The sequence below is a fragment of the Ovis canadensis genome, chromosome 6 (assembly GCF_042477335.2).
Source record: "Ovis canadensis isolate MfBH-ARS-UI-01 breed Bighorn chromosome 6, ARS-UI_OviCan_v2, whole genome shotgun sequence".
Classification (NCBI taxonomy): Eukaryota; Metazoa; Chordata; class Mammalia; order Artiodactyla; family Bovidae; genus Ovis; species Ovis canadensis.
This window is the reverse complement of record NC_091250.1, coordinates 106431305-106719662: the sequence shown is the minus strand read 5'-3', so window position 1 is coordinate 106719662 and position 288358 is coordinate 106431305. Positions and strand designations below refer to the sequence as shown.

The following is a 288358-nucleotide window of genomic DNA, read 5'->3' as shown; positions in this document are numbered from 1 at the left end:
CATCGGATCTTGCTTCTATCACCAGTCGCATCCACAGCTGGGTATTGTTTTTGCTTTGGCTCCATCCCTTCATTCTTTCTGTAGTTATTTCTCCACTGATCTCCAGTAGCATTTTGGGCACCTAATGACCTGGGGAGTTCCTCTTTTGGTATCCTATCATTTTGCCTTTTCATACTGTTCATGTGGTTCTCAAGGCAAGAATACTGAAGTGGCTTGCCATTCCCTTCTCCAGTGGACCGCAACTCTGTCAGGCCTCTCCACCATGACCCGCCCGTCTTGGGTTATCCCTCAGGCATGGCTTGGTTTCATTGAGTTAGACAAGGCTGTGGTCCTAGTGTGATAAAATTGACTAGTTTTCTGAGTATGGTTTCAGTGTGTCTGCCCTCTGATGCCCTCTTGCAACACTTACCATCTTACTTGGGTTTCTCTTACCTTGGGTGTGGGGTATCTCTTCACGGCTGCTCCAGCAAAGCACAGCAGCTGCTCCTTACCTTGGACGAGGATAGCTCCTCTAGGCCCTCCTGTGCTGTGCAGCCACCACTCCTCGGGTTGCTCCTCCCGGCCGCCGGCCCTAGTCTGGCTCGGGGTGGCTTCTCAAGGTCACTGCCCCTGGCCTCGGGCGCGAGGTGGCTTCTCCTGGCCGCCCCTGATGTCAGACGCGGGGTGTCTCCTCCTGGCCGCCACTGGCCTCGGACTCGGGGTAGCTCCTCCCGGCCACCGCCCCTGACCTCGGACGTGGGGTAGCTCCTCTCCACCATTCCTGCGCCGTCGCAGCCTGGCACTCTAGGCCACTGCCCCTGACCTCGGACGCAGGGTAGCTCCTCTCGGCCACACTTAGTGAGCCGGCTTGCAGCCGCCCATGCTTAGTATTACTCAGTAATAAAAAGGAATGAAATAATATCATTTGCAGCAATGTGGATGGACCTAGAGGTTGTCAAACAGAGTGAAGTAAGTCAGGCAAAGAAAGACAAATACCATATGATATAACTTATATGTGAAATCTAAAACACAATAATATAAATGAACTTATTTTAAAAACAGAAATAGAGTCACAGATGTAGAAAACAAACTTATGGTTACCAGGGGAGGAAGGGGGGAGAGAAATAAATTGAGATATTGGGACTGACATATACATACAACTGTATATAAAATAGGTAACTAATAAGGACCTACTGTACACCACAGGGAACTTATGCAATATTCTGTAGTAATCTACATGGGAAAAGAATCCCCCAAAGTGGATATATGTATATGTATAACTGATTCATTTTGCTGCACATCTGGAACTCACACAGCTTTGTAAATCAACTATACTCCAATTAAAATTACTAAAAAAGGAGAAAACTATTCACACCTTAGTTATTTGATTTAAAATTGGAAATAGCCTCTTCTCTCTTGAATGACAACTGCAGAAATGGTTTCTTGTGTGATTTAATCATTCCTTTGTGTTTGATATTCTCCACCCTATTTAATATAACTGTCTTTAACACAACGTTCCTAGAGTTCAAAATTATCCCTATTCTGGGATAATCCCTAGAAATACCTTAAGGGTACTAAAGTGTCTCCTTCTAAAAAGTGAATCACAGGATTTTCTTTCAGACTTCAGTCTTATGGACAAAAACTTGAACTTCCTAATTCAGCCCAAGTACAAAGCAATTAAAGGATTAAAATGGATTAGAGTTTTGAAAATCACAGGAACCCAAACTAACTCTTGCTCTTAGCTAAAAATGTTTGAAATAGCTTCTTTCGTTCTAATAGCAGTTCATAGGAATGTTTTCTCTCAGGTTAATTAGGTGTTTTACTGTCTTTTTTTCCTAGGGAAAGAGAGTGTGGTGACAGTATTTTATGAAGGGGTTTTTTTTGTTTGTTTTGTTTTAATCACAAAACACTTGTCAGACTTCCCAGTCTGTTCCCTGTGACCCTTGTACTGAGGTTGTTAAGGGAGGAAGTGATTACACTGAAGAGAGGAGACTAGGTTTGCTGCCCTGGGACCTCTGTCTAACTTGTGTCTAGTCATTGCAGTCCCAAAGAAGGGCAGTGCCAAAGAATGTTCGCACTACCATACAATTGTACTCATTTCACCTGCTAGGAAGGTTATGCTCAAAATCCTTCAAGGTAGGCTTCAGCAGTAATGTGAACTGAGAACTTCTAGATGTCCAAGCTGGGTTTTGAAATAGTAGAGGAACCAGAGATCAAGTTGCCAACATTTGTAGGATCATAGAGAAAGCAAGGAAATTGTGGAAATACATCTACTTCTGCTTCATTGACTATGCTAAAGCCTTTGACTGTGGATCACAACAAACTGTATAAAATTCTTAAAAAGATGGAATACCAGACCACCTTACCTGCCTCCTGAGAAATCTGTATGCATGTCAAGAAGCAACAGTTAGAACTGGACATGGAACAACTGACTGGTCCAAAACCTGGAAAGAAGTACGTCAAGGCTGTATATTGTCACCCTGCTTATTTAACTTATGTGCAGAGTAACTTATATGTGAAATGCTAGGCTGGATGAATCCTAAGCTGGAATCAAGATACCCGGGAGAAATAATCAACAACCACATATGGGCAGAAAGTGAAGATGAACTAAAAAGCCTCTTGGTGAGGGTGAAAGAGGAGAGTGAAAAAACTGGCTTAAAATACAACATTCAAAAAAACTAAGATTATGGCTTCCTGTCACATCACTTCATGACAAATAGAAGGAGGGGAAAGTGGAAGCAATGACAGATTTTATTTTCTTGGTCTCCAAAATGACTGCTGATGGTGACTGCAGCCCCTTGAAATCAAAAGATGTTTACTCTTTGGAAGAAAAGCTATGACAAACCTAGGTAGCATATTAAAAAGCAGAGACATCACTTTGCCAACAAAGGTGCATATAGTCAAAGCTATGGTTTTCCCAGTAGTCATGTATGGATGTGAGAGTTGAACTATAAAGAAGGTTGAGTGCCAGAGAATTGATGCTTTTAAATTGTGTTGCTGGAGAAGACCTTAAAAGTCCCTTGGACTGCAAGGAGAACAAGCCAGTCAGTCCTAAAGGAAATCAATCCTGAATATTCATTGGAAGGACTGATGCTGAAACTGAAGCTGAAGCTCTTATCCTTTGGCCACCTGATGTGAAGAACTGACTCATTGGAGAAGACTCTAAAGCTGGGAAACATTGAAGGGAAAGGAGAAGCGGGTGGCAGAGGATATGTTTAGATGACATCACTGACTCAATGGACATGAGTTTGAGCAAACTCCAAGAGATAGTGAAGGACAGAGGAGCCTGGTATGTTGCAGTCCATGGGGTTGCAAAGAATTGGATGTGACTTAGCAACTGAACAACAACAACTGCTGCCAGGGCACTGGAGTAGAGAATTAACATCCCTGAAACTGTGTGATTATGAGACAATAAAAGGTTTATGAAATTGGACTTCTGGTTTCCAATCCAGCATCAGGTGTGCAAGGAACTTGGAAGTTGTCACTCCCACTTCCACAACAACAACAATGAAAAAAGTGTGTGACACACTAAAAAATCAACAACTCATATCCTCCAGAGAATTGTGGTCACAGGGCAAACTGCTGCCTCCCAAACTGGAGAGAGGTGGATACACAGGATCGTAATTTACCCAGAGCGGAAATCCATGAGCAGAAACGTCTGCGGGAACAAGTGCAGGGGTAGAAAAACTGCAGGTGGCATTAGTGAATTGCTGCAGGCTTGGTGTGGACAAGTTTGAGAGTAAAAACCCCACAGGGTTTAGGCTTAGTGAGTTTTATGTCTAGGAGTTCTACTACTTTCTCACAGCGAATAATTGGAATAGCCATTCTGAAACATGCCTAGAGTATTCTGTTCTTCACAATGCCTGCATCAGGGAAAACTATTTCATAAGAGCCCAACAGACTAAAGTTTTGTCAGAGTCTAACACTTCTGGTGTTGGAGAAGACTCCTGAGAGTCCCTTGGACTGCAAAGAGATCCAACCAATCCATTCTGAAGGAGATCAGTCCTGGGTTTTCTTTGGAAGGACTGATGCTAAAGCTGAAACTCCAGTACTTTGGCCACCTCACATGAGTTGACTCATTGGAAAAGACTCTGATGCTGGGAGGGATTGGGGGCAGGAGGAGAAAGGGACGACAGAGGATGAGATGGCTGGATGGCATCACCGACTTGATAGATGTGAGTTTGAGTGAACTCTGGGAGTTGGTGATGGACAGGGAGGCCTGGCATGCTGCGATTCATGGGGTCACAAAGAGTCGGACACAACTGAGCGACTGAACTGAACTGAACTGAACCCTTCTGGAAGAAAGGAAATAGCCAATCCTGCCCTTTGTAACCTTGTTGTATCACCTAGGGAGTAGAAAAACAAACTGAGAAGCCCTTGTGAAAGTCTTAACTCTGGGACACAGGCTTACTAACAGGCTAAGACCTCTTTGTAGGATTACCGAATGCTTTTTCTCCCTACGTACTTTACCACCGTGTCAGTAGGACTCCTATAAAGTAACAAGGGGTTTCATCTCAAAGAACTGTATGTCTCAGATCTTATTTAAGAGGAAGTCTTTAGGGAAACTCAAAGACAACAGGGGCTACAAAAACACGGATAAAAAAATTTCAGCCTCTGATACCTACTTTAGCTTCAGCAAACACTAAACACACCTAATTCCTAGCCAGATAAAGCACACAAAAGACCTATTTACTACATTTCCTTTTATGCAGTAAAGTTTTAATTACAAGGCATACTAACAGACTGGAAAAAACACCCCAAAACAACAATGCACACAGTATGACCTGATGGAGCAAGCATCAGAATCAGCCTCAGATATGGCAGAGATTTTGAAATGATCAGACCTAGAATTTAAGACACCTACACTTCCCAGGAGGCCCTGCTGGTAAAGAATCCATCTGCCAATGCAGGAGACCCAGCTGTCATGGGTTTGATGCTGGGGTCAGTAAGATCCCCTGGAGTAGGAAATGGCAATCGACTCCAGTGTCTTGCTGGGAAAATTCTATGGGCAGAGGAGCCTGATGGGCTACAGTCCATGGAGCCACAGAGTCATTCAGACATGACTGAGTGACTGAGCATAGGTTTAATATGCTAAGGGGTCTAATGGAGAAAATGGACAATATGCAAGAATAGATGGGTACTAATAATGCCCAGGTCTTTTAGTTATACTTGGAGGAAGGGGTATGGAAAAGTATATCGGTTCCAGCTTCCTGAAAGTAGAACTCTTAACTATAACTTAAAAAACCCCCAAAAACTTCATCTTGTTTTTCTTTATCATTTGTTTCCTCTGAGTTCCTATTTGTGTATTTCTTTCTTTCTTTTTTTTTAAATGCTAAAGACTTTCCTCAGAGGTATGGTGATCCTTGGCTGTCTACTCTTATTTAAGATTGAGTCCTATAAAACTGAAGCAACCTAAATGTCCCTCAATGGACAATGGATAAAGAAGATGTGGTACCTATACTGAGTGGAATATTACTCAGTCATTAGAAGGAATGAAACTGGGTCATTTGTAGAGATGTAGATGAACCTAGTCTGTCATACAGAGGGAAGTAAGAAAGAGAAAAACAAATATTGCATATTAACAGACATATGTGGAATCTAGAAGAATGGTACAGATGAACATATTAGCAGGCAGGAACAGAGATGCAGACAGAAACAATGGGTTTGTGGACACAGGGGGAAAATGAGAGGGAGGGATGAATTGGGAGAGTATCAGTGACATGTATACCCTACCATATGTTACATAGATAGCCGGTGGGAAGCTGCATATATACCCTACCATGTGTTACATAGATGGCTGGTGGGAAGCTGCTGCAGATCCTGGGGAGCTCAGCTTGGTGCTCTGTGATGACCTAGATTGGTGGGTTGGGGGTGGTGGTTGGGAGGAAGGCCCAAGAGGGAAGGGATATATGCATACATATAGCATATGTATGATTATAGCATATGATTCACTTTGTTGTACAGCAGAAGCTAACACAACACTGAAAAGCAATTATACTTCAGTAAAAAAAAAAAAAAGAAGAAGAAGAAGAAAGAAAACTGATAAGACGTTACATCAGAGAGGTGTGGGACCTGCCCCTCATTGTAAGGTTATTGGACAGGGATCCAGCCATTTCTTAAGAGAATGTATAAACTTATTAAATGCCAATTTCTAAAGGTTTTTTCTCTTAAGATTGTCTGTTATTTCCAGCAGTCATCCTCAAATATCCTGTCTGGGGTTGAGTCTGACATTCTAGTAGCTGAAGGAGGCAGAGAGTTAACTGTCCTACTGTACAGAATTCAGACTTTTATTTCATCTCTTTGTTTGGAGTGTAGCTCCTCACTCTGTTCTCCTCTCCAGGGTTGTGCTATAGTTCCCTCGGCTCATGGAGTGTAAAGGTGATGCTGGTAGAGGCTTCTTCTGGTCTTTGATCATCAGAGCACATACATCACAGCAGAGTCATCCCCTGTTCCTGTCTCCACAGTGTTGCGAGACAATTCTCTACCGATCACGGTTTCACGTATTCTACTGTCTTAGGGGCAGAGGCATAGATAGTTTATTCTGGATAATCTTTTCCTATACCAAGTAGCCTTGGATGATAGTGTCTGTCTCTGGAATAGGGAGAAGATTTGTTTGATTCTCAGTATAATAAAGATAATACCACTCTCCAGAATGAAGACCGGGCAGGTTTCCTTGTAGCCTCCTTAACATACTGAGGTTTACTAAAATGGAGCAGCTCAGCTGTGTGCTATGGGCAACACCCATTTGCGCTGTTCCATTAGTCCCTGTGGGACTGAGAAACAAGGTAAATCAATGTGAACATGGAGATAATGTTGCCTGCTGTGCTCAGAGTGATAACATCTTTAGCCTTTGTCCCTTGTGACTCGTGTTTTCTGCTGGCACGTGTGGAACTGTGGCCGTTTAACTCATAAGCTCACAAGTAGAGTAAAATCTCAGAGGCTCAATTCTATGGTGTTTTCTATTGCTACCATACCATGTATGGGGCTCAGGAATCTTTACGAGCCTGTCTCTCTTCTATCTTCCTTGATACCTCCTTTAGTTGTTGCAGTTCTGGCCTTTCTGACTCCTTTTGGACAACTAGACGACTGGGTTGAATCCTGATGCTCTGGGACCCACAATCTCTCTTTCCTTCTCCCAGCTTGGGAATATCTTTTTTCAATATAAGGGAAATCCTTGTCCTTTCATGTTTATTCAAGCTGCTCCTTCCACTCTCATACATTCACATATCCTAAAGATTTAGGTTTTGCAAAACAAAAGCCAAAAACATCTTCTGATAATTTTCTTCATCCAACCCTACCACTCAGCTCACTGGAGACAAAGAACAGCCTCTCTGATGTCTGGGTGTGGGACAAGAAAGGGAAATTCAGGGGAAAAAAAAGGTTCCTGTGCATTACTATCTCAAAATGCCGTTCAGTCACATTTATTTTGTGTTTAACAAGTGTCTCCAGTTCTCATGCATGCTCTTTTTCATATTACTAGAATCCAAGTAATTGGATATTACACCCACCCTCCTGCTGACTTTTCCATGGGAGTTTAGTAATTCTCTAACAACTTGCAGAGAGAACAGAGCCCTCTGTGCATGAACACATGCTCAGTTGCTCAGTTGTGTCTGACGGTTTATGACCCCATCGACTGTAGCCCACCAGGCTCCTCTATCCATGGGATTCTACAGGCGAGAGTACTGGAGTGGGGTGCCATGCCCTCCTCCAGGGGATCTTCCTGACCCAGGGATGGAACCTCATCTCTCACGTCTCCTGCACCAGCAGGCGGGTCCTTTACCATCAGCACCACCTAGGAAGCTGAGGATAAGAGTCCTCTGAGGATAAGACAAATCTTGAAAAAGGAAGCAATGAAAGGCTCTATGTTTTTCTGGGAAAACAAAGAATGAGATGAGGAATGGATGGGGTAGAGATATTTGGTTTCATCTGAAAGACTGAGGAGGGGTAAGCTGGGGATGCCATCCACTGGGTTTGAGCAGTATGGGACCAGGAGGGTTAAAGAGAAAAGTCGTTCATCTACCCCTTGAGGAGATGGCCTTTGACCCCAATTCAGGAAAAAAATGGCAATAGGGAAATCATGCTTAATATTCGGCTGGAGCTAGAAAAATAAATGTGTAAATGAGAGTTGGGAGGAGGATGCTAAAGGGCTTATAATTATGTCATTTTGTGTCCTGGACTGACCCAGTGACTTCTTTGAAGGAATTGTCCTGAGTTACCCTCTTTGACATTAGGTTTCAAAAAATAAGTTAATGTTTTCCCGTTCATATTTCAAATTGAGCCATTTAGTAAATTCACTAAATTTATACATTTAGTGAAGAATGTCTTTGGATCTATGTTTTGAGGAAAGTTATCATCTCAGTCTTTTGACAGTTAAAATGAACGCTTAATTCATCCAGAGCCATTTAATCTGCTCTTCGATTTCCAGCTTGTCCTATGGCTGTTGGAAGATCATCTTCCCTTAGGGACTTCTGCACGTGGGGCAATCAGATTTCACCATCTTGAGATACATGACCTCAGACCTCTAACTCATGGACAGAAAACTGGGCCCCTTAATTGAATGCATCACCAACAGAGAAATGAAGGGACTAATACTCATACATGATTAAGCAGGTAAAATGAAATTCTTCCTGAGTCTAATCTAAAAGGCCTTTTTTTGACTAATATAGTTGATTACTTTTCACCTTTTTGATAGATTGTGGGAATATTTTTCAGGTTTGGTTGATGTCTATTTTGGTCTTTTATCAGTATGGGGCTTAGAAAGGAAAGAAGATGTAATTAAAATAGTAATCTGATTTCAGCTCCATCATTAAAATAAGGTTTCCTTGTGGTCTCCCAACTTCTGTGTTTCCTTGCCCTAACTCCTTACTCACTTGGTGCTGAGTCTCCTGCATGTACCCAGGTCTATGGTTCTCGCTCTGTTGTAGCATAATTTTCATGCAAGTTTATGTCAACAAAATATTTCCTTTCACTCTGTTTAAAAAATCCCATTCCCCACTAGCAATACAGAAAAGAAGAAAGGAAATAAGTGATTGGGGAGAGAAAAATCCTGTTTTGCCCCTTTAGAATATCTGGATTTTGTTTATTTTTGTCCTAAGTGAGATACAAAGAACCTAAGGGAGAACCACATGCTGGTAGGTGGGAGAGGTGATGGCAGAGGCAGAAAAAAGCAGAAAGGAATCTTGTTTTGGGGGAGCTGGATTCATTTGCTGAGCTTCATAACAAAACACCAGAGAGTGGGTGGTTTAAAGAACAAAAATGTATTTCTTTACAGTTCTGGAGGCTGGAAGTCCAAGATCAAAGAGTTGACTGGTTTCATTCTGAGGCCTCTCTTGCCTTGTAGATACCCATCTTCTCTCTCTGTCTTCACATAGTCTTTTCTCTGGGTGTCCACAGGTCTGTGTCCTAATCCCTCCTCTTATAAGGACACCAGTCTTATTAGATTGGAACCCACCCATATGACCCCATTTCCCCTTAACTATCTCTTTTAAAATCCTCTTTCCAAATACAGTCACACTTTGCAGTGCTAGGAGTTAGGACTTCAATATATAATTTTGGGGAAACACAATATTCAGCCTGTGGCCTTCTCTGGTGGCTCAGACAGTGAAAAATCTGCCTGTAATGCAGAAGACCTGGGTTTGGTCCCTGGGTCAGGAAGATCCCCTGGAGAAGGGAATGGCAACCCACTCCAGTATTCTTGCCTGGAAAATTCCATTGACAGGGGAGTCTTGCAGGGGTTGCAAAGGGTTGGCTATGACTGAGTGGCTAAGAACACACACACACAGACACAACACACAGACAGCCTGTGACAAGGACCTGGAGGTGGGGGAGGATGAGGAGCTGGGAAGGTCATGTGGCTTCTTTTGTGTGTTGGTTGGAGGAGAGAAATTCACCTATCTGGGGCCTGAGGACATGATACAATTTCAAGTATATGGTCTCAGCCCTTCTTCTAGTACAGTTTAAGAGCTTGAGGGTTACAGATATTCTACTTATACCTTAAAAATTTACCAAAAATGATGGGAAGAAGTAAGGATGATTTGGGGTGAATTATTTTCTTACAGTGCTTTGCACATCTTTTTTTCTCCCATGCTTTAAAATGGAGGTGTTATAGGAAAGCAAAATGACTTTCACATTTTGGAGATGAGAGGAATTGTCATTTCAGTTGCTTTAAAATCAGTGATTCTTTCCACCATTAGGGAGTTTTACATTATTCCCTTGGGAATACCTGGAACTAGTGTTTTAAAAACTCTCCCCTGGTGATTCTCATGTGTAACTGTACTGAAAGGCCAACAAGTCATAGTCTCTTTGGTGTACTACTGTCTTCTCAGGAGAGAGCAATGTGGAGACTTCTAGAATCTGGAATGGGTGCAAATCCTTCCAGGAGAATTCCTATGGGGAGGGAGATCCACGTGTGCCCAGAGATAGTCTGTGTTTTCTTTCCTTTGCAATGCACAGAATACTCACCTTGTACTCAAGAAACACACATTTGGTCTTCAAACAGATCAAGCACAGATTTGACTGGGCAAAAAATCATGGTAAGGATCATTGAGATTTGCAAACATAAAGCATGTTTTCTGTTTCTCCAATTAAACATGTAAAATGGCCTTTCCCACTTTGTACAAGTTTGTAGACATGTTTCTAATGTCATTTTGCTCATCTTTTTGAGGTAGACATTCTCTCCTGGTTCGTGTTTCCAGGCTGACCCCACCCTGGAGCAGAGAGAGATGGGTATGAGTGCCCCAGTCTTGTAGGGAGGGCCACAAGAGGAAGCTCTGGCTTCTCAACTATCATCCATGGTTTCTTGCCTTACAGCAGCATGTAGACCTTTAGTTTTAAGATCCAGAGGGACTGTAGAACCTTTCTTGAGGAGTGAACCAGGACCACATTCCAAAGACTGAGCCAAAGGACAGGTTGCCATTAGATATCAATTTTGAAAGAGTGTAACATTTTCTATAAACAGGCATAACAAGATACTCACTGGTATATTGGTGGGGGTGGGATGGAACAAAAGACGATGTCTTCCTCCATCTTTTTTCTAGAACAGGAAATTTCATAAATGCAGAGTCAAATAAAGTTCTTTTTGGATCCCCCCTTCTTTTTTTGACTTTAAAAAATAATCTCACTTATGCACTCATTTTCTTTCCTCCCTAGTGATTTTAAAGACCAAAATGTCCTCTGTAACTTATCTAGTCTGAAAAGGCAGTTGTTTATAATTCCAGAAATTAATTTACACTTTGAAATTAAAAGGCCTGATGTGCTGATCTTGACACATCCCTGAGCATCTCCACCTGAGGCTCTGCAAGCCTGCCCAAGCATGGCCTGGAGCAGGAAAAGGGCCGGGGAGGGCTCTGTCCGTGGGTCTGTGAGGTCTTTTCAGCCTGGACGGCCAGAGCATTGGCGAATTGGGATCTTCGAGAGAGTGTGAGTGTAAAATGGTGATGACATGAATGTAATTTTGAAATTTTAAAATATTCTATTAGGGACTTCTCTGGCAGTCCAGTAGCTAAGACTTCTGCAGGGGATGTGGGTTTGATTTCTGGTGGTGGGGTCTAAGATCCCACATGCCTCAAGGTCAAAAGACCAGAGCATGAAACAGAAGCAATATTGTGACAAATTCAATAAAGGCTTAAAACAAACAAACAAACAATGTTCTGTAAGAATCCAACTTTCATTCAGAATATTTGAAATGGTCCCTTCATCTCTGAATATGAATTTGGGATGTTTCGTAGGCAATCTTGTTGCCTATTTTGGGTTTGATGTTCTCTTTTGTCTCTGCTCTCTCTTCCTGAAATGTTCTTGGGTTCTTAAGCTACCCACTTCCATTCTAGTGGGGCCTGAATAGTAGTATTTCCCCCTCATAGGGACTGGCCCAGAGAGTTTTCCTCCTGGTTTATGATAAAGAAAAATGTGATAAAATTATACTGACGTTGCTATCCCCTAATCTACAAAAGTAATCAGTCTCTTGCTTATATAGCCATTTGATAAAGCTATCATAGCCCATGAGACATTTTAATTTGGCCTAAAACTAAACTGTTAAAAATTTAGCCTTTTTTTTTTTTTACCCCATCTGATAATCGTATTCAAATTCTAGGCCTTTTAATCCCTTCCTTTACTCTATCCTATTACTATGGGTATCATGAAGAAAAATTTGCATATAATGCTGGTTAATTAAAAAAAAGAAGTGTTTTAATAATCTGAGTTGGCTAGTGCCAAATTATCTTCACTAAGCATCCTGTTTCTACCCTTGCTATAAACTTCAGTCCCCACTAAGGTATGTACAGAGACATCTACCTGTATAACTATCACCAGCATTTGAGTCTGTCTGAGATGCTCCGTAACAGCTGAATAACAGCTGTTATCAGCTCACAGATAACAGCTCATCAGCTGTCAAATGAGCAAGGGACCCTTTGATAGAGCGATGAATGTTGTGGGCAAGGAGTGAATGAGAGGAATCTTGATTCTGAATGATTGAAAATGGAGTTTGTTAGTGGTGGTGGTTGGAGAGGTGGAGGTAATGATAAGAGGAATTTGAAAGATTTATTTTCTCCATCCTCACCATTATTAGGGATTTGGGTGAAAATGATATCTACTATGGGATAGAAAGCACCTCTATTTCTTCATCAGAGAATCACCTCTGTTCTTGGACAGAAAAGTGGATCATTCATAGACCATGTTTATGTTATGAATCTGGTTTTGAAAGACATGCACTGTATTGTAAACCTTCCCTTGCTGTTTTAGGAGGAGAATCAGGGAAGAAAAGACTGAAGGAAATCTCCACTTTCTCTAGCTGGTGGGGCCTCCAGGGAGGGTGGAGGCTGGGCAGTGACATTTTGATCTCAAAAATTACAGCTTGCTTTTTTGTTTGTTTTTCAAATGAGGACACGAAATGAGTAAAAACAAATCACCAAAAGTGACTTTGGTTTTCACTGGGAGGAAATTTATTATTTCAAATGTTTTATAATGAAAAATCCAGCTTCACTCTTTTGTATTGTCTGTCCTAAATCTCTCCTTTCTAGACTTACCAAGTAAAGGGTACAGCTTTTAGCCTTTCATTACCAGCCATGGAAGAGAATCCTCCCTAAGGGACATCATTCCTATGGAAAGAAAAATGAATGACAGACAAGAGCTTCTGTACCCAGAGTAAATCCCATCTGTAACATATCCAAGCCTGACCCCTGACCCTTGAAAAGAAAAATGGGCTTTTAATAGAGCCCACACATAGAATAATGAGAGGGCTAATGTAAGCTCAAGATCAATGAAAGAAAATCAAAATTTAGGAAACCTAAGTTCTTTTTTTTTTTTCTAATTTTTTTTTCTAAGTTCTTCCCATTGCTGAAAACTTAAGAAAGAAACTTTTCCTCATCTTGAAGAGTAGAAAGAAGTTGACACCTTGTCTTCATGAATCACAAACAGAAGCCCTCATATAAAATGGTAATTTACAATCAGAACTTATCTACCATATTTCCTTTAGCTTTACCCTAAAATGGGAACAGTAGGATTCCCCCATCCATGTAGGGATTCTAACTTGGGTGAGGTTTAATATTAGACTAGTGGTATATGCACAGAAAAACTTCAAGATCAAGAATAAAGTGTGCTGGTGACCTCAGTGGAAAGGAGATCCAAAGAAGAAGGGATCCACATATACATATAGCAGTAAAGAGTCCATCTGCCATGCAGGAGACACAGGTTCAATCCTTGGGTTGGGGAGAACCCCTGGAGAAGGAAATGACAACCCACTCCAGTATTCTTGTGTGGGAAATCCCATGGACAGAGAAACCTGTCCTCTGTCCACCTGACTTACATGTCATATGGTCACAAAGAGCTGGACATGACTTAGTGACTAAATAACAATAGCTGATTCACTTTGCTGAATGGTAGAAACTAACACAACTTTGTAAACTAAATAAACTCTAATAAAATTAATTAAAAAAAGAATAAAATGTGTTCTAGTCCTTTATTCTGGATTTTCATATTGAGACATTTCTTTTCCTTAAAGCAACAGTTATTATGGTGTATAAAATTAAAGAACTAAAACATATTCCACAACAATAATCATGACATTTGAAAAAATAGGACACAAAGAAAAAAAATCTCTCCAAGGAAATCTTCCTGAGAGCTCATCTTGAATATAAAACTGTTACAACCCAAGGTACCGACCGAGGGTAGAGGGCAGTGTGGAGGCAGAAGAAGCAGTGGGAGGGAACAATTCTGTTCTTGACATTGGAGTTGGTCAGGGCAGACCCTGGGGTTTTTCTCGTCTTTGAATAGAGGACATGGAATGTCATTTCCATGGTCCAGGAAGAATTGTGACCTAGGGAATAAGAGGGAATATATTCCGTTTCTCACTTCCCTTCTATGTTGGCAAAATTGCAAGAATTTCAGCAACACACTGGGTTTCTGAAGGTGAAAGTCATGTGGAACACTGATTGAACTGAACTCAGATCTGGAAAACTAGGAAGTACTATAACTCTCTTGGGTATATAGACTTATTTTTGAAGTTATTACATAACTATGTAAATTATGTGTAATATAAAAGATATCTTTTAACCTAAAAGTGCAACATATACATTTATTTCTTTTTATTATCTTTCTAAAATGAAAAGATTTTCTGTGACAAAGATAAGATTGTTGTAAATATATAACTATATATACATATAACTAAAAATAGTTATATGTATATATATATCTATTTTTATATATACGGAGAGAGGAGAAATGTTCTGCCGATGAGATATTTAGTAAGGTTCAAGTTAACTCTCTGTGTACCGTTCCTTCCAACTTTCCCTTCACTTCTCTACTTCCAGATCCATGAGATATCTCATGATTACATAGAAATCCTTTCCCTACAGTTCTTACCTCACCATTCTCAGAATGATTCCCTAAAGTCTCCCGTGATAGACCAAAGTCTGGCCTCTAACCTGTGAACAGAAAACTGAACTCCTTAATGTGATTTCTGCTTACAATATTCATTGGGCAACTCTAAATCCTTAAATATTGCATTATCTGTGTAGGAGACCCACTTATATCCCTTCTTATGTTTAGTGCATTTTAAATAGTCTCTTTTCTTCATTTTGTCTTTTATTATATAGCTAATTTTACTATGTTTTCTTTTGCAATTACTCTCTGTCCTAAATGATATGACTTTAATGGTCTTGAGGATTAAGTCTTACAACTTCTAGAGTCTGATGGGTTTCTCTCTACTTTCCCAGTTTCCTGGGGTATGCATGATGCGTTTCACATATGGAGAAGAGAGAAAGTCAATGTCTGTGTTAGTTACTTTTTTTTTTTTCAGCCTCAAACTCCAGAATCTATAAAAAGAGCCCAGAAGCAAATTCTGTGCAAAGAGTCACTTCTAAGAATACCAGGATAAAAATTGGATGAAAGAAAGTTATATGAAGAAAAGGATAAGTGAGAGGAGGAAGTGTTGAAGAAAATTTCAAGTCAGAGGGAGCTAGAAATTCTAGTTTGGACAGGTGGTGGGGAGATGGAAGTCCCTCCAATGTATCTTGCCCTTAGGGTGGGGAAAAATGATACAACCCAGGAAGGAATGGTCCCTAGGAAGCCCAGTGACTGAGAAAAACCAATGGGACAGGTTGGGTGGAGACCCACCTGTTACCATGTTTATGAGACCGTTGGATGATTACTTATAGACTTTCCAAAGGCATCTGTCAGCTGAAATAGCTGTAGTTAGGAATGCTTGAAAAGGCTTCAGGGAACACTCGAGTAGCCATGAGAGCATGTAGGACCCAGATCTTGGCTTCTAAATATTATTCTCCACTGAAAGAACACAGGGCTCTTTTGAGAAGTGGCTAACTCAGAGTCTGGAACAGAAAAAGTGCAATGAGAACATGGAACATTTCTTGTGCCAAAATGCAGGGAAGTGCTCAGAGGAGGAGGGGGGGGGCACGTGCAAAGGACAAAGGAGGAAGCTTGAAGGGGCTGCCACTGGCCAAATCTGGGACAATTCAAGCATCATAATGACTATAGTAATGGAGTATAGCCCAAAGAACAAAATAAAAATCCTTGAGTCTATGCTAACATAAGTCAATGAATAAACAAATAAGAGGGGGAGAAGAAATTTTTCTTCCTTATAGTAGAATTCCAATTAACAAAGTCAAAAAGATGATGGAGTTAGAAAAACCACCTCTTGGCAGCCACTACAATGATAATTGTTTCAGGCAAAAATCAACAATGACTCCTAAAACCAGAGGGTGAAAATATGATGAAGTATCTCCCCATGATACACTTACTAATTTCAAAGAAAGTAGGAGAAGGCAATGGCACCCCACTCCAGTTCTCTTGCCTGGACAATCGCATGGACGGAGGAGCCTGGTGGGTTGCAGTCCATGGGGGCGCGAAGAGTCAGACACGACTGAGAGACTTCCCTTTCACTTTTCACTTTCATGCACTGGAGAAGGAAATGGCAACCCACTCCAGCTTTCTTGCCAGGAGAATCCCAGGGACGGAGGAGCCTGGTGGGCTGCCATCTGTGGGGTCGCACAAAGTGGAACATGACTGAAGCGACTTAGCAGCAGCAGCAGCAGTGTGTTCACAGTGGAGAAAACTGACATACACCATTTTTTGAAGGATGTTTTATTTATTTGTTTTATTTTTGGCTGTGCTGGGTCTTCATTGCTGTGCAGGCTTTTCTCTAGTTGTGGCCAGCGGGGGCTACTCTCCAGTTGCCAATCACAGGCTTCTCACTGTGGTGGCTTCTCTTGATGCGGAGCATGGGCTCTCGGGTAAGAGGGCTTCAGTAGTTGCAGCTTGTGGTCTTGGTAGTTGCAGTTTCTGGGTTCTAGAGCTCAGGCTCAGTAGTTGAGACACACAGGCTCAGTTGCCCTGAGGCATGTGTGATCTTCCTAACCCAAGGATCAAACCCGGATCTCCAGGATTGGCAGGTGGATTCCTACCCACTGTGCTACCAGGGAAGCCTCTGCATAAATCACCTTAGAAATGGGACACATGGACACTGTGTGCCACCTGAGGCCACAACAACGTGTCTATAATGTTCTTGACAAAAGTACTTACTCTGAACCTAATCATCAGGAAATATCAGATAAACTCAATTAAGGAACAGTCTACAAAATAAGTAGCTTAAAATCTTCAAGCTATCAAAGTTATGAACTACAAAAAAGAATGAATGGTTCTAGATTAAAGAAGATCGAAGAGGTATGACAACCAACTGTAACTGGTGATCCTGGATTTACTTCTGGACTATTTAAAGTGCATTAATGGGACAATTAGCAAACTCTGTTCAAGATCTGTCTACATTCATGTAACAACACTAGTATTATTAATAATGATAATGGTATTGCATCCATGTTAATTTCTTGATTTTGATGATTGCACTGTGATTATGTATGAAAATGGGCTTCCTTGGTAGCTCAGATGGTAAAGAATGCCTGCAATTCAGGAGGCCCAGGTTCAACCCCCGGGTTGGGAAGATCCTCCGGAGAAGGGAATGGCCACCCATTTCAGTTTTCTTGCCTGCAGAGTTCCATGGACAGAGAAGCCTGGCAGGTTATACAGTCCCTGGTGTTGCCAAAAGTCAGAGATGACTGAGGGACTAACACTTTATGCATGAAAATCTCTTTATTTTTGGGAAATACAACTGAAGTATTTAAAGGTAAGGTGACATTCTGTCTAAATCTTACAAGTGTTTCAGAAGATAAATACTATCAATGGATATAAGAGAACGATAAAGCAAATGTGATAAAATAATAATATTTGAGGAATCTTGGTGTTGTGCAGTGGGAAGTCTTTGTCTTATTTTAAGAACTTCTCTCCCTGGAAGTATGCAATTATTTCAAAACTGTGACTCTATAAAGGCCTTAGGGCTTCCCTGGTAGCTCAGCTGATCAAGAATCTGCCTGCAATGCAGGAGACCCTGGTTGATTCCTGGGTTGGAAAGATCCCCTAGAGAAGGGATAGGCTACCCACTCCAATATTCTTGAGCTTCCCTGGTGGCTCAGATGGTAAAGAAACTGCCTGCAATTCAGGAGACCTGGGTTCGATCCCTGGGTTGGGAAGATCCCCTGGAGGAGGGCAAGGCAACCCACTCCAGTGTTCTTGCCTGGAGAATCCCATGGACAGAGGAGCCAGGTGGGCTACCGTCCATGGGGTCACAAAGAGTCAGACACGACTGAGTGACTAAACACAGCATAGAACAACACATAAAGGCCTTAGCGAGGCAGTTTTAAAAGTGTCAGTTCTACAGTCATAGGTAACGTAGCTTTTTAAATAATTTATTTTTAATTAGAGGATAATTATAATATTGTGATGGTTTCTGTCATACATAGACATAAGTTGGCCACAGGTATACATATGTCCTTCCCCTCTTGAATCCTCTTCCTACCTCCCTCTGTCCCCATCCCTCCAGGTTGTCACTGAGCATTGGCTTTGGGTTCCTTGTGTTACACATTCAACTCTCACTGGCCATCTATTTTATGTATGGTAATACATATGTTTCAATGCTAGTCTCTTAAGTCATCCCACCCTCTTCTTTCCCTACTGTTCTCTATGTCTGGGTCTCCTTTGCTTCCCTGAAAGTAAGATCTTCATTACTATCTTTCTAGATTCCATACATATGCATTAATATATGATATTTGTCTTTCTCTTTCTGACTTACTTCATTCTGTATAATAGCTTTATATAATGTTGGGCTAGAGATTCCAGGGATAAAAGGAGACAAGTTTAAAATGTAAAGACAGGGTTTCTGGACTCTGGGGAAGATTACATTTCTTTTATAATAAAAAACCAAATGATAAAAAAAATAGGGCAAAATATATTCTGCAAGTCTGAAGACAACAAAAATGTCAGGTTTAACAATAAGAATTGTGGATGAAAATGATCTAAAAATGTAAATACAGTTTGAAAGCGTATATTTGTTATAAATGTGCTCTAATAATAATGTTCAGAGGCACCCATCTCCTTACTGTCATTAGTATGATGTCTGGGGTTTGTCAAGTCAGAGAGAGATGAGAAATTTGCAGAATTCAATCAGATGCTACTTAAATATCTGTAAGATTTCTGTGGGAGCCCACAGAAAAATATGAAATGTGTTCAGAATGAAACCAGGCAGTAAATGGATTAGTGAAATCTAATCAGGCACGGAAACAATCTTGGTGGGGATTTGCAGACTCAAATCAGATTGAAGAAATAGAAAATGTGTAACTTGAATTCAGGGGACCATGGAGCTGACCCTATTTGGAGGGCATGGGCTCAGAATTCCTCTTGGCAGAGAGGCTCAATGAAAAAGGTCCCTTTGTCCTTCAATGGCCTGTGGAAATTCAGTTCTGGCCAAAGCCTTTGTCCAAAAAGCAGCCTCAGTACACTCAGACTGTCATGCAATTCACTTAAGATGGCATACTCTAACTCCATTTCTTTGTGTGTATACAAAATTCATTTCACCCAAGGGAAACATAATCTTAGAGATAATGTGTGCATGTGTGGGCGTCCCCATGGCTCAGTAGGTAAAAAACCCGCCTGCAATGCTTGGATGCAGGAGACTCAGGTTTGATCTAAAATCATAATAGTAATTTTTTCCTGCTAATTAAGCTAGACTAGGTGCAGATTTGGATTTAAAGAAAATTGAATACATTATACACATCAGCCTTGTGATTCTTATTTAAAACATGTAATTCAGTAGCTGATTTAAACTTATGATTTTAAGTTAAAGAAATTGAATATTTTACTAAGTTTGTAAATATTATTGACTAACAGAGGTTAGAATTCCCTGTATTTTAAATTTGACATATTGAATTTTGCTAAATTTTTAAGGGCTTTGAAGATTTTCCTTATCAATTCAGTTCAGTTCAGTCCAGTCGCTCAGTCATGTCCGACTCTGCGACCCCATGAATTGCAGCACGCCAGGCCTCCCTGTCCATCACCAACTCCCGGAGTTCACTCAAACTCATATCCATTGAGTCGGTGATGCCATCCAGCCATCTCATCCTCTGTCATCCCCTTTTCCTCCTGCCTCCAATCCCTCCCAGCATCAGAGTCTTTTTCATTGAGTCAAATCTTCGCATGAGGTGGCCAAAGTACTGGAGTTTCAGCTTTAGCATCATTCCTTCCAAAGAACACCCAGAACTGATCTCCTTTAGAACGGACTGGTTGGATCTCCTTGAAGTCCAAGGGACTCTCAAGAGTCTTCTCCAACACCACAGTGCAAAAGCATCAATTCTTCGGCACTCAGCCTTCTTCACAGTCCAACTCTCACATCCATACATGACTACTGGAAAAACCATAGCCTTGACTAGACACAGCTTTGTTGGCAAAGTAATGTCTCTGCTATTTAATATGCTATCTAGGTTGGTCATAACCCTCTATGAAGATGTACAAGGCCTTTTAGAACTAACACGCAAAAAAGATGTCCTTTTCATTACAGTGGCGTGGAATGCAAAAGTAGGAAGTCAAGAAACCCCCAGAGTAACAGACAAATTTGGCCTTGGAATATGGAATGAAGCAGGGCAAAGGCTAAGAGAGTTTTGCCAAGAAAATGCACTGGTCATAGCAAACACCCTCTTCCAACAACACAAGAGAAGACTACACATGGATGTCACCAAATGGTCAACACCAAAATCAGATTGATTATATTCTTTGCAGCCAAAGATGGAGAAGCTCTATACAGTCAGCAAAAACAAGATCAGGAGCTGACTGTGGCTCAGATCATGAACTCCTTATTGCCAAATTCAGACTTAAATTGAAGAAAGTAGGGGAAACCACTAGACCATTCAGGTATGACCTAAATCAAATCCCTTATGATTATACAGTTGAAGTGAGAAATAGATTTAAGGGTCTAGATCTGATAGATAGAGTGCCTGATGAACTGTGGACGGAAGTTCATGACATTGTACAGGAGACAGGGATCAAGACCATCCTCATGGAAAAGAAATGCAAAAAAGCAAAATGGCTGTCTGGGGAGGCCTTACAAATAGCTGTGAAAAGGAGAAGCGAAAAGGAAAGGAGAAAAGGAAAGATATAAGCATCTGAATACAGAGTTCCAAAGAATAGCAAGGAGAGATAAGAAAGCCTTCCTTAGCAATCAATGCAAAGAAATAGAGGAAAACAACAGAATGGGAAAGACTAGAGATCTCTTCAAGAAAATTAGAGATACCAAGGGAACATTTCATGCAAAGATGGGCTTGATAAAGGACAGAAATGGTATGGACCTAACAGAAGCAGAAGATATTAAGAAGAGGTGGCAAGAATACACGGAAGAACTGTGCAAAAAAGATCTTCACAACCCAGATAATCATGATGGTTTTCTTTATGGTAGCATTCAAAAGGTGCTTTGGAAATATGCGATTATATAAAATATGTAAATGTAGTAAAATGTTTGTGTATTAGTTGCTCAGTTGTGTCTGACTCTTTGCAACCCTATGGACTGAGCCCGCCAGGCTTCTCTGTCCCTGGGATTCTCCAGGCGAGAATACTGGAGTGGGTAGTCATTTCCTTTTCCAGGGGATCTTCCTGATCTAGGGATTGAACGCTGATCTCCCACATTGCAGGCAGATTCTTTACCCTCTGAGCCACCAGGGAAGCCCAATAAAATGTTTAAGGGATCTTAAATTTAAAACAGAACCTAAACACACTGAGCTGATCAAAGATTAATCAAATATTTGATTTGACTTCTTGGGAGTGACTGTTGAAATTATTTCATTCTTTAAATTTATTTTTTCTAGTTTTATTGAGATATAATTGACATATTATACTAGTTTAAGATGCACACCACAATGATTTGATGCCTGTATGTTGCAGAATGACTACCACAAACTGTTTAGCCAGTAGCCATCATCTCACATAGTCACATTTTTTTTCTTGTAGTGAGAACTTTAAGATCAATTCTAATGGCGATGTTCAAATACACAGTGACAAATTGTTGGCTGTAGTCAGCATGCTGTTTATTTTATCCCCAGAATTAATTTCTTGTATAGCTGGGAGTTTGTACCTTTTAATCACCTTCACCCATTCACCTATCTTCCACCCCTGCCTCTGACAATCACCAATCTGGTCTATGTTTCTATGAATTTAGTTTTTTTAGATTCTGCATGTAAGTGAGATCATAGAGTGTTTGTTTTTCTTTGAATTAGTTCATTGAGCAAAATATCTTCAAGGTCCATCCATTTATAAATAGAATAAAACATAAAAACTGAAATTAAAAGCTCAGGGAAAATTATATTTCTGACTTGGTTACTTTAATAAACTGAATAATAATTAGAAAAAAACCCCAAACATCCTGAGTTGTTGAAGTAGCAACTCAGAAAAACCACATTGACACCTACAATAAATCTCATGCAGACAAATTTAAGGAAATTTATCTTTGAAATGGAAAGTGAATTTATAAATAAAACATTAACAACGGTGAACTAAAATGCCCATTAAGATATTTAAAGATGTATAATGTATACCAAATGTTCAAATGAAACTTGTTATTGGTGAAATAAGCTACACAACACATGGAAAATATACATAACTACCTCTTTGCTTCTCCAAACCTAGATTTTATCCATAAGTAGTCATGTCATTGAAAATAGAAAAGGAATAAATAAACTAGAAACCAGATGTAATATGCTTCATTATCATTCATAAATGTGGAATTCTGGCATAGATAAACTATATGGAAATCAAGAAAATGGATGCCAGGTAGGTCCAAAGTCCTATAACAAATTAATATAGAACATCTGGGGAAAAGTTTTATTTTTTTCAGTGAGGTCAATACTTTTATACGAAGTAACAAAACATAGGCTCAAGGTGAAACTTTTTACATACTATTGAGGGTGCACTTTATTTATTTAGCCACAAGGCTTATGGAATTTCAGTTCCCTGACCTGACTGAACCCAAGCCACAGCAGTGAAAGCCCAAAATTCTAACCACTAGGCCATCAGGGAACTCTCAAGTGTACACTTTAAAAAGGAAAACAAAAAAGGATTTAAATCAAAGGATTGTAGTAACAAAAATTGCAGAAGTCTTAATCTAAAATCAGGACAGAAATAAATTCCTTTAAAAAGAATACAAAATAGATGAGTGTACTAATTAGGAGGCTGTTGGCGTTCAGTTGCTCAGGCGTGTCCAACTCTGCAACACCATGGACTGCAGCACGCCAGGCTTCCCTGTCCTCCACTGTCTCACAGAGTTTGCTCATACTCATGTCCATTGAGTCAGTAATGCCATCCGACCATCTCATCCTCTGCCTCCCATTCTCCTCCTGCCCTCAATCTTTCCCAGCAGCAGGTCTTTTCTAATGAGTTGGCTCTTTGCATCAGGTGGCAGAAGTATTGGAGCTTCAGCTTCAACATCAGTTTTCCCAATCAATATAGTTAGGAGGTAGATTCAGTTCAGTTCAGTTGCTCAGTCGTGTCCGACTCTTTGCAACCCCATGAATCGCAGCATGCCAGGCCTCCCTGTCCATCACCAGCTCCCGGAGTTCACTCAGACTCACGTCCATCGAGTCAGTGATGCCATCCAGCCATCTCATCCTCTGTCATCCCCTTCTCCTCCTGCCCCCAATTCCTCCCAGCGTCAGAGTCTTTTCCAATGAGTCAACTCTTCGCGTGAGGTGGCCGAATTACTGGAGTTTCAGCTTTAGCATCATTCCTTCCAAAGAAATCCCAGGGCTGATCTCCTTCAGAATGGATTGGTTGATTAAGTTAATGTAAAAGAGACCCCAAGTTACAGCGGATTGAACCATTTATGCTATTTTTTGATTGGTATACAATCCCAAGGGAGGGGAGCCAGGGCTGCTACAGGAGCGCTGCTCTGTGAGATTCTCCAGAGAACCAAGCTCCCTCTGCCGCTTCTCTGTCTGAACATTGCTCTCAGCCACATGGTCTGAGTTATCGTGCCACCAAATCTACAGTCTAAGCTTCAGGTCAGAGGAGGACAGAAAGAGATGGTTCTCTTCTTAAGGATACAATCTAGAAGTGGTGTGGTGCGCATCACTTATATCCACACCCCATAGCCAGAACTCGGTGACATGGCGCTACCAAACTGGATGAGAGGCTGGGAAATGTTGTCTTTATTCTAGTGACTGAGTGAGCCCAGCTGGAATTCTATTGCACTGGGAGAGGGGAAGAATGGATTGTTGTTGTTTAGTCACCAAGTCAGGTCTGACTCTTTGTTACCCCTTAGACTGTAGCCCGCCAGGCTCCTCTATCCATGGGATTCTCCAGGCAAGAATACTGGAGTGGGTTGCCATTTCCTTCTCCAGGGGGTCTTCCCACCCTAGGGATCAAACCCACGTCTCCTGCATTGGCAGGTGGATTCTTTACCACTGAGCTACCAGGGAATAATGGATATTGGGGAACAATTGGCTGTATCTGTGACAGTGAACAACATACACCTAAAGAGAGAAAGTCCTTTGTCCCTTTACATCACCACCACTGGGCTTTGAGGTTCATGTTGCCGCATTTCCCTGATAGTGCCTGAGAGTGGGGATGGGGATGTAAAAGGGATTTCTCAAGATATTTTGATCATGCACAGGTTCTTAGAGACAGATCTGGCTTGTGTTTAGACTAACCAGTGTTACCAATATTGAGGGTTATTTATAGAAATTTAAAACTGTTTCTGTCTAGGGGAAAGTCTGATTTTTTGAGAGGCAAACTGCCTGTATATAAGATAGAGTTCAACACTATGCTGTCAGATTGGAGGGTGGTTTGGAGGAAGGGAGGAGAGGAAGAAGTAGTGGATGGTGAATTTTATTTGATTAGGACTTTCTGAAGGAGAGTGATAGGGAATAAGAATGTTTCAGTATTAAAAGAATCTTTCCTCTGAGAGTGAGGGAGGAGGATTGTTTGGAATAGTAGAAACAGCAAACATTTAATGTGTTTTAGGAACTGTTTAGAAGCTTCAATTGAATGCACTTGATTCTTACAATGACTGTGAATTAAGTACCATTATTATTAGCATTTTGCAAAGAGGATACATGGGGCATCAAGTTATTAATCAAGGACATACACATGGTTGAAACTAGAATTTGAACCTAAGCATTCTGGTTTCAGTATCTGCACATGTACCTGCTGTATTGCATTACTCAGCAACATTTTTTATTTTTGTCTTTTAATTTTATGTTGGGGTATAGCTGATAAACAATGTTGTGACAGTTTCAGGTGAAGAGTGAAGGGAACCAGCTATACATATACACGGATTCATTCTCCCCCAAACTCCCCTCCCATCTGGGCTGCCACAAAAACACTGAGCAGAATTCTCTGTGCTATATAGTAGGACCTTGTTCGTTATCTATTTTAAATATAGCAGTATATATATGTCCATCCCATGCTCTCTAACTATCCCTTTCCCCCCAGCCTTCCCCACAGGCAACCACGAGTTCTATCTCTGTGAGTCTGTTTCTATTTTGTAAACAAGTTCATGCGTATCATTTCTTTTTAGATTCTGCACATAAGGTTTGTCATACGATATTTCTCCTTCTCTGTCTGACTTATTTCACTCAGTATGACGATCTCTAAAACCATCCACGTTTCAGCAACCTTTTTTAAAGAAAGGAAATCATCTTATGTTTATCCCAGTCCAGACTGTGCATAACTCAATGTTGGGAAACATGGCTGTCGTGCTGAAAGCCTAGGCTAGGATAAAAACTGGATTGTGAGTTAACAGGAGGTGGGGCCTGAGAGTGAAGGAGTTCAGTGAAAAACAACCTTCAAGAAGATAAATCGTCTTTCCTGAAGCAAGGAGCGTCAAACCAGGGTTCACAGTCCTGGCCAATATCCCTGGATATTCTGGTCATTTTCTATTTCGTTAACTCGGGCAGTGCACTTAGCCTAGTGCTAGAAAACTTTCCTTTGGTAAACTTCCCTGTGCCTCAGTCTTTGCATCTATGAACTGGAAATACTTCTTATCCCCACAGGCATATTGTAATAGAAATAAATGCTGGAAAGTCTTTGGAGATTTTGATCATAGCATTTAAAGCAGTCACTCCAAGTAGTCACATTAGTTCTATAAAGAATGGATTGCCTAACAAGCACACAAGTGTCTGATAAATGCCAGAGGTCCTGGCAAAAGCATAAAGCAGTGAAGAAGAGATGAGTGGAGAACTATAGAAAGATATAGTTTTAACTACAGGAACAGCTGGTTGTTTAGTGATGGAGGAATAAGGCTTAGAATGCGAGTGCTGGCTTCAGACTTTTCAAGTACATAATCAAGGTGGTTGATAATTTATTGGCCTTCTTCATAAGAGAACTAACATGAAGCTTCAACAACCCCTACCCAGGAGGACTCTGAATGTGATAGCGCCAATCCAAATTCTCTGGATTTCTTGATTCTGTTAGCACAGAAACATTTGGGAGGTGCTGGGTTTTGGGGTTGAGGCTGTTGTCCATTTTTAAGGGCAGCTTTCCTCTGTGCACAGATATTTAACTAATATGTGTAAAAGGTAACATCATCAAGCGGTGAGCAGGGATGTTTGGGATCATTCAGCTTTGATTTGATTTCTCTGGTCCCTCCCATCAGCCAAGTGACCTTGAATAAATGACTCATCCTCTCTACACTTCCCTGACTATAAAATGAAAATAAGAGGCCCTACCTCTTTAGATTGTTGGGAGGGTTATGAGTGGGCATGCTCAGTTGTGTCTGACTCTTTCCAACCCCATGGACTGTAGCCCACCAGGCTCCTCTGTCCATAAGATTCTCCAGGCAAGAATACTGGAGTGGGCTGCCATTTCCTCCTTCAGGAGATTTTCCCAACCCAGGGATCGAACCTATGTCTCCTATGTTGGCAGGCAGATGCTTTACCACTGAGCCACCTGGGAAGTCCCTGAGAGGGTTACAGGAACATGTAAAGTGCTTAACACTGTGATGGAGTGCTAAAATCATGTTAGATATTATTTTTAATACTATCACTTGCTGGAGAAAACTCTTGAGAGTCCTTTGGACAGCAAGGAGATCAAAACGGTCAATTCTAAAGAAAATCGACTCTGAATATTCATTGGAAGGACTGATATTGAAGCTCTAACACTTTGGCTACCTGATGTGAAGATTGAGGGCAAGAGGAGAAGCGGGTGACAGACGATGAGATGGTTGGATGGCATCACTGACTCAATGGACATGAGCTGAGCAAACTCCAGGAGATAGTGAAGGAAACTTGGTTGCTGCAGTCTATGGGGTCACACAGAGTCTGATACGACTAAGCATGTGTCGTGAATGCTAACAATAACTCTTAGGAGAACAACACTCTTAGGAGACCACTCAGCAAGGGGCTACACAGAGCTTATGGGACTACCAGCTACCCATGTGTCTTCCATGAGCATCTGCAAAAGAGATGATTGATTACCCAAACTGTGGCAAAGTCCCTGTGTCTACAGCAAGACCTAGGGATAGGAATGTGAGTTAGCCAAAGCAATCTATAACAATTTTGAAGTTCCTGGCACATGTTGGAGCTACAGAGTATCTTGATGCTTATGGGAAAATCTTGCAACTGTTCTGCTATAATTATATGTAAATCGGAGACTTGGCACTGGCACATTTCCGTTTAGCAAATGTGTCTAAATAAATTGATCTGCCTCGTCTAAGACAGCATGGATATCTCCAACCATTAGTATTTTTCTGCCACTGGGTTGAATTTTGTCTAGCCTGGTGTAATTCCAGGCAGCAGGCCATTGTCCCAAATGCATTTCTGATTGATTTTCTGCCTAACAACTGACAACTTAACTTTTCAGCAGGAGGTCTGAGCTCAGGCCTCCTTTTTAATGCTTCAGAATGTAATATGATCCTGATGGATGGTTCTGAAGAACAACTGGCTTTTATGATGGAAAAGAAAGTGTAAGACTTGGTTCCCAAACACACACTGACTTCTTCCATATGGACTACATTACTGTAAATTAGAGAAGAGTGGGGGTGGGGAAGAGGATGGTTGCTTTTATGGGAAAGGTCAGGATTTAATTCTATCATTATCTTCTTGCTTATAATTTAAAGTCCTCTGCTCCCACTTGAAGTCAATGATTTATGAAAGTGCTTGGTGAAGGTGGTTGTGTAATATACTTGACTCCTTATAACTTTGCAAAAGGCATTTAGAATCCTATTTTTAAAACCTGATTTTAAGCAGTTATCAACAGTCATAAATTGTTTAGTAGTTAGTTTTGGTGCTGTATGATACAGCTTGTATTTTGTCTGAAATAAATGTGATTCTAGAGACTTGATTCTAATTAAACAGGCTGGTTCTTGAGGGTTTCTCCAACCAGCAGTTGCATTTGATATTTGCATCCAAGTCATTCCTGCAGGATGGAAGCTTCTTGGACAAGCCTCCAAGTCAATCAAAAGGATTACCAGGATATTAATCCCTAATATTAAATCCCCAGCTGTTGGTAAACATATATGAGCTATGCTTCTAAATTATCACAGTTGAGTGACTCTTGAGTTTAAAGTTCCTTTTAAGTGGCAGATGGAATTCCATTTGGTTTAACTACTTTTAAGTCCGCAGGAGTCTGGGTTCTATTTAGGTGGTCAACCTAGAAAAATCTAATGGTAAATTCATATTAATCAGTACCAATGGATATAGAATGGGTTCAGTCCCTGGATTAGGAAGATATCCTGGAGAAGGAAGTGGCAACCCACTCCGCTATTCTTGCCTGTGAAACCCCGTGGACAGAGGAGCCTGGTGGGCTATAGTCTATGGGGTTGCAAAGGAGTCAGACATGACTTGGCGACTAAACAACAACAAAGCAGAAACATACCAAAACCTGATGTTCCGTTTTCCAAGCCTTTGTTTATGCTGCTTCTCAGTCCAGACAGTTTTCCTCCATTCTCGTCTCATATCTCAATCCTTCCAAATTCACTTCATAATCCACTGTGGAGTCCTGGTTACTTTGTCCCTATGACCTCTTCTGTTTTTCACCAGCTAATACATTTGTGGTCTGCACCATTCAACTCAGTTTATAATTATATTATGTCTCATGTGTCTCTCTTATTAATATTTGTACATTGGCTCTTCCTCTCTCAGATGCAGTTCCTTAATGGCAGGGATGTTATTTCATACTGTCCTTCTCTCCTTAAAGGTGTCCAGCTCAGTGTCAGCCAAACATCCACAAACCAAGCATTGATGTACAATTTAAAACATAACTATTGGGACTTCCTGGCACTCCAGTGGTTAGGTCTCCATGCTTCCATTGCAAAAGGCATGGCTTCCATCAGGGATCAGGGAACTGAGATCCTGCATGCCACTCAGTACAGCCAAAAAAGAACAAAGAGAAACCCCCGAACTATAATTATTGGAAACTTTTGCAAAATGTCAAAAACTTGAGAGTTTTACATTTTAAGCACGTATCAGTTGATACCTTAATTGGAAATTAACACTTCTGCTGGGAGAAAGGATGGCACAAATAGGGCTATGCAGAAGGACAAGATGGGTTTCACCTACCTTATACTGTTGTCTTTATTTCCCCGGATCTTTTAGAGCAGACACAGTAGATCAGTCAGAGAAAGCATCTCCGTAGATATTTCACCAGAGAGAATTCAACACCAGAAACTGTTTAAACAACTGTTGGAAACTGGAAAAGCCAAAAGTGGACACTAGGGTATCACAGATATATTAATGGCAGGAAGTACTTCCACCCACGGTCCTGGGTGAACCAAGTGAAAAGATTATGGTGATGAGAACCTAGAAGCTAGGAGGAGAGTTCCAATAGAATTGCTAGCGGGGGCAAGGTGAGATGGTTCTGAGGATGACAAAAAAAGATACTGGAACCTGGGACCCACTGCCTTGCCAGGGCATAAAGCCTTTGCTGAGGGTACTGACTAAATAGCAAGCAAACACGGAGGAACAGGATCGGCTCCTCTTCCCTAGCCTTCCAGCCTCTGTTTAGTGCCCCCTCTTGATAAGAACCTATAGAAAGAGCTGGTAAAGGAAGAAAGGTTTCAGAACGCCAGCCACAGCAGAGGAGCAGAGGAGACCGAGATGAATTTGGAGATGAGAGTTAAGAGCTTTATAACTGACACAAACAATAATAGTACGTATTTCTTTCCTATCTCATGGGAGGTTGAAGAAATGATAAAGAGCCTAGAAACACACCTGAAGCACAGGTAGGAGACTGACAGGCTCTCCAGGTGTTTGCCAGAGCTGAGAGATATGAGGAGGGGGCAGCAGTTCAGGGCCCTTTGCTGAGGGTGCAGCCTGCTCACACCCATCTCCAGAGGCAGCCCTGAGCGCCTTCCCATCTGCCTTCTTTCTGTCCCTCTAGTGACAGTGTCCTTCCATGGCTAATGTTTGGGGGTCTCACTGGCTTTAAGGGCTTCCCTGGTGGCTCAGATGGTAAAGAATCTGCCTGCAATGCAGGATACCCAGGTTTGATCCCCAGGTCAGGAAGATGCCCTGGAGAAGGGAATGGCTTACCCACTCCAGTATTCTTGCTTAGGAAATCCCATGGACAGAGGAACCTGGTGGGCTATAGTCCACTGGGTCACGAAAAAGTCAGACATGATTGACTGACTAAGCACATTGGCTTTAAAGAGTACATGAGCTGTCACCTCACTAATCTCCATGTTTGTGGAGCCTCCCCCACCTTCCCTAGAGAGAATATGATGGAAAAGAAAATAGTGTAAGAATATGTCTTACACTAATCTGGAGGAGCTCTGGTTGATTAAATCAAATGCTAGCATTCCCTGAAATTCAGCTCTGAAAGAGCCCTATTAATAGGTACTCAGAATTGACTCCAACAGGAAACACACTCCGAGAAGTGTGATTATTCCTTCGTTATGATTTACCTACTTCATATAGATGGTGGCACCTTTATTAGAGGGAGGAGCTTATTTTATATTAAAATAAGCTCACAGTAAAGAGAACATCTACTGTATTGTAAATGGGACTTCCCTGGTGGGCTCAGATGGTAAAGAATCTGTCCCCAAGCCAGGACACCAAGGTTCGATCCCTGGGTTGGAAGATCTCCTGGAGAAGAGAGTGGCTACCCACTTGAGTATGGAGAATCCCATGGACAGAGGAGCCTGATGGGCTTTAGTCGATGGGTCACAAAGAGTCAAACATGACTGAGTAACTAATACTTCAATAAACACTTTAACTTCAAATTGTGACTACTCAAATAAGATCAAACATGCCTCCAGGAGTTTCTGGATGGGAATTCTTCAAATAAACCGAAGTTTGGAGCTTCCATACTGTCACAGGGCCTAGCACATGTGGTTTAGTTACTAAGTTGTGTCCTACTCTTGGGATGCTGCGGGCTGTAGCCTGCCGGGCTCCTTTGTCCATGCTGCTGCTAAGTCGAGTCAGTCGTGTTCGACTCTGTGCGACCCCATAGATGGCAGCCCACCAGGCTCCGCCGTCCCTGAGATTCTCCAGGCAAGAGTACTGGAGTGGGTTGCCATTGCCTTTTCCATAGTGGGCTCTAAAATTAATCCACGTTCACAGGTGCATCTCATCTTCCTGAGCACACCGCTGAACTATGGGCCCTCTTCCAGGCAATAAGCTGTAAACTAAGCCACTTTCTCAAGGAATCTTCATGGAGATTTCTTCATAGCAGAAGTGGTCTTGATTGTGAAAAACCACTCTGAATTTCTCTGTTTTCCAGGGTTGGAATTTTGGTATAATGGTCTTAACTTTGATTAAATGGTTGCTGTGTATAAAAGACATTACTTTGCCAACAAAGGTCTGTCTAGTCAAAGCTATAGTCTTTCCAATAGTCACGTATGGTTGTGAGAGCTGGACTATAAAGAAAGCTGAGTGCCAAAAAATCGATGGTTATAAACTGTGGTGTTTGATAAGACTCTTGAGAATCTGTTGGACTGCAGGGAGATCAAACCAGTCCATCCTAAAGGAAATCAGTCCTGAATATTCATTGGAAGGACTGATGCTGAAGCTGAAACTCCAATACTTTGGCCACCTGATGCAAAGAACTGACTCATTGGAAAAGACCCTGATACTGGGAAAGACTGAAGGCAGGAGGAGAAGGGGACAAGAGAGGATGAGACAGTTGGATGGCATCACTGACTCAATGGACCTGAGTTTGAGCAAGCTCCAGGAGTTGGTGATGGACAGGGAGGCCTGGCGTACTGCAGTCCATGGGGTCCTAAAGAGTCGGACACGACTGAGTGACTGAACTGAACTGAACTGAACTGTGTATAAGGAGCTGTTTTAAATTCCTTCCTGGATCAGGTCATTCAGTTCTCACAACTCTAAGAGAAAATGCTTTTATTAGCTTCCATTTGGCAGCTAAGAAAACTTAAGCAGAGAAGGATTAAACCAGGGGTCCCCAACCTCCAGGATCCAATGCCTAATGATCTGGGTGGCGCTGATGTAATAATAATAGAAATAAAGTGCACAATAAATTTAATACACTTGGATCACACAGAAAGCATCCTTCTGACCCACTCCATGGAAAAATTGTCTTCCAATAAGCCAGTCCCTGGTGCATGAAAGATTGGAGATCTCTGGATTAAGCAACATTTCCTAGGTCAAGCAGCTGGTGGCAGTGGAGTCAGGATTCAAACCCATGTAGGATGGCCTGAGAGCCCAGAGTCTTCTACACTATACCCTGTACCACACTGCCTTCTGGGGCAACCAGGTTCCTATTGTTGGCAAAGAGGGAGCTATACCAATGGAGCTAGATGGGCAAAATTTACCTCTTAGACATGGAGGAATGTCCAGTGTGTCCACATTTCAGAACACACTGGTACTCTCCAAGGTTATTAGCGTCTCTAAGGGAGAGGGGAAGAGAAATGAAACAATCAAGCACTTACTATGCAAGCAAGTCTGTGTTCAGCATTTTCACATATCCTACAAGTCAGATATTATCAGACCCATTTTTCAAATAACGGACTTGGGGGCTCAGAGACAGTAGGTAACTTGGCCAAATCACTGAGCCAGTAAGTGACAGAGCCCATGTGTAAGTCCATAGGTCTTGAACACTCATGTTCTAGCTGCTCTTAACACTTTGAGTTTCATTCAAGAATTGCTTAAACCTTCCACAGCACCCATACATCATATGATAAAGATCTTATAGAATAAGCAAGAGAAGGATCCTTTTTCTTCTTTCAGTTTTTAATTTAGCTTCTTATTCATATGAGCCCCACCACCTGTATCTGTCTCTGGCCTGAGCCCCCATCTCACTGTCTGGATATGCTTCTTCTAATTGGAACCCATAGAGGTCATTCTTTCGCTGTACCTATTAACTTCTGTTTAATTTACAACATTGCCCTATTAGAATTGTGAAGATTATTAACTTGGATTTTCAAATCAGATTTCCTGCAACTCTGCTCAAGGCAACCTTATTTTCCCAGTAGAACAATCATGTATTTTCAGTGAGTGGTCATAAATATCAAAGAGTTAGTTCCCAGCTAATTTAAAAGAATAGAGGATGAAACATCCTTCAAATTTCATTCTGATCTAATTTTGGTTGAATAAGCTGTTTGCAAAGGTCACATTTGAAAGCAATGTTATAAAGAGCACTAGGGAGGATATTTACAGGTTTGGTTCTGTGTGTTTGTATGTGTGTGTATGTGTATGTGTTTGTATGTGTGTGTTTGAATGCATTTCTACATTTATAAACAAAATGATAAATTAAGAAATGAGAGCATTAAAATAACTGGAGAGAATAAAATGCCAAATTCATATTTCATAGTACTAGATGGTGATCATTGATTATCCCACCAATCACCTGAGGCCCTGGAAGCGTCTGAGGATTTCTGAATTACCAAAGAAAGAATAAAATCTCTCCACTTGGTTTTCTGTTCAGTTATGTTTTCTTATGTTTACAAGTTCTGCAAGTTAGAGATGATAGAAATTTTATAGATACAATTCAATTCAGTTCAGTCACTCAGTTGTGTCCAACTCTTTGCGATCCCATGAATCGCAGCACGCCAGGCCTCCCTGTCCATCACCAACTCCCGGAGTTCCCTCAGACTCACGTCCATCGAGTCAGTGATGCCATCCAGCCATCTCATCCTCTTTCGATCCCTTCTCCTCCTGATAACTTTCCTTCCAAGGAGTAAGCGTCTTTTAATTTCATGGCTGCAGTCACCATCTGCAGTGATTTTGGAGCCCCCCAAAATAAAGTCATCCACTGTTTTCCCATCTATTTGCCATGAAGTGATGGGACTGGATGCCATGATCTTAGTTTTCTGAATGTTGAGCTTTAAGCCAACTTTTTCACTCTCCTCTTTCACTTTCATCAAGAGGTTTTTTAGTTCTGCTTCACTTTCTGCCATAAGGGTGGTGTCATCTGCATATCTGAGGTTATTGATATTTCTCCTGGCAATCTTGATTCCAGCTTGTGCTTCTTCCAGACCAGCGTTTCTCATGATGTACTCTGCATATGACAATATACAGCCTTGACGTACTCCTTTTCCTATTTGGAACCAGTCTGTTGTTTCATGTCCAGTTCTAACTGTTGCTTCCTGACCTGCATACAGGTTTCTCAAGAGGCAGGCCAGGTGGTCTGGTATTCCCATCTCTTTCCGAATTTTCCACAGTTTATTGTGATCCACACAGTCAAAGACTTTGGCATAGTCAATAAAGCAGAATTAGATGTTTTTTTTAGAACTCTCTTGCCTTTTCCATGATCCAACGCATGTTGGCAATTTGATCTCTAGTTCCTCTGCCTTTTCTAAAACCAGCTTGAACATCTGGAAGTTCATGGTTCACATATTGCTGAAGCCTGGCTTGGAGAATTTTGAGCATTACTTTACTAGCATGTGAGATGAGTGCAATTGTGCAATAGTTTGAGCATTCTTTGGCATTGCCTTTCTTTGGAATTGGAATGAAAACTGACCTTTTCCAGTCCTGTGGCCACTGCTGAGTTTTCCAAATTTGCTAACATGTTGAGTGCAGTACTTTCACAGCATCATCTTTCAGGATTTGAAATAGCTCACCTGGAATTCCATCACCTCCACTAGCTTTGTTCATAGTGATGCTTCCTAAGGCCCACTTGACTTCACATTCCAGGATGTCTGGCTCTAGGTGAGTGTTCACACCATCGTGATTATCTGGGTCATGAAGATCTTTTTTGTACATACACTTCTTCCGTGTATTCTTGCCACCTCTTCTTAAGATCTTCTGCTTCTGTTAGGTCCATACAATTTCTGTCCTTCATTGAGCCCATCTTTGCATGAAATGTTCCCTTGATATCTCTAATTCTCTTGAAGAGATCTCTAGTCTTTCCCATTCTGTTGTTTTCCTCTATTTCTTTGCACTGATCGCTGAGAAAGGCTTTCTTATCTCTCCTTGCTATTCTTTGGAATCCTGCATTCAAATGGGTATATTTTTCCTTTTCTTTTCACTTCTCTTCTTTTCACAGCTATTTATAAGGCCTTCTCAGACAGCCACTTTGCTTTTTTGCATTTTGTTTTTCTTGGGGATGGTCTTGATCCCTTCTCCTGTACAATGTCATGAACCTCCATCCATAGTTCATCAGGCACTCTGTGATGCAGAACAGATTCAGAATATTATTGATAAAGATATTTTAAAATCCAGGTGACCCCCAACATATAATTTTTTTGAATTAAATGAAGTTTATTAAACCATGATTGAGATAGTGTAATCTATCTCATATTTTAATATTCTAACTTATGTGTCTTTACCATATTGCCATGGAGTAGCTGTTTAAGGCCAATTTAAGTGTTTCTCCTATTTATCTTTTTCCCATTCCACTGCTGCCTACCTGGTGCAAGCACTTCTCTGTGCATATATGTTCATATGTGTGTGTTTTAATTGAAAATAAGCTTCTTCTTTTCCTTCCAACAAATGTTTAAAAATGTTTATTAAGCAGCTACAGTTCTGCAGGGAGCTTTGTTTATGTGGATGAATAAGACATTTTTTTCTGAAAAAACAGTTATATTCTTAGAGTGAAATGTTACTTGACAATAAAAAATAATAAAGTACTGAAAAAAAGAAAGAAAGAAGAAAGAAAACAAGCTTCCTGCTGGCATATGTAGTTTCTTAGCTGGCATTAGAAAAAGGTGCCCCCCTCTGGATAAATTAGAAAAAGTGGTTTTTCCTTCACTTCCTCTCTCAGGTGGGTCCCTTTCTGTAACACCTGTGCAACTCTGTGCATTTGACTATAAATTGTGACATATTTATAAGCCCTTGAAATTTATGCCTGACTTAGTAGATGACCTCATAATTGGTCTTCTTGCCTTCAGCCTTTTGCCTTTCCAATTTGTTTCATAACTGCTTCATTATCTTTCATCTTCAAAGAGCTTCTGCCATCTCATCTCCTCATGCATTACCTTCAGTGTCTCTTTATGCCTCATCTGATGCTCAGAACCCTCCAGAGTCTGGCTCCGTGACTTCCTTTTGTGACCTTAACTCTCATTCTTCCTTGGTGTGGATGCTACTCTCTTGTTAGACTGGTTTAAGTAGCATTTACTGAGCGTATTTTGTCATATTATATTATGAGTGAGTGAGTGAGTGAAGTCGCTCAGTCATGTCCGATTCTTTGTGACCCCGTGGACTGTAGCCTACCAGGCTCCTCTGTCCATGGGATTCTCCAGGCAAGAATACTGGAGTGGGTTGCCATTTCCTTCTCCAGGGGAATCTTCCCAACCCAGGGATCGAACCCAGGTCTCCTGCATTGCAGGCAGATGCTTTAACCTCTGAGCTACCAGGGAAGCCCATATTATATATTTGCCCCTAAAAACCATTTATCTCATCTGGAAGCTTCTCCCCATTTCTGATGTCTAGTTAATTTCAAGAACAAAAGATGGGGCGTCCTTCAAACTTAGGCAGTGCCCTGCATCCTGGCACCAAGTTTTCATCAATTTACTAAATTAATTTTCCTTGCAGCTAAGTATATATGTGATTCTGACAGTGTGAAAAATTCTGCTGAAACCAGCACATCCCTAAGTCAGTATCAAGGAAAGAGGACAAATTTAGCAAAAAGTTCAAGAAATTTACTTCCTGAGAACATGGTCAGGATGGTAAACAAGTCTCCTTTGGGAGGGATACCGTGCTGAGAGGTGAATGAGAAATAAGGAGATAATTGTAGAAGAACTTTGTAATTTAGAAAAATTGGCTTTAAATAAAAAATGGTGTTAACTTTTTAGGACCTTCAGGTATGTTGGTGGAAAATGCCAGTTTTAGAAATGGAACAGTGAAGACAAGAGAGATTCACTACTTCTAACCTGGTGCAGACCTTTGTATCCTTAATGAACCAGATGATTCATGTCAATGTATGGCAAACACCACTACAATACTGTAAAGTAATTAGCCTCTAATTAAAATTAATTAAATAATTAAAAAAAGAAAGCCTACCTTGATTTCTTTTGCCCGTGACAATGTATCCTTCCCCCAAGCACCAATATCACAGATTGTCTTGCATCATTCTGTAGATGACACCAGCATGCTGCCCACACATCTCCACCTAACCCAGAAGTCACCTCTCCTATGCATCCATGGCTTCCTGCATCTCCCTGCCTGATGGTGTCCTCCTACCTTGGTGCATCTCTGGTCCCTGTGCAGTGTAGGTCAGAGTGTTGGGAAATTAACATCTCAGGAGCTACCCTCAAAAAGCAGGAGATAGAGTTGACAAATACTGCATTTGCTCACCCTGAAGTGGGTTACTTGTATCCCATATAGTCTCTCAGAAGGTCTGCGGTAGCACTGAACCTGTAATCCACAGTGCTCACCTGCTCAGACTGCACATCCTACTTGATTCCCCACCCCATCTTGCTGTTCCACTTTCTCCCACCTCTTCCTGGAATCATCTTCCAAATAAGTTCTTTACACCCAGATTATTGTTCCAGATACCTTCATTAGTATTATGTCTCATTTCCTTCCTCCTCTTCTTCTTACATGTTTTGTGTCCTTGAGGATGATTTCAGTCCAAAACCACAACATACACCCCTCATACAGCACTGATGGTCATAGTAGCTAATGACACTGCATTTGCTGATCAAATCAACACTGGAACGAAGAAAGCCCTGGTGGGTTTTTCTGAGAATTGATTCTAATGGAATTTTGAATGTGCAGATATTTTATTTCTGAAGTACAGAATTTCCTCTTACACTACTTTCCAAGAAAGGTTTTAAACATCAAGTGACTTGATAGATTTTTTTTTCTTACCTGACTGCATCCTTTGCAGCCTGTTGTTATCTGTATCAGTTGGATGCAAGGGCTGTTATTAACTCTCTTGCTGTTTGTATATTTCAGCCTGTCTCGGCCTCAGGCAGAAGCTGACAGAATTAATGGGGCCAAGGCATGGCGAGGGCTCCAGGTGGCTGACAGCCTAGAGATCCCTCAGGCAGGGAGCCAACTTGCTCTCTCTTCTAGAACAGCAGTATGCACAACACTACCGTGATTTCCTGGCAGCATCTAGAAAATCTGATTAGAGGCACATCCAAGGCAGGTATTTTTCCATCTTATTTCAAGTCTATCTCTTTTGTCATGGCAGAGACTTGTCCAGGAGAGGGGCAGGGAGGACAGTAGCTTAATTGCCATTTTAGAATGCAGGTGGGCACAATATCAAGGCAAAGACTGGCTTCTAGCTATTCTCGGTTTGTTCTCTTATGACTATTAGACCTTCAGGGCAATTTAAAAATTTGCATTTATATATGTTGTGTTCTTGTCACGAACTCTGGTAAAAGGGTGAAATACACAGGATTCTGTTACTATTCCTTGGGTGAAGCCATGCCAGTTAGCCCTACTCAGTCTCCCCGAGGCAATCTAATGGTGAGTTTCATATCTTACATTAGTTCAGTCTCGGGTACACTACAGCGTCATGGCCATCTACCATTTTTAGTGTGCTGGCGGTTCAGAGATATCAGATACGACACTGGACCCAACACAGTGCTTCTGAGTGTGCATTTCCCTTTTTCTCTCCCCTCCACTCCCTTCCTTCTTCTTTTCTTCCCCTCTGCCTCCTATTTATTTTTAAGCTTCTTTAAGGGGTCAGCTTCCTTACAAGAGGATTGGTATCTTACTCCTAGGAATAAAATTTAAAATGTTTCTCGTTGATTTTGATTAGATTATTTCAACTACCCAGCACAATAATACTCACACATAGTTGGCTCTCAACAAATATCTGTCGAATAATTTGATCACATGAAGAATGGACCTTGGCAACCAAGTATAAGATGAGTATCTACAGGTACACAACTGTGCCTTCTATGATCACTTATCCTTTGAAGGCCATTGCTACCAGTGCATTTTGTGGGCTTCCCTGGTGCCTCAGCTGGTAAAGAATCCACCAGCTGGGAAACCTGGGTTCAGTCCCTGGGTTGGTAAGATCCCCTGGAGAATGGAAAGGCTACCCACTCCAGTACTGTGGCCTGGAGAATTCCATGGACTGTATGTAGAGTCCATGGGGTCACTACGAGTCAGACACGACTGAGTGACTTTCACTTTCACCATTGCATTTACCAACAGAAATTGCAATGGTTAGTTACATCTGAATTTAGAAATCTGTGACATTCCATCTGAGCTTATGATCAGATAAGAAGGACCTAGAGCAACAGCTTGTTTTTATGCCCTAAGGAAAAACTGTGCCTTAAATAGAAGGCAAGAAAGCTGTACTCTAGTTCTGGTTCTGACACTAAATATCTATGATGATTTTGCTACAGGGACCTTATTTTCAAAACGAGGAGATTAGCAGCAATGACCTGTGTTGTCTTCCATCAAAGAATCAGTGACTTTATGATCTTCTGAAAGATTGAGCAGAGACAGGCTTTAAGAACTGCTCTTCTTGGGGCTGGTGCATGGGAATGACCCAGAAAGACGTTATGGGGAGGGAGGTGGGAGGGGGGTTCATGTTTGGGAATGCATGTAAGAATTAAAGATTTTAAAATTTAAAAAATAAAAAACTAAAAAAAAAAAAAAAAGAACTGCTCTTGTTTAAAATATCCAATCTTCTGAAAACAAAAAGTAAGTTACTAACATTTGGTAACCAGCATAGTTCTCAGTTGTTCTTTCACTTGACAGGAGGTTCTTTCAAGTCACCTGCTTTGAAAGAAAGCGGTCTCTCCCCTTAGATTGTTTGCTAATTGTAGAATGGCTGGGCGGGAGAGAAGATCGGAAACTTTGTTTCCTGAAACATTTCTTAAGGGAAAAGAGGAGATTAATTTATTCTCCTGTTTTGTTGTCAGGAACACATTTAATTAATCCCTGCATCACACAGTATGATTACTCATTCTTTTTTTCAGCTCTGTAGTTCTGCTTCAGATACTCAACTGGAGTTTCCAGATGGTGCCTTCTGTAAGGTACGGTGCTTCTTTCCATAAGCAATCTTTACTCTTCTTCCATCCCACGTACAATATGTTTCCTACATACTTGGCTTTCCAATTTTCTCTTTTACGTTTTAAAAATAATAGTTGATGGTTTTGATTTGTTCTTTAACTGATGCTTGACACGTGTGTGAGTGGTGTTTTGTTCCTCTATCCCAAGTGACATCACAGTCTCGGCGGAAATCTGCTTTAGAGGTTGATAGGGAATTCTTCCATCAGTCAGTGCTAGGTCAGTGACAGTGATAAATCCATCATACTTGCCCTTCATTTTGGTTTAGTTAAGACTGCACAGCATCTTTTGGCCCCTCCCCTCGTGTACAACCTGGGTTTGAAGGAGCAGAGACAACTGTGGCTTATGCTGTAAGCCAGGAATGGGCACATTTCATTTCACTGATTTATATTGCTTTACAGCCACAAAGCCAGCATATGCCTTTTTTTTTTTAAGGTTTAAGGGAAGGGATTTGCTGGATATGGTGGGTGATGTTTATTATAGACCATCAAAAAGCATCTGCCATTGAAATGAAGGTAGGAAAATGGAGATAAGCATCACTGGCCTCACACTATGAGTCAGTTTCCTAGCAGGATTTATGCTGGCAGTCTTTGATTTTAAAGCCCATTCAAGTTTTCACTGTTGAGACCTAGAAGAATGGAATGGGAGAGGAGAGGGAGGCTCAAGAGGAAGGGGATATATATATATATGTATATGTATATATATGTATATATATACATCCTGAGGATGAGATGGTTGGATGGCATCACTGACTCAACAGACATGAGTCTGAGCAAACTCTGGGAGATAATGAAGAACAGGGAAGCCTAGTGTATTGCAGTCGTCCAAAGAGTTGAACATGACTTAACAACTGAACAACAAACGACTGATTTGTGCTGTTGTATTTATGGCATGATAAAGTAATTATTCTACAGTTAAAATAAACAGATAAAAATAAAAATGGATAAAACCCACTGATTGTTCCATAGACCCACAGTCCACCACCCTTACAATCACAGCCACCCCTACCAATGCTAGAACTTCCAGTTTTCAATCTGACAACCATTATTTTGGTGACAACATACTTACCATTCTCTCTTCACCCTACAATCCTGATGTCATTTTACTTCAGTTTTTAAAAAATCATCATGACCAATATTTTTTTGATGAAACTGTCTAAAATAATAATACGAATAATATTGATTGTGTTCATCTTGCTTTATATATGCTAACTCATTTAATCCTCACAACTTTATGAGTTGGATAATATTATTAACTGCATTTGATAGATACAGAAATTGAGTCTGTAGAGTTAAATAACATACCCAGAGCCATACAGCTAGTAAGTGGTGGAAATTTGGCATCCGAGTATAAGGTAAATACATAACTGTGCCTTGGGTTTTAACTCAGGCTTAGAATCAGAATTTTTGTCCACTATGCTAAACAAAGATTTGTTCACTGGGAATACTTGGATTTGAAGTTTGAAGGGGTTTGTCACACACAACACACAGAAGCACTACTTTGGACAATACCTGGTAGACTTGCAAAGTGTGTTTCCCTTTGAATTTGTCAAGCTAGGGTAAACTATGTATCACGAACAAATGAACCCAGAACTATCAGTAGTGGCTAAGCATTACTGAGGTTTGTTTCTTGCTCCCAGAAAGCCCAACAGAGTGCCTGGTGCTCCAGGGCACTGCCCTCCCCTACAGTAGCCTGGAAATCCCAGTTGTCCATAAGGCTGCTGATGCAAGGGAAGAGAGCAGGGAAAACTCATATACTTTAAAAAATTTTATATTTACCTGCCTTCTGAACAGGTATGTGTTTATTTGGCTGTGTTGAATAGGTCTTAGTTGTGACACGTGGATTGCACAGGCTCAGTATCTCTGGCTGGTGTGCGGGCTCTCTAGTTGTGGTTCCTGTCCACAGCTTCAGTATTTGTGGCACAAAGGTTTAGTTGTTCCACGGCATGTGGGATCTTAGTTCTCCAACCAGGGATCATATCCTTGTCCTCTGAATTGCAAGGTGGATTCTTAACCACTGGGAAGTCCCCAAACTCATCTATTTTAAGGTCCTCAAGTGGAGAGCGACACACTCCTCATCTGGCCACATCCATTAGTCAGAAGCAGGAATAGGGTTCCAACCCAGCTACAGAGAGATTGGCACATGTAGAAGGGAAAAACACGTGCAATGTTTGAGAGTACTCTCATCTCTGTTGTATTGCTGGACAAAGAATCCATTCAAATAAGCAGCTCAGTCATAATTGAATGCTAGGAGACCCTGAACAATTCTAGTTTAGGAATCCAAGTTTCTCACTCATTAGCGACAATTCTTTTTTTATCTTAAAAATGTATGTGTGGACTCGATAAACTCTCATGGAATATTGTAGTACCCCAAGGCTTGGGCTGCTGCATCCCTAATTCGTGATTTATGCCGTTACCCATAAGGGGGAGGAAACAAGGTGTTCAATCTTTCTATCTTGCTTCATCATGTCAACTGCTACTCTTTGACATTTCTATATATTGGAGACTAGAGGCAATCCCATTTCTCAGAGCTCCACCTGAGAAAAGAAGAATTATAGCTAGATCTCACTATTGTCATTTTCATTTGGGTATAAGGGGGAAACATGCATCTAGCCTACAGGGAAAAAGAAACCAGGTTATGTCCACAGAGCTTGTTGAAGGGCAAACCTCTCTTTGTCCAACATTCCTTATCTAGTGGTGTGGTCTTCACTGTTTAGCCTTTGGGAATATATCAAGGAAAGAAACTTCACCAACAGAAAGCTGGAAAACTAGAACTAGAGATATTTGATTTCTATTTAATGTTACTTCCAGTAGAAAATAAAAAGCACTATGTTGTAAATCTCTCTAATATTCTGTTTATTATTCACTGCCTTAAACTAGAGCCTGGCAAAGAAGAAGGTGTTGACTCTAATCTTTGGGTAAATAAAAGGCACCGGAAGTTCTCAGGGTGCTTCCCAGTCTTTGTAGACACTGCCACGGAGGGCCGAGCTGCTGCGCTTTATGCTCAGGCCATCTCAAGGTCAGGCTGCGTTGGTTCCTGGTGTGACCCTCTAAGAAATCACCATGTTATTCTGTCCCACATCTCAGTCTTGGGTGCTCTGCTAAATGAAGAAGGCATGGACCTCCAGGCTTTGCCCCAGAGCTAGAACTACATCTCTTGGCTCAAACTTAGCAACCTTAAATACTGGCATCTCTCCAAAAAGAGATATAGTGTAACCTAGAGTAAATGTGTCTTGCTTATCTCTCTTCTGAAGGAGATCAGCCCTGGGATTTCTTTGGAAGGAATGATGCTAAAGCTGAAATTCTAGTGCTTTGGCCACCACATGTGAAGAGTTGATTCATTGGAAAAGACTTTGATGTTGGGAGGGATTGGGAGCAGGAAGAGAAGGGGATGACAGAGGATGAGATGGCTGGATGGCATCACTGACTCAATGGACATAAGTCTGAGTGAACTCCGGGAGTTGGTGATGGACAGGGAGGCCCGGCGTGCTGCGATTCATGGGGTCGCAAAGAGTCAGACACGACTGAGTGACTGAACTGAACTATCTCTCAAATAGATAAGTAACTGATTGTACTGCCTGTAGGTTTTCTGCTGGAGTTTCCACCTTCTAAAGTTTCTTTCCTGGAGATGGACATTTGGAGAATGCATAGTTATTTCCTCATCATCCTTGCTCCTTGTGATTATCCTTGTTTGACTGTGACTAAGTCACAGAACTATTTTCTGTACTGTGAAAACATCTCATGGTACAAACTATTTTCAGGAAGATAAGTTACTCGTGAATGGTTTTGTAAACTAGCTTGCTGTCTTCATCTGCAGATGCTTCTCTTTAGCCTTTTCCAGTTACCCTGTGATAGCTATAATTTCTCTTTCACTATCAATCCCTCTTTCCCAGATGTGCGAGTCTCCAGTCCTCTGTCTTGTTTACTCCTGGCCCATCAAGTCAAGTTTATTTTCAGGAGAAGTGCTCTAACTATGGCAAACTCTTCTCTATGAAGTGCCTTAAAGACACTCACATGCATTTACAATGCAGAAACATTATGTTGTTAAATAATAGGCTTATTTCATCTGTTTTTATTGTGAGTGAGTCAGTCTTTGGTTCTGTTTGTACATATGCTAGAACCACTTGAAACCTTTAAACAGTGTAAATGGAATCAGAGCAAATAGAAACAAACTCTGTCTTTGTCAAGGCGGACGTTCCTGTAAATATGAAACTAGGCAAATATTACGCAGAGATGAATGACCAAAGCTAGAAAGGAAGGTCTTGAAACTAAAACAAACAAAGAGAAGCATCTTTCTTTAATGTCCAGTGAAGCTGAAAGAGAAAAAAGTTTCTTTTTCTCCAGCTTCATTGAAGTAAAATTTACAAACAAAATAAAGTGTACAATGTGAAGATTTGATAATTGAGCTCACAGCAACAAAGAGCATAAAAGTGGCTACTGGAGTCTAGAGAGTGGGGGAGATAGGGAGAGTTTAGCAAAAGGGCGCAGACTTTCAGTCACAAGATGAATAAGAGCTAGTGTATAACGTTAGACTACTATTGATAACACTATTGAATAATAGAAATAATCATGATTCAGTTTCAGAATAAGAATGTGGGAAGACTAGTGATGAAAATAGGAGATATCTAAGGAGGTGAACTGAGAAAGATACAAGCATAGTCAAGATTGAGAAACAAAAGGAAATCTAATTTTAAAAGTTTAGCTGTGTCCAGCTAGTTTAAGTGCCAGAGTGGTTGCACAGTAGTAATGTTTTTGCAAATAAGTTAAATTTTTTGTTCTGTCTATTTTCCATCACTCTGTTTGCCTAATGTAAAGTCCAAGGATCAAATGAAAAAACAAAGGCTCTCATTATAAACCTCAGAGTGGACTTAGGAAGAAGTATCGAGCTTGTCTCTTACACATGACTAGGCTTAACCAAGGGTAGATGGGGCCAGACCATGTGTGCCATCAGCCAGTGAACCAGCCACACTATAGCGTGACTGAGGCCATAGACATTCCTGGGATTCAGCCAGTAACAGAGCCAAGTGTTTAAACAGTGCAGCCCGTTTGTGAGAAAATTCCAGTTGGAGGATTCTTTAGTCACTGCTTTGCCATCATGCATGGGCTATATTATAAGTACTGTCAAATGTTTGTAGTTATTTAATTAATGCTTTTGTTGCCTTTCCGGTAGGCATTTTCACTGGATATGGTTTTGCATTCCTGTTGGCTATGGGGTAGTTCTAAGCTTCAAAAATTACTCTGGAAGAGAAGAACATTCTCCCTTTCCCCTTGTCATTTCATTTCTCTAAAGCTGGGATCTCTTAGTTTACTAACGAGGGATTCTTTTTCTGCAATGGGAAGACTGCTTAACAGACCCGGTCATATTTTCCCATAAATGGCAACATGAGCTGTCCTGAGATTTATTTTTAGATACTGAATTAGTCTTAGAATGTGAGTTCTGCACTGTGGGAAAGAATGACATGACCCTGCTAAGATGTGAACTCTGCTTTTTGTCGCCATGGTTACCATTTGATCATTCGAACTTGCATACTTGAAGTCCAAAGGAATAAATCTAAATAACATCCTCTACAGAAGACAGGAATCAAAAATACAAAACATGTTGTTCTTTGTACGAGTAAATATGAACGTGCATGGACTGCAGGACAAAAATACCTGCAGAACAAAAAAGAGCAGAAATATGTGTTGCCAGAAAATGCAAAATTTTGATGAGCCTTAACAACTTATTGTTTAGGAAATGTAGATTTCCGAACCGCTTAGTAAAAGTAAGAATATGCTGATAAATGCAACAGCCCAAATGTTTTATGGAGTGGGCCATATGAATATTTTTACCTGCATCTTGTTGCACTTTTAAAAATCATATACAGTGTCTAGCCCAATATCTTGTTATCTGAATGACTGCACTGGCATCATGCTTCCTTTGCTTTGCTTATTAAAAAATCAACCTGAAAATGGAATAAAAATAGGCTTTATTAAAAGTTATAAACATAATCTTAAGATATGCTGATTCTAAAACATCTGAAGCATGTCCACCATTCCACGATCATTCATTCAGTCCCTACCTTTTGTAATCACAACTCAATGACATCAATGGCAAGGTTTTTATTCTCTCAAAGCTACTTTTCATGGAAACTAACTGAAAAAAAGAAATATACATACATATATATATATGTATATATACACACACATATATAACTGAATCTGTATATCTGTATATCTGAAACTAACACAATACTATAAGTCAACTATACTTCAATTACAAAACAGAAATAAATGCAAAAAAGCATCCAACAGTGTATAGTACATAGTGAATATTCAATAAATAATAGTTATAATTATGAAAATCCCTACTTTTCAGTGACTAAATTTCATGAAAAGAAAATAATCATTAATATAAAGCCTCCCTTTCCCCAGTAGCTACTTACAAGGAAGCAGGCAAATTTATACCCATAGAATTTTAATGTTGAAGAGAAAATCACCTAACATTCTTATTTTACAAAGCAAACCTTACTCCTTTAGTGGCAATCATAACAAAGTTGCATATTTGAATATATTTTACAGTTTGGATTCTTCTTTGAACCTAGTACTCACTAGGCAAAAAGATATGTTTAGATTATGAATTCTACTTTCCTGAGAGATGAACTTTTGGATTCCTCTGTGTTTCAGGGATTATGAAAGTTCTAGTCAGCAAACATTTTGAGTAAACTGACTCTATTCTGCATCCCTTGTTTTCTGTGGCATTACCAGGAATTCATGCATGTCATGCTGTGCTCATGATGGAGTTTAAATGAGTAAGGACCTTGGTTTCTCTTGAAGGGAGTTCAGTCCTAGAACACATGTGGAAGGCTGATCCAGGATTTCATTTCACTGGGCTTGATGACTCATTCAGGAAGCAATGGTGCTGGACAGTTCCCTTCCAAACAAGCTGTGAGTGACCAGGACCATGTCCAGGATTTGGTGGATCAGGATAATTAAAAAGATGATGTTATTATGGTCTTGGGAAGTAACTTTCTCCTTTGATTTATTATCCATTTCCACATGAAGTGATGCTTTTTCACTTTTATCTGAAACGGATCTATTTTTGTAATCTTGTTGAATAATAAAACATTTGAATGTTGAAGCTAGGACTTTGGAAATAGCACCAGCTGTTTCTGGAGTGGCCAGGAAATGAGATTTCTTAATTCAAGCTCAAGTTGTCCTAATGTCCAGAAAATGAGATTTTTAATTCAAGTTCAGGCTGTACACTTAGTCCTCATATACCACTAGTCTTCTCCAGGGCAGTGATTCCACCATTCCTTTGTGTTTGGCATAGTTGTTCCAGGACCACTGTGTGTGTGTGTGTGTGTGTGTGTGTGTGTGTGTGTGAATGCACATGTGCACACACGTGCATCTAGAAATTTGAATTTTAACAAGCATATCAACTGTTTCCAATGCAGGTGATAACTGAGAAACCGTGACATTTAAAGAATGAGCTTCTATTTTGCATTTGTCTATTCTGTCAAGGAGGGTGTTCTAACTACTATTGCTGTGCAATGTGTGTGCTAAGTCACTTCAATTGTGTCTGACTCTTTGAGACCCTATGGACGGTAGCCCGCCAGGCTCCTCTGTCCATGGGATTCTCCAGGCAAGAATACTAGAGTGGGTTGCCGTGCCCTCCTCCAGAGGTCCTCCAGACCCAGGGATTGAACACTTGTCTCTTACCTCTCTTGCATTCACAGGCAGGTTCTTGACCACTAGTGCAACATAGGAAGAAAACCACTCTAAAATATAGTTGCATGAAACAGCCATTTTATTATGCTCCTGGATTCTGCAGTTCAGAAATTCAAACAAGGCCCAACAGGGACAACTTTTCTCTGTCTCATGATGTCTGAGGCCTCACTAGTGAGATTTGAAGGCTGAAGGTGACTCTACTGCTTTGGGATAAAATCCCTTGAGTCTTCTTTATTTACATTTCAGGTAGCTGGTGAAGGCTGTTGGCTATAATACCTTCACATGGCCACTCCAGGTTTCTCTTCATGGGACAGTTTGGGCTTCCTCACAGCATGGCAGGTGAATTCCAAGAGTGAATATCTCAAGAGAGAATAAGGTGGGCATGTGTGTTATTTTTACAGCCTAGCTTGGAAATCACATAATGTCACTTCTAGCGTACTCCACCAGGTTGAAGAAGTTGTAAAGATCCTTCCAGATTCATGGCCTGTCAAGGGGACATTATAAGAGACTACGTGGGATGGGAGTATTGTGGCTATCTTTGGAAGGTAAAATCAGCCACTGAGAACATTCATGAAACTTTTATTACTTCATTTTCAAATCACTGGTCTTCCCTGGTGGCTCAGACAGTAAAGAATCTGCCTGCAATACAGGAGACCCAGGTTTGATCCCTGGGTTGGGAAGATCCCCTGGAGAAGGGAATGGCTACCCATTCCAGTATTCTTGCCTGGAGAACTCCATGGAGAGAGGATCCTGGTGGTCTATAGTCCACGGGGTTGCAAAGAGTCAGACATGACTGAGCGACTAACACGTTTCATTGAAAAGTTAGTAAAGGCAAATAGAAGCCTAGTATAGTTGAAAAACTTATAACGGAACATTTTTCTTGCTGTGAATGAGTTAAAAATCTCTTCGCCCAGACAAATGACATCCCATGGTACTGAGAAAACTCACAAATCATATCACTGAGACATTTCACCAATCTTGAAGAAATATGAAAGATAAGAAGCATTGGCACACCAGGAAGCTGGTATATATCATTCTGTCCACAGGAGGAAAGGTGGACGCAATATATGGGAGGCCAAATAAGATTCTATAATCTAGTAAATTAAGAGTTAGATTTTAAAAATCCAGGCCAGGGATGACGTATAAATACGTTACAAAGGTGCTACCACTTTCTTACCTGGTATATCCATGGAAAGTGAAAGTGAAGTGAAGTCGCTCAGTCGTGTCTGACTCTTTGTGACCCCATGGACTGTAACCTACCAGGCTCCTCTGTCTGTGGGATTCTCCAGGCAAGAGTACTGGAGTGGGTTGCCATTTCCTTCTCCAGGAGATCTTCCCAACCCAGGGATCGAACCCAGGTCTCCCTCATTGCAGGCAGATGCTTTACCATCTGAGCCACCAGGGAAGACTCATCCATGGAAGATGTTGCTAAATAATCTGATCATGGCCTTGCTGACTGCTATGTTTGCAATGAGCCTAGAAACATTGTCAAAATTATGCTCTAGGCAACCACTGCCAATTAATTGTTATTGATACATGAATTAAAGTCTGATTTTTATTTAGAAGCAAAAAGTGGAGTTCCTAGTCCTGATATCATTTCAATAAAAGTAAGTCATGTCATACTAATTTCATTTATTTTTTCTTTGTTAAAGTTGTCAGAGTAAATTACTGTGATAGACATGGTGTCCTTTGGCTTGTAGCAAGGATTCTGACACATTCTTGCTCATCATGTTCTTACAGAAAAAAATGGAAAAACACTAGTTGAATGTAATGACAATGAGAGAAACCAGTTATTGGTAGGACAAACCCTCACTAAAGGTGATGACTTAAACTTGGAACATTCTGCTGTATTCAACATTTTGTAAGATCAAAGACTTGAACAAAATTTAAGGGTATCCAGATGGTGACTGCAGCCATGAAATTAAAAGATGCTCACTCCTTGGAAGAAAAGTTATGACCAACCTAGATAGCATATTCAAAAGCAGAGACATTACTTTGCCAACAAAGGTCTGTCTAATCAAGGCTATGGTTTTTCCAGTGGTCATGTATGGATGTGAGAGTTGGACTGTGAAGAAAGCTGAGTGCCGAAGAATTGATGCTTTTGAACTGTGGTGTTGGAGAAGACTCTTGAGAGCCTCTTGGACTGCAAGGAGATCCAACCAGTCCATTCTAAAGGAGATTAGCCCTGGGATTTCTTTGGAGGGAATGACGCTAAAGCTGAAACTCCAGTACTTTGGCCACCTCATGAGAAGAGTTGACTCACTGGAAAAGACTCTGATGCTGGGAGGGATTGGGGGCAGGAGGAGAAGGGGATGACCTAGGATGAGATGGCTGGATGGCATCACTGACTCGATGGACATGAGTCTGAGTGAACTCCGGGAGTTGGTGATGGACAGGGAGGCCTGGTGTGCTGTGATTCATGAGGTCGCGGAGTCGGACATGACTGAGTGACTGAACTGAACTGAACAACATTTAGAGAGGATATGAGGTTGAAGGAGAGCAAGTAGTTTGGATGACAGAATAAGAATTCGAAAATATCTTGATATAGTATAGCCAAGAAGATGAAATTCAGCAGGATATTTAGTCTTGCAACTGTTTTTCCCCACAAAAGTATAGAACATATAGACTTGACTTTCAGCAGCATGTATAAGGAATATTTCAACTCAACCATGTGAAGTGATCGCCAAAACTCTCTTCTGTAATTTTAGACTTTGTTGAAGTTCTTTCTAGAACAAAGATGATAACAGTTCTGCTCTAGACCACAGCCGAAGAGTTCATTGAGTAGTGAACACCAATTTAAAGTGGTAAGAAAAATCAGTATTATTCAGGATTTGTGTCCCACAGAGAAGAGAAAGCTCAAGATTCAGTTCAGTTCAGTTGCTCAGTCATGTCCGACTCTGCGACCCCATGAACCACAGCACGCCAGGCCTCCCTGTCTATCACCAACTCCCGGAGTTCACCCAAACCCATGCCCATCGAGTCTGTGATGCCATCCAACCATCTCATTCTCTGTCATCCCCTTCTCCTCCTGCCTTCAATCTTTCCCAACATCAGGGTCTTTTCAAATGAGTCAGCTGTTTGCATCAGGTGGCTAAGGTACTGGAGTTTCAGCTTTAACATCAGTCCTTCCAAATAACACCCAGGACCGATTTCCCTTAGGATGGACTGGTTGAATCTCCTTGCAGTCCAAGGGACTCTCAAGAGTCTTCTCCAACATCACAGTTCATAACCATCAATTCTTCAGCACTCAGCTTTCTTCACAGTCCAACTTTCACATCCATACATGACCATTGGAAAACCCATAGCCTTGACTAGATGGACCTTTGATGACAAAGTAATGTCTCTGCTCTTGAATATGCTATCTAGGTTGGTCATAACTTTCCTTCCAAGGAGTAAGCGTCTTTTAATTTCATGGTTGCAATCACCATCTGCAGTGATTTTGGAGCCCAAAAAACTAAAGTTAGCCACTGTTTCCACTGTTTCCCCATCTATTTGCCATGAAGTGATGGGACTGGATGCCATGATCTTAGTTTTCAGAATGTTGAGCTTTAAGCCAACTTTTTCACTCTCCTCTTTCACTTTCATCAAGAGGGTTTTTAGTTCTTCACTTTCTGCCATAAGGGTGGTACAATTGCACTCATCTCACATGCTAGTAAAGTAATGCTCAAAATTCTCCAAGCCGGGCTTCAGCAATACGTGAACTCTGAACTTCCAGATGTTCAAGCTGGTTTTAGAAAAGGCAGAGGAACCAGAGATCAAATTGCCAATATTCCACTGGAGCATTGAAAAAGCAAGAGAGTTCCAGAAAGACATCTATTTCTGCTTTATTGACTATGCAAAAGCCTTTGACTGTGTGGATCACAATAAACTGTGGAAAATTCTGAAAGAGATGGGAATACCAGACCACCTGGCCTGCCTCTTGAGAATCCTGTATGCAGGTCAGGAAGCAACAGTTAGAACTGGACATGGAACAACAGACTTGTTCCAAATAGGAAAAGGAGTACGTCAAGGCTGTATATTGTCACCCTGTTTATTTAACTTATATACAGAGCACATCATGAGAAATGCTGGGCTGGATGAAGCACAAGCTGGAATCAAAATCAAGCTCAAGATATTTCATCTAAATTTAAGTCACAACAGTAAAGCGTCTGCCTGCTATGTGGGAGACCCGGGTTATATCCCTGGGTTGGGAAGATCCCCAGGAGAAATAAATGGCAACCCACTCCAGTGCTCTTGCCTGGAAAATCCCATGGGCAGAGGGACCTGGTAGGTTACAGTCCATGGAGTGGCAAAGAGTCAGACACGACTGAGTGACTTCACTTTTGCTATAGGCAAATAGTTGCGTTAAAACTTTACTTTTAAAACTTTCATTAACCCTTACACTAATCCTGTGAGGTAGGTATTATTTTGGCCATTGTACAGATGAGAAAATGCAATCACAATATTTAAATAAGGTACATAGTTGTAAGGGCTTTCCAGGTGGCAGTAGTCATAAAAATCTCACCTGCCAATGCAGGAAATGTAAGAGACTTGGGTTAGATACCTGGGTGGGAAAGATACCCTGGAGGAGGGCATGGTAACCCACTCCAGTATTCTCCCCTGGAGAATCCCATGGACAGAGGAGCCTGGCGGGCTATACTCTAGGTGCAAAGAATTGGGCAAGACCAATGTGACATGGCATGTACACAGCTATAAAGTGAAAGAGCCAGGATTTGGACAAAGTCTGTGTCCCCTAGAACCTTCAGAATGTCTGAGACTGTGGTTCACAAAATTCTATCACACCTATGATTTGTATGAGGATCTTATGAAAAATGCAAATTTTCAGGCCCAGATAGTATGAGTCAGAAAGCCTTGGATAATCTTTTTGAAAATACTTCAGCATAGACTCTGAGATATGAACATGTATGTCTTATTTAGTTTTAATCTAGACCCTTGTTGTGGTTAATTGTCTTAATCAGAACTATATACTCCAAAGTGATTAGCTGGCATTTATATATGGCAATTATATTAATCTCCAGTGAATACTAGAAATTCTATTATTTGACAAATGAATATCAGAACTGGGTATTTCTTGATGGAATTTTTAGTTTTCATTATATGTGGATTTTCTGGCAGTATTGTAGAGACACTCACTGCCTTGCATAATGGGAAATAAAAATATAGCTGGTCCAGCAGTCTGCATCCTCAGAAATGGCACCCAGAGGTTGATTCCTTGATGGCCTTGAGAGAGTTGATTCCCAGGCAGGTTGAAAAGAAGTCCATGGTCCTTGAGGAGGGAAAAGGGGTCTGGGGCTTTGGAAGAGGAGATAGGGGTCTGGAATTCTTAAGGAGGAAAAAAGGACAAATGTCTTTTTTTTTTTTTCTTTCTTTCTCTGCATTCCTTAGTCTTAGTCACACAAAACTTTCTTTAAGCAGAACTGATGATAACACAACAAAACAACTCAGTTTAAACTCTGTACTAAGGATTATGAAACAACAATGTATCCTGCTTGAGGACAGTCTCTCCTTCTTGAAAACCTTACTAATCCTGTTATCTTAAAATGTAAATTGTGGGAGTGGGTCTGGTAAGATCTTTACAACTTTGAGACATTCTTTTGATTTAATAACCAATTGAAAAAGTATATAGCTCCCTTGCTAAGACTAGCAAGGGGGGCCACTCTCTGTCCCCATCCTGATGCCTATGTCAGAAGCTTTCTCTGTCCCTTTTTCCCTTTAATAAAACTCTGCTACATAAAAGCTCTTGAGCGATCAAGCCTGGTCCCTGGTCCTGAAGCTATATCTTCTTCGGAGATCATGAATCCGACATCATTCACCATAAGCTATCATCATGGGGGCTCGTCCAGGGTCTTCAGGACAGGGTAAGAGCACTCAGAGCTCTAGTCTCTCTGCTTTCTCAGTACACATGTTTTCTTCTTTACTAACTGTACAGTGTTCTTGTGTGAAGCCTCCGCAAGAGGGGAGCCTTGTTGGACGTTTATACCTACCTGCCAATGCCAGAGACACCCAACATTCCTGTGAGGGAAGCGGCCAGAAATGGGCAAAGCGCGTGGACTAACTTTCCTTTCTCGGTCATCTTTTCCTGATCTTTTTGACCATTTCATAATTGTGTAGGGAATTAGAGCTTCTAACTTAATCTCTCAGATTATAGACTTTCAAGGGACTTGTGATCCATGCCATTACCGTGTACTTTTACTTAGACCCCAGGCTTGGTAGTCATGGGGAACCCAGACTTACTAGGAACACGTTTGGAGCAGGGTGGAACTCTAGCTTCAGCAGTGTCTCTCTTTTGGCTGCTTTTAGGCCAGAGTCCTAAAAGTGGGGTCAGAGTACCAAAAGCAAGTCCTTGCCAAGCTGTACTTCTGAACTGTATGGATGGAAGCGCTGCTAGGGAGCACGAGGTTTCTAAGAACATAGGTCGAGAATCCCAGATTGGAAGTACAGTGGGCTTCTTCCTTCGATAGTGCTAACTGTTAGGGAGTCAGAGGAGGCTCCCTGGTGGCTTTTGTCTCAACTCCTTAAATATTCCTTTTGTGGAATCTGTGGGAATGAACTGGAAGGATTGGCCTTAGTAGCTTGAAGCACTCTTTCCTTGCTGGCCAACCCTCCACCACCTCTTTGGCTATACTGGTGTGGTGACACTCAGAAGGGACATCTTGGTTGTTGTGGATCCCTTTATGACTCACTGCTTCTACTGTGGTCAGGACTGTGCTTAGAAATGTGCACAGACACATGTGAGATGGATGCTTCCCCTAGTATTCCTAGCTTGGGAGGCATTCTGGAAGGCTACTCTGTTGCACCCTGGGCAGCATCAGAGGAGGAGCGAAAATCAAAGTCTTAACGGTGAGTAACTGGAAATCAATTTGGGATGCCATCAGGTCTACCCCTGGTGCATCTCCACCCTGCCGTGGTGGTAGGGAGGGACAAATAAGGTGCCTGCATTGGTAAGAAAAAGACTAAGTCTGACCAGAGAAGGAAGTTTTGGGGGAAAAGTCTGTCTACAACCCCATTTAGAGCAGGGAGGGACGTCTCCTGTGGAAAGAAGCCACGGCTGTGGATGCCGCTTTTTTCTCTCTTACAGATGGGAGCTAGCAGTTCCAGAACCACTCCTTTACAATATATTTTAAAGAAAACTGGGGCAAGTTTTATGCCCAGAATTTAAAACAGACACGCCTGATCTTCTTCTGTGATACTGAATGGCCACAGTATTCTTTGGAAGATGGGGAATGCTGGCCAGTTGAAGGGTCTCAATTATAATGCTCTTTTATAATTAGACCTGTTCTATAGAAAACAAGAGAAATGGGTAAAAGTGCCATATGTGTTGCACTCTATCTCTCTGCAAGACATGCCAGACTTAGGTCCTAAGGGTACAGATTTGGGTGAGAAACCTTCAGCTCCTTCCTGTCCTCTTACTTTGCCCCTGTATCTGGGGCTCTCAACTGAACAGGCTGAGAATCAGGACACCCTTCCAGGAGGGGTTGCTTTAGTTTAGGTAGAATTTCAAGCAATCCCAATTATGGTCGAGACTGTTTAGATCCAAAAAGTACATAGAAGCCTTTATAGGACTAGCTTTACTTTATGAGCTTATTTGGAGAGATATAATGTATGTCTTGGGATAGACGCTGACCTCTAACTCAGAAACTGAAGTTTTAGAGAAGCTCCTACTTTTGGAGATGAATAGCTTGAACATGAGACAAGGGGAAAGAGGGAACATGAAATGCCCTCCTCCCTACTGGGAGCCAAGCAGTTCCCATAACAGAGGCAGATTGGGACTATAACATGGCTAAAAGAAGGTGTTATCAGAATCACTTTGTCAGATGTATTCTTAAAAGGCTCAAGTGAGTGCACACTAAGACTTTAAACTCTGCTTAGTTGACTGACATAGTACAAGGAGAGAAGGAAACTCCTGGTAAATTTCTAGATAGACTATGGGAGGCTCTCCTCAACTTTACTGACATTGATTCCAAAAGTTCAGAGAGAGAAATGACCTTAAAAGATAGATTTCTCATTCAGTCACTTCCAGATATCTGCCATAAGATACAAAAACAGGCATTTGGACCAAATCAATCTTTAAAAAACTGCTACAGCTGGCTCAGATGGTATATTATGGTAGAGAATATGGGGAGGAAAACAAGAGCCAGGCAAAAGACTGAAGCCCCAGCATGGCTGTTAGAGCCACTCCGAAACAGCCTGAGGAAAAATGCCCAGAGGGACCCAGGTGAAAAGGGAAGGACTTGTTATCACCGTGGAAAGGAGGGGTGTCTCAAGCTGGATCTAAGCTGCCCCTGGCTCCATGTCCAGTCTGCAGAGGACCACAGTAGAGAAGAGACTGCCCTCTGAGGTGTAGGCCCCAGGGGTTGGACTCTCAAGGCAACTGGGACTGAGGGTGCCTGGGGGTCCCCACAGAAGCTCCCATCCTAATTACACTTGAGGAACCCCAGGTATTAATAACTGTGGAAGCCAATTAGTCAATTTTCTTTTAGACACTGGGGTAAATTTCTCTGTGCTCACTGAAGCCCCTGGTCCACTTTTTTCCAATCCACTACTGTAATGCAACTGTCGGAGAAGGCAATGGCACCCCACTCCAGTACTCTTGCCTGGAAAATCCCATGGGCGGAGGAGCCTGGTGGGCTGCAGTCCATAAGGTCGCTAAGAGTTGGACACGACTGAGCGACTTCACTTTCACTTGTCACTTTCATGCACTGGAGAAGGAAATGGCAACCCACTCCAGTGTTCTTGCCTGGAGAATCCCAGGGACAGAGGAGCCTGGTAGGAGGCCGTCTATGGGGTCGCACAGAGTTGGACACGACTAAAGTGACTTAGCAGCAGCAGCAGGATGAACCAAACACTATTATTTGTCATCCTTTAAGCTGCAACTGGGACTCTGTGCTGTTTTCTCATGAGTTTCTTGTCATGCTGGAGTCTCCACCCCTTCTGGGGAGGGATAAACTGAGCAAGGTCCAGGCCTCTGTTTTCATGAATATGGAGCCTACTCTTTCTCTCCCATTAATTGAACAAAATCCTAAATCCTAAAGTGTGGGCTCATGGAAAAACTGTGGGTCGAGCACAAAGTGCTGTTCTTGTTGTTATCAAGCTCAAAGATCCTCACCTATTTCCACATCAAAAGCAGTATCCACTAAAGCCTAAGGTTAAGAAAGAGTTAAAACCCATCGTTGAAAATTAAAGGAACAGGGGCGATTAATTGCCTGTAATAGTCCATGCAACACTCCTATTTTGGGTGTAAAAAAGTCAAATGATAAATGGAGATTTGTTTTAGATATATGAATAAGTGCCTAATTCTTATACTGTATTGTCTGAAAATCCTGAACAAGCCAAATATTTTTCAGTCATTGATTTGAAGGATGCTTTCTAGCATTAAACCTATACTAAATCATCCTCTACCTATGACTTTAAGAAAATTAAGAGGATTCTTGGGCATTACAGGTTGTTGCCACATTCGGATTCTGGGTTATGGGGAACTTACCTGGCCTTTATATAAACTTATAACTGAGACTCAGCAGGCCCAACCGGCAAGCTGGTTTGGCATCCAGAGACTCAAAAGGCTTTAAAACTCTTCAAACAACTTTGAGCTTGCCCACAGGATCAGAGTTTAGTTTGTTTATTACTGGGGAAAAAATAAAAAAAGACTATGGCTACATTGTTTAAGAGTAATTGCTATTGTTATTTTGCTGTTGCCTAAGCTAATAATACTACTAATGGGCAAAATCTTACTGTGCTGACTTCTCATGGTGTAAGTGGGATCTCAAACTCTAAACAGTGCTCCACCTTTAAAGCTGCTGTAACTCAAGGGGTGTTGAAACCTCTAGGAATAGAATATCACTTACACTGTTCCTGGGGACCCCAATCTTCAGGGAAGGTAGAAAAAGCTAATGACATTATTAAGAGATATCTGCATAAATTAACTCAAGAGACTCAGGACAATCGGTTTAAAGTTCTATCCATAGCTTTAATGAGGGCTTGGACTGCCCCTGAAAAGGAAGGAGAGTTCAGTTCAGTCACTCAGTCATGTCCGACTCTTTGCGACCCCATGAACCACAGCACGCCAGGCCTCCCTGTCCATCACCAACTCCCGGAGTTCACCCAAACCCATGTGCATTGAGTCGGTGATGCCATCTAGCCATCTCATCCTCTGTCGACCCCTTCTCCTTCTGCCCCCAATCCCTCCCAGCATCAGGGTCTTTTCCAATGAGTCAACTCTTTGCATGAGATGGCCAAAGTATTGGAGTTTCAGCTTCAGCATCAATCCTTCCAATGGACACCCAGGACTGATCTCCTTCAGAATGGATTGGTTGGCTCTCCTTGCAGTCCAAGGGACTCTCAAGAGTCTTCTCCAACACCACACTTCAAAAGCATCAATTCTTCGGCGCTCAGCTTTCTTCACAGTCCAAGTCTCACATCCATACATGACCACAGGAAAAACCATAGCCTTGACTAGACGGACCTTAGTTGGCAAAGAAGTGTTTCTGCTTTTGAATATGCTATCTAGGTTGGTCATAACTTTTCTTCCAAGGAGTAACCGTCTTTTAATTTCATGGCTGCAGTTACTATCTGCAGTGATTTTGGAGCCCCCAGAAATAAAGTCTGACACTGTTTCCACTGTTTCCCCATCTATTTGCCATGAAGTAATGGGACCAGATGCCATGATCTTCGTTTTCTGAATGTTGAGCTTTAAGCCAACTTTTTCACTCTCCTCTTTCACTTTCATCAAGAGGCTTTTTAGTTCCTCTTCACTTTCTGCCATAAGGGTGGTGTCATCTGCATATATGAGGTTATTGATATTTTTCCCGGCAATCTTGACTCCAGCTTGTGCTTCATCCAGCCCAGAGTTTCTCATGATGTACTCTGCATATAAGTTTAATAAGTAGGGTGACAATATACAGCCTTGATGTATTCCTTTTCCAATTTGGAACCAGTTTGTTGTTCCATGTCCAGTTCTAACTGTTGCTTCCTGACCTCCTTGTAGGTTTCTCATGAAGCAGGTCAAGTGTTCTGGTATTCCCAACTCTTTTAGAATTTTCCACAGTTTCCTGTGATCCACACAGTCAAAGGCTTTGGCATAGTCAATAAAGCAGAAATAGATGTTTTTCTGGATCTCTCTTGCTTTTTCCATGATCCAGCAGATATTGGCAATTTGATCTCTGGTTCCTCTGCCTTTTCGAAAACCAGCTTGAACATCAGGGAGTTCATGGTTCATGTATTGCTGAAGCCTGGCTTGGAGAATTTTGAGCATTACTTTACTAGCATGTGAGATGAGTGAAATTGTGCGGTAGTTTGAGCATTCTTTGGCATTGCCTTTCTTTGGAATTGGAATGAAAACTGACCTTTTCCAGTCCTGTGGCCACTGCTGAGTTTTCCAAATTTGCTGGCATATTGAGTGCAGCACTTTCACAGCATCATCTTTCCAGATTTGAAATAGCTCAACTGGAATCCCATCACCTCCACTAGCTTTGTTCATAGTGATTCTTTCTAAGGCCGACTTGACTTCACATTCCAGGATGTCTGGCTCTAGGTGAGTGATCACACCATCCTGATTATCTGGATTGTGAAGATCTTTTTCTTTACAGTTCTTCTGTGTATTTGTGCCACCTCTTCTTAAGATCTTCTGCTTCTCTTAGGTCCATACAATCTTTATCCTTTATCGAGCCCATCTTTGCATGAAATGTTCCCTTGGTGTCTCTAATTTTCTTAAAGAGATCTCTAGTCTTTCCCATTCTGTTGTCTTCCTTTATTTCGTTGCATTGATCCCTGAAGAAGGCTTTCTTATCTCTTCTTGCTATTCTTTGGAACTCTGCATTTAGATGCCTATAACTTTCCTTTTCTCCTTTGCTTTTCGCCTCTCTTCTCTTCACAGCTATTTGTAAGCCCTCCCCAGACAGCCATTTTTCTTTTTTGCATTTCTTTTCCATGGGGTTGGTCTTGATCCCTGTCTCCTGTACAATGTCACGAACCTCCGTCCACCATTCATCAGGCACCCTGTCTATTGATCTAGTCCCTTAAATCTATTTCTCACTTCCACTGTATAATCATAAAGGATTTGATTTAGGTCATACCTGAATGGTCTAGTGGTTTCCCCTACTTTCTTCAATTTAAGTCTGAATTTGGCAATAAGGAGTTCGTGATCTGAGCCATAATCAGTTCCCAGTCTTGTTTTTGCTGACTGTATAGAGCTTCTCCATCTTTGGCTGCAAAGAATATAATCAATCTGATTTCGGTGTTGACCATCTGGTGATGTCCATGTGTAGAGTCTTCTCTTGTGTTGTTGGAAGAGGGTGTTTGCTATGACAAACAATACACATAGGTGTATTCTATACATGCTATGTATGCATTTTCTTGGCAAAACTCTATTAGCCTTTGTCCTGCTTCTTTCCGTATTCCAAGGCCAAATTTGCCTGTTACTCCAGGGGTTTCTTGACTTCCTACTTTAGCATTCCAGTCCCCTATAATGAAAAGGACATCTTTTTTGGGTGTTAGCTGTAAAAGGTCTTGTAGGTCTTCATAAAACTGTTCAATGTCAGCTTCCGCAGCATTACTGGTGGGGCATAGGTTGGATCACCGTGATATTGAATGGTTTGCCTTGGAAATGACCTGAGATCATTCTGTCGTTTTTGAGATTGCATCCAAGTACTGCATTTTGGACTCTTTTGTTGACCATGATGGCTACTCCATTTCTTCTAAGGGATTCCTGCCCACAGTAGTAGATATAATGGTCATCTGAGTTCAATTCACCCATTCCAGTCCATTTTAGTTCGCTGATTCCTAGAATGTCGACGTTCACTCTTGCCATCTCCTGTTTGACCACTTCCAATTTGCCTTGATTCATGGACCTAACATTCCAGGTTCCTTTGCAATATTGCTCTTTACAGCATCGGACCTTGCTTCTATCACCAGTCACATCCACAGCTGGGTATTGTTTTTGCTTTGGCTCCATCCCTTCATTCTTTCTGGAGTTATTTCTCCATTGATCTCCTGTGGCATATTGGGCACCTACTGACCTGGGGAGTTCCTCTTTCAGTGTCCTATCATTTTGCCTTTTCATACTGTTCATGGGGTTCTCACAGGCCAGAATACTGGAGTCAGTAGCCTTTCCCTTCTCCAGGGGATCTTCCCAACCCAGGGATTGAACTCAGGTCTCCCACATTGCAGGTAGATTCTTTACCAGCTGAGCCACCAGGAAAGCCTGAAAAAGGAAGGACAGTCTCCCTCTGAATGTATCTATGGAAGACCCTTCTTACACACAGACATTGTTTAAGACCCTGAAGCCTTAGAATTAACTATGTGACTCAGCTTCAGCCTTTCGACAGACATTATGGAAACTCTGGGAGGTGACTCCTGACCTAGACTCTGAGTCAAATAAGCCACTGTTTGAGCCAGGCACCAAAGTCCTGATAAAGACATTGAGATCTGGAGGGCAATCTCTCAGCCTGTTTCAAGAACTAATTTGGAGACTTCTTGTTCTCCTGACTCTGACTAGGTAGTTGGGTGAATCCTGCTTTCTTTATCTCCAATGAACTGTCCACAGAAATTTCTATTGAGTTCTCAGAGGAATTGAAACATGGAACTCCATTGGCTTTTGCCAAACTGGTGGTGTGATTGTTGCTTGTTTGCTGGGGAATGCTGCTGTGTGTGTGCCAGGATTCAGTTTGAGACTTGCTTTCAGGAGGAATCCATAACTTTCACCCAGAACTAACTGTTGGGTGTTTACCAAAGACCCTGTGAAAACTGTGCATAACCACAATTGTCTTAATCAGAAATTGGTCATATTAGAAGCAAGTTAGGTGATTCTGATTTGAGAAGTGCTGAATTATATTTCTTTCCCTTTTTAAATGGAGGACCAATGGCCATATGGTAGTGGGATGTGAGTGTTTCAAACGTTGGATAAGGGTCAGAGTTCTTTCTTTTTTAAAAATGTCCTTTATAATCTTGAGATTTAATCAACTGAAAAAGAGATTTAATAAAAAGTATTTGCTTTGGTTGGTAAAAAAAAAAAAAAAAGTTTTGTCATCCTCGTCTCCTTAAAGCCCCATAACCAGATAAAGTTTTCTAAGTGCTTCAGACAGAACCACTGCAAAGAGGCCCCCCCTCTATGATCCAATGAACTTTACAGAGTCCCTGTAATTTCACAAGTAGACACAATTAAGTGAGTCATAGGCTTTTTTTTCTTTTGAAAAATGGCTTTTCTATCTTTAAATGATGTCAGGAAGCTAGATATATCTGGTGGAAAATAATGTTTCATTAAAATGCTGTGCTTATGATGCTATTATTATTGTTTGTGCTTGAAATTATGTTAAGTATGACATTTTAAGACTAGCCTAGGGGAAAAAAAAAACATGGCCTATCATTTTTTTTTTTTGCAAATTTCTCATGATGAAAAAGCATTGGAATGCTTTTTGGAATAAGTCTTATAGGAACAGATAACATCAATTCTTGAAATATTTAAGCCTATTCCTGCATACCCAGACAATAAATGCAATGAAAATAATATGCCTTACAAGTAACGGGAACTGTATTAATGTTTGTGGGCAAATTTTTTCATATAGAGGAAGTGAAGGAAATATTAAAGGTGGCAAAAGTTGAGCCAGCACATAGCAATGATATTACAAAACTAGTGTGTGAAGCCTCTGAATATTAAAGAATACAGAGGCTTCTGAATCTTGAGAGATTAATAACTAGGAGGAGAGAAGTAGAAGACAAAGTGATTTCAGTGTAGAAGACAAAATCATTAGGGAAGACACCCCTTCAACCTTCAATGGGAAAATGCCAGTAGCTGAAATCCAAGGAGGCCATTTTCTGCCTGAGAATTTGTATTGAAGAGAAAAAGGGAATCATTAAGCCAGCAGTGTTGGGGGTGGTTTCAAAATTTAAACTGATGCCCTTTATTTTCACAAGCTCAAATAGGTTCCATCAAATTCATCAAGCCCATTTGCATCTCAGCATTGTTCAGTAGCAAATGAGATCATGTTTATCAGAGATTGTGCAAAATTTTATTATGGCTACTCAGCCATCAAAAGAGGATAAATTATATTGCACATAGTTTTAATAGGTGTAATGATAGAATATTTGAGTTATTTGAATAACAAAATACAGCATGGAATCTAGTTTCATGATAATCGATGAATCTGAACACTCCCTGGACTTCTCAAATCTTACCTACAGATGTTAGTGACTACACACTGTTTTGTTCCTTTCTTCCTTCTGGTTTTCTTTAACAACACTTACTGCTCTTTGAAGAAATGTACGTAGAAAAAGATATAGTTTTTTTTTTTTTTCAGGGAAGAATAAAGGCTGCTGATTTGATGTAATAGATTACCCAGATTGTTGATGTTTTGACACTGATTATATGTTTGATGCCAAATAAACTACTCAATTTAGTTTATTGGATGATTAAAAGCAGGCTGGTTATTTGGTGATATGAAAGCAAACAAAAATTTTACTAAAATTTTCATTTCTTAATCAGTTGCTTGGGTTTTTCCCCTTCTAAAACTGTAAGTTGTATTAAAGAACTTCCTGTTTCATCTGTTGCGGTTTCCCCAGAAAGCAGAACATTGTGAACAAGAGTAGTTTAACAATGAAAAGAGGCTGGCAAATGAGGGGGTGATGTAGGTGTACTATATCAAGATGGCAGAAATGCTGGCTCACTTTCTTTATTTACAGCTAACAAGATATACTGTTCAATCACACTGTCCTGTAGAATATTTCTTTAACCCATCATGACTTTAATGCTGAGATACTATTATCTTTAAAGTTTTCATCTTCCAAATTGTTTCTCTGTTCATCTCATAGCATGTCATATTTAATAGATGCTAGGTTTGTGGGTTCTTTTTTTTTTACGGAGACTATATTTGTAAACCCCTTGACTCTGCTGTGGTAGCCTGATTCTTCAGATGGCCCCCGCTGTTTCAAAGGCTGTTATACACCAGGAGCCAGTCTGAAATCACTTGGCTGTTGAAATCACAGGGACCTCAGAGATGGTCTTGTCCAACCCCATTGCACAGGTGGTGAAACAGAATGAAAGAGGTTGGATGACTTGGCTTGTGCTTGTTATTGGCAAACCTTGAGCTAGAGCCTGGTTCTGTCAGTTTCAATCCAATGATTTCTTTTTTTCCCTCTCTTAAATTAAGCTTTTATTTTGATATTGTTGTATATTTGCATGCAGTTGTAAGAAACAGTAGCAATCCCTCATATCCTTCACCCAGTTCCCCCCAGTGGTAAAATCTTGCAAAGCTACAGTATTGGTACAATAATAATGCTATAATAGTACTACAATAGTACTGTCTACAACTGTAGACCTTGATGAAGTCAAGAAACAGAATTGTTCTGTCCCCACAAGGATCCCCCCATGTTGCTATTTTACAGCTATACCTACTTTCTTTCCACCCCTCTCCCAACTCACTCTCTAACTGTTGGCATCCATTCTTCTCCATTTCTCTAATTTTGTTATTTTAATAATTTTATATGATTGGAACCACAAGGTATATAACATTTTGAGACTCACCTTTTTCCACTCAGCATAATGCTCTGGGTATTTATCTGAATTGCTATGTGTATCAGTTTGTTTTATTGCTGAGGAGTAGGGATGTACCACACCAAGGCTTTTTCTCCTGGATGATTTCTCTTCCAGTCTTGGGAAATCTCAGCCATTTGCACTTTGGAGGTTAAGAAACACGTTGTACAGAAATAGTTCAATTTTGATAATCTTCCTTTTGGGTTGGGGAGACTAAGGAAAAGTAATTGTGAAGACAGCAGAGATCCATAAGTTAGTATAAAGAATGTTTTGGTGGTGGCCCAGCTTCCTTGTTTTGTGGTGAGTTGTGGGGGGGGGGGGGGGGGAAGACTTTGGGGAGGGCCTCCAAACTTCAGAAAATGCTTCCTACAAGTATGATGAGAAGAGACCATGTCCATGTGAGACGGGTCCTCAGGGGGCAACATCTCAGCTATTAAACAGGGCAAAACAATTGCAGATCTCATTCGCATGTCAAAGGGGATTTTCGGGCGCCAGTCATCATTACTGCAAGTGGAGTGTGGCCAGAAGACATGATTTAGCACCTGTCCACTTTCCAATGTGCTGTGCATTTTAATGACCTGAAATTTGAGATTTGGCTCCTGTCTTAAACTCTAAAGATAGGTTCACTAGAAAGACAAGATGCTCATAGGTGAAGAATGTGTTTTATTTCTCTTTAGATTTTTTTGATGTGGTCGATTTTTAAAGTCTTTAATGAATCTGTTACAATACTGCTTTGGCTTTTTGTATTTTGTTTTTTTGGCCACAAGGCATATGGGAATCTTAGCTCCTCATCCCGGGATCAAACCCACATACCCCCTGCGCTGGAAAGCAAAGTCTCAACCACTGAACCACTAGGTAAGTCCCATGTTTTAATTCTTGAATTAAATTTTAGTTCAACTCACAGTAAGCTGCGTGACATTTGTTTCATGGACATTTGGAGGCATACTCAGTGGTCAGAAAAACTTCTAGAATTTCAAAACTGTCCATCAGGAGATGGGAAATCACAAAGCCATACCACAACCCTTCTCTCCTCAGTGTTTTTATGTGTTCAAACCATCTGTAGGTGACTTGAAGAGAGTCATGGAGGAGGAAGAGTGGTTTACAGAATACTAAGATTAAAGTATGGGGTTGGGGAAACACAGTTTTTTGAAGGACTACTAGACAAAAAAACAAAGACTTTGGGAACATAAAACAAGTAAGGTGGGGCTATGATACAGCTTGCAAAAATCTGATAGACACCTACGAATCATTCATACTGATGTATGGCAGGAACCAAAACAACACTGTAAAGCAGTTATCCTCCAATTAAAAATAAATAAAATTTTAAAGTTTGATAGATAATTTTTAAGAAAATGTTTATTAGTGTAAAGTGAAGTATGCATGTGTTGTGGACTCTAGAAAGACTGGGGCTAAAGGGTGGGGTGGAGGGAGGATGGGAGAGGGCCACGTGTAGGTCATGAGAGACTCCCATGGCCAAGCAGAATAGATCTGAGGCACTAGAAGGGACTAGAAAGAACTAGAAGGAAAATACTGATTCATTTGGACTTTTATTTTCACATCAGCAGTTTTAATTTGAGGTTGCCTGTCTGAGACTCGGTAATTTAATGTCTTTTTAATGCCAGTAGATTTTCCTGCCAGTGCCGTGGAATTCGTTGTGAAGCTGAAGGGGTAATCAGGCTGATATTAAAAAATGAGCAGTTTGGAGAATCATCTCTGTAACTTCTGAGGTCAGAAACAGTTTATCATGCTTCAGAAAGCCATGTTGCTCGTATCCCCACTTGTTCTGATTTCAGCTGGCTGTCACTGGTATGGGCTGGCTTTGAATTTTACTCGTAAACACTTAAATATGATTTTTATATAACTTGTTCCTCTCTCTAGGATCTCTCACTCCCAGAAGGCTGTGCTCATTGAAGTTAATGCCAGTCTTCCTGGAGTACACAGTCACAACCTAAGAAGTCATCAAAACATCTGGGCTGCTGGTTGGTTGAGGTAGCTGGGTACGATGTTTCATGTGACATTATTACAAATTCCCTGGCACTTTCCACACTGAATGCTAAGTATGAAGAGTTCATTCAAGTGCCCTCTGGGAATCTGGCTGAAATCATTCTATTCTCAACGTCCCACAAGTCCAAGTGGGCCACTTCTGGGTCCGTTAGCTGGCTACTGTGGAATTGCTGCTGATTATTTACACAGCGGGGCTTCCCTGATGGCTCAGAAGGTAAAGAATCCTCCTGCAATGCAGGAGACACAGAAGGTATAGTTCAGTCCCTAGGTCAGGAAGACTCCTTGAGGTAGGAAATGGCAACCCACTCCAGCATTCTTGTCTGAGCAATCCCGTGGACAGAGGAGTCTGGTGGGTTACAGTCCATGGGATCACAGAGTCTGATAAGACTAAGCACTATTATCTCTCTATTTACACAGTTCCTGTCTCCAGGCTTCAGATTTAATGGTGAAGCTTGTGGGTTTTGTAAAGCATCCTAGAGAAATTGGTGTTCTCCAGAGGTGATTCCTAGGGTCAGAGAGGGTAGGTAAATTCTCCGGATAATGGAGATGATGCAGAATAGAATGGAAGGAAATGAATGGCTTCTTTGGGGCTGTGTTTAGCACCAGCTCCTGGCATTTTAGATCTAGAAAGGAATTGGTGTTAGTTTCCCAAAGAGGGAATTTGTATTTGCCCAGTAGGTAGGATGGGAACTCATGGCTAAAGGAATTTTGAATTGATAGATGCTATATGTACCTGAAAAACCAGTCCCTCTCCCACGTCTTCTGGCACTGGTTTTTCACTTTTCCTTGCTCTCAGTGTCTTTTCAAAGGGAAAAGGGGCATAAAAGAAGCAGTATAGAAATTAAGAGCATAAAATGTAATAAAGCAGACTCTTTGGGTTTGAAACCAAGCTTTACTATTTACATTGTGCACATGACCTAACCACTCAATGCCCTAGTTTTCCCACATCTATAAAGTAGGAATAATAATACCCAATTCATGAATTTTTATAAAGATTAAATAAGTTTATACATATATGCCATTGATCTATTATTGTATAATAACTCCAGATTTATTGTGTTAAAGCAAGAACAGTTGTTTTACTTTGTTGCTCATGGTTCTAACATTTGATTGGGTTCAGCTTCATCTTTCCTGCTGAGGGTCTGTTTTGCAGTTGCAATCAGATGGTGTCTAGGGCTGGAGTCACTTTGACCTCAGCTAGGGCTGTTGGTTGGAACACTTCCATCTGAATTCCCCATGTGGCTTGGGCTCCCTTACAGCATGGAGGCTGGGTTCCAAGAGCTTATGTTCCAATAGACATACATGGAAGGTATATCATCCTCAATGAACTAGCCTCAGAACTCACATGGTGTCTCTTCTCCCATATACCTTTGAATGAAGTAGCCATAAAGTTCCATTCTGGTTCAATGGGAAAGGTCACAGATCTTACCATTGAATGGGATGAGTGTCAATATCACTCTGTAAGGAGAGTATACGAGTTGGGGTAGATTGTGGTATCCACCTCTTGAACAACCAATATGCCATAGAATGTAGACCACATAGAACAGTATCTGGCTCAGATGAATGCTCAGTAAGTATTAGTTACATATGTATTGGATTTCAAGCCTGCTGATCCTCAAATTGAATACCTACCATATCTTATCTCAATCTCATATCTGAGGAAGGTCTAGGGGACAGTTACTTTTGTTGCTGTTGTTGTTTCTGTCACTAAGTCATGTCTGACTCTTTTGTGACCCCATGGACTGTAGCTCACCAGGCTCCTCTGTCCTTGGGATTTCCCAGGCAAGAATACTGGAATGGGTTGCCATTTCCTTCTCCAGGGGATATTCTCAACTCAGGGATCAAATCTGTGTCTCCTTCATTGGCAGGTGGATTTTTTTTTTTTTTTAACCACCACAAAGAAAGCTGAGCACCGAAGAATTGATGCTTTTAAACTGTGGTGTTGGAGAAGACTCTTGAGAGTCCCTTGGACTGCAAGAAGATTCAACCAGTCCATTCAGAAGGAGATCAGCCCTGGGATTTCTTTGGAAGGAATGATGCAAAAGCTGAAACTCCAGTACTTTGGCCACCTCATGCGAAGAGTTGACTCATTGGAAAAGACTCTGATGCTGGGAGGGATTGGGGGCAGGAGGAGAAGGGGACGACAGAGGATGAGATGGCTGGATGGCATAACCGACTCGATGGACATGAGTCTGAGTGAACTCCGGGAGTTGGTGATGGACAGGGAGGCCTGCCGTGCTGCGATTCATGGGGTCGCAAAGAGTCAGACACGACTGAGTGACTGAACTTAACCGAACTGAGCCATCAGGGAAGTCACAGTTACTCTTAACCCCATGGTTTTAATAATGCTGAGACATACCCGTGTCTGTGGTTCTGTGAGAGGGAACTCTTGGGCCTGAGGCTACTGCATCCTTTGGCAGTGAACCTAGAGGTGAAGGAGAAGGAATAAGTTCAAGTCACCCCAGAAAATGTGCCTGGGTCATTTGGTCATAGCATGATGATGGTGATGCTATGGATGGTGATGTCCATTTCACTACAGCACAGGTCACCCATCACTCTCCAAGAGACCCATCATAATTAATCTCCAGAAGGAGCTGACCACAGTGCCTCACTCATGTCCACTGAGGCTTATAAGCTTAGGATACAGTTGAGTAAAATTTTCTTTGGCATTGTGCAGTATCCCTCTGAGTTTGAATGGCCCCCGAAGCCAATCCCTTGTGGATGTCCTAGGAATCGTTTGTTTGTCTTTGGGATGACCCTCATCTGAACCTTAATCTCAGAGGTGAATTGATTAGATCACTTAGTCGTGGGAGCCCCAGTCCAAAGCCAGAGCTTTAGTGCTTCTGTTGCAAGCAAATGAAACTGAGGAAACAGCTTCTTACGGGCCATCTGCTTCTTTAAGGAACAAGTAGCGCCAACAATAAGCCTTGCCTCCCCAGAAAATGTTGGCAGATGGAAGCAGCTTTCCCCACATGTGTGTAGAGCCTCCACAACTTCTTTTCCTTTTCCTAATATAATACTTGCCAACTTAAAACAAAAAATTAAACAGTAGCCTTGTTCCTCTTTGCAGAGTAAGGAATCTATATGGTTGAACCAGAAAAGCAAGACAAGTAGAGACTTTCATCCTTATGTCCTTGTGTGCCTACTTAGTCATGTCCGACTCTTTGAGACCCCATGGACTGTAGCCCACAAGTCTCCTCTGTCCATGGCATGTTCCAGTCAAGAATACTGGAGTGGGTTGCCATTTCCTTCTCTAGGGGATCTTGCTGACCCAGGATTTGAAAATGTGTCTCCTGCATCTCCTGCATTGGCAGGTGGATTCTTAACCAACTGCACCATCTGAGGAGCAAAAACTTTAGAGGTGCCCTAAAAATATTCAAATGTGAAAATCAGCATTGTCTCTGTAAATAGCATTCAGCTGTGTGTAAATTTACCTAAGGTTTTTGTCACTTATGTATAACTCTTCTAAAGACCCTCATGGAGATTTTGGGACTAGAGTAAGTACCTGGTAAATTTGCTAGTAACTCAGTAGTTCATTGTTAAGTCCTTATGGATGGATTGTATTGGCTCAATATTAATATGGGGGAGAGAGTAAAAGTAAACAGCCCAGACCTCCAAAGGAGAGTCTTCCATTGGCTTGTTCCATCTACTGGTCACCTCAAAAGTCATCCTGTGAAGAATTGCCTTTCTGTGGACCAGCTGAAGGAGAAATGAAAGTGTCAGAGAAGGGCATGGGCTGCTGAATGATTCTTATTAACTCATGGTCATAGAGCAGAGGCCAATCAAGGATGAAGGGGATGTAAGGAATAGGAATTAAAAAATAATAAGGGAGCTTATTGTATGTGATGGCATTGCCATCTAAAGACTGATAATATCTGATTATTGTTCTATGCTAAAATTTCAGACTGAAATTCTTATTCCACACCAAGATGAAAATTTATATGTACTATTTTTACAGAATCTGCGTCTTGGCTTGATTTCACCCAAAAGCAACATTGAGAGAAGGACTTGGGTGCAAGTAGTTTATCTGAGAGGCAGTAAGCACATGTGAGGAAGTCAGGGAAAATCAATAAAAGTGTGTTAATGAGCTGTGGGCATTTAAGTCTCAGCCCTCCTGGGAACCCTTTAGGGAACCACGTATAGCACATCTCAGAACAGCCCCACATAGAGACAGGAGTCTGGGACATTTAATCTTTGATTCCAGTACCTGTTGGTTAAGGTTTGTCCCTGAGAATATTCAATTTACACCTTTCTTTCTTCCTTCCTCTTTTGTTTTCTTTCTTTCTTTCCATTGATGCATCCATCTATATACTTTAGACTTGTATATTAATTGACTAGACTCTAGTGATAATATAAAAACCATGCCCAGTTAAACTTTGATTGAATACATCTACATTGATGAACGAATAAACATCAATGGAACTAACTATTCAAAAAAGCACAGGTGACCTTTTCACACTTTATCGTATGAAACAGTATTATCTCATCTGTCTGAAAGAAGGGGAGAAGATGTTTTACCCCTCTACTAATACCATCTGGTCTCCAGACAAAATCTCCAGAGTTCATTCAAAAGGATAAGCAGCCATTTATTCCCCTGCTCCATGGATTTTACTTTTGAAAGAGCCAATGTATTATACTTTCCAAAACACACTTCTGGATCCATTCAAAACCTGAAACTTCTAGGAAAGAACAAAGCATGATGCATTAAGGGACTGAGAGTATTGAGTCTTGAGAGATTTGGTCCCCTTGAATAAGACTAGGGAATTAGTCAGAGAGACCAGTCATTTTCAGTGTAATCAAGTAATTTGAAGTATCAAAGACTCTGGCAATAGGATTAGAGGATCATTTTAAAAGCTGAGTGCTGAAGACTTGATGCTTTTGAACTGTGGTGTTGGAGAAGACTCTTGAGAATCCCTTGGACTGCAAGGAGATCCAACCAATCCATTCAGAAGGAGATCAGCCCTGGGATTTCTTTGGAAGGAATGATGCTAACGCTGAAGCTCCAGTACTTTGGCCACCTCATGCAAAGAGCTGACTCATTGGAAAAGACTCTGATGCTGGGAGGGATTGGGGGCAGGAGGAGAAGGGGATGACAGAGGATGAGATGGTGGGATGGCATCACGGACTCTATGAACGTGAGTCTGAGTGAACTCCAGGAGATGGTGATGGAGAGGGAGGCCTGGCATGCTGTGATTCATGGGGTCGCAAAGAGTTGGACACAACCGAGCGACTGAACTGAACTGAACTGAACTGAATAAAGCTGCATATGATGAAGACCTGTGCAACACAAGAGATGAGAAAGAGGGATTTTCTTATCAAAAATTTGGCTTTCCAAATGTTGATCTAAAAACCAGCACTCAGGAAGATAGGTATTCTGGCAAACACAGAGGACTCTTTCCTCACTGGATAATGACTATGACAAGAGAAAAAACAAAAACAACAATATAGAATCTATGGAAAGGTGAGGAAAAGGAAATCTCCTGAATTTTCAAAGAAGGTATATAATTTCAAGAATGGAGATGGGAGGTCCAAGAAGGAGGGGACATACATATATCTATGGCTGATTCATGTTGGTATATGACAGAAACCAACACAATTTTATCAAGCAATTATCCTTTAATTAAAAATAAGTAAATTAAAACAAAAGAATGGAAACAGCATATACCTAAGGATATGTAAGGATATTTATGTGTAAGAAACCAGAAGAAGTTTTAAAAATATTGGAGATTCTCAATATCATTCAAGAAGACTCAGACTATAGGGAGTAGAAATAAAAAAATCACAAAGAGAGGAAAGATCAAGATAGGAAGAAAATGCATGTATAGAAAAACAATATAAACTCCTTTTTACAAAGGGAAAATATGAAATCAGAAATACATATCTTCTTTTTAAGAGAGAGTTTACTTTCAGTTCAGTTCAGTCGCTCAGTCGTGTCCGACTCTTTGCGACCCCATGAATCGCAGCACGCCAGGCCTCCCTGTCCATCACCAACTCCTGGAGTTCACTCAGATTCACCTTCATAGAGTCCGTGATGCCATCCAGCCATCTCATCCTGGGTCATCCCCTTCTCCTCCTGCCCCCAATCCCTCCCAGCATCAGAGTCTTTTCCAATGAGTCAACTCTTCCCATGAGGTGGCCAAAGTACGGGAGTTTCAGCTTTTGCATCAATCCTTCCAAAGAAATCCCAGGGCTGATCTCCTTCAGAATGGATTGGTTAGATCTCCTTGCAGTCCAAGGGACTCTCAAGAGTCTTCTCCAACACCACAGTTCAAAAGCATCAATTCTTCGACGCTCAGCCTTCTTCACAGTCCAACTCTCACATCCATACATGACCACTGGAAAAACCATAGCCTTGACTAGACGGACCTTAGTCAGCAAAGTAATGTCTCTGCTTCTGAATATACTGTCTAGGTTGCTCATAATTTTTCTTCCAAGAAGTAAGTGTCTTTTAATTTCATAGCTGCAGTCACCATCTGCAGTGATTTTGGAGCCCCCAAAAAATAAAGTCTGACACTGTTTCCACTGTTTCCCCATCTATTTCCCATGAAGTGATGGGACTGGATGCCATGATCTTCGTTTTCTGAATGTTGAGCTTTAAGTCAACTTTTTTTGCTCTCCTCTTCCACTTTCATCAAGAGGCTTTTTAGTTCCTCTTCACTTTCTGCCATAAGGGTGGAGTCATCTGCATATCTGAGGTTATTGATATTTCTCCCGGCAATCTTGATTCCAGCTTGTGTTTTTTCCAGTCCAGTGTTTCTCATGATGTACTCTGCATAGAAGTTAAATAAGCAAGGTGACAATATACAGCCTTGACGTACACCTTTTCCTATTTGGAACCAGTCTGTTGTTCCATGTCCAGTTCTAACTGTTGCTTCCTGACCTGCATACAGATTTCTCAAGAAGCAGGTTAGGTGGTCTGGTATTCCCATCTCTTTCCGAATTTTCCACAGTTTATTGTGATCCACACAGTCAAAGGCTTTGGCATAGTCAATAAAGCAGAAATAGATGTTTTTCTGGAACTGTCTTGCTTTTTCCATGATCCAGCGAATGTTGGCACTTTGATCTCTGGTTCCTCTAACTTTTCTAAAACCAGCTTGAACATCAGGGAGTTCATGGTCCACGTATTGCTGAAGCCTGGCTTGGAGAATTTTGAGTATTACTTTACTAGCATGTGAGATGAGTGCAAATGTGCGGTAGTTTGAGCATTCTTTGGCATTGCCTTTCTTTGGGATTGGAATGAAAACTGACCTTTTCCAGTCCTGTGGCCACTGCTGAGTTTGCCAAATTTGCTGGCATATTGAGTGCAGCACTTTCACAGCATCATCTTTCAGGATTTGAAACAGCTCAACTGGAATTCCGTCACCTCCACTAGCTTTGTTCGTAGTGATGCTTTCTAAGGCCCATTTGACTTCACATTCTAGGATGTCTGGCTCTAGATTAGAGATCACATCATCGTGATTGGGTTGTGAAGATCTTTTTTGTACAGTTCTTCTGTGTATTCTTGCCACCTGTTCTTAATATCTTCTGCTTCTGTTAGGTTCAGACCATTTCTGTCCTTTATCGAGCCCATCTTTGCATGACGAGTTTACTTTAAGGAATACTAAAAGGCAAAACATTTGAACCTAAAAACACTATGCTAATTTAGGTACTGTGCTGCAAGCTGTCTGCCCTGTTTAATAAGGACACAGAGTTTATGAATTAGTAAACTATAAAAAAGCTTGTTAGTTGACTAATTAGCTAGAGGAAATGTTCTCTTTTACTTGAATTTGATTAGTATGTTTTCTTTATCATAAATGACAAAGTCCTCTATTGTATTTTCCTGTCATTCAAAGAAAATAGAAATGAATGCTCTTGTCAAATTATTTTGTTAGAGTTTGTATTTATCAGTATGAAATTTAAACATTATTGTTTTTATGAATATTATAGTTGGTGATACAAATTTTAGAAAATTGAAAAAAGATGTGGAAATTGGCTAGTATGAGAGATAGTAACAGTTACTTCATGATGACTGTGTAATTCATTTCATATGTAAGAAAATTACATTGAACTTACTGAATTTTTCTCCTTTCTCTTGTCCTGCTTCTTTCTATTTTTCCCCTCTATATAGATATACAGTGTAATTTGTGGAATTTGGGACAGTAGAGCACTCTTGTCTCTTCTCTAAAATGGTTTAAAAATAAAAGTGTTTCCATAACTGCCTAACCAAAAGAGATGGGAATACCAGACCACCTAACCTGCTTCTTGAGAAATCTGTATGCAGGTCAGGAAGCAACAGTTAGAACTGGACATGGAACAACAGACTGGTTCCAAATAGGAAAAGGTGTACGTCAAGGCTGTATATTGTCACCTTGCTTATTTAACTTCTATGCAGAGTACATCATGAGAAACACTGGACTGGAAGAAACACAAGCTGGAATCAAGATTGCCGGGAGAAATATCAATAACCTCAGATATGCAGATGACTCCACCCTTATGGCAGAAAGTGAAGAGGAGGAGCTAAAAAGCCTCTTGATGAAAGTGAAAGAGGAGAGCAAAAAAGTTGGCTTAAAGCTCAACATTCAGAAAACAAAGATCATGGCATCTGGTCCCATCACTTCATGGGAAATAGATGGGGAAACAGTGGAAACAGTGTCAGACTTTATTTTTTTGGGCTCCAAAATCACTGCAGATGGTGACTGCAGCTATGAAATTAAAAGACGCTTACTTCTTGGAAGAAAAGTTATGACCAACCTAGACAGTATATTCAAAAGCAGAGACATTACTTTGCTGACTAAGGTCCGTCTAGTCAAGGCTATGGTTTTTCCTGTGGTCATGTATGGATGTGAGAGTTGGACTGTGAAGAAGGCTGAACGTCGAAGAATTGATGCTTTTGAAGTGTGGTGTTGGAGAAGACTCTTGAGAGTCCCTTGGACTGCAAGGAGATCCAACCAGTCCATCCTAAAGGAGATCAACCCTGGGATTTCTTTGGAAGGACTGATGCTAAAGCAGAAGCTCCAGTATTTTGGCCACCTCATGGGAAGAGTTGACTCATTGGAAAAGACTCTGATGCTGGGAGGGATTGGGGGCAGGAGGAGAAGGGGATGACCTAGGATGAGATGGCTGGATGGCATCACAGACTCGATGGATGTGGGTCTGAGTGAACTCCAGGAGATGGTGATGGACAGGGAGGCCTGGCGTGCTGTGATTCATGGGGTCGCAAAGAGTCGGACACGACTGAGCGACTGAACTGAACTGAACTGACATATATACATTGGTTTAGTTGCTAAGTTGTGTCCGACTCTTTGAGACTCTGTCCAAGGGGTTTCCCAGGCAAGAAAACTGAAGTAGGTTGCCATTTCCGCCTCCAGGAGTCTTCCCGATCCAGGGATTGAGCCCTCTCTCTTGTGTTTCTTGCTTGGCGGGCAGATTCTTTAACCACTGAACCACCGGGAAAGCCTTACCTTGTGTAAGATTGCTAGTGTGTGACTGCTGTGTAGCACAGGGATGCTCTGTGATGATCTAGCAGGGTGGGATGGGGTGAGGAGTGTGGAACGGAGGCTTGAGGGAGAGGATGTGTATACATACAGCTGATTCACTTTGTTGTACAACAGACTTGAACTTAACATTGTAAAGCAATTGTACTCCAAAAATAAGATAATAATAAAAAAAGAAACCCAAAAACAAAGATAGAAATTTTGGCTGGTTCCATGTCTTGGGTGTTGTAACAGTGCTGCTGTGAACATTGGGGTGTGGTGTGTGTGTGTGTGTGTGTGTATATATATATATATATATATATATATATATATATATATATATATAAAATTCTATCATATATATATGGATGGAATATACATATATACATATGGATGGAATGTTACTCAACCATAAAAAAATGAAATAATGCCATTTGCAGCAACATGGATGAATCTAGAGATTATCATACTAAGTGAAGCAAGTCTGACAAAGACAAGTATATTATTATATTTGGAATCTAAAAAAAATGGTACAAATAAACTTAGTTGCAAAACGAAGATACAAATAAACAGTTGCAAAATGAGAGAGTCTCACAGACATAGAAAACAAACTCAGATTACTGAAGGGGAAGGATGCTGTACATCTAACATGATGGCTGTTTTTGTTGCACAGCTGCTGATTCATGTCCTACTCTGTGACCCTGTCTCAGAGTCTCTGTCCTTCCCTCTTTCCCAGAGTTTGCTCAGATTCATGTCCATTGAGTTGGGATGCTATCTAACCTTCTCTGCCTCTGCCACCCCCTTCTTCTTCTGCCTTCAATATTTTCCAGTGAGTCAGCTCCTTTGCATCAGGTGACCAAAGTATTGGAGCTTTAGCTTCAGCCTCAGTCTCTCCAGTGAATATTCAGGGTTGATATCCTTTAGGATTGACTGGCTTGATTTTGCTGTCCAAGGGACTCTCAAGAGTCTTCTCCAGCACCACAGCACGTACACCTAACATGATACTGCAAATCAACTATAATTTGAAAGAAAAATAAAACAGCCATTAAAAAATAAAACAAAGGTAGTAAATACTCAAAACATGACTCCATAAGTATTTTACTACATGTTACTATTATCCAAGCTCTAGAGATTATGTTTATTGTAACGCTATAGAGGAAATACTATGTAATAATATGCTGTCACTCATTTCTTCCTTACTCTGGGCTCAGTGATGTCACAGTGGTAATTCGAAATCAGTTATGGTCATTAATACCAGCAAAATCAATAAATGCTACAAATAACTAGTGTTCTGTGCTAGATGAAAGAGTTCTTAATGTTGTTTATTTATTTCACTTAAGTTGGAAACAATGTCCATTTTCACTTAAGTTTGAAAGACTGTCCCTTCATCTAGTTATGTTACAGTGAAAAAGAAATAGAAAAGAGGTTCTTCTTTCAAGAACTTGCCTTCTTTTGTTTATTGTCTAGACTGCAGAAAGTAGATGGAGAAGGCATTAATAATGGAGATTAAACTTAAAAATGTGCTGTGTCTCTAGTCATTATATTGTAAAACAGCACAAAAGAAATTGAAGAAACATTCTTCCAGTATTCAAAAATTATATAATGAATGAGAAAAGAATTAGTTCAAGTTTGACATAAGTTTTTATGGTTTCACTTTCTTCTTACTTATTAACATAAAAGAAACTATCAACCAAAATTCATGTTGATGGCAGTTTAGTCACTAAGTTGTGTCTGACTCTTTGTGACACCATGGACTATAAGCCAGGCTTCTCTGTCCATGGGATTTCCCAGGCAAGAATACTGGGGCTGTGTTGCATCCATGTTGGAACTACACTATTTCTTGATTGCAGTCATAGGAGATCTATATAACAAGTGTTCAGTAAATGTTAAAAAAGTCATTCAGTAAGAACCAATTAGTTATATGGCCTTATAAACTTTATTAACATTTATTACTTATAATCCCCAAGAAAAATAAATGCAAAAAGGCAAAATGGTTGTCTGAGGAGGCCTTACAAATAGCTGTGAAAATAAGAGAAGCAAAAGGCAAAAGAGAAAAGGAAGGATATACCCATTTGATTGCAGAGTTCCAAAGAATAGAAGGGAGAGATAAGAAAGTCTTCCTTAGTGATCAATACAAAGAAATAGAAAACAAAAACAAAAACAAAAAAACATTAGAATGGGAAAGACTAGAGATCTCCTCAAGAAAATTGGATATACCAAGGGAACATTTCATGCAAAGATGGGCACAATAAAGGACAGAAATGGTATGGACCTAACAGAAGCAGAAGATATTAAGAAGAGATGGCAAGGATACACAGAACTGTACAAAACAGATCTTCATGACCCAGATAGTCATGATGGTGTGATCACTCATCAAGAGCCAGACATCCTGGAATGTGAAGTCCAGTGGGCCTTAGGAAGCATCACTATGAACAAAGCTAGTGGAGGTGATAGAATTCCAGTTGAGCTATTTCAAACCCTGAAAGATGATGCTGTGGAAGTGCTATACTCAATATGCCAGCCAATTTGGAAAACTCAGCAGTGGCCACAGGACTGGAAAAGGTCAGTTTTCATTCCAATCCCAAAGAAAGGCAATGCCAAAGAATGCTCTAACTACTGCACAATTGTACTCATCTCACATGCTAGTAAAGTAATGCTCAATATTCTCCAAGCCAGGCTTCAACAATATGTGAACTGTGAACTTTCAGATGTTCAAGCTGGTTTTTGAAAAGGCAGAGGAACCAGAGATCAAATTGCCAACATCCACTGGACCTTCAAAAAAGCGAGAGAGTGCCAGAAAAACATCTACTTCTGCTTTATTGCCTATGCCAAAACCTTTGACTGTGTGGATCATAATAAACTGTGGAAAATTCTGAAAGAGATGGGAATACCAGATCACCTGACCTGCCTCCTGAGAAATCTGTATGCAGGTCAAGAGGCAACAGTTGTTCCAAGCATAGAACAACAGTCTGGTTCCAAATTGGGAAAGGAGTATGTCAAGGCGGTATATTATCACCCTGCTTATTTAACTTATAGGCAGAGTACATCATGAGAAACGCTGGACTGGATGAAGCACAAGCTGGAATCAAGATTGCCGGGAGAAATATCAATAACCTCAGATATGCAGATGACACCACCCTTATGGCAGAAAGTGAAGAAGAACTAAAAAACCTCTTGATGAAAGTCAAAGAGGAAAGTGAAAAAGTTGGCTTAAAGCTCAACATTCAGAAAACTAAGATCAAGGCATCTGGTCCCATCACTTCATGGCAAATAGATGGGGAAACGATGGCTACAGTGGCAGACTTTATTTTTGGGGGGCTCCAAAACCACTGCAGATGGTGACTGCAGCCATGAAATTAAAAGACGCTTGCTCCTTGGAAGAAAATTTATCATCAACTTAGACAGTATATTAAAAGCAAAGGCATTACTTTGCCAATAAAGGTCCATCTAGTCAAAGCTTTGGTTTTTCCAGTAGTCATGTATGGATGTGAGAGTTGGACTGTGAAGAAAGCTGAGCACTGAAGAATTGATGCTTTTGAAGTGTGGTGTTGGAGAAGACTCTTGAGAGTCCCTTGGACTGCAAGGAGATCCAACCAGTCCATTCTAAAGGAGACCAGTCCTGGGTGTTCTTTGGAAGGAATGATGCTAAAGCTGAAGCTCCAGTACTTTGGCCACCTCATGAGAAGAGTTGACTCATTGGAAAAGACTCTGATGCTGGGAGGGATTGGGGGCAGGAGGAGAAGGGGACGACCGAGGATGAGATGGCTGGATGGCATCAGTGTCTCACTGAACATGAGTTGAGCAAGGTCCGGGAGTTGGTGATGGACAGGGAGGCCTGGCATGCTGCAGTCCATGGGGTCACAAATAGTTGGACACGACTGAGTGACTGAACCGAACTGAATTGAATCATTTATAATGAGTATGCTACTCATCCTATCATTAAATTTTACAACATGTAGTCAGGTTTATACACATTGTTCTTTGAGGAGCTTGTTTTTAAATATTTATAGGACATGGATTGTGAATCTGAGTGAATTCAGGGAGTTGGTGATGGACAGGGAGGCTTGGTATGCTGTGATTCACGGGGTCGCAAAGAGTCGGACACGACTGAGCCACTGTACTGAACTGAACTGAGGACATGGATTTGATCCCTGATCTTGGAAGATCCCACATATCGCAGAGCTTCTAAGCCTGTGCACCACAACTATTGAGCCTGTGCTCTAGAGCCTGGGAGCCACAACTACTTTGCCCACATGCTGCAACTGCTGAAGCTGGTGTGCCCTAGGGTCCCTGCTGGACAGCAAGAGGACCCCCTGCAATGAGAAGTCCATGCACTGCAACTAGAAAGTAGTCCCCACTCTCCACAACTAGAGAAAATAGCCCACGCGGCAACAAAGACCCAGCACAGCCAAAAATAAAGAAAGAAATAAAATGATTTTAAAATTGATCCTTTTTTTTTTTCTGAGAAGTAAGCACTAAAAAGATGAAACATTGAAGATGAAGGAGTTAGAAAAAGCTAGAAGGGATCTCCTGATGATAGTCTGTATGCTATGATCTAAAGTGAAAGTGAAGTCGTTCAGTCGTGTCCGACTCTTGTGACCCCATGGACTGTAGCCCACCAGGCTCCTCCATCCATGGGATTCTCCAGGCAAGAATACTGGAGTGGGCTGCCATTTCCTTCTCCAGGAGATCTTCCCAACCCAGGGATCGAACCCAGGTCTCTCACATTGCAGGTAGACGCTTTAACCTCTGAGCCACCAGGGAAGCCAGTGGCTAAATTGTCTCATGTGTACTTGGTTCATTACCCCTCCACTAAACCCACTATCGTCTGGTCCATATTTTACTATCAGAGCCATTCCCTCATATAAATGACTTTGTTGGCATGTGATGTTTCTACATCTCTTGTAGGGTCCCTTCGTTTCTCCTGAAAATTTCTATCGCTTCATCATTCAGTCTGAATTGCCTTGTATTCCTCTTAATGGGCTTCTCTCCAAAGGGTATTAGCTAGATACATCTTTGAATGTATGTGACATGCTTTCTTTATGTCCTTTTCTTATTTGCTTTTTCTGGGTTTATTTCAATCCAAGATTATTGGAGGCTCTTCAGATTTAACTTCCAACACTTCCCAGTTTGGGCTTGATTTTTTAAACCATCTTGACAGTCTCTAAGTGTACAGATCAGTGGTGTTAAGTTCATTCATGTTGCACAACTGATCTCCAGAAATCTTTCATCTTGTGAAACTGAAACTCTATACACATTAAATAACAACTTCCTCTTTCCTTTTTAGGTTTAATTTTACATTAAGGAATAGCAACATGTAACAAAACAAATCTCAAGGAAGGAAACAGCTCCCAATTCCTAGACTTTGTTTTATGTAAAGATGGAGATGTTCAGTTCAGTTCAGTCGTTCAGTCATGTCCGACTCTGCGACCCCATGAATCGCAGCACGCCAGGCCTCTCTGTCCATCACCACCTCCCGGAGTTCACCCAAACTCATGTCCATCGAGTCAGTGATGCCATCCAGCCATCTCATCCTCTGTCGTCCCCTTCTCCTCCTGCCCCCAATCCCTCCCAGCATCAGAGTCTTTTCCAATGAGTCAACTCTTCGCATGAGGTGGAGATGTTAGGATGGTTATTTTTAAATTATGGAGAAAAGGCAAAAGATTTATTTGATCTGAAGAGAAACCAGGATATTTTCTTTTTTTGAGGACATTTTATTGAAGTGTAGTTGATTTACAATGTTGTATTAATTTGTACTGTACAGCAAACTGACTCAGTTATATATATACATATTATATATATATATATTCTTTCTCATAGGATGTTGGAATATAGTTCTCTGTGCTATGCAGTAGGACTGTGTTGTTTATCTATTTCTATATAATGGTTTGCGTCTGCTAATCCTAAACTCCCAATCCTTCCTTTTTCTACCCCCCACTCCCTTGCCAACTACAAATATGTTCTCTATATCTGTAAATCTGTTATATTTTTTGTGGATATGTTCATTTGTGTCCTATTTTAGATTCCACATGTAAGTTATATCATGTGGTAAATTACAGAGTAAAACCTCATCTGTTAGAAATTCTAATCTCTTTGGATGCAACAATCATCACATATTGAATTCAAAATCTATATCTGTGTGTGTGTGTTCAGTCACTCCGTTTTGTCAGATTCTTTGAGACCCATGGACAGTAACCTGTCAGGCTTCTCTGTCTATATAAATATTTTTTCAGGCAAGAATACTGAAATGGTGTGCCATTTCCTTCTCCAGGGGTTCTTTCTGACTCAGGGATAGAACCCGCACCTCCTGCATTGGCAGGTGGATTCTTTACCACTGAGCCACCTTGGGAAGCCTATATCTATATCTATGTCTATGTTTATATCTAAATCTATATCCTCTCTATCTCTACTGATTGAATGATACACGGCCTCTGACTCATGAATATTTTAAATAAAAGACCACGATAGCCATGAACGATATGCAGCACACGGGACCCAGACCATTTTTGCAGGAATTCTAAATGTATTTGCAGTCACAACACCCACTCCTCCTGGTGTTCTAACTTTATGTGATTTCTATCTATGAGACAGCCCTACATCCTTGCATTCCCAGAGGAAGCCTGCCATCTGTTCATCAAACTTAGAGTAGTTGGAGGGAGCAGCTGCAGTTTCTATCTGGATTTGAATGTGTGTGTGTTAGTCATTAAGAAAAAAATTTATGCTCATTTATGTTTTGAGCCATAGCTGCACCATCAGTTGACTCCAACAAAACTGTCATGCCAGTCTCAAGCGAGCAAGCTCTGAATTCTGTAAGTTGACAATACTTTCCTGGTAGACGTTGGGCAATTCATATCAAATTCTTTCTAGTTGTCTCCACCTAAGAATGGAGAGCTTTTTTTTTTTTTCCACCTTTTTCTCTTGTGGAGAATAAAGAGGTAGCTCTTTGAATTGCAGCACATCAGGCTTCCCTGTCCTTCACTATCTCCTGGAGTTTGCTCAAACTCGCATCTGTTGAGTCAGTGATGCCATCCAATCTATTCTTTTTTGTGTGTGCTCTTTATTTATTTATTTATTTTTACTTTACAATACTGTATTGGTTTTGCCATACATTGACATGAATCCGCCATGGGTGTACATGAGTTCCCAATCCTGAAACCCCCTCCCTCTACCCTCCCCATATCATCTCTCTGGGTCATCCCAGTGCACCAGCCCCAAGCATCCTGTATCCTGTACTGAACCTAGACTGGCGATTCATTTCTTACATGATAGTATACATGTTTCAATGCCATTCTCCCAAAATCATCTCACCTTCTTCTCCCTCTCCCACAGAGTCCAAAAGTCAACCTATTCTTAAAATAAACATTAATGGATTGTGTTCCACCTAAAATTAGTGTCTCACTTATCATATTTTGGGAAACACTGATCTAAGCCAGCTCCATCAATTTGTACATGTGGAAACTGAGCTTCAGAAACTATAAGTGACTTAATAAATCCTTTAGCTAATTAGAATCCAGAGTTTCTGACTTTGGTTTTGTCAGGTGTGAAAAAGTAAATGGGAAAAGCACTCTGGGTGGCAAATCTATTTGGAATTAGGAGAATTTGGGGAGATTAGATAGCTGAGAAACATAGTTTGGGGAAATTGTGGAGGAACTTGGATGCTAGGTGTAGGAGTAGAAACTTCTCTTTGGTTTAAGACATCTTAACCCTGGGATCCAAGGAATGTCTAAGATCGTATGTGAAGTTTAGTGGGTTTATGCACATGCGTATTTGAATGGTACAGGAAGAGTCCTCCATAAAAAGTTAACAACTACTTCTCTCTGCATCGGAAGCTACTTTGGTTGTCAAATAGGGGAGTATGCGTGTTTTAGAAAGATCACTCTGGTACAAATTGAGAAATAGAATGGGGTGAGGGTAGCCTGAAAGAGAGACAACAGGAGACAACTGAAGCCATTCCAGCCAAGGACGTTGTGAGTCATCCCTTTAGGTGGACTCAGGAGCACAGATGTACCAGTCCTCTCAGTGAAGCAGAGAGGACTTACCTTTGTGTTCTGCCTCTATTTTCTGAGGATCACCCAAGGAAGCAAACTGAGTGAGAGAGTCACGTAGTGTAAATATCATCCAAACAACACTTGATGTTTTGTGTGTGTGATTAGGGGTGAAGGGTAGGGCAAAGAAGGAAGAGGGAAAGATGGGAAAAGGAGGAGCTTCTGCATTATGGGAAAGCTGCTTATTTCGCAAGTAATAGGGGCACATGGGGAGGGAAGTTTTCTGTTGCTTTTGCTTTAGGGTCAATAATTTTAAAGCAGCTGTTAACACCTACTCTTTGAGAGTGCTGTAGTGCCCTGAAGGTGAAACATTTAACAAAGTAGTCCCATGAGTCCCCTGCCATGCTGGGTGTTTCTGCAGCTTCTTGTACTTGGAAGGCACAGCTGAAAAAAATTATTTGTGTTGAAACATTGAGCAGTGCAGAATGAGGATTTTTTTCATTCATTTACCAAATATTTTATGGAGCATCTATTATGCTCATGGCTCTGATGGGCACTAGAGCTGCAGAGAAAGAGAAGTCACAGTCCGTATCTTTAAGAAGCTTTCAATATATTAGGAGTAGCAAAACAAACGAATGCATTTATCTACATACACACATGGGCACATTACATAGCAAGTTAAATTAAGAAATAAAGAGTCATACATCTGATGACTTATTATGATCGTCTTGTGATAGCTTTTCTCAGGAGGAGCACCGGTGCTTTTATCCTCCCCAGAGATCATTATCCTAATTTTTCATTGCAGTTTTATTGAAAAACTGAAAAAAACTAAAGCAAAAACAGACTGTATAAGGGATGATAGAGAAGAGTGCACATAGAAGGAGACAGTCACTTGGGGACTTACTGATTAATGACAGAGCCTTCAGTTTGAATAAATAGCTTTGCATCTTCCTCAGATTGTTACTGATGGAAAGCCACGAAATTATTATTTAATACGTTGGAGGTGACATCTATGTTCAAGAGACTGCTTCATAAATAACAGGCTCCCATAAATAATGAAGACCTAGTCTGCTTTAGAAAATTGCAACTGAAAGTCTTAAGTGGCTCAGAGTGAGAGAAGATAAAAGACAGGACTTTCAGTAAAGCCATTCGTGGCTGGGCTGACTGGACTTAGGAAATGATGATGAAGGAGGCCACGGTAACCAAAAGCTAAGATTGAAGGTGGGGAAATGTAGGCAAAAATTCAGGCTGGGAAAAATCTCAAATAGATTTTCTCCTCTTCAAATACAAGAGATCAAATATCGCAATGAGCTTTTTCGACTTCTTAGCAATACCTTTAATATCTTTGTCAAAGATGTTTGCAGCTGACCTTCTGTGTTACCATCCTCATGACTACAGAAGGAAGTCTTCATAATGACATTGATATGAATAATGTCAAGCTCAGGATGTTGATAGTATCTGCATCTGTCAGCTATTGCTGCAAAACAAATACTCCAAAACTAAGTGGTCAGCAATGATCATCACTTAATATTATAGCTTTTATATCTACAGACTAGCTCTGGGTTTGGCAGGAGGTTAGATTTGGCTGGAGTGGCTCTACTTCATGTGATTCTCCTCCCCTTGGGAAATATCTAGATATGTACTTTTCATGGTGATGGCAGAGGTCCCACAACACAAGCAGAAAGTGCTCAAGGTCTCTGAGGACTTAGGAACATAATTACCTCCCCCTCATTCTATTGGCCACAGTAAGTCATATGGCCTTTGGACTTCAAGGAGATCAAACCAGTCAGTCCTAAAGGAAATCAACCCTGAATATTCATTGGAAGGACTGAAGCTTAAGCTCCAATACTTTGGCCACCTGATGCAGGGAGGTAACTCATTGGAAAAGACTCTCTCTGACGCTGGGAAAGACTGAAGGCAAAAGGAGGAGGGGTGGCAGAGGATGAGATGGTTAAATAGCATCACCAAGTCAATGGGCATGAATCTGAGCAAACTCTGGGAGATAGTGAAGGACAGGGGAGCCTGGCACGCTGCAGTCTATGAGTCACAAAGAGTCAGATATGGCTTAGTGACTGAACGACAACAACAACAAATCGTATGGCTAAACTCAAAGTGAAGGAGTGAAAAGATACACTTTATCTACATAACGGGAGGAAGTATGAAGTTATACGCAAAGGGTGTGTATATAGGGAAGTGAATATAGGGTGGTGAAGAATCAGAGGATATTTTTATGTCAAGATGGAAATACTTGGACACAAATCTCAGCTCTATTGTCTATCATTAAATGCCTCAGAGAGGTTGCTTAATCTTTCTCAGTTTTTGTTTACTCATCTTTAAAACTAAATAATAAAATGTTCAGATTTTGTTTATAAAACTTCTGGAACTTAAAGTAAATGATCTTTTCTTCTTTTTCCTATTTTGTGTGTAATGGCCATATGTCTGCTATCATCAGATTCTTGTAATGATGCTCATATCCATTCTTTTATGCTGCTCAGGACTGCCTCTATCAGCTTTCAAAGATATGTTACTGACAAAAAAAAAACCAAAAAAAAAAAAAAAAACCAAGGAAAAAAGGAGAAGGTGGAATGGTTCTCCAGGAATGTAATATCTAATGATCCTAACCTGGGGAGGTGAGGATATTCTCTTTTGGGCTTCAGGTGACTGTCAACATCATATAACAGGTCATGCTCCTACCTGGAAACCTGAAGGATTTACTTTCTTGAATAATTAGTATGGTTCCAATATGTGTTCCAATGATTAATATCAGAACACTATTTGATATCAGCAATGACAATAATGTAAGCCCTACTTCCTTGCCCACTTCAATGTGAGGTCTTCTATGGAATGTATAACTTCTGGATGATTTTGTGAAGGTCTCCTAGGAAGACAGTAAAATTCAATGATTAGAAACTCTCATTAAGTTAAGTAGCTAACTGTGTCCTATCTTTTATCTTGTTCTCTTGTAGCTCAGTTGGTAAAGAATCTCCTGCAATGCAGGAGACCCAGGTTTGATTCCTGGGTCTAGAAGATCCCCTGGAGAAGGAAGTGGCAACACACTCCAGTATTCTTGCTTGGAAAATCCCACAGACAGAGGAGCCTGGGGGGCTTTAGTCCATGGAGTTGCAAGAGTCAGGCATGACATAGCAACAAAACCACCACCACCACCAATCCTCAAAACAGCTCTGGAAGGTACATACTTATTTTACAAATGCAGACTTTTAGGCTTAGAGAGGCTGGGTAACTAGCTCAAGGTCATATAATTAGTTATTTGTAGTAGCTAGTCTCACAGTTCAGTTCAGTTCAGTCGCTCATGCCCCGCTCTTTGCGGCTCCATGGACTGCAGCCCACCAGGCTTCCTTGCCCATTACCAACTCCCGGAGCTTACTCAAACTCATGTCCATTGAGTCGGTGATGCCATCCAACCATCTCATCCTCTGTCGTCCCCTTTTCCTCCTGCCTTCAATCTTTCCCAGAATCAGAGTATTTTCCAATGAGTCAGCTCTTCGCACGAGGTGGCCAAAGTATTGGAGTTTCAGCTTCAGTAACAGTCCTTCCAATGAATATTCAGGACTGATTGCTTTAGGATTGACTTTTTGGATCTCTCTGAAGTCCAAGGGACTCTTAAGAGTCTTCTCCAACACCACAGTTCAAAAGCATCAATTCTTTGGCGCTTAACCTTCTTCAAAGTCCAACTCTCATATCCATACATGATTAGTGGAAAACCCATAGCTTTGACTAGATGGATCTTTGTTGGTAAAGTAATGTCTCTGCTTTTTAATATGCTGGCTAAGTTGGTCATAGCTTTTCTTCCAAGTAGCAAGCATCTTTTAATTTCATGGCTGCAGTCACCATCTGCAGTGGTTTTGGAGCCCCTCAGTCTGTCACCGTTTCCATTGTTTCCCCATCTATTTGCCATGAAGTGATAGGACCAGATGCCTTGATCTTAGTTTTCTGAATGTTGAGTTTTAAGCCAATTTTTTTACTCTCCTCTTTGACTTTCATCAAGAGGCTCTTCAGTTCTTCTCTTTCTGCCATAAGAGTGGTGTCATCTGCATATCTGAGGTTATTGATATTTCTCCTAGCAATCTTGATTCTAGCTTGTGCTTCATCCAGCCCAGCATTTCGCATGATGTACTCTGCATATGTTAAACAAGCAGGGTGACAATATACAACCTTGATGTACTTCTTTCCGAATTTTGAATCAATCTGTTTTGCCATGTCCAGTTCTAACTGTTGTTTCTTGACCTGCATATGGATTTCTCAGGAGGTAGGTCAGGTGGTCTGGTATTCCCATCTATTTAACAATTTTCCACAGTTTGTTGTGATCCACACAGTCAAAGGCTTTGGTATAGTCAATAAAGCAGAAGTAGATGTTTCAGATGTGAGCTAGCCTCACATACAGATCCAATTCTAAAGTCTGTTATTAAGTGCTTAAGAACAAAAATTTGGAGTTGAATTCTCTGGTAGCTCTGGCGGTAAAGAATCTGCCTACAATGCAGGAGACTCAAGTTTGATCCAGGGTGGGGAAGATCTCCTAGAGGGGGAAATGGCAACCCACTCCAGTATTCTTGCCTGTGGAATCCCATGGACAGAGGAGCCTGGTGGGCCACAATTGATGGGGTCGCAGAGTTGGACATGACTGAGTGACTAACGCTTTCACTTTTCAAATCACAGATATTATCTTTAATGTCAAAAAGGAAAAATACAACCTATCACCAAACGCTAAATACAATGAATGTCACAAACATTCAAGCCACAGTAATTTTGCTTGTCTGTAAAACAATTTTAAGGCCCATTTGGAAATGATTTGAATGATCCAGTTCACTTTTTAAATCAGAGGGAATCCTGAACTTATACTTTCCTCTTTTCTTTGTGAATTTCCCTGAGGCAGTAGAAGCCCTCTAAATTATTTGGTATCTTAGGCTATATGCCAAATTGAGATAATTCTTTTTCAAAATGGCCATTTAGCAAGGAAAGATTTGAAAGCATGGCTAAAGATTTTTAAGATGATAATCTGGTAGAAGAGGCATCTCTCTAAAGTATTTCTCTGTTTCTCTCTCTTTCTCTTTTTCTTTGTCTTTTAATCTTTGCTTTCCAACATCTCTCTTTTAGTTTGTTTCTTGCACCAACTCCTCATTCAAGGAAATTACAAAGTTAAAATTGGGAGTCTGAGTACGGAAGTGATTTGAAGTAATGAGCTTTGTCTTGGGCCAACTGGTAGACCTCCTGGTGTCTTATCTTTGCTTTCTTGAGCAAATGTCCAACATAACTTGTGTGGTTTGAACCCAGCGGGGGAAGGAGCAAGAAAAAAAAGTTAGTGAAATGTGAAGATTTATAGGAGAGCAGAGGGTGGAGAAGTGTTTGTATCCAGATGTGGGGTGCTGCTGCTACTGCTAAGTCGTGTCAGTTGTGTCCAACTCTGTGCGACCCCATAGACGGCAGCCCACCAGGCTCCTCTGTCCCTGGGATTCTCCAGGCAAGAACACGGGAGTGGGCTGCCATTTCCTTCTCCAATGCATGAAAGTGGAAAGGGAAGGTGAAGTTGCTCAGTCGTGCCCGACTCTTAGCGACCCCATGGACTGTAGCTTACAAGGCTCCTCCATCCATGGGATTTCCCAGGCAAGAGCACTGGAGTGGAGTGCCATTGCCTTCTCCAATGTGGGGTGAGTGTATGCCAAATGTGGGGTGAATGAGCTCCGACTGATGAGAACCAGATTTAGTTCTTAAAAGAAAATACTGAACAAATTGTTTTCTTCTTGAATTTTATGGCATTACTGTCCTGGTTCTACTCTTTGTCTCCCTTTCAGTCCTGTACCTTCTTTTCAGTTCACTTTACACTTATTTTGTTTAGAAATCTTATCTCCTAACAAAGTTTTGCATATAATTTATGATCCAACAAGGTAACATCTTTTTCTGTTTCTACCTTGGATCTTTCTTCTAAACATCAGCTCCCCATATACAACTGCCAAACTGATCACCCCACCCAGGTACCTCACAGGCATGTTAAATGCTGCATGTTTGGAACTTGCTTATCCTCTTTCATCTGCCCATTTTGGCCTGTGATGTCTTAATAAATGCTAACTCCATCTACCTGGTTGCTCATGTCAGAAATCCAGGAGTCATTCTTCCCCTTATTTTCTCTTTTAAAACAGCAATTTGAAGTTTATTCCAGCTATAATACAGGTTTCTCTGGCATGCTTCAGAGCCCATTATCAAGACATTCTGTTGTACTTTTCTGTCTGATTTATGCATCTGTGCAATTTCTGGCACCAGGGCATCATCTGAGTTTGGACCAGACAGTGGTGATAAAATGAGTGGCATAACTTTAAAAATAGTTAAAGCAAGAGACCACTGTGTTTCTAAGACAAATGCTCTCATTATTACTTCAGATTTGGGTGATAAATTAGGATCATTACCACTTAAAATTTTAAATATTATTTAAAGTTTAATATTATGTTAATATTCAGATGACAGATTCTTGCTGTAAGTGCAACTGTCAGAAAGAACATGCATTGATAAGGGCTGTCATTAGGGCCCATAATTGTGGCTTGCAAATCAGTCATAGGTCAAATGGCTATTCCTTATTAATGGTTTTAGTGCCATGGTCTGTGTTTTTCTCTAGTTTCCCACTCCCTTCATATGGATGTTTCAACTCCAGAGTGGTGGATAGATGTGCTTATGCCTCAAGCCAGCTTTGCTGAACTCAAGTGCTAAATGGATGGTAGGTTGGTGGGGGAATGGGTTGAGAGTCGGCTCAGGGCTGAGGGCAAAGAAGGGAACGTGGAGACCTTCCTATAGTGGGAGTCATCTCCGACACTTCCCGCCCCACCCCCACCCACTCTTCACATCCAGCCCATCACTTGACCTGGCAAAATCAAGGCCGAATCCACCAGTCTTCCCTAGCCCACCAGCCACCATGATTTCCCTGGACCACTGTAGTACTTCAGCAGCTATCTGGTGGGGGAAGGGGAGTTCTTCCCTCTTTCATTCTTGTCCACCTTGATCCGTTCCTTAAATGGTAGCCAAAGTGGGCATTTAAAAAACATAAATCAAACTGTTTGCTTCCTTCTTCAAATCATTTCATGGTTCCCCACTGAACTTATGATAGAATCCAAAATTCTTACTGTGTCCTCCAAGGCCCTTTATCATCTCACTGATTCCCAGAATCCCTTACCAAGAGCCCCCCCTTTTCCTCTTTACACTCAAGCTATGTTTTCTTCGATACACCCAAGGCTTCTCACCTCCAGTGAGGGGCGTGCTGCTCTTTGTCAGGATGCACTTCTCCTGTTCTCTGCAGAACTAATTAACTCCCACTCCTTGGGGCTAAGCTTAAATGTCACTTCCTCAGAGGGACAGTTCCTAAATTTATTGATCTAAATTATCACCCTCTGTTGTAGTCTCACACAATACTTTTCTTGATAATGCTTAGCAAAACTTATAACTTCATACTTACTTATGCAGTAATTGTCGCCCCTACCAGCCAGTGACTCTAGAGGGCAGAAGCAGTATCCACTTGGCTATCATTAGCACATGTGTAGCATGCGGTACTTTGGCAATACACGTTAGTTGAACTAAAGGTAGTATAATTTTTATTATAAATTGAAATATACATTTTTTTGTACTGAAAAATCTAACTTTTAGGGGAAATCTTTAAAGAATTTATCCTGTAAGTTTTCATATAAAAGACATTTTTAGGTAGTGCAACCAAAAATATATGCAGTTAGATTTATAAGAAATGTGGAAATATTCATTAAATTGAGGTTAAAATTGAATGTTGGCTCTTTAAAAAAATATTTATTAAAAAAAATATTTATTTATTTTTTAAGGCTTGCATCAGGCCTTAATTGTGTCATTCAGAATCTTTTGTTGTGGCTCCAGAGCACATGGGCTCAGTAATTGTAGTTTGAGGGCTTGGCTGCTCCTGCAGCAGGGAGGATCTTATTAATAGTTTCCCAACCAAGGATGGAACCTGTGTCTCCTGCATTGCAAAGCAGATTCATAATGACTGGACCACCAGGAAAGTCTCTTTTGGCTGTGTTTTGATCACAGAAAGAAATACTTGTGTAATTAGTACCTTGAAGAACAGGGCTCTTGGGATATATTCAAAAAGTGTAATTTTTGTCTGTTTCAAATATATTCAGTGGAGCAAGTGTTTCCCTGCCCTGGTTTACTTTTACATACTAACAATAAACCATAATTGTACAATCACAATTTGTTTCAATTCAGAAATTAAGATATCCAGTTCCAAGTTATGATCCAATCCTGAACTTGATTTAAAGATAAAATGTTTTCACTTCCCTGGCTGGTAATTTTCTTCAGAGGGGAAGGGAGGGAAGGGGAGGTTTCACCCTTGTCTCTTCTTTCCCAGCTCTCCTTTCTCCAACCCTCTCTCTTCTCTTTTTGAGAATTCTTGGATGCATGTCCTGTGAGGTTGGCAATGAAAACATATATATGGAGAGGGGGAGAGAGAGAGAGAGAGGCGGAGAGAAGGGGAGGGAGAGAAGAGGAAAACAGAGAGAGAGAGAGAAAGTTATTTTAAGGAATTGGCTTGTGCTATCATGGGAGCTGGCAAGTGCTTGCTAGTTGTTATCTCCTGTCATTTTGATGATAGTCATTCTAACAGTGTGAGGTAATATCTCATTGTGGTTTTTATTTACATTTCTCTGATAATTATTGATGCTGGGTCCCTTATTGTGTACATGTATGTCTTCTTTGGGAAAGTGTCTACTCAGTGCCATTATCCATTTGTTAATCAGATTGTTTTGGTATTTCTATTGAGTTGTAAGAATTATTTATGTATTTTGGATTTTAACCTCTTATCAGATGTATGATTTGCAATATTTTCTCCTATTCCATAGGTTGCTTTTTATTTGGTTGATTTTTTTTCTTTTCCTATGCAGAAATGTTATAGCTTGATGTGGTTCAGTTCAGTTCAATCACTCAGTCGTGTCCGACTCTTTGCGACCCTATGAATCGCAGCACGCCAGGCCTCCCTGTCCATTACCATCTCCCGGAGTTCACTCAGACTCACGTCCATCGAGTCGGTGATGCCATCCAGCCATCTCATCTTCGGTCATCCCCTTCTCCTTCTGCCCCCAATCCCTCCCAGCATCAGAGTCTTTTCCAATGAGTCAACTCTTCGCATGAGGTGGCCAAAGTACTGGAGTTTCAGCTTTAGCATCAGTCCTTCCAAAGAAATCCCAGGGTTGATCTTCACAATGGACTAGTTGGATCTCCTTGAAGTCCAAGGGACTCTCAAGAGTCTTCTCCAACACCACACTTCAAAAGCACCAATTCTTCGGCGCTCAGCCTTCTTCACAGTCCAACTCTCACATTCATACATGACCACAGGAAAAACCATAGCCTTGAAAGATGGACCTTAGTCGGCAAAGTAATGTCTCTGCTTTTGAATATACTGTCTAGGTTGGTCATAACTTTTCTTCCAAGAAGTAAGCGTCTTTTAATTTCATGGCTGCAGTCACCATCTGCAGTGATTTTGGAGCCCCAAAAAATAAAGTCTGACACTGTTTCCACTGTTTCCCCATCTGTTTCCCATGAAGTGATGGGACCGGATGCCATGATCTTCGTTTTCTGAATGTTGAGCTTTAAGCCAACTTTTTTTGCTCTCCTCTTTCATTTTCATCAAGAGACTTTTTAGCTCCTCTTCACTTTCTGCCATAAAGGTGGTGTCATCTGAATATCTGAGGTTATTGTTATTTCTCCTGGCAATCTTGATTCCAGCTTGTGTTTCTTCCAGTCCAGCGTTTCTCATGATGTATTCTGCATAGAAGTTAAATAAGCAGGGTGACAATATACAGCCTTGATGTACTCCTTTTCCTATTTGGAACCAGTCTGTTGTTCCATGTCCAGTTCTAACTGTTGCTCCCTGACCTGCATACAGATTTCTCTAGAGGCAGGTTAGGTGGTCTGGTATTCCCATCTCTCTCAGAATTTTACACAGTTTATTGTGTTCCACACAGTCAAAGGCTTTGGCATAGTCAATAAAGCAGAATTGTTTATTTTTGCTTTTGCTTTTTGGTGTCCAAAAAATCATTGAGAAGACCAGTGTCAAGGAGCTGACCTCCTATGTTTTCTTCAAGGAGTTTTATGCTTTTGGATCTTAAATTTAAGTCCATTTTGAGTTGATTTTTTTGTGTGTGGTGTAAGATAGTAGCACAGTTTCATTCTTTTCATGTGACTATCTAGTTTCTTCAATATCATTTATTGAAAAGACTATCGTTTTCTCACTATATAGAATGGATTCTTTGTCATGAATTAATTGACTATATATTCATGGGTTTATTTCTGGGCTCTTTATTCTGTTCCACTGATCTATGTGTCTGGTTTTATTCCAGTACCATACTGTATTAGTTACTATAACTTTGTTATATTTTGAAATTAGGAAATGTGATATCTCTAGCTTTGTTCTTCTTTTAAAAGATTGTTTTGGCTATTGTGGGTCTTTTGTGGTTCCATATAAATTTTAGGATTGTTTGTTCTAGTTCCATGAAAAAGACAGTTGGAATTTTGATAGAGATTGCATTAAATCTGTAGATTGCTTTGGGTACTATGGACATTTTAACAATGTATGTTCTTTCAACCCATCAGCACAGACTTTATTTATTTATGTGTTTTTCAATTTCTTTCATTAGTGACTTGTAGTTTTCAGTGTACAGATCTTTTACCTCCTTGGTTAATTTATTGCTAAGTAGTTTATTCTTTTTGATGCAATTATAAATGGAATCGTTTTCTTAATTTCTCTTTCTGATAATTTGCTATAATTTACACATGTCAAAATCCAGTCAAAGATTGAAGTTATATGAATGGGGGTTATAGACTCTAAGGTAACTTGAATATTAATAATAATATGAGCAAATTTATGAGGTGTAGGTTATGTGGCCTTCTTCTTTAAATTTTGGCACTGTCAAAACTTTGATTATAAGTGGGGCCCTTCCTATCAGTATAAGAAGACAAAGATTTAGTCTTATCCAAGGCTGATGTTCTCTGATTGCTAAGAAACTTCAGCAAACTAAGGAACAATAAATGCCCTTTCCCTCCAGTTGTTTGGAAGGAGACATTTGCTTCCTTACTGGAAATGCTGGATTATTCTCTTATTCTCTGTTTACTCCTAACATTCATTCTTCTCTTAGCAACTTTCCTTTGTGTGCTAGGAGGTTGACGTGTATCAGCTGGACCAACCAGGCTCCTTTCCTTCCTGAAGTACAGACAGTGCCAGAGGAGACACAGGCAAAGTGGTTTTTTTTTTTTTTCCTGTATCTTCCCCCCTGCCAGGCTTCAGGTTGGTAGTGGCTGGGTTCCCCTTCCCAGACCACAGGTCATATCAGGTGATTGTCCAATAACTACAGGTCTTACTGCATTTTGTTAACCACTTCATTTCTTAAGACCTAGGTCTGATATTCAGCCTGTCTTGCTAACTCTGTGGCTCTTTACCATTCTTGTAGGTTACCACCATGCTTTTGTCAATAGTGCCTTATCTAAACTCTTCTTCATTATCCTGTTTGACTGTGCCATCTGTATCCTGCCAGCACCGTAATGGATTACATAATTGGTATCAGGAGGGGCGCCTGTAATGAGCTTTTAAAATGAGTTTCTTGGATTGAGAGTCTGACTTATTCGATGAATATAGGAATAAATGTTTTTCTTGCTGGGGGGAATGGGACATTGGTGACGTAGCAGCATATAATGGAGCACAAATCGAGGGCAAGGTCCTGGGAGGAAAAGGTATCCAATTCTTCCAACACAATTTATTGAATATCTTTCTTTACTGATTAAAAACATCTTCTTTACCATAAACTAAATTCTTTTGTATACTAAGGTAGGTTCCTGGGCTGTTTATTTTGTTCCACTTATTTAAGTAAGTCTCACACAATCCCCTTATTTTGTTGACCCTCTATGTAAGCCAAGGACAGAGCACTGATTCATAATCATAACAGTCTCCACTTCGAGGGTGGTACAGACACTGTTCTACGTGCTTGAGGTACGTTAACTCATTTCATCGTCACAAAACCCCTATAAATAGAAGCTGTTATTATCTATGTTCCAGGCCAGATCCTGCAGACTGAAAGCAGAGGAGCTGAGATCTGAGCCTAGGAGGTCTGGATTCTGAGTTTGCACTCCTAACCACTATGTGATACTACCTCTAACCATGAATGAGAGCATCTCTTTGGGGGACTACAAAGATAAAGTCCAGGTGCACTGCTCCTGATGACTGAAATTAATCAGATAGAACTTAGCAACCTAGAAAAACTGAGATTTATGATTCTCCTAAGACTGTCTCTTTCAATTATCTGTTTCTCAAGTAACCTTCTAGTTACTGTCGGACTTCATCTGCATCAGACCAGCAAATCAAGTCTCAAACATTTTCTACCTGCCCATCTTCCCTGCTGCTCATATCACTGAGTTAGCCAAATAAGTTCAGTTTTTTTTCTGCTACAGTTTTCTCACAAATTGTGACTGGCATCTGTATATTTATGAAGGTTCTATTATGTTACTAGATTTTCATTGTATGATTATAGTAGGTCACAGATTGCATTGATAAATGCCATGATGAGAGACATAATAAACATCATCCATTTGATGGGGTAAAGTTCTCTTTCATTTTCCTGGTCCATAATACAAGGATTAGAACACTGACTCACAGTGTTGGGGTGAATATTAGATCATGCTTGTGAATGGAATGAGTAGTGCCTGGCATATGGTAGGTATTCAAGCCGTGTTGGTAGAGTCTGAATCATTATAGGCTATGGTTATTATAGAGCTCAGACTAAAAAGAGGGAGGAGACATGGAGCTATATATATTTATTGAGCATTTTCCATAGTTCAGGCACTGTGCTTGGTGATTTATATGCATATAGTTTGATATAGTCGGATTTGTTGTTCAGTCACTCAGTAGTGTCTGACTCTTGCAACCCCATGAACTGCAGCACACCAGTCTTTTCTGTTCTTCACCATCTCCCAGAACTTGCTTAAACTCATGTCCATTGAATCAGTTATGTCGTCCAACCGTCTTGTCCTCTGTTGTCCCTGTCCTCTTGCCTTCAATCTTTCCCAGCATCAGGGTCTTTTATAATGGAGCTTCAGTTTCAGTATTAGTCCTTCTAATGAATATTCAGGATTGATTTCCTTTAGGATTTACTGGTTTGATCTCGTTGCAGTCCAAGGGACTCTCAAGAGTCCAAGGTGACTTTATAAGGTGATTTTCCCATGCAGTACAAAATCACGGTCCAAATATGTGCTGCTTTGACATCTGGTGAAATGAAGGCAAGGGGGGCACCTTGAATATCCTAACAACAAGTTCCCCTCCCACTCTACTCCTCAGGTAAGCTTCCTAAGCCAAGTAACCCTTCTTATTAGCTACAGGACCCACTACACTTCCCATTTATCCCCAAGTAGCAGGCTGCATTTCCTGGCCAGCTCACACAGTTATTCAAACCAGCCAATCTTTCAATGGGAAACAACGGGTGTGTTACCCTCTGGACACTACAAAGGTTAATTCCAGCAGTACTTGTTTGTTCAGTCTGTCACTGAATATAGTCCCCATATGGCCTGTGAGGCATGTGATGTTCTCCCTCCATCTGAGCTCTGAGTATCTGTGATTAATAAACTGCTATGATTCATTTGTCCTGTGTTGGGAGTTAGCCATCCCCATAGCCTGAAGACTGGAATTCCTCTTCCACAAACACAGGGAATACGAGGTAGTCCAAAACCCTAGAAGAAACTGAACTGAATGAGTCCCACTGATTACCCCAGATCATTGCTTCTCAGTCTTTAATATGAAAACAATGACCTGGAGATCTTAAAATGTCTGTTCTGATTTAGTAGGTCTGGAGAAGGTCTTGAGTGGAGCCTGAGATTTTGCCTTTGTAAAAAGCTCCAAGGTGATGCCGCCGCTCCTCAGGTCATCCAGTGAATAACGAAGCCCCAAGGAAAATAGAATCCAGACCAGGGAGACCTGGAATGTTCGCTGCATCGCTCATCAATGACCTTCCGAGTATCTGGGAATCTGGCACGTCAAGGGACAACTGATAGTGCCTTCTATTAATTGGGACATTCAGTCCAAGGGATTGGAAACTGACTAGGATCTGTGTAAGATGAAACAATTCACTGGAACCAGAAGAAAGATACTACTTAGAAGTCACATAGCAAGGAGACCTGCATGTAGCTGGGAGGAAAGGGACTCACCAGTCTCTGCCTTGCTCTAGCCACTCTGTGATCCAATACTATTGCTATTTTAAAGAAGGAAATATTGGTCTCCATAAAGCTTATCACTGGGCTTCTAGGATTAAAGAACTTCACTTATTTCTATTAGCTTTTTGTAAGGTTCATTGGGAAAATGTTGCATTCAGGGAGAGGGGAAAAGAAATCAAAGGATTTGTTGCAAAGAGCCCTAATAACAAGTAAGCCAGATACTTCTCACTGTGAAAGACAGGAGGAGAAGGAGAGAAGGAAGGAGAAGGGCTGGATGAAATCAAATCATGTTTTCTCTTGGAAGTTGACCTCAGTGAAAATCCAAAAGCAGAGACTCCCAAGGAGTCCTTCTGCTCCCAGGAGACAGTGCAGATTAGATTGGCCTTATGCTTAGCATACAGGCCTTGATGCTAATTTCTCTTGGCCTTCTCATGTGATTCTTGTCAGCCTGGCCCTCATTTGTTAAGCGTGGTTTAATTATGTGCATAATGGCTCATTATTTTTTATAAAGGAAATAATTATGCAAATGAATGAGGTTTGTTGTTCACTGTGGAGTTGTGGGCTAATTGGACACTGGTACGAAAAACACCACTGCCAAACACAGTGCCAGAAAGAATCCCTCTAATCTCTACCTCTGAGATCTCTTTCAGCACATCAGTACCTACAAGCTAAACTTAATGTCTAAGAACAAAGATAAAATGCCAGAAAAACTCACCTAGTGTAGACAGATAGGTTAGCAGGTCCCCAGGAAAAGAGAACCAGGCACGGTTTTCCCGACACAAGAGAAGTCGTTTTGGCCTAGGCCATTTTTGGACCTAAGCCTGATATTTCAAATATCTGGGAATTTGGCACATCAAGGAATGACTGACAGCGCCTTCTAGGAATTGGGACATTCAACCTGAGGGATTGGAAACTGAGTATTCTGTGTGTAAGAGGGAATAGTCCGCTGAAACCAGAAGAAAGAAACTGCTTAGAGATCACACGGCAAGGAGATGCACATGTAGCTGGGAGAAAAAGGACTTACCAGTCTCTGCCATGCTCTAGCCACTTTGTGATCCAATACTCAGTTCAGTTCAATTCAGTTGCTCAGTCATGTCTGACTCTTTGAGACCCCATGAATCGCAGCAGGCCTCCCTGTCCATCACCAGCTCCCGGAGTTCACTCAAACCCACGTCCAATACTACTGCTATTTTAAAGAAGGAAATATTGCTAAAAAAGCTAAGAGGAATAAGCAAATTCTTTAATCCTAATGCCTGTCCTTGAACAGGTCTCAGTAATTAATGGTCTCAGGGAACAAAGGAGTTACAGGAACAGAGAAAAGGCAGTCAAACAGCAATGCCGTGATAAAGCAGAGGCCTAGTTCTTCTTCAAAAGATGATGACGTTGATCCTCCTGACTTCAGTCAACTAAATTTTGGACTCTGTGAACCTTTGTCTCAATTCTGTGCTGAATTCTCCTCTGCTCAATATGCATGTTCCCTTAGCTTAAACTTCCCCAATTAGTGTTTCAAGAAACACTACTTTGGGAAAGCTCTCTGGTATCTTAATTGCTGCAAGTAGTAAATTCTTTCGTTTCCCGATCTTTGGCTTCGTTGTCTATTGGCTTGACACCCATCAAGAGGCAAACCCAGTTTTGGGGTAACACTAGGATAGAGCTTTGATCAGAACAGCTACTCTTCCTTGCTAAAGCTGAAGCCTGACCACACTGCCCAGGATCACGCTTCTTCAAGCAGCATCTCCTTTTGGCTTAGTCTTCGATTTCTGTCAAACAGGAAAGATTTGTGTGTTTGGACCTAGTGTTCTTTGATCTCTGCTTTGGAAAGTCTCATTCACTCACTCACTCATTCATTCAATCATTTGCCTCTTTTAATTCCATCTATTGATAGTTAACTGACTCGTGGAATTTGGCTCCTTCGTGTCTCAACCAGTGTCACCTCCTGTTGACATAGCTCATATGTCACAGGTGGCCTTCTTTCAGCCTTAAATATTCCAACCTTCTTTGATTTTTGGCCTTTTACCTACTATTGATTAATTCCCCCCACCTCCCATGTAACCCCTAATTCTGATTTATTAGATTTAATCAGGAATAGATATATGCTTCCATGTTACCCTGTATTTCTCCCTTAGGGCATTTATAACATTTGAAATTAATTAGTGTTGTAAAACAACCTAGGCTCATTTGGCCATTTATAATTATTATATCTTCTCCAGAACTCACAAAAAGCAGGGATATTACATTGAAGGCAGATCTAATGGTTTCTGCACAACAAATATGATCAGGCAGGCACAAAACTCATCACACAGCCTGTTCTGTAAGCTCAACAAAATCCTAACACTCGGTCTTTTCATGAACCCAGACCAGCTCTTAATTAAAGGGTTCATTTGAGGCAAATGTGAAAATATTCTAGCAGCAGGGTTCAGCTAAATTTGAGTCAGTATCAAACACTGCCTAAATGGTAGAATACGCAACCAGAAGAGATACCAAGCCCTAAGGCGTCATTTCAAATGATAGAAAGCTACCAGATTTGCTAGATTCCTACAGTTTTTAATGTGATGGTGGTAGAGTTTCTACAACATTCTTAGTCATTTCCTAAAACTGGAAGATCATTTATTTGACAAAAGAAAAATTATCTCCAATATTGATTATACCAAGTAACACATTTTCTGCTGTTGATCAAGTATTAATGTAACTGATACTTTATGATAGCTATCCCTGGAGGGTGGATTTTGATTAGAGTTTTTCAAGTACCATGCCTGGAGTGTGTGTTTCTGATTAGAGTTGTTTGGATATTAACCAGCCACTCCCAGGATATAAATTAAAATGTTACAGTATTGGAGGGAATGCAAACTAGTACAGCCACTATGGAGAACAGTGTGGACATTCATTAAAAAACTGGAACTCAAACTGCCTTATGACCCAGCAATCCCACTGCTGGGCATACACACTGAGGAAACCAGAATTGAAAGAGACACATGTACCCCAATGTACATCAGAGCACTGTTTATAATAGCCAGGACATGGAAGCAACCTAGATGTCCATCAGCAGATGAATGGATAAGAAAGCTGTGGTACATATGCACAATGGAGTATTACTCAGCCATTAAAAAGAATACATTTGAATCAGTTCTAATGAGGCAGATGAAACTGGAGCCTATTATTCAGAGTGAAGTAACCCAGAAAGAAAAACACCAATACAGTATACTTCAGCAATATGTGAACTGTGAACTTCCAGATGTTCAAGCTGGTTTTAGAAAAGGCACACGAACCAGAGATCAAATTGCCAACATCCTCTGGATCATGGAAAAAGCAAGAGAGATCCAGAAAAACATCGATTTCTGCTTTATTGACTATGCCAAAGCCTTTGACTGTGTGGATCACAATAAACTGTGGAAAATTCTGAAAGAGATGGGAATACCAGACCACCTAACCTGCCTCTTGAGAAATCTGTATGCAAGCCAGGAAGCAACAGTTAGAACTGGACATGGAACAACAGATTGGTTCCAAATAGGAAAAGGATTCTGTCAAGGCTGTATATTGTCACCCTGCTTATTTAACTTATATGCAGAGTACATCATGAAAAATGCTGGACTGGAAGAAACAAAAGCTGGAATCAAGATTGCCAGGAGAAATATCAATCACCTCAGATATGCAGATGACACCACCCTTATGGCAGAAAGTGAAGAGGAGCTAAAAAGCCTCTTGATGAAAGTGAAAGAGGAGAGTGAAAAAGTTGGCTTCAAGCTCAACATTCAGAAAACTAAGATCATGGCATCTGGTCCCATCACTCCATGGGAAATAGATGGGGAAACAGTGGAAACAGTGTCAGACTTTATTTTGGGGGGCTCCAAAATCACTGCAGATGGTGATTGCAGCCATGAAATTAAAAGACGCTTACTCCCTGGAAGAAAAGTTATGACGAACCTAGACAGTATATTGAAAAGCAGAGACATTACTTTGCCGACTAAGGTCCATCTAGTCAAGGCTATGGTTTTTCCTGTGGTCATGTATGGATGTGAGAGTTGGACTGTGAAGAAGGCTGAGCACTGAAGAATTGATGCTTTTGAAGTGTGGTGTTGGAGAAGACTCTTGAGAGTCCCTTGGACTGCAAGGAGATCCAACCAGTCCATTGTGAAGGAGATCAGCCCTGGGATTTCTTTGGAAGGACTGATGCTAAAGCTGAAACTCCAGTACTTTGGCCACCTCATGGGAAGAGTTGACTCATTGGAAGAGACTTTGATGCTGGGAGGGATTGGGGGCAGAAGGAGAAGGGGACGACCGAGGATGAGATGGCTGGATGGCATCACAGACTCAATGGACGTGAGTCTGAGTGAACTCCGGGAGTTGGTGATGGACAGGGAGGCCTGGTGTGTTGCAATTCATGGGGTCGCAAAGAGTCGGACATGACTGAGCGACTGAACTGAACTGAACTGAACTGAACTGAACTGAATGCATATATATGGAATTTAGAAAGATGGTAATGATAACCCTGTATGCGAGACAGCAAAAGAGACACAGGTGTATAGAATGAACTTTTGGACTCTGTGGGAGAGGGCGAGGGTGGGATGATTTGGGAGAATGGCATTGAAACATGTATAATATCATATATGAAATGAATCGCCAGTCCAGGTTTGATGCATGATACTGGATGCTTGGGGCTGGTGCACTGAGATGACCCAGAGGGATGGTATGGGGAGGGAGGAGGGAGGGGGGTTTCAGGATGGCGAACACGTGTATACCTGTGGCAGATTCATGTTGATGTATGGCAAAACCAATACAATATTGTAAAGTAATTAACCTTCAATTAAAATAAATAAATTTATATTTAAAAAGAAAAAAAATAAAATGTCCATCTATATATCACACAGTATAAGCAATTGAAAGTAAATTGCAGACAATAGAGCAGTTGTTAAATTTGCAGGTTCACATCTGGTTTGCTTATTGGAATATAAACTCCACAGAGCAGCTCAGCTCAGTTCAGTTCAGTTCCTCAGTCGTGTTCAACTGTTTGTGAATCCATGGACTGTAGCTTGCCAGGCTTCTCTGTCCATCACCAACTCATAGAATTTGCTCAAACATGTTCATTGATTCAGTGATGCCATCCAACAATCTCATCCTCTGTTGTCCCCTTCTTCTGCTTTCCATCTTGCCCAGCATCAGAGTCTTTTCTAATGAATCAGTTTTTTGCATCAGGTGGCCAAAGTACTGGAGCTTCAGCTTCAGCATCAGTTCTTCCAATAAATATTCAGGGTTGATTTCCTTTAGGATTGATTGGTTTGCTCTTTTTGCAATCCAAGGGACTCTCAAGAGTCTTCTCCAACATCACAGTTCAAAAGCCATCAATTCTTTGGCACTCAGCTTTCTTTATGGTCCAACTCTCACATCTATAGATAGCTACTGGGGTGACTTATTCATACATATACCCAGAGTCTTTGCAGTTTCAGACCCATAGCAGGTGACCAAGAAATGGCGGTTGGACTAAATGGGGTCATCTGCCAACCTCTCCCCCTTCCTTCCCAATTATGCTTCCTTACTTCCCATTTGCTTCTATCATTTTCTTTCTTCCCTTCCTTCCTTCCTTCCTCTCCCTCCCACCTTCCGTCCCCCTTTTTAAAAATCTCTCCTTTTCTTTCTTCTTCTTCTCTCCTCTCTCTTTCTTTTTTCCTCATTTGTGTTTCTGTTCTATCATTTCCCTCTCCTTTTCTCATTTTGTATGGGAAAGTTATGTGACAGAATTCTGATTAAATATTCTGCCATTGAAGAACTAGAGTGTTTGAAGACTTGCTTCTGCTTGATTTAGTTGCTTTGAGGCTTTGTATCTTCTTTGTTTCCTGATCGTAAAAGGAGAATAGTAGTGATGCCTTGGTCAGGGGGCTGTTGTGAGAACTGGAGTATTGCCAGCATGCTTAATTCTCCATGCCCCCCCTCCAACCTGCCTCTAATTTAGCCCTAGTCCCTATTTCATTTATTATTAGCTTACCTTAATTTCCTCAGCCATGATGTCATTCATTTCTTTCTCCAAATGGTCTTGAAAATATGAAATTGTAGAATCTTCTTTGCTGGTTATGTTTGTGTGTGTGTGTGAGATGTGTGGGCGGGGGCTGGCAGTCAAGGAGAATTGCTTTGCTACACTCTTCTTTCCTTCCAAGCTGAGTTCTCTTAGACAAGTCAGTTAACCCCTTTCAGGTTTTGTTTTCCTACCTGTGAGAGAGAGTTCTCACATAGGTGTCGTGAGGATGGAATGAGAATAATATTTGAAGACAACTGGTCCAGATAGATGCTCAACAAAGGTGAATGGAATTGGAAACAATCTTTTCCTAACCAATTGTAACATCAGGGTTCAGCCAGGAAGCTGAGCTTTCTGAGCTATGGATAAGGAATAATTACAAAAGGTGGACCTTATAAAATTGTAGGAAGCTGGGAAAGTACAGGTATGAAGGCTGAGTTGGAAGATTGCAGAAGACATCAACCAGTCAACCTGAAAGCCAGGCATAGCCAGCTGCCAAAGTGAGACTGAAAGGGGAGCTGATGGGAAGGATGTGGGGAACTATTTGCCTGTCTGGATCCAAAACCACATGTCTGCTGAGGCACCTGGGATCTCTGTTAAACAGTAGGATGAGCAGTCATGTCCAAGAGCTTAACTTTGACAAGAGGAGAGTGACGATTACATGGAGCTCACTGGCACCTCCATCTGTCTGTCACTCATGTCTAAACTTGAGGACCTTAGAACTAATGGCTGATACTCCATTTCCCTCTTCCAAATCTCATGCAAATTCCAATTCTCATGCCAACTCTAACTCTGTATAATCCCCAGAATTCTGGGAAAGGTAGTTTCAGCTTTATCATGTTGACTTGGAAAAACCACCACACCAATCTTTTTCATTTTACAGCTAACTACTTTTGGCTTTGATTTTAAATTTTTTTTCAGTGAATGCTAAAAATGCTCCTTAAGCATGATCTTAAGTTTATTGAGCTACATAAAATAATTTTCTAACTGGGTCAGGCTCTCTGCTTTGCACTTGAAATGCAATGTCACATAAGAGAAGGGTTTTTAGTGCAACGTATGTTAGCTTCCTTACAAATGGGAAAGGGAGGTTTTTATTGAGTATAATTTGGGTTTAGATTTCAAACATACACAAGCAATGAACATATCTAGGTTCTGAATAGTTTATTCATTTGCTTGTTATTTATCTCCACTGCTAGATTTTTTTTTGGCCTTAATGCATACCTTATGAAATCTTAGTTCCCTGACCAGGGATAGAACCCAGGGCTCCTACAGTGAAAGCATGGAGTCCTAACCACTGGACCACCAGAAAATTCCCTACTAGATTTTAAGTTTCATTGTCTATCTTGCCATCTCTTCTCTGAGCCTCTTGCGGCTGTGACATGAGAAACCTGGGCCCTTTCAAACCTGTTCTTTTATATTGCCAGTGGGCCCAGAACACTTATATGTAAAAACTAAAATAGTAAGTGCCATCTCCAATTTTCAGAGGAGAAATAATTGTTAAGGATCTTAAGCGCTTAAGGTTAGGTCCTTAAATTTTTCTTAATGTAAATTTCCTCCCTTACTTGAGGTTACTAGCACACCTGTGAGGTTGCTTACTTCAGGAGTTCCATGTAGGTTAAAGCATTAATCATCCTCCTTGTTAAGCCATGGAGAATGGAAAGATGAATAAGATGCTGTCTCAGGGGAGTTAAAATCTAGTGTGTTTGGGTGGAGGGGGAGCAGAAATGATAAGGTAACTTTAGGAGAGAGGTGCTCTGTGGGAAAACATGGCCAGTACTTAAAGAGGAGAGGGCAGAGATCAGGAGCAGCAAACCAGTTGTCACCCCTCTAAGATTTCACCAAGCACGAAGCACGTTACAGAAAGCAGGCAGAGTGTTTATTCCCAGCAGAGGAAACTCAAGGAGAGCTGCACACTTAATTAATCTTTTAACAGCCCTGGTTGAGTGAACTGAGAAGTTTCATTCTTAATTTCACAAATTAAAGTCTGACAAGAATGGATATACTAGGGGAGAGAGAGCAAGCAAAATAGAATGAGTTTGTGACCGCAAAGGTAAATAGTTAAGGGGATGAAGTTTATTTCTAGCATCACTGTTTATTCTCTGGGGCCCCCTAATCCCCTTGACCTGGGGTCTCGGTGACCTTTTGCTATCTCTAGTCACTCCCCTGGCTTTGATGACATTTGTGACTCATCAGGACTCTTTCCTCCATTAATCCTTACCTGTTTTTGTCATATTCTTTTGAACTCCTGTTTATTAAAATACCTCTTTACCAGGTACTCACTATCAGCATTCAAATACCTGACATACGTAGAGTTCCTCAAGGTTTGCTAAGTATTTTTAAGTACCTCACATACTTAATCAACTTATTTAAATGGATGAATATATTAATAAATTAGTCTCTCTAGGTAACATATTAGTTTCTCTAGGTAATGAGGCTACTAGAAAGAGTACCAGACTCCCTTATGTCCCCTAGCTTTTTATAGCTAGCTTTTTTTTTTTATACCTAGCTTTGCATAGCTTTTTATGCTTTGTAAAGTGTTTATCTATCCTTGAAAAGACTCTGGAGTACTAGGAAGTGGGTATTGGGGATATTGGAAGGGAAGGTATCTTAAGACAGAAGGTCATTTGGGGCCAGAGCCACCACTTTGCACAACTCCAGAGGATGCCATTGACACTGTTGACCTTGGAAATGACACCGTTGTCACTGTGCAGGACACTACCTGTGAGTAGCCAGACACAGTAGCTCTGGTTGTGGCCTTTGATTCCCCTGGTGTGCATGCCCAAGAAAATGGCCTACACCTACTAACCGGGAATGACTGGGAAGGGGCTGGATGAAGGGACTCTTAACCCTATACTTCCCAGGATGGAATAACTAAAGCCCCCACAGTAACCCTTCTTCCCCAAGCCCAGGGGCAGTCATAAAATGACACTCGGCAGAGACATTTTTCTCTCAGTGCTTATAGTAAATATTCTTGAAGTTACAATTAGAGCAGACGTCAGAGATATAAATCCATATAAAGCACAGTAGGATTTTTTTCTTTTCCTTTTAATGTACCATTCTTTCTAGGCAGCTGTCATCTACAGCTCAGTTACTATGCTCATGTTGCCAAGGACCTGCACACAGGCTGCTGTGATTTTCAGTTTTCCTGATGAATTCAGAAGGTTTCCTAGTTTTAGAACTAGCTTGAGTGCTATGCTCTGGCTGTCAGAGACCCTTCTTATCAATCTTTTACCCCAAAGTAGTATTTTCAGGGCTTTGTGGTGCTTCTGCTATCAAGTCACTCATGGTGACATTCCTGCTTCAGAAGGCTGGGAGGTCTGAATGGGCTCCCCAGACCCCTGGCTGTCCCAGCAGTTTATTAAGAAGTCCGCAGAAAGTGTGATAACTTTCAGGAAAAAACATTTTGTCCACCTCTATTTCATGTGTTTGCAATGTAAGATTAATTACAGGCTTCAGAGAAATCCTGTTATGTTCCTGCTGCTGCTGCTGCTAAGTTGCTTCAGTCGTGTCCGACTCTGTGCGACCCATTAGATGGCAGCCTACCAGGCTCTTCCGTCCATGGGAGTTTCCAGGCAAGAGTACTGGAGTGGGTTGCCATTGCCTTCTCCAGTTATATTCCTAGCAAACCAAAATATTCTGAAAGCCTTGGTTGTGTCAGAAGGCCATGTGAGTCAGCTGTCTCTGCTTACATTTCATTCATCTTCATTACTGTGCTTGTGTGTGAATTTCAAAAAGTTTGCAATTACTTCTCCACCTGCAGAGAGATTTTGTCCCGGACTACATAGGGGCCAAAAATATATGACAGAGGCAAGAGTTCTTTAGAATCCTCTCTCTTTGCCCAGGTCAGGGATGCAGAGGCATGAGACCTTTTCATATTCTTGGCTGGGAGCACAGAAACCCACAGAGAGAACATGATACAGCCAGGAGGGGCTGTATCGTATTATAGCATTCATTTGTTATAAGCCAAATGAATCCAGCAGATACTCCTCACAAATACTTGAGAGGAAGGTCCATAGAGCAGCTTGATATGAGGCTGTTTTTGAAAGTTTGAAAGGAGAAGGGCTTGGGGGGCTATAGAAGCCTGATCTGTAGTCTCAGCTGCCATAGCCTTGATTAGAACAGAGATTCCTTCTTTTTGTAACTGTTTACAACTGTTTTCTTGAAACATTGCTCTAACATTCACAAGCCCTCTACCTACCTCACACCTAAACTGGGCCCAGGTGGCTCAGTTGTAAAGAACCCGCCTGCCAAGCAGGAGACACATGTCTGATCCTTGGGTTGGGAAATCCCCTGGAGAAGGAACTGGCAACCCACTCTAGGATTCTTGCCTAGGAAATTCCAGAGGAGTCTGGTGGACTACAGACCATGGGATCACAGAAGTGCCAGACATGACTTGGTGACTAAACAATAACAAACTGGATGAGAGTCCATTATGATGTACTGGGCATAGAAAATTTGGCAAATGGAATGCTTTTCCCCAACTGTTCTTTACAATTGCATTTTATTTGGCGTTTTTGTTCAGGTTTGTTATTTTTGATTTCGGCTGCTGCATGATATCTTGATTTTATCAAAATTATTCAAAGGCTTAAGAGGATTTATCAAAGTATAATGGTAACAATCCTGGAGGAGGGAATGGCTACCCACTCCAGTATTCTTGCCTGGAAAATGAACAAAGGAGCCTGGCGGGCTACAGTCCATGGGGTTGCACAAAGGCAGACACGACTTACCAACTGAACAACAACAATGATGACAATAGTCACATCGATACTGTAACTCAGGATGTATGAACAGACTTCTTAATAGAGAATGTGCATATGATGAACATACATTGTGAATTTTCATCAACCAGGTCAAGAAAATCCATGGAAAAGATGATTTTTCACACATAGAGAAAGGTATTGTTAGAAAGCATAACACTAATTATCTGAAATTTGAGTGTTACTGGACTGATAACTTAGTTTACCCTAGTATTTAGTGTATTATACATTGAAAAACATCAAACAGAGGCATGAAGACATGGTAGCTTTTGCATCTTTTAAAAACAAGTATAAAAATATATTCCCTAGGAATCATTTCAATTGCATTTAAGAAATTAACCCCTAAGTAACAGTGACTTGAATGGAGAGAGATTGATTTCTCTTTCTTGAAGAAGTCTGGGAGCAGGCAGTCTAGGGTTGATAGAGTAAATACAGGGGTCACCAGAGCCCCAGGCTCTTTCCCCTTTATGCTACCATCTTAATACCTAGCTTCTGTTCTTAGAGTTACCTCATGGTCAAAGGTGGCTGCTGGAGCTCCAGACATTACAATCCTACTCCAGTCAGTAAAAAGAAGTAGAGATAGGTACACCCATTCCTTTTCAAGATTTCCCAAAGTCCTACAAAAACACCTCTATTTATATTTCACTGACTGGAACTTAGGCACACGACCATCCTAACTGTAAGGAAAGTAGTCAGATATTCCTCCATCTGAGCAACTTAGCATCCATCTGAAATGTAAGGTTCTGATACAAAGGAGGAAGGGGAGAATGGGCATAATACAGCAATTTTTTCCACAAATGACTTCTAAAGCAAACATGCATTTTCCAAGGATAAGCTGCAATGATGCTTTCTAGTAGAATACCAATAAATTTTATTGCTAAAGGCAAAGAAAAGACCAAAAAGAAAGAAGAATCTTTAAAGTAGTACTACTCATTACAAAAATGAGCATTTATTGTACAAATCACAAGAATTTGTAAAACTAGTCACAAAGTTAATAAATATCATGTTTGAGGATTATTGGTAAAACTCCCTTATGACATGGTTCTGTTGTGTATTGCTCAGTATCAGTGAAATGTAATGTGAAGGGGTAATTACTACCACAAGTATATAATAATAGTAAATATTTTAGTTGCAGTTCTATAAAATCATTGATTTCAGAGTTTTAAAAAGCCCCTGACAAGTGTAATATTAAGGGACAAGTGAGGAAAAACTGTTTGACAATTTTTTGTTCTTTTCATTCCTAAAAACCCATGATGTAGAAGGATTTGGTTTCATTAGTTAATAATAACTTTGTAAGTCATGATGTAGATAGGAAAAAATACATTGAGATAAGTGCTGAAGGAGGACCAGCCATGTTTACAGTGAGTAAAAAAGATTTCACTGAAACGTGAAATTGCTTACTGTTTTATTCACATGGAATAGGTGGCCGTGAAGGAGGCCACAGGTTTTGATTATGGAGTGAAATTTATAAATACAAATAGCGGCTACTTAGTGCATTAAGCGGAGAAGGCAATGGCACCCCACTCCAGTACTCTTGCCTGGAAAATCTGACGGGTGGATGAGCCTGGTGGGCTGCAGTCCATGGGGTCACTAAGAGTCAGACACGACTGAGCGTCTTCCCTTTCACTTTTCACTTTCATGCATTGGAGCAGGAAATGGCAACCCACTCCAGTGTTCTTGCCTGGAGAATCCCAAGGACGGGGGAGCCTGGTGGCTGCCGTTACACAGAGTCGGACATGGCTGAAGCAACTTAGCAGCAGCAGCAGTAGCAGTGTATTAAGTTAAATGTATTCAACTTATGCAAGAAAAATTGAGTATCTAGTAAAATCTGCTGATAGTGTGCAGAATACAGAGCCTGTGCCCATGGTGGCAGTGGTATAGCTGTTCAACTTGTTCACAGTGGTGAAGTGGGACATCGTGTAGCTGACACCATGCCTTGGCCTTGTGAGACCTCAAGCAGAGAACTGAGTTGTATCTGCCTAGTCTTCTGACCTATAGAACTGGGTGTTGCTTTAAGCTGTTAAGTTTGTGGTGATTTTTTGCAACAATGGAAAGCAAATGCAAATGAATATGATTTGTTCCAGAGAATAAGAAATAAACCCTAACAAGAGTCAGGGGTCCACAGCACCGATGTAATTAGAGCACTCTGGAACATTCTTTCCAGTTATGGGCAGTTGATTGCATCTTGAACTTCCCACCACCAGGAAAGAACACAGTGACTGATATGTGCCTCTGATTTCAGGGGGCAGCACCCTAGGAATATTAAATCAACCCATTTACAGGGTAACATGGAAGATCGCCAGTTCTGTGTGGGTCTCAGAGTAGAAAAGGGATCTGTGGTAGGTCCAGCTGATGGACACTTCCACACTGGGTTTGGAACCTATTTCAAATATGAGTTTGCCTTTTCTGCTTGCGTAGCCTCAGCCAGCATTGCTAACCAAGGGGTTAGACAGTGCTCGATCCATAAACATTGGATCCCACATAAAGTTACATTGGATCAAGAGACCTACATCATGTAACAAAGCAGGTGAGCAGTGTGCTCGTGACCATGGAGTCTATAGTCCTGTCATATACCCAAGCCCCACAGGCTGCTGGATTGACAGAACGTGGGTGCCATGCCCTTTTGGAGAGAACACTGTGTGCAGATGAAATGCTATCCTCAAAGATGGAGCGGACACCTCAAATCATCACATGATATGGTGCTGGGTTTGCAACATGTGGAAGGCATGGATCCTGGAAGCAAAAGGTGAAAGTAATAGTGACCCCACTTATCATCAGCCCTCGTGCCCCCTTTAGGGGATCTGTGTTTTCCTTCTCTGCAACTTTGAATGCTAACATTTCATAGTGTTGGTTTTGAAAACCCACCCACCCTTGGTGGGTTGAATGAGCCCACCAAGGAACACAGCAAAATCCTATTTAGGTTATTAGTAGGATTAAGCTCATGCTTGATTATGTCAAAGATCTTGTCCCAAGAGTCCAGCAGGTATAGCGAGTAGTCACCATACTGGCAGGAGTAATTGACCCAACCACCAGGCAGAGGAAGGGCAGCTCTTAACACATGATGAGCAGGAAGAATATATCTGACACTCAGGTGATCCCAGTGTAGATAATAAATGTAGCCGAAAACACAGCCTGGGAACATCATGGTGATCAGAGGCCCACGGCCACTCTTATTCAAAGATAAGTGTCTGGGTCAGCTCCACATCTAGCCACCTAGATCAGCAGAGGTGTTCACTAATGGCAAAGAGACTCTAGAATAGATGCTGGTCGTCAGTCAGGATAAGTGTCTGTTACTTTCTGTTCAATGGCAGGGATGGTAGTTTTCCTCACTAACCTTCCTTTTGTAAGATTCTTCCAGGAAAAGTAATCAAACAGAATACTGGAGGAGCTTCTCCCAATATTAGTTATATAAAGCAAGTGGGTCCCAAAGAAGTGATGAGCTGCCAACAGAGGGTGCCACACCGTGGCAGATCCCCCTCCAACTTGTTGCATCATTCCCCCAGCTGGTGAGAGTGTTGGTGGCAGATAACTCTCGACTGAATTCCCTTTCTGGAACTTTCTTGAGGATCGAGAGAGCTGCCTTCCAGAGAGGAGCCTGCAATTAACACCTCAGTTTGAGGCAAATTTGAAGGATGACTTCAGCGCCAGTTTCCTGTGGGATTGACTAAGAGCTTTGTGTAGATGGCATTACATTTCCAATTCACCCTTTCCCCATTCCCAAATCATTCCCCAATAAACCTCCTGCGATCTCTATGTTGAGGTATGATTCTTGGATTTCTGACCTGTGACAGAAGGTTTGTGCCAAATTATATCCCAGTAGAAATACATGAAATGACAGTTTCATCACAGAATTTCTGATATTGAATAGCTTGCTTTTTTATAGTTAGGGATTTTCCCCCCTTGTTGCTATCTATATTTATGGTGCAAAATGGTGCCCTAGTTTTACTTGGAATTTTAAAAATTACTAACAAGGTTGAAAAGACCATACAAGTTCATTTATGGAATATCTGTAGGCATGACTGTGGCTGGATCTGGCCTTCATAGATCATCCGAGTTGACAGCTATTTCTTTGTCATTTTTCATACTTCACATGGTCCACAGTAGAAGATTTGAAGTATGCTGGTCTTATTTACCATCATATAAGACACTACTCTGTCCTCCAGTTTCCCAAATTCCTAGAAGGGCCAATTCATGAAATTGGTTGGGAATATGCTCAATATAAATACAATTTTTGTTAGAGGATTGTAAACATACCTCATAGCTTCTCTGTTTGTTTAAGCTTTTCAAGCTTGTGACTTCAGCTTTTCCAAGGCCAGGTTATTTTCTCTGGATGCAGGGCCACATATTTTAGGACTAAATGTGCAGACATATCACTCAGCAGCCATGGTTCTGTACTAGAACCCCCTTCAGATGGATAAAATCTTCAACTTTTATCTAACTTCATTAGGAAAGACTAAACAATTTAGGCTATTTAGAAGCCTTTACAAAAGTCAGAAATACTTTTATAACTCTCAAAACTGCTACTGACATTTTAAAAACTTGATTATGCAAAGAACTGCGTCTCTGGGACGTGGAATTACCCACTGCCAAAAATAACTCAGTTGAGACCTGGGATCTTTTCCCTAGCTCCCAGAGAAGCCCTGCTAGTAGGATTAGTTAACAGACCTGAATCCCCATTTTGAGCAAAGACATCACATGTGATTAATGAAATATTTGGAAACAGACGCCACCTGACTTAGGATGGCTTAACTTGAGAAGTTCAAATCTTTATAGGCTTATCATAAATAGCACTTGAACTGTAATGAAAAAACCTTGTATTTATGAATTCCTAATAGCTGAAGCTGATGTGCTTTTCTCATAGACTTAAGGCAATGCAAATAATTAGTGACAAGACAATGTGGTGTGTTGATTTGAAAGGTGAAAAAAACTTGATTATATGAATTCATGATTGGTGAAACAGCAGTCACACTCTGAATTAAGCTATAAATCCTTAGCTTATCAGTAAGGCATTGATTGTCACTTTTAAAAAAGACTTATTTATTTATGGCTGGGTCTTCATTGTGCACGGGCTTCTCATTACAGTGGCTTCTCTTATTTCAGAGCACAGGCTCTCGGTACGCCAGCTCAGTAATTGTGACCCATGGCTTAGTTGAGGCTTCCCTGGTGGCTCAGATGGTAAAGAATGCATCTGCGATGTGAAGACCGGGGTTCAGTCTCTGGGTTGGGAAGATGTCCTGGAGAAGGGAACGGCCACCCACTCCAGTATTCTGGCCTGGAGAATGCCATGGACAGAGGAGCCTGGCAGGCTACAGTCCATGGAGTCACAAAGAGTTGGACACTACTGAGCGACTTTCATTTCACTTCACATGGCTTAGTTGTCTTGCAGCATGCCAGATCTTCCCACACCAGGGATCAAACCCATGTCCTCTGCATTGGCAGGCGGATTCTTAGCCATTGGACTTCCAGAGAAATCCTGATTGTCACTTTTTAAAACTCCAATGAACAGAGCTAATGACCATCAAGAAAAAGTGCTAAGTGGAGTAAAGGATGGGTTAGTCATTTAGAAAGATATGGCTGGCAAATTTCAGATTTCAGGGGGAGCGGAATGATATAAAGACAGGGAAGGCTTCTCTGGAGAAGATGAAGGCTACTGCTAAAATAAGTGCTTCATGCTTTCGAAAAGGGAGCAGGTGTTCACTGTAAGAGAAATCACACTTGAAACTCCTCCCTTAGAACTGACCATTCACACTCATTCACTCAGCAATGGAAACAATTTCCCCATGTGAACCAAATACTGACCATTTCCAATGTCCCCAGAGCAATGAAAACTGCTAGTTCTGATTACTAAGAAATCTACCAGGAAAAGATAGTGTCTTCAGTCCAGTTTTCAGGAACCAAACAACCTACGCCCACTCCCACTTCTGAAATATTTTAAAATACAGATTTATATTATGCTCTTGTTTTCACATATTAAACATATGCTTGTTAAAGTGTGTATCCAAAGCGAGAGTTTTCCCCCCATGATTATTTGATATTTTAATTATATGGAATGGATGTTATGGAATGAAACTCCAATTCAAGAGTTGACTCTGGGACTTAGCTGTCACCCAGAAACTTGATTGTAAGCAATGTGTGAATAATATCTTCATTTCTTTCTCTTTTCTCATGTTTTATTTTTTAAAACTTTTAATTTTGTAGTGGGGTAAAAGTGAAAGTGATAGTTGTTCACTAATGTCTGACTCTTTGCAACCCCATGGACTGTAGCTCACCAGGCTCTGTCCATGAAATTCTCCAGCCAAGAATACTGAAGTGGTTCACCATTCCCTTCTCCAGGGGATCTTCCCATCCCAGGGATCAAACCTAAGGGTCTCCTGCATTGCACATGGATTCTTTAGGTGAAGAGTAAAGGGACTCAGCCATATAAAATATCTGCATCTCTATTTGTCATCCTTCTGAGGCACAGAGAAAGGAAAAGAGATGAGGATTAACAATCATCGAGCAGCGCTTAATATGCAGACAGACTATGGATAAAGGATCTCATTTAGTCTTTATAAGCACCTTGCCAGGTAAGTATTATCGTCTACATTTTTTGGGTGAGGAATCTGAGGCTGAGGGAGACTAAGTAGTATGTCCAAGGTCATCAGTTAGTAATTGGCAGGACTGAGACCTAACTGTGGGTTTATTTTTTGTGCTGGTTTTTTACCAATAATCTGTTGTTATTGTTTAGTCGCTAAGTTGTGTCCGGCTCTTTTTTGACCCTATGGACTGTAGCCCACCAGGCTCCTCTGTCCATGGGATTTTCCAGGCAAGAATACTGGAGTGGGTTGCCATTTCCTACTCCAGGGACCTTCTCAACCCAGGGATCAAACCTGTGTCTCCTTCATTGTCAGGTGAGTTCTTTATCACTGAGCGACCAATGAAGCCCAACCAGATACGTATCTAAGGGTAAGTCAGTTTATTCGTATGGCAAAGTGGGGCTAATAATACCTGTCTTTTAGAGTGATTGTAAGGACGGATTCTGCTGATGCCACCAAATCACTTAAAATAGTGTCTGGTAAGTTCTCAGTGAATATTAGTTTTCATTATGGTTGATCAGATAGGTTCTTCCAGATTGTAGGTGCCTGAACTTGAGTAAACCTTAGTTTTCTCATCTTTAAAATATGGAAAAATAATTCATCTTGCATGGCTATTTTATTTAACAAGCAGAGACTTTGTCTGGGTTCTGCAGGTATTACTTGATTTAACTTTCATAGCAGCCTGATGAGGCAGGTACCCTTCTGCTACCCATTTTATGGATGAAGAAATTGAGGAACTCAGACTGTAAATTTTTTTCAGGGTAATACTGCTGGTAATTAGCTGAACTGAGATTCAAACCCAGACACTCCAGCTCAGAGTTTGTAATGACTTGAGTTCCTAATGATTACTCCGTGCTACAGATGCAATGAAATAATATTTGTAAAGCATCTGTCCAGTTTCTGACACATTGCAGCAGCTTAGTAGATATCAGCTCCTTTCCCATCTTCTGAATAAAATACCTTTTAAAATTCTGGTGGAATGCAGAATGATGTGAATTCATCAGCTGGCCTGCTTGCTTTCCTAAAATATCCAAGTTTGTGTGACAGCCACATCCCTGTGCTCTTTGAGGGCGCCCGGAAGAGGTGAATATACCCCTCTCTGATTAGGCCCACCTTGGATCATCTTTCCTGTTGACGTGTTGGAGTTCTAGAAGTGGCATCAACTCTCTTGCACTCGTGCGTGTGCCCTGATATCCCAGAGAGCAGCTGTCACTAATGACAGTTCTGAGCAGAACAGCTGGAGGGCACAGCTGATGCTTCTAATGACCGAGAACTAGTAAATGGAGATAAGACAGGCAAGGAGACGGTGCCTGACAGCAGTGCACACCACCCGACGCTGCTGTTGGGAGTTCTCTGGTGAGGAAGCTATGAGAATTTCAGGTGGGACGATTCTGTGCTGGGGAGGACTGCCCTTAGAAAATCAGCCTGGATTGTTTCACATGTGGTCGGATTTTTATTAATAGCATCCTTGACTGTGGGATACGAAATGCCGGTAATTCCATTGTCATAGCAATGACTAAAAATCAAAGTAACCTATGCTGCCACACATTGCTGCCCTGGGGTCAAGAGGTGGTGTATCACCTCTGTGGGGAACTGCTTCTGATAAAACCCATGGGGTTTACCAGGGATGATGAGAAGGCTTCATTTCCCAGGGCCTTGCAGCTCCAGCCTTGCTGGAGCTCTTAGCATCAGCCCTGCCTGGGAGCTTATTTCAAATACAGAATATAGGCCCTGCCCCTAAACTCCAAATCTGCATTTTAACAAGATCCCCTGTGATCTGAATGCACATTAAAGTTAGAGCAAGCCTTATCATACCGAAGAGACAATGGACTTTGAAATAAGTTCCGGGTGGAAATCAAGACTGTCTCTTACTAGCTCTGTTACCATAGGAGGGTCACTTAATCTTTCTGAGCCCCAGTTTCCTGGTCTCTGCTGCTAGCTGATAAGTTGCTTGTCGTGTCCGACTCTGTGCGACCCCATAGATGGCAGCCCACTAGGCTCCACCGTCCCTAGGATTCTCCAGGCAAGAACACTGGACTGGGTTGCCATTTCCTTCTCCAGTGCAAGGAAGTGAAAGTGAAGTGGCTCAGTCGTGTCCGACTCTTTGCGACCCCATGGACTGCAGCCTACCAGGCTCCTCAATCCATGGGATTTTCCAGGCAAGAGTACTGAAGTGGGCTGCCATTGCCTTCCTGGTCTCTATAAACAGATCTTAATACCTCCCTCATGGTGCAGGCACATTCCCCTTCTCCCGTCTCCTTTCCTTCCGAGCACACAGTCAGGAGAAGCAGTTTGGTTCTTTGGCGATCATCAGAAAAGTGTGGCAAGATGAAGAAATGAGGATTTTTTCCCCTTCCCCCCCACCCACTTGTCTCATCTTTCATTTCTCTTCTCTCTCCTGCATTCTTCCACAGTTATAGACATAGTTCTAACCAGGTTCCAGCTGGGGCATTGCTGGGAGGTGACAAACCCCCTGGAACAGAGGGCCTGTCTGGCTGTGATCTGGATTGGGAGAGGCCAGGACTTCTGGTACAAATGGTCAGGGGTCAGGTAAGAGGACAAAGTAATTTTCAAAATAAAATTTGGGAATGACAGCAAAGAATGGATCTGTAGAGAAAGAGCCCCCGGGGGCAAGTTCAGGTTCAGGGAATTGGTTAGGCAGACATGGGTGTGGGAGTGAGGGTGGAGGGAAAGGGGAATGGGGAACAGGAAAATATCTGGGAATAAAGAAGTTGAAAATAAACTTGTCAGGACACTTTCAGTCCTTTTGCTTCATTCTCTTCTGTGCTCCCACTGTCCCCTGCACATTATACTACCAAGGTACCCACTGCTTTGAATGGAATCACAGGATTGACTCTTTGATTAGACTAAAAGCATTCTGGGGATGAATACTATCCTAGGGATCGTGCTTTATTTCACTGGTTTCTATATCCAGAATGTATAAGCAAATACTCTGTTCAATGGTAAATGAATGAATGAAATTTTTGCTTCCAACACTACAACTCCGTCACAGTCTAATCCTTAGGGCAATCATGGTGCCTTTAACAAGGCACTCGGGAGGCTCTCTGTTGGTCTCCAATCCTGTATGACTCCGTCAGGTAGCAGCCTGGATTCCCCAAGGCGCCTTTCTTTTTACAGCTGATGTCTGAAGTGTGGAGAAGGACCAATGGGGAAAGGATGGTGAGTGGGCAGAATCTCTAGTTTTCTGGTTTTTGTTTCCTTGTGGTTTTGACTATGGTTAGATTGACAGTCTGTTACTTTCCAGGGAACCAGCTACCAAGCTCAGAGAGACTTAGAATGATGGTGCCAAGCTCAGAGAGACTTAGAAAGAATGATGATGCCTTTCTTTACTGAAGAGCCATCTGTCAGCTCCCTGACTCAAAAGGCCAGTCCCTGAGACACCAGCTCAGGGATGTACCTGAACTGTGATGGGGACATTGAAACTGGCCTGTGAGAGATGGACAGAAAATGGACAGCCTCTCCATTCTTGGGGAGAAGAAGGCCAACAGCCAGGTGATGCTGAGAACCCTTGGAAGGTGACAAAAGTCTCAAGGCTGTGGCCCATGAGGAAGGCTGCTTGGTGAGCTCGGCTACTTCCCTGAAATGGATGTCAGGAGCAGAGAGCTCAATCATTCCAACAGCCCCTGGGCCTCAGAACCTGAGACTAATTGCCACTGGGGGCTACTCAACCTATATTTCATTCCATAGCATATCACTCCAGAGCTTGTTTTTGTGGCTCAGCAAACTTGGACTGTAAAGAAAGCTGAGCACTGAAGAATTGATGCTGTTGAACTGTGGTGTTGGAGAAGACTCTTGAGAGTCCCTTGGACTGCAAGGAGACCCAATCAGTCCATCCTAAAGGAGATCAGTCCTGAGTGTTCATTGGAAGGACTGATGTTGAAGCGGAAACTCCAATACTTTGGCCACCTGATGCGAAGAGATATCTCATCTGAAAAGACCCTGATGCTGGGAAAGATTGAGGGCAGAAGGAGAAGGGGATAACAGAGGATGAGATGGTTGGGTGGTATCACTGACTCAATGGACATGGGTTTGAGTGGACTCCAGGAATTGGTGATGGGCAGGGAGGCCTGGCGTGCTGCGATTCATGGGGTCGCAAAGAGTTGGACACGACTGAGCGACTGAACTGAACTGAACTGAACTGAAACCCATCTACTGGGCTTCCCAGGTGACACAGTGGTAAAGAATTTGCCTGTCAATGCAGGAGATGCAGGTTCAATCCCTGGGTCCAGAAGATCCCCTGGAGAAGGAAATGGCGACCCACTCCAGAATTTTTGACTGGAGAATTCCATGGACAGAGGAGTCTGGTGGGCTACAGTCTATGGGGTATCAAAGAATTGTCCATGATTGACTGAGCACCCAAACCCATCTACAGCCTGGAGTTTCTTTCGCAGAGGGAGGGCGACTGGTGGGAGAGGGAGGGCGGTATGGCTGTTGGAACTTCCATGCTGAAAGTGAATCAATGAAAGGAAACCCTGTGTTTCCTCTCCCCTGCTCATCCCAGCAGGGCTTTTATCATGCTCCAGCTTTCTGAAACCTTCATCCTTTTCAGAAGACTCCAGACAGAGGTGGGGAGCTGGGAGTCACTGGTGGGTAGGTGGATGGGGGTAGGGATGACCACGGCTCTGCCTGCAGCAAGCAAAGTACTGAAAGGGATTTTTCTCTATTTTCTCCCCCCACTTTTTTTTTTCTTTCCTATTTATTGGGATGGATGAGGTGGGTTGGAGGGCTGGGCAGAAGAGAGAGGGAAAGGCAATGAAAGTAGGGAGAGGAGAGTATCTGGCACATTATATGCAGTGTGAACTGTCTCCCCTCCCCCCATTCATTTAAAAGTTAGGTCAAATTTGGGACGTCCCTGGTGGTCCAGTTCTTCCAAAGCAGGAGCCATGGGTTTGATCCCCAGTTGGGGAACTAAGATATCACATAATGTGCAGGTCAAAAAATTAGGTCAAACTAAAAATATATGTATTTTGTGGTTTCATAAAACCTCACTTATTATCTTTATAAAGAAAATAGAAGTAACTATATATATATATATATATATATATATACACACACACACATATATATATAAATTTAATGACTATGAGCAAGACAAAGCAGTAGCATTATAAAAACAGTGTCCAGTCCAGGAGCTCCTTTATTTTTTCCAGTCCCAAGTTGTACTCACGTTTTGACAGAACATTTGCATCATCCTGCCACGGAAAGAACCACAACCAGAGGAGGTGTTGATTGAGGACAAAAAGAGCCTATGGTGGTAAGTGGGAGAAGAAAGCTACAGATAGCAATGTGCCACGTGACTAGATGTGGAGAGGAAGTGTTTCATAACTATGCATATTCTCCTCCTAGACTTGATAGGTGTATATACATTATTCAGTCCCTTTTCTCTCCTTTCTCACCCCCCTCTATCTAATATAAAGCAGTTAACCCTGTAATTTGGCATTTAACTCACAGAAGAGCAATCATTGTACCTGAACTAGGAGGAAATATTTTGGGAGGTTAAGTGACATATGGGAGGTGGTGTCTTTCTTTTTCAGGGGCTAGTGAGTGTATCCTTAGTTGTGTAAGGGACAGTTGCATCACGTTAGGAATAACATGATGTTATGTCTTTTGGGGAAATTCTAACCTGGGGTAAAGGGATGGGCCCTGCTGTCTATATTCAGCTCAGAATCATTACCATGCTGTCCTCTGAAATACAGAGAAGGCAGGAACCATGTGTTTTGCAATCTCCTTTCCTGCGGGCGTCTGGCTAGAGCTTGTCCACAAGTAGTTCTCAGGTACGATATGGACAAGGCAAGCCATTCTCCAGAAACTGTTGCTGTCAAGATGTGTAGGCAACTTCGCTTCTCCACGAGCTCCCAAGAACCATCTGCCTCATAGCCGCAGCCTGAGATGTCACAGCCTCTCAGAGACCCAAGAACGTCAGCAGTTACCCGGCACGGCTTGCCTAACCTTTTTTCTTCCTGCTCTTGCAAAGCTTGTGTAAGATTCTCATTTCTTTCCTTTCTGTGGCTAACATTTCATTGTATATATGTTCTACATCTTCCTTATCTGTTCCTCTGTTGATGGATATTTAGGTTGCTTCTATGTTCTGGCTATTGTAAACAGTGCTGCAATGAACTTTGGGGTGCACGTATCTTTTTAAATTATGGTTTTCTCTGGCTATATGCCCAGGAGTGGGATTGCTGGGTCATATCAGAGGTCTGTTTTGAGTTTTTGTAAAGCAACTATACTTCAATAAAAATTTTAAAAAGACTCCATTTCTATCTGAAATCCTTAACTTCAGATTAAGATTTAAATAAACATCCCAGAAATTCAAGGAAAAGTGTTTTTTTTTTCTCTCTCTCTCTCTGATGAACCCATGACAATGCTGAATGTCCTGGCACAAGGGCTGAGTGTGGTCATGTGACTCTCATACCACCTGGCAACTCCTGGCCTCGGACTGACTGGAACTTTTCAACACTCTGCCCAGCAGTGTTTGTTGCAGCGACATCTGTCTGAGTGCCAAGGGAGATGTGGTCAGTGGGAGAACAAGATGGTGGTCTGGACTGTCTCACCGTAGCGGCTGTGTGGTCTGGTGACAGAGAAGGGTCACCCTGGAGTCCTTGCTGTTGATTACAATGGTTGGGCGACTTTGGTAGGTGACCTTGGTTGAATCTACATAGAGGCCAGAATCTACATAGAGGCAGCTCAGAATCTGGTCAGCCGGATGCCCTAACAGTGGGTCCCTCTGGCTATTCTAGAAACCTTCCTAGAGGCAGGAATCTTGCCCAGCTTTGACCTCACAGCGTCGGACACGACTGAAGCGACTTAGCAGCAGCAGCAGCAGTCCCATTGGGTTCACTGAGATGGCTGGCCCAGCATCTGTGGCAGGAATCTCTGGCACCGAGTCAGGGTTCTGTGGAAGTGGCCAAGCGCATGGGATCTGGAGGTCCACTGGTGACAGTAGAATCCTGCCACACCACTTACCAACTGCATGACCTAGGGCAATCTGTTAATAGCCCCATTATACAGATGAAGAAACTAAGGTCTGTAGTATAAGTATCTGTATAATGGGGCTATTAGCAGTATCTACCCCATGGGATGTTAATCCATGTAAAATGCTTAGAACAGTATTTTTCTCATACTAAGTGCTATGTGAAAATAAGCATTGTTACAACGACACTGAGGAAAGACAGGTTAGCGTGGTGATGGAGGCTTCAGACAAGTGGGGTCAGTGATGCCGAGGGCAGCACCCCCAAGCCCAGGCTGCTGTGGACTTATGCTAGACTCCTGGGAGAGCGACGAGGCTGCAAGAGGACAATAAGAGTGAGGTTTTCACTAAAACCCTGGGCAATGGCAGTGCCCTAGCAGATCGGGCATGAGGTGAGGCAGTCTTCTCCTTGGCAGAGAACATAACCTGGCGGGCCAGCAGGAGTTGGCAGAAAGGTGACAGCGCCTGGCAGGGGGACATGTGCTTGGGAGCTGACTGGGCTTGCTCTGGGCTGCATGCCAGGCACTCTTGAGATCGCCTGAAATAGCTGATGGGGGACTTTGCAAGGGATGTGACAGTCTTAAGACCTGGATTATATTTACATCAGATACCAGTCCCTTGGGTGGAAAGAGGCCTGGTGACAGATAGACCTGGTTTGAATCCCACCTCTGCTACTTACTAAACTGTAAATACATGGAGAGCAGAGGCCATCTTTTTCATTATGGAGCAGACAGAAGGATTCAGTCCATGCATGAATGAATTTGATATCCTGGAACCTCAGCTTCCCTATCTGTAAGACAAGAGTGTGAAAACCACTAGAGGTGATGCAAGGAATACATTAGACAGTTGTCCACAGGCCCCTGAAGTTCCTCATGAATATGCATTACTTCTTTTTTTAATAGTAAATATTCAGTGTCTTGCTTAAATAGAAACACCATATATTTGTTGACTAGAGCTGATGAATACTGTTTTGGTCCAGAAAACAAGGTACATTCTACACACACCAGAGACTACATCCTTTAAGAGATCCTATAGGTGTTTTTCCCAGTTTGATCAGAGCTGTCTTTTTTTGATTATTTATTTATTTGGCTGTGTCTGCTCTTAGTTGTGGCATGTGGGATGTTTAGTTGCAGCATATGAAGTCTAGTTCCCTGACCAGAGATTTAACCTGGGCCTTCTGCTTTGGGAGTGCAGAGTCCTAGCGACTGGACCACCAGGAAAGTCCCTTGATCAGTGTTTTTAATTGTCACTTACGACTCACTCCTTTCTGACAAAAATCAAAATATAGCTACTAGCTATTGGGGCACACTGTTGAATTTTAGGAGAGTAAAAGATTGGAGATAGGTTACTCAACCATTGAAACAGATTATGACTTGACTTGGAAAAGCTATGCTACAGGGGAAAAAATTGATCTGACCCAGTAATTCAAAAGATGTAAACACTACAAATTATTATTAGGCTTTTCCTTTCTATGCACACTTAATGTGCTTTCTGACCAAACCTGTGCGGGCAAGCTTGGAATAATGGAGTTATTACTTGTTGTTAGGGCCATGGCAGGTCCTCTGAATGATCAGTGGGGAAGGGCTTGTTTCATGTCTTGTCCTCTTGGTCCATCTTGACTCCTCCCCATCAGTCCTCCACGTTGTGGCACTGGAAGGCAGGTATCTAAACGTATTAATTCTGACCTTAAGTTTAAATCCATCATCAAATCAACCTGCTCTAGTTTGCAACAGTATCCCTTTCTTTCCTATGTTGTGAGATGCCTGGGCTTTGCTATTGCCATTTTATTCAGAATTAGAATAGTCTTCGGTTGGCTTCTGGGGGTGGAAATAATATTCTGGATGATTAAAACTGCCTACTATTTCACTGTCAGATAGGATGCGTATGCTGAGTGTTTCTGAAGGAGAACAAAGCAGGTATCAAATGTATTGCTACCACCTTAATATAACTTATTATATGTAACTATCAAATCAAAGTGTTTCTTTTTACAACTATTTTATAAGGCATGGTATATAGTTAAGAGTAAAATCACTGCTTGGAAAGTTTCTTCATTTCTGACATCCTTCAATTCTGTTTCAAGATCAGAGAGAACTTCCCACTCTGCAGAAAGTATTATTTATTGATATGGGATAAATTTTTTCTAAGATGGAGCCATGGCTGCTTAATGTAAGCAGTACCAAGCACAGCAACCAAATGGCTTGAATAACAAAAAAAAATCAAAATGTGAATCACCACTGTCAGATGCAGGCTTTTAAGAACTTTAATTGATATAATTATCATTAGTATGCAATATGTCTTACAACAAATGTAGATACAATGACATCAAATAGCAAAGAAGTTGCACGTCTTTCCATCTTTAAATGGTGTGAGCTTACCCCAAGAAAGCAATCTGGCATTGGTCTCTTGGTTAGCACTATTACCAATATCAATTAGCACTTTCAAATCAAAGTTGAAATGGTACATTCATTTGCCAAAAGAGGTAAAAGGCAAAGAAGGTGAATCAACGTGCAAATTAGCATCTGGCCCAGCTGCAAAATTCATTTCCCAGATGCGAAGGATTGAACCATGCACCTCTGCAAGCAAGACAAAGGGCAAACAGATGATGGTAAACCCAAATCAACTCCACAAAGAACTCAGACTTTGGGATGGTAAAGGCCAGGTCCACGGCTGTTAGCACTCAGATATCCACACGTGTTACCCTAACTCAACAGTCTGTGAGACCTGCATCCTGGGCCATTCTTTCATTCCGGGATGGAAACCATCCTTTGTGGTCCCAGGAAGTCAGGCAGTGGCATTGGGGCACAGCTCAGAGCTCCAACAGCTGTCTGTATGCAGCTACTATACAGGTGTCATTTTATACATTTAAGTAAAACAACGCACCAAACAAGAAACCAAGATCACTTATACATCTATGTAATACTTAAAATGTCTATAAATATTTTTCTCCAGAAACTAAAAACACTGTAGACATGACTTCATTAATCCTCACAACAGATTTGTGAGGTAGCATGGGGTGAGATCCATAGGACACCATCACGCCTGCCTAAGAAATGAAGACACAGACGTCCAGGGAGGGCCGGAGCCTTCATCGGGGCCACAAGAAAACAAGGTTGAAGCCCATTCTGTCAGCATTTGTAACCTATATTCTAGAAGGGGCTTCTTCTAGTGTGAGTGACATTCTCTCTAACACTTTCTGACTAGTCCAGTGCCTGGATGGTATGTGGTTGTTGTAGACCCACTGGAGTCATTTCCCTTGTGTAGACCTTGAACAGACTTGCTCCCTGAGATAAAGGACGTCACTTATTGGTATATGTTTTGTATGTGTGTGTGTATTGAATGCAGTTGTTAACATTTTTGGCCAACTCAAAAACAGAAAAATGCACTTGGCAAAATAAGGGTCATAGGTGTTTTCTACTAGCATAACAAGGAGTTCTCGAGCATTTAGGGGAAGCTGTCACCTTGCAGAATGCATGTGCTGCAGGTCCAGAGCCCTCTCTTTATCACAAAGATCCAGAAGTTCATAAGAGCAACCAACCTATCAAAGGCTCTTGTACAACAGCAGTCTTGGTGAGGAAAGCTGCTTGCTGACCCAGTGATTTGTAATTGGTCAGGATTCCCTGGGAAGAGGCTGGTCCCTCTCACCCAGGGTTTTTGACCGAGGCAACATCCAAAAGACCACCTCTCCAAAGGGGCTTCATAGACATTTTGTCAACATATCTGTGTCCGAGTGAAAAGAAAACATATGGAATGTCCTTTGTTTTTGTTGAAGTGTCCTTTGCCAAACCGAAAGCCTATGGTGGGAAGGCTGTGGGTGGGAAAGAGGGACAGTTATTCAGGCCAACCATTGCTAAAAGGGGGCACATTTGGTCATTCCTGGCCACTTTCCTGAGAAAGTCCACTTTTTAAAAATTTTCATAATCAGAGATATGAGAATTCCTGGAAGCCTACTTCTCATTCCCTCCTTCTGTTATAAAATACTTCTGGGGGTTGCTCACTCTCCTTTGGTACCTAGGGAGTTTAGGATTAATTTCTTTCAGAGCTGGGGGTTGGCAGGCTGTGGAAAGTAGCACAGCTCTAATGTTTCTGACACCAGAGAGGTTTAGAACTGCCCGGCAGTGGTCGTTTTCATGCCAGTACTTCGTTGGGTCATAGCAAGTGACAGGATGAGTCCAAGGTCAAGATTCTGGAAACTAAACAGAGTTGTGGCAGCAGGTCCATGTTTAGAAATAAAAAATGCAGTTTTACGTTCTGTATGATAGCGTTGGACAAGAGAACACATTTTGAAACAGAACTTAATGTATATTTTGTACTCCATGAAATCAAACATAAGATGCCAGTTGCTATTACCAGGTGTTTCAGGAGGACAGGGTTAGAGCCATGAAATAAAGCTATCTAGAAAACACAGAGAAATAAAAAGGCAATCATGCTCAAAAGCGACTCATCAAACTAAATACTTTAAATACAATGCCAACGAACTAAATACTTTTTCAGATAAAAATTTAACGAATCATTTCATTTAGGTAAAAGTAAAAACTATCACTAACCTGGAACGTCTTGTTTTGTCACAATGAGCATTGCAATAAATTAGGGTTTCTCACACTTGGCACTATTGACATTTGCGGCGGATAACTCTCAGTTGGGGTGGGCTATCTTCTGCATTGTGGGATGGTGACCACATCCATGGCCTCTTACCCACTGGTAGCACCCCTTAGGGGATGACACTCAAAAATTATACCAGGTATTTTCAAATGTTCCCAATGGGGCAGTGGGGTGAAATTACCTGCTGTTGAGAACACGGCTGGAAATGGATGACCGCAAAGACAATCAGTTCTTTCTCAAACTTTGTGATATAGGATTTTAAAACTGTGTACCCAGGGGTGTTCATTTATTAAACGGCAGAATTAGCAAGGTAAGCATTTGAGAAAAATAAATGGATTAATCATGGTGTCTATTTCCGATGGAAAAGGCTCACTGAGTAATTGCAGAAAAACAAGAGACTTTAAAAAACTGAAACAAAACAAAAAGTTTACAGCCATTATCCAACAGACAGTAAGGCAGTGAACCAGTTGCTTTGTGGGTAGAAAGCAAGGATTCTACAGGTTCCTCCATGCAGCGGATGCCTCTGACAGTCACTGGGGGCTGATCCTACCTTCCTTAGTGAGGTATTGAATGCGTCTTGCCCCCACTTCCCTCCTCCCCTCCTCCACGCACCTTCCCCCTCCTCAACTCTACACTCACTCCACACGCCTCTCCCTTTAAACTCTGCACAGCCTTCTCCTGCGGAACCACAACTCCACTGAAAGCTTGTGGGCTGGGGTCCCATCTGCGGCTGGCTAGATACCCGGGCATCCTTAGCAGACACAGATGGCCTGGAGGGGTGGCCGGGGGGCTGGCACGCTGAGATCCGACAGCAGTTTGCTGCTCTGGAGTAGTACTCGGCTGGCTGGTCCCCTCCAGGGCACCTTCTTGCTTTCTCTCTCCCTAATTAGGCAGCTAAGAAGCTGGCCTCCAGCTTGCAGAGCCAAGCAGGTATCCGATCAGACACAACCAGATAAACAAAGATTAAAAAGGAATCTGAGAAACCCCTGCTTCCTTACCTGTAGGGCGAACTCCTCCTAGCACTCATGGCCTTTCCCCTCATCAAGATTTAATGTAATTTCATAAAGAAAAGTTTAAGAAATACCACACACAGAAAGTTCCCCTAAAAGTAACCCCTGACGACACAACTTGATCCATCTCTCTTCCTGGTTCTTCTTTCGGTGGGACCCCCGCTAGGTACAGACGTCACCACCGTGGCGTCCAGCCTGGATGGCTCAGGGTTGGCCCATGTCCGCTGCATATCAGACTCCACTCACTTTTAAATAATTTTGTTTTTTTGGTTTTTGGTACCAGAAAGGAGAAGTTGTAGCCAGAGGAGAGGGAGGAAGAAAACAAAACAACCAGACCAACAAAACAGGATTGTCGCTCAAGGCGCCTCAGGTACGTGTTATTAATTCTACTGGATAAGCACTGATAAATAAAGACAGTTACTCCTCATCCTGGCCACGTTCTTTCGTTAGGAGTCATCATACAGAGGGTTGTTGTAGTTTCCCCAGGACCCGTAGTCGTGGTCGTCCAAGAGCCTTCCGTAGGAGGAATGCCTGGTGGGAAGGAGAAGAGGCTGTGGTTATTTGGAGAAGTTGCCCATGTTGCGGACAGCCCCGTGCCCTGGGGCCTGAAGGGGAAGGGAAGATGTGATTCTTCACAGGACAAACTCTTGGCAGCAGATCCATCCAGCAGGGAGGCCCCAGTCTGCAAACTCCCTGTAAGTTATGACTGATCCACTGGGAACCCTACTGGCACCTTCTGTTGAGATCTGCTGGGCTCTCGTCTCTCTCATTGACCTCTGGTGCTGGAGAAGGAAGAGGCTCCGTTTCCAAGGCTACTTAATAACTAGTAAGAGGAAAGCAAAGGTTGCATTCCTGGCATTTGGGCTTAGGTTCTGGACTTCATTTTCCCTGAAATGATAACGACAGAACCAGACCCACTGATACTCTCACCACCCCCCTGAACTTCATATAATGTTTTATCATCATCTATAGTTTTTCTATGTTCCATGGTCACGTGAGCCTCAAAATAAAGCCATGGTCCAGTATTGCTTATCCTTACTTCTTCGATGAGGAAAATAGGGCTCAGAGATGTTAACGGACACACCCAAAGGCACCCAACTGAGCTATGAGTTGAGCCCCTACCTCTGGGATCTGAGCCCAGTGCTCTGAGCTCAGTTTCTTAGAGTTTGATTAGCACCTGAGTTCAATGGCAATATGCACTGATCAGGCTTTGCTGGGTCATCCCAGGAACCTGTTCCACAATTATTATTTCTAAAAGACCCTGAAATCAGATTGTTATCATTCTTCCATTTGAAACCATTGAGCAGCCCCTCATTCCACACAGAGTAAAAGCCAAAGTCACCATGATAGTTTGCAAAGCCCTACAGGGTCTGGCTCTTGTTATTACCTCTCCGAGCACGTCAGGTACTTGCCAGTGCCTCTTGCTCTTTCTGCTCATGCCTGACACATCCTGCTTCAGGGCCTTTGCACTTACTGTTCCCTCATCTTGGAACATTTTTCCTCCAGATTTCCACACAGTTCTATTCATTTCCTTCAAGTCTGCACCAATGTTACCTTCTCAAGGCAGCCTTCCTTAGAAAATCTATTTAAACTTGCAACTCCCATCCCACAGGACTCCCTGCTTAATTTTACTCATAGTACTCATCACCTTCTAACATACCCTATAATTTACTTATTTATACTGTTATTGCCTCTCTCCTGTAATTAAACTTCATGTATGGATTATTTGCCTGATTTATTTGTTCTTAACTCTCATTCCAGCACCTAGAAGAGAGTAAATCCTCAACAAATAGTAAGTCCTTGATAAATGTTTATGGAAGAAACAGTGATTGGAAAAAAAAAATTCTGAAAATTGAATCTGTTCACAAGATGGGAGCTTCCTGGAAAGGATTATGGCATTTTAAGACTAAAACTAATGAGAGGACTCAGAGAATATTACAAAATGAGACTCTGGTGCCTCTGAGATTCAGGCTAGCTTGTGAATTTTTACACCTTGCCACTGGAAATCAGGAATGCTATATATATAGTACAGACAAACATACCCCCCTAATTTCTTTCTCACCTAAATATGAAAATTAAACAAAATGAAAATACAACACGAGAGGCACAAAAAGCATCTGTTATATACTTCTTTCTGTTGCTAAAATAATTGCTGTCACTCTTCTAAACTTACTTATATCTGTCAGGTATTTGAGAAGAGATGATCTTGAAAAGAACCAGATTGTTGATGTGCTGGCTTCAGCCTCTTAGCTTTCAAGATTCTGATTTCTGTCCTGAAGGCTGGCTCAGTGGACCCAGTCTATATACCTGAAAACTTCCACAGTGTACTTCGTTTTCCCTAAAGGTGCATGCTCACCCAGTCTATATACCTGAAAACGTCCACAGTGTACTTCGTTTTTCCCTAAAGGTGCATGCTCATCTCTGGGGGTGTGAGAAGGTAAGAGATCACAAATAACACACCACTGATCTATTGATTGGCAGGAACAGGGGAGGTTAGTGTTGAACACTCTATCCACACTTAACACCTTCAATTCCAATCAAAGCCTTTAACTGGATGGTTGAGAAATGGAAGCTATGGAATGAATAAGTAGAAACCTAGGGATTACAAGACTGGTGCATCCTGATTCTTTGTGCTTTCAAGGACAGTAGCCTGCCCACCTGACTCCTCTGTCAATGAGATGTCTCCGGCAAGAACACTGGAGTGGGTTGCCATTTCCTCCTCCAGGGGATCTTCCTGACCCAGGGATTCAGCCTGCATCTCCTACACTGGCAGGTGGATTCTTTACCACTGAGTCACCAGGGAAGCCCTTATAAGATTGGCGCTGGGCCTAAATTTCAGCATGATTTACTGTGGCAAGCCTGGCCAACAAGTACCCAATAAACACATTCTCTTATTGATAGAATTCTCCTGCCTCACCTTTGCATGGTAATGTAACTTCTCACAGCATTTTTGTATTGATCATATAATTTTATTCTCATAAAATATCAGTTGGACCTATAGATGTACATCCTAGACTATATTTTTAACCCCATATTTCTTCATCTATAAAATGGAGAAACAAAAATGCATTAGAATTTTTGGGTGGATTAAATGAGGTAATGCATATAAAAGACCTGGCACATAGTAAAGGCACAATAAATGTTGGCCAACGTTGCTTTTCAATTTTTATTATAATGAAACATATAGGAATTCATGGTAGGTGTGCAAAGAATAAGAAAGTTTACTGAGTGAAAATTGAACCTCCTTCACTTTCACCAGGAACTCCTGAAAATATGCCCCAGGCATGGTTATAAAATCAGCTTCTTATATTATAATTAAATGAAATTATTACCATGCTGGCGTTGGGTTAGAGGATTAAAAAAATCTTCTGGGCATCAGGTCTTACTGCTTGTGGTTATTTCAGGCAAGACTATTTGATCAGAGCTATACCTGAATCTCTTGTGTTGTAAGAGATGTCTACTACTACTACTACACACACACACACACACTCACACACACACACTCACACACACACACACACACATACTAGTAAAATAACGGGAAAAGACGGAGCTTTCATTTTTCTTTGTCTTCTCGTTTGAATGAACCGTGACTTGAACAAATTACTGATAAATGAGGAAAGCAACGTGGGAGATAGAGATAAAATGGATTTGGGAATGTACTGAACCTGTAGCAGTGTAGCTGCTCAGTCGTATCTGACTCTTGAGACCCCGTGGACTGTAGCCTGTCAGGTTCCTCTGTCCATAGGACTCTCCAGGCAAGAATGCTGGAGTGGGTATCTATGTCCTTCTCTAGGGGATCTTCCTGACCCATGGATCAAACCCAGGTCTCCTGCATTGCAGACAGATACTCTACCATCTGAGCCACCAGAGAAGCCGCACCAAACCCAAAGGGCGTGTTTTATTATGAGCCTAAACAAGAGGAATTGAGTGAGCTGGAATTCAAGCCAGGTTTGGGTAAATTCTGTACTGCTGCAGCAAGAGGAAGGCAAACACATCGTTGTGTGTGTGTGTTTGTGTGTGTGTACATGTCTGTGAGATAAGTAGAGAATCATTAATGATCACTTTGAACTAGCTCTCCAGGTCAGAGCTTCTTAAATCATGACATGTTTTAGATGGAAATGGGGGACTTTTCCAGATTGGCATTTGTGGAGTCTGAAGTGGTGAAAAAGCTCCCACTCTCAAGATTAGGAAGATGGGGCTTAGCTCCAGGGATCTGAAAGGCTGTTTTTATGATGTCATGGGAGGGCTGCTACTAAAACTAAGGTCAGTTGGCTCTGTACTGCAAGGCGGCTGATCTAATTTCAATCTGAAGAGCCCTCTGTATGAATGACATCATCGTCAGGTCAAGGCAGTTTTGTTTACTCCATTGCTTCATAAAGACCGGCAGGCAGCCAGCACAGCTAAGGCTTCCCTTTGCTGTGCATTGGCTGCCTTAGATGGTAGACCTCCCGGGGGGCAGATTATGACCTACTTTGCTTCTAATTTTCTGAATGTCTGATATGTTGCTCTTAACACAATGATACTTTTATAAATACTTAATGATCACTGCTTAGATCCAGTGTAGCATATAAACAGGACACAGAGAAAATACAGTTTCCTTGGTCAATACCAGCAGGGATTAGTATGTGCCCAGTCACTTAGTCGCATCCAACTCTGCAACTGTAGCCTGCCAGGCTCTTCTGTCCATGGAATTTTCCTGGCAAGAATACTAGAGTGGGTTGCCATTTTCTCCTCCAGGGGATCTTCCTGACCCAGAGATTGAACCCTCATTTCCCGTGTCTCCTGCACTGAGGGTGATTCTTTACTACTGGGATTAGTATGGCCTGTGGCAATTCGCACATATACGGAATCTAGAAAAATGGTACTGATGAACCTATTTTAGCAGGGCAGGAATAGAGACTTTAGCAGGTGCAGACATAGAGACTTGTGGACACAGAGGTGGGGGGGAGGGCATGGGGAGGAGAAGGGTATCGAACTGAGACAGTAGAATTGACATATATCATATCCCATTTTGTCCCCTTGGGTTCTGTTTTTAGCTAACGAAACCATCTGAGACAGTAGAACAACAGTGACAAGAAGGATAGTGTCATTGATTTACAGGGGCTGTGAGCTCATGCTGAATGCTTTAAGGCCATGTCATTGCATAGGAGAAATTCTAATTTTCTTTCCTCTTTACACACTATTGTGTGTAAAGCAGAAAGCTAGTGGGAAGCTCCTGTATAGCATAGGGAGCTCAGCTCGGTGCTCTGTGATGACTTAGAGGGATGGGATGGGGGGCAGGGTGAGAGGGAGGCTCAGGAGGAAGGGGGTGTATGTATGCATATAGCTGATACCCTTTGTTGTGCAGCAGAAATCAATACAACATTGTAAAGCAATTATACTCCAAAAAAAAAAAAAAGGAACACAGAGGGCCAAAGCTACAGTTTTGACCTTAAAGATTAGAAGAGGAAAGAAAATTAGAATTTCTCTTATGCAATGACATGGCTTTAAAGCATTCAGCATGAGCTCACAGCCCCTGTAAATCAATGACACTATGCTTCTTCTCACTGTTGTTCTACTGTCTCAGATGGTTTCATTAGCTAAAAACAGAACCCAAGGGGACAAAATGGGATATGATTTATGTGAAGCTCTTGCCTCATTGCTTTCTTCTCAAGTGGGTTTGCTCTAACAAAGCAGCAGTCCCCACTCCCTCTCCCCTCGCCCCAACTGGTCAGTGATGCCTTCTTGGTGACAACTGGTAAATGTAGTGGTGATGCTTGTGGTTTGAAGCCTTTCCCGCAACTGTGAAAACATACCTATTTTAAGATAGCTATAACATCAATACTTAATGGAACTCAACAGTCTTTGAAAATGAATGAAGTGTTTACCTTTATTCTTTGTTGAGACAAACATATTTTAGAAAACACCTTCTCCTTTATAAGGGTTAGCTCCAGGTCTCCAAGTCTACAACTTTGCTTATTACTATTCCTCCTAAGGTCCTCTTGTCCCTAGTTAAGCGTATCTTGTCATTCAATCATTGGGGCTTATTACATGCTAAAAAGGAGAGTTATAAATATGAATAAGATATGGCTTAGTGCTGGGAAAACAAAACTGAACTTGCAGCTCATTAGTCATTAGCCATTAAGCCTTAGACTCGCATCATCCATTAGCAAAGCCAGTTTTGTGTAGCTGTCACTGTCTCCGTTGTTTATGTCTGTGGCTTTTTTTTTCTTTTTTCTCCTGATTCTCATTTCCCTGCCTGACTTCTTTCACTTATTCATTGAAAAGTTACCATTGATCAGGCCTTATTCTGGGGCCTTATTCCGGGCTATTCTAGTGAACTAAGAGACAGAAATTCCTGTCCTAAGGGAGCTTACATTCCAGTGGGAGCATCCCTGAGAAGAAATGAAGTAACTCTCATCATTAACAAAAGAGTCCAAAATGCAGTACTTGAGTGCAATCTCAAAAATTATAGAATGATCTTGGTTCCTTTCCAAGGAAAACCATCCAACATCACAATAATCCAAGTCTTTGTCCCAACCACAGATGCTGAAGAAGCTGAAGTTGACAGGTTCTATGAAGACCTACAAAACCTTCTAGAACTAACACCAAAAATGATGTCCTTTTCATCATAAGGGATTGGAATGCAAAAGTAGGAAGTCAAGAGATAGCTGGAAAAACAGGAAAGTTTGGCCTTGCAGTACAAAATGAAGCAGGGCAAAGGCTAACAGAGATTCATCAAGATAACATGCTGGGCATAGAAAACACTCTCTTCCAAAAACATAAGTGATAACTCTACACACAGACATCGCCAAATGGTCAATACAGAAATCAGATTAATTATATTTGTAGCCGAAGTTAGAGAAATTCCATACAGTCAGCAAAAATAGGACTGGGAGCTGAGTGCCACACTGTTTTGCTACACAAAACTGGCTCAGATCATGAACTCCTTGTTGTGAAAGTCAGACTTAAATTGAAGAAAGGAGGAAAAACCACTAGGCCATTCAAGTATGACTTAAATCAAATCCTTATGATTATACAATGGAGGTGATGAACAGATTTAAGGGATTACATCTGATAGACTGAGAGCCTGAAGAACCACGGACAGATGGTCATAACATTGTACAGGAGGCAGTGACCAGAACCATCCCAAAGAAAAAGGAATGCAAGAAAGCAAAGTCGTTGTCTGAGGAGGCTTGCAAATAGCTGAGGAAAGAAGAGAAGTAAAGAGCAAGAAAGAAAGGGAAGAATATACAAAACTGAATTTCAGAGTTCAGTTCCAGAATATAGCAAGGAGAGATAAGAAAGTCTTCTGAAATGAACAATACAAAGAAATAGAGGAAAACAACAGAATGGGAAAGACTAGAGATCTTTTCGAGAAAATTGGAGAGATCAAGGGAATGTTTCATGCAAAGAGCCTTTATTGGATAGAAATAGTATGGACCTAACAGAAGCAGAAGAAATTAAGAACAGGTGGCAAGTATACACAGAATAACTGCACAAAAAAGATCTTAATGACCCGCAAAATCATGATAATGTGATCACTCACCTAAAGCCAGACATTCTGGACCTTAGGAAGTGGGCCTTAGGAAGCACTACTAGGAACAAAGCTAGTGGAGGTGATGGAATTCCAACTGAGCTATTTAAAATCCTAAAAGATGATGCAGTTAAACTGCTGCACTCAATATGTCAGCACATTTGGAAAACTCAGTAGTTGCCACAGGACTGGAAAAGGTCAGTTTTCATTCTAATCCCATAGAAGGGCAATGCCAAAGAATGTTCAAACTACTGTGCAGTTGTGCTCATTCCACATGCTAGCAAGGTTTTGCTAAAAATCCTTCTAGGTAGGCTTCAGTAGTATGTGAACTGAGAACTTCCAGATATACAAGCTGGGTTTAGAAAAGGCAGAGTAACCAGAGATCAAATTGCCAACATTCACCAGGTCATTGAGAAAGCAAGGGAATTCCAGAAAAACATCCACTTCTTTATTGACTATGCTAAAGCTTTTGACTGTGTGGATTGCAGCAAACTGTAGAAAATTCTTAAAGAGATGGAAATACCAGATCACCTTACTGTCTCCTGGAAACCTGTATGTGGGTCAAGAAGCAACAGTTAGAACTGGACATAGAACAACTGACTGATTCAAAATTGGGGAAGGAGTATGACAAGGCTGTAGATTGTCACCCTTTTTATTTAACTTCTATGCAGAGTACATCATGAGAAATGCTGGACTGGATGAAGCACGAGCTAGAATAAAGACTGCTGGGATAAATATCAACAACCTCAGATAAGCAGATGATACCACTCTAATGGTAGAAAGTAAAGAGGAACTAAACAGCCTCTTGATGAAAGTGAAAGAGGAGAGTGAAAAAGTTGGCTTGAAACTCAACATTATAAAAACTACAATCATGGCATCCTGTCCCATCACTTCATGGCAAATAGATGGAGAAAAAATGGAAACAGTGGCAGATTTTACTTTATTGGGCTCCAAAATCACTGTGGAGGAGTCTGCAGCCATGAAATTAAATGATATTTGCTCCTTGGAAGGAAAGCTATGACAAACCTAGACAGCATTTTAAAACACAGAGACATTACTTTGCCAACAAAGGTCCATATACTCAGTTCAATCACTCCGTCATGTCCGACTCATTGTGACCCCATGGACTGCAGCACACCAGGTGTCTCTGTCCATTACCAACTCCTGGAGTTTACTCAAACTCATGTCCACTGAGTCGGTGATGCCATCCAACCATCTCATCCTGTTATCCCCTTCTCCTCCTGCCTTCAATCTTTCTCAGCATCAGGGCCTTTTCAAATGAGTCAGCTCTTCACATTAGGTGGCCAAAGTATTGGAGTTTCAGCTTCAGTATCATTCTTTCCAATGAACATTCAGGACTGATTTCCTTTAGGATGGACTGGTTGGATCTCCTTGCAGGCCAAGGGACTCTCAAGAGTCTTCTCCAATAACACAGTTCAAAAGCATCAATTCTTTGGCACTCAGCTTTCTTTATAGTCCAACTCTCACATCCATACATGACTACTGGAAAGACCATAGCCTTGACTAGATGGACCTTTGTTGGCAAAGTAATGTCTCTGCTTTTAAATATGCTATCTAGGTTTGCCATAGCTTTTCTTCCAAGGAACAAGCATCTTTTAATTTCATGGCTTCAGTCACCATCTGCAGTGAGTTTGGAGTCCCCCCAAAATAGTCTGTCACTGTTTGCATTGTTTCCCCATCTATCTGCCATGAAGTGATGGGACCGGATGTCATGATCTTAATTTTCTGAATGTTGAGTTTCAAGCCAACTTTTTCACTCTCTTCTTTCATTTTCATCAAGAGGTTCTTTAGTTCTTCACTTTCTCCCATAAGGGTGGTGTCATCTGCATATCTGAGGTTGTTGATATTTCTCCCAGCAATCTTGATTCCAGCTCGTGCTTCATCCAGTCCAGCATTTCTCATGATGTACTCTGCATAGAAGTTAAATAAGCAGGGTGGCAATATACAGCCTTAATGTACTCCTTTCCTGATTTGGAACCAGTCTGTTGTTCCATGTCCAGTTCTAACTGTTGCTTCCTGACCTGCATACAAATTTCTCAGGAGGGATGTCAGGTGGTCCGGTATTCTCATCTCTTTCAATATTTTCAGTATTTGTTGTGATCCACACAGTCAAACACTTTGACATAGTCAATAAAGCAAAAGTAGATGTTTTTCTGGAATTCTCTTGCTTTTTTGATGATCCAACGGATGTTGGCAATTTGATCTCTGGTTTCTCTACTTTTCTTAACCCAGCTTGAACAACTGGAAGTTCATGGTTCACGTACTGTTGAAGACTAGCTTGGAGAATTTTGAGCATTACTTTGCTAGTGTGTGAGATGAGTGCAATTATGCAATAGTTTGAGCATTCTTTGGCATTGCCTTTCTTTGGGATTAGAATGAAAACTGACCTTTTCCAGTCCTGTGGCCACTGCTGAGTTTTCCAAATTTGCTGGTATATTGAGTGCTGCACTTTCACAGCATCATCATTTGAAATAGCTCAACTGGAATTCTATCACCTCCACTAGCTTTTTGTTCATAGTGATGTTTCCTAGGGCCCGTTTGACTTTGCCTTCCAGGATGTCTGGCTCTAGGTGAGTGATCACACCATCATGATTATCTGAGCCATGAAGATCTTTTTTGTATAGTTCTTCTGTGTATTCTTGCCACGTCTTCTGAATATCTTCTGCTTCTGTTAGGTCAATACCATTTCTGTCCTTTATTGTGCCCATCTTAGCATGAAATGCTCCCTTGGTGTCTCTAATTTTCTTAAAGAGATCTCTAGTCTTCCCCATTCTATTGTTTTCCTCTATTTCTTTGCATTGATCACTGAGGAAGGCTTTCTTATCTCTCCTTGCTATTCTTTGGAACTCTGCATTCAAATGTGTATATCTTTCCTTTTCTCCTTTGTCTTTCACTTCTCTTCTTTTCACAACTATTTGTAAGGCCTCCTCAGACAACCATATATACACTACCATGTGCAAAATGATAGCTAGTGGGAAGCTACTGTAAAGAACAGGGATCTCTGCTCCATGGTCTGTGATGACCCAGAGGGGTGGGGGTGGGTGTCCAAGAGAGAGGGCAGATATGTATACATATAGCTGGTTCACTTAGTTGTATAGCAGAAACTAACACAACATTGTAAAGCAATTATGCTCGAATTAAAAACAAAAGTGAACCAAACGCCTCTAGTCATGGATCAGCATGTTCAAAAAAACAAAGGCATGAAACAATAGAAGATTATACCCGGGAAACTTTAGAGCCCAGTGTTTTTAGAGTGTTGGGAGGTGAAAGTAGAATATGGTTACTTAAAGTCTCATCCTTGGACCAGCAGCTTTGGCATCGTCCGTGAACTGTTGAGAGCTGCCAGTGTACGGGCCCCACCCTGACACACAGAGTCAGAACCTAAGGGGCTGAGACCCAGGAAACTGTGTTTTCAATAAGCTTGCCCATTGGCTCTCATGCAAGTTGAAATTTGAGAATCAAGTCAACTAGACCTACAGAACGCCAAAAGCTGGTCTGAAAAGACCAGTGTGTGGCAAACAAACCCCAGAAGATCTTAGACATCATGACTGGCTCCTTGTGGGCCTGCTTTTTAAACCTAATAACAGCCAGGAGGAATCCAGTTGTAGAAAATGTCATCACCAGAAGACTTAAAGTAAAACAGGTTACTTCTAACCAGATGTCTTAGAAGCCAGGTCCTGTTGCGTCTACAAATCAAGATCACAGTTATTTTTGTGACGGGAACAGCCCATGTTGTCTGTCTGGGTTACCAGCACACCTAATTACAGCAGCATCCGCAATACTATAACAGATACAGTCTCCTGCCTGGGAGATTATCCCGTGGCTAAACAGTTTTCAGCCAATTTAAACAAAAACAAAACCGACTTACCTCATTCTTCAGTCATCACTAATTAAAGACACCCTTCTGCTAGAGGCAGGCAGGGCTTTTGCTTTCTTTTAAGGTTGCAAACAAGCCCTGGAATAAAGACTTTGCAGAGATAGTTTCTACTAATGAATGCAGCACGAGGGTGTCACTTCACAGGCGTTTAGACAAAGCACAACTGAAATTGCCAGGATGGAACATGGACGTCTGCACATCAACATGTAATTAGAAAACTGAGCTGCTGTGTCATCTTCCTCCTCCTCTCCTCTCTGCTCTGCTTCGAATCCCTGATGCCTAGAGAATGGGGCTGTTGGTGGCTACCATTTCACTTAGCGACTAAGCAGGAAGCATGTGATAATTACAACGAGGACAGTATCGACCCTACCATGGCCCTCACTTCAACCCTGGGACATGAATGTTTATCTGTATCATAATTTAATCCTCATAACAAGCCTGAGTTAGGTATTCATGTTCTAGTCCCATTTCATAAGGGAAGAAAATGAACACAGAGCGGTTAGTAAATTTGCCTTAGAGTCCGTGTTCTTAACCACCATGTAATACAGTCTTTCCAGGTTGCCTACATTCATTCCTTCATTTCCTCTGCAAGACAACCTTGAAAGATACGTGTTATCAGCTCTATTTTTTCAGGTGAAGAAATGAAGGGTCAGGGAGATTATAATTTGCCCAAGGCCACCTAAATAATAAGTAGAAGGGTCAGGATTGAACCTGATTGCAAAGCTCATGTTCCTCCCTCCATTCCATACTCCTGCCAGCTACAATGCATGGGCGGATACTAGTAAAGACTGTTGGAAGGTTCTGGGCTGTTCATTTTTATTAGCTGCATCTAAACCTGGGTTAGGTTACAGAGAGATGAGGTCCTCCAGACAGGAGATAAGGTGAGAAAACTAGGGGTCATGGATCCCTAAAGAGCGGAGTGTGAAAATGGATGGCTGATCAGTTTACCCAACATCTTCAGAAGGAGTTAGAATTTGGCAAAGAGGTGAAACTCTCAAGCCACTGTTTCGCAGAGCTCTCCAGGAGGAGGAGGCCCTTTTTCTGGTGATGAGGCTGCCCTTTCAAACAGACTCTTCTTCCGCATTGGCCTGGACATTGGCTGGGCCAGGCTATAGCCTAGGCCAGATGCTAATGGCTCCCTCAAGGGCTGTGATTTCAGTCATTTGCTGCTCTGGCCAAGTGAGCTGAAAAACCACAGACAACATACCTCTTGTCATTTTACTGTTCTCAGAAATCTGGGACAATAGGGATGGAAGAAATTTCCAGCCAAGGCCAAACTTAACCTTAGGTACGCATACACATAAACACACACACGCATGTATGCACATTTGACAACTGAGCCAAATGTGTTTTTGATGAATGATTAGTGTGTGCTAAGTCGCTTCAGTTGTGTCCAACCCTTTGTGACCCTATGGACAGTGGCCCACAAGGCTCCTCTATCTGTGGGATTCTCCAGACAAGAATACTGGAGTGGGTTGCCATTTCCTCCTCCAGGGGTTCTTCCTGGCCTAGTGATCGAACCTGTGTCTCCCACATTGACAGGCAGGTTCTTTACCACTAGTGCCACCTAAGCCTCTTAATGATTAGTGGGGCTTTCCAAGAATCTGGCAGAGTAACACTTGAAGGGGTTTTAGCACAACCTTAAGATTTATGAGTGCTATTAACCTCCTTATGTTATCATTTTTCCAAAATAATTAACATAGCAGCACAAAGGGGTTTTCCTTAGGGGGTTTCCAAACAGGGGTCTGATCACTTTATCCATCCTTAAGTTTGCAGTGCCAAAAATAATGAACAATATTATACTCATACCACTGGGGGCCTTTCTACATTAAGAGGAGGATCTACATTATGGGGAAGAGAAACAACGACTAGTTCATTTCAGTCATTCACTGAATTTATTATGTGGAGAAAGCCTGGAGAAAAAAGTATATCTTAAATTTTTAAAATAAAATGTTATACAATTTTAATCAGCACTCATTAGAACCAATTTTAATGGCCTGCTAACTAACTTTTCCAAGCCCACTAAGTTCTGAGATGGCAGAACTGTGTCTTATCACTGATATGACCCCAGGGTTTAAAAGAGTGTCTGGCACATGGCTAATGCTCAGTAACTATCTATGGAGCAGCCATCTTACTGGGGTTCCTTCCAGCTGACCACTTTGATGATGATGACAATGATGGCGGTGGTGGTATGAGAACTATGCACTTGGGAGGCAGTGTCCAACTTCCTCCAAATGATGCCATCAAAGAGTTAAAGCTACTGTCCTCATCTTCAAGGGGCTTCCCTGGTGGCTCAGTTGGTAAAGAATCCACCTGCAGTGCAGGAGACCCAGGTTTGATCCCTGGGTTGGAAGATCCCCTGGGGAAGGGAACAGCTACCCACTCCGGTATTCTTGCCTAGAGAATCCCACAAACAGAGGAGCCTGGCAGGCTACAGTCCACGGGGTTGCAAGAATCAGATATGACTTAGTGACTAAACCAGCACATCCTCTTAAAGGGGAGGGATGTCAAAGTTAGTGAATCTCTGTTACATGCCAAGGTGACGGTATTAATAGAACCTGCTAGAAAATGTGAGGGCTGGGACAGAAACTGACAGCCCCCTGATCCCCAGTGGATCTCAGTTCTTAGTCACTGTCTTAGTCTGCCTGTCTGTGGTCACTGGGAGGCTTCAGGTGGTGAACTTGAATTCTTGCCTGGGGTCAAGAGCAACAGTCCTGAGGTTATTTCAACATTATTCTTGTGTGGAGAGAGGGAAGTGTTTCTATTTTGTACCACAGTCCGTGTGGGCGTTCCTTTTGGTGACATGGCCCTTTGGAACTCACCATTGGTGATTCCAAAATGACTCCAAAATTTCTCTGTAAGTTCCTTTTTTTGAATCCCACCCGGAATCTCCCAAACGCAAAGAGAAGCTCTGTTACAAAGTAGGAATGAGGTACCCAGAAAGGTTCATAAAAGCCAACGTAACTCGTAATTAAAATGCAGTGTTTCTACAGTGATAAACTAGTAATTCGGAGAAGGCAATGGCACCCCACTCCAGTACTCTTGCCTGGAAAATCCCATGGACGGAGGAGCCTGGTAGGCTGCAGTCCATGGGGTCGCTAAGATTCGGGCACGACTGAGCGACTTCACTTTCACTTTTCACTTTCATGGATTGGAGAAGGACATGGCAACCCACTCCAGTATTCTTGCCAGGAGAATCCTAGAGACAGAGGAGCCTCGTGGGCTGCCGTCTAAGGGGTCTCATAGAGTCGGACACGACTGAAGCGACGCAGCAGCAGCAGCAGCAGCAGCAGCAGCAGCAGCAGCAGCAGCAAACTTAGTAATTAAGCCAGATGGAAAAGGGTAACATTGAGTAAGATATCATTCATAAAACTGTTTGATGCTCAAGGAAATACAGCCTTAATGGAGAGAAAGATAATTTTTTTAAAAATCTGAAGACCCCGAAACCCTTCATAAGACCTTTAGACACAGATAATGCTGACATTTTAATTCCAGTTTCTCTTTGAAACATTTCTTTCCTGTTCTTTGTACCTGAGATAAGGTGATATTACAAGGCACTCTGATACTTGACACCATCATTAGATTGATTTGGTTCATGTGTAGAACAAAAGATAGAGGGAGATAACAGGGGAGTGTTGGGGAGGGCTTCCCTGTGGGCCCTGGGCTGGGCTGGGGTGACTGGAAGAGATGAGAGGCAGCAGAGGGGAGGTGTGGTTAGAGATGAGACACTAAATATATGAGCTCCGTGTGGAGAACCAGACATGCCCCTTGAGAAAGAAGCACAGCAGTGATGAAAAAAAAAAACCCAAAACCAGAGCACGCCTGTGTGCACTACCCTGCCTGTGCGCTTGTGTGTTCTTACATTGGGTTGTTCATTTATTCAGTGTATGAAGCATCTTCTTTGGGCCAGCAAAATGCTCACAGATAAAGTCAGGATCCTCATGCAGCTTACAGTTTTGTGGTGAAAAGAGACAATAGACACGTGAACAAATATATATAAAAAAAATGAAATCACAGAGAGTGATTATCGCCCGGATGAAATTAATTGAGACACTAGGAGAAGAAATAATAAGGGCACCAAACCAAGAGGAGGAACCTCTCCTAGAGGATGTCGCTTGAAAGCCGAATATGTGGAAGAACTAGAAGAAAAGCATTTCAGGGAGAGGGTCCAACAAGACAAACGCTTCTGATGAACCTATTTGCCGGGCAGGAATAGACGGAGATGAGAAGAGTGGACATGCGGGCACAGGCAGGGAAGGAGAGGATGGGACGAACTGAGAAAGTAGCACTGACGTGTATATACACTAGCGTGTGTAAAAAGAGATAACCGCTGGGAAGCTGCTATGTAACACAAGGAGCTCAGCCCAGTGCTCTGTGATGACCTAGAGGGGTGGGATGGCAGTGGGGTGGGAGAGGCTCCAGAGGGAGGGACTATATGTATACATAGGCTGAGCACCTAAGAATTGACGCTTTCGGAGTGGAGCTGGAGGAGACTCTCGAGAGTCCCTTGGACTGAAAGGAGATCAAACCAGTCAATCCTAAAGGAAATTAACCCTGAATATTCACTGGAAGGACTGATGCTGAAGCCTAAGCTCCAATACTTTGGCCACCTGATGCGAAGCGCCGACTCACTGGAAAAGACCCTGATGCTGGGAAAGATTGAAGGCTGGAGGAGAAGGGGATGACAGAGGATGAGATGGTTGGATGGCATCACTGACTCAACGGACATGAGTTTGAGTAAGCTCCAGGAGTTGGTGATGAACAGGGCTGCCTGGCGTGCTGCAGGCCATGGGGTTGCAAAGAGTTGGATATGACTTAGAGACTGAAGAATAATAGCTAATTCATGTTGCCACAGAGCAGAAGCTGACACAAAAGTGTAAAGCGATTATACTCCAATAAAACAGCCAGTCAATCTCTCTCTCTCTCTCTCTCTCTCTCTCTCTCTCACACACACACACACACACACACTCACACACAGACACACAAGAACCAAGGACCTGGAGAGACAAGGAACCTAGCATGTCCTAAATATTGGATAGAAGGCCAGTGTGACTGCAGCTCACCAGTTAGCAGGGAGAGAAATGTGTGATGAGCAAGAAGGCATGGGCAGGGTGGGTCCAGGACAAGCTGAAGAGCCAACTGAATTCTAAGGGTGGGGGGAGGCCGCTGGGGGTGTCTGAGGGAGGGAGTGGCAGGTCGGAGGAGATTCTGACCTGATTCTGACCTGATTCTAACCAGGCCCCGGCTGTTGGGAGGATAATGTGTTGGGGGTCAGGGACCAGCTGTGCTTATCACAGTGGCATGCATCCTCCTGTCCCGGTTATAGGCACTGCACAGTCTGGGGAACCAGAGCGCTGCTTGCCTTTTGGCATTTAACAGCTGGCAGGACACTCAGTGTGAAGAATGTGGTCTTCGAGAGTTTGGGATTTTACAGACAACCAAAGGGGCTTCCAAGGTGGTGCTAGTGGTAAAGAACTTGCCTGCCAATGTAGGAGGCATAAGAGATGTGGGTTTAATCCCTGGGTCGGGAAGATCCCCTCGAAGAGAAAATGGCAATTCTCTCCAGTATTCTTGCCTGTAGAAGATGAGAGGATGAGATTGTTGGATGGCATCACTGACTCAATGGACATGAGTTTGAGTAAACTCCGGGAGTTGGTGATGGACAGGGCTGCCTGGCAGGCTACAGTCCATGGGGTCGCAAAGAGTCGGACACGACTGAAGTGCCTTAACACTTCTACAGACAACAAAAGTGGGAGATCCACGGAGTACTACAACTTTCTCTTCGGTTTTTGTCGTTGTTTAGTTGCTAAGTCTGTCCTACTCTTTGTGACCCTATGGACTGTAGCCCACCAGGCTCCTCAGTCCATGGGATTTCCTAGGCAAGAATACTGGAGTGTGTTTCCATTTCCTTCTCCAGGGGATCTTCTCGGACTGGGGATCAAAGCCATGTCTCCTGCTTTGGCAGGCAGATTCTTTACCACTGAGTGACTCTTTTCATAAGAGACAGGCTATTTTAAAACCCAAAATATAAGAATAAAATCTCAGGGGGAAAAAAAACTAATTTTGTAGGAAACACTATATCATCCTTGTATTTTCAACATTTTGACTTAGAAGCAGTGAGAACCTCCTTTCAGGCTGGGTACACACCTTCACAGCAGTGTTCAGAGCATCAATTTTTAGGAACCATCAAGCTCCCCCCCACCTTCTCCCCCATTTCACAGGTAAGACAAGGTGGGTTCAGGAGGCATGTGACTTTCTCAGGATGATGATGTGATTTAAGGGCAGAGGACCAAGGCCCCAGTCTCCTGACTCTGGGTTCATTCTCCTTCCATGACATCATCATGCTGTATATTCTTGCTGGTTTCTTCTGCTTTGCCAGCTTTCAGATACCGTCCCACCTATTCCTGTCCAGGGTGCAAGCCGCTGGCCATTTTCACTTCCCTGCCTAGATTTCTGAGAGCTAAGACACTTACCAAGAAACAAGTACTCAGCAAAACAGCGCTCAGCCTGGAGCCTGACAAAATGGAATTCCATTCTTTATGAAGAAGAAGAAGAAGGTGTGTCTTACCTGATCTTCAGATACGCGGCAACTCCAAACACCAGTAACACCACAGAAATGACCGTCACCGTGATGGCGGCGATGCTGCCTGGGAAAGAGCAAAGCACAGCAAGAAGGTGAAGGAAGGGTGTGCATTTCAGATCGTTCTGCAACAGACCCCAGGGGATTCATTCTGTTATCAAAACACTTCTCAGGTTAGGCTAAGTTGTGTAAATGGCCACTATTTATTAAGACCTTCTGGGTGACCTGGAGTTCAGAAAACAGGCCACAGTAATATTTGATTATCTTTTTAAGAATACCACCAATCTGTTGCCACTGCTGCTGCTATTTGTGGGCAAAGTGGATTTAAAACCTCCTGAAGTCCCATTTTCTCCTTTAGTACATTTTAGCTTGTCTTTCTAGCACTCGTAAGATATTGGAAGAGCTAGGATGCCTAATCAAAGATCATGACAAGATGATGTAATTGATGTTTTAATAAACCAGAGCCGCACAGCTACGTCAGTGTCCAGTTCAAAAGGGTCATCTTGGTAGGAAATGTGCTAATTTTAATGATGCCATCAAATCAAAGCATTAAAAAAAAAACAAACTCCACAGCTTTCATTCTTGGTAAACCTGATTTTGTAGAGGTTAAAGTCAAGTTTGATATATAAAATAAGGTCAAGTCTGTTAGGTAACAAATATTTTTTGTTTGTAGAAATAACCAGGTACAATTATAAAGTAACATGAATGTTTTATTTTGTAGTTTAGAATCTGGCTCCAAAGGCAACTATTAGGGCAATTAAAACAAAACAAAACAAAACAAAACCCTTTGAGCATGTAACCTTATGAGAATAACCACATTGCTTCCACAGATGACTACTTTGGAGCACAGCATGCTTTTTGTGTAAGCTGGTGACTAATAATGCATATATTTCAGATTTATTTCACCCCAGAAATGCAAGAATCAATTGGGCTCTTGTCTCTTAGTTAAAGTGACTTTTTGTTAAAAGTGACTAAAATTGTTATTAGGGGCCCCATTTACTATTTCAGGCCACTGAGAAATTATTTTCTACTTGAACAAATGAATGGGACTCTTACACACATTGGGAAGAGCTTCAGACCTAGAAGATGTAGATTCAAGTGTGGTTCTGTCATTATTAGCTGTCTGAATGTGGGCTATTAACCCTGTTCACTCATACACTGCTCACCTGCTATATACAACTTCATACACAGAAAGAAGAGCTGTTCTACTCGTCTGCATAATTTTAAGAAAATTAAATGAGATGCCCTATGTACCAAGCTGGTGCTAGTGGTAAAGAGCCCACCTGCCAATGCAAGAGATTCAAGAGACGTGGGTTCGATCCTTGGGTCAGGAAGATCCCCTGGAGGAGGGCATGGCAACCCATTCCAGTATTCTTGCCTGGGGAATTCCATGGACAGAGAAGCCTGGTGGGCTACAGTCCATGGGGTAGCAAAGAGCTGGACACAATTGCATGTATCTATATGCACCAAGCTAAAGCCCTATCCAGACATGACTTCCTGGACCAGTGCCCATTTTTTATGGATCCATCAAGGTGATGGATCTGCCCCACATTTTTGGAGATATACTATTTGTAGATTATTTTGCCGCTTCTCCTTCTATTTTTCCCTCTATGAATGGCTTTTGTGTATTGTGCTTCTCATTAGTCATTCCACCAAAGGAATTAGAACAGAGCTAAGAAGCAAATCAGTCTACCCGTGAACTCTTTAGTAACTCCCCCAAGGTTTGGATGAAAGAAGGCTGCAGCAGACATCCATGCCCCCACTGGTTATAACTTCTAAAAGGCCAAGGAGGAATTGTTAACATCGAGACCAAGACCAGACCTTGACTTGTCTACACAGACTGACATTGTGCACCATTTCAGAGCTCCCACACCCTGAACACTCACACACCCATCTCTTTGCTACTAGAGTCATTTAGAGCCAGACTGGCATAATTATCAATATATTTCTCACTCCCCATTTACTACTATCAAAATATGATTATGGCACCAAACATTCAAATATGCAGACTGGATCAAGCAGAGAAAATTCAAGATCAGATCCCTTTATGGAAAACCTCTACTCCTATTTTGAAAGGTGGCACTTAGGTTCCCGGTCTTCAAACTGTGCTGAAATTAGAACAATTCAAAAGCTCACTGAAGCCTCTTAACAGCTGTTTTAAGAGCTTGAGAAATGAGGATTATTACTGCACAATAAAATAATGGGGGTATTTCAGAATTTAAAAAGATACACTGATTGCAATTAGGAGCAGTTTTGAAAACTGACCTTTGAATTTGATCTCCTCCTTTCAAAAAATGGGAGAAGAGAAAGAATATAGTTGATTTCTCTGTCAGACCCTTCTTTCTTGCCCCAGGATACGTTTAATATAGGAAACCATAGGTTTGACCTTTCCCAAAGTTTCTTTCCTAACTCTAGGCTGTTGGATCTTCTCCAGCTCTGTGATTTACTAGATTTTTTTTTTTATATATACCACCTCTTATTGAAGATAAAACAGGCAGTTCCCACTGTACAGCAAAATGAATCAGCCATACATAAATGTATATGCCCTCCCTTTTGGACTTCCCGTTCTGGTCACCACAGTACATTAAGCAGAGCTCCTTGTGTTATACAGTGTGTTCTCATTAGCTGTCTATTTTATACATAGTATCAATAGTGCATATACATCAGTCCCAGTCTCCCAATTCATGCCACCCCTTGCCCCTTTCTTCCTTGGTATCCATATATTTGTTCTCTACATTGTAAAGCAACCACACTCCAATAAAAAGTAATTTAAAACAACTTAATGGAGATGTCACAAAGCTTTGGTTTATGTGAATTATATTTATTGTATTTGTCATAATAGAAATTCAAACTGAATTTTTCATTTAAAATACTAAACCTTAAAAAAAAAAAACCCAGCAGTTCCCCAACTCATGTCGCTATTGTTTTTTTTTTTAATACAGCGAGTGGTACAATGACTCACTTCTCTGACTGGTGGCTATCTGGCCCTTTAGACAAGTCTTCAAATAAGGCTCTTCAGGGCCACCCTTCTTGGTCATAAAGGACAGCTCATGTGACCAAAGCTGGAATCAACAGGTGATGTCCTCTTATGAGCCCTTGAGGGCAGCTGAACAAAAGGGCATTTCTGAGGGTTCTTCCTGCCCCAAAGGAGAAGGAAACATGTGAGGTAAAATAGACTACACTTAAATATTTGGGCCACTTTATTGACTATTCTGCCACCCAGCTCGTCTCAGAGGGTGTCACTGTGGGGGCAAGGGTCTTCTGGAACTGGAAGGCTTTCATCAGGCCCCTGTCCTGGGACGTCTCATGTCCTGAGCTTGCTCTCACCTCCACGGCAGCTGCCGCCACCAGAAGCTGCTGAGAAGCCCCTCCTGGGAAGTTCCACACCTCAGGACATTGCGGTCTGAGCATCTGAGGGGGTTGCTGAGCCAAAATGAGCCCAACCATATATAGTAACTGAAAAGGCTGGATTTCCTCCTTGCGAAAACAAATGCCATTTCCCCCTGAGTTCTGGTTAAAGTAAGCTGGAATTTCCCTTCACTTGCTGCTGTTTCTTCTTTTGAGGTGGAGGGGCAGGGCGAGAGAAAAACGAGGAGGGTGTGATGGAGCAGAAGCAGCTCTGGAGGCATCTCTGAAGGCTGAGGCTTTTCAGAGGGGTTTCGTATTTCCCCCACTTTGGTAACAACACAGGATAAAAAACCAGAACAGGCTAAAGAATAATCTATTCTATACTTGCAGTGGTTACTTCGGTCTGGGCCGAGAACCTTACAGCTCACATCTCATTTAATTCTCTTTATGAGGTGAGGAGAAGGAGCCCCATTTGATAGATGAGCAGTCAAGGCTCTGAGAGATTTAAGAACTTGAGTCAGATTTTACAAGCTGGCAAATCATTAAGCTAACGTTTGAACCCAGGACGATTTCCTGGGGTTTGCCTGTTTAATCATTAATATACTGGTTACATGTCCACCCTTTTTTTTCAGCTTGGCCAACTCCTACGCTTTCCTTATGACAGCTAAACGTCAGCGCTTCTGGGAAGCTTTCCTGACACCCCCAAGCAAGTTGAAGTGCTGTTGTATGTCCTCAGTTCTTTGTATCTGCTTCTCCTAAACACTCTGTGTTGTGTTTACGACTTAACCCAGACAGATTCTGCACATTCATCCTGCATCTCCTCTGCCCCCTCCCTGAATTCTCAGCACCAGGCAGTTTCTAGCCCACTGTGGGTGTTTAATTAATTTTTTTAAAATGTTGAATAATTAAGCGTAATATTGACAAAGAAAAAAAGATAACTGGCAGTTTTTGAGCCCAGTCACTGTGCTGAGAAAGTTCCTGAGCAGCAGTCTCCCCGCCCATCCATCTTGGAACCTTGTGCTCCAGGTCTCTCCTGAGAGCTTACTCCTATGACTCTACAGCTGTGGTCCAACCACCCCAGCATGTATTTGTGAGTCCCCATGATGACTGAGCAGGAGGAGTTATTTTAGAAATATCTGCCTGAATAGAATCTGATTATATCCTTGAAATAGCCAAAGCAAAATCCCACACTCCTGGTCAGACTTTGAGCAGACTACCGAAGGACAGGGCTTTCCTGAAGGGCATCACTTGCCTTATTTGACTCTGTCCTGTGCCTCTGAAGTCCTGGAATAAACTATGGCATCATTTTAAGGGCTCTCTCTCCCAACACCTGCCTCTTTTTTATTATAATCCAGCTAGGGAGAAGGCAATGGCACCCCACTCCAGTACTCTTGCCTGGAGAATCCCATGGACGGAGGAGCCTGGTGGGCTGCAGCCATGGGGTCGAGAAGAGTCAGACACGACCGGGTGACTTCACTTTGACTTTTCACTTTCATGCATTGGAGAAGGAAATGGCAACCCACTCCAGTGTTCTTGCCTGGAGAATCCCAGGGACGGGGGAGCCTGGTGGGCTGCCATCTATGGGGTCACACAGAGTCCGACACGACTGAAGTGACTTAGCAGCAGCAGCAGTCCTTCACAGACACAGGGAGTCCTGCACACTCAGAAGGAGCTCTGTCCAGCCTAGTTCCTTGTCACTTGCCCTAAAGGTGGTCTCCTGTCTTCCTGGGCTTGGGAATATTCCCAAACCTCAGATGTCCTCATCTGAGGGGGCTCTTCTCATTGAAGGGGTTTCTTTATTTCCCCCATTTTAAACATGAAAGAAACAGTTCATCTGACCTCTTGGCAGGGTACCTGCAAATCATATCCAGAAATGAGAATATTAGGATGTGATGGCATGAACTCAAATGACCTCTGAAAGAAAGAGCTTTCCTAGGTTCCTCCAAAAAGTTGCAATTGCTCTGAGAGTGCCAGGGGGGCAAAGGAGATGACAGTGGGATGCTTCTAGTGTGACAAAAGAAGGTGTGTCTTGCTGCTATTGGTGGATGACTCCAGAACTACGTTCTCCTTGGAAATTCATCAGTTAACTTGTTTAGAATGCATGTACGTGTAAGTGCTTTGCTCAGGATCTTGCGTATGAGTGTGTGTGTCTGATCTATTCTGAGAAGTCTTTAACAAACCTCTTGACTGTTTTTCAGTGTTCTTGATCTTTTCTTTCCTTTTCCTGGTCTAGAGAATAGGTAAGAAATGAACAAGAGGAGCGGGTGGCCACTTCAGAGTGTGGTGGCTCCTTCAGTTAAAGCCACCAAGAGGAAAGGAACATTCTGTCTCAGATGAATTCTTCTTGAAATGAACATGTCTGCCCACTAGCTGGAGGATGAAAGCTGGCCGCTGGTTAAGGAAAGGAACTGGAGGGCTGACCTCTGGGTGTGCCCAAATCTCCCTTTATTTATTGCACTAGGGAAGGGCTCTCCCCTCTTTACAGTAAAGTCTCACGTCACAACTCCTTCCTCCAAACAACAAGGGTAAGAGTAATAAACAACAAGAATACAAATTACGACAACCAACACTTACTCTGTGCCAGGATTGCTCTATAAGCATCACATATTTCGATTCAAGCAATCCTCACGAGAACTCTGTGAGGTGGATCCTCTTGTTATCTCCATTTTACAGATGAGGAAACTGAGGCACAGAGAAGTTAAGGGCCCAGAGCCCAGGGTTGGTAATTAGAGGGACTGGGATACAGGGTCTGGTTCCCGAGTCCACACTATTACCTGCTGGGTTCTCCTGCCATCTGGACCCTAGTATCAGATCCCAAAGTGAAATAGAAAGTGTTAGTTACTCAGTCAAGTCTGAATGTTTGTGACCCCATGGACCGTAGCCCCCCAGCCTCCTCTGCCTATGAGATTTCCCAAGAAAGAATACTGGAGTGGATTGCCATTTCCTCGTCCAGAGGATATTCCCAACCCAGCGATCCAACTCAAGTCTCTTGCATTGCAGGAGAAGCACATTAGATCCAAGTCCACTTGCAAATAAAATCTGCTGCTCTGGCCCATTCTCTGTCTACCTTCTGTTGGCTCTCTAGGAATCAGGGCCCAACTCTGGGCCATGTGGGAGTTTGGGTCCTCATATGGGTCCTGGTGGAGATGAACTGAAGCTCAATGATTCTGGTTAATGGGGAGAAGGACCAGTCAGGAGCAGACACCAGTTAGAACAGCAGCCCAAGAAGGGCCAGGTCATTAGTTTCTAGTGTGTGCTGTGGTCCAGAACTCTACTGGGAGTGTCACCTAAAGCTTACACTGCAGAATAGGCAACACCACAGGGTAGGTGGGGGCTGCGATTTGCTTTGGTAGTGTGCCTCTGGGTGTGTGCATGCGTGCGTGTGCGTGTAGGTTGTGATATAGGGGAGAAAATGTGGAAAAGAAAATCTCTATTTTTGGACACTGTCATCTAGGTGGATCCTAATTTTACATTATTGAAGGTTGCTTTGACTTCTGGCCTTGAATTCTGCTAGGATTTTACCCCTGTGTTTCTCCCCACTCTATCCCATACTAGAGGAAATGAAGCTTATCTCCCTCTGACCTCAAATCAATCCCACAAGCTACAAACCAATCTCCTGACGGAGCTCCCCGGGCTTCTCTTGGGCTATGATGGTGCCAATGGAAAGATGCAACAGGCAGGGATCTGAGGTTTCACCACCCAGTGGTGGAGACAAGAGTCCGGGGACCTCATCGGGGAGTGCAGCATGGGATGGACAAACAGGTGGGTACTTAAAGTGGGAAGTGGGTGGCAGCAAACTCTGTATTTCTGCCTCTGACTTGGGGGAGGATGTGTGTCTCTAACAGCAGGCGTAGGGCAGAGGTGGGAGTGAAACTGTTCTCTAAAGAGAGGGCGGGACTGGGACAGACAGTATTGAAGGTTTGAGGCAAGAACCAGCTGGATGGAGACAGACACCTAATATTTCAGGTCTGAAGGATTAGCACTGAGTTTGGAGACAGAGGGCTTCCCTGGTGGCTCAGATGGTAAAGAATCTGCCTGCAATGAGGGAGAGCTGGGTTGGGAAGATCCCCTGGAGAAGGAATGGCAACTCACTCCAGGATTCTTGCCTGGAGAATTCCATGGACACAGGTACCTGGTGGGCTACAGTCCATGAGGTTGCAAAGAGTTGGACACAACTGAGTGACTACACTTTTAGTTTGAAGATAGAAGCACCTCAACTGGTGTCCTCACCTGAAAACTGGGATAATCCCTGTCCTTTCCACTTCATGGGGCTGTTGGTAGGGTCACATGGGAGGATGTGCTTTGCACAGGAGCTTGAATGAAGGGGACTGTTGTGAGCCTGGTCCCTTCACATTATGGGTTAGGAGACTGATATATTGAGGGAATGGAGGAGAGAGGTATCTTACCCAAGGTCACACAACTTAAAGAGGTGATAAAACTAAGGCTGCAGTCAGCATAAGCGGATGTGATGGACATGAAAAGGGACCATGGAGTGGCTAGGTACTCAGGGCCAGACGGCGGAGATTTCTGAAAGCCAGATGTGCTGTTTAGACTTGACAGCGGAGAGGGTGGGAAGCATGGGAGTGCTCTGGCCAGAGGCAGGATTCTCAAGAATCTTTCCAACTTTGTCTTGCAAATCACCCCCAGTGATGTCTGCTCATCTTGAACCCTCCTTTTCTAGACGTATGATCTTTCCCTTTGTATGGCACAAGTCCACGAACTTATTTTAGTCTGTAACTAATGGTGACCGGTGTAGCTGTGGGTAGGTATGCTTATATATCTGAGATAAAGACGTGTGAAATACACTGTTAGACTCATAGCTTTCCGTGAACATGTTCTGCAAACTCTCTGCACTGAAAGTCCCTTAAAAGCTAAGGATACCAAGTGTACTTCTTTATTTGTTTAGACCCAAATTAAGTAACTCATAAAAGAACTGATTCTTCTAAAGTGTAGTTATTTGTTAAACTGAACTTTGTAAGTAGTTATGATACAAAATTAAAACTCCCTTATAAGGCATAGAGCTTGCATGCAAATATGCCACAGAATTGTTTTTAATTAGCACAATCTAAGTTTGTCTCAGTGCTCTCCGCTGCACCGTTCCTCTTGCAGCTTTAAATCAGTAAATAACTGCTCAGTCAATTCGTCACACAGTGGCAGAAGTGAACTTTATCAGAATCGGTCAAATATTACCACAATTGGAATCATTTACTTCACGTTTACACGCTCTCCTAAAAGCTAGTTCGTTTGCAGAAATGGTCAGTGGACAGACTTGGGATTCAAACTTTGGGGCAGGATCCCTAATCCCTGTATTTTTCTACTTCCTGTAATCAGAAGCCCTGGTTTAGGGACTGGCTTTATTTTTGTCTAAAATATACACTACCGTGTGTAAAATAAATAGCTAGTGGGAAGCTGCTATATAGCACGGGGAGCTCAGCTTGGGGCTCCGTGGTGACCCAGAGGGGTGGAATGCAGGGGTGAGAGGGAGGCCCAAGAGGGAGGGTGGATATGTATACATAAGGCGGATTCATGTAGTTTACAGCAGAAACTAACACAACCTTGGAAAACAACTATATCCCAGTTTTAAAAAGTATCTTACCTCCTTGGATAGCATATAGTTACAAAAATGTATACAAGAAACACGGCTCTCTGTTGAGATAATATAAGATTTGCATTTGCCCAAGCAAGTGTGTGTTCCTTTTTCCTTCATTTCTCTCTCCTGCAGGCATGTCAGCTGTGCTTGAAGGATGCAGGGAGTGCAGGTTTGTAATTAATACCAGCCGGGGCACACAAGTCAGCACAGGTCCTGGTTACCATAGTTTTAAAGTTTCCTCATTTCACTTGCAATTACAATTTTTCTCAACACAAATGATGCGTCTCTGTTATAACTACCTGATTAGGTCGCCTGACCCCAGCTCGCCTTTGACACCTGTCATACGAACTAGGCTGGGTTTCTAAGAAGAGCAAACAGTGGTCCTAGTCCTCTTTCCCCACAGCATCAGGGAAAGCTGATCACCACACAGCAGCTTGCCTGAGTATTATGTCAGGGAGCATTCCTCTCACTTGGTGCTTCCCAGACCAAAAGGAGCCCACAAGGAGGGAGCCTTCTTCCCGAAACAGGGGCGACCCCTCCATCTGAATGTTATTAACAGTCTCTCCTTAAAGGCTGAATTCAGTCTTGACTTCACAACGGTTCTCAGGGGACATCTCTAGCATTGTGCCCAAAGCAGTAAACAAAAGCATTAAGAAAACCAATTGCAGTCACAGAAGTCATGGCAGGTACCGCTTCCTCTCCTGCTACCCTGTGCCGGGCACTGAGCTGGACAGAGACGTGTAGACATTTCCACTTAGGAGTTTAGCAAAAGCAGTTAATAAAAACCTATTCATCTGGTGCAGAAATGGAATTCTACCCTTGAGGCTGGATTTCCCAAACTTAATTCTGCGACCAGAAGACCTGGGTTGGAAGACTGGCTTTATACACCCGCTAGCTGAAGAGTCAGGAGCAAGTTGGTTCATGGCTCCCTGCCTCCAGAGCGTGTCTGTGGCCTTGTCTCTCCCTGTAAAGTGGCAATTCATTCAATCATTCACACAGCTGATGTTTACTGTGCGCCCAGCTTTGATGAATCACTCGCTTTGCTCTCAGAGCACTTTTACAAATTAGTGTATTTAAAATGCTTTGTCCATCATGAAGTACAGTACAAAGGTCTCAATCTCTGGGCGTCTCTTACCCATTAACAACCCTGAAGCCAGGAACCCTGACGTCTATCCTTAAACGTGTCAGTCCCTGCTTCTCGTTCTCTCCTGCAGGACAGATTCTCAGTGCCTGCCTAAGTTCCTGAGTCGTGTCCGACTCTTTGCGACCCTATAGACTATAGCCTGCCAGGCTCCTCTGTCCATGGGGATTCTCCAGGCAAGAATACTGGAGTGGGTTGTCATGCCCTCCTCCAGGAGATCTTCCTGACCCAGGGATTGAACCCGCATCTCTTACATTGGTGTGCAGATTCTTTACCACTAGCACCGCCTGGGAAGCCCTTTATAAGCCCATCATTACTCTTTTAAAATTACTTGATATACTAAAGATAATTCAGCTTGAGCTGAATTATAGCTTCTACTGGGCTGAGAGAACCATACCTTGACATGATTGGGGATCTTGGCTCTGAGTCATCTTTGAGGGACTGGGATGGGAGAGATTTCTGGAGATTAATTTTTTAAAAAAAGATCAGAGAGTCCCCTTTATTGTTTGTCATGGATGAGGAGAAGTTTCCTTTCCTTCTTGTGAAAATTCTGATCTGTAGTGTAAGCAAGTGAGCTGTGTCATGTTGGGTCATCAAGTTTCTTGACGGAAGGAACAAGATATTTCTACTGAGGAGTCATGTTAGAAAGAGGTAAATAGATCCTGATATCTCTCTGCTATCTGCTATCTTTTATGAAATCAGCCTTGAGAGTATCAAAGAGAAACTGGGAACCCTGAAAACTTGGGAGTTTTCCATCTGGGGACCACTAGCTGCAAGGCAGTGGCAGGCTGAGAAGTTAGCTGTGGCCTCTGACTTCCAATTTAGGGGGCCAAGTTGAGACTCTCCACTCTGAAGTCACCCTTTTACAGATGCCCCACATAGAGGGGCAAATCATGTGCTGCAGGTGCCATTTATCTCCATGAAGACTGAAAAATGTTGCTTTGGTTGTTCTATCTCTTTAGCATTCCAGTGATGAACATGAGACATGACCACAGATAAAACAATGGTGGTAGTGGTGTAGTTGCTAAGTCGTGTCTGACTCTTGCGACCCATGGACTAAAGGCTCCCCTGTCCATAAGATTCTCCATGGAAGAATACTGGAGTGGGTTGCCATTTCCTTCTCCAGATAAAACAATACTGAAGAGAAAAATAAGCCAGAAAATTTGTATACGCCCTTTTTGAGAGTCATCTAGTCTGCAGGTGAAGGCTCAGATCCCTTTGAGACTCCCTAGCCTTGGCAAATAAGATTTTCCACACTGACATTTTCTTGGTTCCAAGGATGCATCAAGAAGGAAGGGAGGAGCTTCTCAGGGCCCAAGACAGAGCTCTAACTCTGTTTGCCAAATAGTAAGCCAGTCTATCATGGAAAAATGACTCTTGGCTGGGAAGCAGAGAGTCAGTTTCAGGTCACCTGTCTCAACACCTTGACCAAGGGCAGTGACATCAGTATAGTTACTGCAGCCCAAGAACTTAAGGATCTCTCTGGAACCATTAGTTAATTTAGCTTTGCCTCCATGTAATTAATCACTAAGGCCAGGTAGGAACCTGCTTTTGGAGACTGTATTTTACCAAGTTTTAATTTCTCCCAAACTCAGACTGCCAAGAAAGTAATTTCCAAACTTGGATGCCAGTTAAGAAAGAAGGCACGCTCTAGTCTTAATCTTCTACCATCAGGTACAAGTGGAGCCTGGGCAAAATCCTTCAAGCTCAGCTTCTGTGTCCTTTCTTCTCCATGATTTACTTTCTCCCAGCTAGAAATCTCTAGTTGTTTGCACTCTTTACCTCTTTACTTTGGATTTTCCAAGTTTCATGAAAGAACTGCTAATTTCCAGTGTGAACATAGTTACTTTTCTCTTTCACACTTTGTGGATTATCCTTTTCTGAACTGTGTTATAAACAGGTGCTTAAATGGATCTTGACTACCTAATATCTATAGTAATAATCCTCTTGGGGAATCTCAAGGTGTTTTTACAAACATTTATTTTTTCAAGTTAAAAAAAGTCAAAGTCTAAAAGAGTCAAACTCTTGTTGGTATCCACACTGAAAATTAGACCCCCAACTGTAATAATAATAATAGCTAACATTGATTTAGTGTTCACTATGTAAGAGACTTTTTGTATACTTGTCTCATTTAATCCTAAAAAGAATCCTATAAAGTGAGTGCTATTATTACCTTCCATTTATAGATGAGGAAAACGTGATACTCAGTGATGAATACACTTCAGGTCTTCCATCTAGCCAATGGCATTGGTGAGATCTGAACAAGGCAGTCTGATGCCAAAGTTTGTACTATGAGTAACATTTTTATGCTTCTAGAGCTTGGCTTGGAAATGACCCCATAATTTCACTAAACAGAAGTATGGCAAAATGTTTTTGATGGCCCACTTCCATGGACTTACTGAGATTTATGACTTTAACCTAAGTTCACCTTAAGTTTTGGAGCCTGCATTCTATCCCTGAAGGCTGTGGGTCTGATGACAAAAGCAAGATACTGTAAAATAAAATGTTGTCTCTTGCTGGCCAGGGTTTTTCTTTCCCAGGACCTGAGAAGCAAGGCATGCTGAGGACAACGTCAACTTAGCATCCATCATGTGTCCTCCGAATGCAATATTCCTGACTCAACACACCGAGGTGGGAATTGTGGAATGTTTTCTGATGAAGATGGCGGGTTAGCGCTGATCTAGTCTCATGTTCCTGTTCGCATTCTGCAACCAAAAAATACGCTCCTTTGATTCAGAAGATTACAGTAAGAGTTCAGTCTGGATATGGAATCAGGTATATTCCAACAGGTTTTCCCAAGGAGCCAACAAGCCATAGATTCATTTCTGATATCAGCTGTGCTTATAAGTTAAATCCCAGGTCCTCAGTGAAGCATTTCCAAAATCACTTAGTCATTTAGTCATATGTGACTGATGAACATATTTGAAGCAGAAAGAAAGAAAGTATTCCAATGGAGACTAACTTCCAAATGTAATGAAAGGTGATACTGAGACAATTAAAATATATGATGGGGTTACATTGCTACTAGATAACGACATTGGTGGTAACTAGCTGATTTTATTACCTTGCCATAGATTTTTCAAAGGATGTTTTATAAATATTTTAAAGCCAGATTAAGATTTAGGTAGTAAAAGTAAACAAAGGATGCTGGGGGGTGAGGGAAGGGATAGTTAGGGACTTTGGGAAGGTCATGTACACAGTGCTATATTTAAAATGGATAACCAACAAAGACCTACTGTATAGACCATGGAACTCTGCTCAGTGTTATGTGGTAGCCTGGATGGGAGAGGGGGTTGGGAGGAGAATGGATACATGTATATGTATAACTGAGTCCCTTTGCTGTTCACCTAAAACTCCCACAACATTGTTAATTGATTGTACCCCATACAAAATGTTTTGGGGGTTAAAAAATAAAAATTAAAAAGTAAACCAAAGGAGAAATAAAAGTAGTAGAATTCAGAATATTTTTAAATCTAAAATATTATCTGAGTTGGAGCTCCTTATGGGAGTGTATGAGCATTAGTAAGCTTAGGGGTTTACCTTAAGTGTGAAGAATCGGGTACAAAAGAAAAAAATGTGAGTGAGGGCTTATACTAATTCATACTGTTGTTAGCCTTGCAGTCCATGGGGACCAAAGACAGGAGCCAGCATCATGGGAAAGAGACGCATGGTAGGAATGGGGTGGGTAGAACCCCATATGGAGGCAGACAGCCCTTCAGACGTCTAAAATGATGGTTATAGCTTTCCTTCCAAGGAGCAAGTGTCTTTTAATTTCATGGCTGCAGTCACCTTCCACAGTGATTTTGGAGACCAAAAAAATATATGACAAACCTTGACAATGTAGTAAAAGGCAAGAGATATCACTTTGCCAACAAAAGTTCATATAGTCAAAGCTGTGGTTTTTCCAGTAGTTATATACAGATGTGAGAGTTGGAGCAAAAAGAAGGCTGAGCACTGAAGAACTGATGCTTTTGAGTTGTGTGTAGAGAAGACTCTTGAGAGTCCCTTGGACTGCAGGAAGATCAAACCAGTCAATCCTAAATGAAATCGACTCTGAATATTCATTGGAAGGATTGATGTTGAAGCTGAAGCTTCAATACTTTGGCCACCTGATGCGAAGAACCAACTCATTGGAAAAGACCCTGATGCTGGGAAAGATTGAAGGAAAAAGGAGAAGGGGACAACATAAGATGAAATGGTTAGATACCATCACTGACTCAATGGACATGAATTTGAGCAAACTCCAGGATATAGTGGAGGACAGAGGAGCTTGGTGGGGTACAGTTCATGGGGCCAGAGTCGAACGTGACTTAGTGACTGAACAACAACAATGATGATGGTGTATTAGAGGGCTGTGCACAGGTCTTCAGGATCCCAAAATTTATATGTATCCCCCAAATTTATATGTGACAGTGCTAACCTGCAATGTGATGGTATTAAGAGGCGAGGCCTTTGGGAGGTTCTTATATCATGAGGGTGGAGCCCTTGTGAAAAGGATTAGTGTCCTTATGAAACAGACCTCAGAGAGTGCCCTCACCCCTTTTGTGGTGGGATAACATAGCAGTAAGTCACCAGCTCTGAACTAGGAATGCTGGTGCTTTGATCTTGAACTTCCTAGCCTCTATAATGTGAGAAATAAATATTTGTGGTTAAATCACCCAGTTTATGGCATTTTTGTCATAGTAGACAAAACAGATTAAGATAATGTAAAAATGTTTAATTTCTCTTCATTTTCAATTCAAAGTTTAGAATTTATGAGGTGAAGTGAATACACATCTTTATTGTCTAAAGCTTGGTATTTAGTCATTAAAAGCCATTAATTTAGTCATTCATCAAACATTTATTGTGCATCTGCACTGAGCCAGGCACTATTAGGTGCTGGGGATATATCTGTGAGCCCAAACAGACAACACCCATCCCATCATGTACCTGAAAAAGCAGTGTAAGCTGTGAACAAAGAGCCACACAAATAAATATATAAGCACACTGCAAAGAACTGAATTGTGAGTTTGTAACAACTGAATTTGTAACAGTCCAGAGCTGGACTGGGGGCCCCAGCAGAGACTTCCTGAACAGGTGATGTTTGAGCCTCGAATTCACTGGGTGAAGTGATGACATGTTGTGGGAAGGTTCCAGGTAGAAGCATCCAGGCTAAGAAAGGCCCTGTGACAAGAGGGAGAGTCACAGGTACATGGAACCAGGAGAGAGGTGGCATGGGAGACGGAGAGATGGAGGGGTAGGCATTGCGATGAGGCAGGCTTGGGGGGCAGAGCCCTATGCCTGCTGGGGCTCTGTGGGCTTGTAGATTTAATCCTAGTGAGCTTATACATGTTTTGATCAGATTTGTGTTTAATTATCATTCTGGCTTCTGTGTGGAGAACCAGAAAGATGGTAGATTGGTTCAGGAGAGGACATGAACGGACCAGTCAGGGGCTATCACAGGGGGATTATGGGAGCTTTGACATGAAAATGAGAGTGAGAGAAGTGGATGAATTTGGGACCTATTAAGAGTTCAAACCAACAGGATTTGGTGATGGAGGATTGAAGTAAAAGATGTTGGTGCCATTCACCAGGCCTGGGCATTTACCATGATTTAATATGTGTAAAACTGAGCCTAAGTTAGCTACAATACTTTTTTAGGATTATTGCTCCCTGATGCATTCTGAACAATCTGAAAGAATCTGATCAATAAATGTTTAATGTTATTTTACGTTTGTTTGTTAAATCATCATTCCTCCCTTATATATTTTGAATATATCATCTAAATATACTGGTCATTAATTTACTATAAGATATATTTTTTACCCCTAGAATCTTTCTATGTATACTTTAAAAATGATTCTTCCCCCTTTTCTAGGAGTTAAAATCATTTTTCAAATCTGTTTTCATCCTAAGAGTTAGCCTCGAATAAGGAGGTGTTTTGACAGCTGAAAGTCCTACATAGGTATAGATGCAGAGAGGATTAGATGTCTGTGCCTGCCTGGTGCCCTTTCTTTCAGGGTTTTATTAGCACAGTTCGCAATGAATAGACACAGAGTCAGACCAGCAATTTAAAGTTCAAAGGCCTTCACCGATTTTCACACTTAGGAGTCCTTCTCTTTGTAATGGAAAGCTTAGGACGGACTAAGACCAGTGGACACCTGGATTATACAGACAAAAGAGAATATCCAGTCTGCAGCAAGCACAGTGAGTATAATTTGAAATTTTGCATTTGCAGGAATTAGGGACAATTTGAGTGTAATTTTGTGTGCGATATCCGTTTGCCTCTCAAGCTGTTGCATGACACCACTCAATCTAGTTCAGGACATCACAAACTTATCACAGGCCCAGTCTTCACCCTTGAAGAACTCTGATTTAATAACACAAGATGACCCATATGTAACACACCACATTTCTCTTTTCCTTCAAAAGCCAAATAAAAACAAAGACAAAACTGAAAACTCGTTCTGTCTGCACAGCTGCTTTGGGATGGCTGCAGCTGCCGTGGGCTTCTCCTCCCATCTGGCGGCCCTGCCCCTCAGGCCCAGTTGGCAGCACCGGGCATTTGACATCTCATGTGGCTCATTTTCACAGCAGGTCTGGAGGCCATGGATCCTTACAACCTTTTCATTTCTATGAATTCAAGTAGGATGGGTATGGTGGAAGGAAGACTCAGGGTCCCTCAGAAGAATTAATTTGAATCCTGGCCAAGTCACTCAAGTCAAAATTTCAGTCATTTAACCTCTCTGGGCCAATTTAATCACATATAGAACAGATACCAGGCTTCCCTGGTGGTCCAGTGGTTAAGAATCCTCTTTGCAATGCAAGTGACACCAGTTTGATTCCTGGTCTGGGAAGATCCCACATGTGGTGGAGCAACAAGGCCTGTGTGCCACAGCTACTGAATCGGTGCTCTAGAGCCTGTGCTTTCCAACAAGAGAAGCCACTGCAATGAGAAACCCTCGCAACGCAACTAGAGAGTAGCCCCCACCTGCGTGCAACAACAAAGACCAACCACAGCCAACAAATAAACAAATAAATCTTGAAAAAAAAAGAACAGATACCATCCAGCTCACTTCACTGGAATGTTCTGAGGATAAGATGAAGATTCTGAATGTTCTGAAGATAATCTGTGTGAATCACTAGCCCATTTTTGGAATATGTAAATTCTCAGTAAACTTCATATGAATGTGAATCTCATTTCCTCTTCTTGGATGATCCTAATAAACAATTTTTATGGTACGGTAAGCCAAAAAGAAAAAAGAAGAAGAAGAAAAAAAAAACCCCACACACATACACACACACAACCCCTGAAAGACTGTCTCTCTTGTATTCACTTTATAGTGAAGAGCCCTTAAAGTCAGAGTAGTGAGTAATATGGTCTGTCAGTGTTAATGGCAAACCAGAAACCAGGTATAAACTGGTCTACAAGTTTCCAGTCCTGAACTCCCTGCAATCTACATATATGTACACCTACCAGTTGGATACTCTTTTTTTTTTTAATTTGTTTATTTTAATTGGAGGCTAATTATTTTACAATATTGTATTGGTTTCGCCATACATTGACATGAATCCGCCATGGGTGCACATGTGTTCCCCATCCTGAACCCCCCTCCCACCTCCCTCCCCATACCATCCCTCTGAGTCATCCAAGTGCACCAGCCCCAAGCATCCTGTATCGTGCATTGAACCTGGACTGGTGATCCATTTCACATATGATATTATACATGTTTCAATGCCATTCTCCCAAATCATCCCACCCTCTCCCTCTCCCACAGAGTCCAAAAGACTTCTATACATCTGTGCCTCTTTTACTGTCCCACATACAGGGTTGTCATTACCATCTTTCTAAATTCCATATATATGCATTAGTATACTGTATTGGTGTTTTTCTTTCTGGCTTACTTCACTCTGATTAATAGGCTCCAGTTTCATCCACCTCATTAGAACTGATTCAAATGTATTCTTTTTAATGACTGGGTAATACTCCATTGTGTATATGTACCACAGCTTTCTTATCCATTTGTCTGCTGATGGACATCTAGGTTGCTTCCATGTCCTGGCTTTTATAAACAGTGCTTCAGTGAACACTGGGGTACATGTGTCTCCTTTGATTCTGGTTTCCTTGGTGTGTATGCTCAGCAGTGGGCTTGTTGGGTCATATGGCAGTTCTATTTCCAGTTTTTTAAGGAATCTCCACACTGTTCTCCACGATGGCTGTACTAGTTTGCATTCCCACCAACAGTGTGAGAGGACTCTTAAAGTATAATGCTCAACATTTTCTTCCCCTGATCCAAAGCCTTTGGTGACCATCAGTGGCTCATTAAGTAAAGTCAGTTGTCTCATCCTGCTGCAGTGGTCCTAAAATCTTCCTTCCTCTTCTTCTGCAGTGTCTTCCTCCACACATCCTAGGATCAACCAGACTTAGGCTACTTGCCATGCCGTGTACATACAACACTGTAAACTCCACAAGACAGGTGACTGTTTTATTCACCACCAAATTCCCACTGCCTAGCCAGAGGCCTGATTCCCAGTGAAAGTTCAATAAGACTTTGTTGAAGATAATATCATTCTTCATTATGATAAAGACAGTAACAATGATAATAGTAATCACAACAGCAGAATAATAACAATAATCATGCTGTTGATAGTGGTAAATAATAGTAAAATAACAAGCACAGGCATCAACTGAGCCATTGCTCAACAGCCACTATGCTGTATATTTCCTGTCTCAACTAAAGTTTTAAATAACCTCATCACTTGGAGACTATGTTTATTCCATTTATTGATGAGAAACCAAGGCTCAGAGAGATTAAATTGCTTCTCTGGTACGGGCTGATTGACTCATTCATTTATTCAGCAAATGTTATTGTGGGTCTATCACCCGTCAGGCTCTGTTTCAGGGATTGAGGAGTGAAACTGGTTTGGGGAGTGTAACTTACAATGGTTGGGGATGTTCCTCTTTGTGAACAACATCCTTGTTTTCAGAAAACAGACCCCTACCCGCCAAATAAATGAGATAACGTCAGAAAGTGGTAAGTGATCAAAAGGCAAGTAGGGTAAAGGGATCCATGTTGATGCGATTACTACTCCAGATAGGGTATGAAGTATCAAGAGGTATCTGCCTCTTGAGCAGATGACAGCTAAACAAAGTCCTTCCTGATGAAAAGGAGGGAGCCTTTAAAGACTTGACAGGAGAATGTAAGTGCAAAGGCCCGGGGGCAATAGTGTCTGCAATTTGTTCAAGAAGCGGTAAGACTGCCAGTGTACTTGCTGATGAAAGTAGAAGCAGGTGAGGGCAGAGAGACAGGGCAGGCTCAGGGCATTTTGAGCACTACAGGCATGATACAGACCTCGGGTTTTACTCTGATTTAAAAGTGCAAGCATCCCCAGCAACATGGAATGTAAACTGGTACAGCCACTATGGAGAACAGTATGAAGGTTCCTTAAAAAGCTAAATATAGAGCTACCATATGACCCTGCAGTCCCACTCTTGATCACATATCTGCAGAAAACATGGTCTGAAAGGATACATGCAGCTCCATGTTCATTGCAGCACTGTTTACGATAGCCAAGGCATGACACAACCTAAATGTCCGTTGATGGAGGAATGGATAAAGAAGATATGTTACATCTGTACTATGGAATTTTGTGCATGTGTGTGTGTGTGTTAGTTGCTCAGTCATATCCGACTCTTTGTGACCCCATGGACTGTAGACTGCCAGGCTCCTCTGTCCATGGAATTCTTCAGGCAAGAATACTGGAGTGGGTTGCCATTCCCTTCTCCAGGGGATCTTCCCGACCCAGGGATCGAACCCAGGTCTCCTGCACTCCAGGTAGATTCTTTACCATCTAAGCCACCACAGAAGCCCAAAGAATGAAATAATGCCATTTGAATATGGATGGACCTAGAAATGGTTAAACTGAGTGAAGTAAGTCAGAGAAGGAAAAATATTGTATGACTTCCCTTATATGCAGAATCTAAAAATATATGACAAAGATAAATTTACTTACAAAACAGAAACAGATTCACAGACTTAGAGGATGGATTTATGGTTACCAACTGGGAAGGGTAGGGGGAAGGGATAGTTAGGGAGTTCGGGATGGGCAGGTACACATTGCTATAAACAGTTCCCTATTGTATAGCATAGGGAACTCTGCTTGATGTCACGTGACAGCCTGGATGGGAGGGAGTTTGGGGGAGAATGGATACATGTATCTGTGTGGCTGAGTCACTCTGCTGTGCACCTGAAACGACCACAACACTGTTAATCAACCATGCCGCCGCTAAGTCGCTTCAGTAGTGTCTGACTCTGTGCGACCCCACAGAAGCTAGCCTACCAGGCTCCTCCGTCCATGGGAGTTTCCAAGCAAGAGTACTGGAGTGGGTTGCATACGCCAATATAAAATTAAAAGGTGAAAAGTAAAGCACAAGCAAACAGAGCGTTAAAGCCAAGGAGGACAGGATCTGTCCTGGGTCTTGAAAGGCATCTCTCTGGTGAAGATGTGGTGAGCAGAGATCAGTTACAGGGTGCTCAAGCCCCACATGTGAGAGAGGACAGCGGTGTGAGGGGAAATTCTGAGAGACCGGATGCAGCGTCTATGAGGAAAGAGTCTAGGATTAGCCCGTGGTTTCTGAGAGAGGAGCAGACGGAGGGGTGAGAAAATCAGCAGCTCACCTGATCCATATGACATCTGAACCACCCAAGAGCCACCCAAGTGGAGACCATGAGTTCATCGACAGCTGGGTGTTGACAGGTCTTTAGTTCAACGAAACAACACAGGGATAGAGTTTCACATCTCTGGGTTATCAGCATGTGGATGGCATTTCAGTCAGGAGGCAGGATGAGGTCACAGTGTGGGGAGTGTGGGGAGAAAAGGAGTGTGGAGAGGCTGGGGGGATAGGAAGACAGGGTTGGCCTGGGGGTGATCCAGTGTAGAAAGGTGAGGGGGCAAAGTAAGGCCATAGGCACTGGAAAGGAGCAGCCGGCCAGGCAGGTGACGAACCAAGAGAGAGGCGTCTCAGAGGTCAAGTGGAAACAGTGCTTCAGAAAGGCCAGTGGCCATCCATGTCCAGTGCTAGGTTGGGTTATACCAGGACTGAGAATTAACCCCCAGAGGTGGCAGTGTGGAGGGGACTGGAGACCTCGACGAGAGCAAGTTCTGTGCTTGCATCTGCGGAACCCAGGTGTGTGCGGCACACAAGCACCTCAGTCTACCCTGCCCTGTCTTCTCCTTGGGTCCCAATTCCCTTCCTCTCCCACAACTCATGAACAGTATGCAACAGTAAGAAAAAGCAAAAAGATATGACACTGAGACCACCAGGTCAGTAGGTGTCCAATAAGGAGAAGAATGGAGAAACAGCTCCAGAAGGAAAGAAGAGGCTAAACCAAAGAGGAAATGATGCCCAGCTGTGGATGTGTCTGGTGGTGAAAGTAAAGTCTAATGCTGTAAAGAACAATATTGCATAGGAACCTGGAATGTCAGGTCCATGAATCACGGTAAACTGGAAGTGGTCAAAAAGGAGATGGCAAGAGTGAACATCGACATTTTAGGAATCAGTGAACTAAAATGAATGAGGATGGGAGAATTTAAGTCAGATGACCATTTGTTTCTATTACTGTGGGCAAGGATCCCGTAGAAGAAATGAAGTAGCCATCAGAGACAACAAATGAGTCGGAAATGCAGTCACTTAGCCTCATAGCGCTTCCTGCACTGGAGTAAATAAAATAAGGATAATTAACCACGCTTCAAATGAAAGGTGCTCTAAATAAATGGCATTATATTAAAAAAAAAAAAGAAACAAAGGAATGGTGTTAAGCGTTACTTGTGCTCTTTCTTTTAACTTAAACTATAAAACCAGTCAATCCTAAAGGAAATCAACCCTGAATATTCATTGGAAGGACTGATGCTGAAGCTGAAGCTCCAATATTTTGGCCACCTGATGCGAAGAGCTGATTCAATGGAAAAGACCCCGGTGCTGGGAAAGAATGAGAGCAGGAAGAGAAAGGGGCATCAGAAGATGAGATGGTTGGATGGCATTATTGACTCAGTGGACATGAGTCTGAGTAAACTCTGGGAAATAGTGAAGGACAGGGAAGCCGGCTGTGCAGCAGTCCATGGAGTTACAAAGAGTCAGACACGACTTGGTGATCGAAGAGCTATAAAATCTCAGAGGACAAGTCTTCTACTTATTAGTACTTCTTTGCATCAAGCATAGGGTCCTGGTGGATGCAAAATGAATATTCTTTGATTTAACAGGTCATAAGGGATAAACCCCGCTGGGTTTAGGAAATGTATACTGGCCGTGCTCAGGGATTTTCCTCTTACCTGTCACACCTTCTCCTCCAGGCATTCAATCATTCCTTCATTCATTCACTCTGCAGTCCCTACTGGGGGCCCTATTCCCTAAAACTATAACTTTCTGGTGCATGACCCAGCTCTGTCACTGATTTTTGTCTCTTAGCTTTGTTGGCTGTGAGTTGAGGAAATCAAGATACATGGTCTAAAATACAAGCCAGAACAGTGGAACAGGTCTGTCTTAGATAATCTTCCCTATAAAAACAAGGGACTTGAATAAAGTAGTAGGTTGTGTCAGATTAGGGAGATTCTTGCATGCCAAGCTCAGAGTAGGTACTCAGAATATTGGTCCAGCACATCCATGGTACCCTGAAGAGGGCAGAACAGGAGAGAGTGGAGGGTGGAGAACGGGAGACTAGTTAGAAAGCTGAAGACGCAATGCCGTGCTGGAGGTGATGAGGTCTGGATTAAGAAAGAGAAGAGACAGGACCACAGGTGGCAAGCCTGCCCTTGGATGGCACCTTTGTTAGGGACTGAGTCAACACCCACTCTGATCCAGATGCCAAGTCCAGGCTCGAAACGTTCATGGCAGCTGAGAGCACGGAAAGCATGACAGAAAGTGGGGATGCGGCAGAAAGCAAAGACAGAAATGTGCGTGCATGCTCAGTCACTTCAGTTCGCTCTTTGTGACTCCATGGACTGTAGCTTGCCAGGCTCCTCCATCCATGGGATTCTCCAGGCAAGAGTACTGGAGTGGGTTGCCATTTCCTTCTCCAGGGGATCTTCCCGACCCAGGGATTGAACCCACATCTCTTATGTCTCCTGCACTGGCAGATGAATTCTTGAAAGGACACATCTAAGTGCAATGTGCCAAGTGCTAGCTGCGGTACACATAGGATGATAATGGGGACAGAGGAAGCAATGTTTGAACTGTGAGTTCCTCCTTTCACCTTTCCAGATCCACTCTCCACCTTTCTCCACTTTGCTCTCTGACCTGCCCTCCAGGAGGCTGAACTATATGGACCACAGTGGGCTTCTCGTCCTTGGCATCTGGCTGTACATCAAAGGGCAAGGGGAGAGAGAGGGCAGAGCATTGGTCCCCTTCACTTCCAGAAGTTAACCTTGAGTTAGCTTTGTCCCTCGTCTGAGTCACTGCCCCTCCCAAGGTGGTCTGTTCTACAGGATTCACCTTCTGGGTTCTGGTTTACCCTTCTCTCCTCCAAGGCCTGACTTATGACAGCTCTGCAATTACGATCCCCTGTGATTTTCTTATGCCCCAGCTGTAACTCTGTAATTTATTCCTTTATCACAGTTTGATTATATTAATATCTCTTGCTCTTGTTGGGACTCTCACTGATATATGCTGGACCTTTGAAATAAGAATTTGCAATTCTTTTGGACTTTTTCCCTTAGTAAACTATGAGCTCTTCTATGAGAAGTTATGTCTTGTCAAGCTTAGTTCTGTTTCTCCCCACCTGCACTGTTTACCAGGATTTCCATTCACAGTGGTTGCTCATTGTTTGTTAGAAGATGTTAATTTCTCCTCGGTCACAACCATTTATTTGACCCTAGCTGGTCCTGTTTGGCTCAGTCACAAATATTCCCCTCTGAGTTTATGTCCCTGGCAAGATGACCAAGGCAAGGAGCTAAAGCTTCATTTTCTCTTTCACCTTCTGGCTGTTCTTAATTCACTGTTTCTTAATCAAGAAGCTAAATGTTCCCACTAAAGCCTTTTCCTGCCCGATACCCCAAAGGGTACAGTTTTCACTTCAATGTCAGATGCATGTGACCTCAGAAAAGACCCTAAATCTCTGTCATAATTTCCAAGATTGCAAAATCAAGATAAAACTAATACCAACTTTATGAGTGGCTGGAAGAATAAAAACAAATGTGATGTTTCATAGAATTTACTGTCTTTCTCATGAAATATATCAGTGACTTGAAATAACAAGCATTCTCTCCACCCCCGCTCTACTTTCTTTGACTGTTTTCATGAGGTAAATACGGCATTAAAACATAGAGCACAATCATAATAACAGCTGACATTTCCTGAGCACTTACTCCCTGCCAGGAACTATTCTAAGCACTTATATATGTCATTTCATTTAATCTCCACAAGAACCATGTACGATAGTGTCTTCTTTATCTCAATTTTACAGATGAGGAAAAACAAGGCACAAAGAGATGAAGTGACTTGCTCAAGGTCAGGAGCTGGAATTGAAAGCTAGGAAGCTCCATCCAAAGGCAGTAAGCTGTTAACCCTTAGCTTACCCAGTCTCACTCATTTACGTTCCCTGTGACATTTGTGAAGACAAATCCTATAGACTGGCCAGCGTTAATGAACTATCATGGGGAAATTATTAAGGGACTGAGAGTAAAGTTTGCGCTTGTGGAAATTCTTGCGATTATACTTCAGCTCAGGCGTTGCACTCCAAAATTCAAATTCAATCCATTGTGTCTGGTTAACTGAACAGCATTCTTAGTATCTCAGTGTTGTCAAGGACACGTGTTCTAGCCAGAGACTCACCTGAACTTAGCGCATGCTCCACCTCTTGCATGATCACCCCAGGGGAGGTGGTGGTGGTCTCCATGTCTATCAGTACACAGGTCACTTTGGGGGGCACAGTTGCTTGAGGCGTGGCCTCCGTGGGCACTGACTCAGCCGAGGCATGTGAAGTGGGTGTGAGAGTAGAGCTGTGCTCCCCCGTGTGGGACTCCGGTATGGTTGGGGCTCCTGTGGGCTCGGTGCTGGTCTCAGCAGAGCTGTGGCTGGTGCTGATGGAGGCAGATGGGACCTCAGGTGGTGAGGTTGATGGGGGTGAGGGCGATGAGGCTGGCGCTTGAGGGGAGGTGAGTGTGGGAGACTCAGCAGGGGGCTGCGATCCTGTAGTGGGCACGCCGGCCTCCGGAGTGTCTGAGCTGTGTTCCTCAGGCGTGGGTGTTAAGTGGGCCCCACCACTTGTTGGTGAAGGGTCTGTGCCCTCCCAGTTGGAGGCAGAGCTGGTGGACTGCTCTTCTCTGGGCTCTGTGGACATGTTCTTTGTGGGTGGAGATGTGGCGACCAGTGTTGGATCTAGGAGGACTGAGCTGTTGGGCGGACCACCGGTAGGGGAGGCAGGAGGACTTTGTGGAGAGCTGGTCCAGGTGGCTGTCGGTGGGGAGGTCTCTGCCAGAAGAGAATCAGTAGAGGGGATGGATGCAGACACGCTCTGTAGCCTCAGCCCTGTGGAAGAGCCAGGACAAAAGTGGTTAATCTGTGAAAAAGTGCATGGCAAGGCTGTGTTACAGTATTTTCACAGGGCTTTCTCATTTTACACTGTGCCTCTGTAATTGTGAAGGTGACTTTAAAAATATTTTCATCCCACTAATTGCTCTCTCCTCCCTTGGTGACTATCAGTAGGAACCAGCCTGTAAGCTCAGCAGGAGCAATTAGTGGGTCAGTATGCACAATTTCAGCCAATACATGGCGTGAACTAGCCTTGTCTCTGCTTGCTTAAAGCCATGCCCTTAAATACTGAGACACTCTGCTGAAGTGACTATGAGAATTTGTCTGGACTGTTAAAGGTGTTGTTCTACAAGGCCTGCGGGGATGCCTAGCCTATGTGATGGGTTTGGGGAAGTGCAAAGCTGGTGGAGCTCACTGATTGGCTCTTCCTTGCCATGGGAGCTCACTGATTGGTTGCTCACTGCTTCAGGGTTCTGAGCTCTGCAACCTGGCTGCTGCTGCTGCTTGCTAAGTCACTTCAGTCGTGTCCAACTCTGTGCGATCCCATAGACGGAAGCCCACCCGGCTCCCCTGTCCCTGGGGTTCTCCAGGCAAGAACACTGGAGTGGGTTGCCATTTCCTTTTCCAATGCACGAAAGTGAAAAGTTAAAGTGAAGTCGCTCAGTCGTGTCCGACCCTCAGCCACCCCATGGACTGCAGCCTACCAGGCTTCTCCATACATGGGATTTTCCAGGCAAGAGTACTGGAGTGGGGTGCCATTGCCTTCTCCGTGCAACCTGGCACAGGGATGCAAGGGTTATGGGCTTGCCCACTTGGGCAAATAAAGGTGTGAGCACATTTCCTGTGAAAGAAGAAATGGGGAGGTCCCCGATTAAAAGCTGAGAAGAGGAAGGAATCTGAAGTTTGGAAATATTTTCTGAGTCTAGGACCTGGTTCTCCCAAATTTGAGCCTGGGGCCTTTACCTTCATGTTGTTTTGCCATTTTTTTCATATTCTGTAAAATTTTGGAATTAGTTTCCTTTCTTCTGTCCTCCCTCCCTCCATTTACCCCATTCAGTTTCATTCATTTACTCAAGTATTTAATAAATGGCTTCTATGTACTTGTACGACGCTAGACACTGAATTTATGATTTCACTTTTTATGTAGCACAATCTCTTGATTGCCCCTCCACACCCTTTACCATTTCCCAACAGGCTTTTCCCCTGGTCATTTCCATCTCAGTGGATGGCAAGGCCTTTCGATCAGTTACTCAGTTAAAAATCCAAATATCATCCTTAATGTGTCTCTTTCCCTCACTGCCCCTCCTCCATCCAACCATCAGCAAATCATGATGACTGCACCTAGAAAACAGATCTGAATCCAGTCACTCCTTGCCACCTCCCTTATCATCTCAACATCACCGGAGGCACCAGTCACTTGTCTAGACAACTGCCACCATCTCTTAATTGGTCTGCTAGCTTCCAGATTTCCTCCTTTCAGCCTAGTTTTCACATAGCAGCCAGTGTAATATTTTAAAGTGATAAATCAAACTGATTTAAACTGATCAAAACCCTTCAAAGGTTATGCTTAGAAGAAAATCCAAAACTATTCCTTTTCATCATTCCATGTTCTCATCATTCTGGTTAATCTCTATTCAAATGTTAACCTCCTCCTTAGACGAATCTTCCCAGACAGTCCTAGCCAGAGTCATTCCTATTTCAGCCCCTTGCTGATTTTTCCCAAGGTTTAAAAAAATTATTTTAGTGTTAAAATATACATTTAATGTTTTAACCATTTTTGAAGTGTATAGTTCATTGGCCCCAAGTATATTTTCATTATTGTTCAACAATCACAATCATCCATCTCCAGAACTTTTTCATCTTCCCAAACTGTACCCATGAAAAAATAACTCTCTATTTTCCCCTTCCTGCAGTCCCTGGAAACCACTATTTTACTTTATATCTCTTGAATTTGACTGCTTTAAGTACTTCATATAAATAGAATCATATAATACTTGTCCTTTTGTTTCTGACTTATTTCACTTACTAGCAAAATATCGTCAAAGTTCATCCGTGTTACAGCATGTGCCAGAATGTCCTTCCTTCTGAAGGCTAAATAATATCCCATTGTATACACCACCTTTTGTTTATTCATTCATCCAGTGATGGCCACTCGGGCTGCCTCCACCTTTTGGTTATTGTGAACAGTGTACACTCATATGTGTACAAATATCTGTTTGGGACCATGCTTTCAATTGTTTGGGTTCTGTGCCCCCAAATGGAATTTTATCTATTAGGTCAGCAGTAAAGAATTCACCTGTCAAACAGGAGACACAGGTTCGATACCGGGGTTGGGAAGATCCTCTGGAGAAGGAAAGGGCAACTCACTCTAATATTCTTGCCTGGCAAATCCTAAGGACAGAGGAGTCTGGTGTGTTACAGTCCATGGAGTTGCAAGAGTTAGACATGACTTAGTGACTAAATCCCCACACATAGTAATTCTATGTTTAATGTTTTGAGGAACCACCACATCTTTTGCCCTTTTTTTGTTTTTCATAAAGTTAATAAAATAAAATCGTTTCTTCCTGAAACTGCATATTATTTATCTGCCTATTATATCTCTCTTCCACCAGAAGGTAAGCTCCACGATGGTGTGGGGACCTGGTCTTACTCACTGTTGTTTCCTCTAGGACTAGAAGAGTGCCTAGGTCAGTGTAATTGCTCAGTAAGTACTTGCGGGAAGGAGAAAGGAAAGAAATAAGGAAGGGAGGGAAGGAGGGAAAAAAGGAGGGAGGGAAAGAAAGAGAGTGTAGAAAGGAGCTAACTTAAGAACTTTATTTTTTAAAATACCCAACATTTCTCTACTGCTTTCTACGCATCACTGGGTATGGCCACATCCACCACGGCTGTGTGGGTCTAGCTGCCTACCTGCTGTTATTTGAAGGTAGGAACCTTGCTGAAAATGTCAGCCTCTGTCCTCTGCCATGCATACATGGATGCCTAGTGTCTTGTCAGTGCGTGCAGGCTCAGTCACTCAGTTGTGTCTGAGTGACTCCTTTGTGACTCCATGGCCTATAGCCTGCCAGGCTTTTCCATCCGTGGAATTTTCCAGGCAAGAATACTGGAGTGGGTTACCATGACCCCTCCAGGGGATCTTCCTCACCCGGGGATTGAACCCTCATCTCTTACATCTCCTGCATTGGCAGGCGGGTTCTTCACCACTACACCCCCTGGGAAGCCTAATGTCTTGTTAGGCCTGCAACTATTTAATTCTCTAAACTCTGAGGTGACTTCCTTGGGGGTAGCATTAGGCAACAGCCAAACATGATCAAGATGCATAAGGAAAAAAACATGGGCTAGATTTTAGCACAGAAGAAGGGAGAAAAGAGGGATGCCGAGGGACGTAGGCATTCAGCTGCGTGACGAGCTCAGTAGCTGATGGAAAGTTGTGCTACAGAATCTAACCCAAAAACACAATTTTCTCAATATTTAAGTGAATTGAACACTTTGATTGTTGTCAAAATAATTTGTTTTATTTTATTTAAAAGGAGTTGGTGAAGACCATAAACTATAGGAGAGTTACTCTTTTAGTAAACAGGGATATAGACCTCCCAAATTAGTCCATGTTACAGTGATGGACTTTTGGCAGCTGTGAAGTCTCAACAATTTCAGAATGAATGCAGGTCATGAGGTCTTTGAAACAGGGACAAAACAATACTTGGGACAAACATTATGAAAACATTGAATCTTCCTATGTGACCTTAGAACTTACTGGCTCTGCATCTTCGTAGCTCCTGTGACTCATTAACGATTCTGAGGCCAAAATAAATGGACAACATTTAACTACTATTTAGTATCATATAATAGATGTGCAGATGGAGGTAGACAGAGACTTTGTCTGGCAGCTAAGTCAGTCTTGAAAATCTGCGATGAATGAGCAATGGCATCTATTATATACAAAGGAGCACAGCTTCATTCAATCATTCAAGCTTTTATTGAGTAGTTTCTATGTCCCTGACCTCGCCCTCAGAGAATTCACTATTTATCAGGACAGAAAGGACACCCAGCTCTGTGTAATATGATATGATCAGCACATCATAGAAGTAAAAGCAAGTTGCAATGGAAGACAGAAGGAAAGATGAATAGATTCCGTATGGGGACCGTGGAATGCAAAAATATAAAGTCATTTTCAAATGACATTTAGAAAAGTCACCGAAGAGATGACTTTTGAGTTGGTTCAGAAAGGATGAGAACACACAAGATGCTGTTAAAGTATATGATGTTCAGGCTGACAGCTGCATTGTCATTTCCAGGGGAGCTAAAAGCTGTGCTATGGCACTCATCATAGTGCTGAAAAGGACATGTTCCAGGAATAAGTGGGGTGGCTGGAGACACCCATTTTCTTGTTTAACCCTGACTAGTATACTTTCATAACTCCTGCCCTTTCTGCTTCCAGAGAGGAATGTGGTGGCTGTTCATTTCCCAAGACTACCTACTTAGCACTTAAAGTATTTTATGGTCTAGTTCAGATGATTCTTACCCCTAACAAACAACAATGCATAGAAGTTGTGGGCCAACACTGGTCATCTTCATGTGAACAAGGCGTTAAAGCCTCTGATTTGCCTAATTTGGTGGTACATTCCATATTACTAGGAGCTTCCCTGGTGGCTCAGAGGTTAAAGCGTCTGCCTCCAATGCGGGAGACTGGGTTCGATCCCTGGGTTGGGAAGATCCCTTGGAGAAGGAAATGGCAATCCACTCCAGTATTCTTGCCTGGAGAATCCCATGGACAGGGAAGCCTAGTAGGTTACAGTCCATGGGGTCGCAAAGAGTTGGACACGACTGAGTGACTTCACCTTCACCTTCACCTTCACCTTCCATAATACTCTGAGTACATGAGGGTGGGTCTTCTTTCAGGTTGAAGATATCCAAAGCTCAGGTGCCATGACTACCCTGGAGAATGTTTGCTGTCCTAGTTGGCTCAGGCTGCCAGAACAAAAATATCATAGACTAAGTGGCTTTAACAATAGCAATTTACTTCTCACAGTTTGGAGGCTGAGAAGCCCGATTAAGGTGTGGGCCAGTTCAGGTTCCAGCAAGAGCGCTGCATCTGAGCTTGTGAGTGGCAACGTTCTAGCTGTGTCTTCACATGGCCCTTCCTCACTCTCTGCTGGGAAGTGTGGAGAAAGCTCTCTGGTGTCTTTTCTTATAAGGACACTAATCCCATGATGAGGGCTCCATCTTCATCTAATCCTAATTACTTCCCCAAAGCTCCATCTTCAACTGCTATCACACTGGCTTTAACACTGAGAATCACTGAGACAGTCTAAGAAAACAACACTTCTGCTTTCTCATATGTAGGACTTTTGTTTTCACAGGAAGATCAAATTAATTAAGTCAAACAGCTAAGGATGTATCCCAGGATTTCAAAACTATTTTTAGTGCTAAAGAAAAGGTCTAGGTGACACATGATGATGACCCCTCCTTGGATAAATGAGGGAACAGCCAGGGAGAGGAGGTGATGTAATTGACCTTACACATCTAAGAGGAGATGCTGGGCAGGGCTGCCTGAAGAAAATCATGTAGAGACAGGCTCAGAATGAGAGTTCCCCACCGCCACTCTGTGCCTAGTCTCAGAAAGACCCCAAAAAGGCCTGTAGAACTTACTTTAGCAACTATCATTACAGAGCAAGCAAGCAGGAGCCCCTGTTAAAATAAGCCAAGAAGTTAAAATAATGTGCCAACAAGGGCCTATTAGCACAGGGATCTATACTCAATATTTTGTAATAATCTATATTTTAGATTAGGAATCTATCTTTTCCTTTAGATAAGGAAAAGAATCTGAAAAAGAATAGATATATGTATAACTGAATCACTTAACTGTATATTTGAAACTACCACGACATTATACATCAACTATACTTCAGAAGAAGTCATTAAAATGGAAAAAAGCAAAAAAAAACAAAAGCAAACATCCCCTCAAAATAATGTAGTGCCCCATAAATTTTCCCACCCAAAGTAGAGCCACTTTCCTCTGAAGAAAAGAATTAGTTCCAATATTTTCTTGGGAAAATGGCAGAGAAAATAGGATGAAGACACTGCCTCTATTATTCTCTAAATTAGAGGTGACTTTGCCACACACCATGGCCCTGCCCAGGCAGTGACAGGCTGCTCACATGTCTGAAAGGGAGAGACACAAGGAAGGAAATCTCTTATACTTGGCTCAAGTGAGAGATCCAGGGGCACGATGGCTAGACGTATGACTTAATCTGAAATTCTTCCTTGTAAACGTACAAATGGAAGTCCTTCCTAAAGTTTGGTCGGGTTAAAAGTTTTTTGTTGCAAGAATAGCTAGTAGTGCTCGTCTCTCGATTTGTCCCACTCTCTTCTTCCCCTTCCGTGTCCACAGATCAGTTCTCTATGTCTGAGTCTCTATTCTTGTCCTGCAAATAGGTTCGTCAACATCATTTTTCTAGACTCCATACATATGTGTTAATATACGATATTCGTTGTTCTCTTTCTGACTTACTGACAGACCATTGTATAACACAGGGAACTCCGCTTGGTGCTCTGTAATGACCTGGAGGGGTGGGATAGGGGATGGGGTGGGAGGGAGGCTCAAAAGGAGGGGATATATGTATACATATAGCAAATTCAGTTTGTTGTACAACAGAAACTAATACAACATTGTAAAGCAATTATACTCCAATTAAAAAAAATTTAAAAATTTTAAAAAGCAAAAAAAAAAAAAAAAAAGATTAGCTGACAGATTGTTGCTCAGAAGAAAAGCAGACACTTGTTGTTTCCACTGTATATTGTCCTTTAATGTGTGAAAACAAACAAACAAAAAAACCACGTCTGACTTGAGCTGGGATTTCCTGCGTTGCTAGGAGGAGAGATGGGCGGCTGATGGCTGGGACACGTAGGCAAGTCTCCCGGTACTGAAGGGAATTACAAGATGCTCCAGGGTAGAGTCTGCATTCCGCGCATGCGCTCTTGCCTCCTGCCCGCCTGGGTGTCAAGAACATAGGGCGGCAACATTGGCAGCCGGTAGACAAGGAGTGCCCTTAACTGTCACCTCTTCCTGGGTCTTGTGAGCAGCAAACTCGGCCAGTGCTAAAGTCCCAGGTGGCCCGACTGCCTGTGTTGCTCACCTGTTCTCTACCCCCCACCCTCCTATATCCTGTCCTCTCCTGCCCTTGGCTTGTTAAGTAGCTGAGAAAACATGTGACGAAGCTTTGGCAAATTCGGTGAAATTTGATCAAAATACAGTCAAGCCCTCTCCTGGGCTGCCAAGTCAGCCTGAGGGGTGCCTTTGCCCGCAGTCTCGGGGGATCGTGCCAGGCCTGCCTGGCAGAGGTCCCAGCCCTGCTGAAGGTCTGCTTGCTAAGGAACTGCTAACAGTCAAGGCCAACTGGACTAGGTCACTCCCCTCGCAGGGCTGAGGGGAGGAAAGGAAGCCTGCATAGGAGATAAAACTCCAAGACCCCACTGAGATCTAGAAGGCTCTTTGGGATCCAAGCACAGTCTGCCTCTTCAGCATTGCTCCCCATCAGGCCCGAAAACACATCAGACTTTTCACTGTACTCTATTCCTTCAGCCCAAACAGCTCTCCCTCTCATGCCTGCCTGAGAATCTCCTGTTCACCCTGCCAGTGCTAGCTTAAGAGCCTTTGCTGATTCTCCTGCTAAATCCAACCCCCATGCCCCCATCTCCGGCCTCAAGCCCTTACGTGCTCAGAGTATCTTGTATTTTAATGTCACAGCACTGAAATTGTCATGTAACTACATACTTGCTTACGGGAAGCTTTGTGACTCCCCTTTAGAATCTAAGATTCACATGGATCAGGGGCTGTAGTGGATTTGCTCCTCACATATCCTTATTATCTGATTCATAATAGGAGTTCAACTATAAACATTTAAATGAATGACAGAATGAGCTGAGGACACTATGAAGGGTACGGTGCTGACCATTTCACATGCATCACCCCATTCAATCATAATATCCATTGTTATCTCGGTTTCACAGATGACAAAACAGAAGATCAGAAAAGTTATGTATCTACCCTAAGGTCATGCAGCTAGAACATGGCACGGCTGGAGCTTGAACCTGAAACTGTCTGGCTCCAGGCTGATCTTATAACCATCCCACTGTACTGTACTGGGACATGCAAAGATGTCTTTGAAGCCTGGGCCCCATGTTTGTAAAGGCAAACAAACACCAGTTTTCCTCTATCTCCCCTAATACATTCTCTAGTGTGGGTCACTAGAGAGGGCTATAAAAAAAAATTACATGACCATGTGACCCTTTTTTCCCCCTTTTATCCTGCGTAGGCTCTCTAATGGCCTCAGGATAAATTGTGAACTCCTTGGCACAGCACATAACACCTTTGATGATCTCCCAACCCCACTCTTGGTGAGCCTTGTGATTCCAGTAATCTGAATCAGTGTGCATTTCTGAAACATTGGCTGTCTTCCTCTTCCCAGCCTTTGAGTTTGCATTTCTTCCCACCGTGGCTTCCCCGGCCCTACCCCAGTCCTGAAAACTCTGGAGCTTTACCTCCTCTATGAAGATTCCCCAACCTGAATGAGCCCTTCTCCTCTGTGTGGCTAATCATAGCACACATTATACTGAGTCGTTTCTCCCAATGCTTGTCTCCCATCAGACTAGGAACCCTAATAACAGGGACCACAGCATGCTGTTCATGTTCCCGGCAGAGAAAGTGCTCTATAAATATTCAGTAAAACCCTGGATTTTCTACCCTTTGAAAAATGAAAATGTTCTCTGGCTTATCTGTTGGGCCTTGATAGCAGAAATGCATCTTCCTTTTGATTTGCCTTTAAGCTCCATAAAAACTACCAGCTCTGAGGAAATTTTGGATGGCTCTCTAAACATACTTTTTGCTTCCTTGTTTTCACTTTGGAAATAGCAGGGATGTCTTAATTTTGTGCATGATATAGACCAGAGTCACCAGCTTTTGAAATGCTGGCCTGTCAATCAACTGGCCCAAACACAGGTGGGCCACACCATCCTGGCACTGAATGGACTAAACTTTAGCAAGTGTTTGAGTGAGAAAGAGTACAAAAGAATCTTAAAACAATATGTATAGTTTAATATATAAGCTAGGCCTTAATGGTGCTTAGGTTGAGCAAAGCTATTGTTTGGATTCCTCACACTGACAAAAATTCCCTATGGTGTGTTTGGTTGGGTTGGTAAGGGTACCCAACACTCCAGAAGGTTAATCTAACATCTGCAAAACCATTACTAATCCGTCTGGTCCAACCATATGGTATCTGAGAGCTCTCATATGTCTAGATAAAATGTATATGCCCCAAAGCCATCAAACTGTGTTTAAGAAGACGCTTGTTTGAAGGAGAAGCGCCACATCCTCCTGAGAGTTTCGGTGGTGGAAATGAGATCCAGTTCTAGTCCCAAAAGAGGAAGAGCCCTTCTGTTTTCCAGCCACTGAATCGGAACCCGCAGACATGGAGTATGACTCAGCTTCTCTGTCTGGACTCTTGTTATCACCAAGCTCCATGTGGGGGCTGTGCATGCTAATTGACAGAATAACATTTGTGAAGAAAGTTGTGCTTTCTGGGGAAGAAAAAAAATATAGTACATCATTTTTAAAAAATTTTCTTCTCACCGGAAGCAGCAGCTATCTTTGTCAGTCAAATGCTCCCCCAAAGTCATTACCTTTAAGTTGGGGGTAGACTGTGGTGGTCCGCCTCAGGAGGAGGCGGTGCTGAGCACAGATGCCAAGAGACACCCAAAATTCTGGACTAGCCATATTGGGGTGTCTCAGGGTGGTGAGCTGGAGAGAGAGAGGTGATGTAGGGAGGGCAAGTGCCTTGTCTTCAGCTGCTTTGTGGTTAAGGTGGGTATGGGGTGGGTAGCGGGATGGGAGAGGAAAGTGACTTGATGCCTCCTTCAGGTCACGGGGGATCTTCTGAACAACAGCGTTGCCTTCTGCAGTGGGCCTATTTCCAACACGTGTGGAGCCCAGGGCAAGAGTGCACACAGAGGCCCACACAGAGAATGTGTCCCTGTTACAGACTGGGCTCCACCCGGACCCTGCAGCCTTCTGCGGGGTATCCCTCTGGTGACCGGACACTAGGGGGACCAAGCTTTATTCCTCCAGGCCTTGGTTTTCTGAAGGGATTTTCAGGCATTCTTAAGGCAAGGGGGAGGAAGGGAGTGTGCAGGGAGCATCTTGAGTGATCCGTGGTGATTGGCTTTAAACAAAGACAGCCCCTCCTCTGGTGACCCATAGCGGAGGCTGTGGGTCTCTCCTCCCCATGCCCACTGCGAGCCACACCCTGTGATCCAGGGTCCCAATCCAGCTCCCCATCACTCTCCTGTTTGCTCAGCAGGTTCCTGAAATTTCCAAAAAAATTTCTCCTGTGAAATTGAAAAGGAAAAAAAAAAAAGTCTTTGTGTTCAGGTGTCACAAAATGAAGTGGTTTCTTGTCTGGTCAAAGTCACACCCTTTCCTTTGCCTTCCCCTACCCACCTCTGCCCCCAGGTCCAAATCACAATCAAGACATTTCTCATACTCTGCAGCCACTAGGAAGTATCAGAACTTAAGAAAGTCTATAGTATCGGTCTGCTTTGATTCTGAACCGTTTCCTTCAGAGGACCGTCGGGAAGCTAGGAATTACTCAAAGAGCTGGGGCCACCCTGGCGCTTTCACAGCCTAAATGTCCTTGACCACTTCTCCCCACCACTTTGTCTCCAGCTCAGTAGGTGCCCCATCCATGCCTTCTTGGAAATCTGCCCTTGACAGGACAGTCCTGGTTGGTGGGAGGGATTCCAAGTTGATCCATACAGGCATTCTGACTGGCGAATCTGTAGGCAACCTGACTACTCACAGGGAAATACCCGTGAAATGCATTCCCATTTGTCTCACCACCAAAGCTGACCACTGATCACCTAGGAGTCAGGCAAGAGGGCAGGGATGGCTCTAGTTGCAGATGCATCTCCCAGACTCAGAGCCATATGACTCAGAGCAAGTTTCCTGGGCTGTGGGAGAGGGTGGTGGGAGCCTTCTCAGAGAAGACGAATGACCCATGATATTGGTGGGCCTCCTTTCTCTTCCTGCCAACATTTTTCTTCTAAGGGTTTTCAGCAAAGATGCCAGTCAGCACAAACGGTTATGATTCCTAGTTTCTTTAAAAAAAAATTCATGTCCTTTAAAAATATTGAATAGAAATATAACGTATGTATAATAAAATGCATGCATCTTAAGTGCATAATCAGTGAATTTTTACACACACACACACATATATATACCTGCATAAGCACCACTGAGATCAAGATACAGAAACTTTCCAGCACCTGGAAAGTTCCCTCATACTTTCTCACAGACATAATCCTCTGAAGAAAACTTGTTCTGACTTTCATCACTAGAGATTAGCTTTCCCTGTTTTTGAACTTCACATCAATGGAGGCATGCGGTGTGTCCTCTTTCCTGTCTGGATTCTTTCACTCACCATGAGACTCTCTGATGTTGCTGTGTTTTAACAACTAATCATTTCTCATTGCTGATAGCATTCAATCTCATGAATATACCACAATTTATTACCAAATTTATAGTGACTCAGTGGTAATGAACCTGCCTGCCAATGCAGGAGATTCAGGTTTGATCCCTGGATCAGGAAGATCCCCTGCAGAAGGGAATGGCTATACACTCCAGGATTCTTGCCTGGAAAATTCCATGGACAGAGAAGCCTGGCAGTCTACAGTGACTGAGCAACTCAGCACAGTCCAACACAGCACAGCAGCACCACGATTTATTAATCCATTTTACCAATGGTGCACAGGTGGGCTATTTCCAGTTAAGGGTTATTATAAATGAAGATGCTTGCTTCACAGCTTCTTAGTTAACATTTCTCTAATGCTTATTAAAAGGCATTAATATTGTAATACTTTTAATACCTATAATACTTTTCAAGTATTAAGTCACTTAATCCTTGCAATAAACCTAGGATAATTATTATTACCCACCTTTGACAAGTGAGAAAACTGAGGCAGAAGGAGGTTAAATAACTTCCCAGTATATAGAACTGGAAAGTAGAACTGGGATTCAAACCCTAGAAGGTAGTCTAACTCAATAACCTGTCTTCTTAACCATCTAGCTAATATTAACTGCTGCTGCTGCTGCTGCTAAGTCGCTTCAGTCATGTCTGACTCTGTGTGACCCCACAGATGGCAGCCCACCAGGGTCCCCTGTCCCTGGGATTCTCCAGGCAAGAACACTGGAGTGGGTTGCCATTTCCTTCTCCAATATTAGCTAGACCACTTATACTTTCTGCATGACCTTGGGCAAGCCTGTTAATTATTATCTCCTCATTTGCCAACTTGGGATAATAACAGTACCTCCATTCACAGAGTTATTGTAATATAAGGGCTTCCCTGGTGGCTCAGATGGTAAAGAAATTGACTGCAATGCAGGAGACCAGGGTTCAATCCCTGGGTCGGGAAGATTCCCTGGAGAATGGGGATCACCTCGTTTGCCAACTTAGGATAATACCAGTACTTCCATTCACAGAGTTATTGTGAGGGTTAAATAAATAATCTATATAAGGCAGCCACTGTTGATTAACTAACCCAATAGTCATTCCCAATCCCCTTCTGCTAGCCTCCCTACCGAAACTATAAAAGCGAAATGCTCCCTTCCTAGCCTTCCTTGTACCCAGAAATGTCTATGTGCCCCAGTTCCACAGAATGAGGTTGATAAGATATAGGCTAAGGGGCTTCTGGAGAAATTTCACTTCCTCATAAAAAGAATATGTAAGAAAGAGAAATTCTCTTGGTGCCTACTTGTCCCTCCCACTTCTTCCCTTTAATGTAGATGTGATGTCTGGCACAGTGGCAACTATCCTGTGAAGCCAAGGATGAAAGTCAACCCACTGGGGAAGATGGAAGTGAAAGAGAGAAAGAATCTTTTTCCTTGATGATACTATTGATCTTGCCATGACAAGACTAGAATGTCAAACTTCAGACTTCCTATTAAATAAACAACACGTGCCTTTGGGGATTAAGGTATTGTGTAGATTTTCCATTATTAGCAGTATAGATGACAGACCCTGTAAAATGCTTATCACAATGCCAGGCACAAAGTAAGAGCTCAATAAATACTAGGCTATTATGTGGGTCTGTTTAATTGGAACCTGGGTCCAAATGCCTTTGCCTTCTTTAATCTGCTAATGATTTTCAATAGGCATCCTTAAAGAGACACTATTCCTCCTCCTGGCATCAGCTATAAGCTGCAGGAATGGAGCACCCCTGACATTCTTCAACAGAGCAATGAGCAACTGGACCTGTCAGCGTCCCCAGAGGTATTCTCTAGGCTAATGCCTATGAAAGCTGAGCTGCCTCAAAAACTCACAGAACGCATCAGAAAAAAAAAAAAAAAGCTAATAGTGATTTAGCTATGATTTAGCTAAAGAAACAGTTCAGAAAGTTTGTGGGACAATTGTCAGCATCCCTTTTTTTTTCAAATGGGAGGATAATTAGTTTATAATGTTGTGTTAGTTTCTGTTGTACAACAACATGTTATCAGCTATATTCTTGAGCCTCCCTCCCAGTCTCCTCATCCTTCCCCTCTAGGTCATCACAGAGCCCTGGGCTGAGCACCCTGTGCTATATAGCAGCTTCCCACTAGCTGTCTGTTTTACACATGGCCACTTTCACAAATGGTCCCACCCTCTCCTTCCCCCGCTGTGTCCGTACGTCTGTTCTCTATGTCTGGGTCTCTGTTCCTGCCCTGCAAACAGGTTCATCAGTACATTTTTCTAGATTCCATAGATGTGGTTAATATGTGATTTTTGTTTTTCTTTTTCTGACTTACTTCACTCTGTATGACTGACTCTAGGTTCATCCGCCTCACTGCAGGTGACCCCAGTTCATTCTTTTTTACGGCCGAGTAATATCCCATGGTGTGTATGTACCACCACTTCTTTATCCATTAATTGGTTGATGGACATCTAGGTCGCTTCCATGACCTGGCAATTGTAAACAGTGCTTCAGTGAACATTGAGTACATGTGTCTTTCTGAATTATGGTTTTCTCAAGTATATGCCCAGTAGCGGGATTGCTGGATCATATGGTAGTTTTATTCCTGGTTTCTGAAGGAATCTCCATACTATTCTCCATAGTGGCTGTATCAATTTACATTCCCACCAACAGTGCAAGAACACAGTCTTGATAAGAATATGCTTGTGACTAGGAGACTGCAGCAGGCTGAGGAAGTAGAACAAAGACCCCTCAACAACAATCAGGGACCTCGGACTTGTTACTGTTACATGCGCTGGTCCACGTTGGTCAGGGCCATGAGCTGTAAGTTAGACACGCTCAGCAGAATGGCAGCCTACTCTTGATTTTAAATTTTCAGCATCACTTAGCAATTTATCTTTTAAAAATTCAGTTAGACTTTTGTGTGTCTAGGTCCAATTCAACAAATAAGTATTGAGTGCCTGCTCTGACCAAGGCACCCAGGTATCTAGGCTATATGGATGAAGCAAACAGGAAGAGAGAGAAATTTATTTTATATTTTATATAGGCTTTCTTTTGACAGCTGCAATTTGACTCTATTTTCCCCTCATGCATGTTAATGCTTGTGGGCCTGCCTTTATGTTTGTGTGTCTGTGGTGTGTGTGGTGTGTGTGTGTGTGGTTTGTGTGTGTGTGGTGTGTGTGTGGTGTGTGTGTGTGTGGTGTGTATGTGTGTGGGATGTGTGTGTGTGGTGTGTGTGTGTGTGTGTGGTGTGTGTGTATGTGTGGTGTGTGTGTGTGTTTTGTGTGGTGTGTGTGTGTGTGCGTGTGTGCTCAGTCCTGTCTGACTCTTTGCAACCCCAAGGACTGTACCCACCAGCCTCTTCTGTCCATGGGATTTTGCAGGCAGGAATACTGGAGTTGGTTGCTATTCTTCTCCAAGAGATTTTCCTGACCTAGGAATCAAACTCCAGTCTCCTGCACTGCAGGCAGATTCTTTGCTGTCTGAGCCACTCCTATTCATTAATTATCATTTCTAGCCTTTAATCCTGTTTCTGCCTTTCAAGCTATCTCCTAAACGGCAAAAACTACACTAAAACTGCAAGCTTAAAAACTTATGGCATCAGAGCAGATTTCCTAGAGTCTAAGGATCTCTGTCCTCTATAGACATGGAAATGAGAATGAAGCTGCTCCTCACTCGAGTCAAGTTCTAGGCTGGATGTGCAGAGGTAGAATCTGCAGCCCTGAAGTTGACCCGGTTTCGTGGGAGTCGAGGCCATCATTCCTTGGATGCACAGTTCTTCTCTTTAAGAACCACTTTCCTATTGTGGCATTATTAACCCATTTCCCCATAAGGGACCCTCAATGCTGTGCTTAGCCTCTCTGCTGAGAGAGCTCATTTTCAGAACTAGGCCTGGATGGAAGATGACAATTGTGGATGGAACCATGTGCAGCAAGGCCCTACTCATCACCAGAGACTCCAGGAGTGGATCTGGTGTTTTACTGTCTCCTGGAATGTGGCCCAAACCCTGATATGCACTCAAAGATAGATGGACCATCTCCGGGGATTGGGAACTGGGTGCCCCTTTGCTCCCAAATAAAGAGAAGGGGCCGGAAGAACAGGAATCTGTCATTAGGAAATTCCAGGTACGTGTGCAAGCTAAGAGCTCACACGATGATATGAAAAGCACAAGCTAAGGGTGGACACAACCTTGTTTCTGGTTGTGTGTGACGAGGGTAATCTATTCACTCTGCAGAGGTGAATCTTCTCTGCAGAAATATGCCTCCTAATGAACAAAATCCACTGAAATTGATATGAGGAACCATGCTTTATGTAAGAGATGTTGTGGGTAATGAATTTTAATCAAGTACATTAAGCAATGAGGGGAACAGGCTGTTTGAAGGAATTCCGTGGTGAATCCTTATTTAATGCAATTAATTTCCACCTAATTTGTCACCTGTGTAAAGCATGCTGACTTTAATTTGCCTAAAAGTCCAGATCTTCTCGTGCTCTTGTTCCCTAAGATATTCATGACTCCAGAAGGCAGCAGGTTACTCTCCTTACAGAATTCGAACCTCAGCTGAAAATAACATAAATCACTACTCGAGTACACACAGCCACATAAACATCATTTTCAGAGTTGGTTTCATTTGTTAACCAATGTCCAATTGCTGTTACCCTCAGTATCTCTTAAACGCCTGCAGGATCACATTCTCTGCTAGGAAAAGCATCAGCAATGCCAACTGGAGAGGCACCACTGGCACCATTACTGAAGTACAGCATCTTCTGATGAAAATCTTCGGGATCCATTAAAAGGCTACTCGACAGCCACTGCTGATAGATGCAATTAAACATGTCAGTCTGGAAGGACAGACTCTGGCTTCATAAGCTAACTTGGGTGAACTGAGCAAGATGGATAAAAATTTGCTCTGCTGATAGCTCAACGTGAAGAATGATCTTGCTTTGGGTATACTTATTTAGAATACATTTATAAGTGTTGCTGCTTGGAAGAGAATTATTCAAAAACTAACACTGCCTATCCTGTACCTCATGAAACACTTCTTTCATCTATTCCTGGGTTCCCTCTGGCGATGCTGGGGTTAGAAAGGGTCCCTCTATATGCACACAGGCTGAACTGGAGGCAGAGGCAGTTCTACCTCATGGCTTTATTTCAACAGTAATTCCCAGGTATAAATAACCAGGCTGGCATTCTTCCCTGTGTTCCAGTCCTCTAATTCCAGCCTTTTGAGTTTTGCCCTCAAAGTCAGTAAGTGTATCAACTGTGTTTCCTTCCCCATCTAACCAGCTCCTCTGGGTTTATTTTTGTCATCATCCTTCCCCTTATCTGAGCTTCCCTTGTGGCTCAGCTGGTAAAGAATCTGTCTGCAATGCGGGGAACCTGGGTTCGATCCCTGAGTTGGGAAGATTCCCTGGAGAAGGGAAAGGCTACCCACTCCAGTATTCTGGCCTGGAGAATTCCATGGACTGTAGAGGCACGGGCTTGCAAAGAGTTGGACACGACTGAGCGACTTTCAGTTTCACTTTCCCCTTATCCAAGTTATTTTTATTTCTTTCTTTACAACACTATTTACGATAGCCAGGACATGAAAGCAGCCTAAATATTCTTCAACAGGATATTGAATAGATAAAGAAGATGTGATGCATATACACAATGGACTATTACCCAGCCACAAAGAAGGAATGAAACTGGGTCATTTGTAGTGATGTGGATGAACCTAGAGTCTGCCATACAGAGTGAAGTAAGTCAGAAAGAGAAAAACAAATATCATATATAAACCATATGTATGGAATCTAGGAAGGCTGTACTGATGAACCTATTTGCAGGGCGGGAACAGAGACACAAACATAGAGAACAGGCAAGTGGACTTTTGAGGAGGGTAAGGAGAGATAGGACAAAATGAGAGAGCAGCCCTGACAGATATACATTAGTGTGCGTAAAATGGATAACTAGTGGGAAGCTGCTGTATAGCACTGGGAGCTCAGCTCGATGTTCTGTGATGACCTAGAGGGGTGGGAGGGAGGTCTAAGAGGGAAGGGATATAGGTATACATATAGCTGATTCACATTATTGTACAGCAAAAATTAACACAAAATTGTAAAGCAATTATATTCCTATAAAATAAATTAGAATTGCATATATTTAAGGTATGCAACATGATGATTAGATAGACATACACAATGACATGATTACTATGGTCAGGCAAACTAACATATCATCTTCTCATATAGTTACCATATTTGGTGTGGGATGAGAACACCTGAAGTCTACTCTCTTAGCAAATTTCCAGAATTCAATACAGTGTTATTAACTATAGTTGTCATGCTGAACATGAGCTTATTCAGCCTATAGAACTGGATCCTCCAGAACTTTGTACCTGTTGATCAATGTCTTTCCGTTGCCCCTACTTCCCCACCTCTGGTAACCACCAGAGTGTGGTAATCACGCTGTTCTCTACTATTGCTTTTTTAGATTCCACATATAATTGAGCTTCAGTTCAGTTCAGTTCAGTTGCTCAGTCGTGTCCGACTCTTTGCGACCCTATGAATCGCAGCACGGCAGGCCTCCCTGTCCATCACCATCTCCCGGAGTTCACTCAGACTCACGTCCATCAAGTCGGTGATGCCATCCAGCCATCTCATCCTCTGTCGTCCCCTTTTCCTCCTGCCCCCAATCCCTCCTAGCATCAGAGTCTTTTCCAATGAGTCAGCTCTTTGCATGAAGTGGCCAAAGTACTGGAGTTTCAGCTTTAGCATCAGTCCTTCCAAAGAAATCCCAGGGCTAATCTCCTTTAGGATGGACTGGTTGGATCTCCTTGTAGTCCAAGGGACTCTCAAGAGTCTTCTCTAACACCATAGTTTAAAAGCACCAATTCTTCGGCGCTCAGCTTTCTTCACAGTCCAACTCTCACATCCATACATGACCACTGGAAAAACCATAGCCTTGACTAGATGGACCTTTGTTGGCAAAGTAATGTCTCTGCTTTTGAATATACTATCTAGGTTGGTCATAATTTTCCTTCCAAAGAGTAAGCGTCTTTTAATTTCATGGCTGCAGTCACCATCTGCAGTGATTTTGGAGCCCCCCAAAATAAAATCTGACACTGTTTCCACTGTTTCTCCATCTATTTCCCATGAAGGGATGGGACCAGATGCCATGATCTTCGTTTTCTGAATGTTGAGCTTTAAACCAACTTTTTCACTCTCCTCTTTCACTTTTCTCAAGAGGCTTTTTAGTTCCTCTTCACTTTCTGCCATAAGGGTGGTGTCATCTGGATATCTGAGGTTATTGATATTTCTCCTGGCAATCTTGATCCCACCTTGTGCTTCTTCCAGCCCAGCATTTTGCATGATATACTCTGCATATAAGTTAAATAAGCAGGGTGACAATATACAGCCTTGATGTACTCCTTTTCCTATTTGGAACCAGTTTTTTGTTCCATGTCCAGTTCTAACTGTTGCTTCCTGACCTTATGCCGTTTTTTTTTGTTTTTTTTTTTTTTTTCTTTTTATGTCTGGCTTATTTAACTTAGCATATGTCCTTTAGGTTCATCCACGTTGGGGCAAATGGCATCTTTTTAATCCATTCATCCAAAGTCACAGCTCACATGAAGCAAACTTAGTATTTGGGTCCAGATATGTCTTTGGAGAAGGAAATGGCAACCCACTCCAGTGTTCTTGCCTGGGAGAATCCCAGGGACTGGGGAGCCTGGTGGGCTGTCATCTCTGGGGTCGCACAGAGACGAACATGACTAAAGCAACTTAGCAGCAGCAGCAGCAGCATGTCTTTCTAGGAATCCTTTGGGTCTTTTTGTAAGAAGGATCTTATCCCTGTAAATACGGAGGCCACTAAAGGAAGCACTTTGTTTGCATTGTGGTGAAACATTAAGCTACACAATAACACACATAGAGAGAGAGACACACACACCCTTCTAAATGATCCATCGGAAAGGAAGAATTTTTTCTGCCTAGCCAAACATAAAAATTCCTCCTGTCTCTAGCCAGAAGAAAATGAGTGGGTCATTTCTTAGTCTGTAGGACAGATGTCTTCACGTCCTTTGGCAGGGGCTATCTGCCAGCCAGACTATGAGGTCTGTCTCTCTATCTGAGGCTGCTTTTAGCAGACAGATTCACATCTCATCCTAAGAGAATTTATCAACTGTTAGATCTCTGAGGGCTAGAGCACAAGCACTTCTCCTTGGTAAGGCTATGGGGCTATAATTGCATTCACAAGTCTTCATCTAGAAAAAAATCTACTTTTTACTAAGTTCTTATCAAATAATAATATATTGAAAAGCCAAAATTATCCTTCACAGGCTCAGGAATAGCATTTTCATTCACTGTGTAATTGAATCCAGAGCATTTCAGCTTTGGCTTCTCCTCTCTGAAATCCTCCCTTTCATTCACAATCTAAGCAAACAACAGCAGAATAGAAAAAGATACAAGCAAGCTTTCTGAATCATATAGAGAAGATTAATTTTCCTTCCTATGGACGATTGTATACACAACCTAAAGAGGAATATACCAGGTATTAATTTTGATTTATGTTTCACTGTAAGAAAGCCATAGTCAGTCTAGGTAAATACTACTGAGCAAAGAAAGGAAAGTAAAATTATCTTTTAAAAAGAGTAGAATTAGCAAGTCTGAATCTTCAGCTTCACAGATGAGCCCTGATTCTATCATTTCAGCTGCACACAGGTCATTTCTTTTTGGATAACATCTTCTCACCAAATTCAACAAGTCCCTATCTAAACTGAGCAATTCCAAAATAATTCTCTTAAATGCCTGCTTGATGCTGCCAATGGCGCCAGTTAGGTATGATGGTTTAGAAGGCAGTTTGATGTAGTAGGTACAGGGAACAGAATGGTGGTTACCAGAGGTAAAGGAGTGGGGATGGGTGGCTGGATGGAATGGGTAAAGGGGATCAACTGTGTAGTGAGAGATGGAAACTAAATTTCTGGCAGTGAGCATGTTGTAGGGTATATGGAAGTAGAAGTGTGATGTTGTACACGTGAAACTTGTGTAATGCTATAAATCAATGTTACCTCAAAAAATAAATTAAAAAAAGTTTGCTTTCTTATTTTTATTTTTCATATCCTATCAAACTCAGTCCTTATTTATCCTTCAATTTAAAAAGTTATCTAGAGTCTGTTATATATTTGATAGGACTTCCCTGTAGCTCAAGTGGTAAAGAATTTGCCTGCAATGCAGGAGACCAGGGTTCAGTCCCTTGGTTGGGAAGATCCTCTAGAGAAGGGAATGGCAATCCACTCCATTATTCTTGCCTGGAGAATGCCATGGACAAAGAAGCCTGGCTCCAGTGTTTGTGACTAGAGAATTCCATGGACAGAGAGGCTGGTGGGCTACAGTTCATGGGGTCGCAAACAGTCGGACACAACTGAGTGACTAATACAACTGAGTGACTAACTCCCCCCACACATGTATTTGATACCATGCTAAGTGTTGGGGAGAAAAGGATGAACAAGGTCGCTGACCTCACAGAACTTAACATTCAGTAGAGTGAGCCAGTAACTAAGCATGATGTTAAAGTGCTGTCTAATGAGTGATGGTGCAGGGCACTGTCCAGACACATCAGAGGAGGCCGGAGGCACACTTGGGTCAGGAGCACTTCTGGGGCAAGTGACCTCTCAGATTGGATGTGAGGGGTGAGTAGGGAAAGGATAGGGAACATTTTAAAGGGCAAGAACATCATCCACAGTATCCCAGAATGAGAGAGCACGGTCTTATGTCTGGAACCTAGAAGGCAAAATGACCTGGGGCCGAATCCTGTAGGCCTTATAAGACACATAAGACTTCCAGACTTCATCCCAATGATTTTGAACAGAAGAGTGACACAATCAACTTTAGGCTTTTGGTAGATTGCCCTGGTGAAGGTAGAGAATGGACTGGAGGCTGGCAAGTGTGGAGCCAGGAAAAGCAGCAGAAGCTGTTTCAGAGAAGAGAAGTCACTTCTCAGACTCGGTAGCCATGGAGATAGAGAGAAGGCAGGGACTCCGGTTCTGTGTTGGACTGGGCTTGACTGTCACTCTCGGTACCATCATAGGACCTGTGCAGAGTCAGTGCTTGAGAAACAGCAGAGCATACACAGAAATCTGGAGACCACTCTGTTCAGGCCCTAACTCTGCTCCTCATTAGCTTTGTGACAATGAGTAAGTTATTTGACCTCTTGGGGCCTGAAATGTAAAATAGGGATAATATTCTTATATATTCCACAGCAAATAAACATTAAATGCATACATGTTAATACACGTAAGGATTTAGAATGGTGCTGGGAACATATGAAGCACTCAACAACGTTAATTATTATTATTATTATTGTTAACGTGTTTGGTACTGTATTGTCATTTCCTTTGTTTGCAGTGTCATCAGACTTTACCAAGTCTACTCCAAAACGGCTCTAAAATAGCCTTCCCATCCTGTTCTTCCTTACCTAATTCTCCTCTGTACATGACTTTTAGGTTAATCTTTAAGACATTTTTCACCATGTCACCCCCCATTTCCAGATTTTATAAACCTCCCTGCTGCTGCTGCTAAGTCGCTTCAGTCGTGTCTGACTCTGCGTGACCCCACAGATGGCAGCCCACCAGGCTCCTCTGTCCCTGGGATTCTCCACTCAAGAATACTGGAGTGGGTTGCCATTTCTTTCTCCATTGCATGAAAGTGAAAAGTGAAAGTGAAGTTGCTCAGTTGTGCCTGACTCTTAGCGACCCCATGGACTGCAGCCTACCAGGCTTCTCCGTCCATGGGATTTTCCAGGCAAGAGTACTGCCAAATCCTTAATCTCACGATTAAACCTGTTTCTTAACTTGATTTTACTTATTCTTTTCTAACCTTATTTCCCAGTTTAGTAATACTCCTGTGTGTGCCCTTTTGGTTTACAGGGATCTAAATTTGCAAGAGATTTCATGTAAACTCTGCTTTGGCTTGTGATGATGTATTTATTCACATTTAAGAAAACTACTTTGGATAGTGTGCCCAAGTAGCTGAACACCAGGAAACAAGAGACCCTATGAAGTCATCTCCACAATGGTGAAGTATTCCCAGTATTTTTGGTTTGCAATCTATAGTAGTGACAATCTTATACACCATTTGCATCGTTTTTGCTGATTTATTTTGTCTTTTGTGGGCCAAAAAAGGATAGTAAAGGTTTAAGTGTATGGTATGGAATAGTGTGGATCACAATAAACTGTGGAAAATTCTGAAAGAGATGGGAATACCAGACCACTTGACCTGCCTCTTGAGAAATATGTATACAGGTCAGGAAGCAACAGTTAGAACTGGACATGGAAGAACAGAATGGCTCCAAATAGGAAAAGGAGTACCTCAAGGCTATATATTGTCACCCTGCTTATTTAACTTATATGCAGAGTACATCATGAAAAATGCTGGGCTGGAAGAAGCACAAGCTGGGATCAAGATTTCTGGGAGAAATATCAATAACCTCAGATATGCGGATGACACCATCCTTATGGCAGAAAGTGAAGAAGAACTAAAAAGCCTCTTGAGAAAAGTAAAAGAGGAGAGTGAAAAAGTTGGTTTAAAGCTCAACATTCAGCAAATGAAGATCATGACATCTGGTCCCATCCATTCATGGGAAATAGATGGGAAAACAGTGGAAACAGTGTCAGACTTTATTTTTTGGGGCTCCAAAATCACTGCAGATGGTGATTGCAGCCATGAAATTAAAAGACACTCCTTGGAAGGAAAGTTATGACCAACTTAGATAGCATTTTCAAAAGCAGAGACAGTACTTTGCCAACAAAGGTCCATCTAGTCAAGGCTATGGTTTTTCCAGTGGTCATGTATGGATGTGAGAGTTGGACTGTGAAGAAAGCTGAGCGCCGAAGAATTGGTGCTTTTAAACTATGGTGTTAGAGAAGACTCTTGAGAGTCCCTTGGACTGCAAGGAGATCCAACCAGTCCATTCTGAAGGAGATCAGCCCTGGGATTTCTCTGGAAGGACTGATGCTAAAGCTGAAACTCCAGTACTTTGGCCACCTCATGCGAAGAGCTGACTCATTGGAAAAGACTCTGATGTTGGGAGGGATTAGGGGCAGGAAGAAAAGGGGATGACAGAGGATGAGATGGCTGGATGGCATCACCAACTTGATGGACGTGAGTTTGCGTGAACTCTGAGAGATGGTGATGGACAGGGAGGCTTGGTGTGCTGCGATTCATGGGGTCACGAAGAGTTGGACACAATTGAGTGACTGAACTGAACTTAACTGAATAAAGGCATTCCGTCTTTATTCAGACTTAATAAAGGGAACTTGCCTTGGGAGGCCATGCCATGACAAGTAATGTCATCTACTGAAGTGAGAATGTTCATTTTAAGGGGATTTGGTGTTGTTGTAATATAAGTGGCTTCATTTCAGGGCTCAGGAAGTATCAATAGCGCTTGAAATTAGCAGTAATTATTTTTTAGATTTTATAGGAATATGCCATATGAAGATTTTCCAGAAGAAATTACCCTGGAAAGATGGAAGAAGACTGTTTTCTTCAAAAGGCATACTCTGCTTAATGTCGGGCATTGACTTCTTCCCCTCCACACAAGTTACCAGTTGCTGCTTCCTGGCCCTGCTGGTTCTCTGTCCTCTGCCTCAGCTCCTCCTTATCTTTGTTTTACCATTTTACCAAAGCCCGACGCACTAGGTCCTCTGTTCTCTGTGAATTCTCTTGGAATAAAGACAGTTCTCACTGAGGTTTCTCTTCCTTAAGCTTCTATTGTCTGTTTTTATACTTTTATTTATATATTCCTCTAGTATAGAAATAATGTATAATGGATGTACCATAAATAGCTTATATTTAGAGTATACAAAACTGATGAGATCTGACTTATGTATGTCTATGAAACCATCACTACAAATCAAGATAAGGAACACACCCATCACCCCACAAGGTTGCCTCATACCCTCCTGTAAGCACACCCTTCTTCATACCCAGCCCTGACCCCAGTCCACCAAAAATATAAAATTGCCATACATTTAATGTTTAAAAAATTTGTAATAAAATCACATTCCATTATTGCTATTCTTGCCTTAAACACTCAATTATCTTGTAAAGATATGTAAAAAACAATAAGGGGGAAAGTACTTTATATTTATCTCCATATATAGTCCATTTCCTCTCTCCTGGTATATCAGCTACAGATCACTGCTTAACAAACCACTTCCAAACCGAGCAGCTTAAAAAAAACATGCATTATTTTCTGTGGGTCAGAAATTAGGGTGCAGCTTAGCTAGGTGCTCTGGGCTGGGGTCTCTCACAAAGCTACAAGCAGGATGTCCAGATCATCAGTCAAAAAAAGGCTCAACTGGGGAGGGTCTCCTCCATTCAGGCATATGGTGGTTGGCATGATTCTGGTGAACTTTTGGACTGAAGACCTCAATTTCTTCATGGCTGTTGGCCAGAGGCTGTCTTCAGTTGTTCACCACATGGGTTTCTCTATAGTGTAGCAGACACCATAAGAGACTGTATCATCTGGTGAGCCAGAAGAAATAGAGGAAGAGTGTGAGGAAGGTGGAAATCACAGTAGTTTACATTCCATACCTTGGAAGCGGTGTCTCAGCACTCTTGTTGCAATGCATTCATTAGAAGCAAGTCTCCAGGTCCATCTCATGCACAGGGAAGAGAGATTATACCAGAAAGTGGGGATCACTAGGAACTGACTAGTGATCACGTGAATTTCCCTTTCAAGTTTCAACAGCTCTTCACCGTCTACAAAACCAGGCCCAAATGAATCCTCCAACACTAAAGGCCCTTTCCTCAGTGATTTTGGCTTATATTACCTTTGTAAGCTTGGCCATTGTACGCCTTCCCACTGCTGTCAACTCCAGTCCAATTGGACTTGTAACTTCTCTTGAAATCCTCTCAGGCCCACCGATGCCTGTTTAAATCCATGAATGTAAACGTCAAGGTTCAGCACACATGCCAACTCCTTCATGTCATTTTCTCAAAGTTTTCTAGCCAGAAGGAATAGCAATGTGTTGATGCTCAGAACAGTGTCTGGTGCACAGTAGGCACGCAAGTATTTATTTGAAGAGTGAACCACCTTTTCTCTTTTATACTTTCATAACATTTCATACTTGCCTAGTAGCACTTTCATCACCCTGCCTTGATGCACCGACTAGTTCTTTCATTCAAACAGAAATGACTGAGTGTGCAAGGTTCCACACTACAGAACTAACTGAAGAATGGTGGTCTCACAGCAGTGTGAGCTGTATGCATGGGCATCACTCTCAAGGCGGTGTGAGTGTGTCCACTGTGTGGATGGCCTCCTCTCCCACAGTGAGGTCCCCAAGGGAAGACCACATCCTACTCCTCATAGCTTCACACACAGACCCTAGCACTGGACCGCATATAACACAAAATAAAGGCTTAATGGAACAGAAACAAATTATCTTCTGAATTAACAAAATAAACACAGCTCAAACAAGAGTCAGGATACTGACAATCTGTTTATGTCCCAAACAACTGAAAGGAGGACAAAGATCATTTAATTTCCTAGGGGGAAGTAGGTGCTGACTTGCTTCTTTGTATTGGACTTTAATTCCTTTCAAAACAGAACAGTCTGTCTTTAGTGATCAGTCTTAAAGAGAAAACCACAAACAACACAAATTCTGTCAAGTTCAGTTTCTTCAAAAGGTGATCAAGCTAAATGAGTAGCAGCTTTAAAACTTCACCATTTCATCTCCTGATCTTGACAGCCTGGTTAGATAACACCTCAAGTATTTTAATTTTTAATATACAAAATGAATATTCAGTGTAGCTATTATTTCAAAATTCTAGAAAGTCTTTACAAATAATTTTAGTGCATGAACTTTGTTCATACTATTTAAGATAAGGTTTGATTTACATACTTGTCTTTAATATAATTCCTGGTTGTAGATAGGACTATGTGAGAGTTGGACTATGAAGAAGGCTGAGCACCAAAGAATTGATGCTTTTGACCTGGGTGTTGGAGAAGATTCTTGAGAGTCCCTTGGACTGCAAGGAGATCCAACCAATCCATTCTGAAGGAGATCAGCCCTGGGATTTCTTTGGAAGGACTGATGCTAAAGCTGAAACTCCAATACTTTGGCCACCTCATGAGAAGAGTTGACTCATTGGAAAAGACTTTGATGCTGGGAGGGATTGGGGGCAGGAGGAGAAGGGAACGACAGAGGATGAGAGGGCTGGATGGCAACACTGACTCGATGGACGTGAGTCTGAGTGAACTCCGGGAGTTGGTGATGGACAGGGAGGCCTGCCGTGCTGCGATTCATAGGGTCTCAAAGAGTCAAACAAGACTGAGCGACGGAACTGAACTGAACTGAAAGTATAACATTCACTGTCTCTCACTGATAACTATCCATATTTATAGTGGATGTGCAAATATTATGAAAATGCTATGTTTCTTCTGAGAACAAATTCCACCCCCCGCAACCAAAGGAATGGCCCTTGTGGTTGTACACAAACACCTTGGTCCTGTTCTCCAATCATGGCTGACCTGATGGAGGGCAGACACTTGACTCAAGCCAGACCAATGAGATTCCACCCTTCAAGAAATTGTACTGGGGTGGCCAAAAAGTTTGGGTTTTTCCATAACGAACTTTTTAGCCAACCCAATATTTGGGACTGAGCCATTAGGTGGTCTACCAGAATTACTGTTTAAATTGGGAGGGCATCTTCCCATGTACATGAATAAGAAGGAGAAGCCAATTTGCAAATGAAAAGTAATGAGGCAAACATGAAAGAGAAACACAAATGACACTGAGCCTTTAGTATGTGTCAGGCACTCCGGGAGCTAGTGAAGGACAGGGAGGCGTGGCGTGCTGCAGCCCACAGGGCCACAAAGAGCTGGACATGACCTAGGGACTGAACAACAACAGGTACTATCTTATCTAATTCTCACAGAACTGAACGAAACTCAAGCGTTTACAGTCAAGGAAACTGAGGCAAAGAGAGATAACAGGAAGTGACATAGCCGGGAGGTGAACCCAGGAATCTGACTTTAAGGCCCAGCTGGTGAACATGATATTCTCCTATCCTGGAGCAGCTGAGAGAATGAGGGACCCCGGGACTCCAGAGAGGACGAGGGACCCCGGGATTCCAGAGAGGACGAGGAACCCCAGGACTCCAGAGAGGATGAGGGACCCCAGGACTCCAGGGAGGACGAGGGACCCCGGGACTCCAGAGAGGACGAGGGACCCCGGGACTCCAGAGAGCAGAGCCAGCTGGCTTCCTTATCTAGATTTACTGGTCTTGCCTGAGACTTGTCTAAATTGCCTACCTTTGGGTACTGGGAGGACCAATTTCTTTCATTAAGCTCTCTCTCTTTGCTTGAAAGATTTGAGAGGTTTCAGTTACCTGTAATCCCAAAGGCACTTACGACAGCCCTGCCCCCTCGCTTTACACTGTGTGCCATGCTAAGTCACTTCCTTGTGTCCAACTCTGTGCGACCCCAAGGACTGTAGCCCATGAGGCTCCTCTGTCCATGGGATTCTCCAGGCAAGAATACTGGCATAGGTTGCCATGCTCTCCTCCAGAGATCTCCCTGACCCAGGGATCGAACCCACTTCTCTTGTTTCCTGCTTTGGCAGGCATGTTCTTTACACGAGCTCCACATGAGAGCCAGCACTGTCACCGAAGTTCATGTGCAAATGCTCACATTCCCATTTCCAGCAACCTTCTCTGCTGTTTGAGTTCCTTTTCCACACACAGGCACGCACACACAGCACGTCTTTGCACCTGCTTCTCTGCTCTATGTAAAATGATTATTTGCCTGTGGAGTTGCAGGGAGAATGATGCAAAGGATCAGGAAGATGTCGGAGACTTCGTTTAATTGATGGACCTCGAGAAATTATGAGGGAATAGTTTATAGTGAGCTGCTGTTTGTAATATTTGCAATTAATGCTTTTAGTCTAATTAGGCAGTTTGAACATTAGCAAGAGAAGGATAATTAAATCTGTGTTTGTCTTTCCCATCTCAAAGGAAACCTTTCAAAACAACTGGGAAAGGTAAAACCTAGCCAAATCCATTTTTTACCAGGAAAGTTTCTGGCAAACTTTTGCTGGCATCTAAACATATGTAAATCTTCAAATGGGTTGTGCATTGCTGGCCCCATACACTGTAAAAATGCCAAATTTCAGCAGTATTGGTTTCAAAGGAAGAAAGCAAAACAATGAATTACTTTATCAGGTCTGTGATTTCAGTCTAGGCCTTGTGGTTCTTGGCTTCCTGCCCAATGAAATGAGGCAGCTGTATGTTGTTGAGGCTCTGCCTCTGGACAGATCAGAGTTAAGTCAGGGTTAAATCACTTCTCACCACCTATGAGCTGTGCAACCTTGTGCCAGTCACTTTTGACCTTGGGCAAGCTCATTTGTTACTTTCTTTTCTCTGAGCCTCAATTTCTTCATCTGCAAAATGGGATGAGTTCTGTCTTCTTCACAGGATTGCAGTGAGGATGAAAGGGACAGTCCATTGTTAGAAAAGCAGCTTGCCAAAGGTGTAGACACCTGTATACTTCTTTCCCGTGTGTGCCAAACTACAAGCTCTCATGGCCCTTTGACCCTGAGCCATTTCTGCAGCTACTCTCATAGCCAATTAAGTCAGTCAAAGTGACACAGGGTGACTACCATCTGAGTGGGGCTTCCCTGGTGGCTCAGTGGTAAAGAATCTGCCTGCCAGTGTAGGAGTGGGGAAGCAAACGGCAACCCACTCTTGTATCCTTGCCTGGAAAATCCCATTGACAGAGGAGTCTGGCGGGCTACAGGCCATGGGGTTGCCAAGAGTTAGACACAGCAGGAGCGACTTAGCACGCTCGGCAGTGTAGGAGATGTGGGTTCTATCCCTGGGTCAGGAAGATCTCCTGGGGAAGGAAATGGTAACCCACTCCAGTGTTCTTGCCTGGGAAATCCCATGGACAGAGGAGCCTGGTGGGCTACAGTTCATGGGGTTGCAAAAGGGTCAGACACGACTTAGTGACTAAACAACGACTACCATCTAACTACTGGCTCCCTTGGCTTGTTCACTGCTCCCTGTAAGAGGTGAGCCATGGATTCTGGACTGCTCAGCTGCAGCAAAACTGCCTGCCCTGGCACCATCTGGGCCCATCGTGTCCTGTGGGCTTTAGTGGCAGAGGAACACACCATGTGATGTTCCTGCTGTTTGTTGCATTGTAAATAAAAACTGTCTTGTTCTTATCTGCTGAGTCTCATTGTCGACTTTCAGCCACTGTGCAGTGGTGAGCCAGTCTTCTTTCTGCTCACCCATGTCCTTGGCATCTCTTTTGGAGACCTGTTACCCTTTGCCAACCTCTCTGAGAGAAGTTGGAAAACTTTCTATAGGGACTAGACAATAAATTTTTAGGCTTTGGAGCTACAGTCATGTCTATTGTGTATTTTTCTTTGTGTACTTCTTTAATAATCTTTTAAAAACCATTGTAATTCATAGATTGAACAAAAATAGGCTGAGAGCAGGTTATAACCCCACTCTCATGAAGCCTAGCTTCTTCCCTGATAGCCATACAAAGCATTTAAAATAGCGTGTTCTAGACTAGTGAAAAGTCAATAAATGTCAGCTATCTTTGAATTAATACTTACTGTTTGTTCATTTCTAAACTTGGAGAAGGAAATGGTGACCCACTCCATGAGTCTTGCCCGGGAAATCCCAGGGACAGCGGAGCCTGGTGAGCTATAGTCCACGTCTGAGTGACTAAACAACAACAGCTTTATGGGCTTCACAGCTGGTGCAGTGGTAAAGAATCCACCTGCCAATGGAGGAGACACAGGGCATGCAGCTTCGATCCCAGGTCAGGGAGATCTCCTGGAGTAGGAAACAGCAACCCACTCCAGTATTCTTGCCTGAAAACTGCCAAGGACAGAGGAGCCTGGGGGCTACAGTCCAGGGGGTCACTAAGAGTCAGACATGACTAAGCACATATGCACACACATAAAGCACAATTGCTAGTTTTTCCCATTCCTACAAGTGAGTTCTGCTTCTTTGGTAACAGGACGGCTCTTTATATCAGGCTTCCCAAAGGGGTACTAAGAGTAGGTTACAGGTGTTTATGTAGACACTGAATCCCTCAACCTTCAGGGCAGCAGGGCGACTGGCCCTGGACACTCCACTCTTCCTCTGGTTTATCCTAATGTGTTGTGCAAACGTTATCATTCTCTATGTGCACCCAAGGCCTGCCGAAAGTTATTAAGTCCTGCTACTAGTCACAGGCTGGAATCAAGATTGCTGGGAGAAATATCAATAACTTCAGATATCCAGATGACACCACCCTTATGGCAGAAAGTGAAGAGGAACTAAAAAGCCTCTTGAGGAAAGTGAAAGAGGAGAGTGAAAAAGTTGGCTTAAACTCAACATTCAGAAAACGAAGGTCATGGCATCTGGTCCCATCACTTCATGGCAAATAGAAGGGGAAACAGTGGAAACAGTGTCAGACTTTATTTTGGGGGGCTCCAAAATCACTGCAGATGGTGACTGCAGCCATGAAATTAAAAGACACTTACTCCTTGGAAGGAACGTTATAACCAACTTAGATAGCATTTTCAAAAGCAGAGGCATTACTTTTCCAACAAAGGTCCGTCTAGTCAAGGCTATGGTTTTTCCAGTGGTCATGTATGGATGTGAGAGTTGGACAGTGAAGAAAGCTGAGCGCCGAAGAATTGGTGCTTTTGAACTGTGGTGTTGGAGAAGACTCTTGAGAGTCCCTTGGACTGCAAGGAGATCCAACCAGTCCATCCTAAAGGAGATCAGTCCTGGGTGTTCTTTGGAAGGACTGATGCTAAAGCTGAAACTCCAGTACTTTGGCCACCTCATGTGAAGAGTTGACTCATTGGAAAAGACTCTCATGCAGGGAAGGAGTGAAGGCAGGAGGAGAAGGGGACGACAGAGGATGAGATGGCTGGATGGCATCACCGACTCGATGGACATGAGTTTGAGTGAACTCTGGGAGTTGGTGATGGACAGGGTGGCCTGGCGTGCTGCAGTTCATGGGGCTGCAAAAAGTCGGACACGGCTGAGTGACTGAACTGAACTGAACTGAACTAGTCACTAAGTTATTGTTCCACAAAGTACAGCTTTGGTGCATAACAGAAGGAGGTTTTACATTTTCTGAGCACTACTTTCAACCAGAGTGTGAGAGGCACAGCATTCGGAGGGGCTCATGGACTACTTTATGGATCCCAGGTGATTGCAGAATGGTCTTTCAACTGGACAAGTCGTAAAAATAAGTCACACGAACTGACTAACTGTTGATAGTCCAGAGAGCCACCTAGGAGAAAGATGAACAAAAAACAGCCAGGAAGAGTAAAGGTAACAAGATAGGTCTTGAAGGCTTGTGGGACTGGAAGGTAAAGGCTCCAGGGGAAACCACAGCCAAAGGAAAGCAACAGTTGAGCTAACTTGCAGGCACTGGTTCTGATTACAAAGCCAAACTCTCCAGATGCCAAACCTAAAACAAAGGAAGAGAAGCAAAGTAGTGGAAGAAAGAAGTAACAGGAAGGGAGGAGGGCAGGAAGCTAAAGGTAAGGGGCCACGGGCTGCACAGGGGGTAGAGACCCTGCCAGGGTGGCACAGGTCAGGGCCAGTCATGGCTCCCAGCAGAGCCAGGCTTCAGGACGGGAGGGTGAATAATGGCTGAACCACGCCAGCATCCCAAGGCATCAGTGCATCACTGAGGTTCTGTAACAATGACCTTGAGTCACCCAGAGCTGCAAGGCTCATGCACAACCTGCTTTCTTTTCTGAGTCAGGAAAGTATAACATTTCAGGAAGATACGTGTCAAAAAAGAGTCATAAGGTAAGATTTCAAAAACTCCCTCCTTAAAGGAAAGAGATGTTAGCTTTCTGAAACAAAACAAAACAAAAAACACTCATTTCCAGACCATATTCAGTAAGGAAAGCCATACTCTACTATGAACCTCATGATGTATAAGGGGTAGTGCAGGTCAGTGCTTTTACTGAGCCTTTTCATAGTCCTGAACTGTAGTTGGTTCCTCTAGATTTCCCTCTGACTGAGTATAAGATTCTGAATTATCCTTGCACATACATGACAGTATCTGATCCCTGGAACAATTATTTTTATGATGTTGGGGGGTGAGGTAGGGCAGTGAAAATCTGATTTTTTTGGGGGGGGTCTGTTCAAGTGTTAATGGAAAAGTAGGGAAAGATGCATGAGGCTAACAAGCAGGTTTTATGAGGTCAGACACCAGAATCCTCTGAATACTGAGCTGATTGTCTCAAGGGGTGATAATGACTTCCCATATAAAAGAATTAGAATGAAAAAACTATACATGTCTTAGAATAAAGGCAATTTAATTCAGACACATCTCTGGGATCTTGCTTCACAAATTTTCTCTTTTAAAGCTTGACTGCACTTCTCAGGAAATGTTCCTGAAGGAAGTGTGCCTGAAAGTTGTCCCAGAAATGGAGGGCCATTGCCTCTGGAGTAGGTCCACGTTTACCAGTGGTGGCAGTGCTTCAGGCCTTGTTCCCAGGCATCAATAACTTTCTTTGAAAAAATACACTCATGTGCTAAGGCTGAACAGTGGTGATTTTTGAGCAGTTAGAAAAGAAAGCTGTTATATATTTAAGTTTGCTTCTGGAATTTTCAAGTTTTCTACAGTACATATATATCAAAACTGTAATAATGCAAAGCTCATTATAAAAAGAACTATGTCCAAGCCATTGGGATACAGTTCATCACACAGAGGTTGGTGTACAATTTGCTTGTTGTTGTTCAGTCACTAAGTCGTGTCCAACTCTTTGTAACCCAATGGACTGCAGCATGCCAGGCTTCTCTGTTCATCATCAACTCCTGGAGCTTGCTTAAACTCACATCCATCCAGTCAGTGATGCCATCCAACCATCTCATTCTCTGTTGCCTACTTCTCTTCTTGCCCTCAGTTTTTCCCAGCATCAGGGTCTTTCCCAATGAGTCAGCTCTTCACATCAGGTGGCCAAAGTATTGGAGCTTCAACTTCAGCATCAGATCTTTTAGGATTGACTGGTTTGATCTCCTTGATGTCCAGGGGGCTGTCAAGAGTCTTCTCTAGCACCACAAGTTGAAAGCATCAATTCTTCAGTGCTCAGCCTTCTTTATGGTCCAACTCACATCCACACATGACTACTAGAAAAACCATAGCCTTGACTATATGGAGCTTTGTCAGCAAAGTGATGTCTCTGCTTTTAAAAACACTGTCTAGATTTGACATAGCTATTCTTCCAAGGAGCAAGAGTCTTTTAATTTCATGGCTGCAGTCACTGTCTACATTTATTTTAGAGCCCAGGAAAATGAAATCTGATACTGTTTCCACATTTTCCCCATCTATTTGCCATGAAGTGATGGCACTGGATGTCATGATCTCAGATTTTTGAATGCTGAGTTTTAAGCCAACTTTTTCACTTTCATCTTCATCAAGAGGCTTAGTTCCTCTTCACTTTCTGCCATTTAAGTGGTGTCATCTGCATACCTGTGGTTATTGATATCTCTCCCAGAGATCTTGATTCCAGTTTGTGCTTCATCAAGCCCAGTATTTCGCCTGATATCCTCTGCATATAAGTTAAGTAAGCAAGGTGACAATATACAGCCTTGATGTAGTCCTTTCTCAGTTTTGAACCAGTCTGTTGTTCCGTGTCTGGTTCTAACTGTTGCTTCTTGTCCTACATATTGGTTTCTCAGGGGGCAGGTAAGGTGGTCTGATATTCCCATCTCTTTAAGAATATTCCACAGTTTGCTGTGATCTACACGTCAAAGACTTTAGCATAGTCAATGACATCAAAGTAGATGCTGTTTTGGAAGGTGCTTGCTTGCTTACAATTTGCTTGCTTCTCCTAATTAATACAATGAGTTGAATCAAAGGTGATGTAATACCAGGTTTTCACAAGCTTCTCTGGTATGTTGATGCCTCTAAAATGTCTGGGAAACGTCCAACTCTAGTAAGGAGACATCACTTTGTCAATAAAGGTCCATCTAGTCAAAGGTATGGTTTTTCCAGTAGTCATGTATGGGTGTGAAAACTGAACAACAAAGAAGCTGAGCGCTGAAAATTGATGCTTTTGAACTGTGGTGTTGGAGAAGATTCTTGAGTCCCTTGGACTGCAAGGAGATCCAACCAGTCCATCTTAAAGGAAATCAGTTCTGAATATTCATTGGAAGGACTGATGCTGAAGCTGAAACTCCAATACTTTGGCCACCTGATGAGAAGAGCTGACTCATTGGAAAGATTGATGGTGGAAGGAGAAGGGGACGACAGAGGATGAGATGGCTGGATGGCATCACTGACTCGATGGCATGAGTTTGAGTAAGCTCTGGGAGTTGGTGATAGACAGGGAAGCCTGGTGTGCTGCAGTCCATGGGGTCGCAAAGAGTCGGACAAGACTGAGTGACTGAACTGACTGACTGAATAGAGGCTGAAATCTTTCAAAAGTTGGATGCCATGATCTATCTGTCTTAGTTTTTAGAGACTGCACTGACATTTAAAGGCTGGGGCTGGGAATGGGGAAGAGAAATGTGCAAATTATCTCTTGAGGGATATGTGATGGTAGCTTCAGCTTTCAGAGCGGAGCGGGGCGGGGCTGGGCACAGTCTGATTGTCACAGTAGAATGGACAGGAGGGTGGCTGCATTGTCCAGTGCTGCCCTTGAGAGTCACTTCCTCAAATTGTAAATGGACACAATAATGTTTGTCTCTGCATTCACCTTCCTCTACTGCGGTTGCAACCACTTCCACATTCTTTGTTAATAAACCAGAATGCAGAATGGAAATATTCTGGCAGGCTAGCATGGCCAATAAAAGACTTCCACGTCTCCATGTGTCCTGACCTTGAATGAGGAGATCTAGATTGGAAGAGACTGCCTCTGGAAACCAGCTCATCATGTGTGACTATGTTCTGTTGTCCCCTGTCTCAGGGGCAGCTACTGCAGACAGCTTATTTATGGTCAACTTAGGAAAAGTTAAAGCAGGAGCCAGATGCCTTTCCTGTGATCTTTTAAATTCTTCAATGTAACTACATTTCTCTGTATGATGTTATTACTTCTATGGGCTCTTACAGAACCAAAGATGATTCATAAATATGTATAAGTGAGAGCTGCTCATTAAAGGATCTTTATTAAAATTATCCTTTTGTAAGAATACTGTCATTGCTAAAATAAGTGAGATTCAAAACTGCAAAAAAGAAAAAAAGAACCAGGGAAGTTGGTAACATACTGATATTAAGTCACCTTTGACTCCATCCATTGTCTTAAACAGATTAATCTGGTTAGGAGAGGCAAGCCACTTGGATACTATCCTCCATGTTAATGAACTCTCCCACAATGGCTTGGGTATAGTTTTCTTTTTTAAAAAAATGAACTTTGTATTATTATGGTTGCGACCCCATGGAATTTTCCAGGCAAGAATACTGGAGTGGGTTGCCATTTCCTTCTACAAGGGATCTTTCCCACCCAGGGATCGAATCCCAGTCCTCCACATTGCAGGCAGACACTTTACCATCTGAGCCACAAGGGAAGCCTCCCTATTATGATTGCAATATATATGTATTATAGAAAATTAGAAAATTCAGACAAGTAAACTTAAAAAAAAACAACTTCTTAAATAAATATGGAAGTCTAAAAAATCTGAACAAATCTTCTTGGTAGGATTCAACACTTCACAACAGCCAACCTCCCAGCATGTCTTTGTGAGGTCAGGACAGAGCTGTGGGTCTCACTGTCCTGAAATCTGAGGGAGGCAGCCTGGGTTCTCTTGGCCAACACCTTAGGAACTTGTGTTGGGAAGGAAGAGACAGCCAGAATCTTTAGTGTATGGACAGCACAGGCTTTTTACATTGGAAAAATGCATATATAAAATGCATATCTTACATGCCTCGACTAGAACCCAGTGCAGCCAACCTAGGTTTTAGTCAAGGCATGTGGGATCTAGTTCCCTGACCAGGGATCGAACCTACTCCCCTGCATTGGGAGCATGGAGTCTTAGCCACTGGACCAGGAAAGTCCCTGAAAAATGTATATTTAAATTAATGGCCAGCTAGAGGCTTGTGCCAGTGAAAGAGGGTCTGGGCGGAGAATCTGAGGTGACCCAGACCTTCAGGGCAGGATTTGGCTTTCACCTTCCACTCCCTTCCAGAATTCTGATGCAGTCGAGGAGACCTGACTTTCCAGCGGTCTGGAAGAGACTACGTCCCCAGCTCTACCCTGGGAGGATGATTTAGTCCTGGGAGATGCCATAGAAGCATTATATGGACTTCCCAGGCGGCTCAGTAACGAATCCACCTGCCAATTCAGGAGACCCAGGTTCAATCCCTGGGTCAGGAAGCTCCCCTAGAGAAAGAAATGGAGCAGGGAATGGCAACCCACTCCAGTATTCTTGCCCGGAGAATTCCATGGACAGAGGAGTCTGGCGGACTACATTCCATGGGGTCACAAAGAGTTGGATACCACTGAGGCAACTGAGCACGCACACACGAGAAGCATTTTATATGCTGAAGCCATTTATTCTTTTAGACTCTTTAAAGTCTGTTCATAGTTATTGGGAAAAAATGTTACTCTCTTCCACATAACATTTTTTCCAGCCTTGTCTAAGTCACAGATTTTGCTCATTTTTCTCTCTCAAGTTTACACTGCATACAATGTGTACCATGAAAACTGCCGTAAAAACACCCAGGTTTTACACTTTGCTGACTGAAAAACAAAAATAAAATCAAAATTCAAACCAACAAAGTCATAAACAAGGCTTCTAAAAGCAACGGGGAAGTGAGAGGAAGGGGTAAGTTCAAATACTACTGCTTGATGGGGACTGTAGTAGGCACATTCGTATATAAGATTGTTTAATCTTCAGAATAACACTGTGAGGTACTATGGTCTCCTCATTTACAAGTGAGGAGAATGAAGCTCAGAGAAAGAAAGGTCACAGAAAATAAGGTCTGCTAGACAAGGGACAGGGCCAACGTTTTCAACTGCCACCTGCTTGAAATCCAAGCTCATGCCTTCTCCTCGGTGCTACACCAGTTTCCAGATGTCCTCAACCCTCCTGTACCAAAATTGTACATTTTCATTTCTTCTCACTGCCTGGAAACAAGGGGCATCATCAAGATGGCATTGTCAGGGACTTCCCACTGGAAATAAAATTCAGAGACCAGAAAGAATCAGCTGTTAGCAAGCTCAGACCAATCTATTGTTTTCTTAGGGTCTCTGCCAATCAGAATAAGAAACCATGGAGTACTACTTTGTGTATTTACCAGAAGAGGTTTCACAAGGGTGTGAAAGTAGAAGACGACGAGTCCCCCAAATAGAGCTCTTGAATCGAGAAGCTATTTCCAGCAGAATGTCAGAGCTCACATGATTTGACTGGAAAACCGCGTCAAAAACATGTTGAGAAAACATTCAAGTTCCGCTAGGGATGTTTACAAAGGCAGAGAGTTCAGAAAGGTTTTCTCTTAGATTTGTGCTTCTTTCTGAAGTTATCTTGTTGTTATGAAACACCCACATGCAACTTGATAGTAAACTGACTAAATGGAGCATTCTGAAAGAAACTGAGAGGCTTCAAAATCAAGTAAGCAAATGTGGTTGAAAGGTAAGTGCTGTTGTAGGCTTTAAAAGTAATTTTTTATATATATACTGTGAAAGAAGAAGCAAAACAAACCCAATGTTTAGGGCAGGAAAGCAGGGATCCTAATGGTGGAATGAGGTAGGTCTTACAGATGATGGGGAGGTTCTAGGGCCATGTGGTCCTGCCTCCAGCTCCTTCTCTCTCCATCTCTGAAGATGCTCAGGGAGCTCCTTGGGTGTGATTCAGGATTTTCAGGGTTTCTACCCTGTGTCCTGCTCAGAACCAGGGAGATGCATGTAATCATTGCCCTGACTCACCTGCGCACAGTCCCAGCCATGTCCCCACTGCCAGTCACATCAAGGAGCTGTATGCGAATAAAGAAGCATTTTGGACATCAAATTCTTATGCTCATGACCAGTCTCTGACCCTGGTGGGGACTGGCACCATCTCATTAATAGTCACTGCAGAAAGAATGTGTCCCTACTTCTTGGACATCTCAGGAAACTTCAGAACTTTCTCCAAGAGAGAATAAACTAGACGAGGCAAGGAAAAGGTGGGATAAGGTCACTATAAGGTTAAGTCAGGTCCTCATTAACCCCACCAGTGGGGGAAGGCCCCAGAGTGGACCATTCAGAGCTCCAACTGCTTCATTTTCAGATGAGCAAACCCAGCTCAGAAGCACAAGCACAAAGGAAGTAGTTCTCAGATGCACCACTATCTCATGCACCATTAAAATTCAGTCATTGATTGTGAGATGCATCCAAGTTTCAGAGATGGTAAACATAAAGGAAAAAAAGTGGGTGCCTTAGAATGGGTGAGACACACCAAGTCACTTACCCTCAAATGCTCAGAGCTCACTTCTTAGGATTTTTTTCCCCCTCTACTACACTCTGTAGCTCCATTCATGGACAGAAAATCCAAAGCTGAGAGCCTAGGTGACTTACTCAAAATCACTGAGCTAATAAGGAGAGAGGCAGGACTCCAGCTAGACCCAGGACCCCTTCAAGATGGTGCCCATGACTCTCTTGGACTCTTGCTCCAAGCTATTGATCTCTGGCTCTGGAAAACTAAACTGAATTCCTCTGCAGAAGATGTGCCTCTTGACTAGGTTTTACTTATGATAATATGAAAATTAATAAACTGCTGCCTTGAATACTTGCAGAGAGGTTGGCAGTAACTGGGGTGGGCATTTGCCAGTGGGGAGGACATTGCCTCTGGATTTACAGTATGCTCAGGAAAATCTACCAAGTAGGTAATCCACAGGCCTGGGGATTAAAGAGCTACTTCTTGCAGCTAGATCTGATGTTTTATTAGGTCATACTGGAATATGGGAGAGGGCTGAGAACAATTCTGTTTTTCATGAGCCTGATCTTTTCCTCCACCCCAAAGTTAGCGTGCTAAGATTCCTCCATAACTCCTGTGCCAATGAATAAATGGTGAAAGCTTAGCCTGCTTGTCACTACAAGCTCCAGGGACTGACGTGGGAACTCTTCAGCCCCAGGTGGCCCTCAACCCCCTCAGACTTGAGAAGAGGGACAAGGCCACACAAGAGGACAGCACTCCTTACAGGGCCTTTTCTGCCCAGGCTGGCATCCAGGCATAAATTAGACTTGGAAGAGAAAGATCTGGAATGTCTCATCTGGCTGGTGCTCCAGGAATCCCAGACACTGTGTACTTCCCGTTCACACACTGTCACTTTGAAGTTTAACTTAGGGAAGCAGAGCCTCTAATTCCTCACATGGGGACAAGCTTCCTTTAACTCAAAGTGTTCCAACATCTGGGTTACAGGTGAACCTAGCCCAGCGGCTGGTGTATGCAGCCTCACTTGGCTGGCCCCTGTAAGGTGCCCTGGGAACTCAGCCCACAGATCATCTCATGAGGAGGGTGCAGTGCACTGTGATCTCAAAAACAGTGGGAAACCCAACCTGTGGCTCCCTGGCCACTTTGCCGCCGGCGGCCTGTTGGCAAGGGGTTGGGGAGTGCCCGAAGAGATGGAGCCAAGGGCAGGAATAAAGGCCTGGCCTTCTCGGCAGGTATTCGGTTCCATCACTCCACTGCCTGATCTTCTGGCCTTAATTGTCTTTGCCTTCTCTGACCTTACGAAGAAAGGCAACACTCTCAGAGCTGTGCCTTCAAACAAGTTGCTGGAGAGAACATATCACTGCCCTTGAGATGCTGTTCTGACCACCAATATGGGCACTTTAGCTCTTGTGATGACACAGGAGGCTGCCTGCCCTCTCACCCTCATCTGGCTCTGAAGGAGCCCTGTGTGGGTCTGGAAGGCAAGACCCGGGTGCTGGCGCTGGATAAGATGGAGTGGCCGCTGCCTGCAGATGTGGTGTCTGCTTTATCCAGCTTTATCTGCCTATTATCCAGCAACCTAAATAATACAGCCTTCTCTGTGCTGGACTGTATTCCCTGCCCTCCTCGGGGGTCCCTGCTGGTCTGTATGTTGAGCAAGAGTTATGGTTTGTGCTTTCCCCCAAATGCCTGCAAACCCTCTTTAAGCGACCTGACATAGCTGGGAAGGTGCCCCGGACCCCCCAACGTGAGCCCCAGGGTCCGTGGGCTTGGCTTCTCTGGGCACTGCTGGAAGTGAGATGGAGTGGCAGAAGGACGTCAGATGCCCCCCATCGCCCTACCCTCTTCCTTGCCAGGAGAAGCCCTGTGTTCACATACGGTGGTGACCTTGACAACAGCCACCTGCAAGGAGAGACCTGCAGTCAAAACACAGCTTAATGCATGTCTGTACGCAGTTGAGTCTGGGTCTCTGTCTAGAATGTTATTTCTATTTTTGAACATGAACGGCTTTGCAAACAAGCTCATCCTAGTCTATAATTGGCTTACACAGCATTTCTTTTTCTGTTTTCTTTCTTTCTTTCCTCTCTCCCTCCTTTCCTTTTTTTTTCTTTTGTTCTCTCTTTCTTTCCCTTTACAAAGAAATATTTTTACAAGCGTGGCTTTCACTCCTGAGCTGTACATTAAAATCATGCAGTGATGTTATAATATTACCAACATTCAAGCTCATCCCCAGTTTCGGGTTAAGTGCTCTGAGATGGGGTGATAACACTGAAATGACAGTGTCAAAGCTCAACACACTGATTGTGTAGTTGGAGGCATTCTCAGTTCCTCACAGCCTTTCTTAAACATGGGAAAGCACCATGACTCTCGGTATGAGTGGAAACCAACAGTCCTACAGATTTGCCTGTATTTCTAGAAGACAATTTTGACACCTTCCCAAACTCAAGCTGGGTTTGACTCTGCCCAATGAAATTACACCATGTACTTTGCTACCTTTGAGTACTGAGGAGACAGAAATACATGATCAAAAGGAAAAGTTCCTTCTTTTGTACTAGAGAAAAAAAGAAAGAAAACTGGCAACAGGTAACATAAGAGACAATTGATCCTAAAGAGCCTTTTCTCTCTGTAGTCAGAGGGACCATGGCAGGGGGTGGAAGCTGGCTCCACAATTAAATATTGTTTCAGTTAATTTAAGTGTCAGTATCATTTTCCCGTCCTTTTCTTCTTCCATGTACACTGACAAACAATCAGGGTATGACAAGTGAAACTTTCAAAACTCATTTGACGTTGAGGTGGTATAGAATTCAGGAAGCATAGAAGTCTTATTACAGAAAACAGTACCCACACAGAAGATGAGGCATAAAACCAGAATAAATCGACTTTCTCATTCCTGACCTGTACAAACTTAATTATCCAGACCTGATATTTTAGTAATCTGATTTCCAAATGATGCAATGTTCTTTCCCTTAATTTTTCTTGAGACCAATGCTCTAATTTTATTTGTAGTATTTGGGGGAAAGTAAAGTTCAATGTCTAATTTTTTTCAGATCTATTTAGGGCTATTTTCCTCTGCTTTCTAGGAGACAAAATAGAGAAACAGAAATGGGATCAAATTTTATAAATAAATTATGACTGGCTTGTCCTTAAATATTATAAACTGCTGAAAAGAAATGAAGTCATAGACATAATTAATTTTATTTTGAAAGCTGGCTAAGAGGTGGCATTAAAATTAAAGAACTTTGCAAGAAGGAAAATGAAAAGAGGGTGAAAAAAACCCTGTGAAGACTGCAGAAATAATGAAACGTTTATACATTTTTTGCCTGCCTCTTCCAAGACATAAGGCTCCTGTGTTTGCTGCTCTATTCACTGGTGGGATACTTAAAAAACCACCAATGTTAGGGTTAAAGCTGACAACTTGTCACCGTGTTGCTTAATAATGGTTACATTTTGCCCAATATGCTAGCCACCGTTTCACCTTCTCCATGTATTAAAATATCCCCTAAGGGAAAAAACACAATTTCAGTAACAGCAGAACAAGAGGACCTTACAGGTAGACATAGATTTTCTTGGATTTTATGACCTTCTTTTATGTCCTTTCAGAATTTATTTAAGAGTTGGGAGAGTCAGAATGTGTTAGTTTATGAAGTTTTTTTTTGGAACTGAAACCAAAAAAAAAAAAAAAACACAACTTTGAACTTAAGTTTTCAACAGCTCGGTCCATGTGCCAATGCCAACCTCCATCAACCCTTCCCCCAAGCTCTCCCCATGACACAGTCTATCTCTCTGCAGATGGAGCTCTAAGCTGCCCCACAGCCAAAGCCAGGTGGAGAAATGGGGCTATTGTGAAGATAATTTTAGGCCAGAATACAGGCCAAAAACCAAAACTGGTTCTGCTTGATATTGCCTGGCTGTCCTCATTTCGTCACTTGGCTTTATGCGGAAGCACACTGATCCAAAACTTGCCCAAATGACAAGTAGCCATGACATTTTACACTGAGAGTAATGCAAATGGGGACTGAGCTTATTGATTTTTGCAAAGCCCTGCAGACCTGGGCATGTTAGTGCAAATAAATGTGCTGGGCCGACCCAGAGGGAAATAAAGCCCTCCTGGCCCTTGACCTCAACCATCAGATGATGGGATTCGTGTTTGCTCCGTAAGTAAAGTCCTTACATCTGTGTAAGGATCTTTTGACTGGAACAATGACTTCTGCTCTGGGAGAGAACTGCCTGATGGATTCTAGGTACCAAACCATCTGTAAAATTACAGGCCAGATTCTCAAAGCCTGTTGTCTCTAGACCCACAACCCAATCAATTTGGGAGGAAACTGGCTCATATAACATCAACCCAGAAAAGCCAATGGCCAAGATCCAGATGGTGAATGTGAAATCACAGGTGAAATCTGCTCCCAGGCCGCACTATGCCAAGACTATGAAAGAAAGTGAAAGTGAAAGTCACTCAGTTGTGTCTGACTCTTTTCGACCCCATGGGCTTTAAAGTCCCTGGAATTCTCCAGGCCAGAATACTGGAGTGGGTAGCCTTTCCCTTCTCCAGGGGATCTTCCCAGCACAGGGATCAAACTCAGGTCTCCGGCAATGCAGGTGGATTCTTTACCAGCTGAGCTATCAGGGAAGCCCCCCAAGACTATGGACGTGACTATGGATGCAACCAAATCACCTGGATAGGAATCAAGCAGGGTAAACGCTCATGATATAGCATCACTCAAATGGGAATCACATGGTGCTGGCATGACTGATGATGACAAAGCCCCTCTCAACCTAAGTCCGGAGAAGGCAGTGGCACCCCACTCCGGTACTCTTGCCTGGAGAATCCCATGGATGGAGGAGCCTGGTGGGCTGCAGTCCATGGGGTCACGAAGAGGCGGACACGACTGAGCGACTTCACTTTCACTTTTCACTTTCATGCTTTGGAGAAGGAAATGGCAACCCACTCCAGTGTTCTTGCCTGGAGAATCCCAGGGACGGGGGAGCCTGGTGGGCTGCCGTCTGTGGGGTCGCACAGAGTCGGACACGACTGAAGCGACTTAGCAGCAGCAGCAGCCTAAGGCAGGTTCCTCTGAACCCTCTTCTTGTCTTGACCTCAACCTTGGGGCCCCTCTGTGCCCTTCCTCATCCTGTCTGTGGCCTGCCTAGCCCAGTCTGGTAAAAGGAGAAGCGGGTGGCAGAGGATGAGATGGTTAGATAGTACCATTGATTCAGTGAACATGAATCTGAGCAAAATCTAGGAGGTAGCTGAGGAGAGAGGAGCCTGGCGTGCTGCAGTCCATGGAGTCACAGAGTCGGACATGACTTGGTGACTGAACAACAACAACTAGCCTAGTCTGAGCCAGAATCCTGCTAAGTCAGTTTGATGAACTACCCCTGTCCCCTTGATTTCTCATCACCTTGGATATCTGACCAAGTTCCTCATCCCTCACCTTTGGTGTACTTGGCCTGCTTTCGGCAAGATTCCTGCTAAGTTGGTTTAGTGAGAAGCCCCCTCTCCTTGATATCTCTTCTTAGTGATTTTCCGTCCATTGACCCTCTCACCCTGCTCCTTGGCTATAAATCCCCATTTGAAATTGTTATATTCAGAGATAAGCCCCATCTCTCTCCCCTGTTTCTATAGACTTGACTCCTATTTCAATGGTTTTGAATAAAGTCTTCCTCATCATTTCGACAAGTGTCAGAATAATTTTTTTTTCCCTTTAGCAGTGATGACCGTGCTGCATGAGGGAGCCAAAACCTTGACCTTTGGCAACAGGGACACTGACAACAAATGTCACTGTCTGCTTAGCAAGGAGTTTTCCTTTTCGTGATTACTTTGTTTAAATAAACTAAAAATAAACAAAAACAAAAAACTTTAGTAATTTATTTTACTTCCTTCCCCTACTAGTTTAACCAAGAGCCAACATTGACTATTTTAGTTTTGAGGTTTTATCTTTAAATAAACTGCTTATTTTGGAATAATTTTAGATTTACAGAAAGCAGTCACTATTTTAGTCATGAGGCTTTACCTTTAAATAAACTGTTTGTTCTGGAGGAATTTCAGATTTACAGAAAAGTTGCAGGAGTGTTGCAGACAACTGCCCCTTACCCCTCATCCAGTTTCGTCACTGTTAACATCCTACTTTTGGCAAAACAAAGAAATTATCATTGATATATGCCTATTAAACTTTTAATTAAAACCAATATTAACTGGGCTTTATTCGGATTTCATTCTTTTTCCATTCATGTCCTCTTTCTGTTCCAGGTACCACATTACAGTCAGTTTTGCTGTCTCCCTAGTCTCGTCTTGTCTGTGATGGTTTTCTAGTCTTTCCTTTTTCATTACCTTGACAGTCCTCAGGAACACTGGTCAGGTGTCCAGGAGAAAGGGATTTCCAGGTGGCGCTACTGGTAAAGAACCTGCCTGCCAATACAGGAGGCAGAAGAGATGTTGGTTTGATCCCTGGGCTGGGAAGCTCTCTGATAGGAGGGCATGGTGACCCACTCCAGTATTTTTGCCTGGAGAATCCTATGGACAGAGGAGCCTGGCGGGCTACAGTCCATGGGGTTGCAAAGAGTTGGACACGGCTGAAGGGACTTAGCACACGTGCACATCCAGGAGAATATCTCCCGATTCTGTTGGTCTGATGTTTTTCTCATTAGACAGAGGCTATGGGTTTTTGGAAAGAATATCACAGAAGTGTCCTTTTCATTACGCGATCATGTTTTTCGTGATTGTTCTGAGTATTGCAACCGTGGCAGCTTTTGCTAGTTAACCTTTAAGTAAGACTCTTCAAATTCCACAGCTATCCAAAGGGAAACCTACCACCCAAGGCATCAGTGAGGAATTTTGCTGAAGATTTTTCACGGTGGAAGGTGGAGGACAGTAAGCAGAAAGTGACATGGCATATAACAGAGCAAAAGGTAATGAAAATCACCACTAATAGCAGTGTTTCCCCTTTTTGCCCAGGAAATTCAACCCACGTGGCCTCTACTTGCCTGTAATCCCCTAGCTCCAACCCATCTACAGCCCAAACCTCGTCAACTCCCATCCCATGCATGTTTACACCCATCATCCTGTTCAGCAAAGGCCCTTCTGAAGACCCATCTGCACAGAAGGAACCTGGAGACAGTAGATAAGAAATAATTTTTTTTTCAATCACAAATAGCTGTTCTTCTTTTCCACAAAAGAAAGTTAAAAACAAGTTTTTTTGTACCTACAATCTGTCAGACAAGAAATGACTTCCACACAATATCCACTCATTCACAATGAAATGGAGAGTTGAGCAAATTGTCTTGGCCCTGGTTTCGGGGTAGGCGGGGGTGGGGGGTGCGGTGTAGAGGTGGGAGGGGGTGGGATGAGTGAGTAGGAGCTTTCGTTTTCCTAAATATTCAATATTGGCTTTTTTCACAGTCACGTTTACAAGGCAACCACAAATTCACTCATTACTTTGCTTTTGTTGTTTGTCAGTCACTCTCAGCTATGTCCCAGCTAGTCTTCAGGCAATATCACCCCTAAACCATCCACTGAAGGAGAAGCTACATAGAAATCTCAGTAGGACTCACTCAACAATTATTCCTTGTTTTTAGTTGCTAAACCAGTTGGTAGCTAACTGGTATGCTGCTTTTATTTCATTTATGTTGTAATTCAATAGATATTTTCTAAGCTCCAACACAGTGCCTGGGACTGGACTAAAGCTTCACAATAAAACAGAAACAATCCCTACCCTCATAGAATCTACAGTCTGAGGAGATCGATATTAAACAAATAATCATGAAATGATGTGTCATTTCAAACTATGAGCAGATGACAAGAATCATAAAGAAAATATCAAATAAAGATGCAATGAGATCTACTTTGTGTGTGTGTGTGAGAGAAGAGAGAGAGAGGGTGTGTGTATGTGTGAGAGAGAGAAAGTGTGTGAGAAAGAATATGTGTGTGTGAGAGAGAGAGTGTGTGTGTGTGAGTGTGTGAGAAAGAAGGTATGTGTGTGAGAGTGTGAGAAAGAGTGTGTGTGTGAGAGAGAGATTGTGTGTATGGGAAACAGTGTGTGTGTGTGAAACAGTGTGTGTGAGAGAGAGAGTGTGTATGTGTGAGAGAGAGAGTTTGTGAGAGAGATTTTCAGGGAGTGGGGAGATGCTAGTTTGCTTTTTGAGGGTGGAGGTCAGGGAATGTTTATCTGAGGAGTAGCTTTTGCAGGAGATCCTAGTGGCTCAGATGGTAAAGAATTTGCCTGCAGTGTGGAAGACCCAGGTTCGATCCCTGGGTCGGGAAGACCCCCTGGAGAAGGGAATGGCAACCCATGCTAGTATTCTTGCCTGGAGAACTCCAAGCACAGAGGAGCCTGGCGGGCCACAGTCCATAGGGTCACAAAGAGTCAGGCACGACTGAACGACTAACACTTTCATTTTCAAGGAGTGAGTAAGAATGAGCTAAACCGACTGAAAATCACAGTTCAGGCTGAAAGGGGAGCCTGAAGGAATTCTAGAACCGCAGACAATAGTGTGTTTGGAGCACAGAGTTCAGCAATCCTGCAGGCCAAGAGAAGACTGAGTTCAAGATTGTGAACGCCCTTCTGCATGCAGGGCGTGATGGCAAGTACTCAGGATGCCAAGAGTTAAGGACCTCTTCCACTTCACAGTAGAGCACTGTGAGACCTAAGAATAAGTCAGTGCTAGTGACGCAGCAGCAGCAGCAGCAGCAGCTGACCTGCCCATGCCTCCCTCAGCTATGCACCCTGCCCCTCCTTGACCTGCCCAAGGCTCAGGAAGGAAGAGAACCAGGCTGCAAACCTTCAGGTCAGCTCCCGGACACCACATGCCACTCCTCACCAGGGTCTGCAACAGAGAAGGGCTGAAGCTTCTGTCCACAGAGGAAAGAAAGAGCTATATTTGTAGACCACGTACCACAAGAGGCCCCCAGCAGATCTGCCTCTGAGTTTAAGGATGACTATACCGGTTGTTGCAAGGACTTCTGTCTGTACCTGATCATCTCTCTTCAACCAATGACTTGCTAAGTGAGTTGTTCAATCACCTTAGTGTTCCAAGGATAAAGAATTTAGGCTCATATTTTATAAATACTAAAAGACGGTCTTTGTTGACACTTTGTTTTAACCACCAGGCAAAGTGACAACAACGACATCAATGATACTCCAGTACAACTACAACAAAAAGGTACTAGTTATGAAAACAGTGGTCTGGGCATTTTGTTCTAAATGAGCTGTTGCCAATACATAGAGTTTCCCATTAGCATGTGTCAAAATCAGGGACTAAGACATCTGTCAGTGAGTTATGGATTATTGGGGATCTAATGGGTACAGCATGTGTATGAGGAAAAAAGGAGCAGAAATGTACATGGTGGGGAAAAGAGGGGTGGCTGATGATGACACCAGAAACCAGGAAGCTTAGGCAACAGACATTATACTTTCTTAAGTGGAGAGAACAATCTGACCAAACTTCAGGATGATAAGAGCCTGGCCCGAGGAGGCCAGAAGACCTGCTGGGTTCTACTGCTAAGTCTTTTTAGCTGTGTGAACCTGGGAAAGTCAGTTTTCCTCTCTGAGCCTCCATTTCCATATTTGAAAAATGGTAGTGGTGGGGGTGGGGGTGGGGGGTGGGGGAAGAACGAGGAAAGTTTATATCAATCTCTAGAGTTCCTTGCACATTAAACATTCTATGATTTCATGACTCTGCACCTTTGCTGTCTTACACAGTAGTATTTGAAGTTAATAAAATCAAACAAAAAGCTCAGTTTCTCAGCTACACTGGTCACATTCGAATGCTCAAGAGCCAGATGCAGCTAATGGCTAATGAACTGGCTGGTGCAGAAGGAGACTTTTTCCATTTTCACAGAGAGTTTTACTGGACAGCCCAATAAAACTCTTTTTTTGAAAGACACTTGAGAAGTCTAATACGAACACTATTCACATTTTCAGTTATTGATTTTATTGTAAAATTAATGATTGCTATGATGGCTACAGCTACTAAAAGTAGACATTTACTGAGCCCTACTACTGCTGGAATTGTAGCAATTAGGCTATTTTTATTTCAACCCCACAACTCTCTGAGATAGGTACTGTTAGTTTCTTCATTTTATAAATGAGGAAAACAAGATTCAGAGTGGTAATGTGCGTTGTTCGGAGCCACATCTGAGAAGTGGCAGACCTAGGCCTGAGTCTTTTGTCTGTTGTCATCCAGACCCCTGACGTTTCACCCTGGCCCCAGTTTTGATCTCTGGTCTTGCTGTTTTATGGCCAGGCCTCATGGATTCCTCACAACTCCCCTGTTGTGGATACAGGGCCTTTGCACATGCTTTGTCTAGCATGCTCTCCATCTCCTCCTTTCCTTTGTTTATAAATTTCCTATTTATCTTTTAAAAATATCTAGATATTATTGCTACTTTTTTATCTGGCAAAAGTTACCCTGTCTGCTTTGTTTACATTACACTCCATTCATACCTCAAACATGGAACCCACCATACTGTATTATAGTATCTGTTTGAAAGTCTGGTCTTCCACCAGATGGTTAGTGCATTCAAGATGAAGTGCGTGCCCAGTACTTTCAGTTTAAAAAAAGGTGTTGAGTCAATGCTTGCTAAATGAAAATGTCAAAATCTCTAAGATTGAATCACCACTTCTCTCAACTGCTTCCGCTTACCCTGATTCATTCCACTTTCCCTGGCACTTGCGGTTTAGATGCATTCCCTATCTGCATGCAGAGGGCTCCAGGGCCTTCAGCCAGGGAGCAAAGATAAATACGAATACACACACATATATAGTCATCTTGCAGACAAGTAATTCTTCCCAAGTCTCTCTGTAAGCAGATTGTCACCTACCAGCAAGGAAATACTGACACTTCCCACCAGTTCTGGTGAAATTTTGTCCACATGTTCCACCACACACCAGGACTGGGCAGTGCCCTGGGCAACCTGCTTATGGCAACAGAGGCCATTCAGAAATACTGCAGGCCAACGTGGTGCAGCTTGACTGTTGTCTTGTTTCAACCCTTCCCCAAAGCAACAGGACATCAGCAGCATTATAAAGTGAAATTAAAAGTATTTACAAGGGTCTTGTTCAGTTGCTAAGTCTTGTCCGACTCTTTTTGACTCTCATGGACTGCAGCACGCCAGGCTTCCCTGTCCTCCTCTATCTCCTGGAATTTGCTCAAACTCATGTCTGTTGAGTCGGTGATGCCATCCAACCATCTTGTCTTCAGTCGTCCCCTTTCTCCCCTCTCCTCAATCTTTCCCAACATCAGGGTCTTGATGCACAGATAAAAAGACACCTGGCCACCCCACACCTTCTCCCTGGGACCGGAACAGCACCACCCTACTCCCTGCCCTGAAGCTACTCACACCAGACAGAAAATGGAAGAAAGTTACTCCTGTCTTCCTTGTCCTCTAAAATCATACTGGCACCTATATTGACAGTCATCTTTTTGCTTCTACATTTTAAAAAGACCTGAGTTAGGTCAAAATCTAAAGTTAAAAAATCTAAATCTAAAAAAAAAAAAAAAGAAGAAGAAAAAGAAGAAATAAAACCCCCTAATTGATTTACTAAACTAAGAATTGTTATCAGAACAAAGTGTAGGAAGAGAAACATTATTTAATGAAGACCTCCTGTATATCTGTATTGTTCTGGGTAAATTAATCTTATAAGTCAACAATTCTAAAAGATAGGTTTTGTTAAGTGAAAGTCACTCAGTTGTGTCTGACTCTTTGTGACCCCATGAATAGTCCATGGAATTCTCCAGGCCAGAATACTGGAGTGGGTTGCGGTTTCCTTCCCCGGGGGATCTTCCCAATCCAGGGATCAAACCCAGGTCTCCGCAGATTCTTTACCAACTGAGCTACCAGGGAAGCCCTAAAAGATATGTTTAGTGATCATGTTTTACAGCTGGAAATATGGAAACCCAGGAAAGAAGCTGCTGAATAATCCAAAAGAGTATGGGTTTAATAGCCGAGAGATCTGGGTTCAAATTTGGAATCCATTATCTCTGTGGCTCTGGAGGAATGATTGGACCTCCTCAAGCCTCTGTTTTCTCATTCAGAAGTAGAAACCAATAGCACCAACCTTCCAGGGCTGTTGTCAAGTTGGATAAGAAAATGTGTATAAGGTGCCTAAACATGATGGCAAGCATCTTACTGGGTTTCATGTTAGTTTCCCGTCCTCTTGGCTTGTCGCCAAAACAGCAGGGCTGGAGTTCAAAAGCGGGATCACAGGACCCAAACCAAGCTCTTTGCATGTCTATAATGAGAACATTTTGGAGTTGCTGATCTACCTCTGCAGTGACAAAATCAAACTAGTTGAAGTTGAGATGTTCTTACCTTTGTACTGGCAAAACACTCTATTGTTTTATATATCTATGTCCAGATGTAAATCTTTCAAAAGTCAAAATCGAAACAAATAAATCATGCATTTCTCCAGTGTATTATAATGTGCCTTCAGTACAGCCTGATCACAAAAATACCTCTTCCAGCCACTTAACATCATATAACTATTTAGGAAAAAGGTTTAAAATTGGCAGAAGATAATAGAACAATTATTGGGTTTCAGTGCCTATTGAATTTGCAAAAGGTAAGTAACACATAAGGAGAAATAACAGCTTTTCTTGTCCTAAATCTCTCTCATAGTCTCCCTGTTTTGAAGTAGGCTCTGTTTGCTTTTAGAAAAAAAAAAATGTAAGTCCACAAAAAAAGTTCTTGCAAAAAGGTGTTGGCTGCGTTTAGAACTGGGGAGGAGTTTAATCTTGCTATTTTCTTGCTGGTTAGAGATATATTTGTCCTTTGCTTGGTATGCAGAAAGATTCTGAACTTCTAGAAACATTCTTCAAATCTACACTCCAGGGAACACTCTGCTTATTTTACCATAGAATTTATTTTGCAGACAGCTTCTCCAGTGCTTAAGTCTATGAAAATGGTCTGACCTGACGACATATGTCCCAGCAAGTGTACCCATCGCTTATATCCAATGCCATGAGAATATTGTAGAAACAGCTGTGCTGCCACAAACAGGTGCAGAGTTGGAGTTCTGAGATCAGCACTGCTTTCTGGCTCTGCCCCTTTCTCCGTGGCTTTGGACATGTCATCTCACTTCTATGAGTTTTGATTTTGCTCGTCTGTATAATGGGGGTACTGGCTGACTTCCACGAACTTGTGAAGACTGGGCAGCATTTTGTACCTGAAAGCTCTGTGGAATCCACAAGATGGATGTTTTTGTTTGAATTAAGGAGCAGGAGCCTAAAGAGCTGTATGCTCAGGGCAGGATTTTCCATTTTTAGACTGAAATTCATATTAGCCACTAGTCTAATTCATTCTGGATCCATTTTTGAGGGAGAGGTGGGCAGCTAGAGTTTGGAGACCTTAAGTAACCTAAATGGCTTCTGAAATACTGAGCCGCATGCATTAAAATGTAGCTTTTATGACAGTCTACATAACACACTGTAACGGAAAGAACACCAGCCTAGGAAGTGAAAACACCCAAGGTTCACTCCCCAGGCTCTCACTGAGCATCTCAATGACACATCTCTAAGCCATACTGTTTTCTCCACCTGACATCTTTAGCCTTAATTTGAAAGGACAGTCTCCACCTTCGTGGGTGACCCAAGGTGAGGTGAATGCATGCAATAATAATCTGTACTGAGGAAGTCACAGTCCAAATAAACATGAGCCAATGCTACCAACAGTCATGTAAGGATACCCTTAAACACCAGACCACCCCTAGGAACCTTATGAACTGTCAAAGAAAGAATAAAGCTTTAAGGGCTAATTGAATCACAGACTGAAAATTAGACCCTCTTAAATCTATTGGAGAGCCAGAGTTCAAGTACGGGATACAATCTCTGGATTGTCTCCCAACAAAAAAAAGGCATGTAAATTCATCCATGCAGTGTTGGATATGATGTTTTGTGACTTTCCTGGAACTCATTTATGGATCATCTAAGTTTGATAGATCTCAGGTTTAAAATCTGTTTTAGATCATAAAGAAAAGATACTAAAACTCATCTCATTTAATCCTCTTATTTATCAGTGGCCTTATCATAAATATTAGACATGGTTTAAAATATGTTATGTTGCTTTTTTCTGATTTTAAAAATCAACATTAGGGTACAGAGAAAGCTCAGTTATTTGGACCGTTTTATATACCAGAATATTTCATTTGTCATCCCTGTTAAATCAAGGCCAGCTTATGCATATCTTATCTATTTTCCATACCATAAATTGAATTTATACCTTGAAATGATGTTGTGTAGTAAGGAAGCACAGATTGAATTAATCCAATGTCCCATTGAAAGCCAAACTGCTAATGCTTTCAGAAGGATATTTTATCCACTTGGACTTATACCTAAATTCTGAGATGCATTTTGATCTAACTGCTAATCAGGTTTCCCAAATTGACACAGCTCCTAGCTAATTGCCTATGTTCTGCCAGATTCCTCATCAAAAATAAAAATCAAGTGTTGCTGAGGTCTGATGCTAAGAAAAGTGCATTTTTATAAAAATAAAATCAAGAAAACGTGTGAACAATATAATCTGCATGTTTCGGAGTCCGGGTAATGAGACCAACGTTCCAATTGCAGATGGGGAGTTGGTGCCTATTTTTTATTCTGCGCAGCCAGCAGAAATGGTTCTTTTGCAGGTGCAGTGGATTGGTTATGTTTTCTGAACACGATGCTAGAACAGGCTATCAGCGTCACAAATGAAAAGAAAATGGGCAGGTAGAACGGCTGCATTTACAGCAAGTCCTGATCGACACATTGCTTGCTGTGTGATTTCTACATAGCAGTTTTTTGTTGTTGTTGTTGGACGTTATGAGTCAAACAAGGTCAAATTTGGGTTGTTAGAAACCTGGCACTAAGTGCTCAGCAAAGAACATAGGTGCCCTTCCATATCCAAGCTGTTACTGTCAATAAAGTTTGATCAGAATGGTTCGGCACAGCTCTATAGAAGATAAATGATGTCATTTTGGCTAGACTTGACGAAGTACAACTGGCACATACCAAGGAACCTGTGTCCCTAATTCAAGTTTTATGTGCCTTCCTAGAAACCCAGCTCTAACTAAGTCCAAGAGAATTGGATGTTTTCCTAGAATTTCTGTCCCTTCATACATCATCGTAGAAGGCTTTGGGGTTTTCCTAGGTAGTTCTTGTTTTGTTTTATTTTTTTAGTTGAAGCATAGTTGATTTACAATGTTATGTTAGTTACTGCTGTACAAAAAAGTGATTCAGGTACACATATACATACATATATATACTATATTTTTAAAATATTCTTTTTCATTAAGGTTTATCATAGAGGACTGAATATAGTTCTCTGTGCTCTACTAGGACCTTGTGGCTTATCCATTCCATGTATAAAAGCTTACATCTGCTAACCTGAACCTCCCACTCCATCTCTCCCTCAACCCCTCCCCCTTGGCAGTCTATTCTCTATGTGGGTAATTTTGTTTCATAGATATATTCACTTGTGTTATATTTTAGATTCCACATATAGGTGATATCATGGGCTTCCCAGGTGGCTCAGTGGTAAGGAATCTGCCTGCCAATGCACGAAGACGCAGGAGATGTAGGTTTGATCCCTGGGTGGGGAAAATCCCCTGGAGGAGGAAATGGCAACCCACTCAGTATCCTTGCTTGGGAAATCCCATGGACAGAGGAGCCTGGTGGGTTGAAGTTCATGAGGTCACAGAGTCGGACATCAATGAGCATGCACACACACGCACGCACACACCAAATGCCATATGGTATTTGTCTTTCTGACTTGTTTCACTTAGTATGATAATCTCTAGCTGCATCCATGTGGCTGCAAATGGCATTATTTTATTCTTTTTTATGGCTGAGTAGTATTCCTGGGTAGTTCTTACTTACACAGTGAATGATCTCTTTCTACTAATTCAAGAAGAATTTATGGTGGATATTGAGCCTTAGCACTTCAGAAGATATATTGCAGAGCCCCTCCCAGTTTCGGTCATGTATTCTCATGCAGCAGCCATACCACCTTCAGGGAGGAGGTTTCGAGGTGGCCAGTTACTATATAGTTGCTTGCGTGCATGCTAAGTCGCTTCAGTCAAATATGACTCTTTGAAACCCTATGGACTGTAGCCCACCAGGCTCCTCTGTCCATGGGATTCTCCAGGCAAGAATACTGTAGTGTGTTGCCATTTCCTTCTCCAGGGGATCTTCCCTATCCGCCATTGTTGGCCTCCAAATCAGCCAGCCTGACTTGCTAAGGGAGGCAAGCTGTTTCATTAGACATGACCCACTTTCCTTCCTTCTCCTATCAGGGCCAGAGGTTTGAGTTCTATCAGGGTTTGAGTCCCAGATGGCTCATCTGCTTCTTTCAGTCAGCTGTCTCTGGAGGGACCAGGATGCTTTCAGATGTCAGTGCAGTGGGGATCACTTTTCAAACTTTCATGTTTCTTGCCATTTCTTTCACTCTGGAAGAATTATCCTGAAGTCCAATCTTCCACGGAAAAGTGTGGTCACTCCAAACATGCACCCCAAACCAGATACATGAGCTGGTTGACTGGCTCACCCCTTATATAACCTCAGATTTCCTGATTAACTCCTTTAATCTTAATTGTTTTAGAAAAAATTCAAAACTTGTAAAGCTCTTTACTCCTAGTCTCTTGGGCACTGACACTGGGTCCCAGGCTGTCTGACCACACTGCTTTGGCACAACAATGGCTCTCCCTGGGATTTTAAAAATATAATGAGACTGTTCTTTAGCTTTGTAACTTTTTATCTCAGCATGAACTCAGCTCTCATCAAGGAGCTCTGTTTATAGTGTCAGAACTTTAAAAAGTTATTTTTTATCCCTTTAAGAATAAACCAAATCAATAAAGGCTTTAAACAGTAGACTCTTAATTTTCTTAGACTACTTCTCTTGCCTATATAAGCAAAACTATCTAAGTAATTAAATCTCCTATAAGTAATATTATGTTTCTTCCCAGAGGAAAAAGTTCCCAATGTGGATTTTCACTTTGATTTACAAGGAAAGCTATGATTTAAAAAAACATTGAATAGGCAGCCACAGAACCAAATAAATGTCCATGGAATTCTCCAGGCAAGAACACTGGAGTGGGTAGCCATTCTCTTCTCCAGGGGATCTTCCCAATGAAGGGATCACACCCCGGTCACCACATTCCAGGCAGATTCCTTACAGTCTGAGCCACCAGGAAAGCCAATAAATGTCCGTGTTTTACCAACTAATATCCTAGTTACTAATCAGAAGACATGGATGTACATAATTAGGGTCTTGGGGTGGTGGTTGTTTAGTTGCTAAGTTGTATCTCACTCTTGCAACCCCATGAACTATATAGTTGGCCAGGCTCCTCTGCCCATGGGAATTTCCACAAGAATACTGGAGTGGGTTGCCATGCCTTCTCCAAGGAATCTTCCTGATCCAGGAACTGAACCTGTGTCTCCTGAATTAAAGGCAGATTCTTTATCGCTGAGCCATCAGGGATGCCTGTGACTGTTGAATGTATAGGATAATTTGCTATTTTATGGAGACAAAGTGTTGAATTTTAGATACTACAGAAAAAAAATGAACCCGCTGAACATTAATTTTCCCTGAAAAAGACATTCTTTCTATGCTACTTGGTCTCTTCCTTTTAAAATTCTTCTAAATATTTTAGACAGGAAGGAAGCAAGCAAGAAAGGAGGGAAGCACACATCCTACCCACAAATACACACATTATACACACATACACAGACACGTACACACTCTTCATGCTGAGAGACAGAAATCCACTGTTCTACAGTGTCACAATTTCCACATTTTCCCATGAAAGAGTCCAGTGACCTCCTATGTCCTACATCCAATAATATGGCGGTCGCCAACCCTTTTGGCACCAAAGACTGGTTTTATGGAAGACATTTTTTTCCATGGACCATGTTGGGAGTGTTGGTTTGGGGATGATTCAGGAGCATTACATTTATTGTGCACTTTATTTCTGTTATTATTCCATCAACTCCACCTCAGATGATCAGACATTAGATCCTGGGGGCTGGGGAATCCCTGAAATAATACATTACTTAGAACTGAGGAAAAGAGCCTTTTTAGGGACAGAGGAGCCTGGCCGACTATAGTTCATGCGGTCGCAAGAGTCAGACACAACTTAATGACTAAACCGCCACCACCACAACAGCCCTAATTATGTACATCCATGTCTTCTGATTAGTAACTAGGATATTAATTGGAAGAACTTGGACATTTATTGGGCTTCCCTGGTGGCTCAGATTGTAAGGAACCTGCCTGGAATATGGTGACTGGGATTCGATCCCTGCTTCGGGAAGATCCCCTGGAGAAGAGAATAGCTACCCATTTCAGTATTCTTGGGGATCTTTAGGGAGTGGATCTTACCCTCTCTGCACAGAGGAAAGGTGTCATATCTCTGAGCAGTGAGCTTCACCACAAAAAAGCAGAATCTATTCTCATCTCCTGCAACCTTTTGCTCTTTCTCTTCTCTTCCTGACTCTACCCCAGTCACAGTGCTGCAAATAATACCGTATAAAACATGGCAGAAAAGAAGGGAAACAGTGCCCTCAAGATCCACCGCATACCTCTCAGATAGTACACAGGCATGCATGCGTGCATGTATAGTCTCTAAGACACGTCTGACTCTTTGCAACACCATGGACTGTAGCTTGCTAGGCTCCTCTAGCCATGGGACTGCCCAGGCAAGAATACTGGAATGGGTTGCCATTTCCTTCTCCAGGGGATCTTCCTGACACAGGGATTGAACCTGTCCGTGTCCCCTGAATCTCCTGCATTGGCAGGTAGAGTCTTCATCGCCTGACTTATCAGGGAAGCAAATATTACACATGCCCTATGAGCCAAATCAGAATGTTCCTGAAGCATCTAGCGTCCTCTCACAGCCAGCAGACTGGCTGAGTAAGTTCTGAGTAAGCAGAAGTCTGATTGCTAAGAACAACCCATTTTGTGTAGGCTCTAAGGAGAGTTGTTAAAAATCTCATTAAAGTAGACCTTTGGTTTTCAATGAGCCTGTTAAGTTTAGAAATATGTGAAGGCATTTCCTCCCTCCTTCCTTTCTTCCCTTCATTAAAAAAAAATATTTTTCTTTTATTCTGCTTGTCACTGCCTGTGGGGTACTATTGTTATTTAGTAGTCAGGGCTGAGGGAGGCTGTCCCCATAGTATATCCCCCTTCAGATGCACAGAGCAATCTGGTTGGAAAATGGCTGATTCAAATAGTCTCAACCTACCTTCTACCATCTAGGGTAATAAATAAATAAGTAGGTAAACAAGTAACTGAAAAATACAAGCTGATAGCAGTTGCTATCTTGAATAAAAGTGTGTGTCTAGTTGCTCACTTGTGTCCGACCGTTTGCAACTCTTTGAACTGTAGCCCACCAGGCTCCTCTATCCCTGGGACTCTCCCTGCAAGAATACTGGAGTGGGTTGCCATGCCTTCCTCCAGGGGATCTTCCTGACCCAGGGATTGAAACTGCATTTCCCGTGTCTCCTGAATTGCACATTACTCTACCTGCTGAGCCGTCAGGGAAGTCAGACTTGTATTAATAATTGATAAAGTTTTAACTGCTTCTTTTATCAGTGGAGGAGGGTCTTTCATGAACATGGCTTAGATGTGAAAATACTTTAGTTTGAATGGATTAAATTGTGTCCCTGCAAAAAGATATGTTAAATCCCTAACTAGGGGTTATCTAGTACCTATGAATGTGACATTAGTTGGAAATCTGGTCTTGGCAGATGTACTTGAGTTAAGATGGGGCATAATGAATTAGGGTGGGCCCTAATCCAATCAAGACTGGATGACTAACGTCTTTAAGAGAAGGGAATCTGAACCCAGATTCACTTAGAGGGAAAAAGGTCACAGATCAGAGTTAATACTTTCAGAAGCCAATGAAAACCTGAATGGGCAGAAAGCCATTTCAAGGGGTTACCAGAAACTGGCAGAAGCAAGTAAGGATCCTCCCCTCGAGGCTTTGAAGGAAGCATGACCTGCTGAAACCTTGATGGCAAACTTCTAGTTTCCAAAACAGTGAGAGAAGCAATTTCTGTTGTTTTAAGCCGTCCAAGTTTGCGGTAATTTGTTATGGCAACCCTAAGACAATAGCTAATCTATATTTGTCCCAAGCGTGGTAGGTTGGCAGGCCTCCCAAGTAGCTCAATGGTAAAAGAATCTGCCTGCCAATGCAGGAGACACTGGTTTGATCCCTGGGTTGGGAAGATCCCCTGGAGAAGGAAATGGCAACCCACTCCAGTATTCCCACCTGGCAAATCCCATGGGCAAAAGAGCCTGGTGGAATACAGTCTAGGAGGCCACAAACAGTTGGACATGACTGAGTGATGAAGCATGCATGCACATGTGGTAGGCTGGCAAAGTTCAAGGAAGCAAGGCATTTGCAGTAGATTAGGGGGAATGACAATACACAGCCTTGACGTACTCCTTTTCCTATTTGGAACCAGTCTGTTTTCCATGTCCAGTTCTAACTGTTGCTTCCTACCTGCAAACAGATTTCGGAAGAGTCAGGTCAACTGGTCTGGTATTCCCATCTCTTTCAGAATTTTCCACAGTTTATTTTGATCCACACAGTGAAAGGCTTTGCCATAGTCAATAAAGAATAAGTAGATGTTTTCCTGGAACTCTCTTGCTTTTTCGATGATCCAGGAGGTGTTGGCAATTTGATCTCTGGTTCCTCTGCCTTTTCTAAAACCAACTTGAACATCTGGAAGTTCACAGTTCACGTATTGCTGAAACCTGACTTGGAGAATTTTGAGCATTACTTTGCTAGCATGTGAGATGAGGGAAACTGTGTGGTAGTTCGAACAATCTTTGGCATTGCCTTTCTTTGGGACTGGAATGAAAACTGACCTTTTCCAGTCCTGTGGCCACTGCTGAGTTTTTCAAATTTGCTGGCATATTGAGTGCAGCATTTTCACAGCATCATCTTTTAGGATTTGAAATAGCTGGAATTCCATCACCTTCATTAGCTTTATTTGTAGTGATGCTTCCTACTTGACTTCACATTCCAGGATGTCTGGCTCTAGGTGAGTGATCACACAATTGTGGTTATCTGGGTCATGAAGATCTTCTTTGTACAGTTCTTCTGTGTATTCTTGCCACCTTTTTAAAATATCTTCTACTTCTGTTAGGTTCATACCATTTCTGTCCTTTATCGTGCCCATCTTTTCATGAAATGTTACCTTGGTATCTCTAATTTTTTTTGAAGAGATCTCTAGTCTTTCCCATTCTTTTGTTTTCCCCTATTTCTTTGCACTGATCACTGAGGAAGGCTTTCTTATCTCTCTTTGCTATTCTTTGGAACTCTGCATTCAAATGGGTGTATCTTTCCTTTTCTCCTTTGCTTTTCACTTCTTTTCAGGCTTCCCTGGTAGCTCAGAGGTTAAAGCGTCTGCCTGCAATGTGGGAGGCCTGGGTTCGATCCCTGGGTTGGGAAGATTCCCCTGGAGAAGGAAATGGCAACCCACTCCAGTATTCTTGCCTGGAGAATCCCATGGACAGAGGAGCCTGGTGGGCTACAGCCCACAGGGTTGCGAAGAGTCGGACATGACTGAGTGACTTCACTTTCACTTTCTCTTCTTTTCATGGCTATTTGTAAGGCCTCCTCAGACAGCCATTTTGCTGTTTTGTATTTCTTTTTCTTGGGGATGATCTTGATACCTGTCTCTTGTACAATGTCACGAACCTCTGTCTATAGTTCATCAGGCACTCTGTCTATCAGATCTAGTCCGTTAAATCTACTTCTCACTTCCACTGTATAATTGTAAGGGATTTGATTTAGGTCATGCCTGAATGGTCTAGCAGTTTTCCCTACTTTCTTCGATTTAAGTCTGAATTTGGCAATAAGGAGTTCATGATCTGAGCCATAGTCAGCTCCCAGTCTTGTTTTTGCTGACTGTATAGAGTGTCTCCCCATCTTTGGCTGTAAAGAATATAATCAATCTGATTTTGGTGTTGGATGTCCAGTGATGTCCATGTGTAGAGTCTTCTCTTGTGTTGTTGGAAGAGGGTGTTTGTGCATTTTATGACCAGTGCATTCTCTTGGCAAAACTCTATTAGCCTTTGCCCTGTTTCTTTCTGTATTCCAAGGCCAAATTTGCCTGTTACTTCAGGTGTTTCTTGACTTCCTACTTTTGCATTCCAGTCCCTTATAATGAAAAGGATATCTTTTTTGGGTGTTAGTTCTAAAAGGTCTTGTAGGTCTTCATATAACCAGTCACCTTCACCTTCTTCAGCATTACTGGTTGGGGCATAGACTTAGATTACTGTGATATTGAATGGTTTGCCTTGGAAACGAACAGAGATCATTCTGTCGTTTTTGAGATTGCATCCAAGTACTGCATTTTGGACTCTTTTGTTGACTATGATGGCTACTCCATTTCTTCTAAGAGATTCTTGCCCAAAGTAGTATATGTAATGGTCATCTGAATTAAATTCACCCATTCCAGTCCATTTTAGTTCACTGATTCCTAAAATGTCGACATTCACTCTTGCCATCTCCAGTTTGACCACTTCTAGTGCCTTGATTCGTGGAGCTAACATTCCAGGTTCCTATGCAATATTGCTCTTTACAGCATTGGAACTTGCTTCTATCACCAGTCACGTCCACAGCTGGGTGCTGTTTTTGCTTTGGCTCTGTCTCTTCATTCTTTCTGGAGTTATTTCTTCACCAATCTCCAGTAGCATATTGGGCACGTACTGACCTGGGAAGTTCATCTTTCAGTGTCCTATGTTTTTGCCTTTTCATACTGTTCATGGGGTTCTCAAGGCAAGAATACTGTAGTGGTTTGCCATTGCCTTCTCCAGTGGACCACATTGTGTCAGAACTTTCCACCATGACCCGCCCGTCTTGGGTGGCCCCACATGGAGCCACCTGGGATAGATGAAGCACAGGTTGGAATCAAGATTTCTGGGAGAAATATCAATAACCTCAGATATGCAGATGATACCACCCTTACGGCAGGAAGTGGAGAAGAACTAACGAGTCTCTTGTTGAAAGTGAAAGGGGAGAGTGAAAATGTTGTCTTAAAGTTCAACATTCAGAAAACTAAGATCATGGCATCTGGTCCCATCATTTCATGGCAAATAGATGGGGAAACAGTGGCAGACTTTATTTTTGGGGGGCTCCAAAGTCACTGCAGATGGTGACTGCAGCCATGAAATTAAAATACACTTGCTCCTTGGAAGAAAAGCTATGACCAACATCAACAACATATTAAAAAGCAGAGACTTTGTTAACAAAGGTCTGTCTAGTCAAAGCTATGGTTTTTCCAGTAGTCATGTATGGATATGAGAGTCGGACCATAAAGAAAGCTGAGCGCCAAAGAATTGATGCTTTTGAACTGTGGTGTTGGAGAAGACTCTTGAGAGTCCCTTGGACTGCAAGGAGATCCAACCAGTCCATCCTAAGGGAAACCAGTCCTGAATATTCATTGGAAGGACTAATGCTGAAGCTAAAACTCCAATACTATGGCCACCTGATGTGAAGAACTGACTCATTTGAAAAGACCCTGATGCTGGGAAAGATTGAAGATGGGAGGAGAAGGGACAACAGATGATGAGATGGTTGGATGGCATTACCTACTTGATGGACATGAGCCTGAGTAAGCTCTGCGGGTTGATGATGGACAGGGAAGCCTGGCATGCTGCAGTCCATTGGGTCTCAAAGAGTCAGACATGACTGAGTGTCTGAACTGAACTGAGGGGGAATAAGGTTTGGGGACAGACATTCACTTAACTAGCAACCTCCACCGGGTAACGGAGAGTCAGGAAAAGGTTTTCCTTTCTATCCAGGAGAGCACACTTCCGTTTAAATTCCTCTACCTTGTGGACTATTTAAAGACAAACTTCACTGCATTCACTCAGCCAGAATGAAAACTTACTTCATAAAGATGTGCAGCGTGGTTGCACAAAGATAGCAAGCCTGGCTGGAAGTCGGTTCTAATTCCTTCCAGAGTTCCTGTGCTGACATGTAATGACACGAAGTAGGCTAACTGGATCCCCTCTCCTTTCTGTGCTTCCTCTGGGGCCTTTTGGTGTTCAGCGCATTCACAATGACTTGAACTATACAACTCCTTACCTGGGTGGTGGCCCAGATTTTCTCCACTATCACAGGTAGCTGTCCTCAGGGCACTTCCTCAAGCTCTGTTCTCATCTATACACTAGGGTGTGGCAATATGGTGATCTTCTATTTCTATCATGCTGTCTCAAGTTATTAGCTGGAATACTTGTAAGAAGACAGTTATTGTATCATCTAATGTTTGGTCACCCAGTGAACACCTAATTGAAATGAGTAAGATCGAGTGATCAATCAATCAAGAAAATTATTTAATCTATTATTTTTCAAAACGATGTGTTTATTTATTACAGTTCAGTTCAGTCACTCAGTCATGTCCGACTCTTTGTGACCCCATGAATCGCAGCACGCCAGGCCTCCCTGTCCATCACCAACTCCCGGAGTTCACTCAGACTCACGTCCATCGAGTCAGTGATGCCATCCTGCCATCTCATCCTCTGTCGTCCCCTTCTCCTCCTGCCCCCAATCCCTCCCAGTATCAGAGTCTTTTCCAATGAGTCAACTCTTCTCATGAGGTGGCCAAAGTACTGGAGTTTCAGCTTTAGCATCATTCCTTCCAAAGAAATCCCAGGGCTGATCTCCTTCGGAATGGACTGGTTGGATCTCCTTGCAGTCCAAGGGACTCTCAAGAGTCTTCTCCAACACCACACTTCAAAAGCATCATTTCTTCGGCGCTCAGCCTTCTTCACAGTCCAACTCTCACATCCATACATGACCACAGGAAAAACCATAGCCTTGACTAGATGGACCTTAGTCGGCAAAGTAATGTCTCTGCTTTTGAATATACTACCTAGGTTGGTCATAACTTTTCTTCCAAGGAGTAACCATCTTTTAATTTCATGGCTGCAGTCACCATCTGCAGTGATTTTGGAGCCCAAAAAAATAAAGTCTGACACTGTTTCCACTGTTTCTCCATCTATTTCCCATGAAGTGATGGGACCGGATGCCATGATCTTCGTTTTCTGAATGTTGAGCTTTAAGCCAACTTTTTCACTCTCCTCTTTCACTTTCATCAAGAGGCTTTTTAGCTCCTCTTCACTTTCTGCCATAAGTGTGGTGTCATCTGCATATCTGAGGTTATTGATATTTCTCCTGGCAATCTTGATTCCAGCTTGTGTTTCTTCCAGCCCAGCGTTTCTCATGATGTACTCTGCATAGAAGTTAAATAAGCAGGGTGACAACATACAGCCTTGATGTACTCCTTTTCCTATTTGGAACCAGTCTGTTCCATGTCCAGTTCTAACTGTTGCTTCCTGATCTGCATACAAATTTCTCAAGAGGCAAGTTAGGTGGTCTGATATTCCCATCTCTTTCAGAATTTTCCACAGTTTATTGTGATCTACACAGTCAAAGGCTTTGGCATAGTCAATAAAGCAGAAATAGATGTTTTTCTGGAACTCTCTTGTTTTTTCAGTGATCCAGTGGATGTTGGCAATTTGATCTCTGGTTCCTCTGCCTTTTCTAAAACCAGCTTGAACATCAGGAAGTTCATGGTTCACGTATTGCTGAAGGCTGGCTTGGAGAATTTTGAGCATTACTTTACTAGCATGTGAGATGAGTGCAATTGTGCAGTAGTTTGAGCATTCTTTTGTATTGCCTTTCTTTGGAATTGGAATGAAAACTGACCTTTCCCAGTCCTGTGGCCACTGCTGAGTTTTCCAAATTGGCTGGCATATTGAGTGCAGCACTTTCACAGCATCATCTTTCAGGACTTGGAACAGCTCAACTGGACTTCCATCACCTCCACCAGCTTTGTTCGTAGTGATGCTTTCTAAGGCCCACTTGACTTCACTTTCCAAGATGTCTGGCTCTAGATTAGTGATCACATCATCATGATTATCTGGGTCGTTAAGATCTTTTTTGTACAGTTCTTCTGTGTATTCTTGCCACCTCTTCTTAATATCTTCTGCTTCTGTTAGGTCCAGACCATTTCTGTCCTTTATTGAGCCCATCTTTGCATGAAATGTTCCCTTGGTATCTCTAATTTTCTTGAAGAGATTTCTGGTCTTCCCCATTCTGTTCTTTTCCTCTATTTCTTTGCATTGATCACTGAAGAAGGCTTTCTTATCTCTTCTTGCTATTCTTTGGAACTCTGCATTCAAATGCTTACATCTTTCCCTTTCTTTTTTGCTTTTCACCTCTCTTTTCACAGCTATTTGTAAGTCCTCCCCAGATAGCCATTTTGCTTTTTTGCATTTCTTTTCCATGGGGATGGTCTTGATCCCTGTCTCTTGTACAATGTCACGAACCTCATTCCATAGTTCATCAGGCACTCTATCTATCAGATCTAGGCCCTTAAATCTATTTCTCACTTCCACTGTATAATCATAAGCATCTTCCAATGGAGACCAGTGAAGTCTTCTGCAGTCATTGTTTCGTTTTAGGTACCATTGCTGCTAAGTTACTTTAGTCGTGTCCGACTCTGTGTGACCCCAGAGACGGCAGCCACCAGGCTTCCCCGTCCCTGGGATTCTCCAGGCAAGAACACTGGAGTGGGTTGCCATTGCCTTCTCCAATGCATGAAATTGAAAAGTGAAAGTGAAGTTGCTCAGCTTTATCTGACTCTTCGCGACCCCCTGGACTGCAGCCTACCAGGCTCCTCCATCCATGGGATTTTCAAGGCAAGAGTACTGGAGTGGGGTGCCATTGCCTTTTCCGATTATGAACTCATAGAACTTCTCTGGTGGGTAAAGAATCTGCCTGTTAATGCAGGAGATCCCCTGGAGAAGGAAATGGCAACCTACTCTGGTATTCTTGCCTGGAGAATTCCATGAACAGAGGATCCCAGATGGCTACAGTCCACGGGGTCACAAAGAGTTGGACGCAATTGAGCAACTAAACCATAACAACAATGAACTCATAAGCTTAAAGAAGGTGATCAATTATCCTTACTGATGCTCAGACTGTTCTATCTCTGGCCAGTAGAGCCTCATTACGTGGTTCTGAGTCCTTTGGACAGGAGGCTGGTAGTCTTTGAGAGCATCCTTGCTATCTGGTATAACAAGATCATCCAGGCTCATCTTATATATTTCCTAACCCATATCTCGTCAAGATCTGTCTAGTCAAAGCTATGGTTTTTCCAGTAGTCATGTATGGATGTGAGAGAAAGACCATAAAGAAAGCTGAGTGCCGAAGAATTGATGCTTTTGAAATGTGGTGTTGGAGAAGACTCTTGCGAGTCCCTTGGATTGCAAGGAGATCCAACCAATCCATCCTAAAGGAAATCAGTCTTGAATATTCATTGGAAGGACTGATGCTGAAGCTGAAGCTCCAATACTTTGGCCACCTGATGAGAACTGACTCATTGGAAAAGACCCTGATGCTGGGAAAGATTGAAGTCAGGAGGAGAAGGGGATGACAAAGGATGACATGGTTGGATGGCATCACTGACTCTATGGACATGAGTTTCAGCAAGCTCCGGGAGTTGGTGATGGAGAAGGAGACTTGCTATGCTGCAGTCCATGGTGTTGCAAAGAGTCAGACATGACTGAGTGACTGAACTGAACCCAGACCTGGAATTAGCCATTTCTCCAGGAGCCTTCATTCCTCGTATTGGAAATGGGATGTAGGAATGATAGTCTGGAACCTAGATTACTGAGGCACATCTGGGCCTGCTTCTCCTTTTTCAGAGGGGAATAGCCAGTTGGGCCTGGGCTGAAAGAGTTTCATGAGAGAGGCAAGAGATTGTGAGAAGAGAAAGGGTGACCAGTGATTACTGAGGAGTTACTGTAATAGTCTAGGGTGAGATGATAGATTTTTAGCCAAGGCTGTTGCTGTGGGGATGGTGAAGAGGATCAGAGTTGGGAGAGATTCTAGAGACTAAATTTACACAAGAGGATTTATCAAGTTCAAGGCAGGAGGGGCCAAGAAGGGTAAAAGACAGCAGTGGTGGGTTCTAAGTCTAATTCTGTCACTTACAGACTGAGGGATCTGCATCTCATTACTCAACTTTTAAGACTCAGGAAACTGAATTGCAAAATGAGAACAGACTTCCTGTCTCTTGGGGTGATTGAGAGGATTAGATGAAGTTGTGGATGAAATGAACATAGTTAAACATGTGAAAAATCTAGACCTGTTGGGAAGAGGGGAAATTCACATGGGGTTGGCCCAGATCACACGAAAGCCCAGTCTCCTCCCAGTCCCCTTTCCCAATTAACACTTGCATTGGTCTCGCGTAACTCCATGGAGTATTAATAATGGATCCCCCAGCATTTACCTAAACCACATTTTATTATTTTATTGAAAAGATGATATAATAAGTTTAATGTTGCCAAAAGAACAATAGATCACATATTCTTCTGAGGGCTGTTTTTTCTTATTTGACATCAAAGTTGACAAATTTCATTTTAGAAAAATTTAGAGTGATGTTTTAATTTAAAATTGCTTCCATAAGTGACCAATGCTGAAGATATTAAAAACTAAGAAAGTAGCTTAAACACAGTTAGCTCAGAGCCTTTTAAAATACTTTCCAAGATGGTTGTCCTGATCAATGATTTATGCAGCGCTCTGGCGTTAGAAAATACAGCATTACTTTAAGTCAGTTCCTTCCCAGAACCTCCCCTGCCCATTAAGTCAGTGATATCTTGTAAACCTTTTTGAAGTTATTGCTTTCCTAAGATGTTATTTTTGAGGACTCCACTGGAGTGATATTTGAATCAACATTTTGAGGATAGAAGTAACCATCTAGTAGTTATTGTAGTCACATTAAGTACTGATAAGAAGAGAATAAAATATTGATAATATCTTTACTTTTCAAATTGTGAAGACAAAACAACCCATTAAAATAAATTTCAGGCAAAACAAAAGAGTGTATAAAAAATAAAAAGTGCAACTGATCCAAAATTCATTTGCCAGAAATAACCACTGAATCCTTCTAAACTCTTTCCTCCACAGGCATACGCATGACATTTTAAATATTTTATCACAAAATTCATTTTATTCCTTAGCCTGCTCTTTCAATATATTGTAAAATATAAAGTTGCTAATAGTAATTCAATATATTGCCACCATTTCTACCTGTCAGGACATAAATGAGTCACTTCACTGTTTTAAACAGCTGCTGAATAGCGCCCAGTTGAATAAAAACATGGAACTCTTTATTGTGATCTGACTGATACTTCATAGTGACATATCTTCATCGCTCTGAATTGATTAATATTTTTTAAAGCTCTTAACCAAAACAAACAAATAAGGCCGAATCAGGTCTGGACAGAGGTTAAATACATTCTTGTCAATTTCTGTGTATGTTTCCAGTTTCCATAATAAAAAATAAAAAACAAATCAGTGCTTGAGTGCAGTTTTGAAAAACTGTTATAGAACAAGCGACAACTGTAACTTACCAATATTGCATTTTTTAAAAGAAAAACTTGACTGTAAATTCCTGAATCTCAACAACCACATCTCCCCTAGTTCTGATAATATTCCAACCTGAAATCCTATTCTCAGTGATGCAGTAATTTTCAGTGCTTCAGCAGCCACCTTTGGCTTTGAGATTTCTGGGTGTCATATGCCTGTTCCTTTTTCTTCCAGTGGAAACTTAGGCCTTATTTTTTATTTCAGTCAGGGAATATGGTACCTCCCATGGAGGAAAGGTGGGGCATCATGGTCCCCTGTCCTCCCGGGTCATACCCACAACCCTAGACACAGTACCCAGTGGGTTCTGCAGCACAAAGCCTGGGCTCCCCTCCTTGTCCTTCCTCTGTTCACAGTCCACGCTGCTCTCAAGATGGTGGAGCATCTTCCCACCTAAGAAATGAACCAGAGACCTCACTGAACAAGCAAGGAGCATGTTTTTCATATAAAGGATCATCTTTTCCCTTCTTTGGTTTGTTTATAAGGCACCCTTCAACTTGATACAATCTTTTTTCTTTTAAAACAGATATTTTTATGTTTATTATTTTTTTTACCCTGAAGTTTTTTACTTTATATTATTTTTTATTGGAGTATGGGCTTCCCTCATAGCTCAGTCAGTAAAAAATCTGCCTGCAATGCAGGAGACCTGGGGTTCAATTCCTGGGTCAGGAAGATCCCCTGGAGAAGGAAATGTCAACCCATTCCAGTATTCTTGCCTGGAAAATCCCATGGACAGAGGAGCCCAGGAGGCTACAGTCCATGGTGTTGCAAGAGTCGGACATGATTGAATGACTAAACAACCTCCATTTTTTATTAGAGTATAGTTGTTTCACAACATTGTGTTAATTTCTGCTGCACGATGAATTAAATCAGTTATATAACTAATTATATAACTGTATATATTATATATATATGTATGTATATCTATATAGGACCTCCTTTTCATCCCCTCCCCCCACCATCTGACCCCACCAAGAACACTGAGCAGAGTTCCCTGTGTTATACACCAAGATCCCACTAGTTATCCAGGATATAACCTTAAATTTTGCTATTATCCCTTAGGCTTCAAGATCAGTATCTTGTTCTTTTCCAAGATCATGCTCTTTTTGGCAGCTGCTAAATGAGTAGGTGTTTTTATTTCAGCCAGAAAGTACTATGAGTCTTTGCCAGTGGATGCAGCTGGGGGACGTGCCAGCCTGGGTGGCGCTAGCCACGTCAAGGTGTGTCAGTCCTGCAGGGTGAAGACCAAGTGCTCGCGAGATGCCACTCTGATTTTAGTCAGGGTTTCACATCACTTATACCTATTGCTTATGCTTCAAACACAATTCATAGTTCAGAATCACGGATGAATCGAGAATGTAGAGTCGGTAAGGAAAACTCCCATTCTGTTACACTTCAGCTTATTTGTGACTAATTACACCCTCAGCATTCAACATTTGAATTGACTTAAGTCTCTTGGACACCACTGGGAAATTGCCAGTCATGCTTCCCTTAGGCTCAAATCATTTTCATCATCAGGCTCTTTTTAGCTATTCAGAAAATTTTCAAAGATGTTCAAATAGTGGAAGTATCTTTATCTTCTCTAGCTTAGCTCAAAGGTGACATTTCCTTAATTGGCCAGAGACTAAGAAATTTCAACTATCTTCAAATGATATCCATGGCAAAAAAAAAAAAAAGTCTTGCCTTAAAAAAAAAAGTGTTTTGTATATGCATAGCTTTAAAAACGCTGATTTTCAAGTTCAGCTTCTGTAACCCTCAATGAAAATGAATAGACTGACTCATTTTTTTTTAAGCTATTTGGAAAAAATAGACACGAGCACTTGATAGTAATTCAGTCTGCCCATGTCTCCTTTTGAGGGGATAGAAGGTAAAATTTAAGTCTTCATTTTGCCCGCCCTCAAAAATATATTTGAATCATTCAGTTCTACAAATATATTCTGAGTATCCCCTTAGTGCCACACAGCACTGGGGATACCACAGCACTGGGGATACCCAGAGCACTGGGGATACCACAGCACTGGGGATATCACAGTAAAAGACAAAAATCCCAGGGGGGTAAGGGACTAGGGATGAAAGGAGAGAGACTTTAAGGAAAAAGCAGAGGTGTGGGGAATATGATGTCGGCAAGGTGGAACAGACTGCTCAGCTCATTGTTCTGTGATGACCTAGAGAATTTGGGATGGAGGGATGTCCAAGAGGGAGGGAATATGTGTATACATATAGCTGATTCATTTCACTGGACAGCAGAAACTATCACAACATTGTAAAGCAATTATACTCCAATTAAAAAATTGTTGATCAGGATCAAGTCTCACTGAGAAGGTGACATTTGAGCAAAGGTTTTAGGGAGATGAAGAAATTAACCGTGTGGATATCTGGAGAATATCCACATGGATATTCCAGAGACAGGAACCAGCCATGGTATGTGATAAGGAAACCAGTGTGACAGGTGCCAGGGGACCAGAGGAGAGGTAGAAATCTGAGTCCAAGGATGAACAAAGAGCAGCTCAGGAAGATCTGGACGGCAGCTCTAAGGACGTGGGCTGGAATTTTACTCTGTTGCAACAGGAAGCTGTGGCAGAGCTGTGAACAGAGCAATGGTATCATTTGATATATTTCCTCTGGATTGACCACTGCTCTGCAGAAACCAGACCTTGTGGGGTAAAGGGTTAAAGTTGCAAGGCCTGAGAGGAGGCCCCTGCAGAATTCCAAGAGAAAGAGTATGGGGGAATCACACCACAGACACTAATGAAGGTGTCAGAAAGAGTCGGACTTCTGTATGAACATTAAAGGTAGGGTGAACAGAAGCCTTTGAAGCATGGGATGAGGGGTGTTGAGAGAAAAAGAGACTCAAAGATGACTCATTATAAGAAGATGTAGTACATATATAGAATGGAGTATTACTCAGCCATTAAAAATGATAAAATAATGATATTTGCAGCAACATAGATGGACGTAGAGATTGTCATACTGAATGAAGTAAATCAGAAAGAGAAGGAGAAATACTTGTACATCCCTTATAGGTGGAATCTAAAAAGAAATGATATAAATCAACTTACTTACAAAATAGAAAGAAACTCACAGACTTAGAAGATGAACTTATGGTTGCTGAGGGAGATGGATGGGGAAAGGGATAGTTTGGGATGGACATGTACACATTGCCAGATTTAAAATGGATAACTAACAAGGACCTACTATATAGGACATGGACCTCTGCTCAATTTTATGTGGCAGCCTGGATGGGAGGGGAGTTTGGGGGAGAACGGATATAGGTATATGTATGGCTGAGTCCCTTAGCTGTTCACCTGAAACCATCACAACATTGTTTATTGGCTATACTCCAATACAAAATAAAAAGTTTAAAAGGAAAAAAAAAAGATGACTCAAGATTTTCAACATGAGCAATTCAAAAGGTGGGGTTGCCACTAACAGGGGTAAGGAAGGCCTCCCCTGGGGCCTGTGTAAGGAGAAAAGTCCATGAGTACACGTAACGGAGTCCAAGCTTGCTCAGCTCACTGCAGGATAGGCCAATAAATCTGAGATGGGGTGTTGAGGCAAGGAAGATAACTTTATTTGGAAAGCTGGTTGGCAGAGAAGATGGCAGATCAGGGCCTCAAAGTAACCATCTTGTTGGGGCCTGGATGCCAGGTTCTTTTATGGATCAGAGATTAGGGGAGGTGAGGAAACAAAGTAAGAAGACCATTTAATTCATGCAAATATCTTCTAGAATGACAAGCCTCAGCAGGGGCATATGTTAGTTTCACTTCCTTACAGCCCTTAACAGGTGGACAGGATCAGGCTATCTCCCTATGAGCCAAACAATGGCACCCTAGCCCAAGGGTCAAGCAGAGGTGGGTGGGTAGCACTCCCGAGGCAGGCCATTATGTATGCCTATAATAACAAAAATGGCAAAGTAAGAATTAAAGTCACAGAAGCAGATCCAGTACGGATTCAAAATTAACCCTTATGGCTGCATTCAGATTTCAAGATTTTGACGTGATGGATTTGAGATGACTGTGAAACAGTCAACTATTGACCAAGTCAGAATTCATCATCTTCAAAGAATGTAAGTTCTCTGAGGGTAGTCTTTCATCTCTTCTGTTCATTGCCGTATCTCCAAAGCCTTAGACAGACATGTAGGTTCTCTATTAAAAATTAATTTAACAAATATTTGCTAGGCACTCATTCCATGTCTTGCTCTGTTCTCCAAGCTTGGGAGGACAGCAGAGACAAAACAGCTAAAATTCCCATGCACCTTACATTCTAGGAGTGAGAGGCAGATAAACAAATGAAATAAAAGAAATCTTCTATCTGTTGGTATACCTGTTTAATAAACCTTCGCTGGATGTTTACCTACATGGCACTCAATGTTTATGATAATAAACATATTATCATGACTCTACCAGGAGGAAATCAAGACCCTGGAGCTGGCATCCCACCAGCCTGTCTTCCTCCAAAGCTCCTTTCACCATATCATGCTGCCTCTCAGAGGAAGTAACACAAATCCTATCCTTACCAGGTAAATACCAGGGCTGTGTTTCTCTTCATATAAGCATTGAAAGAAAAATCTGCTCAAAAATAGGACTCTTTGGGAAGTGCAGTCCAGGAGGACTGCCTGGAAGTGGGCAAGCCCCAGTCACTCAGCTCCACTCAGTCCTCCTTCATGGAACAAAACCATGCAGCTGAATTTCTCTTGAAATCTCAGGGCATTTAAGGCACAATGATTCCTCTGAAAGGCTCAATTTGCAACCTTTCACAAAACTAGAAAGGTGGACTAAAAGGCACTTGATATGCATATAAATTTTGAGGGAAAATTGTTTATCCCCCTTGCCTAAAAGTGAAACTGGATTAATTTTCCATTCCCAGCAGCATCATCAAGGAGATGCTTTGGACTTTAGCAGCCCCAATAATTTCAGTGCTCACTTCTCAGCCTCACTTAGCCATCTGACATTCTCAGCCATCTGACAGTCTCACCATGTCATGCAGCAGACCACTCCCAGCCTCTTCCACGTATTCTCCACAGAAATTCTGAAACAGCCATGGCCTCTGCCCTCTGTCCATTTCTTATCCACTTTCCATATATACAATAATCTGATATCACACTTCCTTTACCATCTACATCTCCTGGAAGATAAACCACATTGCTTCCCTGGTGGCTCAGTGGTAAAGAATCCACCTGCCAATGCAGGAGATGTGGGTACGATCCCTGGGTTGGGCAGATCCCCTGGAGAAGGAAATGGCAACCCATTCCATATTTTTGCCTGGGAAATCTGATGGGCAGAGGAGCCTGGTGGGCTACAGTTTATGGGTTCACAAAAGAGTCAGACATGACTTAATGTCTAAACAACAACAAACTTTAAATGATTATTTATCCTCAAAAATTTGAAATTCTTTCTCCTACTCAGAACTGTCTGTGCAGTTCTTCAGAAAGTTCAGTTCTAGAGATTTCTCTTCTGGATTGCCATCTCTGACAACATTGCAATTTTTAAGATAAAACATGCTGAGTTCCCATCAGTTGGGTGATGGCCATACTCAGCTTGATGTTACCCCTCATCCAGCTGATCCAACAACAGAGAGCATTTCCATGACCAGTAGTATGTGATCCACCAATAACCTACTTTTCCCAAACCAAGAAAGAGGTGTTCAGACCACTAGATTCCTTAGCACCTTCTGATGGACAAATGGGCTTCGAAACACCCTCATGTTGTAATTCTGAGATGGACTGAGTCCTCTCCTAATGTGGCACATTACTTTAACTCAAGAGAATGACTGGGATCTTAAACATTTCCCTAAAAAAATCGAGGGCAGGATGAGATGATTGATGGTATCACTGACTCAGTGGACAGAAGTTTGAGCAAACTCAGGGAGACAGTGAAGGACAGGGAAGCCTGGCATGCCGCAGCCCATGGGGTTGCAAAGAGTCGGATATGACTGAGCCACTGAGCAAGAAACAACAAAACACATGCAGCTTTTTGCATGGTGAATAAAGAGGGCATCTTTTTATCCTCACAATAATTTTTATTGTTCTTTCTAAAGACTCCAAATTACAGTCCAAATTACAAAGCAAGAATCATGCAATATAGAGGGTTTAGTGGTGAAATAACTGTTCAGTGCCAGTATAATGGTATCTGTCTGCTGTCTGTCTGTAGGATCACAAAAGCTTTTCCAATGGAAAATGAAAAGGTTTCATAAAGGGCAGACAGCGCCGGTAACAACTCTTCCTGGATACAAGAGTGGTGAATAAACCCTCTCAGTAATGAGGTTATGCTTCTGTACTACACAAATCTGGCAAGAATATCCTAATTTTAAAGGTAATGTATATTTTAATGTGTTCTAATCAGCAGGAAGCCTGAATGGTAGCTTTAAGTTCACAACCATGACCAAAAAAATGAAAAATCAAATAAACAAAATCCCCTCTCTCCCAATTCTTTTCATGTGCAACACCTGCCCTAAAATCTCTGTCCTTATTTCCTCCTTGATAGAAAAGAAAATCAAGTGTCAGAATTTGGACTGCAAGTGTAAGATATTATCAAAGTTGTATTCTATCATCCATCTTCTTTTGTATTGAATAGATGTATTTTCTAAATATCACACCTGGTAACTTTCCACAATTTTTTGGCCTTAGGTATAAAGGTACAAATTTCCGGCACAGCCTAGTTGCTTCAAGGATTTTTTTCCTCCCCAATCTGCCTTGAAATTCTGTCTAATGTGCTGCTTTAGGCTTCATAGAGCCACAGCTTTCAAGTGATACGTATAGACCTTTCCTGTAGGAATTATGCAAACCTTATGTAATATTTGTGAGATGTGTTAAAATCCTGGCACAGAAGAGAACTTTGAAATCCAAAGCTGTTCTATAACTTTCTTTTTTAATCAGCTGCCAGCTGGATTCTGCAAAGCTACTAGTTCCAGTTCCTATGCAAGAACACTGCTACCATTTTAAACAATATACTTTTTTTTTTTTTTTTCTGTTGTTGAAGGAAAGGTCACAAGGAGGGGTAAAGTAATGTAGCCTCGGGGAGGCTAAAGAAATCCCACCACTTGTTCAGAAACCCACCACAGCGCACAGTGAATGGATATGCAATCCAATTCAAAATGCTCCACTGCAGAGCTCCCTTTGAATCCTAACCTTGTAAGTTGTTTCCAGAGACAGAGCTGCTTTGAAATCTCGGTGTCTTCTTCCCATGAACAGACTGTGATGAATGAATGAAGTGGTGTAGGGCAGCTAAAGCTGGGTGAGGCACAGTTCAAAATAAAGCCAGTTCTATGTCAAACACATTGCTCTGATGAACCACATATGGAAGGCCAAAGGTAGCGCTGCTACACAAAATACAGGGTGCCTCATTACATCGGAATTCAAGACAAACAAGGAAGAATTAGTTAGCTTAAGTGTGTCCCAAGCACTAAGTGGGATAGACTCAGAATTCATATTTACTTAAATTCAAATTGGACTGGACAACCTGTACTTTTCATTGCTAAACCTGGCAATACTTACCCAAGGAAAACTAAAATAGTTTATTTTCAATCAATATTATACTATCTTGCACCAATGAAAAACACAGATGGAAACAATTATATAATCATTTATTTTGCTTTAATGGTATCTATTACCTTATAAATGGCAAAAATCTCAACAATATTAGAACAGGTAAAAGAAATGAGCTAAGCTGCTGTAAAGGATCATGAAGACTATTTAAAGATCCACACATCAGAAAATCTGATGTCACATCAATCCCCATCACTGAAATAATTTAAGCTGTGACTACGAAATGTAATGCCATGAGCTACGTACACAAATGAGTCTTATTTTATAGTAACCCTTTGTGTGTGCTAAGTCCCTTCAGTCATGTCTGACTCTGTGCAACCCTAAAGACTGTAGCCTGTCAGGCTCCTCTGTCCATGGGATTCACCCTATTTGTACATTAACTGGATGATAACCTATTAACCTTGTACTTCCAAGTAAAAGTGGTTAATAGGTTAGAGCTTCCCTGGTGGCTCAGACGGTAAAGAATCTGCCTGCAATACAGGAGACCCAGGTTCAATCCGTGGGCTGGGAAGATCCCCTGGAAAAGGAAATGGCAACGCACTCCAATATTCTTGCCTGGGAGAATCCCATGGACAGAGGAGCTTGGCGGGCTACAGTTCAAGGGGTCACAAAGAGTCAGACACAACTGAGCAACTAACACTCCAAGTAAAAAGCAATCATTGCATTATGCAGGTACCCATTGTTGGCCTACCTTTTTTCATGACCACTGATATATCCTAAATGAAGAATTAATTTTTTCTAGGCAACTGTTTTATTCAATATATTGCTAGCAAAGCAAATACAGTCAGATTTCCATATCCATGGGGTCCGCATTTATGGAGTCAACCAACCTCAGACTGAAAATATTGGGAAAAAAATTCCAGAAAGTTCCAAAAGACAAAACTTGAACTTGCTGCATGCCTGAAACAACTGACATAGCATTTCCATTTCATTGGGTATTTTAAGCAACCTTGCTATTGTTGTTGTTCAGTTGCTAAGTCGTGTCTGACTTTTTGCAACCCCATGGACTGCAGCACGCCAGGCTTCCCTGTTCTTCACCATCTCCCAGAGTTTGCTGAAACTCATGTCCATTGAGTTGATGATGCCATCCAACCATCTCATTCTCTGTCAACCCCTTTTCCTCCTGCCCTCAATCCTTCCCAGCTCCAGTGTCTTTTCCAATGAGTCAGCTCTTCACATCAGGTGGCCAAAGTATTGGCGCTTCAGCTTCAGTCTTTCCAATGAATATTCAGAGTTGATTTCCTTTAGGATTGACTGATTTGATCTCCTTACAGTCCAAGGGATTCTCAAGAGTCTTCTCCAACACCACAGTTGATTTAAAGTATTCAAAAGGACATGTGTAAGTTATATGCAAATACTATATACATTTTATATAAGAAACTTGAGCATCTGAGGATTTTTTATGGTGAGGGCAGGCTGTGGATACTGAGGGATGACTCTATTTGTTTCCTAAACTAACATATACAATCTCAGTAACAGATATTTCAAAAAGGGAGAAAACTATTGTAAATGCTATAGCAAGATTCCTTTCATTTGGGTGTTAAAAAACAGCCAATCCCTTTTGAAACTATGTTTAACATCCCTCTTCCTTGTTTCCAGTGAATGCTGTACCCCCTAACCCTGCCCCCTGCAAAATTATTGTTTAAGAAAATCTGCTCAAGCAGTGTAAACATTTGCCCAATATTTTTCTTAAGAAAACATAAGCACTACTAAATTAGGCCCAAATGATCTGGTTAAATTAGAGATCTGGCCATTACTGATGATTTTGGATTCTGGAGAGAGCCATGCTGGGTCATTCATATACCACGAAATGCCTTTTCCTAAGTTGTTTGATCTCAATTATCCAAAATTTGTGGATCTGGGCACCTGACATTTTTATTTTATTTTATTTGTTCATTTATTTATTTTTGGCTATGCTGAGTCTTTGTTGTTGCACAGGCTTTTCTCTAGGTGTGGTGAGCGGAGTCTACTCTTCATTGCAGTGTAGTGAGTCTCATTGGAGCTTCTCATTGTAGTGGCTTCTCTTGTTGTGGGGCATGGACTCTATGGTGTGGGCTTCAGTAGCTGTGCATGACCTTAGAGCGGTTCCCAGGTTCTTAGAACACAGACTCAATAGTCGTGGTGTGACATGTGGGATGTTTAAGGCCCAGGAATCAAACCCATGTCTCCTGCATTGGCAGGCAAATTCTTTACCCCTGAGCCACCAGGGAAGCCTTATTTGACCTTAAAGTTTAGCCGAGTTGGACTCTTGAAACAGATCAGTTTGCAAAAGACTTTGTGGAAGAAATAAAGTCTTCGGTGACACTTCTGTTTGTTACTGAGTGTTTTTTGGACTGTTGTGCTAAATTTGAGCTGGCACATTATTAACCTTTTCAAATTAGGCATTTAGTAGGCTCAGCTGAATCTTTTCTTAATTTGCACATGAAGATTTGCCAGAACAGCTGGCACTGTGCTGGAATATTAGTTGATATCTTCAATTTACACAGGCCAAGCAGAAACACATACACTTCATAGAGGATGACCTAACTGGTGCTGAACACAGTCACCTTTATAAATCAGAATAATAGCAATAACTACTGCTAATACTTACTGAGTGCTTACTATGTCCCAGGCATTATAGGTATGAACAGTCATTTACCACTTTCAACAACCTAATAAGGTTTTAGTCCCTCAATTTTGTAGATAAGAAAAGTCAAGAATGGTTAGATTAAGTTCCTAGATTATCCAATTTAGTGGCAATAATTTTGCTTTGTACAAGGCAATCTAACTGCAGAATTCGAGTGCTCACCACTTTGCAACACTGTGTCAACAAATGTATCCCATAGTAATAGAAAACTTCTACCTCCTCAGGTAGGTTTCCCAGTGAAGGATGTGTGCCTTTGTGACGCAGACTTCAGGGGAATAGGAGGTAACCAGGCTAAAGAGATGCATGCCACCCTTCACCTCCACTCTCAACCAACCATAGGCAACCCAGCTGTTGCCTTAAATGTGCGTGCATTTTTTGGGTTTATTTTTAACACGTTTATGGTAAGATTTATGATACTCCTTTAATATGCTTATGATAAGGCCCTTCCATATATTGGGATCTATAGTGAGAACACAGCCATAAATGTGGAGGGTGGGGTCTTCCAGGAAGGACATTTGAGATGTTAGTTACCTGAAGAATGATGTTACAGGGGCAAAACACAAATAGGCTCTCGAGATGGGTGGCAGACTGGAATCTAGCCCTGCTGGTCTTGATCACCAAGCTTGGATAATGGGGCAGAATGCTGCATTCTCCCCGGGGTTGGGTGGGGAGACCAGGGGCATACAGGGCAGAACCCACATCAGAAAACATGGAGTCAAGGGTTTTTGTGTCTTTCTTATCTATGCTTGTTTCTCCTTTGAACTACTTGAATGTTTGGAAAAGGACTTTGGAAAGTTCCAGTAAATCTCAGATGTCTCAGTGAGGGAATTTTTAAACATATTGCGCCATAGAGCACTGGAGGGTGGCAACAATGGTGGTGGGAATGACAGAATTGAATCCAGTGGAGAAACAGAGAGGGATGAAGATGGAGACTTCCTGTGGCCCTTCATTCTCCCTTCCCGCTTGGTTCTGATGCCAAACCTCGGAGGTTCTGGCTTGTAATTTAGAGATAGTGTTTCTGTATGCCTGAGTACTGGCCTTAGAGGTGTTTGGGAATGGTTTGTAAAATAGCCACGCTCGTTTTCTACCACAATCGCCTCTGGAAGAACTGAAGACAGCCCAAGATTTCTCTCTCTTCCTTCTTTTTAAAATACAACTAAGTGTAGAGGTCTACTTTTGCTGTGTTGTTGACAATGCAGATATTTACAACTGCCCATTATACAGGTTGGAAGAAATGCTAAGTATTTATAATGAGTAGATTTATTAGGCTGAAAAAAAAAAGTTCCCTGCTATGCCCCATTCCTGACTCAAGAAGTATCATTGAGAGTTTTACAGAAAATTTCCTGAAGCCACTAAAGTTGGAGGGATTAAAAAAGAAACAAAAGAAAAGAAAAAGCAACTGCCTGGTGAAACTAGCTAGAGCTTTGCCAAGGGAGCCAGAACGATCCACTGAAACACGCATGCCACTTTCATCTTAAGAACCCTAGTCCCTCTCTCCTTTACCAACTTTTTCTAGAAAAGTTGTATTTTAGTTTCTGAAAGCACCCTACTTGGGGATGTAGAGAAGCTCATAAGGTATTTATACATATTTTTATATGATTTTCCTGATAACTTACTGTAGGTAGATCTAACACACTGATCCCTAAAGAGACTTCTTCCTGGGCACAAACTCAGAGGAAAGGATGAAGCTTCCGCAGGCTCTGTTTGGGAGATGGACCCAGCAACAGAACTATGTCTTCCGGGGGGTCAGGGGAGCCCTGGAGGTCGGAGGCTGTGATCTTCTGGACGTTGACCTCAACACAGGTGCTTTAGGATGAGAATGAGGCTACTCAGTTAGTCCCTGAGCTACCAGCCTCCTCACTCTGTCCAGGAACAAGGGCAAGATTTCAGCTGAAAAAAACAGCAGAGCTAACCTCTAAAACTGGCCAAGGAGGGAGAAAAAATCGTGAGTTCCTTGCGCGGGCCGGGGCGAGGGGTGGGGGTGGGGGTTGGTCCACAATACACTGCCTAATCCCAGCGTTGCCAACTGCTAGAGTTGTTTAAGAAAAAAAAAAAAAAAACAGGAAGAAATTAAAAAGAAGCCACTAAATAAAATTAGCCAACAAACCTACCTACCAGCTCTACTGGCTAACTGACGGTTTTCTGAGCCCCGAGCCTCATGAAAAGATTTCTATCCTGGAGAATGGAAGGCACCTTCCCTGTCATTTCATAAATGTTTCTTGGCAATGCCGGGACCCTCGCTGTCACACTTGCCGGGATCCGTGCGCTCCCAGCCTGGCCAAGGCTGAGGACGCTCTGAACCGTGCAGACACCAGAGAAAAGACAGCTTTCCGAGGCGCTCAGCAAGTAGAGGAAGAAGACTCTCTCTAGCCTCAAGTTGGGAAACTTTTCCTCAAAACTGCATTATCCTTTGTTGAGCTGCCAGGAAATCCTTAGTCTCTTTTTATGGGATTGTGATGACCTGTGTCCATGATTACAGGAACCCAAGCAATTCAGGACGAAAAATATATATACACGTTCTACAAGCGTGAGTCAAATGATTTGTGTATGGACGTGGCTTTGGGACATTCTTATCTTTAAACACGCCGGCGTCCACGCACACGACGGCTTTTTCCGCCTATGCCTGTCCCTTGTCGGCCTGCATTTTCTAGAAAAACTGGGTACCCCAACCTCTGACTCAAAGCGCCTTTCTGTATCTCCCCACCAAGCCAAGCTCAATCCTCCGGCTCCTCTCTCCCCAGTCTTCTGCTTAGAGGCCGCTGCCGTCCGTGGTCCAGAGAAATACGCGCGTGGGGAAGCCGAGCAGGCCGGAGGGGCAGGGATGGAACCAGGAGAATGCTAGTGTTTGCCAAGTTAACAGTTTCAGCCAGGGGCACGGATTCTGGGGAGCCCAGGGGCCACAAGGTAGAAGTGGTAACTCCCCAGCGGTGATCGGAAGCTCCAGCCGGGTGGGAGCGGGGCTGTCGGTGCCGCACCGTCCTCAAGCGTAAATAGGAAAGGACGCGGAGACAGAGCCCACCAAAACTCGGGGAACGCAAACCAGCCCGGCCGGGTGCGCAGCCAAGACTTCACGCTTTCCCAGATGCTATTCTCCCCCTGCTTCTCTTTCTCATCCCTCTCTGGGTGCAATCGCGTCAGGAAGTCTGATGCCCAGCTCTGGCATGGTGTGCTCGGAGACCCGAGAAACCCCAGCGTCGCCAAGCCTGGCTTCAGCCGCGTCGGGCAGCCACCTGTTTCACAAAGCCCGGAGTTTGTTGCGGGGGCGAGCTGCGGCGGGAAGAACCCTGTCAATCCTTCTCTCCGCCTCGGCACAGAATCTCCAAAAACGCGCATCACCCCAAAACCAAGTGCGCTTATACCTTTGCGCAACCCGAGAGGCTCGCACCACTCCCGCCAACCGCGCGCGGCGACTTACTTCCCGATCCCCCGGCTTCAGCTCCCAACCCAGCGCTGGCCTCGGGTCCCATACCGCTCCCGACCCCTCCGCCAGGGACAGCGCCCCAAAATACCTGCCGTGAAGATGCAGAGAGCGAAGAGGGTCTTGCAGACCATGGTACCTTGGTACTCGTGCCGAGCCCGGCGCGGACGGCGGGAGAGTTTGCCGGGACTGACCGAGCGCCCCCGAGCGCGGGCAGCTTCTCCTCGGCCCGCTGGCTGCGGCGGGAGCCGGGCGGCCCGGGCGGCGGCAGGGGAAGCGAGGCGAGCGCCGCGCGGCTCCGTCAGCTGCTCGTCCTCCCGCGCCCGGCGCGCTTCTGCTCCATCCCAGCCGCCGGAGCCCGGGGCCGCCTCCGCCGCCGCGACAGCCGCCGCCAAACCCCTCCCACCCGGGCCCCGCGGCGATGACAAGGCCACCCCTGGCCTTTCCTCTCCCGGCGCTCGAGTCCCGAGAGTCCCGGCCCAGGGCGGCCTCTGCTGGACAGTCAGGGCGCGAGACCCGAGTACTGACCCGGTTCAGCAAATGTTTGGGGCCGTTAGCACTGTGCTGGGAACTAAGGGAATGCAAAGGAGTGAGAGCAGATCTCTGTTCTCAGGAATTTATCTCAGGTTTCTTACATGAGTTACAACCTTGGTGACCATGTGCCATCTTAGGTGTCACCTCGAAGGGCCAAGACCCCACCGTTCTAAGCACGTAGACACTTTTTTCCAAATATGAGAGCCTTTTTCGTTTTTTCATTTCCCTAAATATTCTGCGTGTACATTTAAACCCTCACGCCCATTCAGCCCCAGTGCCTTTCCTGGTGCCTGAGCCAAAATGTCTGCTATCCTATTCAGCTTCTTACTGTTAACAGAAGAAATAGTACTAATGTCAGATAATGTCAGTGATCGTGGGATAACTATGAGCGAGGAACCCTACTAGGTGTATCATGGTGCCTTCTAACGGCCCTATGACATAAGAATTATTACTCCATTTTACAGATGAGAAAGCTAAGGCACAGAGAAGGTAAGTAATGTGCCCAGGGACACAGAACTGGTAAGGACTGCATTCCACAGTCACGAGCTTGTGTCCCAGGGCATAACAGCAAAGGTTGTCATTTCCTGAGAAATGCTGTGTGTTAGACAACTGTGCTGTACACGTATTAACCAAATCAAGTTTTCAGAACAATCCTTTTAGGTGACACTGTTATATCTTCATTTTCAGGGGAGAAAAGGAAAGTACTGAAAGGTTTAAGTACTTGCTTGTGTTCATACAACTAGATAATGGTAGAGATAAGATGCCTGCCTAGGGACCCCAGGTCACCCTGGTACCCTCTCCAAAGCCCAGAGTTTCTGTTATGTTCACACCGGTCAACGCTGACCTTTCACTTATCCTCCCACCACCTTAGACCTGCTTATTTCTACATTTCTATAAGACCAGATGCCAGGTCACCTCCCAATATCTATGTTATTATGAGCCTGGTGGTCCCCTAGGCTGGCTTCTTCAAAGGCTCAGTGGTAAAGAATCTGCCTGCAATGCAGGAGACGCAGGTTTGATCCCTGGGTCAGGAAGATCCCCGAGGAGGGCATGGCTACCCATTCCAGTATTCTTGCCAGGAAAATCCCATGAAGTCTCAAAGAGTTGGAATGACCGAAGTGACTGAGCGTGGTCCCCTGGACACTAGAGCTGGGATGCTGCAGAAATTGAGTGTTCTAAAGAACTGATTTGCTCAGAACCATGAGTAGTGCTGGAGGGCAACTTTTTTTTTTTTTTCTGTGACTTCTTTCTCATTTACCAGACAGAGCCTTAGGTTTCATTTTCTCATTCTCTTGGACCTCATGACTTTTTCTATGATGACATCAGTTCCTCTGCCTGACCCTACCATTACCACGGATACAGCTTGTCATGCTTCCCCAACCAGATTAAACTGAGGTCATGGTTTTTCTTTTGTCTTGGTAAATGTATTGATTCTTGCTGAAATAAATAACCAAATGCCCATCCCCCTTTCCTCCTCCGTGACCAGAGAAACTGCAAACTCAATTTATTAAACAAGTTGTCTTAATGTTTTTGACCTTCAGGTCCTTCTGGTTTCTAGTGTAATCTATGTGATTATGAAGAATTTCTGCATCTGTGTGGTGACTGGTGGGGAGGCAGGGACCACACACAGAGTTCTGCAAGCATGTTCTGTAAGGCACTGGTGCCTTTAGATAGGGTCATTTAAGTAAGAGGCTCTGTGACAGAAATATTTTTCAAAAACACTTCACAGAAAAAAATATTCAATTGAAATTCAATAAAACTTTAATGGAGTCCCTTAGTAGTGCAAAGCATGTGTGACAGGCTTCGATATTTAAGATGCTGGTTTGATACCCAGCATGGTAATCCACTCCAGTATTCTTGGCTGGAGAATCCCATGAACAGAGGAGCCTGGTGGGTTACAGTCCCTAGGGCTGCAAAGAGTCAGACATGACTGAAGTCACTTAGCAACAGCAGATTATGATCCTCACGTGTGAATTAGTTAAAATTTCCAAAGCTTTTCATTGTATACAGAATAGAGTTGAAAATAATTTAACTAAAATAAGTCTTTATCAACCATTAAAGCTTTGGATTTATTAACTTAGTAAAAATATATTTGATTACTTACTAGGTGGTAGACCTTATAGTAGGTTGTGGGAATGAAATGTGTTGTAATAGTCAATGTAGGTAGGTTATGCTGCTGTAATATACCACCCCATTATTACTTATTGCTCAGAGGCTTAAACAATAGAGGTTTACTTCTCTCTGATCATCATCGGCTGTGGATCCAGCTACTCCCCAGAGCAGATGTCTTCTACATCAAGATTCAGTGTTGTACTCCCTGTCTTCTACACTCAGGAAAGACTGGAGGAGAACTGAGTGCAGCATTTATGTTTTCCACCTGGAAGTGATTGTTCTGCTCATAATTTATTGATGATGTGCTCAGTCGCTCAGGCATGTCTGACTCTTTGTGACCCCACGGACTGTAACCCGCCAGGCTCCTCTGTCCGTGGAATTTTCCTGGCAAGAATAATGGACTGGGTTGCCATTTTATTCTCCAGGAGTTGAACCCACATCTCCTGCATCTCCTGCATTGCAGGTGATTCTTCACCGCCAGGAAGCACATTCTTCATGGTTGTGATTGTGCCACAGTGGTTAATTGTCCCTGCCACCAGGAAGCTTATATTCTAGAAGTGAGGAGCCAAGCATTGAATGATCTCCAAAGTATATGTGGTAATTTGTTATGTTAAAGTGAAAGGGGATGGGAGAAATGAGTGAATTGTTTTATAGTTGTTGTTTATTGAACTGAATAAAAAAGAACTCAAAATATATGCAATACTTTATTATGTGAAATACTATAAATAATAAATGCCCACTAACATTTATTGAGTCTCTCCTCTATGTTATGTTAGGAATTGTTTCAAGCATTTTGAGTAATCTGTCTAAACTTTACACTGTATAACGTTACCCAGATTTTACAAATAAAGAGACTGAGATATACTTTATGAAAGTTTAAGTATGAAGGAAACCAAAAGATGCTAAGATATTAAAGCAGGGAGACTTGCAGTCCTCACAGCGGGATCAGGGATGGAATTTGCATGTAACCTCTTGGTCACATCTTTATAGCAAAAGCCAGTTTCTTCATAGGTTTCCTGGTTCTTTCATAATGTTCCTCTGGGATAAAATCTAAGATAAGCCTGCCTTTGACTGACTTCCACTCTTTTTTGATCACTGTTAAAATGAATTTCTGGGATTGTAGACTTTCGATATAAAAAAAAATTTGCCCTTGGCTGACTTAGTCTACAACATCCTGAATTTATCATAATGTATAGATAAAGTCAGATAATGCATATTAGGTAGTACGGAAGTGTAAGCTCTTGACTCTTGATTCATCATAGCCAAGTCGAGACAGAATAACTTGGTTGAGAGAGGTGGTGTGGTAGTTAGAGGCTGAATTCTGATGTCTAGCCCATGATCCCTGAAGGCTGAGTTCTAATCCCTGCCATTCCATGTACTAACTGACATTACTTGATATGCCTGTTTCCTTGGTTTCTTTCTGACATGGCGAAGATTAAATGGATTACATATGTGAAATGCTTGGCATGTTATAGGCACCAATAAATGTAAGTTATTATTAAAGAAGAAACTTTGTTGTTGTTCAGTCGCTAAATCATGTCCAACTTTTTGTGACCCTAGGAACTGCAGCATATCAGACTTCCCTGTCCTTCACTATCTCCAGGAGTTTGCTCAAACTCATATCCATTGAGTCAGTGATGCTATCTAACCATCTCATCCTTTGCTGCCCCCTTCTCTTGCCCTCAGTCTTTCCCAGCATCAGGATCCTTTCCAATGAGTCAGTTCTTCACATCAGTTGGCCAAAGTATTGAGGTACGTTTAAAAATCATTTTGGGATCTAAAGTACAGCGAGAAAATATTAATATTGCTGTGACTATTTTTTCATATGCACAGTTATGAAACTTGAACTGTGCCTTGGGCAGTTCTACTTCTGCTACATCTGAGCTGCAGGGGGAAGTCCTAAATGGTCTCTGACAGCTCCTCCCCCAATCCCCTCTCTCCCAAAGGCAGGAATGCAGCAGCCTTAAGACCCTGATATTTAGGGTTGGCCAAAAAGTTCGTTCGGTTTCAACATAAGATGTACTGTTCCTTGAACGAAGCTTTTGGCCAACTCATTTTCTTTCTTTCTTTTTTTGTCTTGATTTCATTTCTCTTCCCAAGTTGCATTGCAAAAATACCTCTGTGGGTTCTGCTATGTATTTCATTACATAACTTTGCTTCTCTCTTTTTAATTCCAATTTCCTTTTTAAAATATTAATGATAAAAAGATTAAAGGCAATGATGCAATATGGGAAACAGACCTTGGAACTTTGCCAAAAAAATACTTGTTTGAACAAAGGCAGTTTTAAAAGGGCCTGATGGAGGTTCAAGGGGGAGGGGACATATGTATACCTATGGCTGATTCATGTTGATGTTTGGCTGAAACCAACAAAATTCTGTAAAGCAATTATCCTTCCATTAAAAAATAAATTAAAAAAATGAAAAAACAAACAAAACCAGAACAAAACAGAAAAAAGGGCTTGATGAAACATGATTATTTCCCTGATTTAAATAAACTTGTTTGAAGCTGTGTGAGCTCTTTAAGGATACCAAACCACTTGTCACTAATTTTTTATTTTAATTAAGAAAGAAACCCTTAAAATATCCCAGGAAGGAAGAAACTGGCCTTTTGGAGGTGGTACACACAATGAAACCTCTTATTTAAACAAGTCTAAAACCTGATTGGGTTTATACTGCATCGTCCAATACAAATCACAAATGTAATTTTTAAATTTCTAGAAGTCATATTTTGAAAAAGGAGAAAGAAGCAAATGAATTTAATTTTAACACTATTCTTTATTTAACCTGATGCGTCCAAATAAAATATTATTCAACATGTAATGAAAGCAAAATATTAATAGGATATTTTATATTCTTTTTCTCATTCTAAAGCTTCTCAATACAATGTTTATTCTATACTTCTATAATATCTCAATTCAGACTAGACACATTTTAAAACTGTCCGTTTTATTTATTTATTTGGCTGCACTGAATCTTAGTTGTTATAAGCAGGATTTTTTTTTTTAGTTGTGGCATGAAAACTGTTAGTTGGGGTATGTGGGATCTAGTTCCCTGACCAGGGATCCAACTTGGCCTCCTGCATTGGGAGTGTGGAATCCTAGCCACTGGACCACCAAGGAAGTCCCCAGACTAGGCATATGTTGAATTTTAAATAACCAAACATGACTGTTGTTGTTGTTGTTGTTTAGTAGCTAAGTTGTGTCCGACACTTTGCAACCCTGTCACTGCAGCATGCCAGGTTCCTCTGTCCTCCACTATTTCCCAGAGTTTGCTCAAATTCATGTCTACTGAGTTGGTGCCTCTGTCTAACCATTTCATCCTCTGCCACCCCTTCTCCTTTGGCCTTCAATCTTTCCCAGCATCAAATTCTTTTCCAATGAGTCAGCTTTTGGCATCAGTTAGCCAAAATAGTGAAGCTTCAGCTTCAGCAACAGACCTTACAATTACTAGTCAGGGTTGATTTCCTTTAGGATTGACTGGTTTGATCTTCTTGCAGTCCAAGGGACTCTCAAACATTTTCTCCAGCACCACAATTAGAAAGCATCAATTCTTTGGCTCTCAACCTTCTTTATGGTCCAATTCTCACATCTGCGCATGGCTACTGAGAAAACCATAGCTTTGACTATGCAGACCTTTGTTGGCAAAATGATGTCTCTGCTTTTTAATATGCTGTCTAGTTTTCTCATAGCTTTCCTTTCAAGGAGCAAACGTCTTTTAATTTCATGGCTGTAGTCGCCATCTGCAGTGATTTTGGAGCCCAAGAAAATAAAATTTGTCACTGCTTCCACTTTTTCCCTATCTATTTGCCGTGAAGTGAGGGACCAGATGCCATAGTCTTAGTTTTTTGAATGTTGAATCTCCACCCAGCTTTTTCACTCTCCTCTTACATTCTCATCAAGAGGCTCTTTAGTTCCTCGAGCAGCTGTCATAATGGGCAGTGTGTGTGTAGAACACTGGGCCCGGTCTCTTGCCTTGCCTCATGCATATGTTCTGCAGAAGTGCAGAGCATTATTGGTGGGACTTTCTTAATGATAGTGGAGTAGTTGGGAGCCGCACACTTGCTGATTGCATGACCTCTAACCCTCATTAGCCTCTCTAGATCTCAGTTTTCCCTTCTATGAAGTGAACATGATAATAATGACACCTTACTTATAAGGATCATTGTAAAGACTTATAATCCTTTTATTATTAAGGAATGCATCAAAAACATTTAGAACAGACCCTAGTCAGGGCAGAGCCTTAGTAATAATTCTTGTTATATTTGGTATGAATGGTTATGATGATGATAAAAAAAAGAATATTCACAGTAAAATCTTCCCAATTGTCCACGTATTTTAAAATATTCATTTATTTATTATTTGGCTGTGCCAGGTCTTTGTTGCAACATGCAGGATCTTTAATTGCAGCATTCTAGCTCTTAGCTGCAGCATGTGGGATATAGTTTCTTGACCAGGGATCAAACCTGGGTCTCTTGCATTGGGAGAACAGGGGCTTAGCCACTGAACCATAATGGAAGTTCCCCAATTGTCAGTGTAATACTGGTGATTCCTTACCACTTGGAGGCATTGACAATATAGCTTGTCCCTAAAATTCTACTTGTACACAGAGCATCATTTATCAAAGATTTTGGTCTCAGGATCCCTTTGCACTCCTGAAATTAAGAACTCTGAAAACTGTTTAAAGGTCTTTTCAGAAATTATGGTTTTATTCTTTTGTACTGCACCCAAACTCAAAAATTAGTAATTTCCTAAAAGTTAGCAGCAAGGTGGAATCTGAAAGCATCTCAATAAAATTTTCATATTCTGTTACATTAAAATCCATTGGTTTATCTTGTACTTTGAATGTATCTTTTACCCATGGGTGATTTTGTAATATCATGCACTGTTCATATAGAAAATATTGGTTCACTGAACTATGCAGACACCCACTCCAGTATTCTTGGGCTTCTGTTGTGGCTCAGCTGGTAAAGAACCCGCTTGCAATGTGGGAGACCTGGGTTCAATCCCTGGTTTGGAAAGATCCCCTAGAGAAGGGAAAGGCTATCCAGTCCAGTATTCTGGCCTGGAGAATTCCATGGACTATACAGTCCATGGGATTGCAGAGTCCGACATGACTGAGCAACTTTCACTTTCACTTTCAAATTGACACGCTTCTTTATGCAACATCAAAAATTGTATTTGTTAATAGCTCCACTTCCATCATGAAAAAAAAGTCTTTAAATATTGGGAAGCTGTCATTAGTGGTGAAAGATACAAGTTTGGCAGAATTCTAATTTTCACTGGAAAGCTTGAACCTTACCATTTGCACCAAATACTATAGTTTTCCTTGAAGTGACATTTAAACATCATGGAAATAATGCGGTGCAAATATCCAAGTCTGAATAACCATAGTTTGTCAATTGTTCTTTCAAGTAAAAATTATCTTCCACAGAAAAGTGGTTAGCTCAGCTTGTGACTCAAATAATCACACAATCGCATTTCCTGGAGACAGTCACTCCCCTCTGCCATGCAGCAAATAGGCCTTATGCACACTTGCCATTTATTTACATAAATATGAAAAATATACATATTCAAATCAAGACTGAACAAAATTAATAATTTTTACCCTTCTTGAAGGGAGTTCTTAAATGAAACGCTTTTTGCCCTTTATTATTTATAAATAATATTTACTTATTTGACTGGGTTTTCACTGTGGCATGAGGGATATTTGATCTTTGTTGAGGCATGAGGGATCTTTACTTGTGACATGTGAACTCTTAGTTGCGGCATGTGGGATTTAATTCCCTGATCAGGGATCAAAATTGAGAGAGTGGAGTCTTAGCCAATGGACCACCAGGGAAGTTCCTGAGAACTTTCTCATATCCATTTTTCTACTTGAGTATAGAATCATACCTCAGTTGACTGAGACAATGAATACAGATGTAGAGAACTAACCCTTGCTTCTATCTTCTACCATTTCTAGTCCTCCACAAAGTTGTCTTGACAGCTCTGTTTACGCTTGAACTGAGGAACATTTTGAAATGGATGAAAGAGATTACTGAATAAACTTTAGTTGGAGGTGCCCCAGAATGTACACTTTCATCTTGACTATTTTGCAACTTTGTAGAACTGTAAAAATATGTAGCAAACTCAAATAATAGAAAAAAATTTTAGTCTACAGAAATGCGAATTATGTCCAGTGGTATGAAATTGACTATCACTTTGTGGATATTGACCAGTTTTACCAAGTTTGCATCCGTTTATAAATTCATCTCGTTGTTTCTTATCTGTTTTAAATGTATGATATTTCAAATTCTTTGAATTAGTTGTAGCATCTTACTGGTTTTCTCATTTAATAAAGAGATTAAAAAAAGAGATAAATAAAATCTTTGATATACATTTTATGTAATGATGTTTCTAAAATTATTTTAACAGATTAATCATAATGCATGATGTTTCATATCTTCAGTCTAAATTCTTCTTGAGTAATAAAATAGTTATGATAGTGATTTATATAATTAACACAGTTAATAGTTATAGTGGAGTCGGGAAAAACCTTGGAGATATTGTCTACTCTCTGCATGTCACAGGTGAGGAATCTATAGAAGTTAAGTGCTATGTCCCAAACTGCAGTTAATTGGGTTCAGAGAGAAACTTAAACTTAGTTCAAACAGCTTCGAATTTGGTACTCTCTTCATTCCGCCCTTTAATTGAATATAATTTCTCCTGCCTTTGTGCATACAGGCAATTCCTGAGAAAGTCATAGACCAGTTGTTTCAGGAGAATAAATATAAGCTCTAACTGTTTTATATGATGACAGGAAAAAATCATGGATTTGGAAAGCAAAGGAGAAATTTGAGGCTGAGAAAAAAGACTTGATCCAATAATTATTTGTATTATGTAGGATGCAAATAATACATTTTCATTGTATGTAACACTGTTAAATTAACATGGCTAACACAATTGGTTTGGAAACTAACGTCCTAATGTCTCTCCCTTTACCATCCATCCTTATGGATTCTGTCAATGTAATTTAGGAGGAGTTGTTTTGAGTATGAAAATACGACTATATTTATCAAAGTTACAAATGCTGAAATTTTTGTACTCAGCTTACAAATTTTATTCTATCATTAATTAGTCAAATTTTATATGTTATTTTTAAAGTTTGAGTAATAGCCTTCTATACAAAGCGAGTTAAAATCTTAATATATTTTAAACTGCAATTATAAATGTGATATTTTTCTTTTTCTTTTAGGTGTTTCTGTTGTCAGGCTTAATGAACAAAACCTCTGTGAGTTCTTGAACATTCTTTTAAATCTAATAAATTAAATTTGCGAATACAGTGATTCTTAAGTTCTTTTAAATATTCTGATAATACAAAAACTAAAACATTTTCTATTTAAAATCACCAGTCTAAATTACATATTGATGTATTTTAAAATAGAATTATGAAATGAATGATACTAATAGGCCAAATTCTCTGAAACAATAGTAGCACACAAAATACAAACTATGTAGAGATTCCTAAGCCACGATTATTATTATAATGGGTTTGTTTTATATATCATTCTCTGAAATATTTAAAACTCAATTTTAAATCTTTCTAGGTTTATGTTTACCTACTACATAAGTGTGTGTTTGTGTGAAAGTTGCTCAGTCATGTTTGACTCTTTGTGACCCCATGGACTATATAGTCCATGGAATTCTCCAAGCCAGAATACTGGAGTGGGTAGCCATTCCCTTCTACAGGGGATCTTCCTAACTCAGGAATCGAACCCAAGTCTCCCACATTGCAAGTGGATTCTTTACCAACTGAGCCACCAGGAAAGCCCACATGCTACATAAACATTTGCCAAATCCTAAGGCACCTTAGGGATATTTTCTCTCGTATAGTAGCAGCCAAGGTTATTAGTAGAGGCGATGACTGGAGTCTGGTTTGCAATATCAATCACTGGAAGGACTTCATAATGTAAAGAGTTTTGTCTGCTAATCTATGTAGTCATTTCCCTACCCTGCTTATGGAAATCTTCATTTCCATCTGTGTGGCTTGACTGAATTTGGCATTTCTTAGGCTGTTAACATAGTTATAAATCCTTTGAACTTGACAGCCCTTCTTCCATCTGTGTCTACTTGGTAGAACCCTTCAACTCTTAAAGATGTAAAAATGATACCCAAAATTCTAGTCAAATCCTAGAAAAATCTTGTCTTTGGATGTCTATTTGATCACAAATTTTAGTCTTTGTATTGTCAGGTTCAATTGATTCTAGATAATTTAGGCAAAAAAGTGAGTTTATTTGAAGGGTATAGGTAGTTCAAAATAAAAGAAAAATTTCAACATCAGGCTTTCAGAATCAGCGATCCCCTCAAGTTGCAGGGACTAAAGAACTCTGTTTCTCTAGCCAGCACCCCCACCCCAGGAGGTTCAACAGGAATGATTTCTAACCATTTTTAGTTGTTAAAGACCTTATACAAGACCCTTAGGTGAATGAGTCAAATTCTACCGCTTGGCTTAGGAAGTCCCCCAGGAAAACAGATGCTACTGCCTGAGAAGTGAAAAAAACTAAAACTAAGAAGGCTAATGAAGATGACTCTACAGTGTTTGGGGATAGAAATTATTTGGATGGTTCTGAATCCTTTCAAGCCAATGAAAATAGACCCTTTGGGTAATCACTGGAATGTCAGTAGTGTTGTAAACCTGCTCTCATTATTTAACCAGTTTTTATATCATTGCCATCCTAAATAGCTCATGCTAGAAAACTTACGGCACTGTAACTTCTCTACTGAAATTGACTCTCATGTTACTGGATCCTTACATTAGTAACAAATCACTTGTCTGGAAGGAAAATAAGACCACACAAATTATAAGGTCAACCCAATTTCCTTTCGTTGAAAAGCACTGATAAATCTACTCTGTGAGGCATTTACCGTGTGATCAACATGGGTGACACGAACAACTACCTCTATGCTGCAATATGAGAGCATATCGATTACTCAGGAGAGCTGAATTAGTCACTATAGTAGCGACCATCATACAATCAGCATCACCTACTTTTGATGGTAAGCACTGCACCCTCTTCTTAACTCAATGGGACTTCACAGGAATATTATTCTATAAAAATATGATTGTATTGACAAGGATCTGTTTTCCAATATGATATCCAAATAAAACTATGGTCCTCAATAAATTTGTTTTGACTATAACTTGCAATATTTTTTTCTGTTTATTCCTCTTGACATTGGGCATATATTTGCTAATATTTTAATGTTTTGTGCTTATAAAACATCCAAAGTGATTAGCTAGTAATTTTCATCTTTAGATACGACAAGAGTTCGCTGAAAATGAGAGATCCTTGTATTATTTCTTCTCCTTGATGCTAATAAAACACACACCCCCAGGTGTAGTTTAAACCACTCCAGGATTCTTGCCTGGAGAATCTCATGGACAGAGGAGCCGGGCAGGCTGCAGTCCACAGGGTTGCAAAGAGTTGGACACAAATACACCATTAGAAGAGACAGTGAAGGCAACGTTGAAACATGCTAGTCATTTGTACTATATGTCAACATATTAAAGCTACAACAGTAACACAATAAAGCCACAAAAGCTTTGCAAAAACTAAAGAGAAATTTGTGGAATTTACTCAATAATTTAAAATATCAGTATAAGGAAAGTCTTAATAGAACCATGATTTCACACTGGAAATGAAGTAGGTTGTATAATTAGAGCAGTTCAGACCAAAGAATTTGGGCTTCTAGATTTTGGCAGGGAGGGTTGTTTTAGCTTGAATTATTCATACTGGCTAATTATATGTTTGTGGTGGCTTATATGTTATTAATGAGTGCATACATACTCAGTTGTGTCCGACGCTTTTTGATGCCACAGACTGTAGTCCACAAGGCTCCTCTGTCCATGGAATTTTCCAGGCAAGAACAATGGAGTGGGTTGCCATTTCCTCCTCCAGGGGATCTTCCTGACCCAGGGATTGGTTGCTCACTAAAAAATTGGGCTCTTTTTCATGTGTGGTGTTGGCTTTCAGAAGTGCAAATGATCAGTCCTCTTGAATGGAATGTGGCCAGGAGTGTCTGTGACTTTATTTCCAGTCTGGGGCTTTATTTTGTTTTGCTTTATTTTTTTTTCCTTCCAGTTTCATTGAGCTATAATCGACATATAGTGCTGTATAAGTTTAAAGTGCACAGGCTAACAATTTGATTTACAAACATCATGAAATGATTATCGTTGTAAGTGCAGTGAACATTCATCAGCTTATACAGATACAAAATTAAAGAAATAAGAAAAAAACAAAGACCACATCATATGTGAAATCCCTTGATTTAGAAAAATAAAGCACATTTGGTAACCAAAAGAAGATGATGGCTAATATATCACTTTATTTATGTTGTTCTTTGGTAGAGGGGCTTCCCAGGTAGCTCAGTGGGAGAGAATCTGCCTGGCAGTGTAGGAGATTCAGGAGACTCTAGTTTGATCCCTAAGGTCGGAAAGATCCCCTGGAGTAGAAAATAACCAGCCACTCCAATATTCTTGCCTGGAAAATTCCATGGACAGAGAAGCCTGGCGGGCTACAGTCCATGGGGTCACAAAGAGTCAGACACGACTCAGCAACTGAGCACGCACGCATTCTTTAGTAGGGAAACAAATTAAAGTACTAATATTTTCAGAGTTGTTTGAAATGATGGTTCTTTCAAGTCAAACACTGGTTTCAGCACTACCTGGAATGTGAAGCTAATGAGGATAGTTCCCATGACCTGATTAGCTCTGTCTTTCTTTTGCAAGCTGTCCTGTTGTTGTGTCAGACTAAGAACAAGCCTAATTATGAACAGACTTTCAGCGGCTGTCCTTTACTGGTATGGGCAATGATGCATCTCAGATTCTATGGCAGATTCTGGTTTAAATATTTTGTCCTATTATTTTTTCACATAGATGCACCTCTAAATCAGAACCAAAACTAGTAGGGTCATTTTGATCCCACTTTATTCTTTTCCCCCGTTTCCTTTTCCTTCTCTTCATTCCCCTTCTGGAAGACAGTTTTTAGATTTATTTGGGTAAAAATTACTATAGGCAAAGAATATTTTTAATTACTGTATTGTAAGAAGAGGTGGCAAGAATACACAGAAGAACTGTACAAAAAAGATCTTCATGACCCAGATAATCACAATGGTGTGGTCACTCACCTAGAGCCAGACATCCTGGAATGCGAAGTCAAGTGGGCCTCAGGAAGCATCATTACAAACAAAGCTAGTGGAGGTGATGGAATTCCAGCTGAGCTATTTCGAATCCTAAAAGATGATGCTATGAAAGTGCTGTACTCAATATGCCAGTAAATTTGGAAAACTCAGCAGTGGCCACAGGACTGGAAAAGATCAGTTTTCATTCCAATCCCAAAGAAAGGCAATGCCAAAGAATGCTCAAACTACCGCACAATTGCACTCATCTCACACGCTAGTAAAGTAATGCTTAAAATTCTCCAAGCCAGACTTCAGCAGTATGTGAACCGTGAACTTCCAGATGTTCAAGCTGGTTTTAGAAAAGGCAGAGGAACCAGAGATCAAATTGCCAACATGCGCTGGATCACTTAAAAAGCAAGAGAGTTCCAGGTAAACATCTATTTCTGCTTTATTGACTATGCCAAAGCCTTTGACTGTGTAGATCACAATAAACTGTGGAAAATTCTCAAAGAGATGGGAATACCAGACCACCTGACCTGCCCTTGAGAAACCTGTATGCAGGTCAGGAAGCAAGAGTTAGAACTGGACATGGAACAACAGACTGGTTTTAAATAGAAAAAGGAGTACGTCAAGGCTGTATATTGTCACTCTGCTTATTTGACTTATATGCAGAGTACATCATGAGAAACACTGGGCTGGAGGAAGCACAAGCTGGAATCAAGATCACTGGAAGAAATACCAATAACCTCAGATATGCAGATGACACAACCCTTATGGCAAAAAGTGAAGAAGAACTAAAGGGCCTCTTGATGAAAGTGAAGGAGGAGAGTGAAAAAGTTGGCCTAAAGCTCAACATTCAGAAAACTAAGATCATGACCAACCTAGACAGCATATTAAAAAAAGCAGAGACATTACTTTGCCAACAAAGGTCCGTCTAGTCAAGGCTATGGTTTTTCAAGTAGTCATGTATGGATGTGAGAGTTGGACTATAATGAAAGCTGAGTGCCGAAGAATTGATGCTTTTGAACTGTGGTGTTGGAGAAGTCCCTTGGACTGCAAGGAGATCCAATGAGTCCATCCTAAAGGAGGTCAGTCCTGGAAGATCATTGGAAGGACTGATGTTGAAGCTGAAACTCCAATATTTTGGCCACTTGATGCAAAGAGCTGACTCATTTGAAAAGACCCTGATGCTGGGAAAGATTGAGGGCAGGAGGAGAAGGGGATGACAGAGGATGAGATGGTTGGATGGCATTACTGACTTAACGGACATGGGTTTGGGTGGGCCCCGTGAATTGGTGATGGACAGGGAGGCCTGGCGTGCTGCGATTCATGGGGTCGCAAAGAGTCGGACTCAAGTGAGTGACTGAACTGAACTGAACTGAACAGGCTTCCCAAGAAGATCCCACCTTCCTGAATATTCATTAGAAGGACTGATGCTGAAGCTGAAACTCCAATGCTTTGGCCGCCTGATGCGAAGAAGTAACTCATTGGAAAAGACCCTGATGCTGGGAAAGATTGAGGGCAGGAGGAGAAGGGAAATGACAAAGGATGAGATGGTTGGATGGCACCATTGACTCGAAGGACATGAGTTTGACTATGCCCTGGAGTTGGTGACGGACAGGGAGGCCTGGCGTGCTGCAGTCCATTGGGTTGCAAAGAGTTGGACACGACTGAGTGACTGAACTGATTGACTGATGGACTTCCCAGGTGGCACAGTGGTAAAGAATCTGCCTGCCAATGTAGGAGACGCAAGAGACGTGTGTTGGATCCCTGCATCAGGAAGATCTCCAGGAGTAGGAAATGGCAACCCACTCCAGTATTCTTGCTTGTCTGTCCCATGGACAGAGGAGCCTGGCAGGCTGAAGTCCATGGGGTCACAAAGAGTTGGACATGACTGATAGACTGAGTGTGGGCGCTCCATATTGTACATCTCTAGGAGTTTATGAAGAATGAACACCAGTTAACAATGAATCATGGGAGCCCCTATGTCACCTGGCATCTAGGAGCCTTGGATACTTGGGTACTTTGAAATATTTATCATATCAAAAATATTCCTTGAGGTCTCCCTTCCCCCACTCTCTTCTGGCCATTGAGTTCCTCATGTATAACACAGACACAGAACTCAAGGAAAAGCAAAACAATTTTGTGCTGAATCACACCATACTTTTGCAGCCTGTGAAAGCACAAAGCAGCTGTAACACTTCTCTAAAAAAAGAGTTGAGAAAAGTTTCATTAGAACTGGATTGCTGCTGCTGCTGCTAAGTCGCCTCAGTCATGTCTGACTCTGTGCGACCCCATAGACGGCAGCCCATCACGCTCCTCTGTCCCTGGGATTCTCCAGGCAAGAATACTGGAATGGGTTGCCATTTTTTCTCCAGTGCATGAAAGTGAAACGTGAAAGTGAAGTTGCTCAGTCATGTCCGACTCTTAGTGACCCCATAGACTGCAGCCTACCAGGCTTCTCTGTCCATGGGATTTCCCAGGTGAGAAGACTGAAGTGGGATGCTATTGCCTTCTCTGCATTAGAACTGGATTTAGTTCAGTTCAGTTTGGTTGCTTAGTCGTGTCCTACTCTTTGCGACCCCGTAAATCGCAGCACGCCAGGCCTCCCTGTCCATCACTATCTCCCGGAATTCACTCAGACTCACATCCATCGAGTCAGTGATGCCATCCAGCCATCTCATCCTCTGTCATTCCCTTCTCCTCCTACCTCCAATCCCTCCCGGCATCAGAGTCTTTTCCAATGAATCAACTCTTCACATGAGGTGGCCAAAATACTGGAGTTTCAGCTTCAGCATCATTCCCTCCAAAGAAATCTCAGGACTGACCTCCTTCAGAATGGACTGGTTGGATCTCCTTGCAGTCCAAGGGACTCTCAAGAGTCTTCTCCAACACCACAGTTCAAAAGCATCAATTCTTCAGCGCTCAGCTTTCTTCACAGTCCAACTCTCACATCCATATATGACCACTGGAAAAACCATAGCCTTGACTAGACGGACCTTTGTTGGCAAAGTAATGTCTCTGCTTTTGAATATGCTATCTAGGTTGGTCATAACTTTTCTTCCAAGGAGTAAGCGTCTTTTAATTTCATGGCTGCAATCACCAACTGCAGACTGGATTAGGTATAGTTAATTAGGAGAAATCAGCTGAACACCTATCAGCCCAAGAGAGAATTACTCACTAGAGAGGTCTTCTTTATTTCCCCTGGTCCATTGTGTATAACAAAAGCAATGGTTATAATTGCTACTAGTGATTACATTCCTATTATGTTCCAGGGTTTGTAAATTTGTTTTCTTGGACAAAGCAGATTGTTTTGGTTGTAATGTTTTGCTCCAGTCCTGGTCAGGGATAGGTTGAAGGTCAGTGACTGGATGAGATTTGTTGATCTAACTTCTACTTTCTGACAAGGTGATTATTTTATATCAGATGAAAAATAGCCCATTTGGTTTTACTATTTCCATTTTGTGAGATGAAGAAACTAAAGCTCAGACAAGCTAAAAGGCTTTCCCCAATGTCACACATCAACTAAGTGACAGAGCCCAGACTGTTCCTAAGCCCTAGTCTTTTCTTCGGCAGCACTATTTCCTAAGTATTAGTCGCTCAGTCATGTCTGTCTCTTTGTGACCCCATGGACTGTAGCCCGCCAGGCTCCTCTGTCCATGGAATTCTCCAGGCAAGAATACTAAAGTGGGTAGCCATTCTTTTCTCCAGGGTATCTTCCTGGCCCAGGGATCAAACCTGAGTCTCCTGCACAGTAGGTGAATTCTTTACCATCTGAACCACCAGAGAAGCCATGACGCTGCCTTTTATTTTTCCAGAATCTTACTTGTTACTTTTAAAAAGAGAGTAATAGAGCCCCTCTACCAGATTATTTTAAGGATCGAAAAGGTAGTAGCTGGATCCAGCACACAGTAGACCCTCAGTAAGCGTTACTAATAGAATCACATTACAGAAATTTCCTTTATAAAATGCTTAGAACTGTGTCTGGCACATAGTAAACTTCACGTGAAGGTGAGCTATTTCATCAAGCTATGGAAGCAACTTAGCAGCAGCATGGGGGTAAAAGAGACCTTTGAAGCCACCAGGTTCAACTCTGTTTTACTATACTGAGAAATATTCTTTAATTTAAATCTAACTACACCCAGATACCAAGTCTACTGGTGCTTTAATTTGAACTTCCCAGCCTCTGGAACTCTGAGAAAGAAATTCCTGCTGTGTATAAGCCCCCTGTCTATGGCATTCTGTTGTAACAGACTAAATAGATGAAGATACTGTATAACAATACCTTTTTTAATGAAAGAAAAATAGATACTTTGGCTCCAAGAGACCAGATGAACAATGGCCAGAACATATGTGACAAGAGAACTCTGACCCACAGCCTCTGCAGCAATCCGTCCAGAATGGTCAAGACTTTGTCAATTACTGCCAGTTTCCCTATTTTTATCTTTGTTTCCAACTCAGGACCAACCAAAGAAGGCCAGCAAGCTCCCCAAATCAATCATACTAGATGCCTTGCTTTTAGGTAGCCTCTTTCCAGTTTTCCCATCCAGTAACTTCCAAGCATATCATACCTGAAGCTCTCCATCCCCACTCCCCCATAAAATTTTTGTATCCTTTTGCGCATCTTTCCGTCTCTCCCAAACACAAGTGGTGGTGTTGACTCCCTTGCTATAGCAAATTTGAATAACCTGTGATTGTTCTTATTTGGGTGGTCTTTGTTTACTCATGTTTTCTTTGAGGTCCCACCAAGATACAGCGTGCACTGCTCAGTGCTGTGGACTCCAGCCTTCAGCTCGGTGTGGTATATCCATAGAGGCCCTTATGTGCATTGCTCATGGCCTGTCAGGTTCATGCCAACATGGTAAGTCAGCACCTGATTTGAATCCTCTGCTTGCACTCTTTGCATTCCTCAGCTATCTATTTGCAGTTTAAGATGCAGATTTGTTCTTGCCATCCACTTGTCATCCTTGGTAGAAAACAGCCATCCTTTTTCATCCCATCCTGCTCTCTTTGAGCTTCTGTTTGCAACCCTGTGGACTGTAGCCCACCAGGCTCCTCCATCCATGGGATTCTCCAGACAAGAATACTGGAGTGGGGTGCCATTTCCTTCTCCAGGGGATCTTCCTGACCCAGGGATCGAACCCAGGTCTCCCACATTGCAGACAGACACTTTAACCTCTGAGCCACCAGGGAAGAAGAAGGAGAGGCAAAGGGTGGATAAATGAACTTAAACAAATCAGCCTATAGTAATTGATTTTTTTTTCTTGAAGAGAGGGACACAGCAAAGTCACAATCTACTGATGATAACCAAAATTATTCTAAATTTGATCTCAATAACCTATAATGAATGGCATCACTAACTCAATGGACATAAATCTGAGCAAACTCCAGGAGACAGTGAAGGACAGACAGGAAAGCCTGGAGTGTTGCAGTCCATGGAATCATAGAGTTGGACATGACTTAGCAACTGAACGACAACCTATGAAGGGTGGTGGACCAAACACTTGCTACCTGCACGAGATGAACAGATTACAGCTACTGACATAACCAATGTAAGGTCTTGGTTCTGACCTTCTGCAGTGAACTACTCTTTTCCTGGCTGGCTGTATGCCCCTACCAGATGGCACTTCCTTGACATCCAGAATGCCTGGGCCTGTTTGCCTCAGACCAAAACCTCATAAACATTAGGAGTAGTACCCTGGGTTGGTGGCTCAGACAGTAAAGCATCTGTCTACAATGTGGGAGACCCAGGTTCAATCCAGGGATTGGGAAGATCCCCTGGAGAAGGAAATGGAAATCCACTCCAGTACTATTGCCTGGAAAAACCCATGGACAGAGGAGCCTGGTAGGCTACAGTCCATGGGGTCGCAAAGAGTCTGACACGACTGCATGACTTCACTCACTCACTTCACTCTGAGACTTGTCTGTACAATTCTATAAATCCTCAAGGCTGAAAATTCTGATTCAGACACAAACTCCAAAACAATGCAACCCTTGATTATTCAGGTATTCTACCTCAGGGAATTACTGACTCATTGTTTATGCAAACAATCAGAGCAGTGTTCCTACCAGTGGGAATCATACAAATTGAAAAGGCTGTTAGAAACTTATCACCAGCTTTGACAGAGTTATTAATGATACCATCTCTGCTTTAGATGGAATACAGATGAGTCTCAACACATTCACATGAATAGAGGTGCACAGTCATATTGCTCTGATTTCTTGTTGGCTGGTCATGGTGGTTTTATTTTATTTTATTTTATTTTTTGCCATTGCTAATTCTTGCTCTACTTGTATCAGTGACAGAACGTGGGTGAACAGGTTATACATCACCATAATGAAAAAGATACTTTTTTCTCTAAGGTCAGTTCTCACGGTTTATGAAATTTGTTCACGGCCTGGGTTGAGTCACTGGAATTCTTGGTTCAAGAATTTCATGGGAACTATTAATTTTTCTTGTTTCTCTCATGGCTGTCATTAAGTTGGTCCATTGCTTTCTGCCTTGAATAGCCACTTTCTCATCATACGATCACCATGATTATGTAATAGAAAGGTTAAGACAGTCTTGCTATGCAGTTAATTATGAAAGTGACTAAACAATTCCTGAGAAATGGAAGTTGGATCTTTAACCTTCCATAAATCAGTTGCCCTTTCGCAAGATATTTTCCACATAGGGAGAAGAGAGACTGCATATACAACATTGGCCAAACCATATTCATATATGACAGTAGAATCTCTGCAACAACCATTGCAGAAAGTCAAACTACAACCTCTCCAACCTCTCCAAACAACTGTACAAGAGTGGGAAGGGCATGGTTAGTCGCTGTCAACTTCTGTATTTTCTGCCTCTGCCTCCAGTTCAAGACCAACCAGAAAAAGTCAAATATGCTCCCCAATCTAAAGACATTTGACACCCTGCTTTTGTTTTATTTTATTTTATTTTAATGATGGGCATACACTTGTTGTTATCACTGGAAAATCTGAGCAATGACAACAACCATAGATTTTCCCCTGTGGTATAAAATACAGAGAAGACTTATAATATTATCCCTTGATGACTGAAATGCATGATGGCTGAAATTCTCTATGGGGCTCCATGAGGTTGGGACTGTGCTTCTCGTCCTCTTGTGACACTCTGCTTTCAGTTTTCCCTTCTTCAGCTTCCCAATGCCAGCAATCTCCAACAAGATCATACCTGAAGCTTTGATCCCTTCCCACTGCACCCCACCTGGAGCCTCCACTATCAAGCTTTCTCACTTCCCTCCAACTGTCCATCTTTGCTGCTGCTAAGTCACTTCAGTCATGTCTGACTCTGTGCGACCCCATAGACAGCAGTTCACCAGGCTCCCCCGTCCCTGGGATTCTCCAGGCAGGAACGCTGGAGTGGGTGGCCATTTCCTTCTCCAATGCATGAAGGTGAAAAGTGAAAGTGAAAGTGAAGTGAAGTGAAGTGAAGTCGCTCAGTCGTCCATCTTTGAGTTTGTGCTAATTGAAAGTGATAGTGGCTGACTTCCTTGCCATTATACACTGTGAATAAGTAGCCTCGTCTGTCCTGATTTCAGCAGTCTTCATTTATTTCTGCACTTTCTGGCCAATGACTCAGCTTTGTTTCCGGATCTCTGTAACAATGGGCCTAAGGACTGGAAAGTTATAGTCAGTCACAGACAGGAAAGGTAACCGTGAGGGGATAGTGAGGGAAGGTTCTTTCCTTAAAATGAAGAAAAAGAAGTTTCTGAAAAATTGCCTAGAAATCTTCTGGGAAATATGAAGGGGAAGAAAATAAGTGATTTGGCTGGCTTTGTAAAATGACTTGATGGGCTGAATGAAGTTCTTATTTTTTACAAGAAAAGAAAGGGAAAAAAATGTTCAGTGCTTTGTGACTCAGAACAGTCTTATCCAAATTCTAAAAGCACTTTGCAAAAATCATCTGGTGTCAAGCGTTAGAAATCGTCTTTCAAAAAGAGGAAATGAGAGTGCTGTGGACTTTTCCAGGAGAGGAGAATAAAGATTTTGTACTTTCCCACTAAATAGTCTAATAATTATTTCAGGACCATATTATTCCATAAACTAGCCTGTAGGGCAGGCTTTTATATTTTTATACATTATGTATGCTAGGTTAACTCCTAATAATACAACAAGACAACAGCTTTTGGCTTTTAAATCTAGTCTGTTTCTCTCTAGCATGTAAAGAAAGCCTGCACTAGTGTTACATATTTATGTGGAGTGATTTTATGGCTTCAGGTAATCCTCACACCTCAATTCTGCTCCATTCACAATACTTTCTATCATCTTGAATTTACTCTCCTTGCCTTGATTCTATAAATAAATAAAGAAAAAACTCTTGCCTTAATCTTCATTTTTCTGATTTAGCTTGTAAAGTACTTTAATAAGATAAATATGGCTGTAAATCTAATTCTTTGAAGCAAGGCTTATTGCTTTAGACTCAAATCACAATGTTATAAAAAAAATGATTTAGGTGTCTGAAATTCTAAGCTTCTATACAATATTTTTAAATCATAATTTACTTCTAACATAGTGATTCTTAATTTCCTAGAATGTTATCTGAAATTTTCCAAAAAGTAACTGTTAAAAACAACAGTAAGTATGTGCCAGATGTGTGTCTTTCTGCAGTGAGATGGGTAGTGAAACGGAATGGCATCAAGGCTCTAGAATTCTGGGAAGGTTGGTGGAGGATCTTCTGATTTTTCACAGTGGTCTTTCCTTTGTACTCTTGTTTTTTTTTTTTTTTTTCTTTCCCCACAGTCAGTGTCAGAGTAGGAAACTGGGCTTGGACCTTATCACTGACTTGTGTGGAATGTTCTAGACCAGCACAATTTTGTGTGTATACCTCTGGTCTGTTGTTGTACAGGTGTTGCTGCTGTCTGCCCTACTGAGATGATAGGAAAATACACAACACACTGTACCGTCAAGGCTAAGGTTCTCAACCTGGTTATTATTTCTTTCTGATAGTCTTTGCTCATCCTTCTATTCTTTCATAAGGATTTCATTTCTCCTTATGTTTTACATTCTCTCAATAACTGCTTGTTATCTGCAGCTTTATCATTCATATTTTTAAGGGTAGTATATGACATGTAAATATATGAGTCACTTTCCTGTTATCAGTTTTTGAACATGTAATTTGTGTTTTCCTGCCTTTTGATGCTTTCTCACACCATCAAGATATGATCTGATCTTCTTGCCCTAATAAAATAGAGTTTTTTTTTTCATCCACATGTTATATTTTCATCCATAATCAAGATTGCCAGGAGAAATATCAATAACCTCAGATATGCAGATGACACCACACTTATGGCAGAGAGTGAAGAGAAACTAAAGAGCCTCTTGATGAAAGTGAAAGAGGAGAGTGAAAAAGCTGGCTTAAAGCTCAACATTCAGAAAACTAAGATCATGGCATCCGGTCCCATCACTTCATGAGAAATAGATGGGGAAACAGTGGAAACAGTGTCAGACTTCATTTTTTGGGGCTCCAAAATCACTGCAGATGGTGACTGCAACCAGGAAATTAAAAGACGCTTACTTCTTGGAAGAAAAGTTATGACCAACCTAGACAGCATATTAAAATGCAGAGACATTACTTTACCAACAAAGGTCCATCTAGTCAAGGCTATGGTTTTTCCAGTGGTCATGTATGGATGTGAGAGTTGGACTATAAGGAAAGCTGAGTGCCGAAGAATTGATGCTTTTGAGGTGTGGTGTTGGAGAAGACTCTTGAGAGTCCCTTGGACTGCAAGGAGATCCAACCAGTCCATCCTAAAGGAAATGAGTCCTGGGTGTTCATTGGAAGGACTGATGTTGAAGCTGAAATTCCAATATTTTGGCCACCTGATGCAAAGAGCTGACTCATTTGAAAAGACCCTGATATTGGGAAAGATTGAAAGCAGGAGGAGAAGGGGATGACAGAGGATGAGATCGTTAGGTGGCATCACCGACTCAATGGATATGGGTTTGGGTAAACTCTGAGAATTGGTGATGGACAGGGAGGTCTGGTGTGCTGCAGTTCATGGGGTCACAAAGAGTCGGACATGACTGAGTGACTGAACTGAACTGATATATATATAAAACAAATACTTCTTGACCAGTTACTCTATGTCAAAAGTAGAATGTACATACAATCATGAAAATGTCCCAGATGGAAATTGAGATCCTCTTTCCTCAGATATTTAGGAAAAAATGCTCAAACACTTACTGAACATCCCAGAGGAAGCCTGTCACCCTTGTAAAGTTTTGTTGTTGTTGTTTTAGATTCCATGGGCTTATATTGTCATGCTCACCTCACTCTAATTTTCTGATGACTCCAGTAATTTGATTTTTTGGTATCCTTTCTTCCACGGCTATTCTATTTTTCATCCATGAACAGGCCCAGATATGCAGTTCAGCACTTTTTTTCTTAATTTCCTGAAAAACAAGGCATTCTTGCATGCAGTAGACTTTATTAAATGTTTGGAGTGATGTAGTGACTGAGGACCAAATAGCAAATAACTGAGTGTGAGTATTACACTACTCTCTTTTTAGAATCTCTTAGGCCACCTTCATAGCTGCTGTTCTTGTTCAGTCACTCAGTCGTGTCTGACTCTTTGAGACCCCATAGACTATAGCATGCAGAAAAGCCATGACCAACCTAGACAGCATTTTAAAAGGCAGAGACATTATTTTGCCAACAAAGTCCGTCTAGTCAAAGCTATGGTTTTTCCAGTAGTCATGTATGGCTGTGAGAGTTGGACCATAAAGAAAGCTGAGTGCCAAAGAACTGATGCTTTTGAACTATGGTGTTTGAGAAGACTCTTGAGAGTCCCTTGGACTGCAAGGAGATCCAGCCAGTCCATCCTAAAGGAAATCAGTCTTGAATATTCATTGAAAGTTCTGACGCTGAAGCTGAAGCTCCAATACTTTGGCCACCTGATTAGAAGAACTGACTCATTGGAAAAGACCCTGAAGCTGGGAAAAATTGAAGGCAGGAGGAAAAGGGGATGACAGAGGATAAGACAGCTGGATGGTGTCACTGACTTGATGGATATGAGTTTGAACAAGCTCTGGGAGCTGATGATGGACAGGGAAGCCTGGTGTGCTGCAATCCATGGGGTTACAAAGAGTTGGACATGACTGAGTGACTGAACTGAACTGAACTGAGACTGTAGCATGCCAGGCTTCCCTGTCCTTCACTACTGAGAATAGGACAATTTCATTCCACCATCCCCTATTTATGGAGGCAGCTTGTTCCTTTGCTCTCTCTGTAATCTTCTTGCATTTTCCTCTTGTTTGCCTCCAATGTCCTCAAATTTCTGCTTATTTAAAATGCAAAGCCGTTTCATTTTCTCTTAGTTTCATTGGATCCTTCCAAATCATACTTTGGAGATCACAGCCATAATGAATTGTGAACTTATTTTGCTTAAATAGAGGACCCTCTAAAGAGAAAATCTGCCACTCCCTTAGGGGCACAAATGGCTGTTGGCAGTTTTGGTTTTAAAAAGCAACGTAATTTAGAAAGATGGTAATGATGACCCTATCTGCGAGACAGCAAAAGAGTCACAGATGTAAAGAACAGACTTTTGGACTCTGTGGGAGAAGGCAAGGGTGGGATGATTTGAGAGAATAGCATTGAAACATGTATATTATCATATGTGAAACAGATCACCAGTCCAGGTTCGATGCATGAGATAGGGTGCTCAGGGCTGGTGCACTGGGATGACCCTGAGGGATGGAATGGAGAGGGGGGTGGGAGGCAGGGTCAGGATGAGGAACACATGTACACCCATGGCTGATTCATGTCAATGTATGGCAAAAACCACCACAATATTGTAAAGTAATTAGCCTCCAATTAAAATAAAAAACAAAAAAACAAAACACAAAATCAATGCAGTTGTCTCTTCCTTGTCTTGCTTAAAAACATCCTGTGAGCAGAATCGATGTGGAGATAGAGGCAGAATGTGGTATGATGGTACAGAAGAGGGGCTTGGGAAAGGCAGGGAAGCTTCCTAGAGATTTGAACTGGTTTTGAAAGTAAGAATGAATGTACCAGTCAGAAAATGGGGGAAAGGACAAGAGAAGCATTTATTCCAGGTTACTGTATAAATGGTAGCACAACTAGGGGAGTGTATTACTTGTAATTCGTTAAAGTGTGCTATCACTTTTTCAACCCACTTATTTAAATTATGTTGGTATTCTTTGTCAGTTCACCCTCTTATTATTTAACCTTTTTGAATTCCTCACTCTCACTGAGTCCACTATTTATTTCAACCTCTGCTCCTTCCCTTCTACTGGTCTTTGGATTGTTTTCCATCCTGACCTGCATTTCCCGCCCCCCCCCCCCAACCCATGATTCATTATTTCAGCTATATTCCCTTTAACAGGCTTGACTACATCACCTCCCTCATTAGGATCTTACACAGCTTGTCAGTTCTTAGCTCTGGATAATACCATACTTCACATTGACTCCTGTTCTCTTTTTGCTATTTCCAGAGAAAATTAGGAAATGAGAGCTGAAACCAAAACAATTTCTTGTCTCTGAGCTAAATAATATCTGGGTAGACTTTCCTATCCCTATGTTGAATAATACTGAGAACAAGCACAAAATAACTTAGTCTCCTGCTCCAGGAACTATTTGCTCCTGAGAAATAAGACCAACAAGATTCCCTTCAAAACCCTTGCCTCCCCGTGCACGTCATTCTAAAGTTCAGTTCAGTTCAGTCGCTCAGTCGTGTCCGACTCTTTGCGACCCCATGAATCGCAGCACGCCAGGCCTCCCTGTCCATCACCAACTCCCGGAGTTCACTCAACCCACGTCCATTGAGTCAGTGATGCCATCCTAAAGTTACGGTGTCATAACCCCACATAATCTCAACCAGTTCCCTGCTTTCCAAGACCTACCTAAAAATCATCCAGGCAAGTTCTAAATCCTTCAAATACACTCCTCTGACTTGACTTCCCTCTCCCAACACGCTACTAAGGCTTTATCAAGGTGCTTTTCTTTCTTACCGAAATCTAATAAACATAGCTTTGCTTGATAAAGACATTTTCCTGGTGACTTTTAGGAGAGTCAGTAAGAAGCATTCTCATTTGATGTCCTATAGTGGGCTTCCCAGGTGGCTCAGTGGTAAAGAATCTGCCTGCAATGCAGGAGATGTGGGTTTGATTCCTAGGTCGGGAAGATCCCCTGGAGAAGGAAACGGCAACCCACTCCAGTATTCTAGCCTGGAGAATTCCACGGACAGAGGAGCCTGGTGGGCTCTAGTCTATGAGGTCTCAAAGAGTCAGACACAACTTAGCAACTTAACAAAAACAACAGCTTCATGCTATAACTGCTGCTCCATCCTACCCACTGTCCAGCAATTCTTTCATTCCTCTATTACCTTTTTAAAAACTTTTTCCACCCTAGATGTTCACAGCAACACTGTCTCTCAGTTTCAGCACATGACCTGATTTCATCTTCTTTGTCCCTAAGAAGACAGGAAATGCACTCTAAGGACAGTTGCAATGTGGTTTTCTCTCTCCAAACTGTCTTCTCCACTGGTTTCTCTAGCTGCTCTTTATTCTCTTTCTAACTCATCCTTTGCCATTTACCTCTTAAATGAAAGTGTCCCACAAAGCCTTCTTTGCGACCAATCTCATTTAGTTTCGTAGCTTCACAGTGATCTTAATGCAGATAGTGTTACAAATCAGCTTTCTTATCTCTAAACTCTTCTCTGAACTTCAAGCATAAAGCTGTGAGGAGAGCAAACCTCAGTTTCAACACAACTCTTCCTCTTGCTCCACATCTGCTCTTTCTTCTTGCATTTCCTATTTCGGTTCGTGACCATCTTCATGATCATCCTGATGGCCATTCTCTGACTAGGAGAGTGTCAGGGCACTAGGTGGGCCCTCGAGCCGAGTGAGAACATTTGTGCATTTCAACAGATGGAGCAGGAAGAGGCAGAGATTGTTGACTAGAAGCATCCTTATCCCAGCTTCTCAGCTCTTTCTCCACTGGCCTCTTTCTTCTGGTTTTCAGAGAACTAACTGCACATGTTCAGCCCAGGGTTCATTCTTTCGAACTATGGCTGGAAAAGATTCTTGAGAGTCCCTTGGATTACAGGGAGATCAAAGCAGTCAATCCTGAAGGAAATCAACCCTGTATATTCATTGGAATGACTGTTGCTGAAGCTGAAACGCCAATATTTTGGCCACCTGCTGTGAAGAGCCAACACTTTGGAAAAGACTCTAATGCTGGGAGAAGGGGGCAACAAAGGATGACATGGTTAGTTGGTATCATCAACTTAACGGACATGAGTTTGAGCAAACTCTGGGAGATAGTGAAAGACAGGGAAGTCTAGAGTGCTGCAGTTTATGGGCTTGGGTCTCAAAGAGTCAGACATGATTTAGTGACTAAACAACAACACCAGTTTCTCGCAGTCACTCTGGACACAGTTCAGTTCAGTTTAGTCGCTCAGTTGTGTCCAGCTCGTTGTGACCCCATGAATCGCAGCACACCAGGCCTCCCTGTCCATCACCATCTCCCGGAGTTCACTCAGACTCACGTCCATCGAGTCCGTGATGCCATCCTGCCATCTCTTCCTCTGTCGTCCCCTTCTCCTCCTGCCCCCAATCCCTCCCAGCATCAGAGTCTTTTCCAATGAGTCAACTCTTCTCATGAGGTGGCCAAAATACTGGAGTTTCAGCTTTAGCATCATTCCTTCCAAAGAACACTCAGGACTGATCTCCTTTAGAATGGACTGGTTGGATCTCCTTGCAGTCCAAGGAACTCTTAAGAGCCTTCTCCAACACCACAGTTCAAAAGCATCAATTCTTTGGCACTCAGCTTTCTTCACAGTCCAACTTTCGCATCCATACATGACCACTGGAAAAACCATAGCTTTGACTAGATGGACCTTTGTTGGAAAAGTAATGTCTCTGCTTTTGAATATGCTATCTAGGTTGGTCATAACTTTTCTTCCAAGGAGTAAGTGTCTTTCAATTTCATGGCCGCAATCACCATCTGCAGTGATTTTGGAGCCCCAAAAAATAAAGTCAGCCACTGTTTCCACTGTTTCTCCATCTATTTCCCATGAAGTAATGGGACCAGATACCATGATCTTAGTTTTCTGAATGTTGAGCTTTAAGCCAACTTTTTCACTCTCCTCTTTCACTGTCTTCAAGAGGCTTTTTAGTTCCTCTTCACTTTCTGCCATAAGGGTGGTGTCATCTGCATATCTGAGGTTATTGACATTGACCCAGGGTGTAAAGAAAGGTACAAAACAGCTTGTGCTCTGCTGTCACTGTTTACCTCCCTAGAATATTGCATTTCTTCAGGAGTCTAAGTAGTGGAATAAAATTTAATCATTTGTTGCCCTCTGCATCTAATAAACCCACTTTGTTCTGTTCAGGTAGTTTTCTGGACATCTCTAACAGACCCTCCAATTTTTGGCTGGAAAGCAATCTCAGCTCTCCTGTCCTGTCCTGTTCCCTGAGACTGGAGGTATGAGCTGGCACTGACATTTGGGTTCCTCGAAAGTGATGCTGCCAAAATCATCAGTGGAATTTAGGGAATCTGCCAGGCTCTGAAGCCTTTTCTGCTGGACAGTATGGCCAATTACATGTTTGTCACGTCATCTATCATTGGGTACCTGGCAACACAGTTTTGGGATTTTAGAAATGTGGTTGTCTCCCAAATAGGAGTCAAAAGGCCCTGCTGGCAGGCTGCCAGATTTCATTATAAAAATATGGTCTATGTACCTTGTGATGTGGTGATGGGAATGGAGTGCTAATGGAATGCACTGTTTTCGGTTATTACCAGATGTATCTAAGTCTAAATCTCGCTATCAACTTAATAACATATTTTTAGAAAGAAAAAAAAAAAAAGGTTACACTGTTTCCATAATGTTGTTGTTCAGTAACTCAGTTGTGTCTGACTCTGCCACCCCATCTTTGTGACCTCGTGGACTGCAGCACGCCACGCTTCCCTGTCCTTCACCATCTCCTGGAGTTGGTTCAAATGCATGTTCATTGAGTCAGTGATGCCTTCCAACACATTAATTTCAAAGTGTATCCTGATTTCAGAAGCATTAAACTGACAGGGAACACCTTTATTTAATAATCAAGGCAGTATAGAGATTTCATAGATATGTAATGATTGCATTAGCCAAGCTGAACTCATGGAGTGTGACTGAGAAAACTAATTCATTTATTATCCATACAGCTCATCCAAGCCCATTTTGAAGTTTTTAGGGGTAGCTCTTTCCCATCCACACTTTCGTCCCCACCTGCAATCTCAGTTCAGGACTGAATAGGTCCAAACCAAGCGAGAAGAGAGAAGAACTGTGAATTTCCATTAACTACGATCTGTCACCTGACCTCTGTTTGGCACAAGAGAAAGTGACTGGTCCATCTGATTGCTCTGACTCCCTCCCTCACCCCTACAGACTTAGTAGGACCCTTCTAAATTCTTTCTCCTTAAGTTACCTTGAACCTTCAGATAGTCCTCTTCTTTCTTCTTTTTTAAACATACAGTTTTTTTTTTAATATATATTTATTTGGCTGTCTGGATCTTAGTGGCAGCATGTAGAATCTTTTTTTTTTCTGTTTAATATTTGTTTCTTTATTTATTTGTCTGTGTTAATTCTTAGCTGAGGCTCTAAGGATCTTCGCTGTGGCATGTGGGACTCATCAGGGATCCAACCCATGTCTCACCTTGCAAAGTTGATTCTTAACCACTGGACCACCAGGAAGTCCTTATAATGTTTTTAGATTTTTTAAAGTGTAAAATCTCATATTCTTTATCTCTCATAGTTTATTAGATGGTTAGAATATTAGATGGTTTTCTGTGTCATTTGTTCAAAGGTTTTAACTTCTGAATGAAATTATTGATTGGTCCTTATCAATAGAAAATTTCCATTATTCATTTTTATTTTCCTATTGATTTTTTAAAACGACATTTTAAATTGGAGGATAATTGCTTTACAGAATTTTGTGGTTTTCTGTCATACATCAGCAAGAATCAGCCACAGGTACACCCATGTCCCTTCCCTACTGGACCTCCCTCCTGCCTCCCTCCCCATCCAACCCTTCAGCCTTTCGCAGAGCCCCTGTTTGAGTTCCCTGAGTCATACAGCAAATTCCCATTGGCCATCTGTTTTACTATGTTACTTCATTCATCTCCCCTTGCCCCTCCTCTTCTCCCACTGTGTCCATAGGTCAGTTCTCTATGTCTGTTTCTCCATTGTTGCAGCATGTAAGATCTTTAGTTGGGACATTCGAATTCTCAGTTGCAGCATGTGGGATCTAGATCCTTGACCAGGGATTGAACCTAGGCCCCCTCGGTTGGAAGCATAGAATCTTAGCCACTGGGCCACCAGGAAGTCCCTCAAATCTCTTTTTTATAGATTAGAGTTAATGGTCAGCTGAGGGTCAGAATGGTTTTTCAAAATAGCCTTTTTTTTTTTTTAATTGTAAAGATATTACACTGTGACTGTGGTACATAGCATTCATCATTTTGGGGACCTTGGCTGAAATTAAGACTAAACAGTTCTATTTTAACATGTAATTCTTCATTTCCCAGGTCTCATCAAACTGCTTATTCAAACTGGTATCAAGCTGTATTTTCCTGGCTATCGCACTTGTCATTATTTTTCACCACTGTGAATAGAAACCTACCTCACATTGGCTTGCCAAATTATGGAATATATTAGCTCAAAGGATGGTACAGTTCACAAACAGGAGTAGGAGGATCCAGGTCCTGTTTGAAGTAGTCAGGACTTGTTTTCTGTAACCTTTTTTCCTCTTCATCATTAGTGTTAAATTCAAATTTTTGAAAAAGTAAAATTATGACTCTTTGGAAAATACAAAATTAACCCATGCCAAAGATTTTATCGAATTCATTAACAAAAGAACCAAAGATATAAAATGGGTCCAAAAACACTAGAGAAGTTAAGCATTTGTGTTATTGTTGTTTCATTGCCAAGTTGTGTCTGACTCTTTGAGACCCCATGGACGGCAGACCCCCATGGACGGCATCATGCCACCTGGAGTTTGCCCAAGTTCATGTCCATTGAATCAGTCATGCCATCCAACCATCTAATCCTCTGTCACCCTCTTCTCCTTCTGCCTTCAATCTTTCCCAGCATCAGGGTCTTTTCCAAAGAGTCAGCTGTTCACATCAGGTGGCCAAAGTATTGGAGCTTCAGCATCAGTCCTTCCAAAGAGTATTCAGGGTCGATTTCCTTTAAGATTGACTGGTTTGATCTCTTTGCTCTCCAACAGACTATAGGCATTTATGCTGCTGCTGCTGCTGCTAAGTCGCTTCAGTCATGTCAGACTCTGTGCGAACCCATAGATGGCAGCCCACCAGGCTCCACCATCCCTGGGATTCTCCAGGTAAGAGCACTGGAGTGGGTTGCCATTTCCTTCTCCAATGCATGAAAGTGAAAAGTGAAAGTGAAGTCACTGAGTCATGTCCAACTCTCATCGACCTCATGGATTGCAGCCTACCAGGCTCCTCAGTCCATGGGAGTTTCCAGGCAAGATTACTGGAGTGGGGTGCCATTGCCTTCTCCATAAGCATTTATAGGCAACATAAAAAGGCATGCTAACATAAGATTGCTAGATGGAGATATAAATGCACTAGTAGCCAAAAGGGCAATAGACTGTAGCCTTTAGGATGATGTGTTCCATTGGACAGACATTATTTGCATCTCTACGAGACAAATATTTACCAGTTAATGTAGGATTTCACTATCTCTGGATCTTTAATCAATAGTGAAAAGTGACTCAAACAAGTTCATTTCCCTTAATTAATCCCTGGGAATCCTTTATCTCTGAAAGGATGTGTTGCCTTATTTTTTTGCCTTATCCCAAAATTTTGTGTAGTTTTTCATAACACTTGGGTCTACTTCCTCCTGTATTTGTTTCTTTCTCAGGTAAGCTTTAGCCATGTGTCAATCTTCCAGAATCTTCAGTTCTAGACATCAATTTTCCTTATTGTGCACAATATCAGTGGGAAAAAAAATTTCTTTTCCAAAAATTCCATAAAAGCCCTGAACTTTCATTTCATGGCCTGACTTTGGTTGTGTTCCAGCCCATGATACAATCACAATGGCCAAAAAGACGGAATATATCAATTGACCTTTCCTGTGGCTCATGCTTACCCATGGAGCTGGGAAATAGGTCAGTTGCATATAAACTACAAAAACTAAGAGTGAGGTAAGGGTGGCTTCCTGAAGCAAAATAGACACTAAATCTGGCTTTTTTACCCTGACCTGAATTAACTCTTGAAGATAGAGTTTGGGGTGAAGTAGAAAAGAATAGCTTTATTGCTTTGACAGACAAAGGGGACCACAGTGGGGCCCTCAAAATTGTGTCTTTCAACCTGCAGGGGTAGTGAGGAGACTTATCATAGGGTCCAAAGAAGAGGGCCTGACATTTAGTTAGTGGATATTTTTCTGATTGGTTGGTGGTGAGGTAAGTGGGAGTAGCCCTTATCAACCTTTCCGTTCTTACTAGTTTTTGAGGTCTAGTGATAGTGGCAGCTACCATTAATTTCTTTCACCTGATGGGGGTTTTAGTGCTTTCAAAACAGCTAAAAGGTATTGTTATATATATCCCTTGAGGGTAGCCAGGACCCTGCCCCACGCCTGAACTATTTTTCTTGACTGCCCCTCCCTTGTCTCCATAGCCCCTCCATTCTTTAATTAGCAACTGTTCCAACCTGTCCTTTGGAACTCAGTACTCAAAAGATGGGGAACACAGAAAGGCTTTTGTGCTTAGGAAACACACAGGGTCCTGCTGGGTTCCAAAATTAGGGTTCTCTTACTTGAAGAAGGACAAATGTGTGTTCTATAGTCTATCACTGGACTTGAAAGTGAAAGTGAAAGTAGCTCAGCCATCTCCAACTCTTTGCCACCCCAATGGACTATACAGTTCAGTTCAGTTCAGTTGCTCAGTCGTGTCCGACTCTTTGCGACCCCATGAATCGCAGCACGCCAGGCCTCCCTGTCCATCACCATCTCCCGGAGTTCACTCAGACTCACGTCCATCGAGTCCTTGATGCCATCCAGCCATCTCATCCTCTGTCGTCCCCTTCTCCTCCTGCCCCCAATCCCTCCCAGCATCAGAGTCTTTTCCAATGAGTCAATTCTTCGCATGAGGTGGCCAAAGTACTGGAGATTCAGCTTTAAGCAGCTTTAGCATCATTCCTTCCAAAGAAATCCCAGGGTTGATCTCCTTCACAATGGACTGGTTGGATCTCCTTGTAGTCCAAGGGACCCTCAAGGGTCTTCTCCAACACTACAGTTCAAAAGCATCAATTCTTCAGCACTCAGCTTTCTTCACAGTCCAACTCTCACATCCATACATGACCACAGGAAAAACCATAGCCTTGACTAGATGGACCTTAGTCGGCAAAGTAATGTCTCTGCTTTTGAATATGCTATCTAGGTTGGTCATAACTTTTCTTCCACGAAGTAAGCGTCTTTTAATTTCATGGCTGCGGTCACCATCTGCAGTGATTTTGGAGCCCAAAAACATAAAGTCTGACACTGTTTCCACTGTTTCTCCATCTATTTCCCATGGAGTGATGGGACCGGATGCCATGATCTTAGTTTTCTGAATGTTGAGCTTTAAGCCAACTTTTTCACTCTCCTCTTTCACTTTAATCAAGAGGCTTTTCAGTTCCTCTTCACTTTCTGCCATAAGGGTGGTGTCATCTGCATATCTGAGGTGATTGATATTTCTCCTGGCAATCTTGATTCCAGCTTGTGTTTCTTCCAGTCCAGCGTTTCTCATGATGTACTCTGCATATAAGTTAAATAAGCAGGATGACAATATACAGCCTTGACATACTCCTTTTCCTATTTGGAACCAGTCTGTTGTTCCATGTCCAGTTCTAACTGTTGCTTCCTGACCTGCATACAGATTACTCAAGAGGCAGGCCAGGTGGTCTGGTATTCCCATCTCTTTCAGAATTCTCCACAGTTTATTGTGATCTACACAGTCAAAGGCTTTGGCATAGTCAATAAAGCAGAAATAGATGTTTTTCTGGAACTCTCTTGCTTTTTCCATGATCCAGCGGGTGTTGGCAATTTGATCTCTGGTTCCTCTGCCTTTTCTAAAACCAGCTTGAACATCTGGAACTTCACGGTTCACGTATCGCTGA

At 42.2% G+C, this 288358-nt stretch overlaps 1 protein-coding gene across 1 annotated transcript; it reads right to left on the bottom strand.

Annotated features, from left to right (window-relative positions):
• Positions 1 to 124606: 124606 nt before the first annotated feature.
• Positions 124607 to 253875, bottom strand: PARM1 (prostate androgen-regulated mucin-like protein 1). The gene is made up of 4 exons (XM_069594371.1): positions 253506 to 253875; positions 170856 to 171551; positions 145959 to 146037; positions 124607 to 128504 (listed from the first exon to the last, which is right to left on the bottom strand). Exons 1-4 carry the CDS (start codon positions 253546 to 253548, stop codon positions 128420 to 128422), a joined length of 903 nt encoding a protein of 300 aa, XP_069450472.1. The 5' UTR covers positions 253549 to 253875; the 3' UTR covers positions 124607 to 128419.
• Between the last annotated feature and the right edge of the window lie 34483 nt (positions 253876 to 288358).

Excerpts from the sequence above, each read along its gene's own strand:
- PARM1 (XM_069594371.1), bottom strand. The coding sequence starts at position 253,548 with ATGGTCTGCAAGACCCTCTTCGCTCTCTGCATCTTCACGGCAG. Across the intron at positions 171,552-253,505 it reads TCTCTGCATCTTCACGGCAG|GGCTGAGGCTACAGAGCGTG; the intron begins GTATTTTGGGGC and ends GCTCTTCCACAG. Across the intron at positions 128,505-145,958 it reads GCCGCGTATCTGAAGATCAG|GCATTCCTCCTACGGAAGGC; the intron begins GTAAGACACACC and ends CCTTCCCACCAG.